The 246,585-nt window shown below is 45.2% G+C and overlaps 1 protein-coding gene and 1 long non-coding RNA gene across 2 annotated transcripts; both read left to right on the forward strand.

Moving 5' to 3' along the window:
• The first annotated feature begins 60,325 nt into the window (after nt 1-60,325).
• On the forward strand, nt 60,326-231,927 carry SHFL (shiftless antiviral inhibitor of ribosomal frameshifting). Its single transcript, XM_085600742.1, has 9 exons — nt 60,326-60,500; nt 98,823-98,964; nt 150,457-150,506; nt 164,940-164,981; nt 166,761-166,796; nt 167,298-167,453; nt 169,021-169,124; nt 221,643-221,791; nt 226,040-231,927. The coding sequence occupies exons 1-9, from the start codon at nt 60,471-60,473 to the stop codon at nt 226,270-226,272; spliced, it is 942 nt and encodes a 313-aa protein (XP_085456868.1). The 5' UTR covers nt 60,326-60,470; the 3' UTR covers nt 226,273-231,927.
• Nucleotides 231,928-234,918: 2,991 nt separating this feature from the next.
• On the forward strand, nt 234,919-240,083 carry LOC146833117 (uncharacterized). The gene is made up of 2 exons (XR_014960200.1): nt 234,919-235,321; nt 236,996-240,083. It is a non-coding gene; the product is annotated as an uncharacterized LOC146833117 (long non-coding RNA).
• The last annotated feature ends 6,502 nt before the right edge of the window (nt 240,084-246,585 follow it).

A 246,585-nucleotide genomic window follows, 5' to 3' on the forward strand; every position in this document is an offset into this window, starting at 1 on the left:
ATTCTTCCGCAAGTATGACATGGCCATTTCTTCTTGGCTTCCTCAATATTGAACTGTCCCTTTCCCTTTCCAGTATTAAATCTAGGTTTTGGTCCTGTACCATTTGCTTGTTCAATCAATTGTGCTTCCTGTCTTTCTGCCACCTTTACTTATGCCCACATGGCCTTTTCTTTTAATTTACGCTGCTTGCCTCAATTTCATCATTAAAATATTTTTCATGTCTCAATACTTCATCTGTTTTCTTGTTTTGCCAATCCACTGTATGCTGCTTAATCATTTCACCAATTTCAGGACGTAGTCCATAGACAAATCTGTATACAAAATGACTTAAATCCTTTTCACTCAAATTTTCGTCACCTCTAAATTGCTTAAAGGCAAGAATTAACCTTTCATAGTATGCATGCGCTGACTCCTTAGCTTCTTGATGAGTTCGGTCTATTTTTACCCAATCAGTCTCTTTGGGAGGTACTTTGTTTTTCAAAAAGGAGATTACCTGTTCATATTTTTTCATCGCCTCTGGATCAGGGGCACCTGTCTTTGGATCTCTAGGGTATTCTTTTGTTGGCCAGTCTATCACTATTTTGCACCCTGTTTATAAATCTGCTGGTACTATTATGTCAAAAAGGCTATTCAAATCAATCCACAAAACTTTTGATAATTTTACAAATCTGTCCACCTGTCTATACCACTCGACTGGCTTCTTGCGGAATCGAGGGAAATCATTGGTAAATGACAAAATATCTTGCCTAGTCCAAGGAACATGTACATATCCTCCTCCTGGAATTTCTCTCATAGGGCATTCTGTCACTATCTTTTCCTTTTCTCTTATGGGGAAAGCTGCAAACGTTTTCTCTGAGGCATCAGCTCGCTTTCTAAACCACCTACTTCTCCATTTATCGACATCTCCCCATTTTCTCAACAAAATTATTATGTCTTTAATCTGGATTATCCGACCTGTGGTGTTCAAATTTTCAATATCTCTCTCAGTAAAATCTACTTGATATGGTTTTTGTAAAGCCTTTACCTTTTCAATGTCTATACCCATTTCATTTGCTACTTCCTCTAGTCTTTCATGTAGATTCTTTGCTCTCCAAGTTATACTTTTGCACAAAAAGAGTAATTCTTCATCTTGGTAGGATTTAAATTTTTCTGTGGGGATAGTCCCTACTATTAATTGTTCCAAAACCATTCTTAATTTGGCCACATCTATAGATTGAGATTATCTGTCTTTTCTCTGCAAGCTCCTTAACCATTCACTTAATTCTTCTGAAGCAGGGCCTACTGGTTTTTCCTCATTGTTTCTTCCTGAGTCTCTTGGGGTTTCTGATATGGAATCTGTAGTCATTATCAATTTCTCAACTAAACCTGGATTTGCTACCAGATTTTTAGGCGTACTCTGTTCTGAAGTACTTACTGTTTGTCTCCATGGGTTCTCTTCTGAATTTATCCTTGAACTTTCTGTCTGTTTATTACTGTTATAAGGGACCGTTAAACAATGTTCATTATCATTTTGTTTATCAAAAATAGGCATTACTGGACCTATAGTTACGGGAACAGTTACGGCTTCTAAGTTTTTAGTCAATTCCCTAATCTTTTCAGTCAACTTTAAAGTTGTTTTTGCTAATTCTGCTGAATTTTCATTACTTACCTTACTATCCTGTTTTCTCTCTATTTCTCTGAAAGAATTACTTTTCCCTAACTCTTGGGGTACTGGTTCAATCTTAATGCTTCTCAAAGTCTCTCTCTTTGGGGCACTTGGTGTTAACATGTCAGAATCTGGTTGATACGGGGGTGGAGTTTTATAAAACATGTCGTCGAGAACATCATCCTCCAATTCATTCACTCCATACCCTCCTGTTTCTATATTATGTTTTTTCTCCGTACATTTTCTACCACTAACATCTTCAACATGTCTCACAGGAAACAAACCATCAGCCATACTTGCATTTCGCCATCTCCTCATTCTGTCATCATGATTTTCTTGTCCATGTGATCTACCAAACATGTACCTATACCATCCGCCACTCCTCTGTCTTTCTCTGTCATACATCTCATCTTCCCATTCCGTCAATGCTTCAAACTGTGTTGGTCTAGGTCTCGGCTCTAGATTCATCATTCTCTCTCTTAAATTTCTCAAAACCGCTAAATTAAATGACCATGCTCTGGAAATGCTAAAACTCCATCATCTTTCGTGTACTTCGCCCAATTGTCCAACCAAATACAGGTATGATATCCATATTTCGCAACCATAAAGGATGCGGGCGCTTTCGGTGGGGAAAGCAACTTTCCCTCTCTAGTCTTGATCAGTTTGTTCTTTCTAAACAAGCTCTTAATTTTACCAAACCAGGACTTTTTCTCTTTTTCTGGTGGATCGTAATACATCATTTTTGTCTTCCGTATATCGCTAGTTTTCCCTACGACTATTCTGTTGTTTCAACCAATCGTAGCGCGTCTTACACTAACGCACCAATCAGGAGCGTCTATGTCACTTCTGCAATTCTCCAATCCCAGCGCGTCTCACACTTACACACCAATCAGCAACGTCTATGTCACCCTGTAATTCTCCACTCCTAGGGCGGCATACACTAGCACACCAATCAGGGGCGTCTACATTTCTTACTGACTAGCCAATCCCAGTGCGGTCTTTCTGACGTCCGCTTTTCTCGCTTTCGCAGCTCCTGCTGACCCCTCCTTTACAAAATGTATCGATAACTTTTCTTACGTTTTTCTGATTTACAATTCTGTTAGTAACGACATAGAAAAGTCAATTACCTTTTTCACAAGAATTCCGTCTTTCCCGAGAGCAGCGCTTACCTCTGCCCTACTACGGAATCGTTACTTCCGTTGATAAAGTAGCACATCCCTCTACTTCACCCTTCTAGCAAGCATTAGCTAACTGTTTCTCCAGAATTAAGACACCTAGTTGGAGACGTAATGCTCCTGAGAAATAAAACCAGAGTTTCACAATTAACCGGAATGCCTTTTCATCTACGCACTTTCACACGGAAAATGTAGTACATTCACACAGAATTCTGTCTTTCCCGAGAACAGCAAACAGTCTGTCCTACTACAGAATTATGACATACGTTAATAAAGTAACACTTCCCTCTACCTTATCCTTCTAACAAGCTTAGGGAACACCCGTTACCTTTCCAGTGATAAGCGTTATCAGAGCTCCTTTTGGACTCCTGGTACCTAACACCAAAATTTCACAGGTGATCTTCGCTACCATACACTCCTCTCATACAGAAAATGTCCCTAGTGGTAACACACGACGATGTTACCGAATCGAACCCAGACAATGCGTCGTGCAACTCCAATCGTCACACGTTTTCCCTGCGTACCTACAGGGCAACAACAATTCCGTCTTTCCCGAAAGCAGCTCTTACCTCTGCTCTACTACGGAACCGTTACGATCTTCCGACTTCCTACATCCCAGAAGCCGTCAAACAACATAGAACTCGACACGACTTAACATAGAGTGTTAATACATAAACCAATACCAATCAATAAGCAATTTACAAGCAATAATCACCAAACCAAAACAATATAACCATCATCCTGCTACCAGAAAAACTGATGGAGCGCAAAAACCCTTGGTAACGGGGAAAGCAAAACCCGTACCGGTATCCTCCCTACGTCACAGACCCAACGTCACACTAACTCATTCACACATACAGTCATTGGTGGGGCCCATAACACCAACACTCACACTAACCATTTACCAGTCTGCACGCAGATGGAGGGATGAGCGGTTCAAGCGCTCGACATGTGGGGGAACACCTTATGACCTATAGGGAAAGAAAAGTTAATTAACAAAATATACATCAATACCCCTTCCACCTACAGATCTCAATCCTGAACATCAAGGCACTCCTCCCACGTGGCCAATGGACCAAATAGTTGGATTGGTTGATGGTGATCTAGAACCAGCTAAAACACATTTCAAGATTTAGATCTTACCTTTCTTAATAAACCACAAACTCAATTCTTGTTAATCAATGTCTGTTTATCTAAAATTTCTCAAAAGTTAGGTTTGCATTGAAAAGTTTATATCAAATTTCACGTAAATCGCAGAACATCATATTTACCTAATCTGGCTATCTGATGTCCTCTAAATCATTAGGTCTGCATACTCAGATCTGTCGTAATTCGTCTAAAGTTCAGAGTCCTCTGCTCAGCACGCTACAGTCTCAAAGAATCGGTAAAGACCAGAGACGTGCAAGCATCTGTCAGTGCCCATAGAATTAGGAAAAGTTTGCAGTCATCCGGTAATTGGGCAGCGTTCGGACCATCTAGGATTCAGGAAAATGCAGCAGTCACCCTAAGTAGTAGAGTTCGCGTAGCGTCACCGTCGTCGTCGTCATTGTAAAGAGCGATCGATTGAGACCCTCTCTATTCTACCGCGTATTTTTATAATGAAATTAAAGTAAGAAGATACAATTCGTTATTTTAGTACGGTCGTGATTGGCTGGTTGGGATCGTCCGATAGAGTCTTTTTGCAATATTGGTACAGTTCAAGGGGTGATGTCACACGTCCATTTAATGTCGGTCTGTTCTGGTTTGTTGTGGAAGTCCATTGTCTTTCGTTTTGGCTGTCATCCCACAGTGACCTTGTTTGAGAACACTAAGATCAGGGTTCATGACGAGGTCTAGAAGACTTTGTCGCTCTTGCGCACTTCACTCCATGCCTCGTGGGACAGTGGCCACTTCGTTGTGTCGTGTCGGCGGCCATTTTGGGATTTAGGCCCAAACGCCAACTTAAGCGAAACAAACACAAAAGAATAATTAATGCATAGAAATAATAAATCTAATGTTAACCCCTTACTATTCCCACTATGTGTTTATATTTATCTAGCGTATAGCAACATTTAAAGCATTTATATTCACCCTTTTAGTCCTCCTCTTGGGCAACATTACAAAGACATGACAAAGCAACATATATCATGCAGTATTCTATTTATTACATATACTACTGTTAGTAGGCGTACGGTTTTTAGTCATAAAGGTTATTTAGCCATGCATTATGCAATCCCACGTGTAATTTGGATATTAGTAGTGTTGGTTTAGTATTCATGCAAATTCATTTAATAATATTATAATTAGTAGATTTTTCAATTAGTATTTTCATGCAGAATGGGGGAGGTATACAAAATTGTGTACTACCCGCTCCATCACCAGCATCCTGCTTCTCTGACCCTCTTCCCTCCACTCTTGTCAAAAGTCTCAGACACATCATCTCCCCTACATGGACAAAAATAATTAACTCCTCATTATTTAGCAGATCTATGCTTGCCTCCCTTAAACTTGGCCAAGCCCCCCCCGGCATTTAAAAGCCGGATGCCGACCCAAATGAAACAACTACAGACCCATAACCAACCTCCCCCACCTTGCCAAAACAATTGAACTAAATAGCAAATGATCTCGAGGGAGCTTGAACACCATAGAGGGAGCCTAGCATCTTCGGCTTGCCAAAGAACGTTGAAAATGATGCCAACTCCTGCGCCAAATTCCTGGAAACCTTGATTTCATGCAACCTGGGCCTCAATTTTGAAAAGGTCTTTAAGATTGAACAGGCACAGAGGATTCCGGCAAATACCTAAGCGCTGCATCTGGAAGCTCCATATGCCCGAGAACAATGATCTTTCGACCTTTGCGCTGTCGCCACACAGAAACAATTCTTGCTCATATGAAAAAAATAAAAATAATCCACTGCCATGGATTTTGAATCTAAATAGCCCAGGACTATTCCAGAGACTGTTGCCACAAAAAAAGGCTTCCTGGTGCTCCATCAAGCCCTGAGTGACCGTAACATTCATTCCCTTCTTTTTCGCTGCTCCAGCCAAATTCTGAATCATCTTTGAGGGCAAACCAATGTTCTTTAGTTCCCCTGTGGATTCCAAGCGTTTATGGATACCTCCACTCAAACTGGGATGGATGCCCAACCCTACGCTATCAGACCACACACGTTCAGGTAGCTCTGTTCCTATCGCTCTACATTTATAAACATAAGTAGACAAATAGTCAAATGGAGCTACTAATACCTAATTGTTGATGTTTCTCAAATAAGAATTTATAGTGTCAGCAATAATGTTCTTATTCAAATAGCTTACTCCAAGAGCTTATTTCAGTGCCTGTGCCCTGTCAGGAGAGGTCACCAATGTTACCATTGTTATTCTCTTACTGATTCACCTGTATGTTTCCACATCTTTTTTCCTTACAGGTTCTACAGTTGCATATTCACCTGCCAACTTAAAAATTGGGAAGCTGATACCATCCATCAGATGGAGATGTGACTGCTGATGTTGAGGCTTGCCCTTCTCGTGTCCTTCCTGTCTTCTACTCTAAATAGGGTGGGGAAATGTGACCTTTCTACATTTCAGGGTAAGGGTAGTGGGAGGAATAGGTTTAGGTGTTTTGAATTGTTCTTATTTATTTCTCTACTCCTTCTCTTTCCCGCTTTCCTCCTTTCTCTCTCATCCTCCACTGTTCCACTTATTTCCCTTCGAGTCCTCATTCGGTTAGAGTTCATTGGCAGGGCTACTAGGTGCCCGCTATCTCTTACAAGTCCTTTGTACAATAGTCCAGGGAACCTATCAGTCAAGCAGTTGGAACTATTAAGACCCCAAAACATGTTCCTATCTCGTATTGCTGCTACAGGTTCATCTTACACATACGGGCAAACCAGCGACTATGTACTGTTCCATAACAGATACCCTATCACAGCCTCTCTTGGGTATAGTGTCCTCACTACCATGTTTTCCAACATCATTCCATCTATAACCATGCCTAGAAACTACTAACTGATGGCTGACCTTAGAATAAGCTCACTAAATACAAAGGGCTTGTCACACCCAATAAAACGTTAAAAAAATTCTAGTTATCGAACTCTTTCTCTCCTCCCTGAAACAGAAAGACAACATTAAAGGTGTACAATTCCAATCTGAAAGAGACATCTAGCCGCAAATTCCTTACCTTAGAATTTACCTCAAGCACCAGACTGGATCCGAAAAGGTTTTCAGGCAGAACCTCTACGTGTCGGCTGAGGATATTGTGCGACTCCGTAGTGATGTCATCCACTGGATGTGATGTCGACGGAGTCCATATAAGCCCTTCCCCGACGCACTAAAGTCATTTTCTTCTTTTCCAGGCTACCATGTGGATCCGAAGTAGCGGTTCCTCTGGCCATTTTTTTTTTTGGCCTTCTACAATGTTTTTTCATCTGGAACAGTATGCCTTTTTTATATCTCTTCTGGTTTTAAACCTTGGGAGTCTTGTGCTTGACAGATGGTGGGCACAGACCCTCATTCTGCCTGTATGTGGTGTTTGGGCGAGCACCATGACTCTGAGGAGTGAAACGCCTGTCAATAAATGAAGCCGGGGGCGTTGCGGGAGCGACAGATAAAACTCCTGATGGCACGGTTGTCGACATCCTCTGAATCTCGGTGATCTCTGTCTCCTTCCCGATCAACGGTCCCTTCACGGAGCTTTTCCAGGAACCATTCCCGTAGACATCGCTTGCCTTCGACGTCCAGTGGTAAGTCGCGTCACAAACGTTCGAAGTCGCGGTATCTCCTGGCTTTGTCGTCTCACAACGTGGTTTCCCATGGCTCCTCATGCACTCAATCTAAGGACCCCGTGCAAGAGTCTCTCCCGTGCCTCCCTGCCTTTGCTGGAGCCGGGGTGAACTTAACCTAAATGAGAGAATATTATTGTGCATGCCATCTGTGGGTCTTTACCTTTCCCTGGAGTGCCTTGGGCCCTAAAGAGGTGACAGGTGCTTTGACTGGGCCTGAGCCGGCGAGTTCGCCCTCGGCTGCAGTTAGGCCCTAATTCACATTGACGCTGGTGTTCAGCCCTTCGGGTTTCACACCTGTGGCACTGATCCACTCCGACTTGGCTTTGGGGCTCGCTTCTGTGACAGTGATCGACTCTGACTCGGCGCCGGTGCACAACCCTTCGGGGTTTGCTCCTGAGCACCTCATTCTGTCCACAGCACTATCAATGCCATCACAGGCCCTTCTATTGTCTTCCCCTGATGTCGGTACGAGCGGGGCCGCGCCGATCAACATCAGGTGCAGAGCTAATGCATCAGGGTTTGGTAGAACAATATTTGGAAAAAAATGAGGAAGGGGTTGGGCGTGTGTAGCCAATGCCTGCCGATCCACCTATGGTGGATAGTTGGATTGCTGATTTGGGTGAAGCAAGCGTGTTTGAGTCTTCTCCTGCTCCTGGCCTTCTTTCTCCTCCTGGCCTGGCCACGAAGGACAGCTCTTATTTGGTAGACATGCTGGAAGAGGTGGCTGTAGTTTTAGATTTGTCTGTTCCTGCGGTGGCAAAGTCTATGGACCCCTCTTTGGATTTCTTCACCCCGGCCAATCAGGTGTTGAGCCAGTATTGCCCTTTTGTGAGACGCTGCATGATGTTTTGTTAGAGGCCTGGTCTAAGCCAGATACTGGTGCTCCTGTGGACCATTTTATTGCCCACAAGCACCACCCTGCCACCACAGACCCATCTCCTCCCACACACTGCAGTTTTGTGGTGCAGGTCATCAAGGCTTCTCATTATTTGGATTATCTGCCTCATACTCTGCTTAACAGAGATTTCCGGAGACAGGACTCTTGTGGAAAACACATTTTCTCTTCCACCAGTGCTGCTTTACGTTCCTTTAACACGTCTTGCGTCCTTGGATATTTTTCTTATGCCTTATGGGATTTGTTGGCATGGCTGTTGCCGTCGCTCCCGGATGCTAGTTGGAACGATCTGGCCCAATTGATTTTGGATGGGCAGCAGGCTGGTAAATTAATCATTCGGTGTGGGACGGACACTACCAATTTGGTTGTCTGTGTCATGGCTTATTCTGTGGTGCGTCGGTGGACTTCGTTTCGTTTCACTGGGTTTTCAGAGGCAGTCCAATCCACTTCAGTTGATATGCCTTTTGATGTCCAATCTGACACTGCTTTGCATCCTTTTCGAGACAGTTGGGGTAGTACAGACACTTTGCTCTGTTTCCCTTCTCTCAACCTTCAACTTTATTCCTCAGCGAAGTTGTTAATGTTCAGCTTGTTATTCTGTGTTGTGTCCCTGACTCATATCTGTATTCTGTTATGCTTTTTGAAGGATCCCTTATATGTGTCAGCTCCGTACAGCATGTCACCCAGAGGGGTGTTCCTGCTTCTGCATTTCTTATTCTTCTTTATATTTACAATGTCAACAACCGGTTGTCTTTTCTTTGTGAGCTTATGTGGGTCTACTACCTTGTTCTGAGCCCCTGTGTACCCCTTATAGGCCTAGGTAGCTGCACAGTCTTTTACCTACATTCGTCCTACATTACTCTACATAAAGGTTCTGCCGCTGACCTTTTACCTAGTTATGTGCTGAATAAATGTTGTGTGGTTTTCTTTGAAAACTAGCCTAATTTATTATGCATGAGGATTTTTAGTATCATATTGTTAGACCTGGCAACATTGGCGTAGGTCTCCCTTCCATTTTTGTCGTTTATGTCTCCTTCATGGTTGCTTGCGTTAGATGTTCTGGGTGCTGTGCCACTGCCATTCAGTGACACAGCGCGAATGCTCCTTATTATAAAATAACTGATGAACCAGTAGTAGTACCAAGGAAAATACTAAGGAGGTTGAATTTGATATGCTTCCGCTCCAAATAATAACGTGCATCTGGTAGTAGTGATTGTCTTTATGTTCTGCGTGTGCAACTGCTGCTTTTGGAAAGTAGGTATCTTTTAGTCTAAGTCTTTCTGTGTGTTTCACTGGTATGTGTATTGGTTGTCTGGTTTAGAGGGCCAGGGCAGGCCGGGGCGGCCTGGGTCGAATTGAGCAATCTGCCTTTGAAGTATGGGGAGGGGTGACCCCTTTGATCTGAGCAGGGCTGTGCCTTGCAAGGTGAATGATGGCTCCACCTCCCGCTGGGTGTCTGATGGTGGGCCCCTCTCCCTGGAAGGGAGGATGCAGCCTCGTAAATAAAGTGACCCAAGTCGAAACCAAACTGGCCGGGTTGAGTGATTTGTGACTTTCTCAAGAACAAAGACTTTTGGGGTATAAAGATCTGAGCTGAAACCCCTTTGTGGTGTGTAACTTCAGGATGCCAAGACGAACCTTTGGCCGTGTAAATGAGAGGGAGAGGACTTTGAAACTTTCATCCATCCACTGAAGCAACCCAAGGGCCTGAATTGAGTTTGCCCCCTGCCGAAGTTTCATTCCTCAGCAGCCCGGATTCCTATTGAGAGAAATCCTACTCACTGGTGAGGCCTCTGTCGAGAAATCCAAGGCCTCTGGATCTACTGTGGGGAACGCCGCTGTTTCTTGTCTACGGAAACTACTGTTATCGCCATTGTGGGCCGCTGCAGCTGAGGAGCTGTGCCGCTGAGTGCCCGTATATGCCTTGTCTACGGAAACTATTGCTATCGCCATTGTGGGCCGCTGCAGCTGTAGAGCTGTGTTGATGAGTGCCCGCATAGGCCTTGCTACGAGATCCATTGTTGACGTCATTGTGGGCCGCTGCAGCCGAGGAGCTGTGCCGCTGAGTGCCTATCTTGGCCTTGCCGCTATTGTGGGCCGCTGCCGCTGAGAAGCAGGGCCACTGGGTGCACGCATTTACCCTACTACGAGAATCAGAACCACCGCCACTGTGGGCCGCTGCAGCCGAGGAGCTGTGTCGCTGCAGGCCCGCATTGGTTTTGCTACAAGAGTCCATACTATCATTGTTTTGGGCCGCCGCCATCGAGAAGCTGTGCCGCTGAGTGCCCATCCTTACTTTACCACAAGAATCATCGCTATCGCTATCGTGGGCCGCTGCAGCTGATGAGCTGCGCTGCTGAGTGCCCATGCTAGTCCCACATCGGGAGCCTTGTCAACTTCCGCGTGCGCCGCTGGGTGCCGCTTCCACGCCCGTCCCAGGATTATCGTGAGTGCACGCTGTGGATCGCCACCATCCAAGACCTGTGGCTGCTATGGGTCCACCTGCCATCCTGCACCTTCCCTGAGGAGCTGTGCACCATGTCCCTTTATATCCTAAGTACATTGTACATTGTGCATCACCGGGTCGCATAGACCCCGGCCCAGAACTAAGTTCGTTCCACCCGCACGCACAAGTGCTTTCATCGCTCTTGAGACGAATCTGTAATTACGTGCATTGTGGTACTTCGAGCATTCCTCAGTTTCGTGTTTAATCTATATAAAGATAACTATTTTTTATAACCGCTTGTGGTGTCTATTTTGTAGTGTCTTTGCTGCGTTATTGTGTATGTTCCTAAATGCTTCACATACTGCCTCTGAGATAGGCCTCTCTGCTCGTACTACGTTACCACAGGGTTGAGCAGGGGTTATCAAACGGTGTAGCCCCCTTACTCTGACTTAGGAAGAAGGGTCACAAGTCAACATCGGCGCCAGCCACTGTTGACTAGAGACCCCCATTTCTAACACATATCTTAACCCCCTGCCTAGAACATACACAGCAGGATTACCATCGTCTGTACAAAAGTCACCGCTATAGTCATACTTGAACGACAGACCCACAGTACCATTGCACATCTAGGTAGAACCCCTGGGGGTGCCTTTCGGGTATAAAAGAACCACATCTTCACTGGGCCACCAGAGGAGAAGCTTCCATGCTAACACAAGACACTGGGGGTCCCGACCTGCAGAAGCTCCAGCATGCAGTGGTCTGACATCCCTTGTGGGGTGTCCGACTTCAGACGAAGACGGGGTCCTTCATTCTCTCCCATCAGGTAATAGGGTTGGCTCTTTCCTAGGGGATTCTTGGCTTTACACCCACATACATGCTAGGTACACCTAGGTACACTTAGCTAGGGTTTCCATGGTAGGAGTACGCTTGATTACTGCCATGTATGGATATGCCTGCATATATTTACTGTTTTAGCACCATGGTAAAATTCTACCTTTTCTTTACTTTGTTGGTGTTTGTAATCTTATATATCTGTTTCTGTCTAATGATTATCGCAGCAAACATGTTTTATACTAGAATTATGCTAATTCAATAAATTCTTATTGAAAACGTCCCCATCATTTATTCTGTGTATCTTTCTGAGACCAAGTGAGCACGAGTGACTGAGCGAAAAGTGCTGTACTGTTTCCACGATCCCTGAAGGATTAAGGGTTGTCATGTTAGATAGTATTCAGAAACTATTCGCTCCTTGTTAAGGTTAGGGGGCTTAAAGGGACACTGTGAGCTAGCTGGTCTAAAGGCTAACATATCCTGTGGGGGTGTCTGGAATTAGTCTGGACACCAATCCCTTAGTTTATGTTATCTAAACGGGCAGTATTATAATACTATTTATTATTAGGAACTACACAACATGGTGCCACCAACGTTGGTTTGGTTCTTATTTAACTGTCACATCTGAGTAGTTCAGTCGTGCCTTCTCAGAGATCTCTACTCACATATACCCAGAGACGGCTGGGGTGGGACGGGAAAAACCTGCTGCAGCTGAGTAGGTATATCCTATGTATTGCCTGTAGGTTTGTTTAAGCTTGAAGGATTATAAGTTCCCTATATCATGCATAAACTTTATCACTTTTCGTGATTACTTCCTCTCATAATGTCTCTGAATGGAGACGCTGGTACGGGTAGTGCTGGTGCGGAGGAAGCAGAGCTTGAAGGAGCTCTTAACATTTCAGAAAATTGCAGAAATGCACTTACTATAAAATTAGCAAATTATGGTCTCTCATCTATAGGTGGGACCATTACCTTTGTGATTGTGGCACACAAGGCATACAGGACAGAGGTGTTCTATTCTTGGGTTAGATTCCCACCTGCAGATGCACAAACACGAGTATTCCATAGTTACATTGCAGATGAAATACCGGATGAATACTGTCTGTACGAGGACATAGAAGTCCCGTTAACTTACCAAGAGCATAAAAATTGGTTTAAAGGCTCCCTCACCCATACCACAGATAAAGTGATACTCAGTCCGCTTGGCAGAGACGGAGCGACTTGGCCGGTTCTAGCTGCTTACACACCACATCCAGAGATTGATACATTGCAAGCAGCAGGCTTACATTCACTTCATAAAGGTATAATGAAACTACAAAGAAATGTTGAGCAGTTTGTGATGCGTACACTTACAATTCAACCTACATGGTTCACTCCTGTGGGTCAGCTACAGGGGTCTACACCAAAAATCACCCCACAAACACTGAACACGATTATGGGAAGAATGCCCACTAAACGTGAGCAAATGCCATTCTGGATAGCGCAGAAAATAGCACAGCTTGAAGCAGTTTTTCCACACATAGGCCCACATGAAAAACACAGAATACTGACAATTTGCTTGCCAATGGGGATAGCTCCCCCAATAGATGATTGTACCACTTGGGGTACAGTTTTCGCTGCCGTTTATATCAGGGCTCATCGTACCCCCTCAATGGCAGTCATACCAGAAGTATTGAAAGAAATACAGAATGAGTACGGGGCACAACCTGCCCTGGACTTGGGGATGAAATTGATAGGCAATTTTGCCCAGTCATCCACAATTATGTTAGCCAACATAAAAGGGGAGGCAGCAGCGGTGGCTATAAGCCAACGCCTGAGGGAATGCACTCCTGCACAACAGGAGAGAGCGCTAACTAAAATTATCGAATAGAATGGAAATAGAATAGAATAGAAAAAACATTTATAAAGCGCGTAGCTACCTTGAGGCATCCCAGCGCTTTTTGCAGACAAAGACCAGGAGAGTGTCTCTACTGGTAAGTGGTTTTAAAAAGCCAAGTTTTTAGTAATTTCCGGAAGAAGGCAGATGATTCGATTCCTGCTGTATTTGGAGTGGCAGGGCATTCCACAACCTGGCCGCATTGTAAGAAAAGGAGCGGCCTCCACTTCTTGCTCTTTTTATTTTAGGTATTGTGATGAGCAACGAGACCACTGAGCGCAAGCTTCTATTTGGATGGTATGGGATAATTAAGGAATGGTTGATTGCTAGTCCCTTTCCCCAAAATGATTTATGGGTGATGCAGAGTGCCTTGAATTGAACTCTCTCCAATATCGGAAGCCAGTGTAAGGATTCCAATGCAGGTTTGGCTGATTGCCAATAAGGGACGTCCATGAGCAAACACGCTGCACAGTTCTTAATGATCTGGAGTCTATCAATAGTGACTTTGGGAGCTCCTAGATAAAGTGCATTTCCATAGTCCATCGAGAGAGAATCAACGCCTGTACCATGATCCTTCTTGCCAGAAAAGGGAGGAGAGGGAGGACTTTCCGCAGCATTCTGATGATACCGTAGCAGGTTGCCGACAGTTTTGCTGTTTGGTGTCCAAAAGTCAAGCCCTGATCCAGGCACATGCCTAGACTTTTTATTTGGCCTTTTGGTGGAGGGGCAGGGCCAAGGCAGTTTGGCCAGTGCAACTCCGTGTTGGGGTTTATAGAGTTGCCTAGGAGCATCAGTTTTGTCTCCGTTCAACATTAAACAGGAGAGCTCTATCCATTTGGCCACCTGTTCTAAACAAGGGCCTAGACTTGTGGGAACGTTATCTGGGCGATTCAAGGGAAGACCAATTGAGTATCGTCTGCATAAGTGACGATTTTTATGCCAAAAGGTTGAACTATCTCAGCCAATGGTCTCATGTATATGTTAAATAACGTGGGGCTCAGGGGGGATCCCTGAAGCACACCGCATTTGAGGGCCATACGTTTTGACACTACTTCTCCCTCAAAGAACTGAAAGGCACGGTCTCCTAGGAAGGATGGTAGTCAGGTGATAACACCCCCTGTGACTCCTAGCTTCTCAAGTCTGAGGATCAGGGTGTTATGATTGACAGTATCGAATGCGGCGCTGAGGTCCAGGTGAATGATTGCCGCTGCGCCACCCTAGTTGGCTACAATGTCGCTGATTGCCTCAAGAAATTGTTCTGGTGATCCTGGGGTCGATAGATCAGTACTCCAGAGAGTGTATGAATCGGTGAGAGACTAATTGAGAAGGCCATGTTCTCACAGTTGGGTAACGGATCAGGTGTGATATGGCATTTAAACCTATCTTTGTTTATTATCGCGATCCCTCCCCCTTTACCGCTTTTGCGGTCTGGTCTTTGGATGAGGTAGCCAGAGGTAAGACTTTGTGCGAGGATTGGGTTTGACTCGCTGGTCAGCCAGGTTTCTGTTAAGAATAACGCGTCTGGGCGCACATCATCTAGTAGAATTGCGATTACCATTGCGTGCCTAGGTAAGGATCTACAATTCAAGAAGAAAATTACCGTTGCTAGGTAGAGATAATGTGGGAGCTAGACCTGTGAAACCACAAGTAATGAGTAATCCTGAACAGGACAGCCAAAATCAAGCGCCCAATTCTTCTAAAAAGAAAAGAAATAATAAACAATCAAAAAATAAGCAGAATACATCAGGATCACGGGGTGGGTCTCCTCAACAGGAGCCCTCTGATAGAAAATATAATCTTAGAAACTGTGACAACATTACAAAACCTGACAGGTATCAGGATACAGATACACATTCCTCTCGTTCCTTTCAGGGTTCATCAAAAAACTCAAAGGGAAGGACGGTCAGAACACAGATCAGAAGAGCGAGCAAAGCTGAGAGACACACATCGCACTTCAGACTACATTATAAAAAAAGAAGATAAACCAAAAAGCAAACCACAATTTAATTTGAAGAAAGTAACTGGTCCTAAAATAAGAAATACCCAGGCTACTGAGGACTCAACTACTGAATGGGGAATGGGCTCTGATAATGCTATACAGGGCAGCAGAAGTAACAATAGCTCGCCAGAACCTGATGGAATTTCTGGTGACAGCAAGGTTGAATGAGCATATCACAGTGGAAACACCTTGTCCTAGGGTAAATTTACCACATCAGTTATATGAAATAATGCTCCAAATGGAGGAGGATATACCCAGAAAAGTGAAAGGTCTCTTTTGGGAGAACCTGACTTTTGAATGCAACATACTTTTGGCTGAAAGAGATTGGCCGCCTGAGTTTGTCATGGATTGCCCAATGGGGGAAGAGGTAATTTTACCAGCTTTCTCTGACCTTGTTCCAGAATCACTAAAACACACATACGCGCAGGAGTCGGTGGTAGCGCTAGCTCCTGCATTATACCGCAGTCATGTAGGGTGGGATGCTGAGTCACCTTACCATGAAATTCCAGTTAAACTACTCCTACACTACAGAGGCAGTACCCAATAAAACATGACGCAAAGAAACAGGTCAGTGAGATCCTAGATCAACTTGAATACCTAGGTGTGATTGAGAATTCCATCTCCTCCATGAATAATCCTTTGTTTCCAGTAATAAAACCGACAATTCATACCATCTAGTTTTAAAGACTACAGGCATTTGAACACATGCACAAAGACATTTGCAGTACAAAATATACACAGTGCCGCATTAATGAATAACATTGTGCGGACGAAGTACAAAATGAAACTCAATATCTCAAATGGATTCTTGTGCCAAAATATAGCACCTGAAAGCAGATATTTGACAGCATTTTCAGCCCTCGCCTCTCATCATAAATTCTGTGGACTGCCCCAAGGGTATAAGAATAGCCTATTCTTAGGACACCCCCGCGCCGCACGGCCACCAGCTGTAGCGTGTGCTCCCCGCCTGCCGCTGCCCTCAGCCTCGCTGAGCCTGCCTGCTGACCACGCCCCCCGCCGTCGCTCGGTGTGGGCACCTGCGTTAACTGTGTATTTTAGTATTTTTCTGTTTTCTTGTTGCCTCATTTAGGCATTTTGCCCCTTTTTCTGTGTCTGTGTGCCCCCCTGTGCTGTTTCTCCCCGTAGTTGCCCCTGTGCCCACCCGCCCCGCTCCCCACCGCAGTGAGAACGGAAACGCCCCCTTTTCCTTCTGTGCCCTCCCCGCTCCCAGCTGCTCCTCCCTCCCTCGCACTTGGCCATAAATGGCGACCGTGCGGCACAGGTGAGTGTGACCTATTCTTAGGACACCCCCGTGCCGCACGGCCACCAGCTGTAGCGTGTGCTCCCCGCCTGCCGCTGCCCTCAGCCTCGCTGAGCCTGCCTGCTGACCACGCCCCCCGCCGTTGCTCGGTGTGGGCTCCTGCGTTAACTGTGTATTTTAGTATTTTTCTGTTTTCTTGTTGCCTCATTTAGGCATTTTGCCCCTTTTTCTGTGTCTGTGTGCCCCCCTGTGCTGTTTCTCCCCGTAGTTACCCCTGTGCCCACCCGCCCCGCTCCCCGCTTCCCGCCGCCGTGAGAACGGACACGCCCCCTTTTCCTTCTGTGCCCTCCCCGCTGCTCCTCCCTCCCTCGCACTTGGCCATAAATGGCGACCGTGCGGCACAGGTGAGTGTGACCTATTCTTAGGACACCCCCGCGCCGCACGGCCACCAGCTGTAGCGTGTGCTCCCCGCCTGCCACTGCCCTCAGCCTCGCTGAGCCTGCCTGCTGACCACGCCCCCCGCTGTCGCTCGGTGTGGGCTCCTGCGTTAACTGTGTATTTTAGTATTTTTCTGTTTTCTTGTTGTCTCATTTAGGCATTTTGCCCCTTTTTCTGTGTCTGTGTGCCCCCTGTGCTGTTTCTCCCCGTAGTTGCCCCTGTGCGTTGACGCTCAGCGGGCGCGCCGATTGTGCGCCGAAGGCGCGCCAAAGGTAAGCCCGTCTGCGCCCGTCAGCGCCTGGCCCGCGCCCAGCGCCCGGACCCCTGGCCCCCGGAGACACCAGCCCACCCACCGGACCTACGCCGCCACCGAACTCTACGCACTCAACGTCGGTCGAATCCCCGGATGCTACCGAGCCACCCCGAGACGCACCCACGGACCCTTCAGCTGCCACTCCTGCAAGTTCTCCTTCATCCGGTCCTGCACTGCACCCGCACCCACCAAGCCGAGCACCAGCAGCAACCACCTGAAGTGCATCCTGCTCAACACCCGCTCCGTCCACAGACACGCCGTAGAGCTCTGGAACCTGCTCGACACAACATCACCAGACGTCGCCTTCCTCACGGAAACATGGATGAACGCCTCCTCAGCACCCGACATCGCCATCGCAATCCCGGACGGATACAAGATCACCCGGAGGGACCGCGGCAACCAGACCGGAGGAGGCATCGCCATCATCCACAGGAACACCATCCACATCACGACCAACACCGACGACACCCCCACCCTCGCAACCGCCCAACACCTGCACTTCCAGATCCACACCGACCCCAAGACCACCCTCAGAGGCACCCTCATCTACAGACCCCCGGGGCCACGTACACAATTCAGCGAAGACATCGCCCACTTCATCAGCCCGCACGCCCTCCCCTCCGCTGACTACATCCTCCTCGGGGACCTCAACTTCCACCTGGAGAACAACAACGACTGCAACACCACCACCCTGCTGGACAACCTCGCCAACCTCAGTCTCAAGCAGCTGGTGACCACCCCCACCCACTACGCCGGACACACACTCGACCCCGTCTTCTCATCCAGCAAGGACATCGCCTTCAGCCACGCCACCGGACTCCACTGGAAGGACCACAGCTGCGTCCACTTCAGCTTCAAAAAGAACACGATCCACCACCACCAGCAACAGGTTGCACACAGAAGCTGGAACAGGATCACAGCCGACCAGCTCGCCGCATCCCTGAGCCAGGACCCCCCTGCCAGCTCAGCGAACCCCAGCCAAACCGCCAGCAACCTCACGAAGTGGATCAGCAACTGCGCAGACGACCTCGCCCCCCTGAGGACCGCGCCTAGCAGACCCGGCAGTAAGAAAGCACCATGGTTCACCGACGAACTCAAGAGCTCCAAGAAGAACTGCCGAGCCCTCGAAAGAGCCTGGCGCAGAGACCCAACACCTGACAACATGACCACCCTCAAGCTCGCCACTCGAAACCACCACCAACTGATCCACACCACCAAGAAAACCGCATTCAAGGAACGACTGGACAACAACGCGCACAACAGCAAGGAACTCTTCAACATCGTCAAAGAGCTCTCCAACCCCAACGCCGGAAACAACGACATCACCCCATCACAAGACCTCTGAAACTCCCTCGCCTCCTACTTCCACAACAAGATCGCAGATATACACAACAGCTTCATCACACAGCCAACGCACCCCACGACCGCACCTGCACCCCCCGCCACCACCCTCCGCGCCTGGACCCCGATCAACACCGAAGAAACCCGTCGCACGATGAACTCCATCCACTCCGGTTCTCCAACCGACCCCTGCCCGCACCACGTCTTCAACAAGGCCGACGCTGCCATCGCACCCCACCTGCGGGACATCATCAACACCTCCTTCGACACCGCCACCTTCCCGGAGAGTTGGAAGCACACCGAACTCAGCGCTCTACTGAAGAAACCTTCGGCGGACCCCACCGAACTCAAAAACTACTGCCCCATCTCGCTCCTCCCGTTTCCGGCCAAAGTCATCGAGAAGACCGTCAACAAGCAGCTGGCCGCCTTCCTCGAGACGAACGGATCCCTCGACCACTCGCAGTCTGGCTTCCGGGCCAACCACAGCACCGAGACCGCCCTCATCGCCGCCACTGAGGACATCAGAACCCTGCTCGACAACGGGGAAACAGCGGCCCTCATCCTCTTGGACCTCTCCGCGGCATTCGACACTGTCTGCCACCGCACCCAGAAGAAGGCACTAGAATGGATCATCTCCTTCCTCGCCGGAAGAACACAGAGAGTCCGCCTCCCCCGTTCAGATCAGAAGCCACCGAAGTCATGTGCGGCGTTCCTCAAGGCTCCTCGCTCAGCCCCACCCTCTTCAATGTCTACATGAGCCCCCTCGCGGCCATCGCACGCCAACACAACCTCAACATCATCTCTTACGCCGACGACACCCAGCTGATCCTCTCCCTCACCAACGACCCCGCCACCGCCAGAGCCAACCTACACGAAGGGATGAAAGACGTAGCCAAGTGGATGATGAACAACCGCCTGAAGCTGAACTCGGACAAGACGGAGGTCCTCATCCTGGGCTCCTCGCCCTCCGCCTGGGACGACTCCTGGTGGCCCCCTGCCCTGGGCAGCGCACCCAAACCGTCAGACCACGCACGCAACCTGGGCTTCATCCTGGACTTCTCCCTCTCCATGACCAGACAAGTCAACGCCGTCTCCTCGTCGTGCTTCAACATCCTGCGCATGCTACGTAAGATCTTCCGGTGGATCCCCACCGAGACCAGAAAGACGGTTACCCAGGCCCTCGTCACCAGCCGACTGGACTACGGCAACTCCCTCTACGCCGGAACCACTGCCAAACTCCAGAAGAGACTCCAGCGGATCCAGAACACCTCAGCAAGACTCATCCTCGACATCCCCCGACACAGCCACATCTCCGGACACCTGAGAGACCTGCACTGGCTCCCGGTCAACAAGAGAATCACCTTCCGTCTCCTCACCCACGCACACAAAGCCCTACACAACCAAGGCCCAAGATACCTCAACAGCCGCCTCAACTTCTACACTCCCACACATCAGCTTCGATCGACCAGCCATGCCCTCGCCGCCGTCCCCCGCATCCGAAGAGTCAACACAGGAGGAAGGGCCTTCTCCTACCTGGCCGCCAAGACTTGGAACTCCCTCCCGACCCACCTCCGCCTGACCCAAGACCACCTCGCCTTCAGGAAGCAACTCAAGACCTGGCTGTTCGAGCAGTAGCGGACCCCCCTCCCCAAGCGCCTTGAGACCCTCCGGGTGAGTAGTGCGCTATATAAATGCCTGATTGATTGATTGAGTTACTAAAAAATTGTGATGAGGAGGCATTGTCCTATGTAGATAATATTTATCTGACGGAAGATGAACTTTTAGATTGCTTGAACAACATAATCTTATGGTTCGCCTCGCGGGTATTACTATGCGATGTCAATGACAACGACATGCCATTACATCGCAAAATTTTACCACAACTGTGCCTTTACCACGCATGCCATTACAACGCAAAGGCATGCGTGGTAAAGCTATACTCATGGCAAAAGTTTGCAAGGTAAGTGACTCTACCCTACCCTACCCTAAACACTAATGTAGTACCCCTGCACAACCGTCCCCGACCCCCAGTCCTCTCCCTACAATAACACTACACTGCCCTGCACGACCCTCCGACACTACCCTAAACCACTACCCTACACTACACAAACACTACAACACTACCCTAAACCCTAAAACACTACCCCAGAATGACCCTACCCCCAGTCCAGTCCCTACACTGAAACACTACCCTGCACGACCTCCCCAGCACTATCCTAAATCCTAAAACACATGCGATGTAATGGTATTGCGTGGCAAAAACCGCGTAGTAATGGCTGTTTCCCCCGCTGAGGACTATAAATTTAACTTTAAAAATTCAAAAATTGCCCACCTCAATGTCCTATTTTTAGGACACAAGCTCTCAAGTGAAGGAAAAAGCCTGGCAGCTAATCTTTTAGAAAAATGTCTGCTGCTCCAACCTCCAAAGACTCTGAAAAACTTACAATCCACTTTAAGATTCCTACATTTTGGCAGAACATGTTTTGTGGATTACGCAGAAAAAGTAAAACCTTTCTATAACTTAATTAGACCTGATTTTTCATTTTGACATTGGGCGAAGGAACACACGGAAATTCTCCATTCCTTACAAGCAGACATGATAGCTTCTAAACACTTCTACACACGTGTGAACACTACGAACTTGGTGATCCGCGTAATAGCGGGTCAATAATGATACATGCACGCAACCTTCAATGAAGGCGAAACAGTACCCATTGCATACAAATATTATTTGTACACAAATGCTAAGATGCGCTTTGCATCCACAGAAAAATACTGACAGTAATATAGACTGCTGTAGTGAGAGAAAGAGCACTAGCTCAGGGGAAACAAATAATTGTCGTGACTCCAGTATCAACCTTAGAAGCTGTTACAAAAGCAAGCATTCCAAACGCAAAAGCACTGCATCCGCAATGGATACACTGGGCTAATTCTCCACTTTAACAGATGTTATGTTATGTTATATTAAGGAATTTATACAGCGCATGGTTGCCCCATCGACGGAGTGTCCCTGTGCTACCCAGGTAAATGTTGCAAACGACAGCAGAAAGAGAGAGAGGTTAAGCCGGGAATAACCAGTTCTTCATGGCTTTTCGGAAGGCCAGGTGATTCTGAATACTCTAATAGATACAGGGAGAGAGTTCCAGAGCCTGGATGCCAGAGCCTTATAAGAACGTCCCCCGGCTCTAGCTCGTAGGACTCGGGGGTACAGGCTAACAACTGGTCAGCTGAACGCAGGGTACGTCTCGGAAAATACAGCGTTAGCATATCCGCTAGGATATGGGGCGCCTGCTGAGTCCGAATTTTATGAGCAATGCGCAGCGTCTTAAAATGGATTCTTTTTTCCACAGGTAAGCAGTGTAGCTTGGACACTGAGCAGGATTTAGGGAGAGCCAGAAGAGTGCGAGCTGCCGCATTTTGTGCTCTTTGAAGGCACCGAATACTGGATTTATTAGCGCCTAAATATAGGGAATTACCATAATCCAGCCTGGATAAAATCGTGGCCTGCATAATAGTCTGATGAGTTTTTGAGTCGAAGAAGCCAAGAAGGGCCTTTAGGCCTTGCAAAAGCCCAAAACAAGTCCCTGCAACCGATTTAGTTTGGGTTTCGAAGGATAGTTCTCTATCTATATATAGATGTAGATCATACATTTGACTCTACATTACATATCCTCTCCTGAATTATATGATGCCTCTAGATCAGTATGAATACATAATTTACGCTGATGGATCTGCCGAGCCTGCCATAGGTCTTAAACAACAATTCAGAGCAGCATGTGCGATTGTAAAAGGGACGGCAAGTTCCATCCTAGCAATACACAGACGCAGTCTCTAGGAGATTGCACGGCACAGCTGGCAGAACTAAAAGCCCTGATACTGGCACTAAAAAATACGTATCAAGAATCCCCCACACTTATTGTGTGTGATTGATTTTACTGTGTACAGTCATACAACGAACATCTCTACTATTGGGGCCAAAATGGGTTTAGATTCCAAAGGTTGCACAATAAAGCACAAGTTGCTTTGGGAACAAGTGGCAGAGCTGAAAAAATGCTTTCGATTTGATGTGATTGATTTTCCTTTTCCATACTTACAGGACACTAGTTTTTACCGTGTCATCGCCTTCCGGAACACATTGATGAGTATCAACGACCACAATGGAGTGAGTTTTAGAACGTTATGCCACTTGTTTCATTACAATCCACCGCTGTACATGTCTGTCACAGCACTTCAACATGTAGCATGATTACCTCACCGTTGAGTGCTGCCCGGGCATGTTTTTAACCATTTGATGAGTGCCATTAATTGATGTTGTTACTCTCTCTTTTGATTCCTCTACAGTTTGTTCGTTTAAAGTGACAGGTACCGCATTTTACTTGGGTAATGGTTGTGGTCTCGCACTTTCACACATTGACCACGACTGATAGTGTAGAATCATTGTTACTGGTCCTGACGAATTGCCGTCCAATAGACAAATAGGCAAGAAACATTGTTGACCAACATACGCGGTACCCTGTAACATTATTTCAGGGTCGCGTCACACATTTTTTAATTAGGAGAGGAGCCACACTCATTAAAATTATTCTGACTGGACCCCTACCTCCTATTTTAACCTCACTTTCTACTACATCTACACTCACTAGGCCCCTCACACGCACTGCACCACATGGCAAGGAACAAAAGATCTCCGCCAAAGAGCCCCTTCATGGGTGCCCGTCGGGTATTGCAGCACCGACCCGACGAGGAGCAGACCCAAATGATGAAGCATGACACCTAGCGGGCTGGGTGTGTGAAGGGCATAGTTCCGACTAGAGGAATTCCCCCCTCTTACTAGACTTCACTTTCTTCACAACCTGTTCATGTTTATCAGGAACTGCATACCACTTTTGTATTACTGAAAACATGCTTGCCACGGGATCATGTAATTCACACATTGAGTCATCAGCGTGTTGAGGTGCACGTTGAAGGGAATTCACTGGCAGATGAAGCCGCCAAGGTGACAGTGAGAACAGCTGCTGTTGCTGAAATCACTCTTTCTAGTACAAGGATAGATGGACAGATAATGATAGCTGTGAACAGCTCAGCCTTGCCACAAGGTTTTCCACTCAAGTACTCCTACAAGTTAGCTGTGCAAAACATTCTGTGTGTTCAAATTCCAGCAGTGGAGGATAGATTAACACCAAACATGGATTGCAGATTAGGTTTAAATTGTAGCAGCACAAGTGGGTCTAGGTTCCGCATACACGGGTATTACTGCAACAATTTCACTACTTAAACAACATTATTGGTGGCCAGGTCTTACCAAACAGCCAAAGGCTTTGTCCTTAAGTGCGTCATCTGTCAGCAGATGAAGGGTTCCACCATAGCACTTCCACCGCAATCACCATTACTGATATCAGACAGACTACTCGCACGTGTCTATTTGGACCACGGTGGCCCCTTACCATCTGACGGGGCTTACAGGTACATCCTGGTGGTAGTGGATTCATACGCTAGATTCTTATGGGTTTGGCCTCAGCGCTCGGCTGACGCTCAAACTGTTATAAAGGATTTGCGAGTCTTTATAGGGACATGCGCAATTGGAACATTACACTCTGACCATGGCCCTGCGTTTAGCTCTCGGGCTTACAAAGAAGCCATGGGAAGTTTGGGTGTGGTCTTTGGGTATTCCTCTTCGTATCATCCCAAGGGGAAATTCGATTGTGGAGAAAAATAAATTGGACTGAAAGCAATCCTCAACGGCAAGGGTATTAGGCTCGGGTGGCAGTTGGGTCAATAACCTATATGGGGTCCAGAGGGCACTTAATAACATGCCAAGAAGTTCTCTAGGGAAGCGTACTGCATATGAAGTCCCGTTTGGGCCTAGAATGTGGTTACCCAATCTCGATTGTGGCAGTGCAGTGGTGGATGTAAAACCATTTGACATCAATGATCGTTTGGCTGTTTTACAGGAACTTCATGAATTCTGGGCATTACAAAGCAACGTCCAAGTAAAACGCACCGCCACTGGGAAGTGTAAGCTGTTTCGGCAAGACCTGCTTGGGTCCTGAAGATTGGGGACCTGGTCAGAAAAAAGATTGTGGACCAGAAAGAATTGGGCTGTACCTGTACTGGCTGTTGAAGGAACAAGAACAGTACTTCTTCCGCCACTTGCTCGCAAGAAAGAAAAGAGATTCGTCTCAATTGATTTGATCAAACCAAATGTGGCCGATACTCAATGGTAGGCCGTGTAGGCTCCTGGGTAGCAGCCAATCTCCTTTCACTACCATACAGGAAGTTCAGACGGAAAGATTAATAACCTTTGAAGATTCTACTCTATAAAGTGAAGGAGGTACAAACAAGGGGATGGAACTTGTGCCTGTTGAAATTGAACAACAAAAAAATACACATCAAACACAGATCTCAATTTGGCCTAATACCGACATCTACATGAATATGTCTCTAAATGAGTCATCTGACAGTTCTACAAAACCTGCTGAACTATCCAAAGATTGATTGAACTTCGTCTGGCTACTTCATCGATTTTGACACTTTCTCTCTGGATCCAAGTGAACCTGCTTCCTACAAACCACAAAATTGTGATCTCTACCTTTGACTGTAAAAAACGTACCTTATTATTCCCTGGCTACAGGTCTGCTTTGCTATCGGTCTACTGTTCCTAGTCCTTTGGATAGGTATAGTGACAGTTTTTTTCCTGCTCCTGAATGGACATTACCTCCCAGAACGCTACGCAGTACAAAATGTGAACTTGGTTCTGAAACCGCATGCATCATCACACCATGAGCAAAGAGACCTGTCCTTAGTGAACATTACACGAGAATTAATCACATAGCACAGGAAAAGGGACAAGGGAGACCAAGAAGAGGTTGAAGGGTTGTTACTTGTAGATAGAAGCACAAAATACAACTAAATTACAGTAACCATAACAACCAGATGTGCACTGGGGGTGTCGTGGTTGATGAACGGCGTAGTGACACAAGTGATTAGGCAACAACGTGGAGCGGCGAAAAAGTAAGTAAACAGGGACACTTCATTCGCTCCTACGGCCCCTTGCTACCGGACTTATCCCGGCCCCTCATCCTGGACTGCCTTGACCGTGAGATATAGCCAGGCCTGACACCTTTTAGCTTTTGAACCTACGCCTCGGAGCGCTGCCAAATACTTCGCACACTACAGCCCTTCCCCGGTGCAAGATCCTTTACTAACGAAACGCAGCACAGCAACCTGACAGCTGTTTTCAGTGACACCGCCCCGCGCTTCAAGATTAGCAGACATTAACTCTGGATACTTCCACCCTCCCCTCATATTGTCACCAGAAGCACTTTATGAATCGTGTATCCATAGTCCTGATGATGACCTCAAGCTAAAGAGGTCAAAACGCCGTTGACTCTACAATGCCAATTGCGGCTTTTAAAGGATCAGTCACAAATAATGGAATTATGTTTGTGATTGTAAATACTTTTGTTTGACCCCCGTTGTTTATTTGCTTTTCGCCGCTCCACGTTGTTGCCTAATCACTTGTGTCACTGTGCCGTTCACCCACCACGACAGCCCCAGTGCACATCTGGTTGTTATGGTTACTGTAATTTAGTTGTATTCTGTGCTACTATCTACAAATAACAACCCTTCAACCTCTTCTTGGTCTCCCTTGTCCCTTTTCCTGTGCTATGTGATTAATTCTCGTGTTTAACAGCCCCCCTACATGATTTACCAGTTGAGACATTGTCCTTTTGCTGCTACACTTACCCGGTCTCAGCTGGGTTAACGGGTTCACTCTTGTTTCTGTTTTCTTAGTGAACATTACGGCAGTTCTGATTCCTGAAGGAATAGTTTGGGCCAGGGTTTCATATGATGTATACGGTCCAACTAAACTTATAAAAATACCTAATCTGTTTAAAATTTCTTTAAGTGATATCATCACCTCCAGTACTTTTTTCTGATGATTGGGATTTTGAAACTGTAAATACTATGATGTCTGATTTAGAACAATCTGCTGCATTTTCGAGTAATGAGTTGTAGGATGATACATCTGATTTTGACACCATGTATTGTTACCAACACTATGGTCATAATTTCTTGCACAAAGCTAGTATCCCACGTAAGGTTTTCTCTTACCATCAATGGGAACATTGCCCAACATCGCCAAAAGGTAGTTCAACAACATTTGCACAAAAATGTGCTTATTTCCCTGGGTTTAACACTTCAGACCCAAGATCTTATTATTATAAGCTTGCGCCAACACCAGGAAAGAAAAATATGCTCACCAATACGAAACAGATATACTCTGCTTCCTTTATTTCCAAATAGTCTTTACGGGGTTTTGACTTTTGGAAGGACCCCATAGACACAAAATCTGTCCAGGGGACGAAAGATTGGCACGTTCAGGGAACTGAGGCCTTATTTAGAGCATTCCTCATTCCACAGCAAATTATTTTTATGAACGACACAGTGCAACAGACTTCCTGTCTTGGTCTAGCCAAGATCAAGACCTTGAACACACCTCGGATTCCCTCGCTTTCACACTTTCTTTCCAGCTTTATTGCGACTAATTTAGTCATAAAAGCACAAACATGAGTAAAAACAATACAGTTATCATAAAAGGAAAAAAGCAGATGTGAGACAATCATTCCAAAAGTCCAACCTGTGCAATACTAGCAGTAATAATAAAATGTAAGTTAAATTAGATTATACGGCAGACAATCATCAATTTTGGGACAAAAGGCAAGTTGACAAAATCAAACTAGGACAGTTGTAATCTTCTTGTCCTCCACATTGCTGCAAGGAATGAAGAAATTGCAAATACTATTTGCCTAGAGGAGTCTGATTTAAAAACTCTATAGGCTTCCATGCAATGTCCAAACCCTAAATTCCTACAAATAGGTATAATCCAATATTTCCTACTCTTTCTGTAGGCGGGGCAGAAGAATAACATATGTAAATCTGACTCTAATTCTGCATCGCAACTTGGACAGTTTTGCATCGTGGGATGCGACCATTTGGCTGTGAATGCTCTTAGTGGCAGTGTGCCGTATCTCCACTGTAAGAACAATTTCCTAGTAAAGTAAGGTCTAATCTCACTTAAAGCCAGCTCTAAATGATAATCGTCTTTAACTTTTAAAAAAGATTGGGTTAAAATAAAAGGTTGGGATTTAGAAATAGTCTCTGCTAATTTGTACTTGTGATATATTTTAATACGTTTTTTCCGAGAAATAGTAGTACAAGCCAACTCTGGGTCTGACCAAAGATCCGATAGTCTAAGTGCAGTCAATTGTTTCTTTACATATGATAACCAAGGAAATTTGGCTGCACTTGGAAGACTCAGTATTTCCGCTAACTCATTTTTATAGACCTCCAGCTCAGGTGTTGACCATATCCTCCTCCAAAAAATCAATGGCTTTAAGCCAATGACTTCTTCTATTGGTCGTAAACCCAAATCCAATCTTACGGGAAACAAAGGGGTACTTTGGGGTAAAGCTGTTAGATGTCTTATAAACTTGGATTCCACAAGTGGGATCTCATTACAGCATTTAGAACCCCAGAGTTCTGCACCATATAGAATCCGTCCACGGGCCTGAAGCTTATAAATTTAAAGAGGTGGAGCTAAGGGCTTTTCAGATGAAGAATTGTAAAACTTTAAAATTGCACCGGTCGACTGGGCTAGTTTTAGGTGGGCTTTTGTTTGATGGGAGGACCAAGATAATCCTTCGTTTAGGGTAAGGCCTAAATAATCGAAGGTGTGAACTCTTTCCAGGATAATGCCGCCTATAGAGGGGTTTGGGCGTGTTCTAAGTGGAGGGTTGAAAATCATGAATTTAGTTTTCAACGTGTTGATTTCCAATCCCTGTTCATAACAAAAAAGCTCAAACCCATCTAACACCCTCTGCAAACCCAGGGGAGATTTGGAGAGCAGCAGGGTATCGTCGGCGAACATTATCGCCGGAATACTGTTACGGTCCAACTTAGGAGCATCACTATTTACAACCCTGTTCAAGTACGTGAAGGCTCCGTTTACATAAAGACAGAAAAGGGTGGGTGCAAGGACGCAGCCTTGCCTAACTCCCTTCTCTACAGCAAATCTTGGGGTGAGTGTACCAGACTTCCCATACCTTACTTGAGCGAAGTTCCCCTTGTGTAAACGGATTATAATATTCAACAGCGGGGCAGGCACTCCAAGGTTTGCTAAGACGGTCCAGAGTTTGACCCTGGGAACCAGGTCAAAGGCCGCGCGAAGATCGACAAACACAGTATAGAGAGATCCCGCCTCAACATGGACAGTCTTCCAATATATAAGCATGAGCCGAAAGATTTGATCTACCGTGGATACCTTTTTCCTAAAACCAGCCTGGTAGGGGCTAAGTATAGCGGTATCCTCCATCCAATCTAGCAATCGATTTAAAATTAATCGAGCAAAGATCTTCTGGGAGACGTCTATAAGGCTAATTGGCCTATAGTTAGCCGGAAGTAAAGGAGAGCCTTTTTTATAAATTGGAACTATCTCAGCTCCGAGCCAGGTAGTGGGGATTGCCATACCCTTTAAAATTGCATTATATAATGGGGTTAGATAAGGGGCCCATATTGACGGCTCACTTTTAAAAAGATCGCCGGGGAGCTTATCTAAGCCCGGGGCTTTCGCAGTAGGAAGACTAATCAAAATGTCTGCTACTTCAGAAATCTGAAACTCATCCACGAATTGATAAAAACCAGAGTCCTCCGGGTTAACCTCCCGGTTAGCCTCCTCAATCAAGGTATCATGGGATGGGGGATTATTACAAGCATAAAGAGCTGAAAAATAAGACTCCCAGACACTAGCAGCTACATTGGGAATTACTGCCGGGAGAGGGGCCGTCGATCCTGTATTGACAATTTGCCAAAATAGTCGAGGATCATTATTTTTTAATGCCTGAGTTAGATTATCCCAATTGCTTGCATCCCACTCCGCTTTTGCATAAGCAATTAATGTTTTATATTCTCTACGTTTCTGTTTTATTAATATTTTATTTGTAGATTTAAGTGCGGCAAAAAGCTGGGTTTTCGCTTTCCTGCAAGATGCATTGCACCATTTAGGTATTGCAGGAGATTTTCTTCCATTGGAAGTACACTTTGAGGGTTGGCAAAATTAAACACAACTTAGTGAGGATACATTGGATGCTATACTACACAATGATTCATACAATTCATCAGACCCCAATTGGAAGGGATGGTTAGCTTGGCCTATCGACACAAATAAGTGTCAGTCAAGATTCAGGGTTACAACCGAAGGGTTAAGTATCCATAGCCCTGACCAACGCTACATAGAACGAGAACACTCGGGGTGACATCCTACAGTGTTGGGAAGTTATGCCTAGTGTGGCTAAAAACCTCATCACTGTACCAGGTGAAACAATACTTGTCATCACTCTCAGATGACATGGATCTTAGAGATTTCTTGTTAGGTCCCCAGAAGCCACACCAGAAGGGCTTCCTTTATGCTTTTTACAACGAGGTATGAAAAAACTCCCAGCAGGAGGCTGCTGAGAGATTGCGTGAGATTGACAGGGTTAACCAGGATTTGGCACTGGTCAACAATGGTATGATCAAACTGACATCCAGGATTTATTCACTGGTCAACATTGTGTCTTCTGCAATAGACATAATAGAACAGGATTTGTCTACTCTTCAACATGTGCAATCACAACTGTGATCCATTCTATTATTAAGTTGGACGCTGCAATCACTGCGTTCTGGTCACGTGCCCTGGCGGTATATCAACAGTGCGTCTCTGTTTTCTGCATACAATCTAACAGAAAGACAGACAACTATGGCACACAGAGATGCAAAATATACAATGCTGCACATTGAAAAATTGGACTAATTACCTTTCACCGTCGCTGAGTCACTTTGCATAGAATGGTTAATCAATGGCCATATTACACTGCCAATCACAACATTCCAATTTCAGTACTGTCTACAGTATCACCAGGAGGCAGATATGAAGCGTTGGGAGAGGGATACATGAACCTTGGGAATCACCGTACAGATTTAGATACAGGAATGGGGACACTGAAGTTTTTCTCAGCGGTTCAGACTGTGAGAGTTCTTTAAGTGGTTCTCTAATTTGTCAGGATATTTTGCTTCACGGAGGGTGTAATGCTTCGATTGCAAACTTATCATGTCATTTGAAAGGATCCCCAGCTGCCGTGATTCATCCAGTGTTCAAACTACTTTCGAATGGGAGTTATTTGATGTTGAATGACCAAGGTTGTTGCCGAATGGTACGAGGCATTGCATATCTGATCACAGTAAATGTCAGGGTTACTTGTATGCAAGTATTGTTTCCACTGACCCACACAGTTAGGGAGGCAACGCTATGGCCTTCATTGGATGTTTCCGTTATACGGTTTGATCCTCTGAGCAGACGGAAAGCAATGCTGTTACAGAAGGATGTGGCCTTAAACTCAGCCCGAGAGACTTTTGATCTCCAGGTTGCAAGGTCTTTGGCTGAGATACAGGCGCTAGTCTGAACAAACTTCCTGCTCCATTTCAGAGAAATAGTATATCGTATCTTTAACATGTCTGATACGAGTGGGATTGTGCACCTATTTAAGAACAAAAGTTCTGGACTCTTCAGCACATTTCAGACAAAGTTATTCCATCATTTATACACTCCGTATTGGGAAGCGTTTTTGGAAGGCTTCTTCTGGTCTTACTATTTGTAGTGGGTATCCTGGTTTCAATTTTCCTGCCACGCAATGGATGGCCCAGTTTCCATAGAGATGGAAAAAGCACTCCTGGTGTAATATTGCCGTGGATGCATGGTACTCCATCTGGGTGCACCTCAGCTTCGGGAGCTAGGTGAGCATTGGTTCCTTTTGTTCAGATCAGTCTTGGTCAACTGCATCTTGCCTGTGCTCCGTTGCCTACTCTGCGGATGCGAATGCATTTTGGACATATGTCTGCCCCTTCCATCAGTTGCGCCACCGGACGTAGACGTACTACTGGACCCTTTAAAGCCCCACATATTACAGTGTCCTCAGTGTATTCCCATGTTGATGACGGCATTCGTAGAGCCTCCATGAGATGCTTCAGCTCCTGTAGGAACAGACACCTGCTCTACAACCAGCACACAGGTATCAAGTGTTTCCACAGTGGCCGCTGCGGGAACTGAAGATGATCACCTTTGCTCCATTGATGTGATACAAGAGATGCTACAGGGACCGTCGTCTGTGAATGCAAGTGACAGTGATGTTGCATCTTCCACACAGGACATATAAACATTTCGCTCTCCATGTGATCGGAACAATTCAACCTTTTTCCAAAACAAGTCAAATTGGGATTCGAAAACACAGCTTTGTTTTGTTTTTCTCTCCTGCTCTCACTGGACATTATGGCTTTCAATGTACTCAGTTGGTCTCATAGTATGTTGACTATTTAGCAGACTTATAGAGTTTTTTTACTTTTAGCACCGTTTTTTAACAAATACCATTTTTTTTAAAGTTTTTATACTAGTATTCTAGCAATGTATTTATGCTTTTTTTAAAAAAAAAACACTGCAAAACTATATTGGGCTGGGCCCAAAATCAGTAAGGCTAGGCCCTCTGTAACATCCAACAACACCTCAAATGCCAGTACTGATATTAATTCATATGTTCATTCATACACCATCATTACACACTTCAACTGTCATGATCATATCAATATTTAGTCACAGTAACTTTTTTTTAAGTATATGTATTGTTCATCAATTTTGAACAGATATTTTATCAAAATGTACATACAAATTTTTCAATACACAGGGACAACATGTTTATACAAAAAATGAACAGATCAAATAGAAATGCAAAAAACAAATAACACATTACAAAAACACATTCTCAAGCTCCGGTTCTGTTGCAGTATGACATTATTTAGAAAAAACTACCCCTGTGGCTCACGTTGTAATATAATAATTGAAAAAAAATTCTAGATAGACGAAACCAAACAGTGGCCCTACTGAGCTCCAAGACAACACTGGCAAATCTAAGTAACTAATAATGAGCACAGTAGAAAAACCAGGCATATTTTAGCATTTCTTACTATTGTCATCCAGTCAGATGAGGAGTGAGCCCCAATGTACTCCAATATAGGCCTAGGTAGCTGCACGAACTTTTACCTACATTTGTCCTACCTTGCTCTACATAACGGTTTGGGTGCTGACCTTTCACCTAGTTATGTACCGAATAAATGTTGTGTGTTTTTTTCTCCGAAAAACTCATTTATTACGCATGAGGATTCTTAGTATCATATGTTAATCCCCTGCCTAGACAGGATTACCATCTTCTGTATAATATGTATAAATGTAGAAAAGTCACCGCTATCGTCTTCCTTGAACGACAGACCCACAGTACCATTACACATCTAGGTAGAACCCTTGAGGGTACCTTTTGTGTATAGAAGAACCACTTCTTTACTAGGCAACCAGAGAGAAATTTCCATGCTGACACAAGACACTGGGGTCCCGGCCTGCAGAAGCTCTAGCACACATTGACCTGACATCCCTTGCAGGTGTCCAACTTGAGGTCAAGATGGGATCCTTCGTGCTCTCCCATTAGATAATGGGGTTGGCTCTTTCCTAGGGGAATCTTGGCTTTACACCCACATACATGCTAGGTATACGTAGATATACTTATCTAGGGTTTGCATCGTAGGAGTGTGCTTGATTACTGCCATGTATGTATATGCCTGCATATATTTACTGTTTTAGCACCATGGTAGAATTCTACCTTTTGTTTACTTTGTTGGTGCTTGTAATCTTATATATAGGATTCTGTTCAATGATTGTCGCAGCAAACTTGTTTTATACTAGAATGATGCTCGTTCAATAAATTCCAAGTGAGCACGAGTGACTGAGCGAAAAGTGCTGTACTGTTTCCACGACAAGGGTTGTCATGTTCGATAGTTGTCAGAAACTACTTGCTCCTTGGTAAGGATAGGGGACTTATAGTGACACTGTGAGCTAGTTGGTCTAAAGGCTAACATATCCTGTGGGGGGGTCTGGAATCAGTCTGGACACCAATTCCTTAGTTAAAGTTATCTAAACATGCAGATCCTATGTATTATTAGGAACTACCGACAACCTATTGAAAATGTTTTTCTGTTATCTCTGCTGAAGAGCTCCTCGCTCAAGAGACCTTTTTCGATGGTATGCCTTTCTCGAATGAGATTGTTTACCTGTGTTACCTGCTTTTAGGGGAACATTTCGGTAGGCATATTACCATTCTTTGCACTAATTTGCTTTTCTTTATGGTATTCTGTGGCTGGTTTCCCCCTGGGGAAGGTTGGGTAGAGTTTTTTGAGATGCCACTACCGGTGCAACGTTGGTCTCTCCTGATTTTCTCAGGGAGCACCCTCTGTGTTAAAGGAATTTTCACAGGTGCGGTGGAACGTCTGGTAGGGTTTCTACTCGGCAATCAAAGTTCTGGGCCTGACCAGTGATTTTTGATGAGACATCTTTTTCTCTTGTGCCCCCATTTTCTTTCGGTGACCATTCTTCAGCAGGTTAGTGTGTTATTTCTTCTATTCTGTTTTTGTGCTGCTGATCTCCTTTATTGGTGGTCTATTGCACATTCTTTATCCATGGGGTTGTGCATGAGAGTTTCAGATTCTCAATCTTTCATTCTTTTTATGACCAACCTTGTGTCATTGTTCTGGCTCCTTCTGTCAGATTCTGAGTACAACTGTTGCATATATGCAAATTATTTTTCCTTTCTACCTCTATTTTGCATGGCATCAAGGTGTTTACTTACTTTTCTCTTGCCATGCTCTTTCTGTAGGTAAATAGCATCATCCATCTGCACATAGATTTTTTAATCCTGGTTGCTAACCATTGGGTCCATCTGTGGACTTCCTTTCTTTAAGGTTAGTTGATCTTTCACAGACAGTTCTGTTCAGTTGCGCTATACAGTGTCGCATAGCCTTGTCTTCAGGAATCTGTTATTGCCAAGGGTGTCACTTTTGGAGTTTCTTTCTTCATTAGGTGATTTCTTCCAACTTTGTGGTGATTTCACTTCTTTATACTGCAGTTGCGTCAACTCTTTGAATACACTGCATTTGGCATATTATGCACAGCACTCGGTCCTGGCACTTGCTTTTCCTTACATTCAGGGCTTACCAATGTTTTCTCCCTTTTCCTCCCTTCAATTTTGATGATTCCTGCTATTTGTGGAACCTCCGTTCTTCTAATGAATATATATTGGTTTTATTTCACTTGCCTCTTGTTTTTATCATTGTTGGTTCAAAATGTTGAACCATGTGCTTTATACAGCGTTTTAGGTCGAACCTAGTGCAGCGCGCATGCGCTGCTCTAGGAAAACGACTTCTTGGAATCGCTCTGGGCTTTCCGCATGCTTGTGCATTTTTTTTTTTCATTGTTCTATGCGTGTGTCTTTCTGAGAAAGACATCACGCAATTGGTCAAAGGCGTCTGCATGTATCCGCCCACGGCCTAAGGCTTGCGGTTACGAGCAGGTGCCATCTGTTCTACCATCTGTTTTTAATTAGTGCTGCGCGCACCGCTCGTGTACTTTTTTCTTTATTGAGTTTCTCCTACTTCAGGCACGACCTGCTTCGCGCATGGCGCTTTCACTTTCCAAGCAGCTTGGGCGTGGCGCCTGCTTTCATTTGTATCAACACGGGCGTCACACGGCACCTGCTTTGACTATTATAAATGCCTGCTTTCATTAACATCAACACGGGCGTCACACGACGCCTGCTTTGACTATTATAAATGGCCGCTTTCGTTAATATCAACACGGATGCTACACGGCGCCTGCTTTCACTATTATAAATGCCCGATTTCATTAATATCAACACGCGCCACACAGTGCCCTCAGTCACTATTACAAATGCCCGCTTTAATTAATATCATCACGGGCGCCACACAGCGCCCGCTGTCACTATTAGAAATGCCTGCTTTCATTTATATCAACACAGGCGCCACACGGCGCCCGCTTTCACTATTATAAATGCCCACTTTCATCAATATCAACATGGGCACCACACGGCGCCCGCTGACTCTATTATAAATGCCCGCCTTCATATCATAAGTGTGACGCCCGCTTTCATTAATAGCAACACGGGCGCCACACGGCCCCGCTTTCACGATTATAAATGCCCGATTTCATATCATCAACACGGGTGCCACACAGCGCCCACTTTCATTATCAACGTCCGCTTTATGTGCATAACTACTGCAGACTCTGTGTGACCACCAATCAGAGCCCAGCATTCTATTTCACTGCAGTCATTCACACGTGTTTACTTGGGGACCCTGTGCTTGTTCTCCGGTTACCCTAGCAGTGAGTGGTAATGCTCTTTCCAGCCAGACATACAAATGTGGGCAGGGCAGTGGTATAACATTGGGTTGTTTAGCAATCCAGTCCCTTTTCATTGGTGCAGAGTGGGGTGCGCATACTCCCTGTCCAGTGCCACTCAAGCCGCAGTAGTGAACGCTCACTGCTGTGCTCCCGGTAAACAAGTGAGAAGTCACATGTCCTGGTTTGGCACTTGGCCCAGTCTAGGAGCATAGAGCGGGCCACACTGCTGTAGAACAGTAACTGCAGACAGTCCCTGGTTTCTATTGACCACCTCGGCCTAGCCAGCAGGTTTATTTACAGGGTCGTCAGAAGAGATCTTTGTCACAAAAAACCTCAGATGTGGCGACTTGCTGTTCACTGTGTTATACTTGTTTCAGTGTTTCAGCATGGCACTGATGGAGGCGGTGCGGCAGCTGCTGTTGTCGATCTCTCTTTGCACGTATTTATTTAATGTAGCATCACACTGTGGTGTAAGGTAATTTAATAGCTGACTGCTTTGGGTGTGGATGCCATACAAAGGTGCGGGCTGCCAACAGTTAATGCGCCCAGGTGAGCAGGGTATATTTTCTTGTCAGTTTTGCTTTTAGTAGTTAAAGGGAATAGTGCGCTACGTGTCTCCTATCTAAATTTTTGGTGGCCCTATCTTGAGGCATGCAATTCTACAAAGAATTTCTCACAAGCATGTAATTATAAAGATTACTACCTGGTGTTCGCAAAGGTCTGCTGTTCTCCACATGGATTTTCCTGTAAACATTTGGACTTCTGCAGCCCTTTAAACAACAAAATCACTAACTTGTTTTTACACCTGCTATTGATACCACACATATTCTATGTGTGCTATTTACACAACAATTCTACATTTACCTAGAGATGAGCGACCCTCAGATTGTACCATGTCTAACTAAACATTGGGGAGAGAATGTGGCATAACGACCAGAGCTGACGAATTTGGAACCGGGGAACCAGGTTTGAGTCTCTGCGTCGGATCCATATCCTGCGATTCTGAGCAAATCAGTTCTGCCTGGTTCAGGCCAGGTTCACTCCAGGAAGGGGAGTCAGCTTAGTGAGAGGCAGCCACAGTCCATTCAGGTGCAAGCGACAATTCCTCCCACTACTCTAAATGCAGCCAGGTCTATTCAGCCTGGCTGTGATTCACCCAGGAAAGGCAGGACACACCTCAACCTCCCCCTTGTGTCTGTCTAGTGTGACTGCACATCCCCAGCTCCTGTCACTCTCAACCTAGATGGTGAATACACAAAGAGGCAGAGGCACACAGGATGATTAAGCAAGAAAATGCCCACTTTCTAAAAGTAAAAAGAAGAATTGATGGACAGGATGCAGAACAATGTTATACATTCACCCCAGTACAGAGACCTGGGCCTAAATGTATTGTTTTTTTTGCTTCCCATGCCATTTCAGTTTGAACCCAGCCATATGCAAATCAGTCTTGATCCTGCACCCAAGGGGAACTGTCCAGCCCGAACTGCCAGGCCAGGTCCTCCTTCTAAAAGTGGCATTTTCAGACACACAATATATCAAGCATTGACATAGCCAATAGGTCTCACTTTTGTGACCTTATAAGTATTTAGTTATGCAGCACAATATCCTTGGTGCAACAACATCAACCGTTGCATGGCTAAACACTTATAAGGTCCCAAAGGCGAGACCTGTTGGCTATGCCAATGCTTGTTTTCCCTATGCAGCTGTGGTTTTTACTTATGCATCAGCTTCTGTTTTGTCTGATAGCCTTCACTGTTTAAACCGTATTGCCCTTCTAATAATTGGCCTTTACTCACCTTGGCCAATTTTAGGCCAGTTCAACCTTGTATTCTTTATCACAAGTTTCCTTTTCCTGTTCCTTTCTTTCAGGCTTCTAATCGGCTAGCATAATTGCGTTTTTTGTTTTGTTGAGTGGTGTGATTCCCTCTCTCTCTCTCATTTTCCTCCTATTTTTTGGTATTATGTTTCCGATTGCTCAGCCCCTGATTGCTCAGCCCCATACTTCTTATGATCATGAACTATATTATCTATCATCAGTATGGGAATGCTCTATGGACATGTGTATGTCGTAGATATAAGTAGATATATCTGTATCTCGATATTGATATATGTATATGTCTTTTTGTAACAAGGCCTCTGTGTCATCTGTTTTAGTTTTGCGTCTCACTTTTTTGTAGTGTGTTCCTCTGTCTTGAGTTTTCTCAGGGCAAGACTTGTTTTTTGTTTTGTCCTCGCGGATTTGTAGTAGAAGCACGCCTGGTGCTTCCTCTACCGTACATGTGTTCGGGTTTTCTTCTCTGTGTTTTTCTTTTCACCCCCAGATAGTCTAAATTGCTGTTGGTACACAGAGCTTTGCTCTGTTATGGTTCCCGTTGCCCTGTTCTTCTGGGCTTCAGCTGTTCATGGTTCCAATTCCTACCTTGGGTCTAGGTAATATGCCGAATCATATTGATTAGTGTCTATGACACGTTGTTTTTCCATTGCTGTGAGTTCTGTTTACTCATTCTTCCCCATCTCTCTTATTTCCACGTTGCTTATGGTGAGGTGTATTGTCCTTGTGTTTGTACTGTGGCAGGGATCTCTGTCCTCTCTCTTGGCTTTCAAAGACTGGCTCAACAACTGTGATCCCTTTTTGAAATTTACTTGCGAGTACTCCAAGACTCATTTACCATTCCTTGACATTCTCATCACCCCCTCGGAAGGGCGTTTGGGCACTGAGCTATACAGAAAACCCATGGCGGTGAATGCTCTTTTAAAATATGATAGCTTTCACCCACGAGCTCTGCGTGATAATCTGCCCTTTGGCCAATTCCTGCGCCTGAAACGAAACTGTTCCTCTAGTGACAAATACAAGGAACACGCCAACAATCTCTCCAAACAATTGAAGGCTAGAGACTATCCTAAACATCTCATTCGCAGGGCTTCGAAACGAGCAGCTAACAACAACCGAGAGGCTCTGTTAGAACCTAAGATTCCTAAGGCATCCGGAAACAGACTCACGTGTGTTCACACCTATTGCCAATTTTCCAATAAATTCAAGAAAATCATTCTAACCAATTGGAAGATTCTCAATATAGGTGAGGGTGAGCTACCTAAACCCCTCTTTGCGTTTAAACGCAGCAGCAATATCAGGGACCAACTGATACATACCCGCCCACGCACTAACCAGAGATGCACCCAACCTACCCTGTGGGGTCTCCCTCCAGTTGTGGGCCATTACCCATGCGGTTCTTGTGCTGCATGCAGTCTTACCTCCGTGACCAAGGAAATTGACATTGGCACTGGCCGACCATGGACTCTGAGGAGCCATACGAACTGCAATAGCTCTCATCTGATTTATTTGATCACCTGCCCTTGCGAGCTGAGATACATTGGCATGACCACCCGCCGTATTAAAACCCGTATCTTGGAACACAAGAGCACGATACGGTGTGGCCGCACCTCCACCAAACTCACAAACCACTTTTTGGAGGTGAATCATGCTCCCGATGATTTACACTGGACCGTCATTGACAAACCCCGCATACCACCACACCTTACAGACAGCTCCGCTTTTCTTTTTAAACGGGAGCAGAGGTGGGTGTACAAACTACAAACACATGTTCGGGGTCTCAACGACGATATCCCTTGGCTATCGTTATAAACACACTTAGCCTGTCCTTTTGACCTTGTTTCACATTTCTGAGAGGGGCACTCGTGATCCAGCCCGCACCACATCATTGCCTTGCCTACCCTCTGTATACACTGGCTTAAACACCTCTGGCCGTTGTATATATACATATATATTTTGTTCCCTAACCGTCTGCCCAATAATCCGTGGCCTCCCCGGGACATCCCACACCACCCATGCGAAAGTAGGTGTTTTACACATCTGCCCGTACTCTCCATGATGCCTCGCGCATTCCAGAGCAACACGTGCCTTGACAGCCTACCTTCTAACCTGACGGCGGCTTCCGCATTCTTTACGCTCCCGCGTCATCTCCCTGACTCTTCATGACGCTCGAGCCAGCGATTTTGACAGCGTCATTCTTGCCCTGTCATTCCCATCTCCCAGGTTACAGCCAGTTAGTTGAGACAGCGCCTCGTATTGGCTCCTACTCTTGCACGCATACATTACCTGTCGCGCGATTGGCCCTCCATCCGCCGGCAGTTTTTCATTTCTTTCGCCTCCGTCCAACCATACGGGACCTTCGGCTGCAGGCTCATTCCAGCCTGGTTCCCCGACGGACAGGTAGGCTTTTTCGCTCTCTGGGTTTCACTTGATTACTTGAATTTGAAGGCGCCTACCCTCGAGCGTTGCCTTTTTTGCCTCAACTTTGGTTCGCCTCTGTACGGACTTGTATTACCTCACATCACTCTGACTATCTGCTCAGCATTTAGCCACGTTTTAATCTTCACGATGATCTCACCGAGCTCATTTTCGTGTGCAGACACTGCCTCCGGCAGTTCTCCCTCGTTTTCAGTTGATTTCCCACTTCTTTTACACTTGCTCTTGATATGTAAGCCCCCATCAGCAGCCTTACATTTTCCTTTCAGAGCGGTGTTCCTTCCTGAGCGGTTGCCAGGTGGAAGTCCTCTTACCACCCAGTTTGTACGGGTGAGTGGACCATGCTTCAAGTTTATATTTTTCCTATTAGTCATGACTGAGCATATTAGTTCCACACATTTTTACACTGTCTCCCCTTCTTTTGTTATCTAGGTGCTGTATGTATCTCTGAGGAGACTTGCACTCTACAATCAAGTTGAGGGTGCCCATCATATCCTTTGTCACGTTGTTTTTTCCTTGCAGTAGCTTCAAGGTCCTGATGAAAGCCTAGCCTAGATAGGCGCTATGGCTGAAACATGTCGACCACATTCTCTCACGTTGCTTCATTGATCACACCAGATTAGTGTTGCCCCCTCTTCTTTTTAATCTAATATCGGTACGGCATTGTTTAACAGAAGTCCTCTGGCCGTCCCGTCACTAGTTTTAATACACTCCCCTTTTCACTACTACCAGCACTGCAATCCCCACTCACTTCAGGCTCATTTGTGGATTTATTCCACTTTCTTGGTGCATAATAATCATAGCACAAAGTACTCACGTCTCACACAAGGGCGCTGTCGCCCCTTGAGATTTTGAGATTTTCTTTGGGATGAAAATCCCATGTGATGGGGTTAGTTACCCACGGTGATTGTATGACCATGGTTTTGGAGCTTTCTCCAGTTTCACTACGTACATTAGGTTTTCCCTCCTCACCCCACATACCACCTATTTCTCTTTACCATTAGACCCCAGGATTTCTTTTGTGTTATATGTACTTCCATGGGGGAATCAATCCTGTGCGGTCTCTAAACTTGTTCCCTCTGACCCTCCGGTGCCCAACCGTTTTGTATTAGGTATTGTCCTTCTCACCTGATTTTCTCAATCCACTGATCTTTTCTGTTTTGCAGTAGACCAGTTGGTTCTATGTGTGGATATTTTGGGTAAGGTCAGTTTGCCAATCAACCTCCAGGGATGGTGTTGCTATGGTATCTAATTTTAAGGTAAGGATTCTGCGGCTAGATGTCTCTATCAGATGGACAAGTTACATACCTTCAGTAATGCCTTATCTGGTAGCAACATAGTCTAGCTGCAGATTCCTTACTGACCCACCCATCCTCGCCGTTCTGTGAACTGCTTTCTTCTTACCTACAAAATCTGTTTCTTGAAATTATTTTATGGTAAGTTACCACTTGTTGTTGTTGACTCATTACATAGCATGATACCACTTGTAGTGGTTAATCTAAAGATGTATCTATCTTTTTGGTAAACTGTTTCCATAGCCAGATTCTATAGTGGCTCTGCGTTTTGGTGCGAAAATTAGTCATGGAAGAAACTGACGCCAGCAAGTTGGGGAAGGGCTAAAATGGACTCCGTCTACGTCTCATCCAGTGGACGATGTCACTACGGAGTCGCACAATGCCCTCCTCCGATGCGCAGAGGTTCTGCTGGAAAGATTTTCCGGATCCAGTCTTGTGCCTCCAGAGAATTCTAAGGTAAGGAATCTACGGCTAGACTATGCCTCTACCAGATAAGGCATTACCGAAGGTAAGTAACTTGTCCATCAGGCAGGCAACTAGTTGTGGCCTATGCTGATGATGACCTAATCTTCACTGAAGATGCAGACATGGCAATCCCTCACATTATGTCAGAAATTGAGAAATACTCCTGAATCCCTGGATATACAATCAACCATTCCAAAACGGAGATCTTCCCCATGAACGTTCTCTGTACCCCCTAGATTCTGGACAATTCTTACCTGAAATGGCAACCTCATGCTATAAAATACCTAGGTATTTAGTTCAGTAAAGATCTACAATCCTCCCTCACGATTAACAAAAATGCAACATTTTCCAAATTCAAAGACCTGCTAAACTCATGGTCCCCCTAACTCATAAAATGGTGGGGTAGAACAGACAATGCAAAAATGATGATCGCACCACTAGTCAACTTCCTCTCAAGTATGCTTCACACAAACCTCTCCTCCATCACCTTCTTTAAAACCGTAGACAGGCATATTTCGGATTGCCTCTGGAAGGGTAAGAGAGCTAGGATTGCTGGTCCCAACCTTAAATTAAACAAGAACAGGGGTGACTTGAATATGTCTAATTTTCACAGATACCAATAGGCATTTTTAGCGGCCCAGGACAACTGGTGGTTTAAAGAGGTGGACGTCCACTCCCCGCTGTTGCTCCAAATTGAATCCCACTTACTGTCTCCCATCCCGCTGAGCACCAATCTTACCATCCAAGGTCTCTAGAATTTACCCCTGGCCCACTCTCTTCCCATAATCGCAGATACGGTCTACTCCCTCCAGCTAGTCAATAAAACTCTGAACTTTATAAAACTTAAAAGAGCCATTAGATCACTAATAAAACCACATACCCCGGAGAGCCATTAGATCACTAATAAAACCACATACCCCGGATCTGCTCGGACAGCTGGGAAATCTTAAAAGGCGGCCTACGCTCCACATTGCAAATCTATAAGTTACTGAACCCCCCTTTAAGTACACCCCATCAACACCTTGAAAAAGAAATGGCCCCCATACATCACAGCTGATTTCAAATCACATGTTTAAGCCGTTACCTGGAATTGAATCTGGCATTCTCCCTCTCTTGCTAAAATTACACCTGCAGTCGTACAGTCCATATTTTGGGAAAAAGACAAAACATACTACACTCCATCCAGATTGTATAAGCTAAGGATCCTACTATCAGATAATTGCTGGTGCTGTGAGGAATCCCCCAGCTCACTTGAGCAAATGTTTTTCACATGTAAAATGGTTTAGCCTCTCTGGACCAAAATTGCAGCACACTCCCTTAACACTTATGACTCTTTGCTATTAGATCTTATGCTAGCCCTGAGCTCCAAAACAGTCCTGTCCACCACCAGGAACGTGGACAATGTAATGTACAAGAAACTACATACCTCGTCACACATGCGCGGCCTATGGTATGCACTTGTCTTTTACCTACAAAACATTTGCATGCCGTAGCCTCAACTCCCCTCCAGCTTACACAACTCCACAACCCACTGAGACAGAAAGAAACCTCCAACACACACTTAGTAGACCCGCCCTCACTGCAATCTCTGTTGACTCAGCCTCTTCTCCCCCCTTTCCCTCCAAACTTACTCCCCCTCTCTTCTCTCACTAGTCATTTTCCATCTAGTGCTCTATTTTCATCTCTCTCCCTTACCTTTTCTACTCTTTCTTTTCTTTTTATCTTCTGCTCACACATATTGTTCACACTCAGGGTCCTCAATTCTCATCTTACACGGAGATTTAGTATCGAATTCCCTACTATCCGAAGATTTGCTCTCAAAGTACTTCTCCATATGGATCTATCAACATATCTGACAAATGATATACCAACAAATGCTTTTTGCACCATTGTACAAACATCCCCTAGCCTGGTCATTTTTCCTACGCTATATCCCACATGTTTACCTATGTAGTTGTACGATGTTATACAATGTGCCCTGTAGTGTGTCATCCATATCTAATCTCTAACTGCTTATTTTTTCAATAAAACAGTTGGAACTTTTTTTTAAAAAGTCAATTAAATACAAAGCAATCTATAGACGTCTTTGAATCACAGGCTTACATATATTTGGAGAATGTTTGGCTTTTCTGGACTTAAAATATTTTGTAAAGGACTCGTATGAAGCTCACACTTCTCTGGATGGGGCAAAGAGGATCATTTAGAACCTCCTGGTACTGCTTAGAGGAGGGAGGGAGAATTCTTCCAGAGAATTGACATTTGGTAGATGGTAGAGGAGGGTGGTGGTACCTTAGTTTCTCTTGTTCAAGGTCAGGAAGATTCGAGACAGGGCCTCCCTTTTTGTCTGTTTCTCATTACTGCTTCAGGAAGATTATGACAGCTAGGTGCAGAGAACTCACACTTCATTGTCCCCATATGTTGAACTATCCTGCTTGGAGCCAGCCTCATTGCTTACCTGATATGTGAGCCATCACTTTGTACAAAGGCCATGTCTGGATAGAAGCCTTAAAATGACATTTCAATGAAAACTAATTCTGAAACCTTAGAGTGGATCCATATGCCGTCTGCAAGATATGAATAAAAGTGAGATCCAAACCACAGCACTTTGTTCCAGTTCCAAATTCTTCATGGCCAAGAAAGGGAGTGCTCCACAGAGTACTCAAAAGCCTGATGTGTGACCAGGGCTGGTGTTTGCATGACAGCTAATTTCTCAAAGGTGAGTGGACATCATCTGAAGTTTGCACTTTCTTCTGGGGAAGCTGAGGATCTGCCTAGAAGCCTGCCTGCCTGCTAAGAGATAGAAGGAATATGCCTGGCTCTGCAGAAGGAAAGACTGCTCAGGAGGAGAAGTACAGCATGTTCCTAGCATAGTGTTCAACGAGAGCAAGGGGCTGCCTAGAAACAAAGCCAGGAGTGGGCCATGACTGACAATGGTCCCCTGGTCTCCCTAAATTGTTCTCATTGTGAACAGCAACAAGTCTTCTACTAAAAGCAAAGCGTCGAGTGAGATCATCAGCCTGCTGTGGCTGAAAGACTGGTGCTCCCACAGCTGACATCAGAGCCAATGTGCTTCTGCAATACCGAGGTGTGCACCCTAATTGTTCCAGGGGTCACAACTGCTGAAGCAATCTATGATGTTGATATCAGCCTAGAGGACATGTGCCAGAAATGGAACTCGAGAAGTCTGCTACACAAATAGTCCCCAAAGTCATGAGGTTCCCAACAAGGACACCGGTGCAGTCCCTACAGCTACAAAGCTGCAGCCGCAGGAGCAGAACCGCTACAACCCTGTACTGCATTCTCCAAATTGCACTGTGTAGTGTTAAGTAATGCTCTGTGATTAAAGTATTTTTTTTCTTCTCAAAGGACTAGCACTCTCTGGACAATACTTTATTGTGTCTGTTGATTGATCATTGAGTTCTGAACTCTTGCACCACACACTACCTAGCTGCAAATTCTGTGAAGTCGTGCCAGCACTTTCTTGAGAGTCGAGTGCAGAAAGATTTGGACTTGGCTCAGTTTGCAGAGCTATAGTAGGACCAACACCAGGTCACTGGCGGATAAAAACATCAGCCACCACGGTTGTTGGGGCACAGCAGCCCCTGGCTGCCCTCTGGCAATTGGTGGCAGCAGTAGGATCTGCAAGTTCCAGTTCCAACTTTCTTGAAAAGAATAGGTTCAGCATGAAGACAGCATTGACTGCATAGTGCAATGGCATATACTAGGTTGGGGTGAGTAGACCTTGACATCCTGTCCGTACATTAATTAAGGGATCTGTGCTTGGAGCGAGGGGGGAAGGCTCCCAGAAATAATGATATGTATAATGTTAAAGGTTTTAGTTACGGACTAGGCAGATAAACTGGGGGTGGGGGTGGGGGTTACCGAAGAACATTGGAAGGAGTCTGCAGAGGGGACTATGTTAGGAAGCCAAGGAAGGAGTGCCATAGTGGCAAGCTCTTTTAGCACAGTTTTACCCAGACACGCCTCAAGTGTGTCCACCCATTTGCAGTACATAAGTTCTCAAAATATTCCCCAACCCTGATTTCAAGGGTACTACTGTCATCAACTTGAGGAGTTACTCCTTTGGGTGGATTAAATCTAGTTGAGACCCTGAACTTACTTGTATTTGAATAGCCAGAAAGCTAAAACTGAGGAAAAGGAGAAGGCCATGGAGTTAAAGAGGGAGAAGTAGACATTAGCTTACCATATACAAGAGGAAATGAGGTGTGATAGACAAGAGTATTGGACTTGAAAGGAAAAAGGAAGGGAAAAGGAAGAAAGGACAAAAGAGAAAGAAAGAGACTTGCAGAGAGAGAGAGGATAGACTTAGAGTAAAAACTCAAGAAAGCAGCAGAAACAGCTACATCAGTGAAAGGCCACCTCCAACTCTGCAGAAATACCTACAAAGTTTCCAAAACAGCGTGTGCCTGACTTGACAGTGTTGGTTGACAAGTGGTTAGCCGAAAAGGTTATCAAAGGGGTGGAGCAGCATGGCTCTAAGCCAAAGAAATAGAGGAATTCTCAAAAGACTGGTTCCAAGCAGGAGGTTTAGGACCAGGCCAATTCCCAAGGATTAATGGAGGACAGGGGCAAAAAGGGAATTGAGTTCCAAGTCAGGAACACAAGAAGGGGTACTACACAATGGACTGTCAGGTGAAAAACCTTATATACCAGTTGCACCCATCTTAGCGAGTATTTTAACTGTGGGTGAAGGGTCCCTAGAGGGCCTTGTGACACTCAACCTAGTAGCAATGGGCATTTAATATAGAGACCTAGATGCTTCAAAACACATCCATCCAAATGCCATGGGGTTTAGCTAATATCAAGCGGTTCCTGCTTTGAGGGATATGGGTGCTTGAGAGGAACCATCCCAAACCTGAGGAGGTTCTCCATTTCCAATGGCACAGGTTTGGTAGTCAGTGGGGACAACATGGAGTACCTGATATTCCAAGCTGAGGTAGTCATCAGTTAAACGGCAAGTCGATGGTCCAAGGTGTTGGATGTCTCTTGAGCAATGATTTGATCTTGACTTAGTAGCTGAACCAGAAGCCTATAAGGCTTGGACCACGTCAGCTGTTCTGCCCGGAGCATAAGCTGCACGTCAATCTCAGAAAGAATCGGAGACCATTGTTGATTTGCAGGGACCGCAGAACAGTAGTGAGCGGATCAGGTCCATCGCCTGTGCTCTAGAACTAGAGAAGACAGAGGCACCCACAGTGGACCAAGTGTGAAGTATGGGTCATTGCCAGAGCTGTAGGGCTTGCTAGCAGCTTGAAAACCTACCTAGGGGGAATTTTGCCTGGCAGAAGTTGATTGCCCTATACTGGTTAGACTTCAGAAGGAAGTTCTGGAATAGGTCAGCAGGGGAGTGATTGGATAGCATTATGTTGGCTCGGAATTTGGCTGCTGTACAGTGAGCCTGTGAATTCTCAGAAAGATGCCCCCTACACCTCCAAGTGCACAGGAATTTCCTGTTGTCATTGTCCCAAGAAGTGCTCTTTGTAGGACTAGCCATAAAAAAGAATCAGGATAGGCTGACCTCTATGTCCCACTGGTCAAGGATGCATAGAGAGACAGAGATATTATAGAACCTGTCCTACTTGCCAATTGACTGGAGGTAAGGCCAAGGCACCTTTAGAGTCATTACCAGTACTAAGTGTTCCATTCAACATTGTTGGTCCATTTGACCACCCCCTTTGAGTTCAAGCAACAAGTACAGCTTGGTTGTGGTGGATCATGCCACCAGCTATCGTTAGGTAGACTCATAGCATAGAAGCTAGGGTACTCATTTGGATGTTTTCAAGGTCTGAGTTTTCTTAAGCAGTAATTTCCAGACCAGGAAACTAACTTTATCTCATCTTACAAGGCAGAGGTGTGGAAGTAAGTTGCTCTGACTACACCTTCACCTCAGCAAAAAATCAATATTAACAAGATCATTCAGAGCATGATGGATACTCTGCCAGAGAAACTCAAGAGAAAGTGGTATCTCTAACATCTCTCGTTTGCCAATTCAGAGATTCCACAGAAAATAGTTCTGGTTCAGCCCATTGCAGTCTCCTTTTGAGCACCCAGTGTGTGACCTACTCATCTGAGTAAGATTACTCATCTGAGTAAGATAAGGGTGAGAAGGAACCACAGAGTCACCTCACAAGGATGTAATGAACTGTATTGCTGGATCCCAGAAATTATGGCACAATACATAAATCAGCCAAAGTAAAACTTTCAAACAAGCCAAAAGCTGATGCAGAAGTGGTATGAGCAGAAAGCAATACTTGCTGTGTACCAGAGGGTCAAGAGATGTTGTTGCTGATGACAATTTGTTTAAGAGCTTTAGAGGATAATTGGTGTGGGCAATACAAGGTAGTACAGAATGTTTCCAAGATAAATTACGTAGTGACATAAGTGTATTGTTTACATTGTTGTGGCTGGAGGTTGGTAACCCAGACACTTACTTAAGAGGAAAGAATGGAGACATGTCTATCTTTAGAAATTTCATGATGTCCTTGTTATCAAACACCTGCTGTTTAGTTCTTCCTGAGCTCTTCCATTTAGACTCCTCGAAATGTGCAGTTCTAGCTGTAGGCAAGCAGTTCTTATTGAAGAAGTTAAGGGGGAAAGTTGCAATTAAATACAGTGTACACAGTTTATCACAAGCAAAACGTGCAATGTCCACTATGCAAATAATATGCGTTTCGTTTATGGTTGAAGCAACAGAGTACATAAAGTGGTGATTAAGGGAAAAAAATTACAATTTTTGACCCCTAATCACATTAAAGAAAGTACAAGACGGAAAATAAAACGTATTAATGCATGCGACTGTACTGAAGTAGAGGTCGGGCTTCAAGGAGCCTCAGGGGTCATGCTGGTCCAAATGTTTGGCTACAAAGCACTGGGACTTTGGGGCTTCAGTACCATCATTGCTACTGTTTCCAGCATGGTGTATAGTCAAAGGGACAAGACTACTACAGAAGAAACAAAACAGCACCTGGGATAGACGGTCTAGAACACTGACTGGACTTCTGCACATCCAAGTCAATGGCGGTTTTAAGCCCGCAGGGAAAATCCTGCTACTGTCATAGTGACAGGTGTAAAAAGAAAAATCCGATATCTCACATAAATTGGTAAGAAACACTGAAACATAAAATGGTTGCCTCGTCCATTCACAGGTGCAAGCCAAGACATGGCACCCCCATACCTGCAACGTCTTCAATCAAGAGAGCCACTACTGTGGTCTCTCCCACACTTATCCCTACCAGCTATGACGCTTTTGCTCGCGGTTCCTAAAGCGACTATAACTTCGTTTCCTGTGACGACTCTCCTAGTCACGTTCTACGTAGTGAATTAAGGGATTTAGACTCATGCAAAAAGGACCACGCAATAACAACGAGGAAGATAACATTGCTTAGATGAACTTAAGAGATACTTTAAACATGTCATCGCCTATCCATCGGACCATTGAGGAAGTTAAAAGTTTTAGTACAATTGCTTAAAAACCTCAATGAGGGGGTATAAGTGCAATTGTACTGCTTTGCTAGACTTAACTAATATAAGTCTGTATGCCTTCAGCTGGTTTCCAAAGTAAACCTTGGTACCTGAAGATTAAAGCTGGCACCCATTTAATGCAATTTGCCTCAAAGACATTAAATGCACGATGATTTCAGGCAACATAATTTCAAGTATATATCGCTATCCACTTCATACAACACACATTATGGTATCTTCAAACGTCACTTAACGAGTGCGTTAAGAAAAAATATAAAAACATTGTCATAATATACTAATAAAAAAGTGACTGGCTTTAACATCTCAAAGCCTGCACCCATAAAGTGTTGTACATAGCAAGGGTAAAACACTGTAGTTGTGCTCGCTTGCCTAGACCAAGAGTCCTGTGCAAACTCTCGCATCAGCGCTCACCTTTCATGCTAAAAGTAGCACGGTTAATCAGGGGGGGGAGGCGGGGTTGGGTGTTTGCTGGCTACAAGCAGTAGGACGACCAATGAAACAACCAGCCAGTAAAGGTACGTGTGTTTTAACAAGGGGCACTGTTAAACAGACTTCAACAAATACACAACTTGTGCCAACATTCATTCAGGGATGCCTGTCACTCTTTCCACCTTCGTATTAAGCGTAAAAGTACTTTGCAAGAAGCTTCCAACCTACTCGAGCGCAGGCCATTTTCCCATCTTAGGCCGCTACATGACTTGTCAAGAGTGTTTGAGCCCTCTTCCTGCCGTGCGCCTCACCTTGAGGCATACTTACTAGCCCCTTGTGCCGTGGTGTGCCACTTTTAACAAGGCAAAAAGTGGTGCACCGGTGGCACAAGGGGCTTGTAAATAACCCCCCTTGTTTGTTTTCATTCAGCTGCTGCTCAAACCCGTGGCTATTGGCTCCGCGACTGTAACGGAAGTCAGATCACCACTGTGAGAAGTTGGCCTGGTATATGCTGTCCACTAATTAAAGTGGGCCCCTTGCACCAGTCCAAACAACCCTTATGATGTGTGAGGTCAAAGATAAACTTTAGAAAGCTTTCCTAGTGGAGAGCAGCCTTCAGGCTTAATCTTGAAGGAATGTAAAGCAGTTTGTTTTACCAGAATATCACCTCCTGAATTAATCAAATGAAAGGAGAACCACACAGTGGTTGTATAAAAAAATATGTATTTATTACTATAACACTCTCTAGTATCCTCTACACGAGGATAGAACACAAAGCACACAATACGAGATCAATAGAACAATTGTAAGTAGCACAATACACAGTGGGCTCCAGGGGGAGACCAAACCATATACTAAAATAGTGGTATAACAACAACGACTCGGATCAAGACAAGGTCTGGAGCACGTAGAATTGTTGGGACCCCAAGGAACCACCCAAGGTGAGTAGATAGTACACTGCACCTGCCCTCTGTGGGGTCCCTAACATGACCACGGGCTCCGTACAATTCTATGGGGAAGTTGCGGTTGCAATTTTACAGTTTAAGGACCCTTCTAGGAAGACTTCGAGGAAACCCTTTGGAACTTAAGAGAGCCACCCGACCCGTGGATACAGTAGTACCCAAGTTACCTATCTCAGAGGAGCCGGGTGCATAGGTCTGGAGTGGTGTCGGAAATCGCCGTTGTTCTCAATGGAGGGATGCGTAGAAGTCTTGCTGCTGTGAAGGTAAAAAGGGTCCGGTCCAATCCCAGCCGGGATTCTGGAAGAATGGAACCTGAAAGCAGAGGGGACAGAGTCTGGGTCCCTTCAGAGTGACCAGGGGCTCGGAAGACGAATGCCCATCGATGTCGGGTGCTTCAGGTGCGAAGATGGGATGCTTGACTTTGCAGCCATGAGGACCAGGAGATGTTAACGATGACCAGGAGCCAGATGCGTGCTGTCCCACGAAGGTTGTGGAGTGCTGAGGGGTCGGTACCCGGCTGGAGCACCAACAAGCCTTGGCAAAAGCAACCCACGCAGGAAGGTCGAGCACGTTACGGTGTAGACCAGCAAGGTCCAGGGGACTCACCAAGCAATTGGGAGTCAGGGCACGTCTGGAGCAACCAGGGAAGCCCAACAGAATTCAAGATGACCCTCAGGAGGACCCACGGGCTGATTGACCAGGAGTCGCGAGGGGACCTTGAGCAAGATCACAAAGTACCAGCCCACGGAACACTCGCTGCGAGGAGGCTGGATTTCTTTAGTGGAAATATTGCTCAGGGTCAGGACTACACGGAGTCCAATGCACAAACTCGGGAACTGCCAACAAGCATATGCACTTGCAAATAGACACGGTGCACAGGGGTTCGGGTTATGCAGTCCCCACAAGGGATACTGGCCTCAAACTTGCTGTGAGGGCAGATCGACTTCAGGGACCTTCAAAACTCACCTCCTATGTTGCTGGAGTCTTCCGAGTCTGCAGGAGCTTGGGAGCAGCAGATCGGTCAGTTGCGTTGAGGTGCCTGTGAATGCAGGGGAGTGACTCCTTCACCCCAAAGGAGATTCTTAAGTTGTCCTTAGTGCACCACAGGTCCTGCACGGAGCCTGTGTAGAGCAAGGGCACACAGACAAAGCTTTGGACGGAGAGGGAGATTAAGTCGGGCCCAATTGAAGTCCAGCATAGTCCAGAGTGTCTGGACGTTCAAAGGTCAGTGATTTCTTCTTGTAGAATCTTGTCCACGTAAAATCTAAAGAGCTACAGTCAGATAAGCCCTTTTATACCCACGAGAGAGGGTTGGACAGATTCAGGGGACCCTCCTAGGGGAGAGTCAAGACAGAGGGGTGGTTACACCCATGCCCTTTCTCCAGTTTTGCGCCAGAGCAGGAGCCAATGGCTCCCAGAACTGGTTTGAGCTGGACTATGCACAGGGACACCAAATGTGCCGCAGGTGCAGACTTTCAGGCACCCTCAGAGTGCACCCACACAACCCCAATACACTAAATCTTGTCTGGGAGGGGGTCACACCTCCCTGTAACAGGATGCCTATTGTGCTGCCTTCCTCTGCTCAAGCTTGGCTCAGCAGCAGGAGGGCAGAAATGTGTCTCTGGTCGGCAGCATCCATTTTATGTTGACCGGGTCGAGAAGGCTGTCACCGGATGGACCAGTGACCGCACAAAGCTCACTTCAGGGGGGTGGAATCATACCTGCCTCACCGGTTACAGGGGTGGAGGAATGATTCCAAGGTGTTTGATACCAAACACGATATGTTTCTATGCATCCGTTTTCGAGATAGCATTTACTGCGAGGTTATAATGCACCTCTACCTATATGTCCGACTGAGTCACAGACAACCCGAGAGAATGGTCTCCAAAGGTTGCAGAGGGGCTCTGCTCATGCAGGGGCACCATCTCATGTAAAACTCAGCACCCTGCCTTCAGGATTGTTAAGGCCTGCTATAGGGGTGACTTATAAGTTTTAAGTGCAGTGACCTATAGATATAGTGAACCTATATCTAACGTAAGAGGTGCATGCACCAGCTTACACAGGTTGCAGTAGCAGACCTGTAGTTCTATTTTGCATGGCCTCTCATGGGTGGCATAATACATGCTTCAGCCCATGGGAGGCCTCTGTGGTACCTATGCCCAGGGTACATGTATACCATATACTTGGGACTGATAAGGATATCCCGGTATCCAATTTGGAGTGTACCAAAGTACAGATATAACAATTTAGGGAGAAAGCAGATAGACTGGGGTCCTGATTAGCAGGATCCCAGTCAAACTAGTCAAAAACATTGCAACATCAAGCAAAAAGTGGGGGTAACTATAAGAAGCAGATCCTACTTTCCTACAACCACTAAGAAGAAAGATACAAAGAGGAGCAGTAAATCAGCTTTTAATAAGGACAGTAGTAGAAACAACATTCAGTAACCAGGAACTGCATGTCCCGGCAGGTAGTGCTCACACACCTAACAAGGCGGCTGGAGGAGATCGGGTGCGTGAAAGCAGGGGGGAGGGTGCAAAGCGAAACAAGCCAATGAAAAATCGCCTCCAGCATTTGACCTTGGTCTCTAAATGCACTGCAATGTAACCAGATAAGGATAAGAACATGATTTACGATCCTAGGGGCACTGAAAACATCCGGCACTCTAGTCAAATGCTCTTAGATTAAGTGAAAAGTAGTCCCTAAACAGATGATACAATGGGACAAGTGGAAGGGTAGTACTGTGTCACTGGTCCCTGGGAGTGAACAACTGAGGAAAAGGAGGGACAAATAGCAAAGATTGACCACTAGAAAGGTGGTGCCTGCCTCTATCATACTCTGACAGCCAAAGTGCCCCAGTAGCCCTGTGCTGAGCCCCTGCGGAACCAGAGCCGTTCAACAACAACTCAGTTGCTTTATGTCTTTGACGTGTAGGTGTCGAGAATTACACCTTGACGCTGAGCTTGACAGAGCAGTGTCCATATCATTAAGACATTGCTCTGTCAATCACATTTACACTATGGTGTGCATTATGCACATTCTGGAATCCAGGCGACCCACTGAGAGCAGAAATTAAGGAAGCCACAGGAGGTAAAAATGTCCTTTATCCTGCGTGAGCCTTTTGTGTGAGTGTTTGACTGCTTGTGATTGTTTATCGGTTTGTGTGTGCATTTATGTGTAAGGGAAAGAGGAAGATATAGAATCTGGATAGTCAAAGAAGGTGTTTTAAAGAAAGTGTGCGGACTGCTTTGTATGTGCATGTATGCTCCGGCCTGTGTGAGTGTGTCCGCACCCGAGAATTTGAGTATTAAGCCCAATGCAAATAAATAATAATAATCAGAGCCACTGTAATTATGTGTCAGGGTTGATTAAATTATGCAGCAAGAAAAGGCAACTAATGCTGCGTAATGCAGAATAGTTCCTGATTGTATCCCTTCATTATTTTGTCATTTGTATACTTGTTAACACTGTCTGGGCATAGGTTGCACTTCAGTTTATACATAGCAATAAGCAACAGGAAGGTGAGAAGTCAACCTTTGGAAAGGGTCTTCCACTGTACAGCAGCACGTGTTGGTACGATTTTACTAACTTTCGAACTGTTTGAGGTAGAAACATTTTTTTTTGTTACAATCTGAAAATTGTGCATCAGATGATGTGGCAATTGCCGCAGACCCATAATTTAGGTGAAAAGGAATCTCATAATTCCACTTTCCTGACAATAACAGTGTGGCATCAAGAAGCTGCACTAGATAAACAAGTATTGGCAAAGATATTAGGCGTGGCCTTGGTAACGCTGGTGCAATTGTTAATTCAAAAAAGATTATTGCACTAATATGCCACAAAAAAAGAAAACATGCCTCCTATATGTTGTGAGCTTAAGCATCCAAAAATTAATTTAAATAAAAAAGGATTTACCGTTGCATATAATTTAACAGTATCAGTGCGCCCTATCAGGCTTGGAATTATTTTTTGGTTGGGGGGGGGGGGGGGGGGGGAGTTTTATACAGCGCAAACTAGACTCCAAGGTTTTAGAGCAGTTTACATGAGCACCATTTGCGTTACAGATGGACACATTAATTTTTTTGCGAGGCACAGGGAGATTCATTGATTTCCCTAGAATAACAGGATGTTGGGCATCCCTGTTGAGAGTCGAACCTGGTTCTCCAGCTTCAAGGTTAACTGCTCTAGTTGTTTGACAACATCCTCTCCTCAACTGGTTTAGAACCCTTTTTTAGTTTTAATACTCATCATATGGAAGTATGATTCTTAATTGTGCAATAAAAAACTACATTGGCCCTTAATTACTGTAACCTGGAGACCTATTTTAAACAAACACAATGACTAAAAAATAGATAAAAACTGGAAAGAAAAAAAGAATTGCCAAAGTAGCGTCCTGGCCCACCAGCCTGGAAGGGGGGTGCACATTTTAAGGCAACTTTGCCCATGTGATTAGGAAAAATGTTGTCACTCACTGTGCAAGGTGGTTAGTTGCCTTCATCGGCTGCCGCTTCACCCCATGCTATTTGTTGTGGTGAGTGGAAGCAGAATGTGAATAATAGCTGAACAGACCCAGGGATGAAGACGGCTGAGTAAAATTCCTCTCTACATGTGTATTTTTTATTTATGGAAATTCATTTCATAAGGCTGATGAGACAGCTAAAGCTGTCTCTGACCAAACCTTAAAATGAAAAGGGGGTTAGCTGGGCTTCATTTTCCTGCAGGGTCTGAAGAAGGACAGATCTGTGATGTTCTTTTGCTGCATTTATTGTTTTCTATTGTCCCGAGTTAAGATGAGAGAGGACTAGGGGCGTGTGTGTGTGTGTGCGTGTGTGCAGGATGGAGGGGAGGGGACGGCAATTAAAATAATCTGGCATGGCTGCATAAAATGCATTAAAAGGGTTCAGTAGGTTGTAAGACAAGGATCCTCTGCTCTATATTATCATCGTTCCAGTCTTTAAGATGGGGAAGGGATGAATTGGGTATAATTCCAAGACATGTCCAGCAAGCAGAGAGACTTGCAGAAACCGTCCGTTGTACTTAGTAAGTACTTTTAGGCTGTCCTTTCACTGTAGGCTACACACTCCTGCTAAATCACAAATCTGAAAAGGAAATGTAGGTTGTGAGCTGAGATTCCTTCTGTGCCAAAAGACACCACAAGTCAGTCAGTCTTGATTATTTGAGGCCTCAAACATATTTCCATGTGTTATGTAGGATAGGTAGAATCAGGACCCTAGACGTTCCTAGATGGTCAGTGGCTTCAAGCAGAGGGTGGCAGATGCTAAGTATTCTACAGTGTGGTGGCAGTAATGCATGAATAGTAATAATGTTCAAAGAATGTAATGTCATCTTTAGGGATAACTGAGCTAAAATAATGAGATGTGCATACTGTTACAAAGAATCTACCCTAGAATATTAATTTACTCACCTTCTGACACCAACTAAAGATGATGTAAGAAGACCAGGTGTGAGGGAGACACGATTAAACATCTGCCTTCATGCTTGGCTGTGCCACGCCTGGGCTGGTGGATTTATGACTCATAAAGAGGGATAGTTGAGATGTTTGACATCCCCCTTCCAGACGCTAAAAATGTTTGCCATTGATTTGTTTCCATAGCGCTTAAAAACCATGAACTAACACAGGTCCCACCCATCACTGCTTCTACACCCGCTGCAGACCCAGTATGTCAGTGCCCAAATTAACATAACTAAACTACCAACACCCAGTACCCCACAGTGCTGAGATCTCATTGCATATAAGAGGAAATTAGGATGAGCCCTTTAAATGAGGATCTCTTGAAAAATATGGTGCTAAAGAAGGGAAGATGCCCAGGACTGCACAAATAAGGTTTGACATTACCTGGTTTAAAAGACAACAAGCATTGGCATAGCCAATAGGTCTCGCTTTTGGGACCTTATAAGTATTTAGTTATGCAGCATAATATCCTTGGTGCAACAACATCAACTATTGCGTGGCTAAACACTTATAAGGTCCCAAAGGCAAGACCTATTGGCTATGCCAATGCTTGTCGCAGAAGTGTGGGCCTCCTGCGCCTGGGAATTTGGCTTCAAGTGGATGACCTCTGGTTGGGTGGGGGGTGGGAGCCCACCCTCGGCTCTCTGGGGATGGTGTGTGCCAAGATGCTCCTCTTTCTTTCAATGTTTGTGAGCTTGCAAAGATTTGTTTTTTTACAAAAGTGCACAGGTGTGGTTCGCTCTGACATCGCAAAAATAACGATAAAGAGGGTGCCTTTCCCAAAAGTTATTTGGCTATGTATGGTATCGATCAGAGTTTCTGGCACGTAGGCTTTGTCTGCTACCTTCTTGCAGCTCTTAAAATCAGGAGGAAGCACATCTGGAGCGGAAGTTACACTGGAAGAACTTCTCTTTTCCACCAACCGAAAATCAATCAAACGCATGCTTTGGTGATAACCCTGTCTCCCAGCCCAATATCAAAGGTGAATTAATAAAGACTTGTGCACATCTGGCGGCACAGTGAGGACCCTCTCCTGTGTTTAATCAGCTTTTGAAGCGGTGATTTTTGCAGAGATAACTTTACTTTAGGGGGAATGGTGCCCCCACCTACTGCGACTGTACAAAAAGATGAAGTAAAAAAGCTTTTCTGCTATATCCTGTGCCCCAGCAGTTATTCTGCCTTTCTGTTCCGACTTTTAATCGTGGGGCCCCCAGCGATTAGACCAACGAAAGAAGATGCGCTACACAGATGCCAATAAGCATTACAGCCCCAACTAACCATGTATAAACAGATGTGATGCTGTCTCTGGTCAATTTAGCACAGGGACGTTAGAGTATCAGCGTCATTTTATAAATGTAGTATTCGCTCATTTTTTTCATCGAAATAGCATTTTGGCTCGAACGAGAGCTTCGCAATCGGGTAAGCGTCATTTCAAGGTCATCTCTCTATCTAATGACATTTCGGTGGATTCATCGCTCGGGGTCTCGTCGTTCTTACTCGCAACTGAAAGAAAATCACCGAGTAGAACCACTTCCGAGTCCTACGCATTTTTAAGGTGTTTTATTGTATTGTGCCCATTATCAACTGCTTGCCAATACCGCAATAGCAGCATCTAACAAGGGCCTTGCATTAGAGGAATAACACCTGCTACTTTAAAAAACAATATAACTCCTTCGCCCTGTCATTAGGTAGACGGGCGATCTGGCGACGACGTTCAGCACTTCCCAGAAGGCTCATTTTCTAGAAGCGGCGGGCGCATTATCTCCCCTCTGTGTGTGTAATTTCCGCGCGTGTTGTGTGGAAGATGCTGAGGCGGCGCGCGCAGCCCTTCTTGTGAAGACGATGTTTACACTGACTACATCACATGATTAGAGGGTGATTGATGGCCGTCCGGACGGAACGCAATTGGATGATACACGCAGTGACAAATGGACTGTCCCTTTCCGTCAATATCATTGATCGAAGGCTCAATTGAGGCAGTTTTCAGGCGAAGAGTTGATCGGACATTCTCCTCAAAATGAAATATTTTGGTTTCTCCGTGTGCTTTTCAAAGTGCACTCTCATTTTAAACAAGACAAGCGTGCGCGCCTCAAGAAAAAAAACAAGACAAGCCCGGCGGAGCGTGGCGCGCGTGCTTGGCGTGGTAGCGCATTCCAGGCGGGGGAGCGGACCCTTTGAAGTAGGATGCCAAACGGATTGCATGGGGGCACGATGCACGTGATTGTGCGCGTGCTCGCCATGCAATCCGCTTTAGGGAGCACTTTTGGGAGCCCCTTTACTAGAGTCTCGCTGAGCGATCGCTTACGCGATAGCCAGCGAAACCTAAAAATAACACAGCAGTAGTCTAGGAGTGTGCATGTTGAAGCTGCTGTGCCAGGGTTTTCCCCTGCAATCTCCTTTCATATAGTAAAGATAGGTGGAAGGACCATGGCCACTTACATTACAGACCCCCAATGTATACATGTCAACATATTGGGAATACCTAAGAGTTATTAGAGAGATACATTTCAATTTTATTTTCTGTTAGCTTTCTTGAGAGTGAAGAAAAAGGATGAGAACGTTCAAATATAATTTAAAGCTAAAAGTCTCCCCTTTGTTTCACAAGTTTTTGCATGCATGCCATTATAAACTAAGTGATAGTCTTCGTGAGCTCATCCTGATCATTTTGTGGTCTGTGTTTTCTGTGAGAAACAAGGTACAGAGTAAAGATCTGAAATTCCAGAGGCAAGGTCTGAAAGGCTGAACCAGGACCCCCACATCACTGACACAAGATAGTACATTGGTGGTCCAACATCACTCAGTACAGGCCTAAATCACAGCAACGGCTCATGATCGGGCAAGGAAGATTTAAAAATCACAGTGTTGAGCAGTGTGAAAACATTTCTGTCCAAAGACCACACAGAATATGTCAGGCTCACTTTAAGTGCAATGGGCTGCATACATATTTTAGTGGGTCATAACAACAAAATGGCTATTAATTACAAAGCATGTGTTATGTCATATGCAGAGGGAATCTGCACATATGGGGAATTTGAGATTACTAACAAGAACAATGCAAGTACAAAATGCATACACATCAGATGGAAGTGCCATTGTATCATAGCCCACCCCTAGCCCCGCCCACTAACCACAACCCTAAATCAAATTGATGAGTACCTGCACTTATTTTTTTCCATTTAAAGCACTGGACAAACCGATTGGCTTTGCCAATGCTTGTTAAATGTGGAACGAAAACTGTAAATACAAATATCACATTAGCACTGTTAAAAATATCCCTAAATGATTATTGAAGCAAAAGGAACTGAATTACTAGATTTAAAAAGTATACAGCGGTTTCCCGACAAATCATATTCATAATCCAATACCGGACCTTTAAAGCATCTTTCGAATATGAAGAAATGGCAGGTATTTTTCACAAATAAAGGACCTATGGACATATCAGGCGCAAAGCACCGCGCAACGTGGTACTATGAACCTTCACAAAGTCCCTGTGCGGCTCTCGGACCTGCCCGGCCAGCAGCACTGGAAGCAGAGAATTCTCTGCACTGCTCCACGCCACGGACCCAGTGAAACGAAACTGAAAGCTAAGGGCCGGTAGCGGTAGGAGGAGCCGGGGAGGGGCGACAGCCAGACTGGGTTCTGGACTTTGCTTTCCTCCGCCTTCCAACCAGGAAACTCGGTCCGTGGCCTAACGTGCGCTCCGCATCCCCGTACTCGAGTGTCCACCGCGGGCCGGCCACTCAGCGCCAGAGCGTCCATTGCCCGGCAATGCACCGAGGCGCGGAGAGCGAGTTGCAGGTAGGTTGGCTGTATAGTCGTGTAGTAAGGATTTGCGGCGTTGTCACTAGGCATCCATCATATCGTGATAGATACAGCAAGTGGGCGACAGCTGCCGGGAAATATCTGTGGAAAGTGTTGCATACTTTGATCCTGGGGTGTGGGGTACCTGTGGCCAGAGGGAGCGGATTGTTTATGGTAAAGTAGACCTTGCTTAAAAAAATATATATATATATTTTGGTGGGAGCGTTTAGAAAAAATAATGTTAATTTTGAGTCGTGTTATTTAAAAAAAAAAAATAAAGGCGTTTTTGTATTTCATTTACTGCTGTTGGAAAAAAGTAAAAGCTACACCTAATACGCTTCTCTTTAAATATTAGCTTTTAGCAGCAAATACAGAAAGAAATAGTTGAAAAAAACATTTTGGGGCTGCGTAGCCTGCTCTTAAATGGTAGTTAAAACAGTCCATTTTACTCCCAACTGTAATTTAGCTTTCGGACCTCTTTAGTGACCTCAGTTACACAACTAGAGTGTCGATATTTTTCTCTGAGCAAGGTTGCTACCTAGTTTGGGAGTAAAACTGTATTGTTTCAGACTGAAAAGTGTTTATAGTTCCCTTGTGAACTTAAAGAGCGTGCTTTAAGGGAAGCAAAATGAATGAAAAACAGTGGTTCTAGAGGGCGGTTTGCAGTACGAGGAAGCAGTTATTGGCCCAGTGGCAGCACCTCCACTAAGGCGGAGGAGCGTCCTCTCACTGCTGCAAAGGAGTGAAAGAAATAACAAATACATTGATAATAACTCGAGGTTATTATCATTGTATTTATTCCTGCTGCGCAGCTTTGCGGGTTGGGTAGGGCTGCCCTGCTCTCCGAGCAGGGGAGGAATGGTTTGCCCAGTCCAAGTGTGCAGTGACTGTTTGGCTGGCCCCCTGGGGCTGTCCAAAACAGTCATGCGCACTTCGCATGTTCTCCACACTGGCTGCATTATAGCCTGCGTGGAGAACATGTCCTGGTCTATTCCTGCGCTCGGGCCAATCCAGTGGTCGAAGTGGGGAAAAAAAAGTAGGGGAACTGTGGGCGGAGAATCAAAGGGCGGAAACAACCCGTGGATTGGGTCAGTGGGCGGAGTCAGAGGTGTGGCAGAAAGATCAAAATATCCCAATTTTTAGTATTTGTTTCCCATTACACTAACCGGTTACAGCTTATTACGTTATTTAATTTAACCAATGGATACACATGTTTATTTAAGGTATAATATGAGTTATTGACATTAAACTACATTCACAAAGTGGGATACTTTCCAATCACAGAATATCCCAAATATCCTTAAAAGTGTTATCACAAGCCATTTGTCTACCAGCCATGGAGTTTCTGTCATCAGCACTTCTCCCTTTTCCCCCAAGAGCAGTTCAAACATGAATGGCAAAATATCCTAGTTTTCAAATGTTTTGAACATAGTTATGGCTGTGCCATATTTGCCACATAATGCATCATCTGCTGCATAATCTGACGATTTTAACTAATACATTGTTTACAGATCAAAAGTTACAAAAAAATGTGACTTGTTCTGCTGTGAAGTGGAGGGCCCTTTACAAAGGTTGACCTTTCTCACTGCTGCAGTTGTATGTTCCACTGGTACTAATAAGGAAATATCTTTGCAGAGACTGTTAGCATGTGTAAAAATGCCAAAATAATAAAGAATCAGAAAATTTACAGCACCACTCATACCAGTGTAGGGTGTCAGAGCACTTTACATCACACATATTACACAGAGACAATCATTCAAATGTGTGCAAATCACTGTATAGGGAATGTTACACAAAACAAAGGACTACAAGGTGTAGGAGTCACCTGACAACCATACAAGTATGCAGCATAGTTTATTAGTGATTGGTCTGGAGAAACACAAACTCCGAATTTAAAACATAATACCATGGTTGGGGGTTCTCTTTAATAATCAGAATTGATTTCTACCCAAATAAACCCTTTTTTGCAACATTAGAATAATCAAAGACTGGGGAAAAAAACATAACGCTCTAATTTATACCTTGCCATTAGCATGCAGCTCTTACATGACAGTTAATAGCTCGTTGTTCTATGTTAGGGTTTTTAACTTATTAACTGCAAGTGACAATAGGGTCTCTCTGACAAAAGCAGGAACCCACTGACCTATTTACATTATGTGCACTTTGTGATCTGTATGGTACATGTTCATAGCAGCAGGCACATTAACCCTCTGCGCTTCCTTTCCATGAGTCAAAACGTCCACTAGACAAAACACCATTTCTCTCTACTTATCGCTGGAGTTATCATGACATTTTTATTGTTGCCGAAAATTGTTGGAGGCCAGGAATGAGTTAGCAAGTGCTTTTGAAACCATATTATACCTGCAAACACAACGCCCCCACCTGAAGTCCGAGCCAGCCATGGTCCGTGCAGTTAACAGCGGTGGGGTCGGGTAAGGGCGAATTTTGAGGGACAATGTTGAGGGAAAATTAATCATTTCTTTAATTTTCCATCTGCATCGTGCTTCAAAATCCCCCCTTACCCGGCCCCTCTGCCCCACTGTTGTTACCTGCACGGACCGCGGCAGGTCAGCGCCTGGTGCGGCCGCACTGCCATAGAGCCACCCTGTTCAAGGGTCCTGTGACCTCAGTGAAAGAGTCACTGTCACTCTATGGTGTGCTGCTTCATAGGCCTGCCTGCAATACAAGAGGTGAACCTCAGAATGAATTGTGGCGGACAGGCCTAAAAGGTTAACCCACACTTGCCACTGCTAGGGTCTACCTGCTGGTGCCAAGACATCAGGGCTTTTAAGATCTTGCGTGGCCTTCTAAGGTCTAGCATGGAAATGTGCTCCCTCAGGGGGAGTGGCCTGGTAGACTGGTCATGAAGGCTGAACCTGGTTCCCCAGTTCCAATTTCAGCAGCTCAGACCATAGTGCCACATCCTCCCCCCCCCCCTACTGAGCACCATACTGCCCCAATGAGAGAAACTTGCACTGCACTGACCCGCTATAAACCCCTGGATGTGACTCAATTCAAATTATGCACTAGACAAGAGCAATATGCTGCCTAAAAAGAAATTAACAACATCCTAGAAAAAGTAAACACTCATAGAGAATGCAAGCTTAAGTAAAGGATGTGAAATGTAAGCAGGAACAACATGATTACCTTTTTTCTTTTTACACTCATTATACATAAATTAGTGAGTGATTTTGCCTGAAGAGTTAAGGCCATTACTACAGGGCCCGGAAGGGACCCGTTTCAATGCCCACTGCTTATATCCTTACAAAATGTGAGCAGTATGGTTTAAAAAGACCGCATTCGTGAACACATGCCGCTGTACACAATTTGTTTTCCCATTCACCCATCAAGCGGGTTTTTCAGTACCTCCAGGAATAGTGAACTTTCTCACTCAGGGAAAACAATGTTGTTCAAAGAGAGACAAGAAAACAAAAGTGGCGCTGATGTGTTTAGGTGTGAATAAATCAATCTGGCCACCTTGCAACCACTTTGTCTTACTTTAGTTAGTTAGTTATTTTTCATATTTTCAACGTTTTATTCCTCTCCACCCCGAAGCTGCACTCAGAAATTGAAAAATGTCAGAAAAAGAGGTTCCAGCAAAAGTGTTTTTCTTTTTTGGATCTTTTTCACAAGGGAGCAAATAAACGAAAGGAGGAAAGAGAGGTAATACCTGTTTCTTGAAGTCCCAGTTTTCACTAATTGAGGAGGAGCAAGACAGAAAGAGAGGGAAGAGGTGGAACAAAGAGAGGTGTGGGGTGCAGTTGCCAGCGGCAGGAAAACTAAACACTGTCCTAGTCTTCTTTGGGCACAAAGGAAAAGACAGAGTCCTTTTCCTTCTCTGCCTGTTCTGCCCGTGCCCAAAAGCAGAACCTTAACTATCGGCCTTAGCATTTTCTGCTGTCTGGGACGCATGTTTAAAATAATAAAGTAGGGGAACGGACTCCATGAAATTAAAGAAGTAGGGGCACACCGTGCCCTGCCGATCCCGCCCACTTCGACCACTGGGCCAATCACAACGTTGCATTGCAGCATTCTGGTTGGTTTAGGGGAGGGAGCCTGGCTGCTTCCTGTTCCGGCCCCGGAGAAGAGACACTGAAGAAGACGTACAGAGAGCGGCAAGAAGGTAAGTTCCGGCTGCTACTTCATTGTCCCTTATTCTGAGTTTGTCAGCTTTATGATTATGGAATTTCTTACCACTGTCTCAAGTGTTATCACTTTATGTTGCTCAAAGTTTTGCATGTTTAAATAATTAGCTACTATTTTCCAAGCTGTGTTGACACTAGCCATAAATGAGATTAAAAAACACACTTGTCCTGCAAGAGTTTTTTTTTTTGTTTTGATTTTCAACTTGTCCTGCAAGAGTTGATATTTTTCAGGGGTTTTTTTTGGAAGGATATGTGAGGCAAACATTTGGATTTTCTCTTTTTTGTTTCTAGAAAAGGCAGCTGTGCATCCTTAAATCCTGTATTAGTCATACATACATAGTAAAACAAGACAATTTGTTGTAGGTAAACATAGGTATCAAAAGTCTTTTGTGTTCACAAAGTATTTCAGAACCTGTGGAAATCAGGTGATATAGAGAATCAGCCTTCGCACCACACAGCCTATAACAAAAGTGAACAAGCATTGGCAAAGCCAATAGGTCTCGCCTATGCAAGAGTTGTTGGCTTTCCCATTGTGTTTAGCCATGTTGCACACCAGCATGACTTTTTTTTCAGCATGGCTAAAAGTTAATGGCGTAGAGGATGGGGTGTGGAGTGTCATACAGTGAATAGCGGAGAGTGGAGTATTGCAGAGTTGAGTGTCATAAGTGTTGTGTATTGCAGTAGCATGGAGTGGAGTCGAATCAGTGGCGTAGTTGGGGGGTGACACTTCTTAGGGGGTGGCGATGAGCGCATGGTAAGCTTTCCCCCCCCCCCCCAAAATAAATATTCCTCCTCGTCGTCTTCTGTTGCCTCACCCCCGTGCTCTTACCTACACCGGCCGTTACTTGACAGCAAACTCAGGGTTCACCAAGGGCAGCAAAAATCTCTAGCTACGCTACTGAGTTGCATACAGTGGAGTAGTGTAGAGTGGGCTGGTGTAGAGTGCATTGGCACAGAGTGTTGCAGAGTTTAGTGGCGTAGAGTGCAGTGACTTAGAATTCAGCTGTTTACAATTGTGTTGTACATTAGAGTGTTGCATAGTAGAGAGCAGTGGTGTAGAGTGCGGTGACATAGAGTGCAAAGTAGAGTGGCGTAAAGGACTGTGGGTAGAGTGCAATGGTGCAGAGTGCAGTGGCGTACAGTGGAGTGATGTAGGGTGATGTATAATGAGGTGGTTTAGAGTGCTGTGGCATAGAATGCAATAGTCAAGAGTAGAGTGGCATAGAGTTCATTGGAGTGGCATAAAGTAGAGTGGACTGGTGTAGAATGCATTGGCATAGTATGTTGCAGATTATAGTGACGTATAGTCCCGCACTGTAAAATGCAGCGTCGTAGAATGCAGTGGAATAGATTAGAGTGCAGTGGTGTAAAATAGAGTGGCATAGAGATGAGCGTCCGAATGCAGTGGAGTAAAGTGCAGTGGAGTGATACAGAGTGCAGTGGCCTAGAGTGCATTGGCATAGAGTGCAGTAGTGCAATGTAAAGTGGTGTAGAGTTCTGTGACAGAGAGTACAGTGTTGTAGAGTGCAGTGGCATAAAGTGGTGCAGATTAGTGTGCGGTGGTGTAGAGTGCAGTGGTTTAGAGTAGAGTCGAGTGGCGAAGAGTGAAGTAAAGTGTAGTCACGTAGAATAGATTGTCTCAAAGTAGAGAGAAGTGGTGTTGAGTGGTGCAGAGTAGAGTGCAATGGCATAGAGTGTAATGGCATAAAGTAGTGTAGAGTGCAGTGGTGCAGGGTAGATTAAAGTGGCGTACAGGATTGACATAGAGTGCAGGGCTATAGAGTTAAGTGTTGCAGAGAAAAGCACATTGGCGTAGAAAGTATTGACATAGCGTGCAGTAGCATAAAGTGCAGTGTGGTGTAGAGTGGAGTTGTGCAAAGTAGATTGGAGTGGTGTAGTGTACAGTGATGTAGAACAGAGAGGCGTAGAGCGCAGTGGCATAAAATGGAGTGGTGCAGAGAAGAGTGAAGTGGCATTGAGTGTAGTAGAGCACAGTGATGTGATGTAAAGTGGAGTTGTGCAGAGTAGAGTGGAGTGGCATGGAGTGGTGCAGAGTAGAGTGGAGAATGTATGGTGTGGTAGCACACAACCATTACGGACAACATATTTTTAATTGAAATGACCATTATATTTGCACAGACATACAGTTTTACTAATAAAACTATACAGTGCGCTAATGATAATGTGTGGAAATGGCATCACCTAGTGTGTTGATTTGTTTTGATCATTTTAAAGTATTGGTTTCCAGCTCACTTTACAATTAACAAAAAATGTGCTTCATTTGTGCGTTCATAATTCTGATATGTTCTGAAATATTTGCACCGGTCACGTAAATGTGTACTAGGAAAAAACCCTATACTCCCCAGTATCCAAAATGATTGTCACTTAAATCCTCTCACTTTGAAGTCTGAGAAAGAAAAGTAAACACCAAGCTCCCTTGTAAGACAGAGCCTGACATTTGACCTCTGTCTTTTAATGCACAGCAGATGTGACAAGATAAGAATAAGCTTTGCAGGATTGTTTACTGAAAGGAGCACTCGTGGAAGAATACAAGGGGAGTTGGTGTGAACAGGCTTTGCTCCTTGGGAGGGAGGGACCAACTCACCCAGGACAGCCTAAAACAAATAAAGCCAGCAAATAGAAAGTCAGAAAATGTGAGTTACAAACCACAGTCAGTGGTAGGCAATGGGCAAAATGCATTCCCAGGGAAGCTTTCTGAATGTCTCCAAGATGTCTTTACCCTTGAAATAGACTTTGACCTAAAAATAAGCTTGTGTCATTTACTCCAACATTGAGCTCATCTGATTCACAGTGCCACAAAAGAGAACACTGGAACACACTTTGCTTTCATTACTCTTAATATAGAGTCAGCTTTTGGACTTTGTAAATGTAGCTGTAGCTTTCTCAGAGAGTATTGCAAGTAGAACTATTTTATTTTCTCAGAGTTCTCTTGAGTTTTTGATTCTACTTGACTTTCTTCCCATTCTACTAAATAGTTTTATGTATCTGTCTTTGCACCCCCTAGCTTCCAGGCAAAGGAATTCTTGGATCTGCCTTCAACAATAATTAGTTTTTTTAATAGACTACTTTTCATTGGCCGGGTTGAAAATGTCCACTTTGCATATTGCCTTTGTGGCCTTAATTGATGTTTTATCTCTGATGACCATGCCATCAGCATGCTGAAACATGGTGATTTGTAGTTTGCTTGGGAAGTGCGTAATTCCATAAAATGTATCACCCATGTCTGCTGTACATAAGTTGAAAAGAAGTAGCGCCAGCACTCAACCCTGCTTTATTCCTCAGTTGGCAGGTGTCCATAGGCTCGTACGAAAGTTGTCATCCACATTGACACTGATCCAGGTATTTCAGTGGAGTAGTGGTATATGTCTAAGGAAAGTTGGCAGTATTCCAGAACCTAAAGTTTTCTCCACAAGTGGGCACATTTGACTCTATAGAATGTGGATGAGCAATGCAGGAAGCAGTCAGGCAGTCTGATTCCCCCTGCACTCGTTTAGCTAGCATGTTTAAAGCCAAAAGATCATCAAGTCGCACAATTTTTCCCAAGCTCTCCTGATGAAGCTTAGAGTTTAGCTTATTCAACACTTCATTCTAGTTGATACAAAATGATTTTTAATCATACTTTTGCTTTGCTGTGTAATAGTGCAATCAGTCTTTAAAAATCAGGTAAAGATATGAACGTCACCAAAAGTGCGGACTTACTTTAAGTTCCAGGCTAAGTGTAAAAGCTCTGCAAAGGGCCGCAATCAGAAAGTTGGCACAGATTGAAAAGTATTATTGAGAATCAGAGGTGCAACTAGATCTTAAACTTCGGATGAGAAGAGGGGTTAGTGCTTCAAACAACGGTGGTGGGTCTACCACTTCACGCAATTGGGACAGAGGCACCCTCAGAGCCAGTATAAGAAAACAAAGCAGGAAAGCCAACTGGTGTTCTTTTAATGTTCTAAAACATGCAAACAAAATGTTTGCATGGCTGAATTTTGTTTAAAGAAAAATCTTTTGGCGTTGCTAATGCTTTCCTGTGAGACACTAAGCACTGCTAGAGCTTCAATGCTCTTGCTGGCATAAGATGTACAGAGTGAGTCCTGTGTCTGTTATCCATGTCTAACACACAGAAAAGAAAGCAATGAAGCCTTATTGAAACTGTATATTTTCTTCTAAAAGCAACATTAGCTTCACAATAAACAAATGCTTTCAGGGAACAAGAATGAGGATTGTTCACCAAGAGTTTGAAAGGTAGGGGCATTCACAGAGAGGAATAAGTAGAATACCTGTTTACAATATAAGAATATTTATGTGTTGAAATTTATATAGCAGAGACCTAGCTGAGAAGCAACAAAGAATTGTACATTAAGAAGACTGATCTCAAATTGGGAGTTAAAACTTTGAATTACCCACATTTGCACTAGCATCTCATATTTAAAGTTTAGGCAGTGAGATTAAGTGATTTTCCCAGAATCGTACAATGTATTCAAACCAAGGTCCTCAAGGGTCCAGGTGCTGTTGTTCTAAACAAATCTTTTGTGAGTGATGTCCGCAACATCCAATGCCAGCAGTGACATCACGCTCTGACAAGATGACAGCCAGACTTCTGGTGAAGAAGGGAGCAGAAGGAATGGGTGAAATGTACTGTATAGTTTGTCTTAGCATCATTGTTGTGCAGCATGTTCACACATCACTCACTTCACCATCTCCCATTTCACACTACTCCTCCTCTCTTCTCTCCCATCTGTTGCCTTCTCTTCTGATTTTTCTCCTCTTTTGTCTCCATATACTCACTCACACTTTTACTTTATTCTCTTTCACTATTCTCATCTCTCTCTCCACAGTTTTTTCTGGCAACCACTTTTCTTTCACACTCATCCTCCTTCTCACCTTCTTCTCCTCACTTCCTTTCAGAGACAGTCCATGTTGGAGACTAGCCTGGGTGAGAGACCTGTGATACCTCCACAGAATAAGTATCTCAATATCCACAGAAGATCAGCTTTTACATTGTGTGAATGAATACTGAAATAGCTCAACTTGACCTGTGAACTGGCTCACCACAGTCTATCAAGAAACATGTCTGGGCCGTCTTGTGTCTGTGTGTACAAGGAATCCCCATAGTAGTGTAAGAAATCAACTGTCTGTAAAGGAGCTCAACAGTATAGCTTGATGAGCTTATCTCCCATCTGTACACGTACTCTGCAATATCTATGCAGGAGTCAGCACTATGTATGCAGGGACTTTGTATCTATGTTGAAACTCGGGTCTAGAGGAGGATGGGTCTTAAGAAAAGAGAGAGGGACCCAAACACCAAAGGAGAAGGGTACCAGAATAGACCAAAGTCACAGAAAAAACCCCTTAGGGTACATATACATACTCAAATCCACATTCGCAGTAGGAACCTTGTATCACCAATACATAAACAATGGACATAGGACCCAAGAAATAAAGTGATCAAATGGAATCAGATTAATAATGCAAATTTATTTTATACAATGTAAGAGATCAAAAGAATCAGATAAGTTAAAAATCACAGTGCCTGTCTAGCTTCATCATCAGGCAACAATTAAAAAACATGTAAGTACAAAAGACACTAGATTAAAAAGACATTTCACAAAAATATAGATTTCATCAAATATTAGCAACAAACAAAATTGGGAGAACAAGCAGGACAATATTTCCTAGTCACAGGGAGAGCCACTAAATCTTACACAGATCAATTGTTAAATCATAAAGGGATTCTTTATCTTTTTTTTGGTTCTCAAGAACAGTTGTCCGCATGGATTTCAGTGGGCTTCCCTTATCAGTGCCTCAAAGCGTTTTGGTGGGTACTATATTTAGACCATCACCTTCTTCAGGAAATAACAATAACTCCCAGTATTTACATCAAATTCTTAGTAGTTTCCACGAAAACTAGGCTAGATCAGCCTTGGATTAGACCAGAAGGGAAAATTACTGTTTCTCCCACAGATATCTCAAATATCCTAGTCAGCACGACTCCCCGGGCACTACTCGCCTCAGGATTCCATGTTAAAAACAAAAAATCTGACTTTGCTATATGAAATGTATCCAATACCTCCAAGCTTACATAGAAGGTAAAGGAAACTTCTGGATCATCTCCTTTACTTCAGATCTAGCGCGCCTCAAATATCTTCATGAGTTAGTAAAAATAGGTATGCGATTAATAGGTCGTATCCTTCCTTTCCATCCGGCCCTCTTCTGGTATACCAAATAATGTAGGCAGATAAAATGTGACAAAAACGTTCTGGTATCTGTGTACTGCTGAAGAAAGTAACACGAGGTATATGCCTCCATCCCACAATAACCAGAGGAGGATGGGGCCTGTTTGTGACAGTCCCACTTCTTTTTGCATGTTCAGCAACTAATTTGATCAGTGCCGGAACTCATTTATGTCTTCTAGATTTCCACTCCTATCTCTAGATGAGTAATCAGGTATAGTTTTGAGATCCTCACCTTAATAAAACTGGCAAAAATGTGCTTCTTAATCCCAAACAATCTTAACCTGATTGGTACATTTTATGGCAACACTCTGATGCTTTCCACTACAGTTGGACTTCTCATCTCTATTTACCTTCTAATCCACTCTGTTGCTCACACGCTTCCTCCCCCAAAATGCACTGCAGCATATGGGTAGGAAAGAGGGGGCTTGGGCATAAAAGTAAAAGGACAAACCAGTGGTCTGAGGTGGAAAGGGATCCGTCTGTGGTGTCTTGCCGTCGGGGTGACAGACGGGTCAATGTGCAGCTTGATTAGGAACTTTTTGATCCGTCCTAGGCCTTTCAACAAATCCGGCTCAACAGTGCTTTGGTCTGGTCCGCCTGCACACTCCTCACGAATGTCACTAACCCGGGATCTTCTACAGCGTGGCTGCTTTAGCAGGGTGTCGGCCGCCTGGTTGATGACGTGGATGTCGGTGGTGATTTCATTGTCTTCCGACCGTCTTGGCATGGTCATCTTGCCTCGGAGTGGTAGGTGTGAATCACTTCCGTATGCAAAGATCTTAGTCTTGGAAGGTTTAAGTTCTGGTTTGGGTCTTAATCGGTTATACTGCTGGATCCCCGTGACGTTGACCGATGCGCTGGTGTCATTCACAGCACTTACTTCGGCCCAGCGATTCTCACTGTGCACTTGGGCTGTAGCCTCCTTCGTTTCTTGAGTGCTTAGGTGAAAGAGACTAGGTATGTCTCTCCTTCATCATTCTCCGTGGAGGAGTCTTCTGCTTGGTAGGCAGCCCGCTCATCCTTTCTTCCCCCATTAGAGGCTGAGAGGGTAACACTTGATAGTTGTCGCACAAGTTTCCGCATGGGCTTTGCTCCTCGGCCGTTCTTGCGCGGTATCTTCCTTCTACACACCAACGTGACATGGTTTGGTATATCACAATTGGTGCATATTTTCCCCTGGGCAGGGCATGCTTGGGGCGGATGTTCCTCATGCCCACAGTACCTGCACTGGCCTCTCGGGGTCTGGGATGGGGTGGTCTCTTGGCCTGCTGCCCCTGTCACGTGTCTTGACAGCATTGGCACGTTCCACTTTGATGGTCGTGCTCTTTTTGGTAGTGCGCGTCAGTGCCAGATCCATCTCGTCTGCTCGGGCTGGGATAGGTCGTGTGATCTAGCCATGACTAGTTTGTCATTTAGGGTTATGTATGGTTGCTGTAATATAAGTCCGCCCAGCACCTTGCTGCGTATCCCCTGGATGAGCTGGACTCTCTCCTCAACCAGGTGTGTGCTTGCTAGCTCCCTCAGTCTTGCATGGAAGGCATCAATGAATTTGCCTTCTCTTTGTCTGGCCTGTCGCAACTTGAACCGCTCGAAGTCCGGGTTCAGTTTGGGGTCAAAGTGCGCGTTAATAGCTGTCACTGCCGCTTTGTAATCAGTCGGTGCTATGACGTCTGGGAGATGTTTAAAAAGAAAGTATACTTCTTCCTTGGCATAATGGAGTAGGAGCGAACGCTTGACTGCCTCATCTGTCTCTCTAGTGTCTATGTAGTAATTTTCAAGGCGTCCGAGCCACATCTTCCACCTTGGGGATGCTGTGGTGGGGTCAGCTGCCTCACTAAACGGGGGCAACACTCCTGTGGGAGGATGCTGTGTGACTATTCGGACCGGGGCCAGGTTCCCCTCGGGGTTGTCCCCCATTGTGTCCTAGAGCTGTGTCTTTACACTGTATGGTGTGGGGTCCGCAGGGTCTTACTTGCGCTCCTTTGTGCCTGTCCTGCAGGATTAGCTGCTGCTGCGCTGTTAGGCTGCGCAGGCACGCCCCTTTCCCTGGACACCTTTGCCTGTCACGTGTCTGTCACGTGTCTGTGACTTTTCTTCACCCATGCGGGTGTTGCTTAATATGGCCGTGTGGGTGTTCTAGCGAGCGGTTGTGCCTTAACAGCGGGCGCTGGGATCAATTCGGGCTTGGTGTCGCACTGGCATCAAATGCTGCTGTTTCTCGGTTGTGGTGGCGTCAACAGTACTCCCACTTGTTCTCGTGGGCTTCTCAGGCAGCCAGGGTTGTTCTTGGTGCTGCAGCCCCAGTGGGGCTCCGGAGCGTGGTTCCTGCTCCGTCCTCGTCGCCAATGTAAAAGGCCTGGTAATTTGCAGGCCTTGTGTGCACTGCGCGGTAGTGACAGGCTCGCGCAATGAAAAGACACCACACTCGTGTAAGGCTGGGTGCCAACTGACCACGTGCGGTCACGCCCCCTTTTATTAATCGCGCAACGCCCACCGGGGTGAGCGCGTTGGTGCAACATATCCGGCGTGAGCCGGGTCCGTCAGACCGCTGACTCATTACATCAACCATGGCTACATTTATACAGGCAGACCACGCTGATGATGACAAATACCTGCCAGTGCTAAAGGGAAATCTAGGGTTGGTGAACGGACAGTTTAGAAGGCCACCACCAAACACCAAATCAGGCCTTTAGAGTTAAATTGTGCAAGACATTCTCTGAAATCGTTCCTTCAATTATTGTACTTAAATTTAGGTACATTTCTGCTCGCTCTGTTTTTAATGGTTTTGTTGATATATTTCAGATAATAGATGTTTATTGCATCTGCTTTGTTTCTTGCTGAGCACAGGGTGCGACCTTTTACTAACTGGTGTATTAAGTTGATTTAACTCTCAGAACTAAGTCTGCACACACCAGGCAGCAGGTATTTACAATTATTGACAACATACACTTTCTCTTCGTCTTTAGCTCCACTATTTGCTCAACGTAAAAGAGGGCTGGTGTGCCAAGCTTCGACGGGTTCTTATGAATAATATTCAAAACATTGTTGTTTCCTTATGACTACCAGATCCGGGAGCAAGTTGTACCATTTCATGGTTATTATGCTGGAGGGTTAAAATCTGCAGAACTGTTGTTGTTTCTTTTCCTCAGTCTCAGATGTAAATGTTGCCCGTCCTGCTTACACAAAGACAAACAGCAGAATAAAGCATTTCCTGCTCCGTTGTATAATGAAATATCCGAATGCCTGCTCATCAACAATAATTTAAATTCATCGAGTGAAGGGAATAGACGCGTCAGTGGGCCTATGCCACCAAGGACATTTTATCAGAACGCATGCAGAGCTGACAGACTTTGTCAATCACCTGCTGGGAGGAAATATGGGAGTTCAAAATTTCACTGGCTAGCATTTCCATACCCCACACTTAAAAATAGTATTTAGTATAATGTATTCTTAATAGCAGCAATTCTGGGATTCCGAATCTCATAGCCATTCCTCACCCTTTTTTTAGGTCGAACCTAGCGCAGCGCGCATGCGCTGCTCTCTGGGGAGGCTTCTTGTGATCACTCTAAACTTCTTCTTGTGGGTCTGACTCCTCCCACATATTAGATTGGCCTTTGCGTGTGGCTTTCTATAATGAAAGCACTCAAATGTCCAGTGGCGGGCGCATGTCCCATCTCTTTGTTTACTGGTTACTCCCACGGTGTTTTGCTGTCAGGAGCGAGCAGGGGCGCGCAGGGTGTCCGCTGTATTCCTCGCATCCCACGGCGTTTTGCCAGCGGGAGCGAGCAGTGCCTCCTTGTTTATCTTTCCATTCCTGCCTTGCGTCTTCCTTCCCCGCCTCCCTTCCCACCCTCCTCTTCGCTCCACACACCGCTGCACACGACCCCCAGCCAGGAGGCCCAAGATCCCGGCACCTCCTCTGCCAGGCTCTGCTTAGCAGCTCGATCCGCTCGGCTGACACTGCAGGAGGTGGCACCCTGGGTCGTCTCTCGATCTTCCTTCCTGCCGTTGATCACCAGCTCCCCCAGACCTCGCGGACTGCTGCTGACTGTGTATTAGTAGTCACCAAGCCCCCACAGTCACTGCTGAGGATGAGGGACTGGACCGGTCCCGTATGTCTCCTCCTTCACCTATGCTGGCCCGGTCTCCTCCGGCAGCCCTGGAGCCAGCTCCTTTGCCAGCGATGGGTCTCCTGTCGGTTCCCTGGGTCAAGGAGCCCACAGTACTCGCACTCCGCAAGCCGCTTCTGGCTGGGCCCAACCACAGAAGCTCCGTCCACTCTATGGCGATCGCGGCCTTCTGGCTGCTCTTTGGTGCTCTGATGATGCAGCCGCGCACGGGCTCTCAATGCCCGATACGCTCCTCTACTTGCTCCTGGGGATCTCACCGGGTCGGCATCCGTTGTAGGGCAAGTTACTGCTGACAGGTTGTGGGACTCAACTTACTGGAAGGCATAATAAATGGTCTTCTAGCGAGTGCACCCTATACCATTTCAAACGTCTCTTTCTGACTCTCCCTTGTCTCTCTGCACTTTGTTTAATTTCATCACCTCTGCCCTACCCGTTCGTTTCTTTCGGACTCATTCTCTTATATATTTGTTGTCCCGTCTCTCCTATTCCGTCCTCTTTTTATCTCCTTTCTTCCGTGCCTGCCCGTTTCCCCATTACTTTACTTTATCTCAATCAATGGCTTTCCTCTTTCTTTCCCTCCCCAACAGTCTCTCCATCCTTAAATATTTATCCCCCTACTCGCTTCTTCTCGCTATCTGCTTTTTCTTTGTCTCACTCTCTCTCATCCCTTTGCTTCTCCCTCCCTTCCCCCAGCTCATCTGCTGCCCCCCTTCCTTCCCCATCACTTTCCTGGTTTCCGTTTTCATATCCCTTTATGTTAAATTGCATCTGTTACCAAACTTCCAAACACCTTCGGCAAAACACTTATAAGGTCCCAGAGGCGAGACCTATTGGCAATGCCAATGCTTTTTTCTCTATTTATGAACACATCAGCGTGCTCTCTGACCTCTGAATGATAATGGTGGATTGAAGCTGCTGTGGGAAATGGTATCCATTATTGGATTGGAACATATTATGGTAAAACCGCTTACAGTTTAACTGGTCCAAGCGTGTAAACATTGTAATAATTTATAAATGTATCTAAAGAATCTCAAATATTTCGTTTTAATAATTGCTAGGCCCATCGCACAGGGGAGAAACATTCAATAGCCCCGGCCCTGTTAAATGAATGCCCTTGCTAAGCACCAGAAACCACCGGCACAAATTAAGCACTGGTATATGCGCTTCATTTAAGCCTTTGAAACGTGTGTATGTGTTAGATCTAGAGCTCCCCCCCCCCTTTCTTCTCCCGTCGGCTCGAGGCTGTCCCAGCACCACCTGCCACTTACAGAGATGGTAAAGAGGAGCAAGAGGTAGACCCCTCAAGTGCCAAGTTGTCTCAGGCATACCTTGCTGCTGCAGCAGAAAGCTTTGGTGGGTGCAGTGCCAGGTGGTGTCCATGCACAGTGCCAAGATGATCCACTTCTTCAGCCTTTCTACTACGTGTTTGCCCACCAAACACACAGGATGACAGGCATACAAGAGAATTCTATGAGTTGGACTGTGAGAGGTTAGCATCCAGCAACCTTCCCTAAGGCATAGGGGTGATGAGCATGTCCTACCCTAGCTAAACTAAGGCACAAAACAAACTTTACACAGATGAGCATAGTGACGGGCTGCTCTGCCCCACTGCCTGGGTTTGGACTGTTTGAGTAACTGTGTGACATGACCTTATTTTCAGACCATGACCCTGAAGTTAATACTGCCTGACAGACCAAGCTCAATATCAATGCTTGTACCTTTCATGGCCTTCCTTCTGGGATAGGACAGGCAGCCAAGTAAATCTTGTTCAGAGGATCTGGACTGCTGCCTGTGGGACCTTCTTTTAAAAGGCCCTGCCTCAATTAAGCAGGATGACTGGAATAATATAAATCTGTGGCCGCTGCATTTTTTGCATCATTATGGATTCACTTTTGCCACCCATTCCATCATCCTTGACATAATTGTTGATATTTTAGCAAATAAAATGTGTTTTTCAGCTAGCACAGATCAGAAGTTACTGAAAATACAGTAACGTGTTGCTGCACAATGGAAGGCCTTATGCAAAACTTGCCACCTTTAGTTGATTATTGTTGTATTTGGGTGTTAAATTGGTACTAGTGAAGTGAAACTTTAGCCCAGCTGTATGAAAATGACCAAGTAATGAAGTAATACTGTCACGAAATCTGCAGCATTACACTGCATAATTTCCCTATTGCTACATAATTTAGTCAATCCTGCTGCATAATTTGGTCATCCCCTGTGCATATTTCCAGTGGCCCGGGTAATAAGGGCAAATGCCACCCTCAAGAAACCTCTGCAACAAATGAACTACTGAAGGGTGTGGAATTTAATAAAATATCAACCTATCCATGGGGCCGGTAGCTTCATAAATCTTACTTGTCCTGTAGCAAAACCCCCTTGTCCTTTTGGGGCCATGTAGTGCGGTGACAAATTATGACAGCAAACTCATTTTATAAGAGCTCTGATATAGCCTCTCTGATTAGGCCAGGGCTCATACCATAGTAGTGTTTCAATACTTGTAATCCCCTTATGTTACAACATATACGCAGGTCCACATACTGAGGCTAAAGGTAGTGGTAAGCAATAGTTCCAGGGCGTGAATGCCCTTTTGAGTCTGTGCAAACCTACTAACTTGCATGTTTTAAGGGTTTTCAACAACTCTTCTCTAATCTTTTCCCATACTGGGAAATGTTGGAAATTAATGCCTGACAATGGCAGACGTAAACCTTCTTCCAGAGTTGGGGAAAAAAGTGGCTGGAGGAAAAGTGAGCTTGCAAACACTCCGATTTTTTGCATGAGCAAATCTACACATGCATATTTGCTCATGCTAAAATGCAGTTCACAAATATTTTCTAAGAGTACTATTTCTTGTCCTACTTGTGTAAATTCTTGGGAATTCACGAAAGCCATATAGCTGCACTTAATGCAAGGACATAAACCATGGGTGCACTTTTGAGACTTTCTTTAAAAATTGGGCCCCTAATTTGGTCTGGTGTTGACCATGATGTTTTGCGTTTATTAAAATTCTGTCTCTCACTTTGTATAGGGTGGCTTCACTGTGAGTGACAGCATTCTGCTCTTTCACAAGGAGTATATCGGCACACAAAGTAGTTTTGTTCAGTGCCAGTAACTACTGTGGCAGTGTGTGCTTTTTGAGACAATAACAATTTTTGCTTTTGCCAATGTTTGTTATAATGGCGAGGGTCCTGCAGCTCCCACACCAATAAGGTTTTACAAAACCCATACCAAAACAATTCACACATTGACAGCAATAAAAAGATGACCACCAATTTCAGACTTGCCGGCTTTGCCAATGCTTGTTTATTTTTGTTTCCCATAATCTTATTGAAACTGGTTACACTGATTTTCCATTATGAATATTTTTGGGAAATACTGCCATGCATCAACACGTTATTAAATGATCCTGCAAAGAAATGGTACCTGAAATTTTACAGTAGTTTAGCTAAATGTTTTTATTTCCTGCTTTCATTTTTTTATAAACATTTTATTTTGAAGGTAAAGAATCATCAATATTGCTTTCAAGTTTCTGCACATATTTGCATCAAATGGGAGAGCATTCTAGGAGCAATATACATAGCCTCATATTGCTAAACTTTGAAAATGTTGTACACATTTTTATACTGGAACCACTGTTAGTTGTGCAGTCAGGGCTTAACAACATTTACATAGAGCGTTCACCCTAATAATAAAGGCTTTCAATTAATGAACCATAAATACAAGTTTGAACAGCATTAACATATGAACATAAATATTACCTTAACTGCAGACAGTGCCCTTCCCTGATCCTTAAAATGGTACTGCAAACTGGCTGCCAAAGGGTTTGTGCTGCAGGGGTTTGGGCCTACTTGTCCCAAGGACAAAATACACATGGAAACGTGTTGCCCTTGAGCCCAAACAATATGTCCTGGGCGTCGGGCTATAGGAATTCCACATCCCTGTTAAACTACTGCTGATACCCTATTTGCTAATATTACGTTGCATGCCACTACTTGGATTTTTTTAGAAGCAAAACCACCCCCCACCCCACCCTACCAGAATGCAAGATGCTATTTTCAGAAAAGCCTGGTCTGCTGGTGGACTCTGAATCACTGCAAACCCATTTAAAACAAGCATTGGCAATGCCAATAGATCTCGTCTACGTGAGATCTATTGGTTCTGTGAATGTTTTTTAGCCATATTGCTAGCAGTGTGGCTGCTGTGCAGCATGGTTGAAAGTAACGTTAACAAAGCCAATAGGGCTCACCTATGCAAGAGTTATTGGCTTTGGCAATGGGTTTAAGCCATGTGTACACCAGTATGGCTGCTGTTCAGCATGGCTAAACGTTGGTGGTGTGGGCTAGGGTGGTGTTGAGTCGATTGGGGTAGCTTGGAGTGGGGTAGACTGTAGTTACATAAGATAGAGTGGGGTGGGGTAGAATGGAGTAGATTTTGGTGGATTGGGATAGACTGGGGTAGATTGGAATGGAGTGAAGTACACTGGAGTGGAGTAGATTGTAATGGAGTGGGTTAGATTGGAATGAAGTGAGTTAAATTATAATGAAGTGGTGTGGAGTGGTGTACATTGGGGTAGACTGTAGTGGAGTTGGATAGATTGGTTAGAGTGAGTGGGGTAGAGTGGAGTGGAATGGGGTAGAGTGGAGTGGAATGGGATAGAGTGTAGTGAAGTGGAGTAGATTGGTGGATTGGAGTGTAGAGGAGCAGATTGTGGTGTAGTGGGGTAGATTGTGGTAGATTGGAGTGGGGTTGATAGGAGTGGGTTAGATTGGAGGTCAGTGGGGTAGATTTGAGTGGATGGGATAGAGTGGAGTGGAATGTAAATTGGAGTGAAGTAGATTTGAATCATTTTAAGTGGGGTGGATTGTGGAAGATTGGAGTGGGTTGTGGTAGATTGGAGTGGGGTAGGGTAGATTTGAGTGGAGTCGATAGGGGTAGGGATGTGGAGTAGGGTAGACAGGGGTAGATTGGAGTGGAATGGGAAAATTGGAATAGACTGAACTGGAGTGGGCTAGACTTTGATAGAGTGGAGTGGAATGGGTAGATTGGAGCGAAGTGGAGTAGATTAAGGGTTTGGAGTGGGGTAGATTAGAGTGGAGAGAGATAGTGGTGTAGTGGGGTAGATTTGAGTAGAGTGGGGTGGACTGGAGGTGGAGTGGGGCAGATTGGAGTCTGGTAGATTGTGACATAGTGGAGTTGGGCAGATTGGAACACAATGGTGTAGGGTAGATTGAAGTGAAGTGTGATGGATTGGTGTAGTAGGGTGAGTGGAGGGGCATAGAGTGGAGTGACGTGGAGTGGCACAAATTCATGGGGGTGTAGAGTGGAGTGGCATGTTGTAGAGAGGAGTGCCGTAAAATGAAATGGCATGTCTTGGGTGGAGTGGACTGTGTCATAGAATGGAGTGACGTGGCATCAAATGTAGGGGCATAGAGTGGAGTGTTGTCAAGTGTAGTGGTGTAGTATGGAGTATGCATGGTGTGGTAGTGCACTACCATTACAGACAACACATTTTCAATTGTAATGACCACTACATTTGCATAGACCTACAGTTTTACTGTGCACAAACAATGTGTGGAAATGTTATGACCTAGCATATTGATGTTTCTTTTATTGTATTCAACTATTTGTTTCTACCACACTTCAGAATTACAAAAAAAAAACGTAATTTGTACTTTTCTAATTCTGATATATTTGAAATTATCAGCACAGTTCATTTTTGTTGTGTGCTAAAAAAAGCCTTTCGTTTTGCAGCAAGATTATCAACAAAATCTATCTCACTTTAAAGTCAGAGAAAGAAAGTAAACATCATGCTCCCTGGAAGACAGAGCCTGATATTGACCCCTTTCTTTTATGACAAGATAAGAGCAAGATTTAAAGGCTTGTTTTCAGAAAATGAGTGCTAGGTTGGATATAGTAAACAGGCAATGCTCCACCAAATAGACAAACTCAAGCTGGACAGCCTAAAACAAATAAAACCAGCAAATATAAAGCAAGCCAATGTGAGTTACAGATTACAAAGCCAATGGTCAACAACGGGCGGAATGCATTCCCAGGGAAGCTTTTAGAGTGCCCACAAGAAGTCATTAGCAAAACAGACAGTGCAGCTGTCCGGTAGGCTCCAACCTAAAAAGTACTGGTCTGTATATGCAAACTGCGATTCTATCTGTCACTCTTTCACTCCACACCTTATGCAATATTGTTCAGCAATATGCCAGCAACAGTGTGATTGGAACTTACTTGCAAACCTCAAGCACAACACAAATACATGCCTCTCATTCACAAAACCTCAGATGACACTCCTTCAACAATGCATAACAAATGGAGTATATGCTTACTCTCAAAAAGCACTTTCACCTTCGAAGAGGGTATAAAAATGTTTCATAAATATAATACAATAGAAAATTCATCAAACAGTATTGCATATAAGCACCAGTTATTACAGCACTTGAACATTATGGCGGGTTAATGTAAAACAACAATACAAAGCTATTAATGCAGAGAAAATGGCACTTAAGCCCATGAAGGTAGAGCAGGGAGGGTCTCTGGTTCTGAGTCTTTCTGTACTAACTGGCAGCAGAATTTTTTACAACATCCATTTTTGTTATGTTATGAATGTTATTTTGTTATTTTATTCCTCAAGAACTAAGGAGGAGTAAAAAGTTTGAGCTATTGGCGTTGCTAATAATGATGCAACGCCAATGGCTCAAACTTTTAGTAATGTGAGAGCAATTACATTGTAAATCAATCGCGGCACTCATTCTTTAGCTGTAAACATCTTAAGTTAAAGCATGTGTGCTGCGATTGCTTCAAAAGTAAAGAAATAGATACTTTTGAAGCAATCACAGCACCCGCGGTTTAGCTTAAGATGTTTAAAGCTAAAGCGTAGGTGCCGTGATTGTAAAAAAAGTAAACGCATAGAAAAAAATGGTGTCCCCGCGCTTTTTATTTTCAGTCACGCAAAAGGTCTTTTATAGCCTTGTAAAATAGTCTGGTGAAGCTGAGTTAAGACTCCAGACACTGCCCAGCCGAAGTTAAAGCCTTTAATGAAGCAGGACGGGACAAAGGCATCTGGCCTCTGGGTTGTTGATTGTGCTGGTTGGGAGGCCAACATGGCAGTGGGAGGGAGGGGCAACACGGCAGTGGGAGGGAGGGGCAACACACATGGAAGAAGCAAACAGTTGGTCGGAGGTTACAGATGACAAATCCAGCTACAAAACATGCTCTCAGTAGAGTGGCTCATCAAAAATGTTAGGGGTTTATAAAGCGCGACAGCTGCCCCAGCTAAGAGGCGTCCCGGCGCTAAGCAGCAGAACAATAGCCACGCACGGAAAGAGACAGGAAGGCCTACAGAGAAGGAAAAAGAAAAGTTTTAATGGCTTTCCTGAATTGAAGATAGTTAGTGAGCCCTCGAATATGGGCCGGCAGGGAATTCCAGAGGATGGCAGCTCTATTCCGAAAGGAGCGACCTCCGGTGTGAACCCTTCTCACCAAGGGATTACTACCAGGCATTGTCCCATAGATCGAAGCGGTTGCGTGGGAGTGTAGGGTAGGAGAAGGTCGATCAAGATTTGCGGGGATGACAATTTCAGGATTTTGTAGGCTATACATAGAGCCTTGAACTCAATTCGCCTGGCCACAGGCAACCAGTGGAGATGGCGAATGGCACTTGTCACTGAGCAGGTTCTGTGCAGACCGAGGAGAGATCTTGCGGCCGCATTCTGGACTCTCTGTAGCCTCTGTATTTCTGACTTGTTGACTCCCAGATACAATGAGCTGGCATAGTCGAGTCTAGACATGATCAAACCCTGGATAATGATCTGCCTCGTTGGGGCATCAAAGAAGCCCAGAATGGGTTTGAGTCCGTGCAACAGACCAAAGCAAGTTCCCGCCACCTTTTTGGTTTGGATCTGAAAGTTAAGTGAAGTGTCCATCCAGACCCCCAGGTTCTTCACTGCAGGCTTAGGGACAGGAGCAGTGCCTAGACTCTTTGGCCACCAAAGCTCGTTCCAACGATCATGGTTCCCTCTCACCAACAACACCTCCGACTTGTTGGCATTCAGTTGGAGACAGTTGGTGGTCATCCACTTGGCAACTGCCAAGAGGTCGTCCCGAAACTTCATGGCGTCCTGCTCGGGGTCGCTCGAGAGAGCCACCACCAACTGTGTATCGTCGGCATAAGAGACCATGGTCAGCCCTCTACTCCGGCCAGAGGTTGAACATAAAGATTGAAAAGCAGAGGGCTCAGGGATGTGCCTTGTGGGACCCCTTGAGCTATAGGGAAGGTACTGGAGGCAAAAAATGGGGGGGGGGGGGGGGCAATCACCTGAAACGTCCTGTCCGTGAGGAAGGATGCCAGCCACTTCAATGCTGAGCCAGTAACTCCAGCCTCCGCCAGACGACTCAGCAGAATGGCGTGAGACACCGTGTCAAATGCGGCACTAAGATCCAAAAGGATCAGTGCAGACGTTTGCCCTGCGTCTAAGGGTTTCCAGAGATGTTCAGTCACGGCCAAGAGCACTGACTCGGTGCTGTGGCTGGGACGGAAACCATTTTGAGAGGGGTCGAGCCTGTGGTTTGCTGTAAGATGTTCCGTAAGAAAGGAATTGATGTAGGCCTCCGTAATCTTCGCAGTCCAAGGTAGCAGGGAGATAGGCCGAAAGCTTTCTGTTTTTTTGGGGTCTATGGAAGGTTTCTTAAGCAGTGGTATTACTCAGTCCTGTTTCCAAGCCATGGGCATGTCCGCTGCCCTCAGGGACCCATTGATCGCCTGTTCCAATAAGTGTATGATGGTGGGTAGAAGTTTTCGGAATTGATCGGGGATCAGCAGGAGAGCCTGACTTGACATTAGAACAAAGTGTAAGAAGAGCATCTTGAGTGATAGGGGGAAAAGCCTCAAGGATACCATTGGTGAAATCGCAAGGTGTCTCAGGGGCCGTGGGGAAGCTTTTATAAATGGAGAAGCTTTTATAAATGTCTTCTACCTTCCTAATAAAGAAGGCTGCCAGTTCATCGCACTGCCGGTGTGAGGTAATCAGCAAGCCAACAACGTCTTTCAAAAAGAAAGAAATATTACCCAAAAAACACTGTAGAAGCACAAAAGTGAAAGGGTGCAAGTAATTGGGCTATGCTCCATGGGAGGTAACAACCCACGCAAAAGGGGGACATAAAGGGAAGATTACCACTTGCAAACAAGGCGTTTAAACGACTCTCAAAGAAACAAATGAAAAGCAATGGGTGGCTGTAAGCCCACAAAACATATGCAGCATGTCTCGAAGCGACATCGCAAAGCTGTCTAGCGAAGACCTAAAAATGAGTCTACCTTCTCCCCTTTTGTGTGGTTATATAGTGCTTGCTACCCCTCGTCCTGGATAAGCGCTATACATAAATGAAGTTGTATGCAATACAATTTGTAATTTTCTGCCTTTTGTGCTTGGAAGCATTCTAAGGGACTCAGTCAAGATGGGGAGAGGGCAGAGATCACTCTCATTCCAGACAATTGTTATCTCTCATTTGAAATAGTGATGGCTAAAAACATATTGCCCTGCACAGCGACAAACCCCCACCATGCGGTCTGTCCTACGATATTGTCAATAACAGGTGATAGCTACCCCTCCTGTGAAAACATTTTATAGCACTGTCTCTTTTAAGAGAATTAAATCTTGGCTCAAGCTCCCACATTTAAAACCATGCTATTCCCAAGCTTTCCCTGAGACAAGCACCCACGAAGCTGCAGCTATGTCATATGAGTAGGGATGACTGGGTGGATGAGGGCTGAAGCTCTTGTAGCCCAATGGGCATTGTGCTCTCATTAGGAATCCCATTCAGGTCAGGAACTCTGAAGGAGTTTGCCCGATTTAATGTATTCAGATGCAACTCTTCGGACAACATGAAAGAGTGAGAGATTTGGGTTTGTTCCAATCTGGAAAACATATAATATAGAAATGTCGAACATCCAATACATTTGCCTGTATGGTGTTACTAATCATGTTTGCTTAATTTCTTGTCTTACTTGATAAGTTCCCTGAACCTTTTTTTATTCCTGGTTCTGTGCCCAAGTGAGAATATCTGCCTGTCTCTTAAGGTAAAAACTTTCTCTGGTTGCCCAGACCTTTGTTTTGTACATTTTCTGCAATTCATTGATATTGTATATTATCCCTGGCAGATGTAACATTGTTCTACATGTTTTTGTTTCAGGTTAGTTGTAAACCATGGTTTCCATCTTTGTATGCTATCTCTTGGTCCCCTAACAAAAGGCCAATTTGTTATGTGAGTTTTGTTTACTTGGATTTTATAAAGTCCAACGGATTTGCAAGTATTTCTTACCGAGACTCGTATCCCCTAAATTCTTTAAATAATAAACACCATTGCATGCAAGTCATTTTCCAGATTTTGAAGTCAGCTTACTTAGCCTGACATCACTTCCCAGTCTAATCATAGATAAATTGTACAAGCTGGTCTAGCCTGTCATTCTTGTGTGCAGGTTTGTACATTAAGGTCCTGTTTAATTTGTCACTTAACTTTGAAAGTGACTGGCCTGTAATGTAGTTTATAGTGGCCTCCCAAAGAATGACCCATCACTTGATGGAAAACACCAAAGAATTAGTCATGTAGTATGTGTCTGCATTTTTGTGTAATCACAGCCCTAAAATCTCTTCACTGTCTCCTGGTTGATTCTTGGGAGTCCAATGGTCAAAAGGACTAAGCAGTCTTAACCACCGATTCTGAACAGAAACTAGTTACCTTTATTGCTTTATTTGAATCAAAGGAGCCATGGTTGAAATATCACGTGCTATTTCACTCTCACTCTGGTGACACTCGACTCAAATCTGGCTATGCCGCCTTAATGCCAACCTCCCATATGTTTCTTTCGCCATTTCTCAAGTTGCCACTGGTCAGCTGGGTACTTCCAGGAAAAGGCCTCTTGCAGCTTGTTGTTTCCTAGTAGCCACATGGGAGAGCAGCCTTATGACCCCTGCTGTCCACTTCTTTGTCCTGGGTCCAAGAGGGAGCAAGTCCCATCCTTCAGGGCTCTTCTCCGGTCACAGACAGCAGGTCCAGTTCTCCTCCAATCTCCCACAGGTCCAGAAAGTGTTCTGTAGTGGGTGGCTGGAGGTGCCACATTTTTGTCTAGTACCAGCTGGGGAAGTGGGGGTCGGCAGAAGACTCCTGGGCATGCCCTAACCAACTAGCAGAAAAGTTCCAAGGGCCATCCCTACCTACCTTTTTCATAGCTCCTGTTTGCCTTATGGCAAACAGGCCCACTATGCCATGGGTCAGAGTGTCTTCAAGATGGCAACATTTTTCAGCCACACTGAATTTGAGCATTGAGGACTGTTGGTATGCGCGGGGTGTGTCCTCCCACATCTCACATTGGAATCCAGTTTGAAGCAGGTACTGTACTCACAACAAACCCAGAGACAGAAGTATGGTAGGACAAAAGCAGGGTTGTTCAGCAACTAGGCGGGGAAGAAAAACAATTGTCTTGGCATAATGTACCCTACCTTTCAATTATGCTCTAAGTGTTATATGAGGCTCAACAGACCTGTCAAGCAGTATTTGACACTGTGCTCTCAATAGGAGGCACCAACATATTCTTTAGAGTTCAGAGGAGTCATCTCTGCCCCTTCAGATCAGCCTGATTGGTCCCAGGAGACATTTCACAACTGTTACAGGCTCAACATAGGCTGAGAGCTGGCAGAGGATTAGGTTAATTAGACTTCTGGCCATTCAGGTAGGTAAAGGGTAACTTTCTAAAAATTACTTTTAGTTAAAATGTATTAACAATCCAACCTTACCATTGAATTGGGTTTTTATTAAGCATTAAAAAGAAAATTCTAGTTTCACGCTGCTTGAGGTACATTATTAGTATTTAATATTGCTTTCCAGGGTTTCTGTATGCGCCAGCCAGCCTTCCTACAGTAAAAACAACTTTTTGGGGGTTAGCCACTGTAAGGTAAGCATGCGCTAACTTTAAATCTCTATATGTCCTGCTTTCAAATACCATGCACCCTGCTTTGTGGGGTTCAAGGTGACCATAGGGGTGACTTAATAATATTCAAAATGAAGGTTTTTACATGTCAAAAGAGGTTTGCTTCAGACGGTCACAGTGCATGTTTCACACTGTTGAAGTCAGTCTACAAGGGTAGTCATGAAGCCATTTCTGCACTGCCACTGTAGAACTCTAATAGAGGCATTTAACTTCCACACCTTAGGTACATTCTGTACCATATACTAGGGACTTAAAGGCAAGTTAAATATGCTAGTACAGAGTATGCCAATTTAACCTTGTTTAGAGGGGGGAGAACAGGCGCTTAATGACTGGTAAGCAAGGGCAAAGTGCACAGAATTTGAAAGCCAGCCAAATTGTAGGGTCCTGCAAATGGTGAAAAATCCAGGGTGACCATGCAGCAAAGGCGGCTTTCCTACATTACCTTGAGATTAATATATCTCGCTGTAACTGACCTGAAAACGTCACATCACTGGATAAAGATTCCCCAGCCAATAGAGGAACACAGTGCCATAAAAGTGGCAAGGTTTTGTTGAACACCGTCATTTGAAATATATACTTAATGAGGTGGTTCTTGGTTTTACGTGCTGGTTGAGGGGAGTATATTTGGTCTGAGTGTTGATGGCCGGGTAAGAAACTTAAGAGAAAATAAAAAATGAGCAAATTTGTATTATTTATGATGTTATGAATATTATATGAATTCATTATCTATATTGTATTATACATTTGTACAATAAATGACAAAGTATGAATATCCAATTAGATATCTGAGATGTTTTCTTTGTGATCATATATAATAGGGAAGGCGGGTTTTGATTTAGCTGCTGTTTTGTAGTATGACTGAAGCGGAGTTAGATGTCTAAAAGTGATGAAGGCCAAAGAAGAAGAAAACGAGTCAGAATAGCAAACCCTTTTTCAGTTTAGGATAACAGAAACTTAACATGTTATAAAACTTGTCAACAAAATAATTAGCTTGTTTCATTTTTAGACAGCTCCTCATGCTCAAAAGCTAGCAACATTAATCAAATACATCTTGGGCTAATCTAATTTTTTGTAGACAATTCATACCGATATCCAATAATTCCGTTTTTTACTCTTAGACGCTAACTGGCTAAGTTATTGAATGAAAGTAGCAAATGCATTTTTATCTCAAATTGTATCCGATCCCACATTTTTATCCAAAGTACACCACTTCGTTTTGGAGCACTAGTTTATAAAACACATTTTAATCTTTAATTTCCTCAAAACGGTGTACTTCAAACATAATTAATGTAAAACAAACGTTTACTTTGTGTCCAATTAGAAGCTTGCATCAACTTGCCAGTGGTCACTAGCGTGCCTTCAGGTGTTTTTTTTTAGATCTCAGTCGCCTTCCTTTCACTCTTCTATTGTTGCATGTTTTTTATGAGTTAGGTCATCAAAGGGTTTGCTGCTGCGAATGGTGTTGCAAAATCATAGTGTGTGTATATTATGACATCTGTACACAGTGCAATTAAGCTGAGTTATTTTTAGCTTCTTACCACTATGTTGCAATCCTGGGTGTTGACTTTGTCTTTGAGCCAGTCTGATTGCATGACCTTCCCTTTCTTCAAAGCAGTGCAGTCATTGATCTTAGACTAGTCTTCCTCGCAGCAGAGAGATCCAAAATCTAAAGCAAGATTTTTCCCAGAGTCATATTATTTTTAACCTGGACAGGTCAGTTGAACTTGGGTAACTGAGGATAGTTTTTTAAATGTGGTTCTTCTTTCCCCATTTGGGGCATTCTTGCCCTTTTTAAATTGAAGATTAAGGTTTTTGGTTTTTATAAAATCTGTTTGGATTTCCAAGTCGATTGTTGACCAATATAGTAGCATTAAATAGGCTATATAAAAGGTGTAACTGACCTTTGCAATATAAGGCAGAGTTGCAAACCAAATACTGCCACATGAAAAGCTTTCTGTTCTCTCTCTGTGAATAAGGACCTGGTTGTATATATGACAATGGATTTTTAATTGCCACGCTGTATCCGTTAAGGTTGTATATTGTTCAGAGCAGTGTTTTCCATACTTTTTAGAACAACAACCCACTTTTTAGAATGTCAAACTTTGGCGACCTACCCAGCTTTAATGGGCATGAGGCAGACAGTTTTCCAATTTAACTCAAGCATCATGTGGTAGTACGTTGTCATTTATAGACAGCACACTTTCCATTGAGATGGACTTTTAGGATTACAATTACGGCGGTTGGACCCACTGTGGTAGGAGGAGAGACCGCTGCCTCTGACAGGATCTGTGATCCCGTCCGGGTAGCGGTTGGATTCGTATCCCTGAATGGCGGGTGGTGCCGAGGCAGGCACCACCTTCTGTATTATGATATCTGTTTCCGACAGCCTTTTCATGGCAGGAAGAATGCCATGAAAAGGCTGTCGGAAACAGATATTTGGGCCCCCAAGACAAGTTTGTCCCCACTCACCTCCATGCAGCATGTGCCGTGCACAACATGATGTATGTCACACGGGCCATGGACATGCAGGAGGTGCTCCTTGTGCTGCCTTAATAAGGAGCACTTTCCAACCGCCAGCACAGCGGTTGTATCGTAATGCGGTGGTCGTACCGCCACCTGCTTGTCGGGCGGTCTCCTGACCACTACAAAAGTGGGCCACGGTCCGACCTACAGCTGTCGTAATCAGCCCTTAAATTTGCACAGGCTTACAGTTTTACTGATAAAATTCTATTTCACACAAATGATAATGTGTAGAAATCCGGCTTCAGTGAATACTAATTATTTGTGCATTACCAAGTAAAGTGCCTTGATTTGTTCTGATCTTATTACTATCTTCATTTCTATTGTACTTTAAAATTAAAAAAAAAATTGCTTCAATAATGCTTTCCTAACTGCTGAATGTGTGCAGTTCATTTACAGGTATTTACATTTTGTTGTGTGTTATGAAAAAATGACATCCTACAGCTTTTCCTTTCACACACCCTGTACCCCAGCAAGGATGTCCCATAATTCACTTTCCTTTCCTTTCTCCAGCGGCAAAGTGAGAGGCCTTTTTAAACACTAGTCTCCATGTTAAAATCATAATCAGCAATTTGTCAGAACGCATAGCCTGACATTTGACCTCTGTCTTTAAAGCGCAGCAAATGTGAAAAGATAAATGCAGAAGATTGAGGCATCCGTGAAATGATTGGCTTGTGAATTGGGGTATAATAGTAAAATTATGGTGGCAGGGACAGATTAGAGGATTGAGCAGGCGGTGATTGTCTTTTAAAGCAAAGTGGTGGTCTTCAGTGTCTTTCGGCCTGGTCTTGGATTACTTGGTAATGGGAATGTTCAGGAGGAGATTGACCTGAGTGGATCGAAGACCCATGGGTGGGTCTTTGAAATGGTGTGCTGAGATAACATAGGCCCTTGTGCCAGAAAGCATTTTGAGTGCTGAGGAGCATTTTAATTTGCATTTGGTCAATAATGACAACTGAATACATTCCCAAGCAACTGGATATGTTCTCTGATTTTGAGAAATAAGGTTGTCTGGGCACTCGACTTGCACACCATAAATGTTATTTAATAGATCTTGATCAAAATCATATCAGTTTTATTGCTTTAGGCCTCATCGGAGATCAACAATATAAAGCATTCATAATGATTATAATCTTTTTTCTAAACATAGCAGGCTCAATATATTCCTTCTATTAATACAATGATAAAAGCATTTTAAAAAATGTATACAGCTTATAGCACACACATTTACCAGGAGGTGTCTTTACTAAACCAATCAAGTAATTTATTCTGAATATATTATATTTAAGACACAAAGCTTCTTGCTTCTACCACAGGTTCACTGGGGCAGACGTATAGGACGTGCACAATATCGCGGACGCCTCCCCTGCATAGATCACAAGATCCTGACTTGTCACTTATATCTCTCCAGTTTTTAGGTCTCGCCTAGCTATTGCGTTTACGCAATCGCTATGCGAGACTCTAGTAAGAGGGGCATTTCAAAGTGCTTCCAAAAGTGTATTGCATGACGAGCATGCGCACAATCACGTGCATCGTGCCGCCATGCAATCCGTTTGGGGAAGCGCTTCAGCCCACTGGCGCCCTCGGCATCATACTTCAAAGGGTCCGCTCCCCCGCCCCAACCAACCACGCGCGCCACGCTCCGCCGCGTCTCGCCGTGACAAATTTGCTTTCGCGCGGCGGGCGCTCGCTCGCGTCCGGAGCACTTTAGAAGCCGGGCTTGTCTTGTTTTCTTCGTAATACGCATTTGTTCTCTACCTGGCTCCCCTCCTTTTCCTAGGCCTCTGTCTCTCTTACGACCCCATTCCCTTTCGCTTATGTCTGTATTTACTGCTCTCTCTCTCTTCGCTTATGTCTGTATTTACTGCTCTCTCTCTCTCTCTTCGCTTATGTCTGAATTTACTGCTCTTTGTCTCTCCCGCTCTCCCCATTCTATCCTGCTCTCTCCCACGAGCCTTCCTTCATTTCCTATCTCTAACCTGTGGTCCCCATCTACCTCGCGCCCGCTCCCCTCTTTGTGCCCGCTCCCTTTCTCGCATCGCCACCTCATCCATCATTGTACCTCGCTGTCCCTGTCTAACCTGCAGTCCCCGTCTACCTCGCACCCTCTCACCTCTTTGTGCCCGCTCCGTCGCCACCTCTTCCATCATTCTACCTCGCTGTCTTTCTCGCGCCTCCTCCCTTCCAGATTTCTGTGTCGCTGTGTCTCCTTCCCTGTCTGGCCTCTTCTTTCCTCCCGGTGTCTGACATTTGAGGGTCGCTAATGAGCGTCTCCGCAGTCCGGCTCTCACTGATCCCTCGGAGGCTGCCGGGGGTATGGGATCCTTTCCCTGCAAATAATTAATTTAGCTACGTGTTGCGTAAGAGCCTAAAAGGCTTTCTGCTGCTACCGTGCTGCTCGGCGGCCATTAATATTATATCAGGGCCGGTGCTGTTGCTGTAGTGCAGTTTCATAAAAAATGTAATCTGTAGCTTTAAACATGCAGCTTTCCATGCAGAATTATGCCAGGCAATTCTTGGTCTGCAAACTCGTAATTGCGTACAGAGATTCCCGTCGGTACCGGAAATTCAGAACGCCTGGAACGGCTGCATATAGTTCCTCAATACTTTGTCCATTTCTACTAGTTGTGTTTCATCAGCTTTTAAGAGTAGCGTTCGGGCCACTCGTCCCTGCCCCCCCCCCCCCCCCCTCCCCCCCTCTTATCTAGTCTCCTTCTAGGCCACTTTCTCCATTTTGCTTGGACATTTGATCCTCGTCTTTTGGCTGCCTCTTTCTCTTCTTAATAAATATACTATAATATACTTGGATTGTATAGCGCCGCTAATAACACGTGAGGGTCTGTAGGCGCTGTCCGTAGGCAGGGGGAAGTGATTTGCCCAGAATCACAGGATGTTGAGCACACGACGAGACTTAAACCTGGATCTCTCAGCGCCCAAGTCGGCTGCACTGGCCGTTAAGCCACACCCTCCCCCTTCTGAACGTAGCATTTGGACCACTTCTTTGTCATTGACTCGACTCTGGAACACGTTCAGGGCCGGACTGGTAATTTAAAACAGCCCTGTCAAAAAGTATAAACTTAGACCCCATGTGCACCAAGTGAGTAACCCCCAGCACATTGCTCAGTAGGATTTTATGTAGGATAATTTTGGAAAAGTGAAACCAAAAGGTGCATGTTAACTGCTCAATTTTTCAATTATATTTGCCACTTTTACTGACTGCTCCGAAAGGGATTCAAATAAAGATTCCAGTACATTAGTGTTTACCACAGTACCGCGAAGCGCTATTTCTACACAGCTTCTAATCATGCATGCCATGTGCCTGGTGAGAAAAAGGACCTATTAGTTGGTACAGTTATGAGAGGTTTTCTGTTAATGCTTCCATTCAAAAGTTTTTGAAGCTCATCTAACAAGCATTGAAAATGCAGCAGGTCTCGCATTTACGCGAGGAAGCTATTGGCATTGTAAATGACAATGCCTTTTATTTGTATGTTTTAAAAACCAAAACATAAATAAAAGGCATTGTGATTTACAATGCCAATAGCTCAAACTCCCGTAAATGCGAGACCTATTGCATTGCAAATGCTTGTTAATGTAGGCATTTAATGGCAAAATGCCTAAACCTAACATGATGATACGGCGCCTAACGCTGTGATCCATTTTAAATCTCAAGTATTTGTTGATAAGTTTTCACTGGAGGAGATAAAGCTCTGATCTACTGCTTTCTATTCTGATTGTTACAGCGATTTAAATGAATAGAACCCCCACCCATTTAGCTGCTACCACAGATTGTACTGTATTTTTTTTTATTGTTCTAGGCCATACCTGGGTATGTCTTATTTACACTCCAAAACTGTATGTACCTGTTTTTTTTCTCAATTTTGATCTTAAAGTAAACAAATTGTATGCTATTTTATATGTGCTTTTATGATCAAACTGGCCGAAATAAAGTTATCATTGAATTGATAAGTCTTGTATTCAAGATTATCGGCAAAGGGCCTGTAATGAACTGAGAGCAGTGCACAATATCGCAATCATAACTTAGTCTGGGTGTCTTACTTTTTAAGAGCAGCTTCAACAATGCCGGTGTCCTGCCAGGAGGGTAGTAGTAGATTGAAAGTGCAAACAGTTGCAAGATATTTATTAAGAGTAAAGGAATCTGCTCTTTTTTTAAGCATTTTATCATTGTATTATCAGGAGGAATAAATTAAGCCAGCTATGTATTTAAAGCAATGTATACTGATTATGAATGTTTTATATTGTTGATCTGTGATGAGATCAAAACCAAAAAATGATTTGATTTAATAGATCTTGAACAGGGCCTGCTGTATACAGCAAAGTCGTTGTCAGATAGAATAAAGGCACTCTTGAAAAACTCACTCTGCCCCGTAGATTTTCCTCCTTTGCATGAGTCAGCTCGCTGATTTCAAAGAAATTACAAATTACCTGCTCTGAAAAAACTGTCATGCACAACTGTGACATTAACTCTCCTCTTCCTGTTATGATTGCAATGTCCTACTTCAACTCACTTTTATGTTACTGTGTTCATGTATTGGCTGATGGTTCTTCATCGGGTGACGTGACGTTTTCAGGTCAGTTACAGCGAGGTATATTAATCTCAAGGCTATTGTAGAAAAACAGCTTTTGCTGCATGGTCACCCTGGATTTTTCACCTTTTGCAGGACCCTACAATTTGCCCGGCTTTAGAACTTTGCCCTTGCTGACTGGTCGTAAAGTGCCCGTGCTCCCCCCCCCCCCCCCTTTAAATAAGGTCAAATTGACATTCTCTGTACTAACATATTTAAATTGCCTTTAAGTCCCTAGTATATGGTACAGATTGTACCCAAGGCCAGGAAGTTAAATGCCACTATTGGAGTTCTGTACCTGTTGGGCCATCCACTATAGTATCAGTGCAAACATGGCTTCATGACTACCATTGTAGACTGACTGTAACAGTGTGCGACGTGCACTGTGACTTGTTGAACCAACCGCTTTGACAGGTAAAAACCTTTATTTTGAATATTAAGTCACCCCAATGGTCACAAGGCAGGGTGCATGGTATTTGAAAGTAGGACATATAAAGTTAGTGCATGCTTTCCATACAGTGGCTAATCCCCAAAAAGCAGTTTTCACTGTAGGAAGGCTGGCTGGCGCGTAGAGAAACCCTGGAAAGCAATATTAAATACTAATACTGTATCTCAGGAAGGGACCGACTAGAAAAATTATTAAATAACTATTTTTAATACTTAATAAAATCCCGGTTCAGTGGTAAAGATAGATTGTTAATACATTTGAACTAAAAGTACTTTTTAGAAACTTACCCTTTACCTACTTGAACGGCCTGACGTCTAATTAACCTAATCCTCTGCCAGCCCCCAACCTAGTAATGAAATGTCTCCCAAAACCAAACAGACTGACCTGAATGGGCAGAGATGACTCCTCTGATCTTTACAGAATATGTTGGGGGCATCCTTTTGACAGCACAGTGTCAAATACTGCTTGACAGGTCTGTTAAACCACATGTAACACTTAAGGCACAATTGAAAGGTAGGGAACAGGATGCCAAGACAATTGTTTTTTATTTCCTATTTGGTTGCTGGAGGACCCTGCTCTTGTCCTACCTTACTTCCGTCTCTGGGTTTGGTGTGAGTACAGTACCTGCTTCAAATTGGATTCCAATGTTAGTTGTGGGAGGACACTCCTCATACACACCAAAAGTCCTCTGAGCCCAAAGTCAGTGTGACCGAAAAATTTTGCCATCCGGAAGATGGACTGACCTATGGCATGTTGGGCCCGTTTGCCATAATGCAAACAGGAGATATAGAAAAGGTAGGTTGGGTTGGCCCTTGGAACATATACCCTAGTTGGTTAGGGCATGCCCAGAAGTCTCCCTCCCTCCCCGCCAACCTCCGCGCCCCCCCCCCCCCCTCCACCCCCCAAGCTGGTGCTAGGCAAAAATGTGGCACCTCCAGCCACCCACTTCAGAACACTTTCTGGACCTGTGGGAGAGTGGAAGTGAACTGGACCGGTTACCTGAGAAGAGCCCTGAAGGATGGGACTTGCTGCATCTTGTACCCAGGACAAATAAGTGGACAGCAAGGGTCATAAGGCTGATCTCTTAGGGTGAGGGGGGGGGGCTGTGTCACATGGGTAGGGGGGTTAATTAAAAAAAAAAAACATTCAACTTACTTTTGCCTCCGGTCTCACGTTTCGTCTCCTCTCTGTGCCTAACGCCTTACAGGAAGCAGGCAGCATCCCTCTCCTCCCCTAAGCCATTCACAACGCTGCAATGGCAGCGTTTTGATTGGCTAGGATGCCAACCCCACAGGCGTCTATGGGGAGGCCATTTTCTCTATGTAGGCTGCATGCAGCCTACATAGAGAAACCTGTGCATGACTGATTTGATCGGACCTGGGGCCTGGAGTTTGGCAGAAGCGTTACTCCATCACAAATATGACAGCTATCCCATCCGCCATATTATAAGGGGCATTGGATAAAATGCACTTGTAATTCAGTGGACTGGATATCCGTCCCGTTTGTGATGGAGTAACCCACCCTGCTAACTCTAAATCAGTCTCTAAGTCAGAAGGTAAAGTCTTTTAATAGGACGAACCTGTTTGGTAGAGCTGACCCTTGCGCAGTGTCTCCAGTTCCCCTTAGTGGATTTTTGTCATTTTGGTGTCATTAGTGGACTTTTGTCATTTTGGTGTCATTAAGTTTATAAAATTTCATTTATTTTCTAATTCAGTTTGCCATTTTTATTGTTTGGCGTTTTACTTATTACTGTTTTGGTACTGCATAAATTAATTGCAAATTGCCCCAAGTTAAACCTCTACTCTGTGCCATAGCTGTCAGGGGGGGGGGGTGATCTCAGGTTTTTTTTGTATTCAATTTTATTGACAATGGTACATCCACACACTAGATTGACCGATATCTCTGTTTCGTACATGACATGAGCCATACAAATATGAACAATTAGTGTTGCAGAGTATAGTAGACACATCACCATTAGAAGCATGCATGCAACACAGCCTCACCTGGCTCACTGTAATTGACCCAACTCCTTCCCCCCATACTCGTTCATGCTTCCCCGGACAGCCTCTTCTTATACAGGTTTATCTTGCATGCCTCACCAATCCAGTCCTCTTCGCTATAGTGCCACGGTGGGGGGTGGCGGCTGTTTCCATTAAGTAGCTACGTCTCTCTGTGCCACCATGGTAGCTGTGCCCAAGAATGCCTTATCTGCCTGTGAGCCTCCAGAATCCCTAGGAGCAGGACCAAAGGGGTGTGTGGGACTGCCCACGCCAGCTCCTTGGCAAGTTCTGCAACTATGGCCAATCAATTCTTGCTTATTACTGTACATGACCACACCATATGATAGCCCATGGGGTCTCTGCACAGAGGGGCATGCCGGGCTTTCAAGGTGACTGGTGCAATGTAATCTGGCTCGGGGTGAGATAAGCACTGTGCAGGTTGTACACTTGAATTATTCTCAGTCTAGAGTTGATAGTTATGACTCGGGTGGCTTGGTGGGGGGTATAAGGGCACCCCGGCAATCATCTTCCATAGGAACCATCCATCGCTCCCAGTTTAATAGAAGATGCTCTAGGGTAGGAGATGCATTAATAATGAGTCTGCAGTAAATCTGAGAGACCGCACCCTTCCCCATCGCTCCCATCATTACTTTGGCCTCCAGTGGGCTGAACTCCGGGACAGAGGTGCCACTGGGAATATGGGTAGCGAGCTCATGCTTAAGCTGCAAGTATTTATGAAATTGAGTTGAGTTAAGTGTGTAGGTTTCTTGCAGTTCTTGGAAGGCACATATGTGGGTCCCAGACCAGATATCGGCCAGCTGTGTTATGCCGATGAGGTCCCACCTCCGGAAGCCCTACAGCAGGGCCACCCCCGTCAGCCAGGTGTCATACCATAGAGTGGTCTGTAATGTCAGTTTAGTGGCCCAGTGCGTCTGTCGCAACGCGGATCTCCACGCAAGGGAAACCACTCGGGTCACCACGGGGATAGTGTTTGGGATCAGGGAACCATTGGCACTGCCTGAATCTGGGAAAACCCCAATGAGGTCTTCTCCAACTGATATGTCTGGTCTGACCAACCTCCCCAAAAACCAGTCATTGATTACTAGGAGTTGAGTTGCTAAGAAATAGTAGATATTGGTCATCCCTAGACCGCCATCGTAGGCCGTGCGCTAAACAGTGTGCAAGGGCTAAGCGGGGCCTAGAGCCACTCCAAAGGAACGAGGTGACTAGTTTGTCCAAATTTACAAACCAATGGCATGGTAGGCAACGTGGTAGGTTCTGGAAGACATAGAGAAATCGGGTCAGGATCATCGTTTTAATATAAGGCTATTCTGCCTATTGGGTTGAGCTGAAGCATTTTCCATTTGCAGAGTATGTCTTTTGCTCTCTACATCAGAAGGGTTAAGATTCAGGGACCATGTAAGCTCTGGATGGAATGCCATCCATATTACTAAATACCGGAAGCTGAGGAGTCTGATTGGGATGGTAGATTGCCATGCAATACAGTCACGGGAGGGAGCCAATGGTACTAGAATGGATTTGGCAGAATTGCCCTGCAACCCTTACGCCTCACCAAAGAGACGAAGCACCTGAAGACACCGATGACTTGTTGTCGGGTCCAACAGAAAGAGTAGGACGCTATTGGCGTTAAGCGCAATGTGGTCCTCATGGGTATCCTCCATTGCCAACCACGTATCAGAGCGTCGCATCTGACAAGGCGAGCCAAGGGTTCGATAGCCAGGGCGAAGAGGAGGGGGAATAGGGGGCAGCATTGACGTGTCCCCCTGCTGATGGGGAAGGCGTCTGAAAGGACACAGTTTACCTGAACCCTAGCCGGAGCTCCGGCTCATTTAGTGACTTGGAGGATTCACCCTGTCAAGGGTTGTAATTATTCCTGGAGGTAGATAAGTCACCCACCCCCAAATAATATTCTAATTACTTCGAGTAATGTAGCAAAGCAATAAAGAGTGGTGCAGGTAAGTACGAATCGTGGAGCAGGCACAAGGGTAACAATTGATAATAAATTAGATAAAATAGGGTTTAAGCGATAAGTGGTGATGTTAAAGGAAGGGAGGCGGATATGGGTTGTCGCTTTATGTACATTTATCTCTGAATTCCCATTCAAAATGACACCAGTTTCTTTGGGGATGGGGGCAGGGGAGTGAATAAACAAAAATAAAGGAACCTTTTCTTTCTTTTTTTGTGAGTTGTCTCAAATGCCCTTGAAAATGATGTCTCGTTTGTTCTCTTTTTGTGCAGTTGGAGAAGAGTGCCCGGCGATTGCGGGAAAAGTTTCATGGCAAGGTCTCCATAGAGAATGCTGTGTTGCTGATGAGGAAGTTTGACAATAACCATGACATTGTTTGCAAATACATCATCCTGTTCAAGGACCGCCTTGCAGGTGAGAGCATCACGGTTCTGAGGGAATGTATGTGGTCACAGTGGGGTTCAGTAAGGAGAGGTGAGGAGTATTGTGAAAAAAAAAAGTTTCGAAGTTGTAAAATGCCCCATAATTATGCAGAATCCGTTTCTTTTGTGTTTTGAAAGCACGAATGCTGATATTCACAAGAGGTGACTTTTTCAGCCCTACCACTCACCCAGGCACCTAAAATCGTCCTCTCTAAATCTCTGAACCTTTTACCTACATAAGCTTAAAATATGTGGAGGTAGATCTCTATATACTCCCTGTGGCGCAACCTTCGCAGTCATTGTGAATGGAAAGGCGTCCTGAAGTTCAGCCGAAACCTAAGCATCCAAATTTATTCCTGGGCGATTTTTCTCATTTACATCTGGTTAGAAGTAAGACACAGTGTTTATTTACAGGCCTTCCACCTTGTAGGATTTACCACTGTTGGGGACATTTTAAATTTCACATGAACACATTATTTCTGTTCTATTTCGATCTAGGATACATTTGGTGAAGAAATGTTCTATTAATCCTCTAATTTGACTAGCTTCCCCCTCACACATCTGAGATGGCAACTTGTGGTTTTAGTGCTTTATAGAAAGCTATAAATAAAATATAAGGTACCAGTCAATAGCAACGATGCAATTTTGGAAAGGAGAGGTTTCCTAAAGAGAAATTTGTTGGTGTACATCAAGGTGCTCTGTGGATGCTCGTGTTTCTGATCCACCCCTCACAACATTCTGAGTCACACTCCTGATCCATAGCAGAGCCATCTCCCAATCCAATTCTTCACCATCTAGCACACATCCACTGACCGAGGACTGTATTCTTCAGAACATCTCTGAATAGCAAGTCTGTCAGCAAGAAGAGTTCCTACAGAAGTATGGTAAAAAATATTTGGTCACACTGATCACCGTTTGAGTGAATATATACGTTGATAACAACGCCGCGTACAGTTCTGTTTGCCAATTTCTCCTTCGTTCGCATCAATGGGATTTTTGTAACCACAGTATGAAAAATCTAGTATATACACCACTGTTATTAACCTTTGAGCATTTTTTCCGTTTGAGCTGCTCATGGACAGGTAGCTTTAAATTACTGTCTCTATCCAGAAATGCATGCTTTTTGCATGTGGACAGAGATGTGATGGTACTGGCTTTTATTAGTGTGGTATGTAGTATATGTATAATTCACCTATGATATCTTTTTTCAATCTTCAACAACATTTATTTGGAATCAAAAGTTCATAAAACCATATAAAATTTCAATCTCATCACATTGTTAATTATATCCCACAGAAATGTAAATACCTTTGTCCTGCTAACACTTTATTTACCAGCTCTCTGTAACAAGTATGAGGCTGAGATTTGACCACATTGGACACTCTCCATGCCAGACTCTGAGATCCTTTCAATCATGGCTCAGGGGATGGTAGTGAGCCCGCGGCAAGATGGGCGCACTGTAGTGCAGCTCTGCCGGCCCGGGAGGCATAATCTGACAATTATCAGCAGATTGGGTGGACCTCGGCAGGGTTAAAATGTAGAAATCTGCTGATGAAAACAAGCAACACCGCATGAGATAATCTCTACAGTATAAATCAACCCAGACACCTAGTTAATGGATCTGGGGTCGTGGAGCTGCAGCCTGCACAGAAACCGGATGGCGGCGCGGGATATGCGATATGGATGAGAGGAGGCACAGTAAAGGCAGCGGAGGCCATTCGTCTTATTCCCGTAAGTAAGAACGCAAGAGGAAGGACCGTGATAGTCTCCTGGGGATACGAACTATGCTGTGATCGGTGAATCGGAAAAGATACGGTGGCTGAGAACAAGCGGGAAAGACGCGCGGCGCCCAATGGCCATTGCTGCGCTGTCAACAAATAAATGGGCTGAGGCAATAGTGGCACGCCGGTAATGGAGTTTTCAGCAATCGGAGGGTGTGCGGAGAGTGAGCGCCCCCACCTTCCCGAGCTGGCCGTTCCTTGGATCAAGTGGAGAACGGCTTTGGCAGAGCCCGTGGGTGAGATCCTGCAATAGCGAGATTGCACCCAATGTATGTGAGGTGTGCACACGGCAACTGATGTGTGGAGCCACGGAAGAGAGCAGTTGTGTGGAACCCATCAGGATATCTGATTGCCAACAGTATAGAAGAGCCATGTGTGACGGAGCAGGGGACACGTGGTGGTTCGGGTACAGGAGTTCAATAACTCTCAGGGCCCGATAGACACGAACAGCCCATACAGCACCACTGGGCATCGTTTTTCATTAAATTGCACACCAGTGGGTAGAAATGCTGCTACTGTCTCAAACCTGAACTTCAACGCTGTGTACGGTGGGCCGCGAGGGGAAGGTGATGGCAGTGAGAGTGGTTAGCCCGCGTAGACGCCTGAAGCCGAAGGGCCCAGCTGGGAATTTGGGTCTGCCAATCATCTGGAGCAAGCTAGGAAAGGCACACGATGGGAAAAACCGACAAGCAGTAGACCAACTTATCCTTTTAGTCGAGTTGCGTCGTTCGTCGAGACCGGCAGGGGCTCACTCCGACACCGAGCTGGAGGCTGGTCAGTCAAGTACTTCCACGTTGAAGGCCACCGTGCTGGCAATGCAGCAAAGTCTCCAGGCCATAGATGGGAAGATTGATACCCTGACGCTTAGGATGGACAACATGGCCGCCAAATTAGACAAGCAGGGTGATCGCCTAACTGCTGCAGAACAGCGTACCTCAGCTGTTGACGACGAGTCGCATGCGACGATGTATAAATACTGTGACCTGGAGAAAGTATTAGAAATCATAAGGGCGAAGAATGAAGACTTGGAAGCGCGCTCTCTGCGCTATAACCTATGTATAAAGGGTTTCCCTGAGAGCACAAACACAGGTCGTCTCAAGGACTATGTAGTGGGAATGCTCAAGGACTTGTTCGGAAAGCAAAAGACACACAATTGATGGACTGAATGCAGAACAAATCAAAACATTCACTCCAGTCAAGAGATCTGGGTTAAATCCATTATTCTTTTGCTCACCATGCAACCCCAGTTTAGACCTGGCCGTATGCAAATCAGTCTTGACCCTGTGCCTCATGGGAATAGTCCAGCTCGAACTGCCAAGCCAGGTCCTCCCTGGACCGGAAACAAGCATCCTAGGACCGGTTTCAGGGTTTCACCCCTCTTCAGCCAGGATAGCTTGATTCCAGTGGCACAGTGAGCCCAGGAGCCACGTCTGGGCATACCTGGCGCACTAAGGGCAAGAAAGCAAAAGATACACAATTGATGGCCAGGTCTAAACTGGGGTGGCATGGTGAGCAAAAGAAAGATGGATTTAACCCAGATCTCTTGACTGGGGGTGAATGTTTTGATTGGTTCTGCATTCCGTCCATCAATTGTGGGTCTTTTGTTTTCTTGCCCCAAGAACTTGTTCGGGGCTGAGCAGCTATCACAGGTATTAATTGTCGAATGAGCGCATCGATCTTTGGCCCCCAAACCACCTCCAGGTGTCCCACCTCGACCCATTATTGAGAAGCTCTTAAATTATTGTGATCGGGACTCAGTAATGTGATTAGCGAGGAAGAGAACACGAACTAACACAAACTATCAGGGAAACGCTGTGTCTTTTTTTTCCCGAATTTTACAATCTCAGTACAAATTGACCCGCAGAGAGTACACTTCTGTCAAGAAGAAACTGTAAGAAATGGAAATCCCATATGCGATGCTTTACCCTGCACAGCTGAGAATCACGATGGAGGTCAAGATAAAGATATTTCAGACCCTGAAAGCAGCGCAAGAATATCTGAAATGGGTACAATCCAGAAGGAAAAGTCCTAGGAGGTCGACCTCACCAGCAATGTTTGAGAATTCCGATATGGCGGAATAACGTTGGGGAAAATCAAAAAGTAAAAACACGAACACAATTCTAAAAGGATAAGATATGGTGAGATGGACTCATTTCATGCAGCAAGGTAGGATAAAGAGTGTGTGGGTCCGGGTATTGGGCTACCGGGCAAATGAAGTGGATGGACAACGGAATACTCCAGGTCTGGAAAGTTATGTTTGGGTGTGTGTAGGGTCTCCTCAGTGAGGTTTATAACTGGAAAGTGGAGGTTTATTTTTGAGTGGCTTGTACCAATTTGTCTTCCGAAAAATTGATCACAGAACTAGGTTTGCATTTAATAGCCCCTAGTGGGGTGGTGCAACAGTAATGGGACTTGAAAAGGACTGCAGTGTGTCTTCACAAACTGTTAGGCACAAGCATTTTGTTGTCAATGCAAGCTGTGAAACTGTATATTTTGAATAAGTAGTATTGGTTATCTTTTTTCTTCTGTCAGGCTGTTAAGACAGTGTCGATAAGATAAATGTAAGGTACCCAAAATAATGTCATTCAGGTCACACCTGCTCTGTGGGTGGGGAAACCGGCTTCTGGTCGCCCCCAAGTGGGTATTCCCCAACATGATTGCAATGTTTTTTGTGTTTTAGGGATGTGTCTTTGGCATGATTGGGATGCTGAAGTGGGGGGGTGATGTTAAGGTGGTTACATTAGTTTCAGGGCATGGGACATTGCAGGCACAGGTCTACTATAGTTATGCAGGGAACTCCAGATAAGTCATTAGGCATGCTGAACATACAGGTTAGGGACGGCTAGACACATGGTAGGTGACATAAGAATTATGACTTGGAATGTCAGGGGGTTGAACAGTCCCAAGAAAATCTGTCACGTTTTAGCATACTTAGATAGGCAGCAGGTTCAACTGGCTTTACTGCAAGAGACACACCTCACGAGTGTGGGTGAGGTTAGGGTTGGTGAAAAATGAGCAATGGTAAAGGCAGCCTCATCATATTCTAGTTACACCAGGGGAGTTATGATTCTAGTTAAAAGAGAACACCATTTAAACTCATGCAGACTGAATCAGATAACTTGGGCCGTTTTATTCTATTACAAGGGAGTCTTGGTGGGACATCCATCACGATTATCACAACATATGGCCCCAAAATTGACAATCCAGAATTTTATCAGAGTTTAGAGAACAAGTTTTTTATTGTAGCCGGAGGTGGTTTTCTGGGGGTGAGATCTAAATACATACTTGTACCCTGATATGGATCGTAGTGTACACCATGGCAGGGTAAACGTTCAGCACAAGTAATGCACAACATTATGCTTACTGATAGGCTTATTGATATCTGGAGAGACAGACATCCTAGCATGCCTGAGGGTACTCCTATTTCCTTAGTACACAAATCATGGTCCAGATTGGACTATTGTTTAATCTCGGACACTACTGCTCCATGGATGAATAGGGTGAAGCACTTGCCATGCACACTCTCAGATCATTCCCAGTTGGTACTAGATATATGCATTCCCACACGACACTCCCAACCATTCCAGTGGCGGCTGCAGCTTTCCTCATTGTTGTACCCTATCTTTAACAAGATGGTGAGTCAGGCTATTGAGCTCTTTTTCATGGAAAACGTGGGAACAGTAGCGGAGGCAGGCACCCTCAGGGGGACGTGAATTGTGCTACAGGCAGGGGTGCTAAAGTATCTGCGATCCCGCATGAGGCAGTTAGAGAGCGCTTTAATAAGGTTAGAGAAATAGTATGCGGCCACTCTCTAAATGGAGACATTGGCAGAGATCCGAGAATTAGTAACAAAGTAGAATGAGACAGCTGATCAAGAAATCAAGTACCTGTCCAGACGTTGGACAGCTCGGACATACGGGAAGGGAGGTCGACCTGGCCGCACGTTGGCTGTAAAGATCAGGTCTCTGCGAACCCTGGAGTATGTTACAGAAAAAGAACGCCAGGACAGCACAAAATGCCAAAATACACCTGAGATTGTGTGCTTTAGGGATTACTATTCTGAGTTTTATGGTCCGGGTAAGGAAGCATTAAGCGTGGAGGTAACCGCCTTTTGGAGGAGATGGCGCTTGCATGGCTCTCCTCAGGACAAAGAGAGTATCTAATGCAACCTCTTACACTGGAGGACGTTGAAGAGGCGATCCAGGCAGCCGGCGTTGACTGTTTGCCCGGCGAGTTCTACAAGGCTTTTGCAGATTTACTAGCCTCTCATCTTGTAAACATGTATGGGGAAGCGTACGAGAAGCAAATTTTACCTCCAGTGCTTCGTGAATCGCTAGTTATCACGCTATTAAAACCTGGCAAGCGCCCAGGTAGCTGCGAATCATAACGCCCACTATCATTATTGAATATTGACACAAAAATAATTGCCATAATCGTAGCCAACAGGCTGCACCTCTTGCTGCCGGCGCTGGTCCATCCAGACCAATCAGGTTTTGTCCCGTCACGCTCTACCTCGGATCATCTACGAACCTTATTCGCTGTGATGCATCAATTGGATCCAGATATGAAAGTAGTGACAGTGATGCAAGATGCGGCTAAGGCATTTGATTCTATCAAATGGAGGTATATGTTTGATGTGCTGAGACGTATGGGGTTACCATTTGCTCTTATTCAGTGGATTGAACTACTTTATACTTCCCCCGTTGCAAGAGTCCAAATTAATCACTGTCACTCTGAGCCCATCTCGATATGCAAAGGGACACGACATGGGTGCCCGATCTCCCCATTATTGTTTGCAATTGTAATGGAGCTGCTGGCGTGCATAGTGAGGCAAAAATATGCCCGAGCAGCATTGCAATTTAGACAACAGCCACTTATTAAATCCATGTACGCGGATACCATGGTGCTCTGTATCAGCAACCCGGAGGAGCAACTCCATGCACTGATTAGGAAGTATATTAAATATGAGCATCTCTCGGGATTAAGAATAAACTGGGATAAATCCTCAGTGTTTCCTTTAACTTCCAACACGTTGCAGTTTACATTAGAATGCCTGTTGGCGTGGACAGTAGAAACGGTCAAATATTTGGGGGTATGGATACACAATGATCTGGAGACAGTAATGAGAGAGAACTTCGTGAGAGCGATGGTACAGGCGAAAGAAAAAGTGGACAGGTGGATTAAGTTACCGTTGTCGCTAGCTGATAAATAGCAGTCATTAAAATGACTATCGTCCTAGGATTTCTTTATCTATTCACAAACGCTCCTATCAGGCTGCCGGGGAAGTTCTTTGCAATAATATGATCTTTACTGATCCGCATGGTCTGGATGGGAAAGCAATCCAGATGTAGCTGGGAGATCCTCACAAGGCCATATTCTCAAGGGGGTTTCGGTGCCCCTGATTTGTATGCGTATTACTTATGTGCGCAGGCTCACTTTGCGCACTTTTGGTATTTCCCCCTGCCTTTGTTGCCACACATGGCATTGGAGGCGAATGATGCGTACCCAGAACCACTGGCAGCCTTGTTGCTCAAGACGCAATCCCCTTATCCCCCTCGGGAAATGAGCACTACTGACTGCATGGCGCAGGCATGGCGGGTGATGGTGGAGTGAGCGGGTAGGTCTCCAATATATGCGCCGGCGCTACCTTTAGCGCATCATCCTCCTATCTCTGTGGCACAAGAGAACCGGGCGATTACGACACTCGCGGATATGGGTGTAGTTACAATGGGTTATTCATATCTGGAAGGCACATTTATCACACTGGAAGAAATACAAGCGCAAAAGCCCAGCTCTTCTTTGATACTATTCACTTACTATAGGCTAAGGGAATCCCTTAAAGATCTAATGATAGACACCCTGCCATACCGTTAGTTCTGAGGCCACTTCAGGTCATGCTAAGGGTCCTTCCCGGGTGAAGTTGGTTACCAGGTTCTCTTCCATGCAGGCTGAAACTGCACCTCAGTATAGCAAAGCTAGGGAAAGAGGAGACATGGTTTTAGATTCTTCGCTTTCAGAAAAGGAAGGGGATTATAGTTGTTCAGTAATAGGTCTACTGACCGCTAACTGTAATTTGCATATAATCCACTTCCAATATCTCCAACAGCTGTATTATACTCCCAAAGAATTAAAAAGGTATGGACTGCGAGCGGCTTCAAATTTGTAAAAGATGCCATTTGCAAGAGGTGGATTTTCTCCGATTGGCTGTGTGAAAGAGTTCAGAGTTTTTGGACACAGGTTACTAAAGCCCTATCCGAAATGGTGCTGGAGTTGGTGAGATGCACGCCGCAAGTATGCCTCTTGGGTCTAGTGGATTATCTACAACCAGAAAACTAGTGTTGATAGCCTTATTGCTGGCAAAGAGAAAAGTGGCTCAAAATTGTGATAGTAGAAATGTGCCCAAACTACAATAGTGCCTGGAGGATGTTATATATTGTAGAGACCAACTGTTGCATTATGCTGAAGAATTGCCAATGCTATCAAGACCCAAGGACATTTGGGCTCCTCTCGCGTCCTATTTGTTAACAGCAGATACTGATGTACCCGCTGATGTAGGCTTGGTGGAGTAGGTCCTTGACCACTATTGTAAAGTTATCTGTAACAAAGTCTATGTATAACTGTATGTTATTGTTTCTTGAAATCGCCATATGTCCTGGGGTATTCATGCTTGGGGATTGTTTATACGTTATGTACTTTGCTGTATTTTGCAAAACAAGTTTTAGAAAATCATGGCTCAAATCAGAGGCTCCATTTAACTACTTACTTGGACCAACAGCTTTTGGCAAGTGTATGCAGAAAATCCCTATGTAGAGAGGTCCCCTACAAGACATTGCTCTTTCGGAAAGCAGAACCTCACCATTCTGCTTCTAGAGATTTCTATCCTAACTGGTCCCTGGGAACCCTGACTCTAGTCATTTGATTGATTGTAGTGGACCAATCGTCCCAGCATCCCTATCTTTGCAATGGTGGAACACTTGAAGTAATCATTATCTAGGTGTGGGTTACCATTGTAGCCCACAGCTCTGTCCTTCTCAGCTGCTGCTGTTTCCCTAAATTTATACAATGTCGCTGATGGGGGTCATGGTCTAGCCATCCTATCTCATGCTAACTAAAATGCGAATACTTCACAACTAGGTTTGTTCAGCCCCCTTCCTCGACCCGGTGGTTGTCCATTGTTTGGCCATTAGCAGGGTTCTTTCGCCAAGGCTGTGAAATTAGCATTGTTGTTGATTCTAGGCCTAGTGTCTATTTGTACATTGTTAAACATTCTTTCCACAGAACTATCAGACATCAGGTAAACTAGTATCTCCTAGTACTCTGCCTGCATGGCCCGACTACTATCCGGCCCTTAATAGCCCTTCGCCCCAGTAAAGCGGTTTCTGTACACATGATGGTCTACTTAATATCAGCCCTTTGCCACTCTTCCTCCCATCCTAAAGTCACTTGAGTATCTGAGCCCACTCACACTCCCATAAACCCATTTCCCTTGCGCCACGCCCTTTTCTGAAAGCATGAGAAACATTGCCATCAATACTGCAGCCATTTGCGACTGTTCAAGTGCACAGCCTAACACTGGTGTCTGCAAACCTAATAACTATTTGAACAATGTTATGTTCTCTTATGGTGCCCAATTCATAATATATTTGTGAACACTCTGTTAACTCCCATTTATTGCTAGTATTTTTTGTTCCTTTTGTAAGCCATGATTAGTTTCTCCAGCTATGCGCAATTCGCACTATATTTGCAAAGACTATGTGCCGGAATTACAAATATAAATTTGGTTGTAAACATGTATCTGTCCAAGTTTACCCTTTTTATGCCTGCTAGGAATACATAAAGGGATTCCTGGTGGGTATAAATGGTTTTGCAAGTACAGACATCTCCCCCACAGGTGAGGGGCAATCCGTACTTTAAAATCCTGCTGAAGGGATGTGAATTGGGCCTTCAAAGGAGTGGCTTGCTTTGAGCAGTATAACCCATGTCTACCCTAAAAATACCATTGCCAGCTAAAATAAATATCCACCCTAAAAATCACCTTGCCAGCCAAAACCTCTACCCACCATAAACCCTAGAAATTCCCTTGCCACCCAAAAAACCCATAGCCATCCCTAACTCGACAAAATCCCTTGCTGGCCAAAAACCCATACCCACCCTAAAAATTCCCACCCTGAACCCTAAAAATCCCTTATCACCCAAAATTCCATAGCCAACCTAAATCCTAAATATTCTCTTGCTACCCAAAATCCCATTGCCAAACTAAACCCTAAAAAATCCCTTGCCAGCTGAAAACCCATACCCATCCTAAAGATTCCCTTGCCAGCTAAAAACCTATATCCTCCCTAAACCCTAAAAATACCCTTACCAACCAAAAACCTTCACCTACCCTAAAACCTTAAAATACCCTTGCCAACCAAAACCCACCATACACCCTAAAAATGTCCTTGCCCTAACATACATACAAATTCAGCAGATCAAGTTACCTGAGCTAACTATAATTTATGCACCCGCAATGCACTGCTTATGTTCTCACATATTACATCACTAATGACATGATCAATGACATCATTCATGACATCATCCAGAGAGTGTGTCTCACAAAACGTTCTGAAAGTCGAAGATATATGCTAAGCTACTGCATAAGTTAAATTACCATTCTTTTTGTACTACTAATTGTGATACTGTTTCTAATATGTCGTCTGAGTGGCACTATGACTGTCTGTATCAGTATGGGAGTGGGTGCCTGAGTAGCTATAGGATAGTATTTATGAAGCGCACTTATAACAAGTGGTGCCAAGGCACTAAGTGAATAGGGAGTAGTGAGAACACCAACAACCAGCTAGGAGGCAAAGAGTCAGGTCTTCAGAAGTTTTCTGAAGACCGGAAGCGAGTCCGCCTTGTAAATGGGAAGGGGCAAAGAGTTCCAAAGTTTAGCAGCTGCCACAGAGAATGAACGGCCACCCCATTTGGACCAGCGAAATCTGGGGGAAAACAGTTTTTTAGAGAAGACGATTTCAAGGACCACCCTGGAGTATACCACTGAAACATGGTTTTAAGATATGGTGAGCCGTTACTATGCATTGCCTTGTACACCAAGTTCAGAACCCTGAAAGAGATGCGCTTCCTGATGGGAAGGCAGTGGAAGGCTGACTGATACTTCGGGATGTTAAGAATCAGCCTTCCCGCAGCATTGTACCACCTGAAGCTTGTTCAGGGAACCTGCGTTGATGTTAAGGTACAGAGCGTTGCAGTAGTCCAGCTGGGTGGTGGCTAGTGCAATGATAGTGGGCTGATGTAGCTCCAAAGGGATATACAGCAATACCACCTCAAGATTTTGAGGATGTAAAAGCAGGTGCTGACTGTTCGGTTTACCTGGGCGTCAAAAGACAAACGATCGTCAGAGGACCCCCTGATTTTAGCAGTTTAAACCGGAACAGGAAGGGGACCGTAATCTACGGGCCACCAGGCAGTAGACCGGATGGAAGTCTGTGGGCCAAAGACCAGTACCCCGGTTATGTCCGCATTGATTTTTAATGAAATGTCCTTCATCCAGCATATAATGCTGGACATACCATGATTGAACTTTTGGGCAACCGTTTGCAAATCATTAGATATAGAAACAATGATTTGTGTGTCATCCGCATAGGAGAGCTATGTGGCTGAGTGTGTGAGTACTGTATAGATGGGTGAGAGTGTGTGTGTGTGTGAGAGTATCAGTGACTGTGGTGGCTGTGTGAGTGGCTCTATGGGTGGATGAGTGTGTGTGAGTGGCTGTATGGATGACTGAGTGGCTGTGTGAATGGCTCTATAGATGAGTGACTGGGTGTGTAAGTGGATGTATGGGTGAGTGACTGTTTGAGTGGGTGTATGGTAAGTGACTGGGTGTGTGAATGGCTATTTTACACAGTAAGTATTTGAGATGCTGCATAGATGGGTAAGTGGGCGCATGAGTGATTTATATTGATGTGTGGATTGGAATGTGAGTGGTTTTTTAGATGAGTGCATGGATATGTGAGTGGCTGTATGAGTGAGTGAGTAGGTCTGTTAGTAGCTGTATGGGTGTGTGTGCGGCTGTATGGGTGAGTGAGTGAATGTGTGGGTGTATGAATGGGTATGTGAGTGAATGTATAGGTGTGAGAGAGTGCGAGAGGCTTTATGGATCTGAGTGGGTGTGTGAGTGGGTATATGAGAGGTATGGGGACGTGAGTGGATGAGTGAGGTGTTCTGTGGATGATGTCATAAGTGATGTCATTTGAGATGTCATCAATGATGTCATCAGTGATGTCAGTGATCATGTCATGAGTGATGTAATATGTACGGTTATACGCAGCGCATTGCTGGGGCATAAGTTATAATTAGCTCAGATAACTCTAACTACTGAATTTCACTGGTGTGGTTTTGTACGAGTGAAATCTGAGCCAAACTATAAAGTCCCTGTAACCTTTGTTTTTTCAGTGAATTTCTAAGGATTTTTTAAATTCTGTTTCCTAACTGTCTGTGTAACCTTTGTTTTTTTCGGTGAATTTCTTCAGTATTTTAGATTCTATTTCTTAACCATAATGTCCCTGTAACCTTTGTTTTTTTCAGTGAATTTCAAAGTTGTAAAAATTGTTATTCCCTAGCTGTAACCTTTGAGAGCGGTTCTGTGTGTGTGGCTGTATAGGTAGGCGAGTGGGTGTGTAAGTGGCTGTATGGGTCTCTGAATGGGTGTGTGAGTGACTTTGAGTCTGTGAGTGGGTGTGTCAGTGACTGTATGGGTGTGTACATGGCTGTGTAAGTGGGTGTAGGGGTGCCTGTGTGAGTTTTTGAGCGGGTGCATGAGTGTCTTAGTGGGTCTGTGAGTGGGTGCATGAGTGTCATTGAAGGTGTGTGAGTGAATGGATGCGCCTCTGAGTGGGTCTATGAGTGGTTGTGTGTCACTGAGTGAGTGGGTGAGTAAGTGGGTGCCTGAGTCTCTGAGTAGATCTGCGAGTGGGTGCTTGAGTCTGAGTCGGTCTGTGAATGGGAACATAAGTGGTTCTGTGAGTGGGTAGATCAGTGTCTGAGTGGGTCTGTGAGAGAATGTGGGAGTCTCTGATCAGGCGTGAGTGAGTGGGTCTGTGAGTGGGGGTGTGACTCACTCGGTGGCTCTGTGAGTGGGTGGATGAGTGAGTGCTTGAGTGTATAATTGGGTCTGTCAGCGGATGCAGTAAAAAAGTAGGGGGGCACATAGGAGCAGGTCCTCGTGCCATCTCCCCTGAGACGGTCCCCTGGTCCAACTTGCCTGCCGTCCGCTACCGTCTGCTGCCTTCGGTTTTGTGCCTCCTCTGCTCGTTTGTTGCTCATTTTTCTGCCTCTTCTCTACTTGCTCCTGCTCTCTATGTTGCCTGTTTCTGCTCGCTCCTAGCCTACTCTGCCGCCTGGTGATGGTTTCAGACCTCTAGTCTGCCTCTTTCTGCTAGTTTCTGACCTTTATTTTGCCTTTCTACTCGTTTCTCACATTTTATTTTGCCTCTTTCTGCTCCCTTCTGACATTTATTCTGCCATTTTCTGCTCGTTGATTACTTATAATTTGCCTTTTTCTGCTCCTTTCTCACCATTATTCTGCCTGTTTCTGGTCGTTTCTGACCTGTAATTTGCCTCTTGCAGTCCTTTTCCCCCAGGACTGCAGGGGGAGCCTAAAGGTCCCTGCGGTCCCAGCCGACACTCCGCCTCTTGTGGGACCAGGCATTGCTCTGGCACGACGGGAGCTGCTGGAAATATAGCTCCCTGTATGCAAGAAAAACCGTTTTATGTCTTTCCCTGCCCACATGTCTGCGGGCAGGGGAAGAGATGAAACATCCACTTCCAGCAAGAGGAAGCACTTTAACAGCTCCCGCTTGCTGGAAGCATAGTGCTTTTCAGCTGTCGGCTCCCACCAAGCAAAATGAAGCAGCTATGTTCCCAGGGTGGGCAATCCGGGGCATAAATGGAGTTATCCTTGGGGGGGGGGGGGGGTAGCAGTCGCCAGGGCCATATATTGTTCCAGGAGGGCCACCCCCCCCTTTGATCAGCATGGTCTGGTCCTGAGGAGGTGGTGGTCCCTGGGGCCGTATATGGACCGGGGGGGGGGGGGGGGGCGCGGACGGGTCCCTCCTCCCACTTTAAATTATTTAGCCCAAGGAGGTGGTGGTCCCCGGCGGGGGGTGTGTCCATGTGGCCCCTGCAATTGTTGAAGTAGTCCCGGGGAGGTGGTGGTCCCCGGGGCTCATTTGAACCCAAGGAGGTAAGTCTGCGTGGCCCCCTCCATTAAGTAAAAGTAAGCCCAGGGGAGGTGGTGGTCGCCCCTCCAGTTTTTCAATGTGTATTCCCCATGTTAATTTGTATAGGAACTACAGCCCGAACTGCTGAACGGAACTACACTAAGAAAGGTAGCTGTGTCCAGAAAGCACCCTTTTTGTGATCAGGTGTAAATCCATTTAGTAGTTTTTAAAATAGGAAAGGAAATCCAAATTTGGATATATAGAGATGCGGATGATCTCGTGCCGAGATCTGATTGACTGCCAACACTTCAAAGCAGAAAGTATTGGCAGCCATCATGGGACTTTGCTTGAGCCGAGTCCCAGAAAAAAACATTAAAACTAGTAACAGCCTGTGGTAGTGCACCCTTTCCTTGCTTCATGTATTCTCTTTAATTACTTATGTTACTGCTGGGATATTTTTTGACCCAAAAAAAACCTGACAAACGTTATTATTGGAAACGCCAATAGCTCAAACTTTCAGTAATGCGAGACCTATTGCTTTGCAAATGCTTGTTGTCTTGGCAGTTGTCACCTGCAGTTTGTCTTTCCTATGATTAATCTGGGACTTTGAGCACCAGGATGCAGACAAATAAACTCGGCAGGATGAGCTATAAATAGGTGTCACCCCCTTTACTCTGATGAGGCTGGTTAATCGCAGTTCGCTTGCCAGGCCAATAACTGTTAACTGTCACAGTACTGCCTGCCAACTAAGTCTGCAAAAAGTAGGCAGGCTGGTTTACTCCTCCACTGCAGCTTGCCCTCTGCCACCAGGTAAGTGCGTGAAGTCACTGCCAAGCTACAGATTCACCCCCGATGTAAATGTGTTAACAAACCCCACAAGCCTTTGTGTGAAGCCGCCATAGCACGTGGAAAACAGTGACAAAAAAGTAAAACAAATGAAATCTAAACTGTTCACGTTTTGTTATTTTTAAGTCTGGTTCATAAGCTAAGCAGGGCAGACAATTCAAAGCTCTAATAGAGAAGTATATTTTCTATACAGCACACTAGAAAAGTACACCCTGAATAAAAGTATGGCATGATCGCAAGTGATGTGCTATGCATCTCAATTTTTCATCTAGCAAAATTAAAAAAGTTTGGCGAGCCGCGCATACCAAAACTACACAAACATTTGCAACGTAGTAGGTCTTGTATTTGCGAGACTTAACTGTTGAAAAACGTGCGCCGTGCTGCAGCATAAAACGTGGTGCCCATGTTGTTAATATGAAAGCGGGTACCGTGCTAAAACCTAAAGCACAGCGCCTGGGGGCGGGATGGGGATTAGGGGCTGTAACCTGGGAGACCTCGCAGCCGCCATTATTGACTGTGTGAGTCAGTGGGCGAGTCACGCATAGCAAAAGAAATGCAGATGCCATTCTTTAACATGAAGCCTGCGACTCCGTTGAAAAATGAACAAAAGAACAAAGCACAGATTTAAAAAGAAAACTTACAATAAAGCGTGGCGTGCCACGCTGCTTTGAAAGAAATATGTTATAGTATGAGCCTCGTTAATGGCATGGAACCATTGTTAAAGCTAAAAACATAAGATGAAGGGAAGCATGCTGTGCTGCTTAAAAGCAAGTGGTTGCAGGAGAGCATGTCACTCGTGCTGTAGGAAAAAGTCATTTAAGAAAATAGTGCTCCCAGGCTGTAAATAGAACACACTGAGTAACAACACATATTATACGGGCAGTCCTCATGGGTGGATACAAAAGGAGAAAATGAGGTACTACGGAGGGACTTCTAAGCCTATTCATTAATCAAAAGCCACCATTTACAAAGGGCAGTAAGAGGAGCTGTTGGAAAGTAGGATCTGCATCTTATGGTTGCCCCCACTTTTTGCTAAATGTAATACTGTTTTTGACTAGTCTGACTGGGATTCTGATAATCAGGACCCCAATCTATCTGCTTTCTCCCTAAACTGTTATTTTATGTACTTGGGTACACTCCAGATTGGATACTGGTGTACCCTTGTCAGTCCCTAGTATATGGTACACATGTACCCAGGGCATAGGTATCCCACAGGCCTCCTATGGGCTAAAGCATGTATTATTCCACCCATGAGAGGCCATGCAAAATGGAACTACAGGCCTGCCATTGCAGCCTGTGTAAGTTGGTGCATGCACCACCTACTTCAGATATAGGTGTACTATACCTACGGGTCACTGCACTTGAAACCTATAAGTCACCCCTATAGCAGACCTGTACAATCCTGAAGGCAGGGCCCTTGGTTCTAAGTGAGAGGGTGCCCCTGCATGAGCAAGACACCCCTGCAGCCTACGGAGTCCATTCTCCCGGGTTGTCAGTGAAACAGCCATATACAATATATAGAGGGGCATTTCGCGGCCGCTTGATGACCGACTCTAAAACGGCTGAAACAAACCCTATTGTGTTTGGTGTGAGAGGTGTGATTCCACCCCTCAGCAGCGAGCTTCGTGGGGTCTCTGGTGTTCCCGGTACCAGCCTTCTAATTTCGGACAGCACAAAATGGTTGCTGCCGACCAGAGACACATTTATGCCCTCCTGCTGCTAAGCCAAGCTCGAGCACGGAAGGCAGAACAATAGGCATCCTGTCACAGGGAGGTGTGGCCACCTCCCAGACAGGATTTAGTGTATTAGGGCTGGGTGGGTTCGCTTGCCAGCGACTGAAACACTGCATGAGGGGCACATTTGGTGTCCCTGTGCATAGTCCAGTTCAAACCAGTCCTGGGAGCCATTTGGTCCCGCTTTGGTGCGAAACTGGACAAAGGACATGGGAGTAGCCTCCCCCTGTCCAGATCCTCCCCTGGGAGGGTCCCCTGAATCTTTCCAACCCTCTCCTGTAGGTACTTAAGGGCTTACCTTAGATTCGTTGTGGACAAGATTCTAACCTAAAACCACTGCACTTCGACAATCTGGGCACTCTGGACTTCGCTGGACTTCGTTTGGGCCTATCTCCGTCTCCCTCTCATTCTGCTGCATCGTCTGTGCCTGTGCACCATACAGTATCTGTGCACGACCTGTGGAGCATCAAAGACAACTGAAGATAATCTCTCTTGGAGTGAAGTAGTCAATCCCCTGTATTCGCAGGTACCGCAACACTGCTGACCGGTCTGCTCACTCCGAGCTCCTACGGACTCCGATGGGTCCAGCAACACAGGAGGTGGGTTTCTACGTCCCTCGAGGCCCGAGCTTCCCTCTCACCAAGTTTGAGGTCAGAATCCTTCATGGGGGCTGCAGTATCTGAACCCCTTGTGTACTGCGTATTTTTGCAAGTGCATGTGCTTCTTGGCAATTCCTTAACAAGTGCATTGGACTCCGAGTAGCCCCATCCTCTTGCGACTTTCTGCACAAAGACCTTCATCCACCTCGCACCGAGTGCTCCGTGGATTGCTGTTTTCTGAAGCTCATCGAGGTCCTTTCCCGACTCCTGTGCCTCCGGCCTGTGAGTCCATTTTAGGGTCAACTTTGCATTTCTTGGGCTCCCCTGGTTGCTCCAGGCTTACCCTGACTCCCCTGTGTGTGGTGAGTCTCCTGGACCTTGCTGGTCCGAACCGTACACTTCCGTGTCCTTCTACGAGGGTTGCTGTTGCCAAGGTTTGTTGGTGCTCTGGTCGGACACCGAACCCTCCACACTCAACATCCTTCATGTGACAGCTCGTATCCGGCTCCTGGTCGTCCTTGATGTCGCCTGGTCTCAGCATCTGCAGAGTCAATGTCGCCGTCAACTATCCTGAAGCACCCGACATCAGCGGGCATTCGTCTACCGAGCCCCTGGTCACTCCCAAGTGACCGAGACTCTGTCCCCTCTGATTTCAGGTACTCTTCGACTAGAATCCACGTTTGGATTCCAACGGTCATTCCTCTCCCTTCCAGCAGCGGCTCTTCTACGAAGTCCACCATTGGGTTTGACAGTGGTTTCCGATGCCACTTCACACCTATGCAACCGGCTCCCCTGGGTTAGGTAACTTGGGTACTTCGTTATCCACGGGTGGGGTGACGCTCCAATCTCTTGCCTTCCACGGGGTTTCTTCGAAGTCCACTAAAACTCCAACCGTGACTTTCACATAGAGTTGTATGGAGCACGCAGTCGTGTTCCAACACTGCACCCATCCTCCGTGGGGTCCCTATCTACTCACCTTGGGTTGTTCCTTGGGGTCCCAGCAATTCTACGTCCTCTCAACATCGTCCTGACTCGAGCCGTGGTTCTTATACCACTTTCTTAGTATATGGTTTGGTTCCCCCCTGGGGCCCGCTGTGTATTAGTGCTATTTACTGTTGATTCTTCGCTTAACTATTGTGTGCTTTGTGCCTATCTCCGTGTAGGAGATACTGTAACGCACTAGATAGTGTTAAGTAATAAATACATATTTTTAATAACTATTGTGTTGTTCTCTTTTCATTTAATCTATGCAATAACATTGCATTCTGGTAAAACAAGCTGCTTTATACTCCTTCAAGACTTAGCCTGAAGGCTGCACTCCACAGCTACCACTTGGATAGCTTTCAAAGTTTGTCTGAGACCTTCTAAATCACCATAAGGGTTGTCCGGACTGGTGCAGGGTGCCCACTTTAATTAGTGGACAACATATACCAGGCAAGCCAATTGAAAAGATGGGCGGAAATCGGGCAGAGCATCAAGTCCATTCCTGCCTAGGCGAGACCTAAAGAAAAGTAGGCAGGGTAGAAATACCCTGACTGCCTAGGTCTCTTGGAAGGGCCACACATGGCCAAAAAAGCATTTAAAATAAAAAAAAATTCTGTGTAAGCCGCGCTGTGTTTGCAGATCCTGCCGAAAATGTAAAGAAAAGAAACAAGGCTCCTGCGCTTTGCTCGTTATCAGCCCCTGAGTGGGCCAGGTCACGGTGGGTGTTTTCCATATAAACATGGGCCCCCCCCCCCCCCCCGGTGCTTTTAATGCCTCCGGGACCACCACCGCCCCAGAGCTCATTCATTTTAAAGCGGGGGGCCTTTCAGAACCCCCCCGTCCCAGGAACCACCACCTGCCAGGGGTAATATGCCATATAGAAATCAAGGGCGCCCCTTGGACTCCCGTGCCCCGGAAACCACCACCTCCATGAGGCTAATGTATAAAACGGAGGAGCCTCTCCGAACCTCTCGGCCCCGGGGACCACCACCTACCAGGGGCCATCTTGTTTTTAAATAATTGGGATGTCATCAGTGATGTCACTGATCATGTCATGAGTGATGTCATCCGTGAGGTGATAAGCAGTGCATTGCGGTGGCGTAAGTTATAGTTAGCTCAGGTAACTATAACCGCTGAATTCATTGTTTTTTGTACGACTGAAATCTTAGCCACACTATAACGTCCCTGTAACCTTTGGTTTGTTTTCAAAGTGAATCTATGGTTTTTAACTAGTAGTACCATTGTTTGCAGAGTGGGGGAAAAAGGGGGCGGGCCTCTGACCTGCTCTCAGGAATCCTGCTGTGTGGGATTTATTACAGGTAACAAGAGGGCTTGTTGGCCCCCAAGGACCCTCAGCATCCAAGAGGACTTCATCCCCCCGCATGTAGTGCGCCAGGAGGCATGTTTTCTGAGTGGTTGACATAGGGGGCATGGCCTCTGAAGACCTATCAACAATCCCGCTATGTGGGACTTACTGGAGTTAACAGGAAGAGTTCTTGGCCCCTAAGGACCCTCAGCATGCAAGGGGACTTCACCCTTCCAACCAGTTGTGGTGAAAGGGGGCGGGCCTTTAAAAGAATATGTATGAGGGAAGGGAGGCCGGATGGTCCCCCCCTTCCCTGGGCCGATTTCGGCACCGGGGACCCCATCCTCCAAGGCCCATCCTTTTTAGGTCTCGCTGAGCCAGCGCATGCGCTGCTCTGCTAGAAAGTTTGTAACAGGCTTTTAAAAGTGCTACCATGACCGGCCTACAGCTTGCGTGCATGGGCGCGGTCGCGCGCTTACCGCACAGCCGTCATCTGGCTTTCTTATCTCTTCCTTAAAGCCAATCGCGATCACTTTCACTTTTGCCAATTTCATGCGCGTCTCTTCCTTAAAGCCAATCGCGATCACTTTCACTTTTGCCAGTTTCATGCGCGTCTCTTCCTTAAAGCTAATCGCGATCACTTTCACTTTTGCCACTTTCATGCGCGGGCACCCTAAAAGCGAAATCACTTTCACTTTTGTCTACCGCATTGAAGTACTGGGTTATTCAGAACCAACCCAGCGGTGCCAGGGGACACACCCGAAGACTTCGAGTTCTTCCTGTTTCAGACTACAGAAACACAGAGTCTTCTTGGTGAAGTCAAAGATCGTATTTATTGGCTGCAGACCAATCACAAGTATCCGAGAAGTACGATGTATGTTCTCAGGAGACTGCCCCCGAACCAAAAACCAGTCTTTACTTATATACACAAAATTACGCTCTGGGCAACACCGCCCCTATTTTACAAGTGGTCATTCACATATTTTCGCTTCAAAGAAACAGTAAAGTCATGATGATAATCCCACATTTCAGCTCGTTCAGATCACAAGTATTTACCCAGCGAGGCTCAGAACACTCATCAGATATCAGCAGCAATTTTCGTGTCAGACACAGAGCACCATCTTCAAAGCTGGATTTTGTTTGTCTTTTCAATTTAACCATGAACGGCAGATCCCATAAAGCTGCTTCTTGGCCCATGATAAACTAACAATATAATAACGCTTCTGTGTGCATCATGCTGGAGCTTGGGCAGCGCTTTTACTGCCTTTCTGTTGCTTCAACAATCCAAAGTGACGCAGAGGAAGGGAAGGTACATGATTTTATAATATGTTACTTCATGATACTTTGCAGTCACACAGAGAATTTTATAGTGCTGTTCACATGCATGGAGGCATTTGTCTTTCTGTCGGCGTATTAAAAAGCCTTGGAATGTGTCTATAGATGTTTCCTGAGGCAAGCATGTATTCCTGCATCAGAATGCATGACCCAGTGTGTAGTAATCGTATAGCTCTTCAATCCCTGATGGCACATCACCCGTAATATTATGCTGCTTAGCTAAACACTTATAAGGTCCCAAAGGAGAGACCTATTGGCTATGCCAATTCTTGTTATTCTCCTGGGCCGATTTCAGCCCCCCTTCCCCAGGGCGCGACCTCTATTCTGGGTGCCCTGGTCCTACCAAGGGCACCCACTTACTTTTGTTAAGGACCGCGGGGAGAGACTCGAGGCTCCTGCGTTCCCTGCTGGCACCCGCCTCCTTCTGGATCCGGCATTGCTTTCACGGCGAGGGAGGTGATAAACATGCAGCTCTCTCTCTGTGAAAGCAATTATGCAAACAAAAGCATATGTTCGAGGCATTTGAGCTGCAGATTACACACTATGCATAGATCGCCATCTGGTATTGGGCCCGGATGTTTGCACTTGTTTTTGTCTTGGAAAGTCTTTGGAAGTCACGAGGTAGGTGACTCCTCCTTTGGATCATAGTGCGCATGGGTATCGGCTCCATCCTCAGATTGTTTTTTTTCCGCCATCGGGCTCGGATGTGTTTCTCGCGCTCCAGTTCGGAACCATTAACGGTTTTCTCTTTTGACGCGCAATCCTTCCCTTTTCAACGGTATTGTCTCGATCGCGTTTTCCCAATCCACGTGACTCTCAACAACTTGGAAGTCTTCGATTCCGGTCGTCGACGAAGGCCTTCGGGCCTACCTGGGCCTCATCTTCTGGCTCATGGAAAGGACGCCATTCAAAAAGTGTCCTCGATGTGGGTCGAAGTTTCCCCACACTGACCTGTATGAGGTGTGCAACCTCTGCCTCTCACCGGAGCACGAGGCCAAAGACTATCCAGCTTGCGCCTCCTTCCGCTCCAAGAAGACTATCTGGGGCCAACGAGCTAGAAGAATAATGGCTCGCTCGTCATCTTCGATCCCCGACGACATCTTCCAAGAAGGTGTCGATGTGCCAGAGCAGGGGCGGGTCGAAGAAGGCCTTATCAGCGCCTCCGAAGCAGATGACTCCGACATCGAAGACATCACTCCAGCTCAGAGGGCCGTGAGTACATACGTCGACCCCAGCCCCCCCCTCGACACTATCAAAAAAGGCTTCGGTCCCACTTTCACCTTCGGGCCTAGGTGCACACCGAGAGACTGCTTCCCATGCCCTGCCTTCGGGCCCGGTAAAGAAGCCTACAAAGCCTTCAGGTGCCTCTGGCTCGAGTCACCCTGCCCTCAGTGCCGAAAAACATACACAGGCACCGAAAAAGATGTCGTCCTCTAACTCATCCACGCCGACCGCTGCTTCGACATCTAAGCACTTGGTGCCGAAGACTAGCACCGGCTCCTCGACACCGACAAGACTCTCGGAGCCGATCAAAAAACTGCCACCTAAGGGCCCAGACTCCCATGCTTCGAAGCCGAAAAAGACCTCAGAACCGAAGAAACAGGTTCCATCGGACAAAGACACTGCAAAACTGCACAGTTCCAAACCCAGAACCGCTACCGAGTCGACGCCGAAAAAGTCTATGGCACCAAAACTGTTGGCTCCGAAGGATCTGCCTCCCACAGAAGAACTTTCGCCCAGATCCTACCCATAAAACTCTTGTGAAGGATCCTAAGACTGGTCACTTAATGCTTAGCATCAAGAAAAGACCGCTAGATATGCCTGCACCAGCTCCACCACCCAAAAAGAGAGACTCTGCTACCTCTCCATTAAGGATCCCTTCTCTTCTGCCTCCACCTCCTCCTCCACCACACCACTCTCCTACACCATCACCTACTCCAGTAGATGATGATGATGACAACACCTCAGATGATGCAGGGGGAGGTGCAGACGATCAACCCCTAGGGGACCCTACCTCTACTGGCTCCGCAGACCCCTGGGATGATTATAGTGTCCCAGACGTCCCTTACACCCCACAAGATGACATCTATCCCTCCAGGCCTTCCCCAACAGAGGGCAATATCGGCTTCAACCAGCTCCTCAACAGAGCTGCCCAGTACCACGGAGTTGCCCTTCATTCAGACCCCGTGGAGGAAGATTTTCTCATGGACATTTTTGACACCACACAAAGGTCCACCTCAATTTTACCCATGCTTAAAGGGGTCATTAAGCATGCACCAGAGGTCTTTAAAGACCGAATCAGGGCTCGAGTCATCATCCAGAGAAAAGAGAAAAAGTATAAAGCTGCCCCTACTGATCCAGCATACATTAAAGGCCCTGCACCTCTAGACTCCCTTGTAGTCTCCAATGCGAGGAAGAGAGCCAATTCCCAAACATCAGGTGTCGCGCCACCACCAGATAAGGAATCGAAACTCCTGGACGCCTCTGGCAAACAAACGGCATCACAGGCAGCAAACATATGGAGCATTGCCAATACCCAAGCGCTGTTAGCCAGGTATGACAGGGCACATTATGATGAACTTGAGTCCATAATGCAGCACCTCCCTGACAGGTATAAAAACAGGGCCAATGAACTCATACAGGAAGGTAAAACCATCACTAACACCTTCATCCGTTGTGCCTTGGATGTGGCAGATACCACCTTAAGGGCAATAAACATCAGTGTCCTTCTGTGCAGGCATGCCTGGTTACGCATCTCAGGTTTTAAACCTGAAGTCCAAAGTTCCATACTCAATCAGCCATTCGATGAGCAACACCTATTTGGCCCTAATGTGGACGTATCACTAGAAAAAATGAAAAAGGATACAGACGCAGCCAAATCTATGGGAGCCTTGCAGTCGCAAGCTCCCAGACGTTCCTTTCGTCCCTCATTCTTCAGAAGCACCCACAGAGGCTACTCCTCTGATAGCTCCTCCACTTCTTACAAGGCTCCCACCCAATCCACCTTTACTAGAAGTTACCAAAGAGGTGGTTACAGGGGGAACAACAACAAAGGCAGAGGCAAAAACAACTCCCGCTCTGCCTCCACCCCCACCCCATGACTTCCCCCAGACCATTCCACTCCGGGGGAAAACTCCACCAATTCCTCCCTACCTGGGCAAACATCACTTCAGACAGGTGGGTGCAACAAATAATTAAATCGGGCTACTGTCTCGAACTAACATCCACCCCCCCAAACATACCACCCAAACAGCGTCCAATGTCATGAGAACATCTGTTACTGCTAAAGCAGGAGGTAATCTCCCTCCTACAAAAAAATGCAATAGAACCAGTTCCCCTGCGCCAACAAAACAAGGGAGTTTACTCCCTCTGTTTTCTCATACCAAAAAAGGACGGCTCTCTAAGGCCTATTCTAGACCTCAGACCCCTAAAACTATACATACACTCAGACCATTTCCACATGGTCACACTTCAGCAGGTCCTTCCTCTGCTTTCACAGGGTGACTTCCCTGCTGCCCTAGACATCAAGGATGCCTATTTCCACATTCCCATTCACAATGCTCACAGAAAATATCTCATATTTGTATTGGACGGTCAGCACTATCAATTCAAAGTACTCCCATTCAGAGTTACCACAGCACCAAGAGTGTTTACCAAGTGCCTAGCGGTGGTGGCAGCACACCTAAGAAGACAGCACATCCACGTCTTCCCATATCGAGACAACTGGCTCATAAAAGTCAGCTCATACAATCGGTGTGTACAACACACTCACGCCACTATTAAACAACTTCACGACTTGGGGTTCACAGTAAACCACGCCAAGTCCCAACTGCAACCGTCCCATACGCAACAATACCTCGGTGCCACAATAGACACCTCAAGGGCGCTAGCCTATCCCTGTCCCGCCAGGATAGCATGCATACATGCTCTTCTCACCAAATTCCAACCGCAATACTCTCTTCCAGCTCGAGTGTTCATGCAACTCATAGGGATGATGGCCTCTTGCATATTCATAGTGCCTCATGCAAGACTCCAGATGCGTCCTCTCCAAGAGTGCTTAGCACGCCAATGGAACCAGGCTCAAGGTCAGCTAACAGATCTGGTTAGCAAGTTTAAAGGTTTTTTATATGCTAATTTCTAACTATAACATCCCTGAAACCTTTGGTTTTTTCAGTGAATTTCTAAGGTTTTTTAAATACTAATTTCTAACTATAACGTCCCTGAAACCTATGGTTTTTTCAGTGATTTTCTATGATTTTTTTAAATGAGTGGTGCAGAAAGGGGCCTGGGCATCCGACCAGCACTCAGGAATTCCGCTGCATAAGACTTACAGGAGGTACCAAGAGGGCTACTTGGCCCCCAAAGTACCTCAGGAGTGAAGTGGACTTCATCCCCCAACCAGTACTGTGCCAGGAGGCACGTTTGCAGAGTGGTGGAGAAAGGTAAGCATGGCCTCCGACGACCTCTTAGTAATCCCACTGTGTGGGACTTACTGGAGATAACTGGAGGGATAGTTGGCCCCCAAGGACAACCTTGGGGGTCAACTACTCCTCCTATTACCTCCAGTAAGTCCCACACAGCAGGATTGCTAAGTTCTCATAGCAGGCTACACCCCCTTTTCATACCACTGTGCAAACGCGCTTCCTGGCGCTCTCTTGGATGGGGATTATAGTCCCCTTCGCTGCTGGGGGTCCTTAGGGGCCAACTAGCCTACCTGATACCTCTAGTTTGCACCAGATAGTGGGGTTGCTGACAGGTGGACAAAGGCCACACCCCCTTTCTCCACCACTTTGCAAAAGTGCCTACTGGCGCGCTCTTGGTTGGGGGATGAAGTCCCCTTGCCTCTTGAGGGTCCCTGGGAGCCAACTAGCCCTCCTGTTATCCCTAGTAAGCCCCACACAGCTGGATTACTGAGAGTGGTCTGAGGCCACGCTCTCTTTTTACACCACTCTGCAAACACACCTCCTGGCGCACTGCTGCTCGGGGGATGAACTCCAGTTTAGTCTTGAGGTCCTCGGGACACAAGAGGACCTCTTCGCCCACCAGCAATGTGCCAAGAGGTGTGTTTGCAGAGTGGTGTAAAAAGGGGTGTGGCCTTGGACCACCTCTCAGCAATCCCACTGTGGTGTCTTACTTGGAGGTACCTGGTGGGCTAGTTGGCCCCCAGGGACCTGGGGACCACATCCCCTTGGCCCTGAGCCATTTTAAAAATGTTTTGTTTTTAAAAACGGGAATGGGGCCACCTCCAGAGGCCGTTTTCAGCCCCAGAGGACCCCATCCCCTGGGGAATGGCCACTTATTTATTTATTCATTTTAATTTTTAAGGAGGGGGCCCCCCTCCTGAGGTAATTTTTGGCCCCCGGGGACCCCATTGCCCGGGGCTTTGCCTCTTTCATTTAAAAAAAAAATTGTATTTAATTACGGGATGGGGGCCTCGTGGACCCCTTTCCTGGGCCACTTTTGGCCCTGGGGACCCCATCCCTTGGGGCCTGGCCACACTTTGGGGACGGCGGGTTAGCCCCAATGCCCCCGCCGTCCCAGCCGGCTCCCCGCATCCTGTGGGTGCCGACATTGCTTTTAGGCAAAGGGAGCTACTAACATGCAGCTCCCTTTGCCCAAAAGCAATTCTGCTTTGCTTCATGGAAGCAAGAGCATGTGTCCTGCTCTCGCTTCCATGAAGCAAAGCAGTGTTTGCTATGGCCCTGTCATAACAAACTGCAATGTCCCAGGGGTGGGCACCCCAGGACATTGCTGGAGCCAGCCCTGAGGGTGGCGGTCCCCAGGGCCAAGGAGGGCTCCACGAGGGGGGCCATGTGCCCCCTTCAACAAATTAAAGCCCCGGGGAGGTGGTGGTTTCCGTCGGTCTGCAACGGACCCCCGCATTTAATTTACTCAATGCCCCGGGGAGGTGGTGGTCCCAGGGACAGTATGGGGGGGCGGCAGGAGCCCCCCCCCACACTTGTTTATTTAAATTGAAGCCCCGGGGAGATGACGGTCCCCGGGGCTGCGGGGGCCCCGGCGGGTCCCAGCAGCATAATAAGACATTGCCCCCTGGACATGTCCCACCCAGGGGCTTTAAAAAAGCTGGAGACTGCGCTTCGTTTTTAAATAGAAATTGGCGGGATTCACACACCCGGCGTGAGGTACCAGTGGAAGAAAAGGGATTAAAGCCAATGAGTAAGGGCTACCTGTGTAGGTTGCAAGGAGCCTTTTGGAATTGAACCTAATCAAATCAATAGGAAGGCGCCTGGACACGGTCTGTGGGGGAAGGAATGGTAATATTAAAGATATGGTGCCAAGGAAGGAATGTAGGACAGGGGAATTGGCTTTAATCCCTTTTCTTCCACTGGTACCTCCCTGCTTCTCACCTTTCCGTTTTCTCCTTTTAACCCCCTATGCAGCACTGTGTATGTGTACTGTGTGTGTAACCCAGTCCTGATGAAGACCTGAAACTATACAGGTCAAAACGCCGTCGAACCTTCAGCGCATTTGTGGGTGTTATTGTGGTGCACTTAAACATCCAGATTGTTTTTTGATAAATTACCTGCTGACTGTTTTCGTGACCAACAACCATTGTTTTTTACGCCTTTTCCTGCTGTTTTTTCCACCTTTGTCACATGCGCCGTTCCCTTTTCATGAGCACTTCTGTGCACACCTACTATTGGGTTACCTATGCATATAATGTAATATAGTGCTGATATAAATACTTTAACTCTAAATATACCTGTTGTTTTTTGCTAATTATTGTGGTCTCCCTTAATACCCCCTCCATCACATTTAATTGTTTTCTTAATTTACTCGTTTAACTCAATGATTACCGGTTGACACATTAATATTTTGTTAACCATAAGAGTTATAGGCATCTTTTTTTTTAAATGTATTTTTATTAAATCAAAGAACAAGCTTGCGATATAAGCTTATCTCAATATACTTATACAATTTGTGTTGAAGACATGACAATTACCAGGTATTATAACGCGCAATACACACTTACATGTTATGCAATTCTGCACACCACTCAATGGAATATGTCACTGAACACTCCCAGGATAGCCTATACAACGCACCCCATTAGTCCCACCACAGACCTCTGTACAATGTCCAAGGCCCCCATATTTTCTCCCACTTGCGTGCGCATCCACGACTTCGATAAATCACCTGCTCTGCATTGTGACACCAGTCCATATCGCAAAGCCATGAAGCTGTCGTGGGTTCCGTCGCCCTCCATGCCCGTGCGATGTTCTTCTTTGTGACACCCCCCCCCCCCCGCTAAAACTAGCCACAGCTTGGCCCACTGTGGCCATGTGATCTCTCCCGTGACGCCGAGGATATGCCATCTGGACTCTAGCGGAACCTGCTCTCCCACTACAGCCTCCATTACATGGGTGACGCCCCTCCAGTACTTCTGAATCCTGGGCAGGACATCCCCTGGCACATAACTCGGAGCTACGGCCCTTAGTACAGACCTGCACCATTCTCAAGGCATACAACCTAAGAAGGATGCGGAGTTGAACAAGTCTAAAGCGCGCTCTGATGGCTATTCCCTTGGGGCACTGGAGGGCCTCCGCCCAATCATCATCCTCCAAAAGACCCACATCTGTATTCCCATTCCTTCCGCAGGGAACCCAGGCAGTCCGGGATGTTGTTTACAAGTTTTTTGTTAGTTAGTAACACCGCTTTCTCAATCATGGGATCCAGGAGGAGCCTATCCTCCAGTGGGGAATATTTTGGAAGCACAGTCCCCTCTTTCAAATGGCAATGGAGTGCTGAAAGCAACTGTCGGTATCTAAGAAATTCACCTTCCCCCATTTGGAAGCCCTCCCGCAGGCTATCGAATGTTACCATTTTACCACCTTTCCAGATGTCCCTTAGCACATCAATACCTATTAGGCTCCACTTTCGTAAACCCTGCAGTCCTTGCACTTCTTTCAGAAAGTCTCCCTCCCACAGTGGGGTCTGTCAGTGAGTTTCCACTCCCACTCTGTCATTTTAGTGGCTTTATGCCAAATGTCGAAGACCGTCTTTGTGTGTGATGGCAGATGTACGGAGCCCCTACTCCTGCGGTACAGTTCCCCCCAAGTGAGTACGCCCGCCCAAGACCAGTCTGTCCACCCTCTAGGCTGGTTCGTCAAATGGGGAAAAAACCTAGCTGTTGACATTGATAGGATGAGCAACCCAGTAGTATTTCCTAATATCCGGGACTGCCAGCCCCCCTTCGTACACCCCATTCTGTAGCTTCTTGAGCGCAATCCTGGGACTGCCCCCGCCCATAGCAACTTGCGTATCTCGGACTCTATTGTTCGAAAGAATGAAACCTGAATGCGATAAGGAGTGTTTTGGACTGCGTAAAGTAAACGTGGGAGGGCTATAATCTTGGAGAGGACTGCCCTTCCCATAAGGCAGATCGATAGCCCCCTTCAGTGCATCGCATCATCTCGTAACTTGGTAAGCTGCACCTGTAGATTCAATTGAGTAAATTCCGCCTCAGTCTTGGTAATCCAGATGCCCAAGTACTTGAACTTATCTTGCAGCACCATCTCTGAGCATGCCGACGTCAGAACCAGAGGGCCCCTGGACTTGTCCTAGTTGATACGATATCCAGAGTAGAAACCAAAAGACCGTATTATATGAATAAGCCTATGAAATGTTTGTCGGGCCGTTGCGCGTAGAGAAGGATATCGTCCGCATACAGTGAAATGCGCTCTTCTCAGCCCACCCCCCCCCTAAATCGATGCCCCTCACTACCGGGTCTCTTCTGATCCACGCCACTAATGGTTCCAGCACCAGTGCAAATAACATCGGGGATAGAGGACAACCCTGGCGCGTCCCCCTGTGCAACGCAAAGGCTCTGGATACAACCCTGTTAACTCGACCCATCGAGGCAGTGTATAACAACCGGATCCCCTTTTGCAACTGCGGACCAATGCTCACCTTCTCCAGCACAGCAAAAAGGTATAACCGTTCAATGCTGTCGAACGCCATCCTCGCGTCTAATGAAAGGAGAGCAGCTGGGACATCTGGCTGCCTTCGAGTCATGTGCATGACTCTGTACAAGCATCTCAAATTGAGCCTCGTGCTCCTATGAGGCATAAAGCCAGATTGATCTGGGCGAATCAAAGATTGCATGACAGGAACCAAATGGTTTGCGATAATCTTGGCTAGAACCTTGGCCTTGAAATGTAAGAGGGAGATAGGTCTATAGGAGCTGCAGAGGTCATTCAGTTTGCCCTTCTTAAGGAGTACTACTATAGTCTGCATTCCCGTGTCTTCTGGGAGTTGTCCCACTTCGAACACTTCCCTAAACATGTCGAATATGTAAGGGGCTAGCTTGCTCGCCACACATTTAACCAGTTCAGTAGGGAGCGCATTCGGGCCCACCGCTTTCCCAAACTGCAAGTCTCTCATGGTATTTTCTACTTCTTCCAGATGGAAGCCAGAATCTAACGCTTCCCTGTCCTCCGACCCAAGAGTCGGTAGAGAAATGTCTCGTAGGAATTCAGTACAGTCCGACTCCCCCCTCATGTGGATTGAGACTGGTAAATGTATTCGTAATACTTGGCAAAGATTTCTGTCAGGGCCGCCCCAGTACCTCCCTGTGTCCCCTTCGTGGACCGAATCTCGGAAAATCAGTTACGGCTCCTGTCCCTCCGTTCCATCCACGCAATCAGTTTGTTGGCTTTATTACCCAGATCATACACTCTATGCTGTGTGGCAATCACATGAGCCCGAGCCGCGTTTTCCGCTAGGTCCCGAAGCGACTTTTCTTTGAGTTTGAGCGCATGCTTGAGCCCACCGGCACCCCCAGATTCCGCGGTTTTTGTGCGCTCCAAGGTGAGTATTTCCTGCTCGAATTCTTCACACTGGACACGTTTTTATTTACGTTGAGCACCACTCGCCACCTGTACAAAATCCCACTCCACCACCTTGTATGCTTCCCAGAGGATATTGGCGGACCCAACAGAATCAACATTTTCAGCAAAGTATAATTCAGTGCGTTCCTCAAAGCGCTCCCAAAATTCCTGATCCCGAAACATAAAGGGGTCCAATCTAGGAGGAAGGGACCAGTCGCGAACTGGCCCGTGTAGCTCCATCGGCGAGTGGTCTGATATCCCTCGCGCCTTATGGCACCCACCCTGAAAAAGACCCGCCGAGGTAGTATGTTTAAAAATATAGTTCAGCCGTGCCCCACTCCAGTGAGCGCTGGAATATGAGTGTATTGTCTCGACCTGGAGTTGTGGCACCTCCAAAGATCCACCAGTCCCAGCGCACGCGTGAATGTGTACAGTGGATGGGCCCCCTTAACCCAGGGGGGAGAGTTTCCCTATCTATTTCGGGCTTCAGTGTATCATTCATGTCACCCCCCAAATGCATGAGTCCCGGCGGGAATTCCAGCATAAATTTACTGAGAACAGCAAAGGTAATTTCATGCAGTTGCTGGGGAATGTACACAGAGCAAATATTCACCACCTACCCCTCCCAAGTAACTGACAGGGCCACATAATGTCCCAGGTGGTCACACCATGTGCGCCGTATCATCAGAGGGATCGCTTTTTTAGTGAGTATTGCCATGCCCCTGGACCCTGACGTGAAACCAGCGTGGGCCTGTAGTGTGTAGCCATATCTGTTAAGGGCTAAATAATTGTTACCCCTGAGGTACATCTCTTCAAGTAAGATGATGTCTGGAGAGTGTCTGTGCAGATATTGTAGAACCATAGTGTGTTTAATTTTGTCCCCCAGGCCATTTACATTCCAGGAAAGGATTGTCATTATTTTATTAGGTCGTGTGGCCATGTTGTCAGCCTGCGCCAACTCCCCTCCAAACAAGTGGAGGACACCCTTATGCGCGGTAGGACCCAGCCTGTAAAAATATGTCATCTGATAGAGACATCTAGCTGCAGATTCCTTAACTTAGAATGTCCCCAGGCGTGAGACTGGATCCGGAAATGTTTTGCAGCAGCACCTCTGCGAGCCGGGTGACGGCGCCACATGACCCCGCCTTGACGTCGTCCACATACGTGACGTCAGCGAGGTCATATAAATCCCTCCCAGCGCGCTGATGTCAGTTTCCTTCTTTTCCGCATGTAACGCGGATCTGGAGTGAGCTCCTCTGGCCTGTTTTCAGGCCTCATTTCCGACGCTTCGCATTGAGAACAGTGTGCGATGCCTTCAGGCTTTAAATCTTGTAATTCCTGTTCGCGGCAAATGTCTGCGACTGACCCGCATCTTATTTGTATGCTGTGTCTGGGAGAGCACCATGACTCCACGGACTGTGACGCCTGCCAGTGTCTGAAACCGAAGTCTCGGCGGGAGCGACGTATGAAACTTCTGTTGGCACGGCTGTCCCGGTCGGAGTCGTCTAGCCCCCCGGCCTCGTCATCGACTGCAGGTCCCTCCTCTGTTCGGTTCTGTTGTCGATCGCCTTTTGGGGTCCGGGCCGTCGTTCTCCACTTGGTAAGTCACGGCGCTTATCGCCTAGGTCTTCGACCTCACCTTCTGTTGTCAGGGGTGCTGGTTCCCAGACCTTTCTGGATGTGACCCCCCACTCCCCCGACGGTCGCCCCCCCCTCTGTCTGCCCTTTCCGGGTGTAGGGGCGACTCAGTGCCCAAATGGAGGCCTATGCTACGGCTTTGCAGGCCTCCCTTGGGTCTTCTCCCATTCCTGGGGCATCCTCAGGACCTCTGCATCTTGTGGGGTCTCTGACGGCCTCGCCGGCGGGTTCGCCCCCGGTGCCTCTTGAGCCCTTGCCTCCCAGCAATGTCGGAGATGTGGTGTCATTGGGGCACGGACCAGGTGGGTCCCCCTCTACGCCCTACATGGAGGCGTTCGGGCGCGGCCCAGCTGGGCCCCCCTCTTCGGCTCACGGAGCTTCTGTCGTGCCGCATAGCCCAGCGGGCCTCCCTGTGGTACCGCAGGTGGTTGCTGGTGCTCATAGCCCTGACTTGAGCACACCCCAGCCTTCCGGGCAGGCGGCCGCCTGTCTGGTGCCGCAGTCGGCGCCGTCCCGGCGCCGGAGGCTCGCTTCCTCTGCTCCACCCCCGCTCCTTTCTCTGAAATCAGAGCCTGTTCTGGATGAGGCGGAGCCAGCGCCGGGACGGCGTCGGAAGATTGCCTCGCAAGCCCCGGCGCCCTCTCCTTCTTCTGAGGGGGAGTTGGTCATAGTTTCGGCACCGGACGGCGCCGACTCGATGCCGGATGCTGCCGAGTCGGTGTCTGACGAAGCACAATCGGCGCCGAAACGCATTGTTTCCGCGCCTTGTCGACGCCGGGTTCTGGACTCTTCTATAGAGGCCTCTGAAGATAGTTTGGTGAAACCCTCCCGCCCGGCGTCACCGGAGTTAGTGTTGCCAGTGCCCCCCTTGGAATTTGTGGAGCATCAGGTGCTCCCAGATCCGGCAGGCTGTTTGCCTCCCCAGGAGCCCCGTCAGGATCCTCACTCTTCCGTGGGACTTCCTTCCGTGCAGCATTTGGCACACCCTCAGAGTCTTGGGACGGGCAGCTAACAACCCTCCCCCACTGATGAGTTGTTTTCCCCTCCGCGGAAGGCTACCGAGGCTGGTGCGGCTTTTTTGAGAGTGGTCTCTTTGGCTACCCGCATTTTAAATATGCAACCCCCCTCTACCCCTTTGTCTGTCGACCCCCTTGCTTGAGGTCCTCCACCTTGGGTCTGGAAATATGGAGCCGGTTTTGCCTTTTGAGGCTTCCCTGAATGATGCCCTCTTGGATACCTGGGTCCGACCTGTGTCGGGTGACCCGGTGGCTCGTTCAGTTTTGCACCGCCACCGTCCAGCTCCACATGATCCGGCCTGCCTTTTTGTGCACCCTGATGCGCAGGGGTTCGTGTTGCTGACTGCCTTTCTCTGCCCCCTCTAAAGCTTCCTCCCTTTCAGTAGTCCAGGTGGCTTCAGTCATGAGGTATGAACGACTTTGCATCCACTAGTGCTGCCCTACGGTCCTTAAATACTGTGTGTGTTTTGGCTCGGGCTACCTCTGCCCTGTGGGACTCTGCAGAGTCTTTGCATACTGCCACCTCTGAAGGTGCTCGCGTTGATCTCCTCATCCGGAATGGCCGTGACCTTGCCGAATTCACAATCCGTTCAGCCCTAGATAATGCGGATTCTTTGGGCCGAGCCATGGCGAGCTGTTGCCTTAAGGTGTCACGCTTGGTTGCGAGATAGCGTCTTCCCTGAAAATATCCGGGAGCGACTGGTTGACTTACCCTTTGATGGGGTTTTGCTCTTTGATGCTCACGCGGAGTCGGCGGTTCGACTGCTCCTGGCGGGCTTTCATCCTCCCACTTAGGTCCTTTTGGGCCTGTCTTCTATGGTACTTTTTCATTTTGCATCCTTAGATGCACTCTGTGTTTACCATGGCCAGTGAGCCTTGCGTCTTCTTTTTTTCTGTGATCAATGGTGCTTATCCTTTTATTGGCATCCCTTGGATGCGTTTTTGCTTTGAGCTGCCTGTTGGCCTTTTGTGGCCGTGTTCCACAGGTTGCTGTATCCTCCGACCGTGGTATTCAGCCGGTGGCTTGGCTCGGTGATGTTATTACGGCTTGGAACTCCGCTCACGGGTTCGGTTCTTTACTGCGTTCTTTTGGCCTGGCTTCTTGCCCTAAGAGGTGTCCCCCCGTTGTTTGGGATATACATACTCCATGTGAGGTACTTGTACGCTATTAAATAGCCTTGCTTATCTCACCTGGGCTAGGGGGTCATGTGGGCTCCATGTGTCGCTTGGTGGTCCGTTGTACGGTGTTCTATGTTTTTCCCTAGTGCCATCTGCTTTCGCCATGGTCATCCACCTATTTTGGAGGTGTCATGGTCTCCTCTTCCAAAACGGCTCCTACCTGCCCTTGCTGTTCTAGGTATGGTCTGGTATATACATGTTCATGCTCCTGGCTCGTTCTGTCTGCATAATTGTATATTTATACATTTATGTCTACATACCGGTTGCCTTGGTATCCTCTTCCTAAGTCGCTACCTCTTGTCGAGGCTTTGACGTCTGGACCAATATCTCCATGTGTGGGGGGGCTTTTCCGAGTTGTTTGAAGTTGGCCATGGGTTCCTTCTTGCTTCTGCTTACTGGAGTGGAGTGGTTTTCCAAATTGACATATGCTCCCATTTTGTTGTTCGACACTGGACGTGTCTTTCTGGAGTGTTGGTCTTGGATTCTGAGACTTTTCCCCACCTTTCGTTACCGTGGTGTTTTTGGCCTCTTCCTTCGGATATGCCTCCTCTTGTTGCAGCTACGCCTGCGGGACAGTTCTTTTGATGGCAGTGGTCATTGATTAGTCTATGTTGTGGGTTGTTATTCACTTTGACCTCATGCTGCCCGGTCGGGCACTCTTCTGTTCCTGTGTAAGACACTTTAAGGTCTCTTTGGCCTTTTGCCGGCGATATATTCTACCTGCTTCGGCGGGTCAGACATTGGTGCTATTGTCCCTCCTTACCCCTATTGGGTTTGGGTTTGCGCTTGGCATGCTTCTTGTCCTGCTGGGTTTTTCCCTATGTATTGCTCAGGTTCTGCCTCTTGCCACCGGCTCCTTCGGCTTCTATAGGCTAGTCTGTTAGGCGCTGGTTACATCTCTTCGAGTTCTTTTCAAGCTTGGGTCAATGCACTTATCGTGCGCCATTTCGCGGGGAGTGATCCTTCTTGCTCTCTCTCTCTCTTTCCTTGCTCTGGTATAGGGCTCATTCCATTCTACCTGTAATTATTTTATACGGGTATGGTGTGGCGCCATTCTGGCATGTTTTTTGGATTTCTTCTATCCTGTGACTTCTGCTCTTCGTGCTGCTGGGGTTGCTGTCGGGCTGTTCTGCCACAGCTCCCCCCCCCCCCCCCCCCCCCCTTATCCGTCACCGGATCAGATGCTTGTCGCTTTCTGTTGTCCTGTCGCAGACCCGCCTCCCTTGGGGTATGGCTGTGGTATCTATTCTAAGTTAAGGAATTTGCAGCTGAGATGTATCGATCAGATGTATGAGTTACTTACCTTCTGTAACGATGTATCTGGTAGAGACGCTGTCTAACCGCAGATTCCTTAACGCCCACCCGGACTCCCCGTTCTGCGAGGACCTCGTCTAGTGGTGTTTTCCGCTGGCCTCTGCAGTTGCCATTGGGTTATATCTCAATGGGGTTCAGATTGTTGCACTCCCCTGGGTGCTTTCATATACAGTTGCCTCTGCTGGGGGCTTCTTTCTGTTATATGGTGCCTTTGATTCACAAGGAGATTAGTTTTCCTCTCCAGTTCCCTTCCCTTACGCCTGCTCTACTACCTCGGGGTCCTGGTCTCCTCATGGTTATCCTCTTTGAGGGTCTTTTGTGCTCTGTTTCCTACCTCTCTTTTTAGAGGGGAAGGGCTAGTCTTCTCATTCTTTCCTACAGTGGACTGTTGTTGTTTCTGTGTTCCATTCTTAGTGGACGGCACTGTTCCACATGGCACTATTAATCTGTTTCTTTTTGTCGAGATGTTCTTCCCTTGTTGCACTCGGGAAGGAGCTTCCGTTTTGCTTGCGGGGCTCTTTCTCACGGCTTCCACTTGTGTAGGCAGTGTCTATACTGTCTTTCAGATGGTGTCTTCCACCATCCTCCTCCTTTCTTCACAGATTTTTCATCCATCGCATACTGTTCCCATACTTTCACAGTTTCTGGTTGGTGGCTCCGCGTTGTGCCATGGATTTCTCCGAAGAAAAATGACGTCAGCCCGCCAGGAGGGACTTATATGACCTCGCTGACGTCACGTACGTGGACAACGTCAGGGCGGGGTTGTGTGGCGCCGTCTCCCGGCGCGCAGAGGTGCTCCTTCAAAACATTTCCGGATCCAGTCTCCCGCCTGGGGATATTCTAAGTTAAGGAATCTGTGGCTAGGCAACGTCTCTACCAGATACATCGTTACCGAAGGTAAGTAACTCGTACATCTGACTCAAATGTTGAAGAATCGGATCTGAAGCAAGAACCAAACATTGAATAACATAGAGAATACAAAAACCCATAACAGTACCCCCCCCCACCCTAAAACCCTACCTTGCGTCCCGGTCTCTGAAGTTCAGGACAAGCACAATGATCGTCCGAGGAGGAGCCCCGGATTTCGATGGGGATCGGGGCCCTCTGTGCTCTCTCCACAGTTAACACGGTAGACAGTCTCTTAGGCTTAAGGTGGTTCAGGATGAGGTCTTCAATGAAGAGATCCATGCTGGGGCCTTCCGCCCCGTCAGGCACTCCCACCACCCTAATGTTATTGCAGCGGGCCCTCCCTTCCTGGTCGTCCAGCCGCAAGGCCATCAGCTTATGTTGGTGCGCCAATTTCTGTACGCATTCCTCCAACTTGCGCATCTCAGATTGTAGCTCCCCTACGTTCTCCTCAATCGCTGTGACTCACTCCAAGGTTTATCGCATGTGTACCCTCATCAAGTTCATCTCGATGGTAACATTGTCGATTTTCGTCTCCAGAGTCGTTACCAAGGATTGGATCGCCGACATGATTGAACTGAGGAACGGCTCCTCTCCGGCCGATTTATCCCCAGTTGCCCCTCTTTGGACGCCAGCTGACGTGGTACAGCATATTTGTCCAGTTTATTAGTCTGCACAGCAGCCGGGGCCCCCTTTGGTTTTGTCATGATCAGGTTCACGATGTTTGGGGACACAGAGCCATTTCACCACCTTGCAGGCCCACTGCGAGCCACCCTTGTGACTTGTTTCTGATCACCAAGATCCACAGGCGCGCACTTTGATTGCGATTTCTCCCCCTTTTCACTTGCTCCAGTGATTACAAAACAATCTACTTGCAGCACACGTGGACCCCAAAAAGAAGGCGGCACCGCAGAATCGCAGGGCGGACACAGAGAAATCCCCCCAGCCGTCCTCACTCTTGCCCTGCTAAAGCCGCTGGCCTCTCCACTTCCAGAATGGGCCTGGGCGGATGGACATGCAGAGGAAGTTGCCACTCCCTATACCCTATGGAGCCTCACCGCACAAGGATGCACACGTGCTGTTCACTGCAGCCCAACTGAAGCCACTGTTCCACTCTCCACTGATGGCATCGGTCCACCCCAAGCACTGATCCCACGTTGCCAGCGAAATAGGAGGCCTGCAGGGGCTCCAGCACCCCACTCAAGAAAGGCCAAGGATGGTCCACCCGTCTCTCTCACTATGCCCGGCCTCACCTCCGTGGGCTGTCTCGGCGTGGTCTTGTAGGCACCAGGAGGCTCCTCGCAATGAATGGCATGTTGGGAGGCCCCAGTTGCTGACAACACTCGCTCTGCGTGGCCCCGGGAGCCGTGCCCCAGGCGCAGATATTAGCTTCAACTGCAGGCCCACTCAGCGGGTCCTAATGATGCAAAGCCCGTGCCGACCCACTGGGCGCAGACCATCCAGACGTGCCACCAGCACCGGCCCAACGTTGTTGGAAGACAGAGCGAGAAGGGGCCGCTGATGCCGCTGTGCACCCCTTAAATCCCTCGGGTGAGTCCCTCCGCCGGTCAATCCAAATCCGGCTGCTGAAATGCGGGTCGCACCGGTACACTGCAGAAACCACCAGGGGGCTCACCCAAGTAGATGTTGAGCCATGGGGAGCTCAGCGCCGGTAGCTCTCAAGCATCGCGACCTCCAGGATCCACCGCACCGGCTCACGAACCAGCTCTGGCCGCATGCCCCATGCAGCGGATCTCGGGTGCCAGAGATCCCGGGCTGCGCGCTCCAGGTGCAGGCTGTACTCAGACACGACTCGGCTCCACCGCCTTCCGCAGCTCATTGCCGTTTGCCAAACAGGCCCTTCGACACCATGCACGGGCCGCTACACCGTCCGGGGTCAGAGACACCTACCCCACCTCAGGATGGTGTCAGGAAAGCAGCGTCGGCCGTCTCCTCCCTCCAGCTTCTGGAACAATGTCGGATATTGCGGGGTAAAGCGAGGGCCCGGACGAAGCAGAAAAGTTACGCCGCCATCTTGGCCAGCCCCAGACCATGCCCCCCAGGTATAGGCATCTTTATACACAGCAGGCTCAAGCTCTTTAACCTGTGAGTTTTCTGTCCCACATGCATCGTTGCCCTCTAGTGGAGACACTATCTGTGGTATGCATGGTCAGCCGCAGGCCAAGTCAGTTGCGGAACTTCATGCCCTGGAGCTGCATGGTCAGCAGCAGGATTGTGGAGGGAATGGAGGCAGCAAAGAAAATGATGTTAAAAGCATGCTCAATATTATTTTGACTGAGTTAAGGTAGTTCAAGATTTCGCGGGTGCTTGAAATAGCTGTTTTGTATGAGAGGCTATAATTGAAGAAAGCCTGGTACAACTCCTAGTAAGACTGAAGGAGGCTGAGTCTAGAATATCTGAACTTGAAGATAAGTTTATTACAATGCAGAAAGAAGTCAGCCAACTTGAAAAGCAAAGGAGCCTTTTGCAATATAAGAAGGAGGAGCTTCAAAACTGCTCATGACGTACCAATCTTTGCATTGTGGGTGCACCACGGGGGAATGAAGTTCAGCAGGTACCCCAATGGGTTGACTCTTTTATCAAGCCCTATGTACTGCCCGATTTTTTCAGGGATCTAACCATTACTAGGGCGCAGATTGTTCCAAATCAACGCTTTTCCAGTGCAGAGTATCCTCGTACCATTTTGGTCAATTCCTCTGACTACCGAATCAAGGAGCGCATCTTGGCCAAGGCAATCGAGAAGAAACGTTTTTCAACTCCGGAAATACCTCATTGTTGCTTCTTCTCATGCATGTCAGTAGCTAGTCGTTGAAGGAAGTTTGGAAAGATGTTAGATTTATTCTAAGCCCAGAGTGCTCAGGCATCCGTTGTGCAACTGTCCAAACTAAATGTGCTAGTGAAAGGGCACTTTTATTTGTTCACCAGCCTTGGAGCGGCTCAGGAGTTCCTTCAGAAAATGTCGAACTACTAATGAACTATGTCTGGTGTGGTACGCTAAAGTGAATTGAATTACACTTTTGATGGTTAATATTGGTGTGCAGTTGGGTGCAATACCATGGCACCCTTGTCTGCTAGGGAGCTTGGCAAGGAGGTATTGTGGGCAATTCACCCCTCAGTGGAATGGGGTGTTTGGAGGCCTCTGTTTTTCTTTGGGTGGGTGTCAGGGTTGGGGGGAGCACTTATAGCGAGGAAAAAAAAGCTGAATTGAAGTTGGTTTTGATATATTGATGGCCAAGTATGTGAATACGGTGGTTTTCAGTGGATTACATCTTTATAATTATGCTCAAGGTTAGGCTCATCTCTTGCAATGTTAATGGCATTGCAAATAGGCATAAATATGTCTGACTGATACAATGGTCAACATTGCTTTCCTTCCGAGGCAATATTTTTGCAGGAGACTCACCTCAAGAATAATTCCCCCCAGCTTTTTTATTCCAAAGCAATATCCTTATATGTACTTTACTTCGGCTGAATTAGCAGTAAGGGGTGTTGCAATATTTTTAGGTCTCGCCTGTACTTGTCAACGCGCATGTGCTGCTCTCACCATGCGAGGGCCTTTTGGAATCAATATGGATTCCAAAGCTAGATGTGCAAGCGTATAAACGGACAGGAGATGTGCACGCGTACGCGTCGGCAGTCTCAAAGTCGGCTCACCTTTGGGCACAACGTGCGCATGGTGCGCTTTCACTTTCCCTCCCTCCCCCCGGTGTTGGCTCACCGTTCTGTGATTCTGGGCAAGTCACTAATCCTTGTCTCTTCCGCCGTGTTTTCACTTTACAGCTGGCCGCTCTGCCTGATGCTGTGAGATGATCCCTACTAGTAATCTTGTCTGACGCGCTGTACCATTAATGTCAGTCGCTGGGGATGATTTTAACTAAACACGAGTAGCTCTTATTACAGAGGGGGCTGAGGCTCCTTATTGTTTGGGGTGCAAGGGGGTGACCTACACTACTTGAAGAGACGCCATAGCATTAAGGACAATGAAGAAAACAGAAAGGACATGCCTTTTACGAGGGGGAGAGTGAAAAAAGGCTGCGTGATATTTGTACGATCTTCTGCGACTCTTGAGGGGGCTTAGGCACTATATCATGCGAATACAATAGTTAGTGCCACGATGTAAGTCTCTGATGTCGATGAGACTTGTGTATATGTTGCAGCATTGCCATTGAACAGGCACACGCACCCAGTAGGTAGCTTGGTCGGATTAACTATTCTGTGAGTTTTTTCAAGTGCATTACTTGGCCAGCACTCTTACCACAGGCCTTGACTAGCGAGTGGTAAACAGCCCAGACCAGAAACCAGGGGGGGAATCTGCCATCAGTGTGACCTGGTAGGGGAAAACATTATAACTCGTTCTCATACACAACTCAGACACACGAGACGTCTGACTTCCTGCATTAGGCGATGCTGGAATAAGACCGGAAGCAAAGTGACAGAATCCTGGGGCGTAGATGAATGGAATCCGTGGGACACCTTCAGAGATGACTGTTTGCATTGAGCGTGTGCACAGTACATGTGCTATCTTGAACATATTATTGCGCAAGGTGGTACTTAGTAAACCATAGAAAATATTAAGGACACTGGAGAGGCCTCTTGCTTGAGTCTGCTATCACTCACTGCGGGCAAGTGAAGGGAGCACATGCTGTACTAGCTGCCCTTTCATGCTTAAAGAGAGCAATACGACACTACAGCAAGACCACATGAAGCTCACCCTTATTAATTGCAGATCCCTCATCAAACCTAAAATAGAGATCTGTGATTACCTCACTGACCATCAGCCTGATGCAATGTTTCTCAATGAAACTTAGCTCAGTGAGGATTCCACCCCTGAAATACTAGAAGCACTCCTAAATAACTATGCATGCTCAGGCAAGATCGCACTCTAAAAAAGCGCTGAGGTGGAATAGCCATAATTTTTCACCTATCTCTCAACTGCACGCTTGATAAAGTTCAATTAGGAAGCTCCGAGGCGGCCTTTTTTAGCTTAAAGAAGGCTAATGACTCTGCAATAAATGGTCTCCTAATCCATACCCGCCTGGGCTGCCCACCGAGTTTACAACGAATCTGGCCACACATACTAGCCCTTCAATACACCAACTTTATGGTTCTGGGTGATCTAAATCTTCATATAGAGGATCACCTCAAGACTGAGGCACAAACCTTACGTATAGAACTAGCCAGCCTACAACTAGAACTTCAATCAATGGCACCAACACACTGTGTGGGCCATCTGCTGGACTCCAATTTTTCAAACCACCCGGGCCTGGTGGTAGAGCAACCGACCCCTGTCCCATGGTCTGATCACCACCTCATATAATTCCGTATACCCTTACTTAAACCACGCTCTATAAAAATCAGCGACCCTACCCTCCCGCATAGGAATCGGTTCAGGTTCAACGGCGAGAGCTTTTCCAGTGCACTTCAGAAAGCTCCACCTCTACTAAGAAACTAGATTAATATGGCCAGTGCCTCAGTAGAGAAGTGGATTACGGAAGCACTTGACGAGGCAGCCCCCTGGACCACTAAGACACCTCAGAGAGGGTCAAAATCAGCGCCCTGGTTCAACGAAGAGCTAAGCAGTGCTAAACAAGGCTGTAAGTGCCTAGAACGTAAATGGAGAATAGCCTTCTCTAAAGAATCTAAGGAAGCTTATAAAACAGTACACAACAAGTACCAGTCACTTCTCAAAAAAAGGCACTCTATGTTTTATAAAGAGTAAATTGATATGGCAGAAAACTCATCCAAGGAACTGTATGCCACTCTGAAAGAGATCTGATCTCTTGAGAGAACACTCAGGACACCGACCAGCTCCATAGAGCGGTGCAATCTTATTGCAGATTTCTTCCTTCAAAAAATATCGACCATATATAACTCCTTCCCGGAGGAAGCCCGGAACTACTCTACTGAACTAAAAGAGAAATCGACTGAGCTGGGTTTTCCACCCCCAAGGGAGTTTATCGCCCCCCTGCAATAGAGCTTAAGGAAGAGGCCTTAAAAATTAAATCAGGCTCCCCTGCTGATCCAGTGGCACCCGACAGAATAAAGGAGGGCATGGAACTGATAATACCTCTTACACAGCAACTAATAGGCTCATCCTTGTGGAGAGGTCCCTAGGTCATGGAAACACGCAACTGTTATACCTCTAACAAAAAAAAAACTCTGCTACCCCTGAGCTACTGGACAATCTCTGCCCCATCTCGCTGCTCCCCTACATCTCTAAAATCGCTGAAAAGGTTGTGAATAAACAATTAGTGATGCATATTAACTCACACAACCTTCTACATCCTACACAATCCGGTTTCAGAGCATCCTTTTCAACCGAATCTGCTCTCTTCTTTGCAACAGAGACTATACGGAGACGGGTGGATGCCGGTTAGACTGTAGCCTTGGTACTATTGGACCCAAGTCCCACCTTCGACACTATATCCCATAAACTACTTTTGCAGCGTCTACAGGTGTGCAGATTAGATGGGGTGGAACTACAGTGGATGCGGTCCTTCTTGGAAGATTGCGGTTTCCAATTTTTACAGCACCCTCATCGATCAAAAATTCTGCCGCTCCATCAAGGGTCCCGCAGGGATCTAGCCTGAGCCCCACCCTCTTTCATCTGTATATCGGTCCGCTGGCTGAGATTATGGACAATTACAAGATCTCTATGGTGTCATACGCTGACGACACACACCTTGTAGTGACCCTTGTGCAAGACTCTGAGTCAGCGCTACAGTTCTCTTCCTGTCTCAATGATCTGGTCTTATGGATGTCTAACAACTGCCTTAAATTGAATGGCAGCAAGACAGAGGTCATGATAGTCGGGAAATCCCCCTCCATCTGGGGTACAGCCTGTTGGCCCCATACACTGGGGCCTGTCCCTGTGCCCAGAATAGAGGTAAAAATCTGGGAGTATGGCTCGATCCTAAATTCTCTTTCGAGTTTCAAATGAGAAAGGTGGCAGGAAGATGCTTTGGCACCCTTAAGATGCTAAAAAAAACCTTAGACATCCTTCCCGTATCAGCAAGGAAAACCAAAGTACACACTCTGGTGAACTCGCAAGTCGACTACGGGAATGTCCTATATCTGGTTGCGCCAAAAGACTGCCTGAAACACCTCCAACGAATTCAAAATGCGGCGGCACGCCTTGTCCTCCACCTACCTAGATGCGCTCCAATGACGAAAGCTCTTGATTCCCTTCACTGGCTGCCAATTAGGAAGAGAATTCTTTTCAAAGCTTGTGTCATCGGAGGATACAGAGGAAAGGCCCCAGCTACCTGCACGACTTCCTCACCCCGCACAATATTCGTCAGCAGCTAAGATCGACAGGAGCGCATCTACTCAAGATCCCTAGGATAAGAAAGGCAAGGATGGGAGCCCGCTAATTTGGCGATCTAGTGACCAAAAACTGGAACACACTCCCGCTTCTGCTACGTGCAGAGAAATCTGAACCCACCTTTCGTAGAGGTCTGAAAACCTGGCTATACCAACTCTAGTCCGGTATTCTTTCTCCCACTCCTGCCAATGTGCTTCTAGAGCAGGGACACACCTTTGTGGGTAGCCAGGCGCTCTACAAATGAACTATTATTATTATTAGCTCCAAAGGCTCATGGCCTCTGTTTGAGAAACATTTAGAGAAGGCAAAGCAGAACTTAAGAGTGTTTTATAGTCGAGGAAATAAATAGCTCTAAGGCATATCAGCAACGTGTCTATGAGGGGATCAAGCTGATTGGCAAATTCTTGGCCTGGTTGACAGGGTGCTTCGTCAGTCAGGAAGCTAGGGAATCCAGCCACCCATAGGAAAGTTATGGAGGAGCATGAATAGTTTTTCTACAGCATTTTAAAACCTTATATGAAAAGATCTTGCCTCAATTGCCAAATTTTCTTGCCGAGAAAATTACAGTTATCAGCTGAGGTTCACAAAGCCCTTTAAAAAATGCTCAATGCTAAGGGGTGTGTCATTGACGGGTTTCTGACAGAATTTAAACAAATATTTGCAGCAGAATTAGTACCCTTCCTAACTGATCTATTTAATTTTATTAGGGAGGGCGGAGAAGTTCCCTCTACCATCAAGGAATCTAGTATGGTGAGTTTCTTAAAAAAATGTAAGACCCATAGCAATGTGATTTCTTATCATCTGGTTAGCTTCTTGAATGCTGATTATATGCAGCTTATGAAAATATGGGCTACCCGGATTGTTCCCGCTGATCAAGTCTTAATTCATACGGACCAGAGTGACTTTGCTTCTAATCATTTGGTGGCCGCCTACACCAACTTTTTATTAGTGCAGCTGTAATGATTGATGCGGAAAAGGCATTCAATCTGGTTAATTGCGAGGTGATGTTTTATAATTTAAGGAAATTTTGCTTCCCTGTACAATTTATTTCCATGCTTGAGAATTAAAGTTTTATTGACCCCCTGGGTTTTATTGACCCCCTGGCTGTTAGGATTTGGAGCAACGAGGGGATCTGTACATCAGTGCAGAGGATGTCTACGCTGAAGTTGTTCATGGGTGACATTTTATATTTGAAACCTGATAATGCGAATATAAAGAGGGTGCTTGAGTTTGAGGAATTCACGGGGATTGGCTGATATAAATTCAATCATAATAAAACAGAACTGCTCCTTTTCAATGCATTTGTGGGTGATCTGCCCATCTCTCTATAGCAGCTGGTTACTTCTCATAGCCCAATATACTATTAGGGTATATATGTCACGAATACCTATTTACAGCTATCTCAGTTAAATTATATGGCAACCCTGAAGAAGATTCGGGAGCTACTGGAAAGATGGTCACGTCGCCCCTGACAGTACTTGGTAGGGTTGCTTTTATCAAAATTTCTATTTTGCCTCTACTTTTATTTTTGTTTTCAAATGTTCCTATAAAAGTCAGTAATAGCTTTTTTAAGGATCTAGATTCCCTTTTTAGATGCTTTATTTGGAACGTGAAAGCCACTCGGGTAGGTTTGCGCCTACCTCATGTTCCGACATAACATGAGGCGTCACTATTTGATATTTTGGCAAGATCTTTGGAAGTCAGTAGGATATTAGATTTTTCATTTTTAGAACGAATAGTCCAAGAATCAGAAATTAGTTTACCAGCTTTTGTTAAAGTAGCAAAATTGCCAAGGTAAAGCAGGTAGAAGTCGCTTCAGGAGATGGGCAGCCTGATTTCATATGGAATCGCATCCCGCTAGGTTATATGTATCTTATGTTGCAGGAGTGCTACAATTTTGGGTTGATTATTATCTGAAACCAAGATTAGGTATTGGACTCCTGCGACTTAAAAGAGCTTGGTAATTTACTTTTAAAGGGTAAGCTTATTACTTGGCATGAACTTGCGTGGTGTGGCTATCATTGCAATCGTTTTATTCAGAGTTTTCAGCAGATTATTCATTTTATAATTACCAATTGTCAGAAAGCAAGTCTAGACGCCCACCCAGCCATGCGTGCACTTGTAAGATCTAGGCTTCTAGGAGTTCGAAACTGCTGCAGGTTGCCACGTAGTCAAGGGGCTCAGGAACATCTCGCTAGGTTTTTAGAAGATATGGTTGAAAATCCAATGTCCTGTTTCTGAAAGTGATTGGCAGATTATTTTGGAGACCGGATATAAGCCTTTAAGAGTGGCAAATTTTAAGAGAATGTCTTTCATGTCTAGATGGATAGCGTATTATACCCATGCAGCCCTTAACAAGATGTATCCAACAGTTTTGGATCATTATTTTCACGGCCACCAGGCAGATGCTGGGGTTTGGCTTCATATTTTTATACCTGCCAGAAGCTGGTACTTTTTTAGGAAATCTTATTTGCCGCTATTAGTATTGGTCTCCAGGCTAAGATCGCTCCAGAAACATGTGTAGTACTTTTTGGGGTCTCCAGAGCACCACTGTTGACAAATGGGGGTTAGTTGTTTATTTCTATTGCATTTTCGATAGCTCGCTCTTTGATTCTTTAAAATTGGAGAGCACGACTGGTCCCAACACTGCTGGGCTGATGGGAAAAATGCTTAGGGTAAAGATGTTTAAAAAAGCTTTTGCAAAACAGGTCGGGTCTTTAAAGAAGTTTACTGCTATTTGGCAGTATTTAGAGCTAATCGAAAAGATGGTTCCTCACCCGCTACAAATGTAATTTGCAATACCTGTATTGCTGCATATTCTTTTTTTGAGCCTTCCCAGTATGCTCGTACATGCTGTGTTTTTAGTCTCGGTTGAATTTTGATATTTCATGCTCCTTATGATTTAAGAGATGCAGTTACAGGTTTAATGCCAATATATTAAGCAGAACCCATTTGACTTAAGTTGTTTTGGTATGCCACCTGCTCTGTACTGTGAAAGCGCCAGTGCTCAATTTTAGCTGGTGGTTTCCGGTGCTTAGCAACAGTACTTAATCAAAAACACCGGCATCTTTGGACGAGCACCAGTTAAGGACACATTCACATTAATTTATGGTAGTCACAGGGAGATTGTGATTTGCCCAGAATCACAGGATGTTGAGCCGAATCCGCGACTCAAACTTGGTTCCCCATCTCTGCAGTCTGCGGCTCTGGTCATTACGCCACATCCTCTCCCACTTTCATGGTTAGTTGTAGGTTCTGTTTTAGGTGGCACTAACAGGAGAAATGGGCTGGTGCAAGCTGCCTCTTCAAGAGAGCCATGGCACTTATTGTCTTTTTTACAAATGAAACCTTTGGAACGTGCACTATGCCACTTTACTTGTCTTATCATGATTGCACTTTATTTGGGCAGTTTGTATATTTGTCCATGTATGCTGCTCATCTCCTTTTTCGGCAATATGCACTGTCACTTTATCTGTTTCATAAGCACTGTTCACCTCGATATGTAACATGACATTTGTATCTCAAATCTTCTTTTATGAATGTCTATATTTTGTGTACTTTATGATTATGAGACTGTTGCAGGAAATCTGCTCATGCACAGAACTATGCGCAGGACCTCAGTGAATTGCGGTGTACCAAAAACTCATCTCAGTACCCAGAACCCCTATCCGACTAGCATCAGTGTCTCATTCGTTCACCGTATCATCTCGATGCTACCAATGATTAGACAACCCAGAACAAGCGACTTGGGGTACTCTCAGGAATGATGGGAATCAGAAACACCTTTTCGTTATTATTCTCATATCAGTCCACAACAAGAGTAATCAGAGATACTGTAAAGTTTAAAATGTTTATTTTTAACTACGTGCCCTAAGGAGCAGTACTTTGGCTAACATAAGCAGGCAAATGATTAAAAACAAAACCATCGGCATTGTTACAATACCATAGAAAATGAAGGGAGAAATCATATTACAAATGACAGTGGAATATAGCCACCCTCCCTTCATTAGTAAGCTAGTTTTATGAAACTAAAAGAAGGTCTCTAGGCTTGAATGGGGAACCCCATACCGTAAATATCAGCTTAGGTGAATCACATCACAGGATCAGCTCTGCTCTGTGTCTGGAAAAGGTCTTCTCCAAAAGTGTCTGAATCATGCATGCAAATGTAATATTAAAGGCACCCGAGTTTCAGATATTTGCAGCTGTGTGCGTGTTATGACTAGAGCGTGGGCCGATCAACATGAATTCAACAGCATACATTGTTATTTGACCTTGCCGGCTTCTGCACACAATGTTCAGACTAAGGTCGTGGTGCACGTCTAGGGATGTGAACAACAGACCGTTCTCATGTGAAGAAATAGCAAGCAAGCAGTTTTTCTTATAATAACAGCTACCTGCAGTGTCGTGTGCAAAAGCAGCAAGATGGAGTTTTTCATCTAAGGAGCTTATGCTAACATAGCAATGTGTGTATATGGAACTCCGTCTCCACTACAAGACGAGATTACTGGTTTAATGATGTCACATTAAGCGACACCTATTCAAGATGTTGGGATGCTACTGAGATGTTTTTATGCTACTTGCTTTGTACTGTGAATGCGCACGATGCCACTTTACTTGTTTTATTATGATTGCACTTTATTATGGGTTGTTTGTATATTTGCCCACGTATGCTGGTAATCTACTTTTTGGCAATTAAGTGAATTTTTTGCAATATGTCACTTTATACTGTACACATTCGATTTGTGACATGATACGTGGTATCTCAAATTTTATATTAATGTATCCATGTTTATATTTTGTGTATTGCATGGTTATAAGAAGAGAATATTGGTTTAATGGTATTGCAATAAGAGACATCTGTTCGAGATGTTTGGGTGCCATTTGTTAAGTACTGGATAAGCGCACTCTGTCACTTTACTTCTGTTTACATGATTGCACTTCATTAGGGGTAGTTTCTATACTTCTCCCTGTATGTTTTTATCTGCTTTTTGGTAGTATGCACTTTGTCACTTTATTTATTTCATGAGTATTGTATAAACCTTGATTAGTGACAAGGTGCTCTGTATTTCAAATTCCTTGATTGTCTAAGTGGCCATCGAACATTATGATTATGTTTTTTTCTGATATATGATTGTTCTCTGAATTGATGGTATAATTCTGCTTAATAAAATCACAAATAAAATAAGCCACAAATTTGGGACTCGATTCATGTCCCTAACCTCAGTTCTCTATTTGTCGAGGGAGTCGCATTCCCACGATACGACTTTGATCTGACCCCGGGCTAGTTTTTGCGCCATTGTGATGTTTTTTGCAAGTAATAATTGGGAACATCATGAGTTTATTAGTGCCTAGGCAAACTTCTTCATTTCATACAGATTTCCTTAGCATCAATGTGAATTGCTCACAATCAAGATTTTTGTCCTGGTTAGAAGATTCGCATGAACTGAATTTAAGGTTGGCAGGCCGATGGATGAAACTGTTGCAGTAAGGCAATGACGTGGTTCCTAACGTAAGGGAATAGTAAGCACCTCACCAGTAATGAATACATAGTAGTTCTTGCAGTTTGGTAAATATGCAAGTGTTCTTACTTCATAACTGTTAATTAATCGGAGTGGAGCTTGCCTGGCTCTAACATGGCTGCAGGTCCGTAGAGCTCCTACGACCCAGCTCCAGAATCCTTGCGCCCATTGCTAATTTGTTGTCCCCTTTCCCTGGGGTTTATCCTTTGGCTGCCCGCAAGATGCACCAGAGCTGCGTCGCTGCCCAAGAACTACGCAGTTAGACTGCCCTCTGATAGGCGGCCTGCGACGCACATGGTGAGGCCTGGAGCCAGTGTGTGCGGCTGTGCCTATAGAAATAGGGGGGGTTAAATGCACCAGAACTGGAGCTGTATTATAGGGCTGCTCAATGTTTGCATGCTCATTTTCGGCTTCACGGTCCGCATGACCTGCCACATTTGTACATAGAGAGAGATGCTGCTGCCCCCCTCTCCTTGCCCCAAACTCTTTTCTGTGAACCTTTGAGGCGTCACAGTACATTCGACTTTCTTAACTCTACAATTTATGCCTGGCGCAGTTTATTGTCCGAACAGTCTGGCTCCCTATTGTACTCCCCTTGCGTGAGGTTTGAGTGGTGTTCGTGGTTCCCAATTGGCAGGGAGGGGAGTGTGGTACGGGCCTTACATGCTCTAGGAATGGACGGGATGGGTGATAGCTTTCAGGATGGGTTGGTGAGCAGCTGGGAGTCCGTTTCGAAGGGAGCCCAGTCACTGTCACCCCTCACCTGCTTCCAGTATTATAGAGTTCGGCATGCGCTTTGAGACCTATTGGGAGAGGACTTGCAGGAGCACCCAGAAATGGTGCACCTCTCCTCTTTTATACAGTCAGCTACCCCAGTGAGATTGGTGACTAAATTCTACTCTTTTTCGCAGGAAGCAAGGAGGCCTGCTTTGACTAAGGCACAATTAGAATGGCAGACAGTTACAGGAAGGAATATTGATGATAAATGCCTGCAATGCCGTTGTGCTATGACCAAGGGAATCTCCTTAAATGGCAGGCATCGCCTAGTGCACCTCAAATATGGTAATCGTGTGTATTACACTCTAGAGAGATTGAATAGATATGGATTGCGGGTCTCAGTGGAGTGTCCGCATTGTCGTGCACAGAATGCCAGGTATATACACACTGCATGGTACTGCCCAGCTGTTTTAGGAAGCGGTTTTCCACGAACTAAGAACCATTACTGGCTATTATTTGGAACCTAATCCCTTGCTTGAGTTATTGGGGTTTGAGAAAGCTATAAACAGAAGTGTAAGGAAACTGGGGACCATGGGCTTAGTCCTCGCTAAGCGCCTTGTAACGATGCGCGTGGCCCTGCCCAGAGCCAGTAGAACTGGCACACAGACATGGTCTACTGTAATACTCAAGCAGATGTGTATAGTGATTTGCTACCCCCACAGAATCGCCCCATAGGTTTTTGGGGCCAGTATCAAATGTATCTTGTGAGCAAAGAGACTGGTGAAACAAGTAGGAGAAGTTTTAAACTCCTCTTGATTCTTTCTTTGTTAAAACGTTTTCTGTTTCTAATTAAAGGGATGGCCTGTGGCCTAGTAAATTATGCGTAAGTGGTGACAACCCGGCTCTTTACTGTATGAACCTACTGTTGGATTCACCTTGGATACTTATGACCACTGTTTTCTTACATTTCACTCTCACACGATGTACCATTCACAATGTTATGATGTAACCAGCTTTATAATAATGCTTGTATAATTTGTGTCCATAAACAAAATGTATAAAAACTGTTAGTTCGTACCTAAGAAGCCCATATCCAAGGTGGCGAAACCTTTGGTGCTGAATGTGCTACTTAGGATATGCCTTTGTCTGCACTCAAGTGAAGGGAGTGATTACTTTTTTGTTTGGCTTTCTTGCTAGAGTTTGACTCTGAAGAAGTGGAAGCCCTGCAGAATGACCAAGTTGTTAAGGTAAGTTAAACATGATATCAACAAGTAAGTTTGCACCTTGTAATGACTGCTTCCTGTGTTAGATTGCATGATTAGCAAGGTTAGTATTTCATTCACCTCAAGCTGTGTAACCTAAGTTGATGTAGTGTTTACTCTGAAAACGACATTACAAACAAGCGTAGATGAGAGCTAGTCATTACAGTTGGAGTAAAACCTTTTATTTTCACCTTTATCTGTTTTTTCTGCTGCAATGCCAGGCTACAGATGTAAGATGGTAAACAATTTGTGCCAGCCTTATCATTTTGCACAACTCCCAGTGACCACCCAATCTCAATCCTTATGTTGCTGTGCTTACAGTGTATAACTGAGCAGTAAATCTCCCGAGTCTGCACCCACACTTCAAATGGAAAAGCTACAGCTGTAGTTGGTCGCTTGGCCCTCTTTGGTAGCCAACAGGAGTGTTCTTAGAAGAGGAAAGATTCTAACAGGGAGGAAAGGAGAGCAGTGTGCTCCCTGTTAAATTCAGTTTTACTCTGTGCCGGTTATCTGGAGATGGTCCTTTTTCTAATGTTTCACAGTTGGGGGACACATGAAGAAAGTAACAGTCGTTAAACAATTAAAGCTGAGCAGTCTGCTGAATATTTTGTTTAAGGCACAAACCAAAGGATTAAAACATAACATTTCACAGTAGCCCGAGGACATTTTCACTTACGCAGGATAACACAATGCCTATCTAAGCTTTGAATTAAGGGCTGGGATTCCGCCCGGCCTCCAGATGCTGGGTGCAGCTGTTATAGACTAAGCTCACAGCTAGCTAGGTTAGCATTGGGCGGTCTGATATCCAGCAGATGGATATGTGGCGCTCACCAGGGACGCCTTTCGTCTCCCCTTGTTGTTGTGCAGCCTAGCTTTGGAACCCCTTTCAATTGTGCTACGGAATTGGGGTGTCAAGATTGGTAATACATATATAATATATATGTAGATCAATTATACTTTAGTTTATTTCAAGGAATTGGAATGGTTCAAGACAGCATCTGGCCTCCAGATTAATCAAGACAAGATTGTGGCCTTCCTTCTAGGTAGGTATCACACTAGACAATCATTCAGATTCAGGTCTGCAATATGTAGTAGATAAGTTACATTATTCAGGTGAATTGAGAGTATATACCCTGGACAAACTTTGAACAATTGCCGAAGAAGCCGCTGCAGTGCTCTTCAGAATCTTGGTGTATGTAGTGCCACTGCATTTAAAGTAGCAAACAAATATGCAGTCTCTTCCCCCCCACCCCAATGCTGATGCGTGAGGACTGAAAGCTCTCATGCTTCTCTTTCATGGCAAATGAAAATCTCAGTTAGGCATTCTTAGAGAAGGTGGTCCTACGCAAGTGGTGTCTGAGCACCAGGAAGACTTTCATGCATTCATTGTCCTCAGACACAGAGTCCCACGCATCACTTTGAGGAAGCCTCTGTAAAGGCTTTGCAATACGAAAAGTTTTAAATCTACTGATGACAATAGCCTACTATCCGTAGAAAAATCCCTATTTCTTCACTTCTCTCTGAGGTTGGTGAGTTAGTTTTCAGGATCACAGAAATACTTGCTTTTGGACACCTTCCTTACTCCCTTCTCAAGCTGGTGTCCCAAATAAATCGCTTCCTCCTGACAATGCTGTAATTTTATCAGGAGATACTTTATGCCTATTTTCAGCTAGGTAATTTTACAAACCAGTTTTGTCAAGTCTGCAGCCCTCATGTTTTGGCTGTGACCAATAGGCCAATATATTTAACTAGCACTGAGGTCACAGGGCAAATTTAGAGATTCCAAATCCTATTTCAAGATTTTAGAAAAGATTGATGGACTTTCTGTATACCTCTGTGGGATTCTACACCAAACGAGGATTCTATTTCAGAATCTGAACGCAAAAACATATTGACTGTTCCTATGAAGAGAGATTGAGAAAAACGCTTGACATAAATCTACCACAGCAAACTACCTGGCTACCACAGGAATCTAAATCAATATTACTGGAGTATTCGGTACCAAAGAACAGTTTGGAATCACTAGATCGTTACATTTTTGCAGGTCCTGATTTATCTTCCATTTTCCAGTGAACTGTTTTTATTGTGATGATCAGACTTTATATATACTTCCTTTAGAATGCCCTGCTAAATCATGTCATTAATAACAGGTAAAATACCCTCCTCAGTTTCAGAGGTAAGATTTTATTGATGTGTGGGGATGCACTGAATTTGGTTTTACAATGATCTGCACTGGCTCTGCACTTTTTTGTCGGTCCAATTTCTTTTCTTGAAAAATCCCTAGTCTCCTTTTTGACAACATGTCTTCAATCAATCACTCAAATGTCTTAAATAGGTAGCCTTCTTCTCTTCTGTGAGAATTGGGAACTGTTAAATTCTTTCTCCTTGTGATTTTATTTTAAAAACAAATTCTTCACCTTTGTCTGAATACCAACACCATCCGGTATACAGTAATTTACACAATTGTGTTTACAAAGGAGATCTCTTCCCAATTAATGGTCATTTATGATTGAGCCTTTTTTTTCTGGGACATTAGCTATCCTATTATTAGTTTCTTGTTTATTTGAAATGTCTACAACTTGGACTTCTTTTCTCGAGAGGGGCTGGTTGTAAATCTACCCCAATCTAAACGTAGAGCGGGTAGCACTTGTGTCGATCACAAATGACACTGGGTGACCATTCACTTCTCCTTCCACAAAAGGGCTATTCTGGTCTAGCTCTAGGACTGCACCAAGCTTTATAATCCTTCTCCCCTCTCGAACACCGTCTTCGTGCCGAACTCAGTCCTATGGGAATTCTTGAGTCTACGTACAAATTGTGAGAAATTATCATTAATCACTAAAGGTTTTTTGCAGAAATCTGAATCTGTTGAAAACCCTGCATATTATTTTTATTGGCTGTTGCATGAGTGGAGCTGAAGGCACACAGAATACAAGGCAGTACAATATGAGTATATTTTGCACTTATGTCATGTTGGACTGAGGCAGTTAATTATATCATCCCACTCTATGCCCTCTGATTCGTACTCTGCTGCATTGGGGAAACCATGTGTGACTTATTCTAAAATATGTTTGGGGTAAACTTACAATCCCATTTCCAGAGACCAATTTTCCCTCATCCGTGCATTAATAATATGCACAGATGCAAAGTCCTTAGTCTTGCACAAATTAAGCACCATTTCCTTATGCATGAACACCTTGCAGTCCAGCGCCGGAACCAAAACTAATGACAAGTGGCTGAAAAGCACCCGGACCACTCTTAAGAAAACATTTAGTTTGGGCAACCATCAATTTCTCGATCATTGTTTTCTTGTTAGTTTTACTACAGTACTTCACATAAGCCAAAATCTCATCAAATGATTTGGCCTGCCAACTCAACATACTTTGCTGAATATGCAAACTAATTTCCGAATGCCTTCCCAAAGCAAAAACAGAAACAAATCCAGATATTCAGTTCCACCATACTGTTTACAAATCTGCTTCAGTCTTTCATTAAATGCATGCACTGATTCGTCTGATTCTTGTCACTCCCGTGATCTTGACCAATTTGCTTATTTCTGGAGAACCTTTCTTTTCCTAGGCTCAATAACCTCATTATATATATCCATAACAATTTGGAAAGGCTCATTTTGAGGGCCGTCTCTCTGTGGTCTTTCTTCTGGCCACTGTATTATTGGCTTGCATTCAGTCCACAGATCTCAAGGCACAACAATTCAAAATAAAATATCCAGATATGTCCAAAACACATTTGATATGGTCACAATCCTTTCGAACTCTGTATGCTGCTACTTGGGTTCCTCTCACAGCTTCAGCACATTCTTTGTAAATGTCTAAAGATCACTCCTGATCAAGGTACATGTACACATGCTTCTCCCTCAACCACCACTTCACATCCAGAATCACTCGCACTGTTCTCCGTTTTACTCTTTTACAGCACCTATGACTTATCAGATGTTACCATCCATTCTTTTCTGATAATTTTTCAGGTCTTCCCATTCTCTAATCCGCTCTAGTAATTCTGTGAGAGTGTCTTTCAATGTTTTGGAATTTTGATTTATTAATTAAGTAATTTACAAACAACCATATATTTTATTACTCACAAATTATTTTGAATCCACTTTTTAATTTTCTAGCCAATTTCTGAAGTTTATGAAATGTAAGATGAGAATGTCTTTCTGCTTCTGTACCCAAAACTGCCAGTTTTTATTAGACATTGAAATTGTGTCCATAAATTCTTGTTTCTACCATTACTTCCAAATCTCCTGTAAGTTTGAAAGTATCGGTCTCCACCACTTTCATTTCACTATGTGAAGACAAACTAGATACCAACTCCTCTCCTGACACTAGCCTCTCCCGCTCCTATCTCTTCTACCTTCCCTTGTATATGAGCCTCATTATACTGAAGTGGTCTCATTTTTATCAACTATCTGCCCATAAACTCATCTTCTCCCTTACCGATTTGTGCTTTTAATATTTTCTCATGTGCTCTCTCATTCGCTACAAGGGTTCAAACTGTGCAGGTCTAGGCTGTAGCTTCATCTCAAACATGGCACACCTCAAATTCTCAATATTTTTCACTTCAAATGTACAACGCACAGGAAGTTGTAACTTTTTATTATCAGCAGTAATTCGGTTCCATTGTTTAAGCCACACACTTATATGTAGTCCATGGTACAAGAGTATTTCATAGGTGGGGGCAATTGGTGCAGAGAATATCTTCCATTCTCTGAAGTGCACCCATTGTAATCTCAACCCAACACACAATATATGCAACAATAATAAAACCCATAACAATTCCATTTCAAAACAAGACTTGAAACGCAGTATGTAAACCCAAAACACATAGACCTTTGTCTGCCTGCCGAGATACAGGACTGAAAATCAAACTCGCCACAGAAAAAGGGACAACCCCCTTAGTGCTTTCAATCATACCAACTATGTCCTTGACTAGCAGTAACCCACCTTTAGAGTCAACGTGTCTATCCTCGTGCACAATATAAATTGCCAGCACTATCCAGATTAGTGCCTAGAACTAGAATATTAAGGGCTTCATAGGAATTTAACCCATAACCTGACATGACGCCACATGCCTTTCCTGCAGACAACCTCAATATATTATTTTGAGATCTTGGATTTCCTTAAACCTTACACACAGATCTAAAAACCTTTGCACATAGATCACATAAAATCATATCTCGTCATCAAAAGCAAAATTCAGACTGCTTCAGAAATGTCATAACACACTGTATGCCTTGCACACCCTCTAAAACAATTAACTCACTTCAATTAACACATAACACCACCACTCAACTATGCTATCACAATCTGCACGAGACAACCCACCACACAAGATAATCCATGTAATGCCAGGATTATCTAACTACTGGCAATTTAGGAGTGCACATTTTTAATTACTTTTTGAACCAAAATGAACTCCTACTGTGGTACCTGTGCATCAGTGTGGGATGGATCATCTCCTATGAAACACTGTACAGGTCATGGAATTCTTGTATGGAACACACTTATGTCATAAGGGTGTGTTAGATAGACTATGCCATAGAATGTGGGGGGTGGCAGTTACTCCAGCCTTGATGGGTGGGATCTTCTGAGGAATAAACAGCCTTTGAACCTGCCATTGCATCTCGAGTTTCATTGTACCCAGATACTACACCTACTAATTTTTACCAGACCTTCTTTTAGATTAAATTCTTCCGTACATTTCATGAAGCTGAGAATTATCTTACTTGTTTGTGGACCGTCCAACATCATTTCTTTCTCTTGACTCAGATGCCTCTTCTCTTCTTCTCTCTCTTAATCACCTGGGATGAAAGGAGTTTATAATGCAGCTTTGTTTTCTTTCGATAGTGCAACCTGTCTTTCATATGAGGTACTCTGCTGTGTCTCAATGTCTGTGCCACAATATGTGCACTGTCTCCGAGGACTGCAATTTAAGACGTGTCCCTTGATCACTTTGCCACTGGATTCAAGCTAGCCTGGCTGATGAGGGGTGTTTCCTCGAAACCGTTCCCAGGATGCTTGTTTCCGTTCCAAGGAAGACCTGGCTTGGCAGTTTTGCCTGGACTATTCCCATGAGGCACAGGGTCAAGTCTGATTTGCATATGGCTGGGCCTGAACTGGGGTGACGAAGTTAGCTAAAGAATGATGATGGATTAAACCCAGATCTGTGATTGGGGGTGAGTGTCTGAAAGGTTTCAGCGCTCTGTCCATTATCTCCTTGTGTTTGCTTTGTTTGCTCTAAGTTGGCAGGGTATGTCCAGACGTGGGTCCCTTGCTCACTTTGCCACTGGATTCAAATTAGCCTGGTTGATGAGGGGTGTTACCTCGAAACCGGTCCCATGATTCTTGTTTCTGGTCTGGGGAAGGCCTGGATTGGGAGTTCGGACTGGACTGTTACCATGAGGCACAGGGTCAAGTCTGATTTGCATATGGCTGGGTCTGAACTTGGGTGGCAAAGTGAGCTAAAGAATGATGATGGATTAAACCCAGTTCTGTGACTGGAGGTGAGTGTCAGAAAAGTTTCAGTGCTCCGTCCATCATCTCCTTGTGTTTGCTTTGCATCTTATTCCATGGCCTTCATCCCTCTTCCTGTGTTTGTCCCTACCCTTGAGCACAGCTTCATTTGAAATCTTTATGATTGGAAGGCTTGTGTCCTTCAACAGATCCACAGCAGGGAACTACTATTTCTTTTGCTTCCAGCATCCATGGGAGTGCAAGGGTTTTCTACCTCTTTCTGCTCTCAACTTAGTCTATTGCTTCCACCACACAACCCCATCCCTCCCATTATCCCAACATGCTGCTGCTCCATTACTTCCCCACTTGTCCTTCCGCTCAGCAGCCTTTATTCTTACCAAACCTGTCGTACCTGCTCCGCCTTTGCTAATCCCTGCTGCTGTTGCATTTTTTGGTCTATTGTGGAGGGCCCGGCAGTTCCTGGTACCTACCTACCTGCCAACAAATAAAAATGCAAAGAGACAGTCATCCACCATCTTGGAAGAATAGATAAAAATAAAGTGTCTGCTGTGGCATAATTCACATGATGTCATCACTTGAGGGCTGCCTTAGCGTGATGACACATGCACGGGTTGAGGTCACACTTTTTTGACACGGGTTTTGCATAATATTTCCCGGCTTCTTCTCAAGTTTATTGCTCTAGCCGTATTTCTGTTCTGCATTTTGTTTTTCATTTAAAATGTTTTTATTGAAATTTTGAAAGTATAACAATGGTACAAAATGCATCATATTTAAAGGGCATGTGAGCAAACTTTGAAGTTAAGTGCAGATAAACAAATACACGCCTTGAGTTGCAAAAGCATGAAAATAACAGTAATATGAATCATTCCTGAGCAAATATTGGAGAAAGTATTGCTATGACTGCTATAAAGTGACTGTGAAAATAAACATTATCATAATGTCATGCAACCACCACCATTTCTACCAAATCCAGGTAAACCCCTTATGCCTTGGCATAGATGGTATCGAATCTTTGATAATTACTTAGAAGCCATTGATGCCACTGAATATTCTGCGTCAAGGAAAAAAGCACTCTTATTCAACCACTTAGGTAATGCAGGACAAGATGTTTTTGATAATTTACCTGTCATTCCAGCTCCATCTAGTGACGAAACATGGAATGTCTTTTCTGAGGCTTTAGCTAGATTAGGTAAACATTATGTTGATGAACCATCTGTTATGGTAGAGCGTCATCTGTTCTTTAACCCCTTCACCGCGGCACGAATTTTGCCGCGGCGCTGGGGGGGGTTCGGGGTGAGCGCGGCGCCGCCATGCTCGTGACGGAACCACTCCGTCACGAGCCACGGGCGCGCTGTACTCATGACGGAGTGGTTCCGTCACGACTCCGCCCACTTGCATTATTCGCCCGCACAGGCGGGAAATCAGCGCCGCGTGGGCGGAGCGGCCGCAACGGCCGCAGCATGACAGAACCACTCCGTCATGAGCACACGGCGCCCGTGGCTCATGACGGAGTGGTTCCGTCATGAGCAGGCAAGGGGTTAAACGCAAACAATCACAAGATGTATCTATTGAGGACTATTTGGCTGTTTTGCGTGTGTTAGCAGCTAAATGTCAATTTGATTCTCATTTAGATGCATCTTTGCGTGACCAGTTAGTTTTCAAATGTCATAACAAGAAAATACAAGAACGTATCTTAACTTGTAAAAATCCTTCTCTCGACGAAGTAATTGCTATTAGCGTTGAACGATCAGTAGTCTAATTCAAAATTTTAACACAAGATTCTGCCAGCAAACCATCGACTAGTTCAGAGGTTATGCAGATTACTCCCAATACTATGCCTAATGAACCTATTGTAAATGCTGTTTCCACAAAAGTTAAGTCGAACATTAATGTTGAAAAAGAGGTTCATGCTACAGATGTGGTTCTAAGTATCATATGGGCAATTATGTAAATTGTCCTGCACAAGGAAAAAGATGCAATACATGTAAGAAGATTGGTCATTTTTATACGGTATGCAAATCGCCCAAACATAAGAGTAAACTTAATTGTGTCAATGTTGAACAAGATGAACTCTGTAATGCCATGAATAATATGTTATCTACTATTGAAATTAATACCTTACACGGAGATACAAAAAGATGCAAAGGTCCTTTATGCAGTGTATTAATTGGACCCATTGATGTTCATGTCATGGCCGATTCAGGGTCTCCGATCACAATTTTAGATGAGAAAACCTTCAAAGAATGTTGGTCTAAAACTCTTCTCAAACCTACAGATGTCAACCCTAAGGCGTTCGGTGAATTTGATATCACCATGCGTGGTTATTTCTCAGATTCTATCATATTTAAAGGTAGGGAAATTTATACCAAAATTTATGTTGCCCTGAATGGTCGTGACATTTTAGGTTGGCAAGATCAGGTGGACCTAGGGATCATCTTAAGACCGGGACATTCTGAACCTGTGGTCTTAGGGGATCTACCAATTTCTTCAATTGCACATGACTCTGCTAGTGTGCTCAAAAGGTACAATGATTTTGACATAGCGAACTTATTATCTAAATATGCTAGTGTGTTCTCTGATAAGGTAGGCTTGGTTAAAGACTTTCAACACACTATTAAACTTAAAAAGAATGCTGTCCTTGTGGTTCAAAAATGTAGACCAATCCCTTTGCTAGAGAGGATTTGAGAAATACGCGTAATGATTTATGTTCACAAGATATCATAATACCTGTAGAATCCTCTGAATGGGTTTCCGCTGCCGTTGTTGCTCGCAAAAGTTCAGGTGAGATTCGTTTATGTGCGGAATTAAGAGTTCTTAATCGAAATATTGTGGTGGACTGTCATCCCCTATCCAGAATTCAAGAAATGTTGGCAAATCTGGGTGGTAGCAAGTATTTCACCACAATCGACTTAAGATCAGCGTATCATCAGTTAATAACTCTGCTAATAACTCTGTGACTCTATATAATTTTTCACCTACCTCCACCGCCGAGGTTCTCAAACTCTTGGAGACAACTAAATCTGGTTCTCCTATGGATCCTTGCCCCCTACCTGTACTTAAGCTAGCTCCTAAACAGGTCGCTGAAACCCTCACGTCGATCTTTAACTCTATGTTCGTTAAGGGATATTTCCCCATGATTTGGAAATCTGCGTCCATCCTTCCACTGTTGAAGAAGCCACAGCTGGACCCCTTGGACCCAAACAATTTCAGACCTATATCTAGGCTCCCTCTCCCTGCTAAAATAATTGAAAAATTTATGAATACACAACTTAGCAGATTCCTGGAAGACGCCCAGCTATTAGATCCTACACAGTATGGTTTTAGAACAGGACACAGCACCGAATCTGCGCTGGTTAAGTCTACCGAAGAAATTAGAACTATTTTGGATCAGGGAGGAAAAGCTGCAATGATCATGTTGGATCTGTCTGCAGCCTTTGACACGGTCCATCATGGTTTATTGATGGACCGGCTACATGAAATAGGTGTCAAAGGAAAATCATGGAGGTTGATCAAGTCCTTCCTAGCAGACAGATTACAGGCGGTTACGTTGGGAGACTTTACGGCCAAGGCTTTTTTCTTTACCATGCGGGGTCCCACAGGGATCTTCCATCAGTCCCACACTCTTTAACGTGTATGTAAAACATCTTGCACCCCTGGCAGAATCCTTTGGATTAAATCTTACCTCCTACGCAGACGACACCCAGATTGTGGTATCCATTCTTCCTGGAGCAATATCAAACGTAGCAGAAGATTTTAAAGAGTGTATGACTGCAATAGGCAGATGGATGACCCAAAACTGCCTCAAGCTAAATTCCAACAAAACTGAGGTGGTTTTGTTTGGAAACGATCCAAGTTTTTGGACTCCTAACTGGTGGCCAGATTCACTGGGTCCACTTCCTACACCTTGTAGGAAAGTCACGCACTTGGGTATTATCATTGACGATAAACATTTGTTTAAAGATCAAGTCAATGCAGTAATTTTCTCCACATCTCTTATCCTGAGATCATGCAAAAAGATACTGCCCCTTCTCCCCAAAGAGTCGCACAGAATGGTCATTTCGGCCCTTGCCTTATCCAAACTCGACTACTGCAATAGTCTTTATCTTAACATTCAGGAGGGACTACATAAAAAATTGCAGTTACTGCAAAATGCTGCGGCAAGACTGATATCTGGCATTCCGAAATATGCCTCTATCTCGGCTGAGATAAAAAAATTACATTGGCTGCCAGTAAACAAACGAATACTATTTAAAGCTCTGTGCATCACGCATAGAGCTCTACATAAAAATGGACCCCTCTACCTAACAAAGCTCTTTCAATGGTATTCACCTGGAAGAAACTTGCGATCTTCTGATGCCAATTTGGTCGCAGTCCCCAGGGTAAAAAAAGCCAACTGGGGAGGGCGCAGTTTCCTGGCAAATGTAACCAAGGCCTGGAACCTACTGCAGCCATGCCTCAGACACATATCTAACCATCTAGAATTCAGGAAGGCACTTAAGACCATCCTTTTTACATCTTAATTCCTTACGCCGCTGCTACGACTCAGGATGGTCTTCTGTTCTATAGCGCCAGGACACCCTCTGGTATTAGTCGCGCTCTACAAAACTGATTAACATAACATAACATCAGATTTCACTCTCCAAAGAGTCTCAAGCCTTAACCACATTTGTTACTCCTTTTGCTGTCTTTAAGTATAAACGCATGCCATTTGGATTAGCATCCGCGGCTAGTGTTTTCCAACGCCTAATGGACAAACTGTTTTCAGGCATAAATGGAATTCAAGCTTTTCAGGATGCTATCTTAATTCATACGGCTACCCTAGAATCACATTATTCCCTACTTGATAAAGTTTTACAAAAACTTGAGGCAGTCGGTGTGACCATTAATAAGAACAAATGCAGATATGTCACTCAAGAAGTTGACTACTTAGGGCACAATATTTCTGTTAATGGTATAAAACCCAAGTTATCTTTAATCAGTGATATCAAAGATGCTCCCACACCTCACGATAAAGATGTCTTAAGAGCATTTTTAGGGCTTAGCGAATATTACGCTCGTTTTGTACAGAGTTATGCTATCATAGTGCAACCTCTCAGAGATTTGTTAAAAAAAATGCGAAGTATGTCTGGTCTGAAGAGACTCCGTTGTCTTTTGATTCTGTAAAAAAATTAATTTTGGAAGCACCAGCTGTAAGAGCTTTTTCTCATGGTCAAACTTGTGTCGTAACTGTTGATGCCAGCTCAAAAGGTTTAGGCGCTGTTTTAAGCCAGATTATTGACGGTAATGAGTACACTATAGCATTTGCTTCCAGAACATTAAGCAGTCCCGAATCTAATTATAGCACAATATAGCGGGAGGCTTTGGCATGCTCCTGGGCTGTAGAAAAGTTTAAGATGTACATTTGGGGGTCGAGATTCTAACTTTTTACAGATCATAAACCTTTAATGTACATGCTAGGTAAAAGTAGCTCCAACAAAGCTTCCTCTAGGTTGATCAGACTGCTAGCTAGACTACAAGAATTTAACTTTGAAATTAAATACATTCCTGGCGGTAAAAACGTAAGAGCAGACTGTTTGTCTCGGATTCCTTTGAAAGATGAAGTATCGGATCTTGGCAAGAACTTTGATTCTGATGTTGTTTTCACTATTAATGATTTGACACAAATGAGTGAATTGTCTGAGGATGAATGGATTGAATGTGGGCGAAAGGATCTTTGTCTGGAAAGGGTGAAGAAATTCTTAGTCCAGGATTGGCCTTCTGATAGAAGCTTGTCTATGCAAGACAAATGTTTTTCGCAAATTGCGTCAGAATTATCAATTGTTAATGACATTTTACCTAAGGATGACAAAATTGTACCACCTGAGAGTTTGAGAAGCAAAATAATTGTTCTTGCTCAAGAGGGTCATTTAGGGATTTCTAGTACTGTCCGGAAAATTAAGGATGTGTACTGGTGGCCAGGTATTGATGGTCAAGTTAAGTCTTTCATTGATAAATGTCCTGAATGTTTATGTTCTGATAAACATTGGCGTACTTCTGCCTCTCCTTTATGCCCAGTTGAATGGCCAAGATGTCCTTGGCAGAAATTAGGATTGGATTTTTCTGGCCTTTTCAACCTGCTTGGGAGTGAAAGTAAGTTTTTGATTGTAATCATTGATTACTTTTCAAAGTGGCTGTATTTCTCTTTCGTTAAAAATTCAGATTCTAAATCAGTCATCTCGTTTTTACAACGTCTTTTCTTGATTGAAGGTCTCCCTTCTGAGATTGTTGACAATGAGTCTCATTTTACATCTTGTGAATTTGAAAGTTTCATGAGTGAAGTTTCCATTAAGCACATTTTAGTACCATTGTATAGCCCCGCCTCAAATGGTTTGGTAGAGAGAGCTAACAAATTGTTGAAAGAAGGAGTGCAAACAGCTTTGGCTAACAGTTTGGATGTGTACAAGTATATTAGTGATAAGGTCTGGAGTTACAATATAACACCCCATTCAACCACAGATATTTCTCCTTATATGTTATTGAGGGGAAGGAAACCGATTTCTATATTCAGTCCATCATGGTTGAAGGATAAATTAGGAAACAGTGATTCTCACAAAATTGATTTGCAGAAAGTCAGGGAACAGGTGAAAAAAAGGCAACAATCATATAAGGCGAATTATGACATGAGAAAACACGTTAAAGTTACTTCTCTTTCTCCAGGTGATTGGGTTCTAATAAAGAAACCTATTAAGGTTTGTAAAAGACAATCCAGATTTTCTGAGCCAACAAGAATAGTAAAGGTTTCCAAAATGGCTGTCATGTTACACGATTGTGGTTGGTGGAATTGTAATGCTGTGATAAAACTCAGAGGAACAGGCAAAAATAATTCGGAAAAAAGTCAAAGCTCAAAGTGATTCTGATTGGTTCAACCTTGGTTAACAAAGCCATAAGCATGACAATTTTAATAATTCATCTTACTGCTCTCATCCTTTAGAGAATAGGGGGGAAGGTGATAATATTTCTGTGCCTCCTCTTCCCAGTTGTTTGGATGACAATGATACTCCAGATAATATTAAGGGATCTGGTGACAGCAGGAATGTTAGGTGTAGTTCTCGAGTCAGAGCTCCACCTTTTCGTCATGAAGACTTTGTTTATTATTGATGTCACTTCAATATTTATTTTTCTGTAATTTTTATTTGTTTTTATCCATAGGAAGGGGGGGGGTGTAACGAGTTGTATTTATTTGTATTTCATGTATGTCTTTAAATGATTATGGAACTTGCTGTTTTAAGTATTCTATTATCTACCTAGAACGTTAGTTGTGTAGTTGGTCATTCTGATCTGAAGGCTGTTATGGACATGTCGTGGGTCTCTCTACTTTGGAAATAAAGCTTCCTTGAATTCCTCAATTATTCAAAGCGTCACTCTTCATCATTCTTCCGAAGAGCTTACTACATATACCATGAACATAACTTTTAACTGTTTTATATTGATAAGAAAAGTAGAGAATAGCCTTAGAATGAGAGTTTGAAGGCAAGACGAGGGAGGACAGAAAGGGAAACGGGAACGGATGGCCTTGGCAGAAGGAGATTTGTCGGTTGGATCTATGTAGGTGCTGCCAGAAAATATGAGGGTTTTTGTTACGCCCATATAAAATTGAATATGGGTTTTTGCATTAAACAGTTTTCATTGTTTCTGCTGAAGTGCATTTATATTTGACACATTTCGAAAAGCTTAATGTTACAGATTTTGATACCATGGTTCTGGTCTTCTGGACGTGGGCATGTTTTAACTTTCAAATGATTGTACCAAAAAGCAACCACTAGTGATTACTCTTCCTCACGTTGCACTCCTTATCCTCTAATCCTCCTCTTGTTCTTTTTTTCCATTAGGGCATGTTGTGTTGATTTTAGGGGCACTCATTGTTTTCTCTTTTGCTCTACACTTTTAGAATGTGGTGGAAAAATTGAAACGTGAAGAGGAGCTGAAAAAGGTACAACAGACTACACTTTCAATTTTAGATATTTGTGTAGCAGATTGCAATGCATTTAAAATATAACAGTTTTATAACAGATTTTCTTACTACTTATATAAGTGGCAATGCCATTTTAAGATGCCACATTGTATTGAGTATATATAATCCAGTTTTCACATTAATTGAATATAGTTGTTAGTTCTATTAATTGGCTATTATGCACATTGAATGTTTTCATAATGCCAAGCAACACAGTTTGCTAGTCGAATTATAGGAAATAATATACACTGTCATCGACCTAATGCCAAGTATAATACAATGCCTGATTCTAAAGTGTACACTAGTCCAAATTAATAGCTTCCGCAGTGCTCAGTAGAACATTTTGCCAGTTGCCTCTATGGCCACAAATATATGTTGTACTCTATTACACAATACAAGTTGCCATAATTCCTCAAAGGGCACTTTTCCAGTTCCTGGAATTTCCATTGACAGAAGTGCTACTTGCCATAGTGCCTGATACATTGTGCAGGTTTATGTAAAGTTCAATAATGTAGACTGTCTGTTTATATAATATCTAAATCAGTGGCATTCCCAATTTCCTATGCTCAATAATGTGCTTTGCAGATTGACATCATCCCCTAATTATCAAGCATAGACAGTTTTCAATATTCTCAAGCAAGATCATAGAAAGTGAGGTGACCCAGGCCCGGAAATTTATTGAAAATGAAAACATTGTTCATGGTTGACCGTACTGATTATGGCTATTTAAGGGTAAAGAGAATACCTTTGTTAATATTTGGAAGGACATTCTTTTTTCCCTCTATGAAGGTCAGCGTGACGTGACGTCTTATTCCTGCTTGATGTATTATGAGCTTAAAAAACTGTTGCTCATAAAAGCCTTTTGGTTCCTTGAAGATAAGTGCGGAAGCTCCAGAGACGGCTCTCCAGTGGATCTAGTAGTTCCTTCCCAGCTGGAGCCATCTGGTCCGAATTGTTCTTATTGGCCTCTCATCCACCAAATATATCAACTGCTGCACTCCTCTGTTCTCGTCTCTGTTGTTCCTGCTCTTTATGATCTTAATGCCGCCCCCTGGCGGAAATGCTTGCAGGATTTCGGATCTGCTAGCATTATGTGGATACTCCTCAGTCTTCATAACAACCAGGGGCATCTGGAAAAAAAACTATTTTCCAGTCATATTTTCGTCAGTATAAAGTATAACTGTTTCCGACTGAATACCCTATTAGATGCCTCAAATACAGGATTCTGCCAACAGGGCCTACGTCGGCTGTCCTACCTTTTGACTGAACATTCCAGCAAAGAGTAACTCTAATGTCCTCATTTTGAGAAAAGTTTTAAAAAAAATCTCCCACTCTGGTTTGGCACTGACCTCTCCTTCAGCCAGCCAAACACAGGAGTTCTAAGAGCAACAACAACCAGCTCATGATGTAGAAAGGTCCTTCTGTTGCACCACACGTGAATGACTTCCACTAGACCCCAACCAATCAACAGCTTGCAAGGATTTCTCACAAGAGGAAACTGTCAGTCCCCTTCCCACCCTCTTCCCTACCTAAAAACAAGGAAGAAGCAGCTCTCAAGCACTGCCTGATGAATGCATGCAGTCCTTTCTTGGTTTTATGTTTTTTGTGAAGTGTAGATTCTGCTGTCACAAAGCATTAAGGAGCAGTGTGTATCCTAACAATAATTGCATTTTGGTGCCTTTTATATCTCCCCTACTTGTGTCACTTTAAGTGCAGTTTCTTGTATCTGACACAATGAGTATTCTTATCTCTTTCCAGAATCCTATAAAGATTGATAATGACAAGGATATACAGGTAAGCCAGAAAGTATTCTCATAATACTCTGTATGTCTAAGCTAATGGTCATCATGGTGTCTGATATCTGATGCTCCAGGGATGTATGTCTCTTTCCTCCTTGCTTATTGGAGTGTGCCCGCTATAAAGAATGCTTTTTAACTTGATTCTTCTAATTTCACTACTTCTAATAATACACAGACCAATCTTAGTGAATGTAAATGCTTCATTTGCACCAATCATTTTCAAGACCATAAGCAGTGCAATTGTACTGTTGCATTGTTTAGGTATGTGTGGGATCTGTGTACAGCACAAACCTAGCCAAAAGACAGCAGCGCACAGTGTACACGGTGAAAGGCAAAGATAGTGAGTGATTGGCGTGGAAGCTGGAGTTTTGACAGGGGAGGTGGACTTAAAACTGTATGCAACTCCATCGAGCAATGCCTGCTGCTTGTGCATTGTTGTATAAATATTCTGAGACATCTAGACCTAACATTTATAACACTGTTGATTGAAATTTAGGAAATTGCTGCAGCACTAAAGAGTCTTCCGCTAACTGAGAAGAACGTGCGTATGTTTAACAACGCAAATAAGAACTGGATCCCTTCCAGCGATAAGCAGTTTGCCTGTCCGACCTGTGACAACATGTGGTGGCGGAGAGTCCCGGAGAGGAAACAGGTAATGAAACTAACAACTATTCTATGGTGGTCATTAAAGGGACAGAGCAGAGCAGGCAGAGACCAACTGACTGAAGCAAAAGGTAGACAGAGAGGTCCCTGTGAGGTAGATTGGCATCCCTTTCTTGTATAAGGTGACAACCACGCTTCATAGCATTGCGGACACTGTGTATGGTCCTGAACTTTTCACCTACCAATCATTGATTTCTGGTGCGTTATTGAAAGAGTTAAATGAAAGCAAAATAGACAACAACGCCCAGTGCATTAGGCAAGCACGAAAAAGTCCAGGAATGCAACTTGTCCATAACGACCTTGAGTTCACCCTGTTCTTGTGGGAGGATGGGGGATAATTTTAGGAAACAATGATTCACTTGCTCAGTATCTGAATCTTTGCATTTTTTGCCAGTGAATGGTGTACACCTTTGTTACCTCGACAGATACATTCAGTTGATCATAGTGGGCTCAAAGGAATACATTTTAATATAATAACTGTTATTGATCTTTTCTTCATCTCCCTTTAAAAAAAAAAAAAAAAACATGTGAACTGTATGAAATTAGAAAATGTTTTAGGATTGCCGAATATTTGATGTACGAGTTAAAATTCGAAATTATAATTGGTGTAGTAACTGTGCACAATCGTGTTTTTTTTATGTACTCAATTGTTTTTATCATGTGTAAAAAGCAATAAGAAAAATAATAAAAGATTCAAAAGGATTGTAGATTCATATATATTCACTTTATTTGGCTAAAGGACTGTTTACTTTGCAGTTTTTTTGCATGAGAAAAGTTTGTTTTTGAGATGTTTCTTCCCAATTTAACATAATGATTATTTTTTAAAGCTTAATACATTTTGATGTTTTTTTTGTTTTGGATTACTCACTGGGTTCCACTTATACCGGTTTGAAGAGAAAAAAAAATCTAGGTTTTAATTGAAAAGGGAATTTATTTTTGTTACTAGTAACACTTTTTCCACCTTGCCAGTACATAAAAACAATGCACAAAATGTGAATTCAGCTGTTGTTTACGTACTGTGCTTCATTGTGTGCCGTAAACCAATGCACATGCAAAACAACACCTGTACTGTTATCTCCAGTATTCATCTGTCGATAGTGTTTCAATCGGGATTGCTTTTAACTAATACTTCTCTTAAAGGTGCTTCCTTTCGAAATTTTACATTACCTTGGCCAGTCCCTAGTTCATTGTTTTGTGATATAGGGTACACAGTTTTGCAGTAACAATTCCCCCCAAAAGTTTTTTAATTCAGATTTTTTATATGCACTATATTCTCACACAAAGGGAGCTTTACCTTCATTTAAGAACTAATGTGTGATCTGCAGAAGTGATGCTGGTGCCTGGGATGAAATAACCCAGGCATGTGAAGCATCTAAGAAGTTAGATGCTCTCAATAAACATTGTGCAAATTAAAAAGATTTTTCATGTAACACTTCATGCCATGGAAAATAATGCAATAAATGATCGAACAAGACAAAAAAGTGAAAATGTTTGCAGCTCAGCAAGTTTAGGTTATTTTCCCTGGATCACATTTGTCTATGCTTGTCCTATTGTAGGTATCCAAGTGCCGGAAATGCAGAAAGAAATACGACCCAGTTCCAGTTAATAAGATGTGGGGCATTGCAGAATTCCACTGTCCTTCCTGCCACCGAATGTTCAGGTAATCCATCTGGAAATTAGAATACACAGCCAGCAAGTACTCAGTCATGTAATTGATCCTTTGGTTGTGCAATATTTCCTTAGGAATGTCTCCTTCATGTTTTGATTCATTCTATTGCCAGTTCGGGCTTGTACATAGATGAGTCTCAAGTTTCAGTCCAGTCAACAAATTCTGGATGCAGAGATATCCGCTTCTAAGATGAGTTTCACTTCCAGATATGACATGGGTCAGATCAAAGATCATAATCAAAGATGGAGGCCATCCAGGAGTTGGCCCTGATCTATCCCTCTACCATGTTTGCTGCTTTCTTTCTTGTTGCGAGTTCCACAATACTGTCAACATTGCCCAGGTGAAAACAATAAACCATGGGGTGATTAGTGCCTGGCCATTTGTAACCTAACTATAATCTCAGATGTAGGCAAACCTCCCCATACATGGCAGTACTCATTGGACATACTCTGCACTCGTTAGAGGTCCACATGATGTGGACCTACTGCAGTTGATAACCTTTGTGACACAGTGTATGCCATTAACCACTTCTCTTGAAGATGCAGTGAGCTCATCTTCCCTACAGTGATAAAGCTTCTCTCATGGTTCTATCCACGTTGTAACTCTGATACAGGTCAAATAGAAATTAAAATTGTGTTGGAGGTAAGAAGAGAGGGTAGTGTCTTTGACCCTCTATGAATTTGTTCGCACCAAAGAAGCTAACGGATGAAGATTCTATAGAGTCAAATACTGAACTTGTTCCATGGTATTCTTTTAGTGTTTCCATACTGTGATGCTGAAGTATAGAGATGCATTGAACTTGTTTCCACTTTCTAAATCTATATCCTCAGAGATTTTCTTCTGTGTTGAACCCTCTCATCCAGTAAAACCTATCATTGTCATGGTGTCATGTTGCTTATGTCTCTGGCAGTTTGGACTAGACTCCATTCAGAGTTAAGTATCCTTTGTGGCTGGGTACCAAATTTAGAGGATAAGCCCTTGCACTGAAACCCACTCATCTAGCTATTGTTTCTACGGTCTTAAGGAAAGGTCTGGCTTCTCCACCACAATGGATTTTGATCTGCTAGCGTTCACAGGTTTTTAAGGACAGGCAGCAGTTAAAGGCTCTGATTATACGTTCACCTGATGATGGTGAGGCATTTACTGCAACCAGTAGATATCATTATCCTAGGATAGATATCTCCGGTTCCAAATTTCTTACTTGGTAATGATGCTTAAAATGCAGATTCAGGGTTTAACTCACCAAAATCTGCTTGTTTTGCCTTTTTCCAGGCAATTTTGCTCACATAAAGTTCAGGCCCTTGCCTCTAGGAAACATGACCTGAACGTAAGCAGTAGTGTTCAAGCAATAACCATAGTTTTGATAAAAAAAATAATAATATTAACGTTTACTTCCTTGGGTGCTCTGAAGCAGGTCTCTTTCAAAATGCTTTTCACTAGGGATGCCATTAAAGAGTGTGGTGCAGATATGCATCAAATCTACCGTACTAGAATGTGGATGTCTTTCTCGTATTTGAATCACTTACTTCCTATGGGTACATCTCCAAAGTTTCTGGAAGGAAGCCTCTTTTAATATCCACTAGTAGTTTAATATTTTGCACCCTATTAAAATGGGCTGAGAATCACTTCTGCCGTGTCTGTACTTGACCCTTATGTCAGAGAAATGACGAGATACGATTTTGGAGAGTTACTCCTTAACCTCAGAGTCCTCATCTTTAGAATTTCCCAAGGCACCAGACTGGATCTGGAGACTTTAACAAATGGGCATCTGCGTCCCAGCAGATTGCATTTATATTAGCTCCTTACAGCCCGTCCGATACTTCCTTGCTTTCTGATGAGGATGCAAAGCTATGCTCTTACCTTTTTTCAATTTCTGAAACTTTTTGTCCATGTGCCACGAAACTGTGTTGTCTTTGATGCCGGGTTGCGACAAGTATGCCCTCAAGCACACTAAGGTGATCCGGGACCAGGAGGCTAAGCTTGTGGGCCTTGTGTGAATGATCCACCTCCTACTCCAATTATTCAGGTAATTTGAAGTTAAAACACAAAAACATAAAAGTTTGCTTGACCCCATTGTGCCACTCTTGCTCAAAAGAGAAGGTGTTTCAAAATTAACATCACACGTCTTCAAAGTACCCGGTTACAGAGCAGATCCTTCAGCTGATTAAGGCGCACCCCGAATTCCCAGTCTGTTGTCAACTTCGCAGCAGATAGCAGCTTTCGAGGAGGCCATATTGCTATTTTTTTCTGAAGTTCAGGCTCTGAAGGAGCAGCAGGAGGCTCCAGTAAGATTACCACCAGTGGACCTTACCTCAACATCGTCTGTCTTCTTGGGACCCAATATTAAACTTGTGCAGACTTCAGTGCAGTCTTCCAAAATCCACACTAGTTGCAGCCACACCAATGCTAATACCAGCTGCACCAGCACCAATGGAAGACCTGATGTCAGACGATAGACTGACGTGGGACTGAGCTAAACCAATGTTGTGCTATGAGATTACAAAAACGCAACTGGTTATTTTAGCGCCTGATTGTAACCCGATATCTCTAACATGATGCAACTACCAGCAGACATTCTACTCTGTTTGGCTCAGATTCTGATGCTATGTATGAAACAAATTGGGCTCCTCAGGACACTAATGAGGAGGACGCTGGATGGGCTACCAAAACCACCCCCACTGCTCACCCACTATAGTGATGATGCACTATTCTTGGACTTACAAAATGTCAGCGGGCTAGTCAGTTCTCTTGAAATGGAGCTGGAAGTGCCACATGGGCCACAAATGGAGGAAAGTGCCTTATTTTCAGTGGTAGTCCGGAGGGCAGCTGAGGTAGTAGATCTGCAGTTGCTCTCCATTAAGACAATAAAACAGTGTTCAGACAGAATTTCTCCAACTAGGACCAATGTCATGTGAGCACTTACTACCATTTAATGATGACATCACAGATGCTTTGATGGTTACGTGGTCCAAGACCCGTTCTGGCCCATCAGTCAGCCAGCTGCAGGTCTGTGTTCTGGGGACATAGACCTGTGACCGGTAATCTGAGGTTCCTAAACAAGCACCCTGAATCTGAGAGCCTTATTAGGCAGATGTCACCAAACAAGGTCAATCCTAACTCCTTCTTCAATGATCGTCCAGGTAGGAATGACACATTTGGTAAAACAATGCTATCGAGGCATATGAGCTGTGGATCATATGCTTTAGCATAGATCGCCATCTGGTGTTGGGTCCGGATGTTTGCACTTTGTTTTTGTTCGAAGAGGTCTTGTAGTCACGAGGTAGGTGACTCCTCCTTTCGGTAATAGTGCGCATGGGCATCGACTCCTTCCTTAGATTGTTTTTTTCCGCCACCAGGTTCGGATGTGTATTGCTGCGCTCCGGTTCGGTACCGTTTTCGGACTCCTTTGACGCGCAATCCACTACCCTCGACGGTATTGTTATCGATCGCTGTTTCTCATTCGACGTGCATCGTCTCACTTCGAAAAACTTTCTATCGGAAAACTCAAGGCAGGCCGTCGGGCCTACCCGTGCCGACCGCGCTAGCAGTCGATGAAACGGACTCCATTCAAGCCATTTCCCGGGTGTCGTGCTAAATTTCAACGCACCAACTTGAAGTACCATAAAAATAAACTATAGGAGTATACCTACCAATAGTCCCAATACCATTACCAAATAATCAATCAGTTGGCAGTGAAGAAGGTTCAACGGTTTATTAAACAGAAAATACTCTATAGAGGAGCCTCTCCGAACCTCACCCGTTAGGTGTGCCGAGAAGACTGTTGGCTCGTGTTCAAACATGAGGTTATATACTTTTCGGTTCCACACATACAATCACTGTAAAAGGAAAAACACCAGTTGGCCCTCGAGCTCCAGGAATGGACCATATATGGCACACATCAGACCAGTACAAAGGCTTGACTATCTATTACTGATGAGGTCAGGAGGGGCGACTCCCTTTCGTCTTGGTGCCTGGGAGTGTAGACACGGCACCTCCAGAAATGCGCTTATCGCCCCCAAAGCCAGATGCGACCTTGAGTCTTAGAACAGTCGAGTAAAACAGCCTACCTTCAGCTGCTATCAGTAACTCAGATGAACTGGGGCCTGACATCTACACGTGATCAACACTTGATCACGGCCCGTGCTCGAGCATATGTTCAGAAAATGGCGTCTGTATGGTTTCGGCCTACTCTGTTGGAAATAGATATACATGGAGGAAATAAATGACTTTCCTCCAAGCAAAAGCATATATATCAAACAGGGAGTACACGTATAGATGCATCATGCTAACATAATATAGGTCCGATACTCCTTATATACTGGAAATCTCCTTTTTTATCCCTCAAACTTGCACGAAGTGTGCAACCTCTGCTTGTCCCCAGAACACGACGAGAAGGACTGCAACGCGTGACGATCCTTCCGATCGAAAAAGACACTTTGTGATCGCCGGGCTCGATGCCACGAGATTCAACATCTCGTCGGTCAACATACCTTCGTGACCGAAGATTAAACCTTTGACGCCCAAAGGCTCGGAGCTAAAACCTTCGGCGCCGCCATCACCACGTAAAGAAAAAGACACTCTTCCCAAAGAGCCTCCGTCTAACGAGCCAACTTTGGACCCGAAACAGAAAAAGCTGGTAATAAACCCTAAACCAGGAAATGTTCAGGCAACCCTTCCAAGAAAATTGACCTACCAGAGGACTATGATATCCCTCTTAAGAAGAAGAATGTGGGTACTAACCCTTCTCCTCCTTATATTCCACATCCTTCTCCTGTTCCTAACTTGCTTATTACACCATTAAATTCACCACCAACACCAATTACACCTGACCCACGGATGAAGGGGATGGGGATGAGGATCAGGATCCACCATAAGACACTGACCCTTGGGAGGATTGCCACACAGATCCAAATACAGACAATGACCCTGATCTGTATCCCTCCAGACCCTACCCACCTGATGACAGTATCGAGCTCCGTAACAGAGCTGTTCATTATCATGGAGTTAGAACTTCATAAAGAGCCTTTAGAAGAGGATTTTCTCTTTGAGACACTTCCTCACGGAGAACTACTCATACCTTGCCAATGCTGAAAGCCATGTTAAAACACACAGACTAGGTATATAAAGATCCTGTAATGGCAAGAATAATCACACCTAGAGTGGATAACAAATGCAAATCGGTTCCTCCCGATCCTATTTATATTAAAGGTCAACAGCCCTTAGACTCTCGTGTAGTCACCAACGCACACAAGAAGGCTAACTCACAGGCCACAGGAGAGACCCCTCCTTCTGACGAGGGGTCCAAGCTTATTGATGCCTCAGGCAAAAGAGTGGCTTCACAGGCAGCAAACAACTGTCTCATTGCCAATGCCCAGGCGTTGCTAGCTCGTTATGACTGGACTCATTACGATGAGCTAGGACAACTCATGCAACATTTGCCTGACGAGTATAAATCTAAGGCTAATGACCTTATTCAGGAAGGTAAACTTATTACCAATACCTCCATTAGATTTGCACTAGATGCAGCAGACATAGCAGCTTGTGCAATTAACACCAGTGTACTATTACTCAGACTCGCTTGGCTTAGAATTTCTGGATTTAAGCCGGAAGTACAAACCTCCATACTTAACCAACCCTTTGACAAAGAGCATCTTTTCGACCCAACTATTGATACCTTGCTAGAAAGGATGAAAAAAGGCGCTGAGGTCGCACAGTCCATGGGGGCTTTACAGTTATCTGCCAGTAGGGGTTCTTCTCGCCGCTCCTTTTACAGGGGTGGTTCAAAAACAGTGTCCAGTGAGAATCCCTCCTCCACTTACAAGGGCAACAACCACTCCCCCCTCATCCAGAGATTATTCTAGAAGAGGTTGTAGAGGAAACAATGGTAGGGGAAGAAGTAGAGGTAATTCTACACGCACTTCCCCTGCAAACAAACAGTGACTTTCTTCCGCTACCCCCAATCATTCCACTACTGTCGGGGGACGTCTCTCCCAGATTCCTACCTGTCTGGAATTCAATCACCTCAGACAAGTGGGTGCTACAAATTATCCAATATGGTTACTGCCTGGAGCTTACAAGCATTCCCCCAAATATTCTTCCAAGACCACATGCAATGTCACCAGAACATCTTACCCTCTTAAAGCAACATGCTATAGAGCCAGTCCCATTAATATATCAAGGGACCGGGGTATACTCACTGTATTTCTTAATTCCCCAAAAGGACGGTTCTCTCAGGCCTATACTAGACCTCAGACAGCTAAATCTGTGCATACAGTCGGACCACTTTCACATGGTCACACTCCAACAGGTGCTCCCACTACTCCAGCAAGGCGACTTTCTGTCCACTCTAGACTTAAAGGACGCCTATTTCCATATTCCCATTCACCCTGCTCACAGAAAATATCTCAGATTTGTGGTAGACGGACAATATTATCAGTTCAAAGTTCTCCCCTTCGGAGTAACTACAACTCCCAGGGTTTTCACCAAGTTCCTGGCAGTAGTCGCAGCTCATCTAAAGAGACAGCACATTCATGTCTTCCCTTACCTGGACGACTGGCTGATAAAAACCAGATCACAACAAATCTGCTTACACCACACTCGAAAGACAGTCCAGCTGCTTCACGACTTGAGGTTCACTGTAAACCTCACCATGTCTCACCTCCGACCATACAATACACAAGTGTATCTAGGAGCCACAATAGACACTCGCAAAGCTCTAGTGTACCCCAACCCAGTCAGGATTCGCAACATCCAAGCTCTAATATCACAATTTCAGGTTCAACACTCACTACCAGCCCGCATGTTCATGCAATTGATCGGAATGATGGCTTCTTGTATTTTAATCGTTCCCTATGCAAGACTTCAAATGCGTCCCCTACAGGAATGCTTAGCACGTCAGTGGAACCAGGCTCAAGGTCAGTTATCAGATCTGGTGTTGATAGATGGCCGTACTCATCGCTCTCTGCAGTAGTGGAACATACCAAACCTTTCCAAGAGGCGGCCATTTGTCGATCCGGTTCCACAGATAGTGCTAACAGCAGACGCATCCCTCACTGGTTGGGGAGCTCATCTGTAAAAACATACCAGTTCAAGGAATATGAGCTGCAGAATACATACTTGTGCATAGATCGCCATCTGGTGTTGGGCTCTGATGTTTGCAGTCTGTTGCTGTCTTGGAAGAAGTCTTTGTAGTCACAAGATAGGTGACTACTCCCTTTGACGACAGTGTGCATGGGCATCAACTCCATCCTCGGATTGTTTTTTTCCCGCCATCGGGTTCGGATGTGACTTGCTGCGCTCCGGTATCGTGTTTCCAAACCTCTTACGACGCGCAACTCATCACACTTGACTGTATAGTTTTGTTCGCGTGCCTTTCGACGTGCTAACTCCCAAATCCCCGATTCCGGTTGTTGACGCGGGCCGCTGGGCCTATATGCGCCATACGGCTAATGGAAAGGACTCAATAAAAAAAATTCCACCAGTGTGGACCTAAATTTCCACACGGTGACCACCACAAGGTCTGCAACCTTTGTCTTTCGCCAGAACACGAAGAAAAGGATTGCCAGGCCTGCGCCTCTTTTCGATCCAAAAAGACCATCCGCGATCGCCGGGCTTGACGACACGTTATGCCGCAACAGGCTGCACCGGTGCCAGATGACATTTTCGATGAAGGCCCGACGTTCCAGAGGCAGAGGATTCGGAGGAGCTCGACATCGTTTCCGAAGCTCATGACTCCGATGACCACATCACTCCAGGTCAACAAGTGAGTACAAACGCCCCTGCCCTACCCGAAAAACAGAAGGCTCCTGTCAAAACTTCAACTGAGGGCCTTAGTCGAGACCGAAAGAAAACTTCAGAAGCCCAGGCTCCGAAGACGAAGGAAACTCCTTCCAGCAGCTCGGGACCGAGCAAGCCGCATATCAGTACCCATAAAACACCTTCGGTACCGAAATCAGGGATACACCCTATTGACGTTACATCCAAAAAAGCCTTGATTTCGAACCCTTCGAGAACGAAAGACCAAAAGGCTTCGGAACCGGACAAACACAGAAAATCTTCGGATCCGAAGAAGAGTTCCGACTCGGCACTGACTTCGAAGCCAAAGGAGCATAAGACTCCCCCTATAGCTCCAGAGACCAAATCAAAGTCACGCTCGGAACCGAAAAAATCGGCACCGAAAGGAGACAAGCAGGAAGAACTGTTTCAGCCAGATCCTATCGATCCCAAACAAAAGACCCTAAAACAGGCCATATTGTCAGTCTGCCAACAAAGAAGAGGAAATCTGATACCCAACACACACATAAGGTACCTGTGAAGAAGAGAGACTTTGCAACTTCACCCCCTACGACCCTCTTCTCCTATTCTTCCTACTAAACCTTTGTCTCCTATAAACTCTCCTATACATTCTCCTAGACTCTCTCCATGCTCACCCTTACCACCACAGCATGAGGATGATTTAGGGGATGGGGGTGGACACGATAATGATCCATTAGATGACCCTGATGATGATGACTCTACCCCACCACAGGATACATGGGAAGATTACAACGATCCCACAGATCATCCAGACCTTCCTGATCCAGCACCATACCCATCTAAGCTATCCCCCCCACAGATGACAATATAGGATTTAGTCAGCTCATTAATAAGGCTGCACAATATCATGGTGTTGAACTACATTCAGACCCCATGGACGAAGATTTCCTACTGGACACATTTGCCCAGTCGCAAAAGACAATACACACATTGCCCATGCTCAAAGGTGTCATTAAACATGCACCAGACACATTTAAGGATCCTGTCAGGACCAGGATTCTCAATCCTCGGATTGATAAAAAGTATAAGCCTGCCCCTAACGATCCAATATACATTAAAGGACAAATCCCCTTAGGTTCTTTGGTAACGTCCAATGCAAGAAAACAAGCTAATTCACAAACCTGTGGTGATGCTCCACCCCCAGACAAAGAGTCTGAACTGCTGGATGCATCAGGTAAACGAGTTGCCTCCCAAGCAGCCAATCACTGGAGAATAGCTAATGCACAAGCATTGCTTGCCAGATACGACCAACCTCACTACGATGAGCTTGAAGATCTGATTCAACATTTACCTGACCAATACAAAGCTAAGGCCAACAATTTGGTCCAAGAGGGCAAACTAATTACAAATGCATCCATCAAATGTGCCCTCGATGCAGCAGACACTGCATCTAGGTCTAATAACATCAATGTCTTACTTCGCAGACATGCATGGTTGCGCATTTCTGGTTTTAAACAGGAAGTGCAAACAACTATCTTAAATAAGCCGTTCGATCAAGAACACCTATTTGGCCTGGCTGTGGACACAGCTCTAGAGAAAATGAAACAAGACCCAGACAGTGCAAAATCTATGGGAGCATTACAATCTCAGACAACACGAGGTTCCTTTCGTCGCTTTTTTTATATGGGCGGATCCAAAAACATTAACACATACACTACTTCCTCCTCTTACAAGAGTCCCACACAAATATCCCCCAACAAGGGATATTTTAGGGGGGTACAGAGGAAATAATAACAAGGGGAGAGGTCGAGGTAACAACAACCAAACCTCCCGTACTACCAAGCAATGACTTCCCTCCGCTCCCTCCAGACCATTCCACTTCAGTCGGAGGAAGACTATCACAGTTCCTACCTGTCTGGAACTCCATCACTACAGACAAGTGGGTAAGACAGATTATCCAGTATGGTTACTGCCTGGAACTTATTGTAACTCCCCCAACCATACCACCCAAACAATGTCCAATGTCCATGGAACATCTACCGCTCCTCAAACAAGAAGTTCTATCGCTTCTTCAAAAACACGCAATAGAACCAGTTCCCCTCAAGCATCAAGGCACAGGGGTTTACACCCTTTACTTTCTCATCCTGAAAAAGGATGGCACTCTCAGACCAATACTGGACTTCAGACCTCTCAATATCTACATACAATCAGATCATTTTCACATGATCACTCTGCAACAGGTCCTTCCACTACTCCAACAAGGCGACTTCCTTGTCACTCTTGGTCTCAAGTCCGCCTACTTCCATATTCCTATACACCCTGCTCACAGAAAATATCTAAGGTTTGTAGTGGACGGTCCACACTATCAATTCAAAGTCCTCCCATTCGGAGTGACCACAGCACCAAGAGTCTTCACAAAATGTCTGGCGGTAGTAGCCGCCCACTTGCGAAGACAACAAATTCATGTGTGTTCGAGGCATATGAGCTGCAGATCACACACTGAGGATAAGATCGCCATCTGGTGTTGGGCTCGGATGATTGCAGGTTGTTGTTGTCTTCGGAAGAAGCCTTTGGTCACGAGACTGGTGACTCCTCCCCTGGACAACAGTGCGCATGGGCATCCACTCCATCGTCAAATTGTTTTTTTCCGCCATTGGGTTCGGATGAACTTTTTTCCGCTCCAGCAGAAAACTTCCAGCAATCGAATTAACTCTTCAATCTTCTATCCATCGACATCGAAATCAACTCGGACCGGTTCCGGAAGCGGCTGATGGACAGGACACCCTTTAAAAAATGCCCCCAGTGTGGAGCGAAGTTCCCCCACAGTGATCACCACGAGGTTTGTAACCTCTGCCTGTCGCCGGAACACAACGAATCGAACTGTCCAGCTTGTGCCGCTTTCCGTTCCAAGAAGACCCTCCGGGACCGAAGAGCTCGACGCCATATTATGGCCAAACCAGCTCCAGAACCGGAGGACATCTTTGCTCAGGATGTTCCTGAAGATGACACCGAAGATCTCGAGGTCGTGTCCGAGGCCGACGATTCCGATGACCTCATCACTCCAGGGCAGCGTGTGAGTACCACCCCCCCCTGCCCCTACCCCATCCAAAAGAACATTGGTCAAGACTCCGCCAGCTGGGCCCAGTCGCGACCGAAAATCCTCTTCAGAAGCCCCGCCCTCGGGCCCGGCTCCGAAGACATCTAAGCCTGTAGGTGGCTCGGGCTCGAGCAAACCTCATGTTATTGTACCTATAACACCTTCGGCACCGAAAACTCCATTGTCGGCACCGAAACAGGCTTCAAGACCGAAATCTCCTTCGGCACCAAAACGTTCCTCGGCACCGAAGTCTCCACCGGCGCCGAAACGTTCTTCGACATCGATGCCTAAAAGTTCCTCGGCACCGAAGATTCCATCGGCACCGAAGATTCCATCGGCACCGAAGATTCCATCGGCACCGAAGATTCCATCGGCACCGAAGATTCCATCGGCACCGAAAACTCCCTCGGCGCCGAAAACTCCGTCGGCACCGAAAAAAGTTCATAAAGACCCGAAACGGCCATCGCCACCACCACTTTCGGAGCTGGATGAACTTTTTCGCCCAGATCCTACTCAAAAGCGGATCTACATCAATCCCAAAACCGGACATGTGACTGCCGTCCCATACAAGAAACGGAAGCTGGACATCACACCACCTCCAGCTCCCATACGGAAGAAGGACTGTGCTACTTCACCACTTCGTCCTTCCTCTCCTGTGTTACCTCCTAACCCGTCCCCCCCCTCCTCCTTCTCCTTTACCTTTACCATCTCCCTCTCATTCACCTCCTCCACAGGATGATAATGATGACTTAGGGGGAGGGGCGGACCCTGATTTATTCAATGATCCTCTTGATCCAAATGACCCTTTTACGTTCCCAGACACAGCACCAGTAGATGACTGGTCTTATCCAATGCCTGACATGCCTGACCCCACTACCTACCCCTCCAAGCCCTCCCCTCCTGATGACCATTTGGGGTTTGGCCAACTGATAAATAGGGCAGCAACATTCCATGGCGTCACAATGCACACAGACGCCCTTGAAGAGGACTTTCTCCTCGATACTTTTGAGCAATCACAAAAAACTGTCCACATACTGCCCATGATTAAAGGGGTTATAAAGCATGCCACTGAAGTCTTTAAAGACCCTGTTAGAGCTAGGGTTCTCAACCCACGCATCGAAAAAAAGTACCGACCAGCCCCGCAGGACCCTGCATACATTAAAGCCCAGCTCCCTTTAGACTCCTTGGTCGTATCAAATGCCAGGAAGCGTGTTAACTCACAGACAACTGGAGAAACGCCTCCCCCAGACAAGGAGTCTAAGCTTTTAGAGGCCTCAGGCAAACGAGTTGCCGCACAGGCGGCGAACCACTGGCGTATTGCCAATACCCAGGCCCTGTTAGCCCGGTATGATAGGGCGCATTATGACCTACTTGAGGACCTTATGCAACATCTGCCTGAGCCCTTTAAATCCCAGGCTACTGACCTCATTCAAGAAGGCAAATTAATATCTAATGCCTCCATTAAATGCGCCTTAGATGCGGCAGACACTGCTTCTAGGGCGGTCAATACTAGCGTCTTACTCAGACGACATGCCTGGCTCCGTATTTCCGGTTTTAAACCGGAGGTTCAAACCACAATTCTAGCTCAACCTTTCAACCAAGAGCAGCTATTTGGCCCTGCAGTGGACACTGCATTAGAAAAAATGAAGAAGGATAATGAGACTGCCAAATCTATGGGAGCACTGCAGTCTCCTCAAACCCGGGGTTCCTTTCGTCGCTCCTTTTATAGAGGAGGCTCCAAAAATGTGGGAACTGAGACCACGTCCACCTTTAAAAATTCTGGACAAACATCCCCTAACAGAGGATATTTTCGAGGAGGTTATAGGGGAAACAATAACAAAGGTCGAGGGCGGGGCAACAACAACAACACCCGCACCTCCCCAGCCACTAAACAGTGACTTGCCACCACTCCCCCCAGACCATTCCACTCCGGTCGGGGGGCGGCTCCAACAATTCCTACCTGTCTGGATTTCCATCACCACAGACAGGTGGGTAAGACAAATTATCCAGTCTGGCTACTGCCTCGAACTAATACAATCCCCCCCAAACATACCACCCAAACAACGTCCAATGTCCTCACATCATCTCTCTCTCCTCAAACAAGAAGTTCAATCCCTGTTACAAAAACATGCGATAGAACCAGTCCCTCTTCAACATCAGGGAACAGGGGTATATTCCCTATACTTCCTCATTCCCAAAAAGGACAAAACATTAAGGCCCATACTGGATCTCAGACTACTAAACCAGTATATACAATCAGATCATTTTCATATGACCACCCTCCAACAAGTCCTTCCACTACTACAACAGGGAGACTTCCTTGCCACATTGGACCTCAAGGACGCGTACTTTCACATCCCTATGCACCCCGCTCACAGAAAATATCTACGATTTGTGGTAGATGGGCAACACTATCAATTTACAGTTCTCCCATTCGGAGTAACAACAGCACCCAGAGTGTTCACCAAGTGCTTAGCAGTCGTGGCAGCGCACCCCAGAAGACAACAGATCCATGTCTTCCCCTATCTGGACGATTGGCTCATAAAAGCCAATACTCACCAAAAATGCGTTCTCCACACTCATCGCACTATTCAAACCCTCCACAATTTGGGATTCACTATCAACTACCCCAAATCCCATCTACAGCCTTCCCACTTACATCAGTATCTAGGAGCAACCATAGATACATCCAAAGCCATAGCTTATCCCAGCACTGCCAGGATAGCCAGTATACAAAATTTCATCTCTCAATTTCAAACTCATCAATCTCTTCCAGCAAGAGTGTTCATGCAGCTCCTAGGCATGATGGCATCATGTATCTCCATAGTCCCACACGCACGACTTCAAATGCGTCCCTTACAGGAATGTCTAGCACAACAGTGGAACCAAGCTCACGGACAACTTACCGATCTGGTGTTGGTGGACAGTCGCTCACTGAAATGGTGGCACACCATCAACCTGTCCAAAGGGCGGCCGTTCTTAGAGCCTCTTCCACAAGTTGTGCTAACTACCGACACATCTCTCACGGGGTGGGGAGCCCACCTCCTTCACCATACCACTCAGGGCAGATGGACCAGTCAACAAAAACTGCTCCACATCAACCACCTAGAACTCTTAGCAGTGTTCCTGGCACTGAAATCCTTTCAGGTACACCTAAAGAACAAAACTGTCCTCATACGCACAGACAACATGACGACAATGTATTATATACAGAAGCAAGGAGGGACACATTCTCTCCAACTGTCCCAACTGGCACAGCAAATCTGGAGATGGGCAATTCCCCAAAACATCTACCTGTTAGCAGAACATCTCCCAGGAATCCACAATCAGGTGGCCGACCTCCTAAGTCGCCACACACAGCAGATTCACGAATGGGAATTACACCCCAAGGTTCTACTCCCATTCTTCCAAAAATGGGGACAACCAGACATAGACCTGTTCGCCACTCCCGAAAACACAAAATGCCCAACCTTCGCCGCCAGGTTTCCACACCCACAGTCGAAGGGCAATGCCCTATGGATGAACTGGTCAGGCAGATTTGCGTACGCTTTTCCGCCTCTCCCACTCGTTCCATTTGTGGTACGCAAACTGAAACAACAGTCGCTAACACTAATACTGGTAGCTCCCACTTGGGCACGTCAACCGTGGTTCACCACACTTCTGGAACTATCTTTAGTTCCACATCAAAGGCTACGCCTCTCCCCGGATCTATTAACCCAGAACCATGGAGAAATCAGACACCCAGATCCTCAAACACTGAACCTAGCGATCTGGCTCCTGAAGTCTTAGAGTTCGGGTACCTCAACCTCCCTCCAGACTGTATGAATATCATAAAGGAAGCCAGACGACCTACTACTAGAGCATGTTATGCCGCAAAATGGAAACGATTTGCCATCTACTGCGCTAATAATGACATACATCCATTGGATGCTTCCATCCAAAACATCATTTGCTATCTACTACACTTGCAAAGATGCAATCTAGCGTATTCCTCTATACGTTTACACCTAGCAGCCTTGGCAGCCTACTTGCAAAATAGGCAACACCTGTCCCTTTTTAAGGTACCAGCCATCAAAGCGTTTATGGAAGGTCTCAAAAGGATTCTTCCCCCAAGATTACCACCTTCCCCAGTGTGGAATCTCAATGTGGTTCTAACAAGACTTATGGGTCCCCCATTTGAACCTATGCACAAATGTGAATTACAGTTCCTAACATGGAAGGTAGCTTTCCTTATCGCAATCACTTCCCTACGAAGAGTAAGTGAAATACAAGCCCTTACGCTAGAGGAACCTTTCTTACAACTACACCGTAACAAAGTGGTTCTTAGGACAAACCCTAAATTTCTTCCAAAAGTGATTTCCCCTTTCCACCTTAACCAATCAGTAGAGCTACCGGTCTTTTTCCCTAACCCAGACTCCGTAGCTGAAAGGGCCTTATATACCTTAGATGTCAAAAGAGCCTTGCTTTATTACATCGACAGGACAAAACCCTTTCGAAAGACAAAACAACTCTTTGTTGCTTTCGCACCACCACATAAAGGCAATCCCATCTCCAAATCCGGTATAGCCCGGTGGATAGTTAAGTGCATCCAAATATGCTACCAAAAGGCTAAACGTACACTTACAGTTCCCCCTAGGGCGCACTCCACGCGTAAAATAGGGGCTTCTATGGCCTTCTTAGGTAACATTCCCTTAGAAGACATTTGCAAGGCAGCCACGTGGTCTACCACGCATACCTTCACTAAACACTACTGTGTTGATGTGCAAGCCAAACAACAGGCCTCAGTGGGCCAGGCTGTCCTAAAAACTTTATTTCAAACTGCTGCAACGGATACAGGTGACCACCGCTAAGGGGAAGCACTGCTATATAATCTATCCTCAGTGTGTGATCTGCAGCTCATATGCCTCGAACGGAATATGCTACTTACCAGTATGCATCTGTTCTTGGCATGTAGAGCTGCAGAGTCACACACGCCCACCCACCTCCCCGGGACCTGTATCTGTTCCAGCATCTGTCTTACTTAGACATTGCACATGGACATCCTTTCTTTTCATTCCTATACACTCCATCTTTTCCCATCATGGCGAAAAAACAATCTGACGATGGAGTGGATGCCCATGCGCACTGTTGTCCAGGGGAGGAGTCACCAGTCTCGTGACCAAAGGCTTCTTCCGAAGACAACAACAACCTGCAATCATCCGAGCCCAACACCAGATGCCGATCTTATCCTCAGTGTGTGACTCTGCAGCTCTACATGCCAAGAACAGATGCATACTGGTAAGTAGCATATTCCTTCCATACCTGGACGACTAGCTAATAAAAGCCAAGTCATACAGTCAGTGTGTTCACCACACTTACCAAACAATTCATCTGCTTCACAACTTGGGGTTCACGATCACCAAATCACATCTCCAGCCGTCACACATACATCAGTATCTAGGGGCCACAATAGACACTTCCAAATCGCTTGCATACCCCAATCCAGTCAGGATAGCCAGTATGCAAACCGTCATAACAAAATTTAATCTCCAACACTCACTACCAGCTCGAGTGTTTATGCAGCTCATAGGGATGATGGCCTCTTGCATTTTTATCGTACCTCATGCAAGGCTTCAGATGCGCCCTTTACAAGAATGCTTAGCACGTCAGTGAAACTAGGATCAAGGTCAACTTTCAGATCTGGTGTTGGTAGACAGCCGCACACATCACTCTCTGCAGTGGTGGAACACACAAAATCTTTCCAAAGGGCGGCCATTCCTAGACCCAGTTCCACAGATAGTGCTAACAGCGGACGCATCACTCACCGGCTGGGGAGCCCATCTCCTAAACCATACAATTCAGGGCAGGTGGACCCCTCAAAAGAAAGTTCTCCACATCAATCACCTTGAATTACTAGCAATTTTTCTAGCATTAAAATCATTCCAGACACATCTCATCAACAAAACTGTCCTTGTCCGCACAGACAATATGACAGCAATGTATTATATACAAAAACAAGGAGGAACACATTATTTGCAACTCTCTCAACTAGCGCAACACATATGGATATGGGCCATCCCACAAAACATATACCTTCTAGCAGAACATCTTCCAGGCGTACACAGTCAGATTGCAGATCTGCTCAGTTGTCAGACACAGCAGATACACAATTGGGAACTTCATCCTCAAGTTCTTCATACACTTTTTCAGATGTGGGGCCAACCAGACATAGATCTGTTCACCACACACGCAAACGCAAAATGCCCAACCTTCGCCGCCAGGAATCCACACCCATTGTCCAAGGGCAATGCGATATGGATGAATTGGTCAGGCAGATTTGCGTACGCTTTTCCGCCACTCCCGCTCATTCCATTAGTAGTAAGCGAGCTTCATTAACAGTCTCTCAAGATGATCCTAGTTGCTCCCACATGGGCACAGTAATCATGGTTCACAACACTCCTAGAACTCTCAGTAATTCCACACCAAAAACTACAGCTCTCCCCAATGCTTCTCACACAGAACCATGCAGAGATACGTCCTCCAGATCCAGCTCAACTGAACCAGGCAATCTGGCTCCTGAAGTCCTAGAGTTCGTTTACCTCAACCTCCCACCGGATTATATGAACATTCTTAGAAAAGCAAGACGCCCTACTAGAGCTTGTTATGCCAAATGGAAAAGATTTGTCATTTACTGCAATAACAACAAAATTGACCCAATAGATGCTTCAATTCAAAACATTATTTGCTACTTACTGCATTTACAAAGATGTAATCTAGCTTATACATCCATAAGACTACATCTTGCTGCTTTTACTAAACAGACAACATTTGTCATTGTTTAGATAGCCTGCTATCAAAGCATTCATGGAAGGACTTAAAAGGATAATTCCTCCCACAGTCCCACCCTCTCCATTGTGGAATTTAAACATTGTCCTTACTAGGCTCATGGATTCTCCATTTGAACCTCTACACAAATTCGAATTGCAGTTCCTTACATGGAAAGTGGCTTTTCTAGTCGCAATCACCTCTCTCAGAAGAGTAAGTGAGATCCAGGCTTTAACCATACAAGAACCATTCTTACAAATACATCAGACCAATGTGGTTCTTAGAACAAATCCAAAGTTCCTTCCCAAAATAATCTCTGATTTCCTTCTTAATCAATCTGTGGAATTGCCCATTTTCTTCCCAAAACCAGATTATGTAGCAGAGAGAGCTCTTCACACACTAGATGTCAAAAGAGCTATACTTACTTACATTGCCAGGACTAAACCCTTTAGGAAAATAAACCAACTGTTTCTGGCTTTCTCAGCACCTCATAAAGGAAACCCCATCTCCAAAGCTGGAATTGCCAGGTGGATAGTCAAATGTAGTCAAATATGCTACCACAAAGTAAAACGCATATTAACAATTCCCCCTAGAGTGCACTCAACACGCAAACTAGGGGCTTCCATGGCATTCATAGGGAAGATTCCCTTAGATGACATTTGTAAGGCAGCAACATGATCTACGCCACACACCTTCACCAAACACTACTGTGTAGACGTGCAGGCAAAACAGGCTTCTGTAGGCCAGGCTGTTCTTAAAACACTTTGTTCGAGGCATATGAGCTGCAGATTACACACTTTTGCATAGATCGCCATCTGGTGTTGGGCCCGGATGTTTGCAGTTTGTTTTTCCTCTTGGAAAGTCTTTGGAAGTCATGAGGTCGGTGACTCCTCCTTTGGTTCGTATTGCGCATAGGCTTCGGCTCCATCCTCAGATTGTTTTTTTCCGCCATCTGGCTCGGATGTAATACTTCGCGCTCCGGTTCCGAACTTTTCCAGTTCAACGATCGACGCAAAATCCTCGTTCATCGGGATTCTTCAGATACAAATCTTCTTAATCACCTTCTCTTCGACACTTCTTCGATTCCAGTCGTCGACGGCGGCCTTCGGGCCTATCCCGGCTCCGGTCTCGGCTGATGGAAAGAACTCCCTTCAAGAAGTGCCCTCGATGTGGGTCCAAATTCCCCCACACCGATCTTCATGAGGTGTGCAACCTCTGCCTCTCCCCTGAACACGAGGCTCGAGACTGTCCCGCCTGCAAGTCTTTTAGATCGAAAAAGACTATTCGAGATCGAAGGGCCAGATGCAACATGGCACACTCCTTGACCTCCGCTCCAGTCGACATCTTCGGGGACGACGTCGAAGCTCCGGGACAGCAGCACACCGAAGAAGAAGACGAGCTTGTCAGTGCTTCCGAAGCCGACGACTCAGATGTGGAGGACATCACCCCGGCGCAGAGGGTCGTGAGTACTATACCCCCTCCCACACACGCGCCGACACCCAAAAAGGCTTCGGTCACGCCTTCGCCTCCCAGCCTAGGCAAGACCAAAGACACTGCTTCTAACACCCCACCTTCGGGCCCAGTGAAGAAGCCTAATAAGCTTTCCGGCGGCTCGGGCTCGAGCCAGCCTACCAGCGGTGCCGAAAAACACCCTTCGGCACCGAAGAAAAGATCGGCCTCCACCTCCACACCGAGCTCAGCACCAACGCCCTCTGTGTCGAAACCCGGCCTCTCGGTGCCGACCAAACATCATAAGGCCCTCGGCACCAACACTCCCGTGCCGAAGCATCTCTCGGCATCGAACAAAAAATCGGAGGTTCCAAAAAAGCACGGCACAGACAAGCCTAGAAAGCCGTCAGCCCCGAAAACCTCGGCGCCGACCGAATAACCAGTGTCGCAAGAACTATTCACACCGGATCCTTTGCAAAAGACACTTACCAAGGATCCAAAAACTGGACATTTGGCACTGTCTTAAAAAAGAGACATTTGGACAAACCAGCTCCACCTCCACCTCCAAAGAGGAAGGACTGTGCTGCCTCCCCTTTCAGAGTGCCTTTCCCACCTCCTCCACCCTCTCCACCTCCGCCCCCTCCACCTTCTCCACCCCTGCCTCATCGCTTTCCGACCCAGTCTCCAGACCATGATGATCAAGGGGACCCATACTACGATCCAGCAGATGTGCCACAAGACCCCACCCCTACTGGATCCCCAGACCCATGGGATGATTATAACAATCCAGACATCCCAGATGTCCCACAAGATAACCTTTATCCATCCAGGCCATCCCCACCAGAAGACTCGTTAGGTTTTCACCACCTACTCCAGAGGACGGCACATTATCACGGGGTAGAGCTACATACTGACCCAGTAGAGGAAGATTTCCTCCTAGACACCTTCGATACTGCACATAGGTCTACTGCTATACTACCTATGCTAAAAGGGGTAATCAAACATGCGCCAGAGGTTTTTAAAGACCCAGTCAGGGCTAGTGTCCTAAACCCACGCATAGAGAAAAAATATAAAGCCGCCCCCGCAGATCCTGCCTACATTAAAGGCCCTGCACCACTGGATTCCTTAGTGGTATCCACGGCTAGGAAGAGATCAAATTCCCAGGTGTCAGGCGAAGCACCACCACCTGACAAAGAGTCCAAGCTCCTAGACGCATCAGGAAAACGCACTGCGTCACAGGCTGCCAATATATGGCGTATCGCCAACACTCAAGCGCTATTGGCCAGATACGACAGAGCGCATTATGATGAGCTAGAAACCATCATGCACCATCTCCCAGAAAACTACAAAAATAGGGCTAATGAATTGATTCAAGAGGGAAAAACCATAACTAATACCTCTATACGCTGTGCCCTAGACGCGGCAGACACAGCCTCCAGGGCCATAAACACCAGTGTCCTCCTCCGTCGCCACGCCTGGCTAAGAGTTTCAGGCTTTAAACCTGAGGTACAAGCCTCCATATTAAACCACCCATTTGATCAACAACATTTATTTGGTCCAAAGGTTGATGAGTCCCTCGAGAAGATGAAGAAAGACACTGATACGGCGAAATCTATGGGAGCCCTACAGTCACACCCTCCTAGGCGCTCCTTTCGCCGCTCTTCCTTTTGGGGCACGGGCAGAGGCTACTCCTCAGATAGCACATCCACGTCCTACAAATCCCCTCCTCAGTCCACCTTCACAAGGGGTTATCAAAGAGGCGGCTATAGAGGCAATAATAATAAAGGCAGAGGCAAAACAAATACCGCCCGCTCTGCCACACCGCCTACCCAATGACTTTCCCCTGCTCCCTCCAGACCATCCCACTCCGGTCGGGGGCAGACTACAAAATTTCCTTCATGTCTGGGAGACCATCACCTCAGACTGATGGGTGACCCAAATTATTCATTCAGGGTACTGCCTAGAATCAACATCTACCCCCCCCCCAAACATTCCACCCAGGCAACGCCCAATGTCACAAGAACATGCCACGTTACTAAAACAGGAGGTAATCTCCCTCCTGCAAAAACAAGCCATAGAGCAAGTCCCCGTCAATCAGCAAAATTTAGGGGTCTACTCCCTGTACTTTCTGATACCAAAAAGAGACGAGACTCTACGACCTATTCTAGATCTCAGGCCTCTAAACACTTACATACATTCAGACCATTTTCACATGGTAACCCTTCAACAGGTTCTTCCACTCCTCTCCCAGAATGACTTTCTCACCACACTGGACTTGGAAGACGCATACTTTCACATTCCAGTACACCATGCTCACAGAAAGTACCTCAGATTTGTAGTGGTCGGGCAACACTACCAGTTCAAAGTGCTCCCGTTCGGGGTCACAACAGCACCAAGGGTATTCACCAAGTGCCTAGCAGTAGTGGCGGCACACCTCAGAAGACAGCACATTCACGTCTTCCCATATTTGGACGACTGGCTAATAAAAGCCACGTCCTACAACCAATGTGTACACCACACCGCCACTACAATCCAACTGCTTCACCAGCTAGGTTTCACGGTGAACCACCAAAATTCCCACCTGATACCATCACACACAAAGCAATACCTCGGTGCCACCATAGACACCTCAAAAGCCATAGCCTATCCCAATCCTGCCAGGATTGCAAGCATCCAGGCTCTGCGTTAAAAATTCATACTTCAACACTCTCTCCCAGCAAGAGTGTTTATGCAACTGATAGGGATGATGGCCTCTTGCATTTTCATAGTGCCTCACGCAAGACTCCAGATGCGTCCACTCCAGGAGTGCTTAGCACGCCAGTGGAACCAGGCCCAGGGGCAACTGACAGATCTGGTGTTGGTGGACGGTCGCACCCATCTCTCTCTGCAGTGGTGGAACACCACAAATCTTTCCAAAGGTCGACCGTTCCTGGACCCGGTTCCACAAATAATCCTAACTACAGACGCATCGTTCTCCGGCTGGGGAGCTCATCTGTTACATCTCACAGTGCAGGGCACATGGACGCCGCAACAAAAGTTACTCCACATCAACCATCTGGAGTTACTGGCAATCTTTCTAGCCCTAAAATCCTTTCAGACGCAGATTTCAGGCAAGGCAGTCCTGATTTGCACAGACAACATGACTGCCATGTACTACATTAAAAAACAGGGGGGCACACACTCTCCACAGCTCTCTCAACTAGCACAGAGCATATGGAGATGGGCAATTCCGCAAAAAATCTTTCTCCTGGCCCAACACGTCCCAGGAGTCCAAAACACCATGGCAGATCTGCTCAGCAGACAAACGCAACAGATCCACGAATGGGAACTTCACCCACAGGTTCTTCACCCGTTCTTTCAGAAGTGGGGGCATCCTCAGATAGACCTCTTCGCCACCCACGAAAACAAAAAATGCCCAAGCTTCGCCGCCAGATACCCACACCCATTGTTCAAAGGCAATGCGATATGGATGAACTGGTCAGGCAAATTTGCGTACGCTTTTCCACTTCTCCCATTAATTCCATTAGTGGTGCGAAAGCTACAACAGCACTCCCTCACGCTCATCCTGGTAGCTCCAACATGGGCCAGACAACCGTGGTACACCACGCTGCTGGAACTCTTGGTAGTGCCACACCAAAAGTTACACCTCTCACCATGCCTCCTAACCCAGAACCATGGAGAGATCAGGCACCCGGACCCAGCTCAGCTCAACCTTGCGATCTGGCTCCTGAGATCCTAGAATTCGGATACCTTAACCTTCCCCCTGATTGCATGAACATTATCAGAGAAGCTAGATGCTCTACTGCTAGGGCATGCTACGCTGCAAAGTGGAAAAGATTTGTTGTTTACTGCCATAACAACACAATCAACCCTCTAGATGTATCCATACAGCACATCATATGTTACTTGCTCCATCTACAAAGGTGTAACCTAGCATATACATCTATTCGGTTACACCTCGCAGCAATTGCTGCTTACCTACAGAACAGACAGCACCTATCACTTTTCAGGGTGCCTGCCATTCATGGAAGGCCTCAAATGAGTAATTCCACCCAGAGTACCACCCTCACCTGTGTGGATCTTAAATATAGTTCTCACATGGCTAGTGGGACCGCCTTTCGAACCTTTACATAAATGTGAGCTGCAATTTCTCACATGGAAAACAGCTTTTCTGGTGTCCATCACTTCCCTTGGAAGGGTCAGTGAAATACAAGCACTCATTATACAGGAACCTTTTCTCCAAATGCATCAGAACAAGGTTGTACTCCGCACCAACCCAAAATTCCTACCCAAAGTCATTTCCCCCTTCCATCTGAACCAATCGGTAGAATTACCGTTTTTTTTCTCACAACCTCAAACTGTTGCAGAAAGGGCTCTACACACACTGGATGTTAAAAGGGCCTTACTTTACTATATTCAAAGAACACAACCTTTCCGAAAGACCAAACAGCTATTTGTCTCTTTCTCCCCACCACATAAAGGCAACCCCATCTCTAAATCAGGAATAGCTAGGTGGATTGTAAAATGCATACAGATTTGCTACCACAAAGCAAAACGGACGCTATCTGTTCCCCCTAAAGCCCACTCTACAAGGAAGATAGGAGCTTAAATGGCTTTTCTAGGGAACATACCATTAGATGATATCTGCAAAGCAGCGACATGGTCAACACCGCACACTTTCGCAAAACATTACTGTGTACATGTGCAAACCAAGCAACAAGCTAGTGTTGGCCAGGCTGTACTAAAAACACTGTTCCAAACCACTGCAACGGATACCGGTGGTCGCCGCTAGGGTTGGGTACTGCTATATAGTCTATGCAAAAGTGTGTAATCTGCAGCTCATATGCCTCGAACGGAATATGCTACTTACCAGTATGCATCTGTTCTTGGCATGTAGAGCTGCAGAATGACACATGCCCACCCACCTCCCCGGTACCTCTATCTGTTCCAGTGTTATCTTACTTAGATACATTACACATGGGCATCTTTTTTGTTTTTTATAAACTCCAACTGTCGTCCAAGGGAGGAGTCACCTATCTCGTGACTACAAAGACTTTTTCCAAGACAACAAGAGACTTCAAACATCCGAGCCCAACACCAGATGGCGATCTATGTCAAAGGTATCCATAAGAAAATCCTCCTCTACTGGTTCTGTATGGTTGGCCACTCCGTGGTATTGGGCAGCTCTTTGAAGGAGCTGGTTGAACCCGATATTGTCCTCTGGGGGGGAAGGCCTGGAGGGATAAATCATCTTGTGGGGTGTAAGGGACATCTGGGACACTATAATCATCCCAGGGGTCAGGGGAGCCAGTAGGGGTAGGGTCCCCAAAGGGTTGATTGTCCGCATCTCCCCCTGCATCGTCTGATGTGTTGTCATCATCATCATCATCATCTATTGGGGTAGGTGATGGTGTGGGAGAGTGCTGTGGTGGGAGAGAAGGAGGAGGAAGAGGAGAAGGGATCCTTAATGGAGAGGTGGCAAAGTCTCTCTTCGGTGGTGGATCAGGTGCAGGCATGTGTAGTGGTCTCTTTTTGATACTGAGCATTAAATGGCCACTCTTAGGATCCCAATAACAACGAGAGGGTGAGGGAAAATCACTCTTGATCCCCCTGGTTTATAATAAATCAACAACAAAAGAGTGAGCAGGGGAAGGAGCAAACTAAGAGTAACAGCGTGGGCAAAAACCAAAATAGTGTTTTAAAAGAACCCTCACTCACCAACCTAGTTGGTGACATGCTTCATCATCGGGTTCCCACCAGAGAGGCCGAATGCCTCTCTGGTGTGCTGCAACGCCTGAACTACAGCGGAGCTGGTTTTGGATGAAAAGGGAGTGAAAATTTTAAAAGGTGAATGGTTTTAACCAATAACCAATTTAATCCTGGTAAACCAAAGACCGAATAAAAACAAGTGAGTTGGACAAGAGCCGGCCAATTAGGTGGGACAGGGCTCGTCCTAATTAAAGGGAGGTCAACATGTTTCAGCTTAACATGCCCAGTCGGCTAAGCATTCATCAGGACCATGTAGAACACCACGGCGGTATGCACACGCTAAGGTGCACCCTAACCAGTGGCGTGTTTAGGCGGTAAAACTCACTGTTCTACCGCAAAAGCCATCCTACAATTCAGGGGCTAGTAACGCCTGTAAAAGAAAAACAGACATAACACACATAAAGACATATAAAGACAGACACTTTTTGTCACTTGAATTGTTTATACTTTACGTGATTCAGGTGAACACAAATGGTAGTCCCGTGCTGTGAAGCGGGAGTGGGTGTCAAATAACGATATGTGGTTATAAAACGCCCACAGTAGAGTGTAGTGCTCTATGAGAGGTAGAGGACCTATACATATATCGTTGTGTATCGTTACGGTCCTACGCACTAATTGTGCCTGTGAAAGGATCAATAAATATATTGACCGATCGACCAGCGATGTGCAGTCGACAAAGGCTATTTAGCCGTTATGTATGCCGAAAAACTAGCAGACTCGTGCAAGTGAAGTGCATGCTGAAACGAGCGCACGTAGTGTTTGCCAGGCGCCGTTGCTCCAGTGCATGACTATCAATAAAGTATGATAAAAACAACAACAACAACATGGAAAAAAGGGGCGGAAAACTCTTACTCAGTAAATTGGTACTGTTTGCGTCATGGGTCCGAGAGGGGGGTAGTGAGCTATAGTATCTGTGAGAATAAATAAACAGGAGAACCTTGTTTGACTAGATACTCAAAAGTAAACCTCACTGGGACCAAAGGGATGCGGTAGCGAAGAATATCTACTTACTTCCATGCTCGCCACTCCCGTGAAATACCTGGTTCAGTCCTGCTCGGCCCGGATATTGGTGAGTGTAAAGCGAAACCGGAAGAAATACTAACGCAATCCCGTCACGTGATCAAAACAACGCGTGTCACGTGATCTTAACAGCGCACGTCAACGTGTGACGTCATATGGTGGGGCGTGTTGTATCGGACGTGCTCCCATACCTAAGTCAGTCAGGATTGGTCTTTAGTGAAGAAAAAGGTGACATGCCAGTCTATTGATGAAAAAGGGGGGGAAACCGGGTAATATTCGTGACAACCGGTTCTGGCCTGTGAAAATGCATTAACATTGCGTGCACTTTCACTGCGAAACCTTTGTCCTGGTGCATGATGTCTAGGAATGGCAGGTAACTACTGACTGTTTGTGAATGGCACTCTTAGGATCCTTCATTAGAGTCTTTTGTGTAGGATCTGGTCGAAACAGTTCATCTGTGGGAGACAGATCCGTCGGTGCCGAGGGCTTCGGTGTAGTACGTTTTTGGGGCGTTGCCTCGGTAGCGGTTCTAGGCTTGGAACCGTGTATTTTAGCAGTGTCTTGTTGAGTTGGTGCTGGAAGTATCGGGGCCTTTCGGCGGGCGGCTTTTAGTCTGCTCCGAGGGTGTTGTCGGTGCCGAAGAACTGGTGCTAGCCTTCGACGCCGAGTGCTTCCATGCGGGAGCAGCGGTCGGCGTGGATGAGGTTGAAGACGCCTTTTTCTTCGGTGCCGGAGTTGGCTTGTCGGTACCGAGGGTAGGCTGACTCGAGCCAGAGTCGCCTAAAGACTTAGCAGGCTTCTTTACTGGGCCCGAGGGCAGGGCATGGGAAGCAGTGTCTCGGCGTGCACCTGGCCCGAAGGTGGAGGTGGGACCGAAGCCTTTTTCGACCGTGTCGAGGGGGTGGGTGGGTCAGGGTCAACGTCTGTACTCACGGCCCTTTGAGCAGCTGGAATGATGTCTTCGACGTCGGAATTGTCTGCTTCGGAGGTGCGGATGATGGCTTCCTCGACTCGACCCTGCTCCGGAACATCGACGCCCCATTGAAAGATGTCATCGTGGATCAAAGATGATGAGCGCGCCATTGTTCTCCGAGCTCGTTGGTCCCAGATGGTCTTTTTGGAGCGGTAGGAGGCACAAGCTGGACAGTCTCTGGCCTCGTGCTCCGGTGAGAGACAGAGGTTGCACACCTCATGTAGGTCGGTGTGGGTAAACTTCGACCCACACCGAGGACACTTTTTAAATGGCGTCCTTTCCATGAGCCAGAGATAAGGGCCCTGGTAGGCCCGAAGGCCTTCGTCGACGACCGGAATCGAAGTCTTCGAGTTGAAGGGCGCGTGTAGTTGGAAACGCGATCGAAAACAATACCGTCGAGATGGGAAGGTTTGCGCGTCGAAGAAAAACCGTAAACGGTTCCGAGCTGGAACGCGAGGACACATCCGAGTCCGATGGCAGAAAAAAACAATCTGAGAATGGAGACGATGCCATGCTCACTATGATCCAAAGGAGGAGTCACATACCTTGTGACTTCCAATGACTTTCCTAGACAAAAACAAGTGCAAACATCCGGGCCCAACACCAGATGGCGGTCTATGCACAGTGTGTAGATCTGCAGCTCTACATGCCAAGAACAGATGCATACTGGTAAGTAGCATATTCCTTACCCAGTATGCATCTGTTCTTGGCATATAGAGCTGTAGAGTCATATGCGCCCAACCACCTCCCCTGGTACCTTTATCTGTTGCAGTGATATCTTACTTAGAAACAATTTACATGGACATCTAACTTTTTTACTTTACTAACTCCATCATCACCCTATATGGCAAAACAATCTAAGGATGGAGTCGATGCCCATGCGCACTATCACCGAAAGGAGGAGTCACCTACCTCATGACTAATATACTTCTTTGAACAAAAACAAAGTGCAAACATCCGGACCCAACACCAGATGGCGATCTATGCTAAAGCATATGACTGTACAGCTCTACATGCCAAGAACAGATGCATACTGGGTAAGTAGCATTTTCCTTTCTTTGGCAAGCTTGCCCATTAGGTCAATAAATACAGATTGTTTATTGGGTAGGTAATTGCATGCTCTCGAGGACATGGCCCGCAATATCTTGCCAGCAGTCACGGAGGACCTCAGCTTCTTTGTCTCGGACAATATATGATGGAAAGAATGCAGCAAAGTATGTAATCTTTGCATGCTTCGATACCACCGATTGTATTGGCATCATTGTCATACTTTGAAGGCACACATGCGAGGTTGACTAGGTCTTGTAGTGATCCCTAAAGGACAGTCCCTTTGAAGAGTCCAGACTCTTCTGGATTAAGCAGACCTATGGGCTAGAAAGATTTAAAGACAGTCAGGCCACTGCAAGCTCTATAAGTTTATTTCTCCAGTGAAGCCATTTTCTCAGGACCTCAGAAAATTCAGAGGCTATTTCCAGGGGCTAGCCTATAGGCAACATCAGCCTTCCCAATCAGAGGTACAGCAGACAGTCAAGTCCTTTCTGGGCTACAGATGTCATTGAATTGTTTCAGGCCATTTTGGTGCTGGCTGGAGATAAATTATGTGAGACAAATGGGTCTTGTAGATTTTGAAAGAGGTTACCCCCTGGACATCATTTCCTCTTCACCCCACCTTTCTCCAAATCCAGAAAACAATTTGGAGGAGCATTTGACAATTCTGATGCAGGAGGTCATTCTTTTAAATTCCAAGCATAACTCTAAATGTATGTCGGACTCTGAGAAAGAGGAGGAATGCTATTCATGCTCTTTCATCGTCCTAGAAAACAGTGTTTGACTGGGGGCTAGTCTGCATCCTGACTTGTTGAATTCCTTTCTGCAGAAGGACAAATTAAAAATGATTACGCTGACTCAGATTGTTTCTGCCCTAGACCTAGGAGACTGAATGTTTCCCTGGACTTGCAGGATGCATATTTCCATATACCCGGCCTGCAGTTCAAGAAAGATCAAGAACACTTTCAATGTGATGCTCTATGCTCCGGTCTTACCTCGGGTGTCTCGGCCCATCTTCGGAGTTCGGGAGTATTTACCTCACAGTGATGACTGGCTGTTGAAGGGAGGTTCGCCACAGTACATTGTGGCCCACTTCCTGGCGACGAACGAACCTTTAACATTGTTGTGTTTCACCATCAATGTCCCAAAGTCCCACCTGAGCCCCACACAGAGACTTCCGGTCATTTGGGCAATTCTTTACACAATGGTGGTCAAGGCCTTTCCTTCACCTCAGCAAGTCATGGAGATTTAGGGTATGATCCCAATGTTTTGGAATCACTCCTGGAACCCAGTGAGAATGACCCTTCGAGTTCTTAGCCTCTTTCCCTTGTGCATTCTCCTCATTCACAACGCCATGTGGCACATGTGATACCTGTAGTGGTTCCTCATATTCCTTTTGAGCTCATCATCAGCAATGCCTCTCTAAGCCCATCTCAAGGGAGATGGCTCAGGATCTGCATTGGTGGAAGTGATGCAAGTATGACCCAGCCCAGGCCACTCTCTTTTCCCCACCCAGCTCTCAGTTGTGAAAGACTTGTAACTGCTGGGTTAAGTGGAGGTCACCTGTGGGAGGTGGAGATCAGTAGCCTCTGATTTTCTGTGGAGTGCCAGCTACATGTTAACCTGTTGGGGCGTTGGATAATCCACTTGGTCCTCAAAACCTCACTGCCGTGTATTAAACTGCTGTCTGACGGGCAACTCTCCGGGATTGTGTTGCTGCAACAAACAGAGTGGATTGTGTTCCTGGGCCCTTTGACAGGACGATCTGCGTGCAGACAGGTGACTGGAACAACAGAGCATCACCTGGTCAGCAGCCACCTGACATGTCTATATATTGTAGAATGGACAAACTGGCAACTCCATCCCCAGGTGGTGTAGGACATCTTTGAACACTGGAGGGAGGCCTGTTCAGCACCATAAAGAATGCGCAGTGTCTGCAACTTTCCAAACTGGAGTTCTCTCCAGAGCACTTGGTAGGACATGCATTCCGCTTGATACTAAGTGAAGAACTCCTGTACTCCTTTCCTCCATTACCTGCCTAGTGTTCTAAAGAATATAAAGAAAGACTGGGCCCAAGGCATCTTGATTGACCCCCCTGTCTAAGCATCAAGGTAGGGTCCTGAATCGGATTTTCCACAACTTGCACCTCTCTGCTTGGAGATTGAATGACAGCAGTTAAATACATTTCATTTACAGACCAAGGTGGTGAATGTTAGACTTGCTACCACACTCCCTTCCATGAAGTAAAATAGTTGAACTTCCACCTCTACCTGTAAAAGTTGGGAGACGTACTATACCATTCTTAATGAAGTATACGTTAAATAATAAATGTTATATAAGTTTAAACTGGATAAAAACTTCCCCATAGGGATTGTGATCGAAATGGTTCTCAGTTTGTAAAGCCATATACACTGTCCCCAGGTAGGGAACGTTTTTAAATGTTATTCTCCTGACCAAAAAATGGATACCCTTTCCGTGCAGCTCTCGAAAGATTTGTAGATGACACTATCCAATCCCCATAGCAGTCCAATAAGGTGGTTTGTGAAACAAATAAAATAAAAATTAATCAAAAGCATGATTGGAAGATCAAGAAGACTTAAGAACAAAATCTGATACCAGAGAGTGGATTTTAGAGCGACTCTTTTGGTGACTCTTAACTTCAGGGAAATGATCACTCCTCACCCACCCTTTAGGTGACGTGACATAGATGATATGGCAAGGACGCAAAAAGGCAGATAACCCATTTACATACAAAATTATTTAAAATTCTTATTTCTTGACAACACACCACATCACACTGATTAATAATTTCCTCCCAGTACTCATTGTCCAATTTTCTGGTAATGCCCGCAACATTCCATGATAGAATATATAGGTGACCAGTCTTGGACACTGTTGAAGAAATAGGGGCATTGTTGTCATTCAGAACAGACTCAGTTAAAAGAGCTTGGTCTGACACATGAGCATCATATGAGCAATCGAATGCCTCAGAGAAGAAAGCCAGTCGTTGTCCGAAAGACTAGACAACAGGGCAAACCGATTTGCATGTGTGAAGGAAACTGTGGCATTGCTAGGTGAAACAGCTGCATGCCCCATGATCATTTTGAATTGCTCATGTGAAGGAGATGGGCGGAAAAAAACACAACAACAAAAAACAAGTGGTAGTGCACAAATTATAGTGTAATCTTAAGTAACGGAGTTTAAACGTTGCAATAAAATGGCCGCCATGCACCCGTGCCTGAAATTTATATCTAGCCAGTCTCCTTGAATTGACTTTGCGCATAGCCGACCCATCCAACTCTGTGGACTATAATGATCATATCACAGCCCTTCCAGATTTAGACGCAAGGCAAATGGGTGGTCCTCCGTTTAAAGGAAAGCCAGTCTTCTGAGTAGTTATTGCATGCTGGAGGTATACCCGTTAAAACGATGACATAGGGGTATATTGAGGGGGCAACTGGAGGCGATGGGGATGGCATAAATTATCTGCGGTCGGGCCCACAAGTTCTACTTGCTGCGTTATTTCATTAAATTGAGGACCCTGTGGATTTTTGGAATGAGTTGATGAATAATCGACAATGTTGGTTGCTCCACCACTTTGGGGGACTGAGGGTACAAACGTTTGTGGAAGTGCTAGAGACCAGAACAGGAGATTAATGGCTAGTTCCAGGTTCTGCTGACTGATAAATGTGAGACAGTTGGATCTTTTCGTAATGGTCAAACACGGCTTGCACTTTATCATTTTGGAGCATTAAATGTTGCAAGATGGAAAGTTGAAGATCTTTTAACAATGATTCCATCTTTTCAAAATAGAGTTTGCACACACTATAAATAGCCGAATTAGGATCATAATCAGGGGTACAATGTGGGTGCAACACGGCAGGTGGTGAGTTAATTTTGGGTTTATCTTGTTTCTCCTGGCCCTCCCTTTCTCGCCTTGCCCCTGTTGCATTTATGCTTTGGGGGGTGATTTAGAAGCATGTTGGGGGGTGGACATATGGGACAAGCAGAAATTGTATCATCCACAGCAGCATGCGAAACACAAAAGTTTGCATTTGGGAGAGATGTAGAGAGTTGCAGAGCTAACATTTTGGGACCTGAAAGATTGCTTCCCTCGACTGGAGAACAAGAGACGGAGCTTGGAGGAATGTCAATCAGCTTTTGTACAGGATCGATTCAGGTTTCAGCCAGTTCCGATTAGTTGGAGATAGTACCCATTGTGCTTGATAAGTAAGAGGTGACGAGAGGGGATGAGACACCTCACCTGCGGCCAGATGTAGTAGATTGGGGGAGTTTTTTCTTCCCCATGTTTGGCGAGGAAATGGGAAAACATAGGTCCGTATAACATATAAAAATAGCAAAGAATGCAATTTGGAGCTTCCCTAAATAAGGCAACAAACAGGACTGGGGTTAAGGGAGAGGGGGGACCCAGCCCAGCCTCGTCAGGGCGCAGACGGGCCTGCCCCTGACCCGGGCTCAGCCCGTGCATGTCCCGTGCCGGGGGAATGTGGCGCACTTTAGTAGCTATTGATGGGATGCAGGTGCAGCTCCAGGAGGGGATTCTGGGACTTGTATCCCCCAGCGGCTGCCGGTAGCAGCAGATCTTTCCTCTAAAATTCCCACAATACCAGTGTGGCATGGAAGGTTGACAGCCCCCTCGGTTTAGTTCCTGACCCACGTGACTGCGGCGCGCTTCAGTAGCGCTTGATGGAATGCAGGTGCAGCTCCGTGTACTGCTCCTGGTCTGGATTCTGAGACTCGTAGTACCAAGCAGATGCCAGTAGCAGCGGCTTTTCCAGCGAAAAGTCCCATGATTTCAGCATGTATGGAAGGTTGACAGCCCCTCGATTCAGGTCCTGGTATGGTCAGGAAAGCGTGCCCTGGTAACGTATATACAGCACAGCAGCGTTATCTTATGGTTAGGGTATGGTTATGATATGCTATGTAATAAAGAACCTTTAAAAGCGCACGTTCGCAGAAAGGTTTTATGGCACTGAGAGCACTAGCAGCAGAGTGAAGCAGCAGTTAATCGTAGCCTTGTCTGAAAAGCCATTTTATTTGCAGGGTTATGAAATGCTCATAGGACATTGCAGCTATTATGTTGCCCGGGAGAAAGTTCGAAACACTGGGAACCAGCACAGCAAACCTGGTCCCCCCCCAGTAGTTTCTTGTTGAATTTGGGGACCCCTAAGAGTTTGAGTTGTGCTGATCTGAGATTACTATTGTTAGTCGTTCGAAGCATGTGTGCGGTAGATACACATGCTTTGCATACTCCTGCTATCTAGTGTTGGGTCCGGATGTTTGCAAGTTGTTTTTCTTTGAAGTCTTTCCAGTCACGAGATAAGGTGACTCCTCCTTTTGGTGATAGTGCGCATGGGCATTGACTCCATTGTTTTTCCTGCCCTCGGTTCGGACATGTATTGCTGCGCTCCGGAAACCGTTCTTCGGGTTCCCCTCGGTGCGCAATCCACTCTACCCATGACGGTATTGTTTCTGTATGCGTTTTCCTGTTCTCCATGTATCTGATCGCTCGACAAACTCACCATTTTCGATCGAATACCTCATGGGCGGCTGTCGGCCTTGCCACGTCAGGCCAGCCTTCTGCCGCTGGAACAGACTCCATTCCAGTTCTGTCCTGGTTGCCACGCCAAGTACCCTCGCATGACCTACATCGAGTTTCTAACTTGTGCCTCTCTCTGGAGCAAAAGGAGAAAGATTGCGACGCTTGTGAGTCGTTTTGGTCCAAGAAGAGACTAAGCGATTGTCAGACTCGACAACGAGAGATGCTGCACCAAAGCATCCAATATACTCCGGATATCTTCTAAGAAGAATCCGACCAAGAAGAGATCGAAGCGTCCACCGCAGAAGAAGAGGGCCTCTCCTTTCCAGAGTCAGATTCTGAGCTCGATCTTGAGTCTGAAGATGTGCTTCCAGGAAAGGATCCCAAGAGTACCGAAGACCCCTTGCCCCCTAAATCCTCTTCCAAAACTCCTTAGGCTACGGCACCACTTCTGGCCAAAGTCAGCACAGAGACAATGTGTTCGAGGCATATGAGCTGCAGATTACACACTTTTGCATAGATCGCCATCTGGTGTTGGGCCCGGATGTTTGCAGTCTGTTTTTCCTCTTGGAAAGTCTTTGGAAGTCACGAGGTCGGTGACTCCTCCTTTGGATCGTATTGCGCATGGGCTTCGACTCCATCCTCGGATTGTTTTTTTCCGCCATCGGGCTGGGATGTAATCTTCGCGCTCAGGGTTCCGAACTTTTCCAGTTCAACGATCGACGCAAAATCCTCGTTCATCGGGATACTTCAGATACAAATCTTCTTAATCACCTTCTCTTCGACACTTCTTCGATTCCAGTCGTCGACGGCGGCCTTCGGGCCTATCGAAGCTCCGGTCCCGGCTGATGGAAAGAACTCCATTCAAGAAGTGACCTCGATGTGGGTCCAAATTCCCCCACACCGAACTTCATGAGGTGTGCAACCTCTGCCTCTACCCTGAACACGAGGCTCGAGACTGTCCGGCCTGTAAGTCTTTCAGATCGAAAAAGACTATTCGGGACCGAAGAGCCAGACGAAACATGGCACACTCCTCGACCTCCGTTCCAGTCGACATCTTCGGAGATGACGTCGAAGATCCGGGACAGCAGCGCACCGAAGAGGACCTCGTCAGTGCTTCCGAAGCCGACGACTCAGATGTAGAGGACAGCACCCCGGCACAGAGGGTCGTGAGTAATATACCCCCCCACACCCGCGCCGACACCCAAAAAGGCTTCGGTCACGCCTTCGCCTCCGGGCCTAGGCAAGACAAGAGACACTGCTTCACACACCCCACCTTCAGGCCCGGTGAAGAAGCCAAATAAGCCTTCCGGCGGCTCGGGCTCGAGCCAGCCTTCCAGCGGTGCCGACAAACACACTTCGGCACCGAAAAAGAAACCGGCCTCTACCTCGACACCGAGCTCCGCACCAAAGTCCTCTGTGTCGAAACCCACTGCTTCCGTACCGACGTCATCTTCGGTACCGACCAAACCCCATAAGGCCCTCGGCACCGACACTTCCACGCCGAAGCCCACCTCGGCGCCGACCAAGAAATCGGAGGTTCCCAAGCCCAGTGCTAAGCACGGCATGGACAAGCCTAAAAAGTCATCGGCCCCGAAGACTTTGGCGCCAACGGAACAAACATTGTCACAGGAACTCTTTACACCGGACCCCTTACAAAAAACTCTTACCAAGGATCCAAAAACTGGAAATTTGGCACTCTCTTCCAAAAAGAGACATTTGGACAAACCGGCTCTGCTTCCACCTCCAAAGAGGAAGGACTCTGCTACCTCCCCTTTCAGAATACCTTCCCCACCTCCTCCACCTCCTCCACCCTCTCCACCTCCGCCCCCTCCGCCTTCTCCACCCCCACCTCATCGCTCTCCGACTCCGTCTCCAGACGATGATGATCAGGGGGACCCATATCACGATCCAGGGAATGTGCCCCAAGACCCCACCCCTACAGGATCCCCAGACCCATGGGACAACTACAATAACCCAGATATTCCAGACGTCCCACAAGATGACCCTTACCCTTCCAGGCCATCTCCACCGGAAGACTCATTAGGTTTCCACCACCTACTTAAGAGGGCGGCACATTATCACGGGGTAGAGTTACACACTGACCCAGTGGAGGAGGATTTCCTCCTCGACACATTTGATACCGCACATAGGTCTACCTCCATACTACCTATGCTCGAGGGGGTGGTAAAACATGTGCCAGAGGTTTTTAAGGACCCAGTCAGGGCCAGGGTCATTAACCCACGCATAGAGAAAGTACAAAGCTGCCCCCACAGATCCTGCCTATATCAAAGGGCCAGCGCCACTAGATTCCCTAGTGGTTTCCACTGCAAGAAAGAGGTCAAATTCCCAGGCGTCAGGCGAAGCACCACCACCTGACAAAGAGTCAAAGCTACTGGATGCGTCCGGAACGTGCACTGCGTCACAGGCAGCCAATATATGGCGTATCGCCAACACCCAAGCGCTATTGGCCAGATACGATAGGGCGCATTATGATGAATTAGAAACCATAATGCACCACCTCCCTGAAAGATACAAAAATAGGGCCAATGAATTAATTCAAGAGGGTAAGACAATAACTAACACTGTGCCTTAGATGCAGCAGACACAGCCTCCATGGCCATTAATACTAGCGTCCTCCTCGGTCGCAATGCTTGGCTGGGAATATCAGGTTTCAAACCAGAGGTGCAGGCCTCCATCCTAAATCATCCCTTTGACCAAGAACACCTATTCGGCCCAAAGGTAGATGAGGCCCTAGAGAAAATGAAGAAGGACACGGATACGGCGAAATCTATGGGAGCCCTGCAGTCACACCCTCCTAGGTGCTCCCACTCAGTCCACCTTCACAAGGGGTTATCAAAGAGGCGGCTATAGGGGCAATAACAATAAAGGCAGAGACAAAACAAATACCGCCCGCTCTGCCACACCGCCTACCCAATGACTTCCCACCACTCCCTCCAGACCATCCCACTCCGGTCGGGGGCAGACTACAAAATTTCCTTCAGGTCTGGCAGACCATCACCTCAGACAAATGGGTGACCCAAAATATTCGGTCAGGTTACTGCCTAGAATTAACATCTTCCCCCCCCAAACATTCCACCCAGGCAACGCCCAATGTCACAAGAACATTTCACATTACTAAAACAGGAGGTAATTTCCCTCCTACAAAAACAGGCAATAGTACAAGTTCCCGCCAATCAGCAAAATTTAGGGGTCTACTCCCTATATTTTCTAATAACAAAAAGAGACGAGACTCTACGACCTATTCTAGATCTCCGGCCCCTAAACACATACATGCATTCAGACCATTTTCACATGGTAACGCTTCAGCAGGTGCTTCCGCTCCTCTCCCAGAACGACTTCCTCACCACACTGGATTTGAAAGACGCATACTTTCACATTCCGGTACACCATGCTCACAGAAAGTACCTCAGATTTGGAGTGGACGGGCAACACTATCAGTTCAAGGTGCTCCCATTCGGAGTCACAACAGCACCAAGGGTATTCACCAAGTGCCTAGCGGTAGTTGCGGCACATCTCAGAAGACAGCACATTCATGTCTTCCCATATTTGGACGACTGGCTGATAAAAGCCACGTCCTACAACCAATGTGTACACCACACCGCCACTACAATCCATCTACTTCACCAACTAGGCTTCACGGTGAACCACGAAAAGTCCCAGATAACACCATCCCACATAAAGCAATACCCCGGTGCCACCATAGACAACTCAAAAGCCATAGCCTACCCCAATCCGGCCAGGATTGCAAGCATTCAGGCTTTGCGTCAAAGATTCATACTTCAACACTCCCTCCCAGCAAGACTGTTTATGCAACTGATAGGGATGATGGCCTCTTGCATTTTCATAGTGCCCCACGCAAGACTCCAGATGCGTCCACTCCAAGAGTGCTTAGCGCACCAATGGAACCAGGCCCAGGGACAACTGACAGATCTGGTGTTGGTAGACGGTCGCACCCATCGCTCTCTGCAGTGGTGGAACCTTTCCAAATGTCGACCGTTCCTGGACCCGGTTCCACAAATAATACTAACAACAGATGCATCGCTTGCCGGCTGGGGAGCTCATCTATTACACCTCACAGTGCAGGGCACATGGACGCCGCAACAAAAGTTACTCCATATCAACCATCTGCAGTTACTAGCGATCTCTCTAGCCCTAAAATCCTTTCAGAGACAGATTTTAGGCAAGGCAGTCCTCATTCGCACACACATGACGGCCATGTATTACATTAAAAAACAAGGCGGCACACACTCTCCAAAGCTCTCTCAACTAGCACAGAGCATATGGAGATGGGCAATTCCCCCCAAATTTTTCTCCTAGCCCAACATGTCCCAGGAGTCCAAAAAACCATGGCAGATCTGCTCAGCAGACAGATGCAGCAGATCCACGAGTGGGAACTTCACCCGCAGGTTCTTCACCAGTTCTTTCAAATGTGGGGACCTCTTCGCCACCCACGAAAACAAAAAATGCCCAAGCTTCGCCGCCAGATATCCACACCCATTGTCCAAAGGCAATGCGATATGGATGAACTGGTCAGACAAATTTGCGTACGCTTTTCCACTTCTCCCATTAATTCCATTAGTGGTGCGAAAGCTACAACAGCATTCCCTCACACTGATCCTAGTAGCTCCAACATGGGCCAGACAACCGTGGTACACCACGCTGCTGGAACTCTCGGTAGTACCACACCAAAAGCTACACCTCTCACCATGCCTCCTAACCCAGAACCATGGAGAGATCAGGCACCCGGACCCAGCTCAGCTCAACCTTGCGATCTGGCTCCTGAAATCCTAGAATTCGGATACCTAAACCTTCCCCCTGACTGTATGAACGTCATCAGAGAAGCTAGACGCCCTACCACTAGAGCCTGCTTCGCTGCCAAGTGGAAAAGATTTGTTGTTTATTGCCATAACAACACAATCAATCCTCTAGACGTGTCTATACAACACATCATATGCTACTTACTCCATCTACAAAGGTGTAACCTAGCATATACCTCCATTCGGCTACACCTCGCAGCAATTGCAGCTTACCTACAAAACAGGCAGCACCTATCACTTTTCAGAGTACCTGCCATTAAAGCCTTCATGGAAGGCCTAAAACGAATAATTCCTCCCAGAGTACCACCCTCACCTGTGTGGAACTTAAATATTGTTCTCACAAGGCTAATGGGGCCGCCCTTCGAGCCTTTGCATAAATGCGAACTGCAATTTCTCACATGGAAAACAGCTTTTCTTGTAGCCATCACTTCCCTTAGAATGGTCAGTGAGATACAAGCACTTACCATACAAAAACCTTTTCTTCAAATGCACCAGAACAAGGTTGTTCTCCGTACCAACCCAAAATTCCTACCTAAAGTAATTTCCCCTTTTCACCTAAACCAATCTGTAGAATTACCGGTATTTTTCTTGCAACCACAAACTGTTGCAGAAAGGGCTCTACACACGCTAGATGTCAAACGAGCCTTACTTTACTATATCCAAAGAACACAACCTTTCCGGAAGACCAAACAACTGTTTGTCTCTTTCTGTAGTAGGGGATCTCTGTGTATAGTCATAATCTATGAATAGTCCCGCCCATGTGCGGGGACCCCGGAGCAATCAAAATATCTCTTAAGCTGTCCTGCATTTGCAACCTGCAAAGACACTTAAGAGACAGACAAAATAATACAGCCTAATTAACAATATGGCTGCACTGGCCAGCACTTCATCTGAAGTGAACACAAAAGCCAAAATAAAGTTTAAATGTCATTTTTATTCACATCTGACATGTTCCTTTATTGTAACACACTCCCTTCACCAAAATCCCTTTAAACAATAGAGAGGAAGGGGTGGACAGACAAGCCCTATAGGCTGTCATTATGTGTCTGCTAAAAGGATACCGTGCCTTTAAGGAACTCTCCAGAGACCCCCGGCATCCCAGGATGCACAGCCAAAGCAAGTTACTTTCAGTTCTTTTTTCCGGCTCCTGCTAGCAGGACCCTGGAGCTTGAGCTCTACCCTTTTTGGTGGATATTTGGATAAAAATTGTTTTTTTTGATAAAAGAAGTTGTTCATTCGACGTCTAGAGCCTTTCTCTGCTGCATCCTGCAATTTGGTGTAGTTTGACCCACTCTTAGCATGGCTTTATTTGATAAATGCCCTGAGTGTGGGAGGAAAATGGCCAAGACGGACCCACATGATGTCTGTATTCTCTGCTTATCTTCTTCACATGTCCCTGCTACATGTGACATCTGCAAGACCTTCTCCAAGAGGACCCTGAGAGACAGAGAGAAGATTCGCCTTCAGGGACAGGAAAAGCAGAGAACAGGTGGGACTTCGGGGCATGGAGGATCTCATTCCCCTTCCTCTGCCCATGCTTCAGCCACTGGAGGGACCTCCGGGCAGAAAAAGGAGCAGAAACGACACCTACCGGCTGGTAGATCGCGTTCGACGGCGAGAGGTGAAGCACCGGTGTGTTCGCCGTCGATCCAGGGCTCTGGATCCCAGCGTTCTTGACGTTCGACGTCGAGAGAGGGGCCGGCGAGACCTAGGATGGGGTCGCCGTCGAGGATTCCACAGTCGACGTCGACACACCATCGACGTCGTACCGAGCCCCACAGACAGCGCAGCTCGCCGTCGAGGCGAACCCGCTCGTCATCTTCGCCGTCAGCTCATGGATCGACGCCGACGACATCGACGCCGAGACACCGGCGACTGCCGTCGAGGCGAAGGAGATCGCCGTCGAGGCACAGATCGCCGTCGAGGCACAGATCGCCGTCGAGGCGAAGGAGATCGCCGTCGAGGCACAGATCGCCGTCGAGGCGAAGGAGATCGCAGTCGAGGGGCTGCCGTTCGATGTCGAGGGGACGCCGTTTGCGGTCAACTGCGAGGAGAAGCCGTACGAGGTCGACGCTCAGTTCGACGTCGAGGACATCGGGTAACACTTCTTCGGTGATTACGATATCCAGTCGTGGATCTAGGAGAAGAGGGCGCTCCCCCTCGTTTACTTCAGCACGGGATAGGCCCGCCAAGAAGAGAAGGGTGGACGGAAGTCCGGACAGTGCTAGTCCGGGTTCTCCTGCAAGGAGTGATGGAACTCCGCAGCCTCTCCCTCAGCCGCTGCCTCAGAAGCCTCCTACGCCTCCTCCGCCTCCTCCTCCTCCTCCTCCTAAGAGACCTACGCCGCCTCCGCCGGTGCCTCAGCTCCCGCCGTCTCCTCGGCTACCGGTGATTCCTAAGGCCCCACGCAGACTGAGATCACGCTCTCGGTCTCGCCGGAGGTCTCGGAGCAGACGCAGATCGTCCACTCACACGAGGCATGGACGAAGGAGATATAGATCTCGTTCCAGAGGCATGAGGTATACGGACTCCTCTGGCAATGGCCGGCTTTCCCCCTCGTTGTCGGAAACGCCGCCTACTAGAATATCGCCGGTGGATGATATTGCCACTTTCCAGGATGTACTGATGAGGGGGGCGGCGAAATTGGGAATCTCAGTGGCAGTGCCGGTTCCCACTACCTCTGTGATATTTGAGACATTGCACAAGGCTCACCTGTCACGCCCCCTCCTTCCTTTGGTTCCAGGTTTGGAGGAACCAGCCATGGAGGTCTTCTTGACACCAGCCGTGGTGAAGTCTGCCCCCTCACGGTTGCAGAAAAAGTACAGGGCCCCTGAGTCGGACCCGGCGTTCCTCAGGGTGGACCCTCCCCCGGACTCTGTCATTGTGGTTGCGGCGCGGAAACACCACTCCACGACGCCCTCTTCCACGGCTCCTCCGGATAAGGAGAGTCGCAAGATGGACTCCTTGGGGAGGAGAATGTGCTCTACGTCGGCCACGACTATGAAGGCTGCTAGCGCCTCCGCTCTGCTGGGTCGCTATGACCGATCGCTTTGGGACTCCCTGCAACAGTTTGCTGCCTCCCTACCTAGGGATAAACGGGAGGACTTCCAGGAGGTGCTGAATGAGGGCATGATGGTCTCCAACCAGATCATCAGTGCAGCGGGGGATGTATCGTTGCTTGCGGCCCATGGGTACTGTCATGGAGTACACATGAGGAGACATTCCTGGCTGAGGCTTACCTCTCTAAAGCCCGAAGCGCAGCAAAAGATTGCTAACTTGCCTTTCTCTGGTACGACGTTGTTCGGGTCTCATGCGGATGACGAAATGGCCCGCATGAAGGCCGAAGCAGAAACCCTGAAGGCTGGGGGGTTGGAAAAACCCAAGGAACAGAAGAGGTCATTCCGTTCCTATGGCAGGCGTTATTCTAAACAACGTGGCCAAGGGCGTCAGTCTGGTCAACAACAACACCAACACCAGCAACAACAACAGTTCCCGAGGCAGTCCTTTCAAAAGCGCCAGAGGGGCAGAGGCCAGCATCAATCCTCGTCGGGGATCAAAGGCCCGGCCGGGTCGAAGCCCTGAAAGGTCACTTCCCCCTCATCCGTTACCCGCTCCGGTGGGGGGAAGTATTCAATACTACCTGGCAGAGTGGAGAACAATAACTCAGGACAAGTGGGTGCTGAATATTGTTTGCAATGGGTACAGTCTTCGTTTCACCAGCCCGCCTCCGCAGATTCCACCAGTGCGCTCTCCCTACATGGTGCGAGAGCTCCAGGGGGAGGCGGACATTCTGTTAAAGAAGAAGGCGATAGAAACTGTTCCTTTGAGGCAAAAAGGAAAAGGTCTTTACTCAAGGTTCTTTCTCGTCAGAAAAAAGGACATGAACGAGTTCAGGCCTATTCTAGATCTGCGTCAAGCAAACAAGTGGATCCGCAGAGAAAAGTTCCGTATGTTGTCCCTGCATCAGATCTACCCTCAGTTGCATCAAGGAGACTGGCTGTGCGCCATAGATCTGCAGGACGCTTACTTTCATGTGCCGATCGCACAAAAGCATCGCAAGTTCCTGAGGTTTCTGGTAGGCAACAACCATTACCAGTATACAGTACTCCCGTTTGGTCTGAAGTCTGCACCAAGGACATTCTCCAAGTGCATGGCAGTGGTGGCAGCACACTTGCGGAAGAACAAAGTGTTTGTGTATCCATACCTGGACGATTGGCTGATCAAAGCTTCCACGTACCAGGAAGCCCAGCGTCATTTCAACAGGACAGCTGCCTTGCTTCATCGCCTGGGACTGCACATCAACATGTCGAAGTCAGTGCCGATCCCTGTGCAGTGTCTCCAGTACTTGGGGGCCTCAGTCAATACTTTGAACGCAAGCGTGTGTCCTTCGGAGGAGAGACGCTTATCTATCCGTTGGAAGGCCCTGCACCTCCTCTCAGCCCACTCTCCTACAGTGAGGACGGTGTCCTCTTTACTGGGGTCGATGGCTTCCTGCATCTTTCTCACCCCCAATGCACGTCTGCATATGAGGCCTCTGCAGGAATGTCTGGAGGATCAATGGGACCAGAGGCAGGGGCGTTGGGAGGACACGATTCATCTGTCCCAACACGCTCTACAGTCTCTGAAATGGTGGTGCTCCTCAGAGAATGTTTGCAAGGGGACTCCCTTTCACAAGGATATTCCGGTCCAGATCATAGTGACCGATGCGTCTCTCCAGGGCTGGGGAGCGCATTCGGGCCCTCTTCAGATTCAGGGGACATGGTCACAGACGGAGATGACTTACCACATCAACTTTTTAGAACTCAGAGCAGTACACTTGGCCCTGAAGGCGTTCCATCCCTCCTTCAAGACGAACTCCCTGCTAGTTCAGACGGACAATACTACTACCATGTATTACCTCAACAAGCAGGGGGGCTCCCGTTCACGCACGCTGTCTCGGGAGGCACAGACGATCTGGAATTGGCTGGTGGCCAGGAACCTCACGATCATGGCAACCCATCTGCCGGGGGTGCAGAATGCCCAAGCCGATGCACTCAGCAGGCTCGTTCAAGAAAATCACGAGTGGGTGCTAAACGACGACGTACTAAGAGACGTCTTCGCAGAGTGGGGCACTCCAGATATCGATCTATTCGCTACGGCAGAAAACAGCAAATGCCGCGACTTCGCGTCCAGGTACTACCAACCAGGGACACTGGGGAATGCTTTATGGATCAGCTGGTCCAACAGCTTTCTCTACGCCTTTCCACCCATTCCCCTGATTCCGGCGGTGCTGATCAAGCTGTCGCAATCCAGAGCCAGGATGATCCTGATTGCTCCGGAGTGGCCGAGGCAATGGTGGTTCACCGACCTTCTTCACCGGTCTGTTCTGCCTCACCGGCGCCTGCCGTGTCGTCCGGACCTTCTCACGAAGTTTGGAGGACAGATGGTTCACCCCAATCTCTCGTCCTTGAGTTTGGCAGCATGGCTCCTGAGCTAGTACAGTATGGACACTTGAACCTACCTCAGGACTGTATGGAGATCTTGAAAGAGGCGAAGAGACCGTCTACGAGGACTTCTTACGCCTATAAGTGGAAGAGATTCTGCTTATGGTGCACGGCAAAGGACATTGACCCTACATCCTGTAAAGAAGATGTTATTTTGCCTTATCTGCTGCAGTTAGCTCAATCTGGGCTTAATTTTCAGTCTATTAAGGTTCATCTCGCAGCTTTGAATGCGTATAGAAAGGGCCCTTCCCAAACCTCATTTTTTCAAATCCCTGTGATTAAAGATTTTCTGGAGGGTTTGCGTAAGGTGTTTCCCCCTGTTAGACGACCTTCTCCACTATGGGAATTGAACGTGGTGTTGTCCAGATTGATGAGGGAGCCTTTTGAGCCTATTCATAAGGCTTCTCTGCAGCTTTTGTCCTGGAAGGCCGCCTTCCTTGTGGCCATTACATCGGCCAGGAGAGTAAGTGAGATTCAGGCTCTGTGTTGTCAAGAGCCGTATACTGTATTCCATGCTTCTAAAGTGGTAATGCGTACTCATCCTAAGTTTTTGCCTAAAGTGATATCTGATTTTCATGTAAATCAAATGATAACTTTGCCTACATTTTTTCAGCATCCCTCCTCTCCGGCGGAGAGGTCTCTGCATTCACTAGATGTGCGTAGAGTGTTGAAATTCTATTTAGATAAGACAAAAGACATCCGCAGGTCGGATCAACTGTTTGTAAATTATGGTTCGGTAAGAACTGGTCTAGCTACCTCGAAACAGTCCATCTCCAGATTGATTGTGTCTTGTATTCAGCTCTGTTATCAGAAAGCTAATAAGACGTTAGGGGGTAAGCCTACAGCGCATTCGACTAGGGGCAAAGCAGCGACTACGGCTTTGCTTAGGAATGTTCCAATTGCTGACATTTGTAAGGCTGCCACCTGGAAGTCGGTCCATACGTTTACAAAGCATTACTGCCTGGACTCTGATGCTAGGGCAGATGCGCAGGTTGGACAGGCTTCGCTGAGGAATTTGTTTGCACAGTAATTTGTTGGTGTTCGGTTTTTACTCCACCGCTGTTTGTTGGTTGGGATGGGCTTGCCATTCTATTCATAGATTATGACTATACACAGAGATCCCCTACTACAGAAGGAGTAGTTTCTTACCTGTAACTCCAGTTCTGTAGTAGGGGTATCTGTTATAGTCATAAGCGACCCTCCCTCCTCCCCGGTGGAGTAACCTGACAGTATCAGGCCTGTTGTTATACACCTTCAAAAAGAACTGAAAGTAACTTGCTTTGGCTGTGCATCCTGGGATACCGGGGGTCTCTGGAGAGTTCCTTAAAGGCACGGTATCCTTTTAGCAGACACATAATGACAGCCTATAGGGCTTGTCTGTCCACCCCTTCCTCTCTATTGTTTAAAGGGATTTTGGTGAAGGGAGTGTGTTACAATAAAGGAACATGTCAGATGTGAATAAAAATGACATTTAAACTTTATTTTGGCTTTTGTGTTCACTTCAGATGAAGTGCTGGCCAGTGCAGCCATATTGTTAATTAGGCTGTATTATTTTGTCTGTCTCTTAAGTGTCTTTGCAGGTTGCAAATGCAGGACAGCTTAAGAGATATTTTGATTGCTCCGGGGTCCCCGCACATGGGCGGGACTATTCATAGATTATGACTATAACAGAGATACCCCTACTACAGAACTGGAGTTACCGGTAAGAAACTACTCCTTCTCTCCACCACACAAGGGCAACCCCATCTCAAAATCAGGGATAGCTAGGTGGATTGTAAAATGCATCCAGATTTGCTACCACAAAGCCAAACGAACGCTATCCGTTCCTCCTAAAGCCCATTCTACACGAAAGATAGGGGCTTCTATGGCTTTTCAAGGGAACATCCCATTAGATGATATCTGCAAAGCATCTACATGGTCAACACCGCACACTTTCACTAAACACTACTGTGTAGATGTGCAACCAAGCAACAAGCTAGTGTGGGCCAGGCTGTACTAAAAACACTATTTCAAACCACTGCAACAGATACCGCTGGTCGCCGCTAAGGTTGGGAACTGCTATATAGTCCATGCAAAAGTGTGTAATCTGCAGCTCATATGCCTGGAACGGAATATGCTACTTACCAGTATGCATCTGTCCTTGGCATGTAGAGCTGCAGATATACACACGCCCACCCGCCTCCCCGGCTACCTGTATCTGTTCCAGTCTATCTTATTTAGATACAACACACATGGGTTTCTTCACTGTCATTACTACGCTCCATCTTTCCCTGTTGACGAAAAACAATCTGAGGATGGAGCCGAAGCCCATGCGCAATATGATCCAAAGGAGGAGTCACCGACCTCGTGACTTCCAAAGACTTTCCAAGAGGAAAAACAAACTGCAAACATCCGGGCCCAACACCAGATGGCGATCTATGCAAAAGTGTGTAGATCTGCAGCTCTACATGCCAAGAACAGATGCATACTGGTAAGTAGCATATTCCTTCCTGCTGAGGGCACTTCTGAAAAGAATCCCTTAAAGAAGGAGGATATGGCTACTAGCCCTGTTTATCCTGCCCCACAACTCTCTCCACCTCCACCATCTTCTCCACAGTTAATAATTGAGGATCCATTGCATATAACACCTCAGGGATCTCCACATACAGATCCAGATGTGGATCAGGGTGATGATGATACTCATTTACCTGCAGACCCATGGAATGATTACAGCATTGACCCTCCAGTAGACAATGAGGCAAACCTTTATCCTGCAAAACTATCACCACCAGATGATAATATGGCTTATCAACAGCTCATTGCCAGAGCGACAGAGTATCATCGGGTACCATTACATAAAGAAACATTAGAAGAGGACTTTCTATTTGAAACACCTTAGTCCACACATAGGTCAAGTCAAACACTCCCTATGCTTAAAAGCATGATGAGACATGCAGATGATATCTTTAAAGACCCTGTCAGGGCATGTATTTCAACTCCAAGGGTAGATAAAAGATATAAACCCTCACCATCAGATCCTGTGTTTATTAAGGGACAAATACCTCTTGAGTCCCTAGTAGTGTTCAATGCTCGCGAACGAGCTAACTCGCAAACCTCGGGGGTGTGCCTCCTCAAGATAAAGAATCCAAACTTATATTTGCCTCTGGAAAACAAGTAGCTGTTCAATCTGCTAACCACTGGCGCATTGCAAATGCACAGGGCCTACTAGCTAGGTATGAAAGGGCACACTGGGATGAGATGGAGCAACTGCTCCAATATCTCCCAGACAAACATAAAACTAAGGCACAGCAGTTAGTTGAAGAGGGGAAACTCATCTCTAACTCCTCAATAAGAATTGCTTTAGATGCAGCCGACACTGCAGCTTGGGAGATCAATACTAGCATTCTCCTTTTAAGACATGAATGGCTTAGGATCTCGTGCTTTAAGCCTGAGGTTCAATAGTCCATTTTGAACACCCCCTTTGACAAGGAACACCGGTTTGGTCCTGTAGTATACCAATCCTTAGAAAAGATAAAAAGGACACTGAAGTGGCAAAATCCATGGGAGCGCTCCAGTCCCCATCCAATAGAGGCTCCTTTCGCCGCTTATTTTTCAGAGCAGGGTCCAAAACAACTTCTTCAGACCCAAATGCATCCTCTTACAAAGGCAACAGCCAATCCTTTTCCTCTAGACGTTTCTACACAGGAGGACATAGAGGAAACAATTTCAAAGGCAGGGGTAAAGGCTTCACACCACGTAACACCCCTTACCCCAATAAACAGTGACTTGCCCATACTTCTCCCTGATCACTCAACACCTGATGGGGGAAGACTTCAACAGTTTCTCCCCATTTGACAATCTATAACAAACGACAAATGGGTGCTAGACCTTATCCAACATGGTTATTGCCTGGAGCTCACCTCCAATCCACCAAACATTCCACCTCGTGTTCACCACAAATTGTCGTCAAACCATTTGCATGTTACTCAAACAAGAGGTGAAATCTCTCTTACAAAAGGAAGCCATAGAACCAGTTCCATATCAGTCCCAAGGTTCAGGGGTTTACTCTCTTCATTTTCTAATTCCCAAAAAGGACAGCTCCTTAAGACCAATTTTGGATCTCAGAGAATTAAACCACTACATACTTTCAGAACATTTCCATATTGTAACGCGTCAACAGGTTCTTCCTCTCCTACAGCAAGGCAATTTTTTTTGTCCACACTGGACTTAAAAGACGTATATTTTCACATTCCTCTTCTTCCAACTCACTGCAAATATCTCAGATTTGTGATAGCAGGCAAACACTATTAGTTCACAGTACTTCCATACGGAGTAACTACTGCTCCCAGGGTATTTACAAAATGCCTATCAGTGGTAGCAGCTCATCTCATAAGACAACAAATTCATGTCTTCCCCCTACCTAGATGACTGGCTCATCAAAGCCACCACACACCAAAAGTGTCTTCAAAACACTCAGACCACGCTACACCTACTTCACCAACTGGGTCTCACGGTCAACATTCAAAAGTCTCACCTACCGTCTTCACAGATACAATCTTATTTAGGAGCCACTCCCAACACTCAGACAGCTCTAGCCTCCTCCAGTGCAGCCAGTGTCCAATAACCAAATTCTGTTGCTGCAGTTCCAAACCAACCAAACCTTGTCAGCTAGGACTTTCATGCGCCTACTTGGAATGATGGCTTCATGCATTGCAATAGTACCTCATGCAAGACTATACATGCATCCATTACAAGAAGGCTTAGCACGTCAGTGGAATCAGTCGCAGGGCCAAGTAACAGATCTAATGTTGGTGGATAGCCGCACCCATCGCTCTATGCAGTGGTGGAACCCACAAAATTTATCAAAAGGGCTGCCTTTCATAGACCCTGTTTCACAAGTCGTTCTAACATGAGACACATCTCTCCCCGGTTGGGGTGCACATCTCCATCATTACACAATCCAAGGTATCTGGAATGACAAACACAGGCCTCTCCACATCAGCTATTTAGAGCTTCTAGCAGTGTTTCTAGCGCTGAAAGCTTTTCAGTCTCATCTTACAGGCAAAGTTGTCCTAGTCCGCACAGACTCTATGACAGCAATGTACTATGTAAAAAAACAAGGGGAGACACACACACTCATTCTGTCACGCCTGTCCCAGATAATTTGGAAGCAGGCAATCCATCACAAGATTCACCTTCTGGCAGAACACCTCCCGGGAGTGAACAATCAAATTGCTGACCTCCTCAGCAGAAAGAGACCGCAAATACACAAGTGGGAAATTCATCCCCAAGTTCTTCTTCCATACTTTCAACAATGGGGATACCCACAAATAGATCTGTTCGCCATAGTAGACAATGCACAATGCCCAAACTTCACCTCCAGGTTCCCACACCCTCTCTCCAAAGGCAATGCCCTATGGATGAATTGGTCAGGGATATTTGCCTATGCTTTTCCGTCTCTCCCACTCCTTCGGGTTCGAAAACTCTGGCAAATATCACTCACACTGATTTTGGTAGTTCCCACATGGGCCCGTCAACCGTGGTACACCGCCCTGTTAAAGCTCTCAGTAGTTCCACATCAAAAACTACATCTCCCCTCCAGTCTCCTCACTCAGAACCATGGAGAAATCAAGCATCCAAATCCCAAGGAGCTCAACTTAGCGATTTGGCTCCTAAAGTCATAGAGTTTGGATATTTAAATTTACCACCAGACTGTATGACTATTTTGAAAGAAGCAAGAAAACCTACTACCAGAGCTTGCTATACAGCAAAATGGAAACGATTCATTGTTTACTGCATCAACAACAAAATTCTACCTCTAGATGCTTCTGTTCAGATCATTGTCTGTTGCCGATTAAACCTAAAGCAATGTGGGCTAGCTTACACAGCTATTAGGTTGCACCTTGCAGCAGTAGCTGCGTATTTGCAAAACAGACAACATTTGTCTGTTCAAAGTTCTTGTTATCAAAGCCTTTATGGTGGGCCTAAAAAGAGTTATACCACCAAGCATTCCACCGGCACCTGTGTGGATCTTAATGTTGTACTTATAAGACTTATGGGTCCACCCGTTGAACCGCTACACAAGTGTCCTTTACAGTTTCTTTCTTGGAAGGTTGCATTCCTCATTGCAATCACTTCATTTAAGGAGAGTTGGTGATCTACAGGCATTAACTTTAGAAGAACCCTTCTTTCAGCTCCATAAAGATAGGGTAGCTCTACGCACCAATCCCAAATTCCTTCCCAAAGTGGTTTCTGCTTTCCACACTAACCAATCAGTTGAGTTACCTGTGTTCTTTCCTCAACCTGATTCAGTAGCAGAAGGAGCTATTCACACACTCCACGTCAAAAGAGCTTTATTGTATTATATTGAAAGAACAAAAGGTTTTCATAAAACAAAGCAAATGTTTGTTTCAATTACACCACCTCACAAAGGCAATCCTATTTCTAAATCTGACATTCCAAGATGGATTGTAAAGTGCATTCAAACTTGCTATGCAAAAGCGAAAAGAAATTTGTCTATACCTCCTAGAGCGCATTCCACTAAAACAAAATAGAGGCATCTATGGCCTTTTTAGGTAACTTTCCTATAGCTGACATTTGTGAAAGAGCAAAATGGTCTACACCACACACATTTACCAAACACTATTGCGTGGATGTACTACCACGCCAACAAGCCAATGTAAGGCAGGCAGTGCTATAAACACTTTTCCAGACGAATGCAACATCTACTGGTTAGCCACCGCTTTGGGAGAATACTGCTATATAGTCTATGCAAAGCATGTGTATATACAGCACACATGCCTCGAAAGGATAATGGTACTTACCCAGTAAGCATTTGTTCTTGGCATGTAGAGCTGTAGATTCACATGCGCCCACCCTCTTCCCTGGCTACCGGTAGCTGTTACCGTTCTCATTATTCACCTTATCTACGCGTGGACATCTCTTTACTAAGCTCACTTACTCCATTCTCACCCTCTTGCGGGAAAACAATCAGTGTAGTCGATGCCCATGCGCACTATCATCGCAAGGAGGAGTCACCTTACCTCATGACTGGAAAGACTTCTTCGAAGAAAAACCACTTGCAAACATCCGGACCCAACACTAGATGGCAAGAACAGATGCTTACCGGGTAAGTAACATTATCCTTTTGCAGCGTTGTCCTTCTTCTAGAAATGCTAGTGGAACATAATCTCATCTTGGCCTTACCCATATACATACCTTGTAAAACTAATGTCATCAGCACAACTTGTTCTTGGGACATTCTTTTATATTCTAAAGAGTCTGAGTTACATTTAGCTCAAAAGAATATTTGTCCAATATCTCAGCTTAGACACCAGCTGCCAAAAATGGCACACAATATATTTGTTTTTAGAGCTCTAAACGTTTACCTGAAAAGAGTGCAGAAAACCTTTTAATGTTTCAGACACTCGGTGTGGCCTGTGGTGGGCTTTCTATAAGCAAAAAAGCAGCTAACACCAATATTGGCAGTGGGTGCCCTTCTGCATTTCAAAGTTCTGTGACTCTAGATGACTTGAGCCTTCTTAGAGACTTTATGTTTATATCACCAGACTAATGGCAGCAGCAGTGGAGCTATGAAGATAGCTCTACATGGCAGAAATTCTGGGGCAGCAACATAGCCACTTCGTATGCTTCCTGAGCCATAACCTCATTTTAAAAAGGTGCTGATATTGGCAATAAATCTGTGCACAACTTGATGCATGGACAGTTATACACTCTTCTCGCTTCTTAGCATTAGAAACATAAAGTTGGATTTTGCTCTACTTAGACAAGAGGTTGAGAAAAAGTATCTTCTAGATGATTATGAAACACTTGTCCTTGCCCTCTCTCCTTCGTGATATCAGGCAGCCACCCACTTCATCAGCAAATGCAGGAATTTGGTGTGGTGGTCAATGACACATTAGTGTGGGGTACAGCTCGCATGCACAGAGGATACTTGGCACATAGAAGGCTACTATAGTCTGTCAAGTGACAGGGTTATTATTAAATTTGTTAACTATTGTTACTGCTTCAACCTGTCAGTTTTCAACTAGTTGAAGAGGTGTGGTGCCGCGGCCAGGGCGACTGACTCCGGATTCTGGGGATCACGGTTCGATCCCCGGCGCTGGCGGCAGATTAGCCCAGCACCATGTGACTCTGGGCAATAGCTTGCTTAGCTTCCCGACGGCCCCCAGCGCATAGAGACCCTTACGGGTGATTGTTCGCGCTTTACAAATGTGGATTATTATTGCCAAAGAAGGGAGAGCTGGGATGAAAAAAGTGGGATTGTGACAGAGAACAAGTAGGCTAACCAGGCACAGAGACTGCAACAGGTGCCTTGTCACTGTAGGCACATTTTTTATTCATTGAGTGCTAATGTCTAAGTTTTCATTATATGGTCCTGTGTGCTGGCATCGTTGTGGTACTTGGAGAACACCACAGACTGAAAGAAAATTCCTGATGTAGAAAAAGTTACTGAAGCTCTTTGTACACTTTTATAAACGCCATTCCTGAAAGAACACATCTTACCACTGACAAGATATTTGTATTTTTGTAGTTAATGGAGAGATTGCTAAGACAGTCATTTTTTTTTACTTCTCTTGCAGTTTAAGATCTTTTGTTCTTAGCTGGACCAGTTCCTGAACGTGTGTGTATACCCATCAATAGCAGTCTGCCATGAAATTATGAGATGTTTGCCTGTTTACTTCACTTTAAGTTGTCCTGTGTTTTTTCAGGGGATTTACACAGATGGGTGTGCCTTGTCCGTGCTACATTTGCAGTACACCTGTTCTTCCCAGTCATATACTTCCACCTCGAAGGACACCTGGACCACGGGGCAGGAACCCACACAGTTGTTATGCAGAGGACTGCTACAATCGAAGAGGTAAGACTTACCAGCTCGCAGGATGCAAACCCCATTCCGTGCAAGCACGTCACTTAACGTTATCAATATTATTGCCAGGTTCTGTTCAGCACAGCTTATTGTTTTAACTGCAAATACATTGCATTTTTTTAAGTTCAGAGAACTACACTTCATGTCTGCTCCATAACATCCAATCATAGTCTGTAACCCACAGAAGCCTTATTTTCATCTGAAGGTGAAAGCTAAACATTTTCTTATAGCCCCGTTGTAGTTGTCTACCCATGTCAACAAAATGCGCATGATGATAAATTGAAAAACCAGACACACCTGAGCTAGGATACAGAACCCCTCACTACCACCTCAAGCATTTATTGCCTCAGCCCTAATGCAGTCGGCTTACTCGGCTCTAAAATGAGCAATGTGTCCAGCACCTTTTAGTGTAACTGAATCCACAAGTCTCTGATAATGAGTGGAAATTGTGCTGAAGCAGAGTGCTCAGCGCTGGTCTGCCCCGGGCGGCACTCTTTTTGAGGGAAGCGGGAGTCATATCTGGCGACTACCACACTCCCCCCCCCCCCCCCCCCTCTTCCCCCTGCCCCGAGAACAAAACGTCAGCCGGACGTTAATATACAGAAAGTGATACGACTTGGCTGCCTTATATTGATTGACTACTTCCATCTTGTAGTGCAGATGTAGAGGAATGTTGCTGGGAGTAGTTCTCATGCCTTGTCGGTATCGAGCTCACATTTTGAGAACTTCATACCAGCATGCATTGTTTAGTATTACATGATTCTCTGTGACAGAAATTAATTTCTGAGGAGACTTATAAAAAGCAGTGCTTGTGTGTTCTGGTAGGTGGCACCATGGAACTCACTGTCAACACCCTTCCGCCCAGAAAGTGATACGCGGAACTGCATATTAGTGCCACCCATGTGCGCTGACGTTCGTTTCTTTCTTTCCGCACCTACAGACATCGATCCGGATCTCCGCTCCTTCTTTCTTCACTAGGTGAAGAGATTCTCAGTTTCCAAGGGACATGTCACTTCCTAAAACTACAGGATTTAAAACTTGTAAGGAGTGTAGTAAGCAGATGTCTGAGACAGATCCTCACAAGGTGTGCCTCCGGTGCTTGGTTTTGACATACGACTCCAAGGCCATCCGAGAATGTGAAGTGAAGCTGTAGGTGGTAAAGCACCGGAAGGCTTCACACCAATTCTGCTCTAAGCTCAAGTAAAGATCACAGACCCACTCCAGGTCATGAAATCAGATCTTCTCAAGGTCGAAATCTTGCGGTAAGTTAAAGAAAAAACATAAGATGTCACAGCAGGTTGAAGCCTTTCTATAGGCCATGCTGCATATCTTTGGCAGACTTACGGCACCCTGTGGCATGCCTTTGGGCTGCTGAGGTCCTTGATCTCCTCTTCTCCACTATGGAGGTAAAAATGAATGAGAGGACCGAGATACTGCAGTCTGGCCAGGCACCGACCATACCTCTTTTGCCCTTCAGTGAAGCCCTCACTGACACACTGTTGGGCACTTGGGCTAAGCCATGCTCCAGCTCCCATGTCAACAGACAAGTCCAACAGTAGAGTTAATCATAAAGCCTTCCTAACCACTTCCTTGACAAGGAGTCAAAACATCTGGATACTTTGAAAAGCGTATGTTTCCTTTAGCCAGTCTTGCCTTGAGATCAGTTAATACAAGATGTATGCTTGGTCACTGCACTTTGGGACATGGTGGCTGGTCCCATGCAACTTGTGTGCTGAAAGAATTCAATATGTTTGAGATATAGCCACATTTTCCAACTACTTGGGCCTTGTCTAGGAAGTGCTATGGGAACCAGTGTGGTGCTTTGATGTCTCGCAAGGATGAGGTCCATGGACATCTTTGTGGACATCCAGGTGTCCTTAATGGACATGCCTTTCAATGTCTTCTTCCTGTTTGGTGAAAAGGGGGTCTCTGCCCTAAAGTGTTTTAAGGAAAGCCAGGCCATGGCTCATTCTTTGGTCCCTTCAGCTCCAGTCCAGTAATCCACAAAACAATTTCATCCCTTTAGGATATATGCCAGGGGCTTGGCGTATAGACAAAGTAAGGCCCCACTCTCTGCATAACCCGTCCTTTCAATTACTGGGCCATGGGTGTAACAGAAAATGCACTGGCCATGAGAGGCAGCATACCTTCCAATCCTCCGCCACTCCAACAACAACCTCAAAACTAATTTAGTGCATCCTTTGTGCCATCTGGTAGGAGGCAGGATCAGCTACTTCTGCAGAGCTGGCAGTATATTGCATCCCAAAAATACGTCTGATGGGGGCACACCCTGCCATTCCTTTTCTTCCCACTGCACATGCTACCTACATTAGAATGCTAGTAGAAGGACCAACTGTCCATCTTATGTAGGTAAGTGCAGGCTCTTTTGGCCAAATGAGCCGCAGAGATGGTATTGGGCTAAGAAGCGGGGTTTGGTCTTATTTGCATTCATTCCGTGTACGAAGAACAGAGGCCTCTGTCCAATTCTAGATCTGTGCGCTCTCAACGCCACCCTGCACAGAAAAAAATGAAAGATGGTCCTGCAGGACCGTTTTTTTCATATCCTCATCCTGAAGATCACTGACACTACTTGTGGTTCAAGATGGGCCATGAGCACTTTCAGTTTGTGTTCAATTTCACCCTCACCAGTGCCCCTCTGGTATTGTCAAATGTGATGATGGTTACTGCCCATCGTCAGAGGTCAGTAGTACCAGTCTTCTCCGACCTCCATGACTGGCTGTTGATTCTGGGCTTGCCACAGTCCATCCTGGACCACCTGTAGATGATGAACCTCTTGACATCATCAGGCTTCTCAATCATCTCATAGTGCCGCCACTCCATGCTCATAACTACCACTCTACTTACTATCTGGAAACCGCATAAACTTTAATTACTTGAGCTCGACTCTCTTAGATGCGCTGTACCAAAATAACCGACCTCTCAGAAACCACTATGACTCATCAATAGACATGTTATTATTCCCTTCTGCAATGTGAGCAAACCAATGGATCTTACTTTAGGCTGAAAGCTGTTGCTTATTGCTCAATATAGTGCCATCCCCGTATTTCCTCAATCTGACTCCACCTGTATTCATATAGCGCAATATCTGTTTAACCTCGAGGTTCTATTCGGTATTCTGAAGAAAACAACAATAAATCCCTTAACCTCTCCATACCTTGTGGAGTAACTGCTCCACCTACGCATTTGCCAGTGTTTGTCTCCTCGCACACCTGCTATATAAACTAAATGCACACATATGGCCCTCAATTTCATGCCTTCTATTTATGCTCAAAATTCCCACATAGTCCACACTCTAAAGTCTCTCTCTCTTGTACTTCCTCCAGCTTTCGGACTGGAAATTAGCTTATGCACAATTGTTGCCTGAGATTCCCTACATGCAAACATAAGAAAGTGAATAGAGAACACACTGAAGTTGAAAGTTTGAAATACAGTCTGAGTTAGTCTCTGCAAACCTCTACGGGTGGTTTCTAACTGGAAGAGAGTAGATGAGCCTAGTCATTTGTGGTTACGGAAAACAACTACACACCCACATAATTTGGTCCTTATTGCCCATTTTTTCATGGCAAACGCAATCAGTTAGTTAGATAGGTTCAGAATAAATGAGAGCAGGGAAAATTCAGACTCAGAAACATATGAGACTATTAAGTAGTGTAAACACAAAGACTGATTTACATATCCATAGTATTAATAATTTAAAAGTAACAAGGAGTAAAACATGATAAGCTCCAATATGAAATCAATGCGTGTGATAGACATATTGGCATAGTTTACCATATATATACAGATGACAAATCTAATTGAAACTAAAATATGTATGTGTGTGTGTTTCTGTATACTGTAAACCATCAATAATGAATCTTCATCATGAATGGGTAGAGGCTAATGGCAGAGGCTTGGGACTGGTGTCAAAGTGAAGAGCTCCAAGTCCGCCATCTGTTAATTTCTGGCTTAAACAGCAAACTGTTTGTACAAAGGCAATTTCAGGACTCTACCCCAAGCTTTGACTTTTGATCTGTATCGTCCCTGCTCCTCAGGACCAGCATTCATCCCATCTGTGCTCAGAACGGAGATTTAAATCTCTGCATTAGTGGGTAGCAATATTTGATTCTGATTAGCAGCACTAAGTGTTGCCCATGTTGCAACAAGGCATGTTGGCTTTACATAGGCCAATTTTGCTTCATGCTCATATTCTTTTGCCCTTTTTTCCCCACAATTAAGAACCTCATATACCCGGAACCCACTGCATCCACCCTAGGAGTAGAGCCAGGAACGGTCTTCCCAAGGTCCTGCACCCAAGCCCAACTCACGAGAGCACTGGTTCTACTGTGGCAACATGCATCAGCCAGGGCAGCTTGGACATACGCGATATTGATGATCTGATAATGGACGATCTGAAGGAGTCTGCTGAGGAAGAGGAGGACGACGACGATGCCGAAGACAGCGATGATTAAGCAGAGGGTGAAGGGACTGTTTTTAAGAGGAGTTTAGTGCATCTTTTTCCCTTGCCCTATTCCTTTGAAAACAAAAAAGGCTTCCATTCCTTTCTTGCTAGCAAGCTGCTATACTGCACTTTTCTATTAATTGCTTTTACTCTATTACTCCTTTATCTATCCTTGACCTTCTCATTCCTTGAAAATGGCCGTGGAGTCGAGGGACTTAAAGCTTTACACTGAGCCTACCACAATGTCTTATAATATTGTTTGTTTTCAAAAGTGCCTTTTCACCCAAGTAGGGTAACATTGCTCTGGAGACAGCACTTTGGGAGCAATACTGCGCATGCAGACCTCTCTGTAATAGAGGTCATTGTTTGCTTTCATGCTTCAAAGCTGCTTGAATGTTCAAGAAGGGCAAAATGATCTTCAGTTTAACATAACTTGACTTGTATATGATTGATTGATGAAGTTAGGCGAAGAGATAATTTAATGGCATGTCCTAGGTCATGCGCAGTCTTCGGACCAAAACTCAAGTGACTCATAGTTACATCCAGCTGTGACGTTCAATTTAGGGGCAGATCGCCCCCGCACAAATTCTTCTTGGAAAATGTTTAGAAGCAGAGTTTTAAGAGAGGTGCTCACTTTTGGAGCGTCAGTCTGATATTGTGCACGTCCTAGTTTGACAGCTGACTCAATTTTAGTTAAAGTGCAAAGAAAGACACAAAACACAGGTGCATATTCCCACACTTTTGATTTTAGAGGATTTTGTACTCATTGAATACTATAAACATTTCAGAGAATGTTTGTTTTTTCATGTATATAGCCTGAATTTAGAGTGGGTGTTCATTCTAAAAAGTATAGATTGATTTTGGAGGTATGTTTTTGACTAAAAAGGTTTTGTCTCTTCTTAGCAATTTCGTATGTGTTTATGAAGCTTTCCAAATGACATCTGATAGGTTGAATTTCTCAGTACAAAATTCACTGGCTTTTTTTCTAGCCTGATTTTTTTTTTTTTTTTTGCCGGACCTTTTAGAAACAAATTTGTATGTCATTCCATGGGACGAATTAGAAGTCCATAAAAACAGAAAACACATTTGTCCTTTATTTTATTCTCTGCAATGAATCCAAAAAAGTGTACAGAAACAGAACAAAACTATACATGAGCTGATTTTAGCAGTTATTTTTATGCAGCCAATTTACAATTTAGATCTGTTAGAGCACATTTTAATATTCTGATATATAGAATGTTGTAGGAAACAAATTCTATACTTCTGCATCTTCACCCGGCATGATCAGTCAGATAGCTGTCATAAGGTGGGGCTGCCCCCGGGCCACACATAGTGGCATACACCTTAGCAGATTTTAACAAATAAATTATTAAATAAAATTCTCCTGTCAAAATTACAGCCTGCATAATCTTATAAGAAAAGAAATAGTTCAAATGTGTTTATCTTGGCAAAAAAAACCTCCATTTGTTAATATTCATAAACACAGAACATGAAATGCTCTTAGTGACGCATTTTGTAAAATATATATAGGACATATATTTCTGTCCATTGAGTAATTGGTCCAGGACCCCGACTGGGGGCAGAAATATTCCGATGTGACAAGTAGATTATCAGTTTCTTCTTTGGCACCTTATCTTTCCTTGACTTGTAAATATTGTTTATTGATCTTATATGCAGCATATTGCACTAAAACTCTATGCACTCAAAACTCTGGAAGAAAGACCACTTCACCTTTTCTTTTTTTTTATTTGGCTGCTGTAGAGTTCAGGTATTAAACATATTATTTACTGCAGCAGTGACTCTCCGTGATCTTCATTATCAAGCATGGCAGCGTACAGGGCTTTGTTGATAAAGTTCTTATATTTCACACTTATTTTTCTAGCATTCACCCCCTGTTTAAAATTATGCATTTCGATCACCCAGCCCTTGGTTTTCTGTTTCCGGGAGAAACGATTCACATTTGGTCTTTACTGAGTTTGCACAGTGGTCCAAAAGTACATAATATTTCTTAATATTTTATGTGTTTGTTTACAACTACCACATACAAACATGTTATTCAAATGGTAACTGGTTTTAATTTTACTTTCCATTTTTGTATCTCTCCTTTCATTATATAGTGTGTAAAGTAGTAATAAAAGGGCATTTCCTAAAATCCATTATCCTGTGTTGTAAGTTGTTGAACATAGTTAAATATATATTACATTTATGTCTATGTTAAGTGATGAAAATGACTAAAATAGAGAAACATATTACTGAGCACTTTTTTATTAAAGTATGCCAATTTGAACTTTTCTTTCAGTCGCATAAATCTGAGCAATCAAATTAATTCATACAAAGTCCAAAAAACAAACCCTATTTATGGAATAGCTCTAGCTAAGTATGTTTTATCAAAACCTTAGTATCTAACTTTGTCACATAGCTCCACATGCTTTTGCTCCTTCATAAAAACATTTTTTTTAAAGTTAGAATGCAGACACATGCTAACGTAAAACAAAAAGTCTTTCAGCTGTTTTTGTGGCTGTGTTCCAGAGATGCTATGTCTTGGGCTTGTGCACCTTGACCATTCCTATGATGCTCTTTGGCAAGTAGGCGGAAGATGTTGAGGTAAGTATAGTATCCATTTCATACCATCCACCTTGGTTATTTGCTTTTTTGGTCATATCTGGGTTTTATTTCAGTGATGTGTCTGAGGTTAGATGAAGTAGGGCACAGAAATAATCAATTAACATGAATCCTGTGTTAATAGATCACCCTTAGAAATTATAACCATGGCTAGTAGACATATGGCAAATGTGTTGACATCATGCAGAGTAGACCGATATCTTGTACGGGTCATGTAGGAGGATTAGATCATACTTGCAGTGCATGGATGTAAGACATATGTGATTCATATTCCTCTATTACCGACCTCATGTATGTAGCACTCATTACCCTCAAGAGTAATATGTGAATTTGCCCTGCAGTAGGGTACATACAATAGTTAGCAGCCTCAGTCTGTTTGGTAGGAAAGGGCAAGCTTAACAGACTTCAAGAGGAGCTGTAATGTTCTTTGCTCAGCTGAGATGGCTTTTGTTTAGAAGTGCAAATTGTATAATACACCTGGACTCATCATCAGTAAGGAATTTCAATAAAGAGACGTTCTGGGAATTGTTGCATCCACTTGGACCTTTTTCCTCAGATTATTTGTGTTATTCGATTTGCCAGGGTTAATAACTGACTTTCAAATTGAGTCATTCTTTTTTGTGTCTCAGGTTTTATACTGATGGTGGTAAAGTGTGTCTGTCTGTTGACCTTTGGGTAATATTTTGCCTGTGTTTTTGTGCAGCGTAGCCATACTCATGTTGAGACACTGTGTAGGTTACGTCAGCTGTAGAATCCATTCTTATGACACTGTGTAGGTTAGGTCATCTGTGGAATCCATTCTTGGCTCTATATTTTATGCTGACATTTTGTTTGTGCTAGACTGACACTTCACACATTGCAGGGAAATATTGATTACATGAACTCTCGGAGTTTATTTACACAAATTTTGCCTTAGCGTGAATCACAATGATCTCTGAGTGTCTGTTTGCCCTCCTGTACTTATGTAATGAGCAATTGATTATAAGTTCCCAGGACAGATAATGCCCTTACATCACGATATCATGTGTTCACAGCACTTACTATGGTTTAGTACTTTATAGATGGAAGATGTTGTTTCACCACAGGTGGAACAAGTGTGACTGGTGAGACAAAAATTGGCTATAGTTCAGAAAGCTCTTTAACGGTAGGTCATATGGCATTTAGCTTGAGAACCTTGTGGATTCAATTTAAAAAAAAACTGTTCTCGTTTAGAAAGATTGTTTGCTAATCTTTTGGAATATATTTGATTGCATGCTGCCATAATTTAATTCACCTTTTATTAAGTGTCTGGTTGCTGTGACGTGTTTTACAGTGAATCACAGCCCCTATTTAAGTGTACTGATTAGAAGTATTTTACATTTCTTTTACAAATCTGAACCAAAAAAACAACTAGCTTGGCTAGCCTACTTTGTTTAGTTTCTTCTGTTTTTGTTTTTAATCCTATTTTGCTTGTGTACCTTCAATACATTTTGTATCCTGCATCAACTTTCATGTGGGAAGCTCTAGCTTCTTTGAAGCCACCAATGTCACTGCATAGTGATGTTAAAGTTTACTATCTCTCTCTCTTTGCAAAGACCAAATATGCCATCACCCTTGTGCAGATTTTTGTCTCCCAGGGTATTCAGGAAGATGAGGGTGCCAAATGTTGTAATATTGAAAGCACAGCTGTTTGACTTATACGGGTTAAAGATAAATAGAAAGTATAGTTTAACATTAAGTGCAAAAGGAAGTTTTGTGTTGCATCCCTAGCAAACAAACATGTATTCAGAGCATTATGTGTCATTGTTGATTATTGTAATGTGGATTTACAGCAGAATAGGAAAGCTATCTGAGTGAGTGTTCTTCTACAGAAAAGAATAAAATCTGACATTTTTCAGAATTAAAATTCCATTAAAGATTGAGAAATCACTTTGCCTCTTTTGAAAAAGACCGTTTTACCTACAAAATCTCCAATGTTCAAAGGATCTTTCCCAATCATTTCTTCAACTGTTTTATCACTCAATCCAAGATGTACAGTGAGGCACTATTTGTGCCATCCAAGAGAATTTCCTACATTTATTTAGGGTTATCTGTGATGCCATTTTAGCTATGGATCTTGTGGATTAGAGGAGCTTTTGATATTAAGTATTTGATGGTGGTCATATGGATAGCTTCTTCTTTATGTCCTGCAATTTTCACAAGGTTCTCTGTGCATTCAGGAGCTCTTCAAATTGGCACTACACCAAGAGTGATCTTATTATAGTTTGATAGTGTGTAATGTCTGCACAATTTCTGAAGGGATAGGTAACATGGCTTTCGATTAAAATGTGCAAACATTACCATATCATGTTCTGTTCTGCGGAATATGAAATTGAACTGATTTTCTGCGCAAAATGTCTATTTTTATAACATTCTTTAAGCAGCTCACTTCTTAGGTGTGTCCATATTATGAATTGGATACATTCAGCAACTATTGGCAAAGAAATTCAAGAGAACTGCATCTTGCCTAGATGGAAACAAAATGGCCATTCAGGTTGTTTCTTTCAAACTTTTTATGAACTTCACATTTCAGACTTGATAGCTAAACCAGTACAGTTTAATGCAAGAAGATTGATTTATTGTAAGAATCAAATTGTGGATCATTTTTACAAATCTATACTGCCATTTTCTTGAGGCAGACTAGCTTGCATGTCCTAAATTCAGTTATGATTTGTTGCAGAATATAAGGGAATTTAATGTCTCTGTACAATTATACTTGTACTGACTTCTAGTATAAAATATTTATCTTTATTTTCTGTTGTGTTTGTAATGTTATGCTGCACTGATTCTTTGCTTTTACTGTCAATAAGCCACTATTTCCAATCCGGAGATCTAAAAAGTAAATGCAATATTGTGAGTGTAAACCGTCAGTCCAGAAACAATGTATAACAAATATGTTGCCAGTAGCACAAAAGAGGCATTCATTCACCCTAGGTTTCAGTGCAACTGATCTTATAATAACCAATATCTTACATTCTTGGCTGTTTAACTGAATTAAACTGCGGTCTTAACATTTCTTTTAAAACTGCATCGGTTCTCATTTTTTTCTCATTTGCTGCATTCTTGTTTACGTGCCTGAACCCTTAAAAGTCGACCTCAATCTGTTTTTGTTAACAAAACATTGTGTACTAATCAAAGATATGGAATATTTGCCACAGAAAAAAATGGTGTCCCCAATCATTTCACTCTTTTGGGAATTCAAAATATGAACTGTGTAAAAACTCAACATAATGAATTTAGAGTAACTAGAACAACAGAGTAGAAGTACACATGTTAAGATTAAAAGATATGCTTGAGTTGCTGCCTTGTAAATTTGTCCCATGGTGTCCCTTTTATGATGTAAAATTCCATTTCAGGAAACATTTGCTTGTGGTGAACAGCACTAGAAAAAAATGCACGTTCAATCTTAGCCTGAAGCTGACCTAGTAATATGTCATTTATGAGCACAGTTTTTACTACAGCCACATATTGCGAAGAAGATGGGCTTGCAGCACATTTTGAAACTTTAAATGTTGGCCTGTCAGTACGCAAATATTAGTGATTTCCAAACTGTCAGTTGAGTTGATGAGGGTGGACATAGTCATGAATACCGTAATTTACGGGACTCGCCTATTCATTTCTGTGAGTTTTAAAATGTAACCACTGAGTGACTAACGTTTTAAATCCATGAAATAAAATATAATTGATAGGGACCTTTCTTATTTTCAATTGTACGATTTCGGGGTTGTGTTTTTGTACGGCTCTATAAGCATTAGCATGAAGGAGTAATAAAAATGCCATTACTTACTGCGAAGCTAAAGTATCATACAGTATTCCATAATTGAATTAAATTAATGTTCAAACACAAGTAATCAATAAACTATGCATGTTTCGCAATGATATATGAATCCCTAATTTACTGAAAATATGGTGAGAATTTATTGTGGGCTTGGCAAATTTAAAATGGAGATAAACATGATAAAGAAAAGATAAAAATAGTAGCAAGGAAAAGGGAGACTGACTTGGAGAAATCGCCTCTGCCTTCTATATTTATGTTTTAGAAATTTTACAAGACCATTGAGACTTACAAATAAATGTTATTTATTAATTTGACTGGGAGTGAAATTAAATTGAATGAAAAATGTAACATTTATAAAAATAGGTTGCTGGGTTACTGCACTCTTTAAGGGGAGGAAAAGGGGTTTCTATAGATGACCACTGCAGCCCCCATGCAATATACACAGATAAGCTCACCACTGCACCCAGCCCGTTGAAATGGATCACACAGGGCCTCCCAAACACCGTCCAAGGAAGCAAAAGGCCTGGTCCCAGTCATTGCTGCATCAGAATCAGAGCAGCTCTCCGACCCCTCTCCGGTAAGCCACAATAGAGACAACATTACAACAAAAGTCCAAAACAATTGCTCACAACCACCAAACTGCAGCACGTCACTCCACCCTTGTGTAGGACAAAAGGTACCATCCACATCAATAAAGCTCACGCACAGATACACACGTTAGGAAACTATGGAGGTAGGGGGCCGACAATGCCCATGAAAACGATGGATAAAAGGAATCACCCATATGCTCACGAAGATCACCCCATAAACTCCTATTGTAATGGCAACGGGGTGCAGGACCAAATGATCCACAAAATAAAGCTCCGGTGATCCATGACTAAACAGTCACATTCCCTAAATAGCTGCCCCAACTGGGGCCACCTTCTGGTACCCCCCGAAAAAGTTGTGCAAAATGAGTGTACAGAATGTCCCCCCACAAAAAGGCACAGACATTTCCTGAGGCTAAATAACGATATATGTTGTTCTAAGCTAACCTACAACCCACAGCTCCTATCCAACAGGTCTGCAATTGAGCCACAAGTGCACCACCTTTGCAGCGGCCCGCCGCTTCTTTAGCCACAACTTCCCGAAGCTCAAATTTTCAAACCAAAGACCACAGTCTGTTTTTACGAATATTTTTTTTAACAAACTCTTTTCACATTGTGCTAAAGCAAAGACACCCCAGACAGCAACAGACAGCTAATGTCTTCTCGTGGAACCTATCCTAAGACATCCAATGTTCCAAATGTTATGTATATTTGTATCATTGTATACCATCTGTTAAGTATGGGTGTGGTGTAATGACAGACCTTAGATCTCCCCTGGACCAAGGAATGTACCGTCACTTTCCCAGGGCGAGAATATCAGTTCCCAACTTATGGAATATAACATATACACAGCACTTCCTAAGGTGGGCAAACTTTCAACACTCCCCCAAAGGCAAGGCAAGAAAATAATAATTTGCGCATCACTTGTGAGGAGTAGCGCCAACTTCCTATAACACAATTACCTGCTAGAAGGGAATTCACCCATCCTTCTACAACAGAATACTTGGCCAAGAAGAGTCCACACCACCTGCTACAAGGAAAAGACGAATTGGTATATCTGGGATGTATTTATTAGTAAATAGCATCACACAGTAAGCCAAATGCACCTAACATAGCAGGCTCTAACATATCAATAGTATGATTGCAAATATCAATCAAGACAAATATATATTTAGAAATATATATGTATGGATATAAGAATCAGAAAATAAGAAGGAAAGGAAAGAATTCAGAGACAGTTAGTAGAGACACCTCACCTAATGCTCCATTTCACCCCACTTTGCTCAAGTGGAGTCCATTGCTTGAACCGGGCGAAAGCTCAGAGGTGACCCCACTTTCCGTGACAACACGTCTGCTCCACGGAAGAACTTCCACCGAGCCAGTGTAGACTCCCCTTTTTAATACACATTCAAAACACAGCGAAGCTTCTAGCAAGCCACGCCCCCTAGTTCTCATGAGAGCCAGTACCAGCCTGCTTCAAGGTCAGACCAAGGGTTGATCAGGCCCCTGTTATGACTAAAAGTCAAACCATGTACATTCCTCTGATAAGAACCAGTTCTCTCTAGTCAGTAAAATGCGAAAAACAGCAGAAAAGCAAAACACGCCCTCTTCTTCACAGAAAATGGCTTCAGAGTTAGTTAAGCCATGCACACAAAGGCCCAAAGCAAGGTGGAATCAAAAAAACAAGGAGCACCTATAATTCTCATCCACACAACTTACAAGCACCACTGTGCACACAGAAAAGTTTGAAGCAAGGTAAAGTCAGAAGGCAGAATGACATTAGACCACGTCAAAGCCAATAGGTCAAAGTCATAATTCACCTAACCCAAATAACATTATACACTTAATCCCTCAGTATACCACATTGAGCACATGTGTGCACCACCACCCACAAGACTGCACCTCAACATCCCATACCTTCTATTCTTGGAAAGACTATTCCACTAAAAGATAGAAGAAAAGCAGGCATATGCAAACCCATCCTACATTAAGGCTAAGGTAACATAACACACTTAAGTCAGTACAGAATGGTGGTGGTTGAGGGTCATCATAGGGTGTCTGTTCTGCTTGGGTTTTCGGATCAGATAGAACCCGCTCAACAGAGCCTCTCTAACCCAAACCAGAACGTTACCCCCTCCCTAGGGCCTATTTATACCTAAATAACCACATATATGTACCACCTAAGGACAGGGAATTCCTACTATATATACCTCACAGCCTCGCGGTCCCAAACGGACCCAGGACTTCCTGCCCAGACGGCAGCCACAGCCTCGCGGTCCCAAACGGACCCAGGACTTCCTGCCCAGACGGCAGTCACAGCCTCGCGGTCCCAAACGGACCCAGGACTTCCTGCCCAGACGGCAGCCACAGCCTCGCGGTCCCAAGCGGACCCAGGACTTCCTGCCCAGACGGCAGCCACAGCCTCGCGGTCCCAAACGGACCCAGGACTTCCTGCCCAGACGGCAGCCACAGCCTCGCGGTCCCAAACGGACCCAGGACTTCCTGCCCAGATGGCAGCCTTAGCACGAGTTCATCCTATAATTACCACGACATACAACAAGGGAATCAGTGTTACTATATATCAGATCACACAAAGACAGCTAGTTGAGCACAACTTGTTCCCCAGTTCGAGGGGCTCCTTTCTCCCTTATTCAGTTACCACCTACCTGATCAGGATTAACATCTGTTCATGTCAAGTCACAACTGACTAGAAGAATAGGTTACCCTCTTATACAAGAACACGCAGCACATATTGATTCGCTACAAACTGAATACTTTATTTAGTTACTACATACATGCTCACAGAACATAATACATATCACATAACCTGCAAAGCAAAGTGGAAGATTAAGTTGTACACTCTAATAGTAAGGGGTTGACATCACCTTGGTCGTATGTAGCCTGCACTCAATGGTCATCTAGGTTCCCTTCTCGTCTGCGCCTCGGCTTCGCCTGGAAGTCACACCTCCGCAGTCACAGATCTACTCCCTTCTCTCTTCTCCGAGTCACTGGGACCTCTTCCTCATCGGCTACTCTCTTCTCTTTGGCTATTCTGTTAGAAGAATATCTGTCTCTCGGTTTTTTCTCCACCTTCAAGTTTGTCAGCTGTCTTCCCTGGAATAAGTAGTAGCTTTCCTGCTAACGGCCAGGTGCCGCCTACGGACTAAAAGAAAAGTGCCAGTATCTGCCTCAAACTTTTACTAATATAGATGTGCATTTCCTCATGGAAAATTCCAGCCCGTAACCTGCCGCCCACCAAATTCTTGTACCTCCCCGTGCCAAGGACACGTTCCCAGCCGGCCGGCCTGATGTAGTGTCTTCGGCATGAAGAAAAATACAATCCTTCGATAAGGGCCGGCCTGAACCGGTTCTCTCCAAGCGAATAACACATCATAACTAAAACATCACCCTCGACCTAAAAACATCCCAAGCTGCCGGAGCAGAAAGAAAGATGGAGTCTCTCCTGATTGAGGCCTACCAGGCCTGAATTCAGCACGGCTCCGTGAAATACCCTCACTACAGGACAGGTTACCCCTAATACTAACGAATCTATCCCCTAGGCTATGTGTGCAAGCCCTGATCTATGGGGAAGAACACAGGATCATGTTGAAGTGCCTAGTAAATAGGCTCTATACACTACTCTAACCCTTAAACTTGAATGGAAAGAGACTGAAGTCATATTGGTCCCTCTTTAACACAAGAAAGGCCGGGAAAATCGAGCAGTACAGGTGTCAGACCACAAAAGTGGCTGATTCACTACATGTGGCCACATCCATCCGTAGACAGAAAGCTATCTAGTCATATGGAGCCTACCTTGACATTTCCAGTGTTTGCACAGGGACCTATCCCACCTCACTTATAATCACACCGAACCGAATGCTAGTATCCTACACTCACTACACAGCGCACTCTTACACAACACATGGTATCAGTACATGACCGCTGTGGGTGCTCAAACATCAGCCAGTTTGTGCTCTGTCTACTCGCTGATACCACACTTTATAGGCGCAGACAGGCTTTATTTATCCCAAGAGATAGTTCCTGAAAAAGCTAATTGTCTCATCCACCTGTACCTGTGTAGGATTAGGGCAAAGATGCAACCTAAGGTAAAACCCTAAAGAGTAGTAGTAAACGCCACCCAGTCTGAGACCAACCCCACAGCACTGTACAACCAACCCCACAGCACTGTGTAAACCTAGCGATATTCAAACCGAGCTCGACAGGATGTGCAGGTGGGGCACTAAAGGGGAAGACACTATTTGGCCCTGAGATTTTGCAGAGAAAAATATCTGGGAGGTAGCCAAACCTCTGCACCAGGGCACAAGCACGTTCGCTTCTGCCTCAGTATGTAGTCCCAGGGTGGCCATCAGCGAATCTGCGACAGTCTACTTTAATAATAAATGGACCCCTGATATGGAGTTCCATTGCAGGGCCATTCACCTTGACGATACAAGGGGAAATGAGTCTCTAGGGAATGGTTGAATACCAGCATAGATACCCCATGTCAGGAAATCTGGGATGCTGAAATAGATAAATATACATTGCTAGAGGGGAATGGGGCAACCCCTAATTTTACGGAAACTTACAATGTATTCCTTGTGTTTCAGAAGCAAAGGAATGGTCCAGCTTGGCACAAATGAGAATTGTGGCGCAATACTGCATGTAATAGACATGCAATAGGGCACCTCCGCGCTGATGTGTATATATACTGGCATTGAACGGAATTTGCCTAAGCTCTGCTCGTCCCCGGATGGCGGGGCCTCTGCGTCCTTTTAACCATATACAACGTGACAAAGGTCATCCCTGGAGAAGACCTGTCAGAGTTGTTCCAACATCCGTTACAGAAGAAAATACCTCTATTGCATCAAGCTCGAGCGAAAAGAACTGCTGATTATTTTGGCTGAGCTCAGTACAAGGACATTCCAGATGAATTCAGACTGTTCTCTGTCACTCAAGTAAATTGGGAAGGGTCCATACCCTTCTTCACCCTGCAAACCAAGGCGAACGCTCGCTGGTTGTAGGTAACCAGATGGGAAATGCTGAAGATGATCAACGATACTGAGCTTGGCCTAAATGCAATCAAGGAAGAACTAAGAGCCATCCGCCTCATGGTGATGCAATATCCGTATGTATTGGACTTGATGGTCTGGCCTGGTACACCACTACTTGGTGGATCCTCCAGGATAGTCCATGGTCAAATATCTTGAACCTTGCAGATGTGATGTGTTTTCTTATCAAGATACTCTCTATTTTTTCATGTTCTTGCATCGTACATTCATCGTACCCCTTCTTAAATATATGAATTTTAAACTAGGTGAGGCCAGCTCTTAGTTATTTACAGATGCTAACTACTGAACACATCTGTTTGAAAATTGTGGCGTTTTTAAAGTGAGATGTAAGGGACAGATTAAGTATGAGCAATTAATCGTTTTTTGAATTGGCTTCTTATAATATGCTAGGGGGGCCTCTTTACTTTCTTCTTGGTGTCTCTATGTATTTGTGGTTTAATTACTATTTTTTATTAACTGTGTACATGTTTTTATTATGGCTCATGTTTTATGGAACTTGTTTTCTGAGGTAAACATTTTTATGATGATGAGTCACGGGGTACCTGTGACTCCTTCCTTAGTAGGGAATGCACATGGGCACTGACTTCAGTATTAGATTGTGCCCACACAGCGGGTGAGTGTAAGTATGGCCTCCATCCAAAGCATTGATTAAGCCTTTAATTGTGAAAGCAAAAGCTTCTTGGGCAATGGGTCCAGATGGGATTTTGGTCATAAAAAAAATGTAATGCACTATGGTCCACCTTTTTAAGTCCAATCTTTAAATATTGTTATCATCATCTGGAAATTCCATCATCTTGGAGTGGGAGCATGGTTATCCCCATATATATATAAAGGGAGATAGGTCTCCGCTCTACAACTATTGACAGCTCTAGATGCTGTTGGAATTATATTTGCAAAAAGTCTCCTAGATCATTTACAAGGGTTGGAGACCAAACAGGGCATGCTCCTGATAAAACAAGCTGGATTTAGGATAAATTGGTTTCCCCTTGGTAACATAGCAATTACTGAAAAATATGTAGTGACTAGAGCAGTTTTCTTTAGGCTGCATCTATTGATTTCGCCAATGCTTTTGATTGGGTTGATAGACCTACATTACTGAAGAAGCTTTTTAATTTGCCCCCACCTCTCAATTTATTACATTTAATAATACCTTTTCATACCTTGATCTGGTGCCATCTTATATCTAATCAAGAGTTGTAATTGTTTTTGCTATATACAGATAACTTGGAGATATATGATTTGACTCCCAAAGGTCTCCAAAATAGACTTGATAAGTTACAACTTTATGATGATGGGCATTTAAAAAAACATAAATACCCTTAAAAGTACATTATTTTAAGGAAAAGTGTAAATTGAATATATATATATATCCTGCAGAATGGAAGTAGTGATTGTGGAATAGCACTACATGCTATGGCAGATTTCTGTGTTCAAGGGCGTTCCCATCCTTTGGTAGGGCTGGTGATGGGATATCTGGACCTTATCAATATTTGCACAGGAACAATGTTTTATGACGCATCGTTTTGTTTAGATTTGATTGTTTTAATCTACCGGAACCATAATGCACCGCAAATAATCTGATTGTGGAATCTCAATTAAGGGCATGGAAATGTTATAAAAACAGGTGTGAAGGTTTAGGTCATTATGATGAACTGCCGCTTATGTCTGTGAGCAAGGTGAATGAACCGAAACGCATTGGGGAGGCTGACATTGTTGTGCTTTGGATTGCATTAAAAGGATTGTATCCATTACATGAGTCCACTCTCATTTCTTTCTCATCGTGAACAAGGCCGTGAGGTAACGGCAGAAAGTCGTGGATGTTTTGAAATAATAAAAATTGCCAGATAACTAACCTACGGAGTGCCGGTTCTGAATCTTTGAACAAATATATATATATATACATATTTGGAATAGGGGATACTAGATAGATAGATACTTTTTTTTTATCTTGCCTAAACGAAAAAAACATATATTTTTTTCTATTTCCTTTTGTTCCATAAAGCTCTTGTCCAAGCAAACGGCCTGAGAATATTTTATAATTTCCATGAATGAAGGCATTTCTTTTTTCCTGTTAATGATGTATCAGTAAAAAATTTCTTCTAGCTTATTGTACGCTTTGGCAATATTCAGTGTAAAAATAATTATTTTCTGAATGTTACCTAAAAAGCTTTGGTTAAGTTATGTAACTTGAATACGTGTGCTGCACTTCCTGAGCTCCGTTTAGAAATTTCAAATAACCAACTCGTACATGCTGGGATTCATAGCCATGCTACATTGGTGGCTGTAGTTCATTTTCCCCTGAAAAAACTGAAAATATTACTATTTTATGATGCTTTATTTCAGATAAGAACTGACAATATCTTATGCAGGATCCTTCGTACTGCTTTAGATTTATTCGAGTTGCAGCAGGAATACTATGCCAATATGACTGTATTACAGTTAAAACTTTTCTTTAAGTCACTTGTCCCAAGGTTAGTATGATGCTCGATAAGGCTTCATGCTGGAATAATGGTAAATATGATACTATAACCTCCTCTTGCAGGGACAAAGTCTACAACCATACATAGAGTGGAACTTAGACTGGTGTTAGGGATTGATCTTGTTGACGAGAATTAATGTTACCTCTGAAGAGTGTTACAGGGGTATGGAAAAAATTAAAACTAACCAAAGGATTTGTGATTTCTGCATGGAGGGGCATTTAAGATGTTGATCATGTTGTTATCTCTCCATCACTATATTTTGTACGTCGCTTCTGCTTGAAACTGCTTTTTTTTTTAGATTTGCCATTTTTACTGTAAATGTGGCTCGAAAGTTTTACATTTTCCAGAATATTAAATGTACCAAGATGTCTACATTTTATAGAAGTTTTTTAAACTTGTATTAATGAATGAATGTTTAATTTTCCTGTATAACTTGGTATACGTGACTGTGGCTCTCTTTAAAGGTTCAAATCATTCAAAATAATATACTGGAATTGCAAGAATATTGTGGCCATGGAAATAGTATATAAAGTAAGATATATGCTTAACGTTATGGAGATATATAAACCACACACTTACTACAGGGAAAAGGGTGGGAGCATGTGAATCTAAAGCACTGTAGGCTATGAAGAGATGCTTACAAGGTACCCTTCATAGCATGTGTAAGCCCATTGCTATTCACACACTGTACTTCTAAAGTTACTACAGCCAAAAGCACCAAAAGAGTCATAAATGTACTCCTTGTCAGACCTGGAGTAAGTACAGCACCACCCAAAGCCAGCCACATAGTGCCTGCGGCTGGCCCTGGGTGGTGGTGGTGTTCTTACTCCAGGTCTGACAGGGAGTACATTAAACCTTCGCATTGAAAATAATGGTGGTAGGGACTTAAAATAAAATACTGCAAAAACTTTTTAAATATATGTATACTTTTAGTGTAAAACATAAAATGTAAATTGTAAATACATATTTTACTGAGCAATATTAACAACCATTTTTAATTTGATAATAAATGTAACTTAACAAAAAATATTTTAAATGTTTCTATACTTAACTTTTAGCAATTTTTAATACATTATGTTTGAATATAAATATTTTATTGTGTGGCTGTTTTGTTTTTTAATCCATAAAAAAAATGTAAACTTATTACTTGTTAAATTAAAATTTTATAAATAGCACTGTCACGTTTTTTAAATGAATTTACATTTTTAAACTTTCATTCACTTTTCAAAATGTTTCCATGTCATAAGGAGATCTTTGCCAGATTGCAGAGGTCTCTGTCAAGAGTGCTGAATGCCAAATACAGTCATAAAGTCACTTAGTTGTAACTTTACGGTCTTATATGAAATTTTTACAGATTCCTGCCGTTGTTTCGGCGAGTTTGGACATGCCATCTACACTTACCATAAACTTTATACTTGGAAATAGTAAATACCCAAAAGTGTAAACATGCAGATCTAGTTATTTACCTATGTGATTAGGTCTCAATATGTCTGCAGAAGAGCGCCCAGAATGGTAGAAACACAAAAGAAAATTGGCACAGAAACACTGTGGCAGTATTGCAATAGCGCTGTAGTACTTCTCCCACAACATTATGGCACACAACAGTATTGGGATTCCTCAGGGTTGTGTTACTACATCTGTTGTAGCAAAAAATGTATATGGAGAGCCTTAATATGTTTTACAAAGCAGAAGATGCAATAGTAAGAGTTTATTAAATCTCCACTTACAGAACAAATTCCTATGAACCTCCATCTTGAACATGAATGTGTTGATAGCTAACATTTTTATCCTTGCTAGGGCAAGACTTCCTCTTTCCACAGCACATGATCTTGATTAAAATCCTTGACACTAATTAGCTCCGCCCATGAGCAAATCCCAGAGTAGATTCACCTAGAGATATGTTATTTAAATATTTTTACAGCTTATACGCAGGCAACATTAAGTGGTCTTATTTTTTTATTTTGTTTTAAATTAAGCCAGTCAAAATGAGTGGAGTGGAAAGTCATGGCTGATTTTGCCCATTCTATGAATTTTTAAAAGAAAATTAATATTTAAATGGAAGAGAATTGGACAAGATAGGCAGCACCTTATGGAGGAGAAAGGTGTTACTGCTTCTTTAAGGTAGTCAGCAGACCAGCTGCCTAACATTGTGCAGCACTGTGTGTTTGAAACAGTAATTTCCGACATATTGCTAGCAGGATTTCTGGCACTGGCCTCAGCCCCTTTTCAAACCTCTCTCAAAGGACATTTTGACTATTTCCAGAATGTTATATTACTGTTTATCAATTGAATCGTAAACAGTACACCAGGAGTCATATGTCGGTCAAGTATTGTTACATTAACATTGGGAGTCACTAAACTACATGTGACTTTACTTTGCATGTTAAATATAAACATTTTTACAATCTTAACCTTTACACTTACACACACAGATGTGTGTGTGTGTGTATGAAAGACATAAAACAATAGGACCATTTAAACTATTGTTTGAAAAAAAGTCTTATTAAGTAATTTAAAATAAATTTATGAAATGCTATAATTAAAGATTTGAAGTACACTCTTAACACTCTTATAAATGTGGTGAAGACATAGGAAAAAACAAGACACATAGGTGAAAAAATGGGCATTGGGGTTAGCCACATTTGAGCATATATAAAAATATATATTTCACAGCCAGCTGCTACACCGAATGCCTGGCACTTATGGCGGTGTAGTTTGTAAACTGGGAACGTAGTCCAATAAAATAGTACTCATATCACCTTGAGTCAGAGAACAATCCCCTGCTGCAGATACCCACCTGCATCTGATCATCAGCGCTATTAGAAGCACGCTGCGCTCCTGCAGCGTGGATGCACCCGGGTCGTGCCAAGGGTGGGCGCATTCTGCGCCCATCAATGACCGGAGGAGGGCAGGCTGAGCCAAAATTAAGTCCCTTCCTGCCCTAATCATGGTCATCGAACAGAGTAATTTGACTCCCAATACCCCTCCCTCTTCCTTTCAGATCCCTCGCAGTTACCATTTTTTTCCTCTTGTAGAACTTCCACAACCTATGTCACCTGTAAAGTCCGATACAAAACATATACCTGATTTCCCATCTGCGGAGCCCTCACTAGCTTTATTATGCCGTCACATTGGCGTTCTGAGAGAGGTAATCTGAAAGCCACCTTTCTTCGTTTATCCACCCTTCTATAGCGTGTGCTTGAAAGCCCTACTAAATAAAGAAGTCAACATTCTCTGTGTATAAAACCCTTGGCAACTACAGGTCCTCAACCCAAATCCACAGGTACCTCTAGCCAGTGGCTTCTCTCTGTCCGCTCACATGAGCGTACTAGACAAATTAAGGAGGACGGGGAGGCCGGGCCCCACCATTCCCTTTGGGCCTACACAAAACTGTACTTCATCCATTTCCAACCTTGGTTGTTCTGGTGTACCCCAGGGGACGAGAATTTATCTGGGCCCTTGTCTAACACCAGATGCCATCCTCTATGTCGGTCTGTTCCAGCGGCTCGGTGTCACAGCTATTCCATATTCTTGAATAATGTTCCTAAGCTCTCTGGGCCTCACTCAAAGAAGAAGAGTCTAATCAAAAAAAGCATCCACTGGATAAGAAGGGTGAAGGGCTGTCTCTCAATAATGAGAGAAGACCTACTGTCGGCCTGAAGACACTTTATCCATGGCTCTCAATTTAACAGTATCAAACTTATAGTTGGTATAAGGGACCTAGTCGGAAACTTAGTAGCTTTTGATGCTTGAACTCTTCATCTGTCTAAATCAGATATCCGCTTTATATATAATAGTCCAGTGTCCAGCTCACAAGGGTCCCAGGCTGTAGACAACTTAGGGTTTTCCACTCGAGAGATCAACTGACAACCTTTATTGTCCTTCCCATTTAGGCTATCACCTTTTGTCAGTTGTGAACTTTTGTTACCCCTCTTTCTAACTATACTCCATCTGACACAGGAAAGGCCCAGCCTGGCTCTGGCAGGCTGGTTGTTAATTTGACAGGCCAGGATTCACTGTCTTCCCAGATTCCTAACATCAATCATGATATATCCCTGTTGTCTTTGGGCTCCTGGAACATAGGCGGCGTAAGATCAAAACTAGGCTCTCAAGACTGGAACATCTTTATTGACTCTTTCGATATTTGTTTGTTCCAGGAAACTTGGTCAACCGAACCTTTGTAAAAACTTGGATATTTAAACTTTTTTGTGTCTGCACTGCAAGGACAATCTAGCTGGGGGCCTGACCATATGGCTAAAACAAGGAATGAACGTTAGAATTTGAGAACTACATACCAAAGATCTTAATATCATGGCGATCCATTTGGCAGCAAGCAATGCTACCAATATAGACATTTATAACATCTATGCTAGAGGGACAAGGGGTGGTCTAAAGTCAAACACTATAATTCTTTCAGACAACGTCCTGAGCTTGCAAGATAATTACTTCCCTCTAATAGTTGCTGGGGATTTCAATTCAACTTTTGAGCCCCTGGACACTGAAGATATTGATCTGGCCCTAGAGAAGGATCAGCAGCGAGCCATCCCTCATTTAGATCTACCCGCTATTAGAAAAGGGTCAGAAGTAGCACCACAACTTAAGGCTTTTATGCTTGAGTGAGGTCTTAGGGCGGTAAACAATGGTCTACATCCAATCGGGGTGGAGATAACACTTACAATAATTTCCTTCATGCCAGTCGTAGTGATTGTCTTATAAGACCTTAAGCTATGGCCCTCTTTGTTGACATGTATATTCCAGAAAGACTAGAAATTGAAAACAATCCGCTGTGTCTCCCTTTGGAGCCGTTTGACTCTAAAAGGCTGCCCACTTCACCGCCTACCACATTGACTAGCGATGTGTATCCTACTAATGACAAGCGGCACGTCGGGTAGTCCCGAGTCGTTGAGAACCCAGATATGCTTGCCATTAAAGAAGAGGTTACATCCACATTAGCTGTGATGGATGCCCTTACAAGTAGAAAGCAGGCTAGCATGTAACTCTGTAGAAGCCGGCATAAGAACTAAATTTCTGTTCAGGATTCAAGCAGCCAGGAAGCATTACAAATCCTGCCAGGACAGTGCCCAAAAAAACTGGGACAACGAGACGGGGTTAGAACTCAAAATAGCTTGACTAAAGATTTGGTAAATGTTTGTTCTCTGTTCATTGATCATAGTAGGCCAATTTTTTGATCAAGTAGATGTATCAGCAGCCTTGGACGCAGTAACGATTGGCAGCGCACCTGGTTCAGATAGTGTTCCTTCTGACCTATTCCTCCATGATGGAGGAAATTGGTCTAGATATATGCTCATTTGGGTTAATGCCATAGCACGTGGGGTTCCGATACTGGATACATGGCAGGGCACTGGATTAGTTCAGATTTTTAAAAAGGACAAATCTGGCCGGGCAATTATAGACCTATGAACCTTATTGATTCTGTCCAAAAGATCTTTACTTGAATGGTTCTTTTCAAAATACAGAAGTGGCGCTCGGAAAATTATATTCTTTCACCCTTCCAGGTTGTTTTTCGCAAGCAGGTTTGCATGATTGACCAGGTCTTTCGTTTTGTCCTTCTTTATTGGCGAACAATTGTGATCGGCAAGGACAGTATTTATGGTACCTTTGTAGACCTTAAGTCTGCATTCGACCTCGCCCATGTGATGGTCAGTTTTAGGTCTGCCTCGGTTACTGTTATTTATCTGTTATTTATCTTGAACCGGTTACATGACAACAGTTTCACCCAGGTTCGCTGGGGTGTTCAGGGTGAACTTA

Source organism: Triturus cristatus, chromosome 4_2, assembly GCF_964204655.1.
Source record: "Triturus cristatus chromosome 4_2, aTriCri1.1, whole genome shotgun sequence".
NCBI classification, from domain to species: Eukaryota; Metazoa; Chordata; class Amphibia; order Caudata; family Salamandridae; genus Triturus; species Triturus cristatus.

What these genes read in the sequence shown, in the direction of transcription:
- SHFL (XM_085600742.1), top strand. Translation starts at nt 60,471, where the DNA reads ATGCACCGAGGCGCGGAGAGCGAGTTGCAG. An exon ending in GAGTCCCGGAGAGGAAACAG is followed by an intron (nt 167,454 to 169,020) that starts GTAATGAAACTA and finishes GTCCTATTGTAG; the next exon opens with GTATCCAAGTGCCGGAAATG. An exon ending in GGACTGCTACAATCGAAGAG is followed by an intron (nt 221,792 to 226,039) that starts GTAAGACTTACC and finishes CCCACAATTAAG; the next exon opens with AACCTCATATACCCGGAACC.